This window comes from Sus scrofa, chromosome 9 (assembly GCF_000003025.6).
Source record: "Sus scrofa isolate TJ Tabasco breed Duroc chromosome 9, Sscrofa11.1, whole genome shotgun sequence".
Taxonomy (NCBI): domain Eukaryota; kingdom Metazoa; phylum Chordata; class Mammalia; order Artiodactyla; family Suidae; genus Sus; species Sus scrofa.
Genome location: NC_010451.4, coordinates 16,998,064 through 17,286,421, shown reverse-complemented (window position 1 = coordinate 17,286,421; position 288,358 = coordinate 16,998,064). Strand labels below are relative to the sequence as shown.

The window sequence follows — 288,358 nt, the reverse complement described above, 5'->3', positions numbered from 1 at the left end:
TCTCCTTTCTCCATTCCCTCATGAATGATGCTGAGGTCACAAATAAACTGCTTACACACAAATCCTTGTCTCAAGGACTGTTTCAGGAAAAACTCAACTTAAAATATTATATTTGCTTACTTAGATTCATTTGATAATGGCTAAAGTAGAGTTCCTGGCACAAAGGTTAAACATTTCAAATTTTTATTAATACTCCCCAAAAAAGTTAGTACAAGGAATGCCTATTTAACAATGACCATCTAAATATTTTAACTTTTAAATGACCATATCTTATTTTATTTCACTTTGGACTTAAGACACATTTCTAGCAGTGAGCTACTGTTAGCCAGTACATTAACTGTGACGTTTTGGTAGCTTGTTAAGATAACAGGGCCTTTGGAATCAGGTAAACCCGGGTTAGAATCCCATATCTTACTTAGTAATTTACTTGTTAATCTTACCTATCAGCTATGTGACCTTGACAAATTATTAACTTCTCTAAGCATCATTTTATTTCTAAAACAAGCAAATAATAAAAATAATACCAATTTCACAGTTATTTGAGGATTAAATGAGATGAGACATTCCAAGAAATAATTTAGTATAGTGCCTGGCAAGTAGTAGGAGCTCAATAAAAGGCAATTATTATTATTACTGAGGAAAAACACCAATGACTTATCCGTATTTATGTCTCATGGTACTAGGCACAGTACCTGGGACCTAGAAAATGCTCAAATGTTTATTATGTTACCTAATTTACACAGTTGCAGAGATCAAATGATAAAACATATATAAAAGTGTTTTGAAAACTAGAAAATACTATAGAAACCTATCTGTCCCCTTGACTGGTCAAAACTTTACTTTTTTTCAGAAAATTGTTGACTATGTGGTGTCACACTTTCTGTTCTTCTCAAAATCAGTATTTTGAGGCATCTTTAGACTTCATTCTGTGAGAAACTGCCCTTTACGTGCCTATTCTGCTTGCAACTGGAAAACTGTTCAGGAACAAGGGCTTCAGTGTGGAATCCTGCTGCCAGTCGTCCTGACTCAAATTCCATTAGACCTGTGGGTTTGTGCCACAGGCAGTCAGACTGGGATCAGAGGTATAGAGATTTGATCTGGATTTTCTGAGACAGTCAAAATTTCAAATATCCCAGATAGTCTAAGCTGATTTTTGTGAATTGGTATATTTCTTTTTATGTCAATTTATTATTATCAGTTTATCCCTTCCTTCTTTCTTTCTTTTCTTTTTTTTTTTTTGGTTGCACTTGAAGCATGCGGAAGTTCCCAGGGCAAGGATCAAATTTGAGCTGCAGCTGCAACCTATGCCACATCTGTGGCAATGCTGGATCCTTAACCCAGTGGGTCAGTCTGGGGATCAAACTCAAGCCTCAGCAGCAGCCTGAGCCACTGCAGGGACAAGGCTGGATCCTTAACCCATTGGGCCACAGCAGGAACTCCCCTTTCCTTCCGTTTATATTGAAAACCTAGTATAAGTCACAATATTGAGTAAGACAGACATAATCCCTGCCCTTGTGATGCTTACAATCTTGTAATTATATTACTCACTAGATATGGTTTAACTTTTATGTTTTTGCAAGACTTCACGTGAATAAATTCACAAGTTGGAAATAAAGTTTTTAAAGCATGTGTTCATATTTTTAAAAAATTAAAAATATGGTCGTGTTAACTGTGAAGAGGTGTCAAGTATCTTACCTTTCCTAGCAGCCCTCCAGAAAGAATTTTACTTTAATACCAAACACTTCACTTATCTAATTAAATCATAACAACTTGAGGGGAAGAAAGATGCTTTCATCTCCATTTTAAGAAGAGCTGAGACTCAGAGAGGCTAAATGTCTTGCCAAAGTCTACCACTAACAAATGCCACTGCTAAAATTAGAATCCAGTGCTGCCTGATTCCCCCAATCCAAGCTTTCTCCAACCCCATTCCACCCCAAGTCAAGCAACCAATCATTAAGCTAAATCAGTATTATTGAATATTATGTGCCATAGGTGGGATGCAAAAGAAAAAAAAAAATATATATATATATATATGGTTCTTAAACTCAAGGGGCTTAAATCTGTTTGTGACACCAAAATAACATGAACTAAACTGACTCTGAGTAGAATGAATTCCCAGTAAATATACATAAATATGAGTTTGAGTGGTTCAAAATCATTTCATACAAGATATATGTGTTGCCCTAAACACTTCTAGGCTTGTTTATTTCCACACGGCTAAGTGATCTCTCTGATCACATTGTATTGGATGTGTTTTCCAGCTTTTCTTCCCTCCAAGAATGTGAGCCTCATGAGGTCAGGAACCACATTCTCGTTTCCTTAACCTTTGTGTCTTTGCGTCCCCACAATCTAACACAAAGCTTATTACATAATAGACAGTAGGAGTTGAAGTAAGTTTGGCTTAAACTGAGATGAGTTTTGAGAACTGCGTATGGAAGGATGATTTAACATTAACAAGGGAAGAGCATTCTTTTTTTTTTTTTTTTTTTTTGCTATTTCTTGGGCCGCTCCCGTGGCATATGGAGGTTCCCAGGCTAGGGGTTGAATCGGAGCTGTAGCCACCGGCCTACACCAGAGCCACAGCAACGCAGGATCCGAGCCGCGTCTGCAACCTACACCACAGCTCACGGCAACGCCGGATCGTTAACCCACTGAGCAAGGGCAGGGACCGAACCCGCAACCTCATGGTTCCTAGTTGGATTCGTTAACCACTGCGCCACGACGGGAACTCCAGGAAGAGCATTCTAGATGGGAGCCATAGTGGTAGCAAAGGTGAGGAAGTATAAGGTAGGATGTGGCAAGGATGGTGGAAATCATCCAAATGGGGCAGGTCTGAAAAACCGAATCTCATAACTATTGGCATATTCGTGAGACACTTACGGCCTGCGAAGGAAATCTTTAAAGTCCAAAAAACGAATGTGAGATTATAGGCACCATAAAGGAAAAATGGAAATAGAAGCAATAGAGCAATGGAGAAACTTGCAAAATGCTCACATCCCCTAATAACTTGGGCCCTCTGTGAGCAGCCAGCCCAAAGGAGTCAGACAGTAGCAATCATCTCATCAGTGCTGCTAGACTGCATTCCAGGGCTGAGTTAATGATCCCGTCTTTCTGTTTGATCCTAAGTGTAGCCCTAGGTGAGGCCCATGAAAACCTCCCAAAGGGTAACTAACCAGTTAGAAGGCACTTCTTTCATTCCTCATCTTCCCTGGGCCCCCCTTTTTACCTTTCCCCAAAGTCTTTAAATCATAATGACTCCCTCTCGGTGACTAAGTTGCTAAGTTCTTTAGCCTGTTAGCGCAAATCAAGGTGAGACTCAAAGGACAGAAAAAAGGAAAAGCGTTAAATTGTTCCTCACGGTACTAAGACAATTTGCAGAGGCTGAGGAGAGGGGTCTTCCATATGCTGTAGCCATTTGGCCCAGGTTTCAAGCACAAGGAGTCATCAGATGCTGGCTGCTCTTTAGAGTTGAATCTGTAAGGAGCAACAAAGGGCCTTCTCATAAATGCCAGTCCTAAAGGAAACTTAGGTATTTCTAGGGCTAGTTACATCAGAGGGAGAAGACTGATTCAAGATGAGAGGTCTCAAAATTTGAAAGCTGCCTCAGCTCCTGGAAGCTTTTTCAAGGTCTAAGAATAAGGAGGCGAGACCTAAACTACAGCTTAGTTATCTTTGTGCCCAGAGGACTGGGAGGAGAATTTAATGGGGATTACTATTGCCTTAAAAAGGACAAACACAGAGTTCTCTTGTGGCTCATCGGGTTAAGGATCCAGCCTTATCACTGCAGTGGCTTGGGTCACTGCTGTGGGCCAAAAAGAAAAAGAAAAGCTGGGGATAGTAGAGGGGTGCGGACATGATCTCTGGCCTGGGAACTTCCAAATGCTGCCAGTGAAGCTGTTTAAAAAAAAAAAAAAAAAAAAAAAAAAAAAAAAAAAAAAAGCTAAAACTTTTGGAGTTCCCACTGTGGTTCAACAGGTTAAGAACCTGACTGGTATCCATGAGGATGTGGGTTTGATTCCTGGTCCCCCTCAGTGGGTTAAGGATCTGGTATTGCCATCTCTATGGCATAGTCCCACAGCTGCAGCTCCTATTTGACCCCTAGCCTGGAATTCCCAATGCTGCAGGTGTGGCTGTAAAAAGGAAAAAATGGGGGGTGGGACAAACTCTGGGAGTTCCCTGGTGGCTCAGTGGGTTAAGGACCCCATGTTGTCACTGCAGTGGCTCAGGTTGCTGCTGTGGCGTAGGTTGAATCCCTGGCCCAGGAACTTCTGCATGCCACAGGCACAGCCAAAAAAAGAAAAAAACCAAAAAACAAAAAAGGACAAACTCTATAATTGAGCAGTTTTAAATTTGTTCTTGCCTGAAGCTTACTAATTCATTTACCCAAAGCTTTCACCCACAATTGCTCACTTGATTCTCATTACAGCCCTGTGAGGTCATCATATTCCAGTTTATGGATGAGGGTGTAGATGTTCAAAGAAGCTAAAAGCATTCAGTGAGCTCACTGCGTTGGAAGTTCCAGGATTGGGACTAGAATCCAGGTTGTCCTTCGCCTGGTCCAATACAGTATTTTTTTCCCCACAAAACAAGTAATCCAAAAGTATCTCTGTTTTTTACTCCCACTGGTGTTTTTTACTCACATCACAGCCTCAGATCTGTCATCTTGCTAATGACTCAGCAAACATATACTGACCCTGATCATGAACCAGGAATTAGGCTAGGTGCTGGGAACACAAAGACAAGTTGCAGACTTTACCCTCAAGTTCCCAGAGTCTAGTCAAGAAGGCAAACGTAAAAAATTAATTGCAGTGCAGTGTGGTAAGTGCTATAATTCAACTGAGAATTAGAAATAGAGTTAAATAAAGAGGAAAGATCAATGCTACTCGTGGTGACAAGAGGATAGTGTCCCAGAGGAGACGGTGATTAAGTTAAAACTTGAGATATAAGTAGGACTGTGACTGGTGGACAAGGGAAAAGCGTTCTTGGCAGAATGAGCAGCTCAGACAAAGGCATGGAGGTGTGAAACAGTATGACTAAATTGTTATAAGCTAATGAATATAAGAGTAACATTTCCTGGTGTCACTCAGCAGTGCCCACCTCTGCACTTTGCACCAGAGACCATTCAACAAATATTTATTGAGCCTCTACTAGATGGTGAACTCTAGTTCTAGGAGCTGGTATACAACAGAATAAGCCAAGTCCTTGCTCTGAAGGAACCTACATTCTAGAGAAAGGAAGTAGACAATTAAAAAAAAAAAAAATCACATTAGGGGGTGATAAGGGTTATGTAAACTGGTAGCTATCATAGTACAAAGTTTCAGTTCATTTAGGATTTGTTTGGCTGTACGTAACAGAAAAACCTAATATAACAGGAACACGCAACATAGGGTTTATTTCTCATGTAAAAGAGGTAACAGTTCACAACTGTTAGGGCCAGTCATCAAGTTGTCACACACCCAGGCTTCTCACATTCTGCTCCACAATATCTAGGGTGTGGCTCTAATCTTCCTATTTCAGCATATTTGCTAGAGCTCCAAGAATCACATCATCATCTAGACGCAGGATGGAGGAATAGGGAAGGGTGGGCCTTTTAACAGATATAAGAAGAACCATATAGCATTTTTACTTACTGTGATCCTACCTAGCTACAAGGGAAACTTGACAAATAGTTTTTCAGCTATGTAACAACGAACTGAAGTAAAAATGAGCATTTTGCTTCCAAAGAAGGGGAAAACTAATATTAAGAATTATAACAGTCAAGATCCCAAAGGCCCAAAGGGGCAAGGGGAGTGAGGAGTCAGAACCACAGGAGAGAGGATGTGTAGATTTGGTGACCTCGAGAGGAGCTGTGACTTTGGTTGAGGGACTTAGCCAGCCAGAAGTGATGCTGCAGGGAGGAAGCCAAGGAAATAAACACCCTGCTCTCCCCTCCTGCCTCTCCCTACCCTCCCACTTCTGCTCTCAGGCCAGGAGTTTCTTTTAACTTAACTGAAAACCTGAGGGCATTAGGAGTTCCTCTTGTGGCTCAGTGGGTTAAGAACCTGACTAGCATCCATGAGGATGTGGGTTCAATCCCTGGCCCTACTAAGTGGGTTAAGGATCTGGTGTTGTCATGAAGTGAGCTGTGGTATAGGTTACAGTTGCGGCTCAGAGCCTGTGTTGCTGTGGCTGTGGCGTGGGCCAGCAGCTGCAGCTCCGTTTTGACTGCTAGCCTGGGAACTTGCATATGCTGCAGGTGCAGCCATAAAAAGGGAAACAAAACAAAACAAAAAACTTGAGGGCACTGAAGCCCTAGGCATGGGTTGGGGAAGGAAAGCAAAGTGTGGATCTAGGGGCCAGACAGGAAACATTAACCACAAGGAGTAGTGGCATTCTCGGCCACAGGAATAGGTCTGGGAACACCACACCCCCTTTCCAAATGCATTCAGTCCTAATTCTCTCTCACAGGTTTTCCCCTCTTTTCTCTCATGAGCCTTAGACCTTCTCCCTGCCTGCTCCTAATCACACTGACTTGACTCTTCCTGACCATGGTTCTACCTTTCCAACAGACAACACTTCATTCAATCACTTGCAACCTTGTAATCTAGCACTAAGCACTCTTTTCAGAAATTATCCTCAGTCTATTTCTTTTTTTTTTTTTTTTTGTCTTTTTGCTATTTCTTGGGCCGCTCCCGTGGCATATGGAGGTTCCCAGGCTAGGGGTCAAATTGGAGCTGTAGCTGCTGGCCTACGCCAGAGCCACAGCAACACAGGATCCGAGCCGCGTCTGCAACCTACACCACAGCTCACGGCAACGCGGGATCGTTAACCCACTGAGCAAGGGCAGGGGCCGAACCCGCAACCTCATGGTTCCTAGTCGGATTCGTTAACCACTGAGCCACGATGGGAACTCCCCTCAGTCTATTTCTGTCCCCACAGTAGGTATAGTTCAAGCTTCACAGAAAATCGCAAAATCTGAAATACAGAGAATTTCATGAATAATGATGCAAATTCACTTTTTGGCTGCAATGCTCAACATGCATAATTTCAGAATTTTAGTCACCCAATTCTGTACCTAGCATTTTATTCCTAATCTGCTATTAAGTGGAGTGTTCTGCTGGTCTCCTCCTTTGGTCTAATTTAATTCCAGGGTCCTGCTAATAGAAAATGTAAATACTCCCTTAAGCTTAACAATCTCTGTCTCGATGGTTCCTGCTGAAGCTACTGATGATTGAAATTCTCTTGCGGCACAGTGGGTTAAGGATCTGGCTTTGTCACTGGAGCAGCTGGGGTCACTTCTGTGGCACAGTTTTGATCCCTACCCAAGAACTTTCATATGCTGCAGGTGCAGCCAAAAAAAAAAAAAATTCTTATGATGAATTCAATAAATAAACCCTGGAACAGGGCAGTCAACCCAGACACCGTATCTGATTATCAGGGGAGCATCAAGGCATATAGGGTAACCCCAAAGCCTAAGATAAAAAGCTTGGATTTTAATCAAGAGTCAAGCATTTCTGAGAGTTTCCTTTTTTATTTTTATTTTTTATTTTGTCTTTTCTAGGGCCACACCCAAGGCATATAGAGGTTCCCAGGCTAGGGGTCTAATTGGAGCTATTGCTGCCAGCCTACGCCAGAGCCACAGCAACAAAAGATCTGAGCCACATCTGCGACCTACACCACAGCTCATGGCAACACCAGATCCTTAACCCACTGAGCCAGGCCAGGGATGGAACCCGCAACCTCATGGTTCATAGTCAGATTTGTTAACCACTGAGCCACGATGGGAACTCTGAGTTTCCTTTTTTATAGTTGGCTTTTGTGGGCTCTGTATGCACTAGTAACTACAGCTTCCACCACCAAAGCTTGGGGATTTTTTCCTGCTAAAAAAAAAAATAAAGTCATTTAAAAAAAATGTTTAGCCAATCCTGAGATCATAACTATTGTTTCTATAGAGAAACCACCACTAAAACTTCAGTATTAATGAACTTAGAACAGAATTAGTAGAATTAGTTTTTATGTGACTTCAAGAAAATTACTTCAACTCCAGCCTCAGTTTCCTCATCTATAAATTAGAGATAAAAACATCTACTTCCTGCAGTCCCTACTGTGGTGTAGCAGGTTAAGGATCCTGTGTTGCCATAGCTGTGACGCAGGTCACAGCTGAGCATCGGATTGGATCCCTGGCCTGGGAACTTCCATATGCCTTGCACATGAGAAGAATATATATCAAAAAAAAAAAAAAACACCAAAAAACTCAGCCCACCCCCACTCCCTGCACTGGCCCCAGGAAAACCAAAACTTACTTCCTCAGAGGTTGTCAGGATTAAGTGAGGTAGTTTGTAAGACTGGTATAATAATGCTTAGCATTTAGTAGGCACTCAAGAAATGTCTATTTTTTCCTCCATCCTTCATGAAATTTTTATTATGTGATGTAAAATTCTGTAACTACAACACATCCATTTCCTATCAGATCTGGACAGACAGATTTTGAAGTCCTGGAAGAAATTATTGTCAAACAATATTTCCACTATTATATGTCACTATTATACCTCAATAAAAAATTTCTCCAGAGTTCTCCTTGAGGCTTAGCAGGTTAAAAACCTGATGTTGTCTCTGTGAGGATGCAGGTTTGATTCCTGGCCTCCCTCAGTGGGTTAAGGATCCAGCATTGCCAGAAGCTTTGGGGAAGGTCACAGATGCACCTCAGATCTGGCGGTGCCATGGCTGTGGTGTAGGCCCTAGCTGCACTCCGATTTGATCCCTAGCCTGGGAACTTCCATACACCACAGATGTGGTCATAAAAAGAAAAAAATTCGCCCAGACATTACTTCTCTTTATTAGCACAGTATCTTATTAGATAATTATGTGCACAATAAATGTCAAATGAATGCATGCATACTTAATCAACAGAGTTCCATTTTTTTTGAAGCCCTAAATCATGTTTTTGGGTTTCTCTCTCATTTTTGAAAAATAGACTTTATTTTTCAGAGTAGTTTTAGGTTCACAGCAAAATTGAGAGGAAGACAGAAATTTCAGAGTTTCTATCATGGCTCAGCGGAAACAAATCTGACTAGCATCGATGAGGACATGGGTTCAATCCCTGGCCTTGCTCAGTGGGTTTAGGATCCAGCATAGCTGTGAGCTGTGTAGGTCACAGACGCAGCTTGTTTTCGGATCCCAAGTTGCTGTAGCTGTGGTGTAGGAAGGCAGCTGTAGCTCCAATTCATTCCCTAGCCTGGGAATCTCCATATGCCTCTGGTGCGGCCCTAAAAAGACAAAAAAGACCCAAAAAAAAAATAAATAAATAAAAATTTCCCCTTCACTCACACATGCATTACTTCCGCCATAATCGATATTCCCCCACCATAGTGGTACATTTTTTCTTTCTTCCTTCCTTCCCTTCTTTCTTTTTGACTACAATTACAGCATGTGGCATTTCCTGGGTCAGGGATGGAATGCATGCTGAAGTTGCAGCCTGTGCCACAGTTATGGCAATGCAAGATGCTTAACCCACTGCACCATAAGGGAACTTTCAATTAGTATATTTCTTTTTTTGCTTTTTTGTTTTTGTTTTTTTTAAGGGCCTCACATGCAACATACGGAGGTTCTCAAGCGAGGGGTCGAATCGGAGCTACAGCTACTGGCCTACACCACAGCCACAGTCACGCTGGATCCGAGCCACATCTTCGACCTATACCACAGCTCACAGCAATGCCAGATCCTTAACCCACTGGGCAAGGCCAGGGATCAAACCCGCAACCTCATGGTTCCTAGTCGGATTCGTTTCCACTGCGCCATGACGGGAATTCCTGGTATATTCCTTATAATTGATGAAAATACATTTTTATCACCCAGAATCCATAGTTTACATTAGGTTTCACTCTTGATGTTGTATCTACTATGCATGTGTTTGGATAAAAGTATAATGACATTATCCACCATTATAGTACCATACAGAGTAGTTTCACTGCCCTAAAAATCCTCTGTGCTCAGCCTACTCATCCCTCCCTTCCCCATAACCCTTGGCAACAATTGATCTTTTCACTGTCTGTATAGTTTTTTCTTTTCCGAAATCATATAGTTGGAATCATACATATAGTATTAGCCTTTTCTGACTGGCTTATTTCACTTACTTATATGCATTTAAGATTCCTCCATGTCTTTTCATGACTTGTTAAGTCATTTCTTTTAGGGATGAATAACATCCCATTGTCTGGCTGTACCACAGTGTATTTATCCATTCATCTACTGAAGAACATTTTGGTTGTTTCCAAGTTTTGGCAATAATGAATACAGCTGTTATAAAAACTGTGTGCAGGTTTGTGTGAGGATATCGTTTTTCAATTCCTTTGAATAACTATCAAGGAACATGGTTGCTAGAGGTTTGGTAAGAGTATGTGTAGTTTTTAAGAAACTGCCAAACTGTCTTCCAAAGCAGATGTACCATTTTGCATTTGTACCAGCAAGGGAGTTGCTGACAACCATCAACCTGTTCTCTGAATATATGAGCTTGTTTTGTTGTTGTTGTTGGTTTGGGTTTTGGGGGATTTTTTTGTTATTTTCGTTGTTGTTGTTGTTGTTCTGCAGCCTGTGGAGGTTCCCAGGCCAGGGATCGAACCTGCACCACAGAAACAACCTAAGCCACACAATGGCAATGCTGGATCCTAACCCACTGACCTGCCAGGGAACTCCCCCCTTTTTTTTCTTAACTATCCCAGGAGTTCCCATTGTGGCTCAGTGGTTAACGAATCCGACTAGGAACCATGAGGTTGTGAGTTCGATCCCTGGCCTTGCTCAGTGGGTTAAGGATCCGGTGTTGCCGTGAGCTGTGGTGTAGGTTGCAGGTGTGGCTCAGATCCCGTGTTGCTGTGGCTCTGGTGTAGGCCAGTGGCTACAGCTCTGATTCAACCCCTAGCCTGGGAACCTCCATATGTCATGGGAGCAGCCCTAGAAAAGGCAAAAAGACAAAAAAAAAAAAAAAAAAGAAAAAAAGAAAAGAAAAAGAAGAAAAACTACTCTGAGGTGATTCTTAAAAAATTATTTTGTTTTATTATAACTTAGAATTATTTTAAAATTTTTCTACACTGACCACATATTCCTTTTTTTTTTAAACGGAAAAGAAAAAAATAAATACGTTTATTAAAAACAAGTCTTCCAGGCTATGTCCTGGAATAGTAGATTTTAGCTTTGTCCATGAAGTCCAGAGCTTTGACTCATTCTCTTGGATACTGAGACAACCTTAAGAGTTTCCTTTTTTGGGAGGGAGGGCACACCTGTGGCCTGAGGATATGATTGAACCCAGGCCACAGCAGTGACAACACTGGATCCTTAACCTGATGAGCCATAAGGAAAGTCCAAGAATTACTTCTTAAAAAGAATCTGTAGCCCTGTCTTGGGGTAAATTTTCACTTACCCCCTTTTAGATTATTCCCAATAAATTGACAGATTTGATATGATTTTCTGAATGTTGCAAGCCAATATCAACATTCAGACTCCAACAGGTCATTCATCATTAACCTAAAGGCATTGAATGAGGAAGATAGGTCCGAGCTAGGTAAAATAGGGGAAACGTCAGTGGGGTCAAGAACCTGCTTAAACAAAACTGATGAGAATAATACATAAGTGTGTCTAGATTAGTATTTTCTACTTGCTTAGAAATCACGATCTAATTTTTTAATTACAAATCTTATATATAGTTATACTTATAAATTAATGCACACTCATTAAATACAATCTGAAAAATACAGAAAAGAATAAAATGATAAATTACTTGTAGAGTCTAAACTAAAAACAACCACTGTTACATTTTAGTTATTCCCATTCAATATTACATACGTAAAACTATACTTTACACATCCTTCCGTGATCTTGCCGATTTCATTAATTTACGTTCTAGGACAGTAATTTCCAAACTTTTCACCATCAAGGACTTTTTTTTTGGTACACATAGACCTTACCCCCTAACATCATGGATCCCAAATTTTGAAAAATGTTGTTAATCAAACTATAATAATTCATTATAATTGTTTCACTATATTATTATTATTATTATTATTATTATTTGTCTTTTTAGGGCCGCACCCGTAGCATATGGAGGTTCCCAGACTAGGGGTTGAATCAGAGCTGTAGCCGCCAGCCTATGCCACAGCCACAGCAATGCCAGATCTGAGCCGTGTCTGTGACCTACACCACAGCTCTCGGCAATGCCAGATCCTTGACCCACTGAGCAAGGCCAGGGATTGAACCCGCAACCTCATGGTTGCTAGTCAGATACGTTAACCACCGAGCCATGATGGGAACTCCTCACTATATATATATGTGTGTGTGTGTGTATATATATATATATATACGTGTGTGTGTGTATATATATATATACGTGTGTGTGTGTGTATATATATATATATATATATTTTTTTTTTTTTTTTTTGTCTTTTTGCTATTTCTTGGGCCGCTCCCGCGGCATATGGAGGTTCCCAGGCTAGGGGTCTAATCAGAGCCGTAGCCACCGGCCTACGCCAGAGCCACAGCAACACCGGATCTGAGCTGTGTCTGCAACCTACACCACAGCTCACAGAAACGCCGGATCCTTAACCCACTGAGCAAGGCCAGGGATTGAACCTGCAACCTCATGGTTCCTAGTCGGATTCGTTAACCACTGAGCCACGACGGGCACTCCCCTCACTGTATTTTTAATAGTTAAGATTATCTGTGGCTGCCCATTAGAGCTGATTTGTCACAGTACATCATTACAACCCCAAAGTCAACATGTAAGCTAGCTTGATGGGCGCCCCTTGAAGCTGGAAACTGTTCTGAGACCTCTGTTACCACTGTCACAGATCTGTTAAGTATCCAGGATCCCCATACTGTGAGACTGTTTTAAGAAGAAAGGGTTTGCTAGGTAAATTTACCCTAAACCCAGTCAAAATTACCACCAAGTGAAAATAGCTGATATATAGGTTAATGAGAATTCAAAATCTATTTGTTCTTATGTTTAGCTTGATCTTCACCTTGGAACTAGATTATTTTCTCATTAAAAATACACCTTGAGATGGAATCATTTTGGAATTTCTTTGTGAAGTGTTGAGGTTCTGCTTAAAAATACAAACTTGGGGAGTTCCCATTGTGGCTCAGTGGTAACGAACCCACCTTGTATCCATGAGGACAGGGATTTGATCCCTGGCCCCATTCAGTGGGTTAAGGATCCAGTGTGGCCGTGAGATGTGGTGTAGGTTGCAGACACAGCTCAGATCTGGCGTTACTGTTGCTATGGTGGAGGCCGGCAGCTGCAGCTCCAGTTTGACCCCTAGCCCAGGAACTTCCCTGAATAAAAAAGAAAAAAGAAAAAAAAAAAAGAAAAAAAAAACCCACAAATTTGTTGAACTTCTAGAGTTTACGTTGTTTACCTCAGTAAAAGTGTCAGCAGATGAATGGATAAAGAAGATGTGGTAGATATATTTTATGCCCACTCAGGCATAAAAAAGAATAAAATTTTGCCATTAGCAACAATATGGATGGAACTGCAGGGTATTACACCAAGTGAAATAAGTCAGAGAAAGAGAAATACAGTAAGATGTCACTTATATGCAGAATCTAAAAAAGAAAAAAAAAACTACTGAATATAATAAAGGAAGACTCACAGATGCAGTAGGGAGAGGGAAGGGGGAAGGGGCAAGATAGAGGTAGGAGTTTAGGAAATACGAACTACTATGTATAAAATAAAAAGGCTAGGAGTTCCTATTGTGGCTCAGTGGAAACGAATCCAACTAGTATCCACGAGGATGCGGGTTTGATCCCTGGTCTCACTCAATGGGTTAAGGATCTGGTGTTGCTGTGGCTGTGGTGTAGGCCAGCAGCTGTACCTCCGACTTGACCCCTAGCCTGGGAACCTATATATGCCTTTGGTGCAGCCCTAAAAAACAAAAAGTAAAAAATAAAATAAAATAAACTACAAGGATATATTGTACAATGCGGGAAATATAGCCAAGATTTTATAATAACTATAAATGGAGTATAACTTAAAAATTGTGAATCACTATGTTGTATACCTGAAATATATAATATTGAACATCAATATTTACCTCAATAAAAAAATTTTTAAGTCAGTGTCCATAATGATTTCAATAAGAAATATCAACAATGGAGATTCAACCATATGCCTAGCCACATCCTCAAATATCTTTTTTTTTTTTTTATTTGGTCTTTGACCATGGCATGCAGAAGTTCCTAGGCCAAGGAAGGATTGAAACTGCACCATAGCAATGACCAGAGCCATAGCAGTGACAACACCAGATCCTTAACCTGCTGAGCCACCAGGAAACTCCCCTCCAAGGCACTGACAACAAAACATAATCAGCAAGATGAATCATGGTTAAATACAATCAAAGTCCAGGACTTTTAACAATTTGTCTTTCTGTAGCAGTCTGAATCTTCAAAGTATTTTGGTATCATTAATTTGATGGATAGAGTCTACAAAATGGCTAGAACAAAATGTTCTTACCCCTTATCGTGGCTTTAAATCAGAGCTAATACCTTGGTGTCCTGAACACGTACTTTAAATGTTTTGTTTCAGGAGATGTTATTCCCAGAGTTACTCCTTCATTGTTGATTGAGAACAAAGAGTTCTTTCAAATGAGCACACCTGGGTTCACACAAGTAGTCAGAACTCTGAGTCCACAGGTAAGGTGTTTGGGCTCAGTGATGAGAAGGGGAAGACCCCCAGCCCAGCCTTATGGATACTGCCATCACTAAGAGTAGGATAACGGAAACATCAGTGGCTTTGGACATCCAAAGTTCAAATCCTAAAAGCGTCTTGGCAAGGGTGACCTTGGGGAACTGAACATTTATGAGCCCCAGTTTCTCATAAATTAGGTCTATAAACTATACTTTATAAAGTATTTGTGAGAATTTAATGAGAAAAATATAAAAGCTTACCAAATGATGTCTCTGAAAGAAACTGTGGAGTCCAAAGGGATCTTTGAAAAACGTCATCCTCTTCACACCCTACGGTATTTATAATTTAAATTCTATGCAAAGCAGCCAATTGTTTGGATCAAAGAATAGGTAAAGGGTACTTTTCTGGGAATGTGTGGGCATTGCTCTTTGCTTTGGTCAAAAAGCTTAGGAGATACTTGAAGACACTTCTTCAGTTTCTACTATGTGCCAGGCACGAGTGAGAAGAATAATATTCAGTGATTATGAGCATGGAACTGGTACCAAATTGTCTGGGCTCCAACTCTTACTAACTGTAAGGCCTGTAGGGATGTCAGTTTCCTCAACTTAAAACAGTTGTGAAGATTAAATGAGGAGTTCCCGCTGTGGCACACTGGGTTAATGATCTGGCTTGTCTCTGTGGAAGTGCAATTAGATCCCCAGCCTGGAGTTCCCGTCATGGTACAATGGAAATGAATCTGACTAGGAACCATGAGGTTGCGGGTTTGATCACTGGCCTCGCTCAGTGAGTTAAGGATCTGGCGTTTCTGTGGCTGTGGCGTAGGCCAGCAGCTGTAGCTCTGATTTGACCCCTAGCCTGGGAACCTCCATATGCCATGGGTGGGACCCTCAAAGCAAAAAATAAAACAAACCAACAAAACAAACAAACAAAAAACACCTGGATCCCCAGCCTGGTGCAGTGGTTAAAGATCCAGCTTTGCTGCGGCTGTGGCATAGGTCACAGCTCCAGCTCAGATTTGATCCCTGGCTCAAGAACTTCCATATGCCGTGAGGGCAATCTAAAAAGGAAAAAAAAAGAGAGAGAGATTAAGAATTTGCGAAGAGAAAGGGGAAATGACATTTCCCTTTGTGTTAGAGAGTGTCCCTATTCCTATTATATTAGATTGTCTCTTTATACTTTATATACATTTAATTCCCACCTTTTGAGATAAATGTTATCATTTTTTTTTAATAGACAAAGCTCAAAGAGGATGGGTGAATTGCCTACGGTGGTACAGTACTGGAGAGAGAATTCATATATGGTCTAATGACACACCCCATAATCATACACAAAAAGTTATGACATTATAGGGGGACAATCCAGGGTTTGCTGCAGGAACACATTCTTATCAGTTGCCCTAAAGTGTTTAGAGTATGTTTCTGAAACAATACAAGGACATATAGTCAATATTGTACCTATGGGTCATAGGTACAGTCCTGTTTTCCCAATCCCTACTTTCCCAAATTATACAAATTTATGCCAGAGAAAAAGAAATCAAAATTAATAATTATATTTTCAGGTGTGGAGGGTGAAGAATGGAAGGCATGAAAGGGAGGAAGATAAGAAAGAAAAGGAGGATATTTTGCTGACTAGTAAATGCTGTAAACAATTTGCAAGACTGATGAACACAGATATGCAGGAAGTAGCATAAGAAACATAGAATTAGCTTCTACCTGGAGGAAAGAATGGCCAGCAGACAAACATGTCACAGGCCATCAGGAAGCACTCATGTGAATCAGGTGCAGTCAAGTGTAGGAGGCATACCGAGGACAGGTGAGTTTCAAGCCAGGTATTAGTAAAATAAGGAGCAAGAGTGAAGAAAAGACTGCAACCCATTTCATTGCTGCTAACCTTAGGGTAAGGCTGACAAGTTAGTGGATTTTGGAGAAAGATTTTGAAAAATGCTGTTCAGAGTACGTGGGGAAGATTATTCCACAAGACATGGAGTGTGATGAGGAGGAAGGGGATGGATGGACAGGTGTGGAAGAAGCAGGTAGAAAGGAAAAGGGGAAAGAGAGTCCAGGGTTGGTAGGAAGAATACTAGAGGTCCAAATGAAAGCACATCATCAGGTAGATATTTTAATTTAGTGCCTACCACATCCCAAACACTAAAACTCTATGCTGAGGATACAAAAGAAAAATTATAGACACCACCATTTGTTGAATGTTTACAAAATGCCACATACTGTGGCAACAGGTTACACATATTTTGGGGGGTTTGTTTTCATCTTAACAACAGCTCTCTGAAGTGAGGATTAATCACAGGTAGTTAGTGGCCATCAGGTGCTCCCAAACCAGGTTTATCAGAGTTAAGAAAATGTATTTTCCTTCTTTCTCCTCATCTTCCCTTTAATTTATATAGGTTTTTTTAAAAATGCATTTGAATATAGTGTTAACTGTAAAAAGGGTAGATATTTATTGTAGAAAAATTGGGAAACAGTTAATAAGGTAACTAAGTAAGACTTTTTTCAAATCTATGCAATTTTAAAGAAGAACAAGAAATTAGAACATCCTGAAAATGATTGCTAAAGCAAGTGTGAAAGATCCTGTTCTTGAACATTAACATTGAGTATCATTCTTTTAAAAAATGCCATCTGATAAAGGGAAAGGGAAAATCATTGCTATTTTAATTTGCACTTCTCTATTCCTACTGATGTTTTATGGTTTCTCAAGTTTTTGGCCTTGGCCTCTTCTACTTTATGTGTGTGTCAGACACTAGTATCTTTACTTCATTTTCTTTTGGAATGTTTCTAACTGATTTTTAAAATTATAGCAAGAATATTAACTTTGTTGTATATGGCAAATATTTTCCCTAGTTCCTCTTGTTTGATTATAGGAGATTTTGACATAAAGAAAATTTTCATTTTTGTGTTACCAAATTTATTGCACAATTCTTTTATGTTTTCTTCTTTTGCTTTCTTTCATACGGAAAGACCTCTTCACCCCAAATTGACTTTGTTATCTTCTAATGGACTGGGTTCTGAAGGAGGCAAGGAATGTGGACTGACCCAGAGGAGGAGAAGGAAAAGATGAGGGACTCAAAGTAAATACAGTTATGGGGCTGGTGCTGCCAGATGCATGGATGGGGCCAGGGATTGGCAAACAGAAGTTGCTTTGTACCAGTCTATGGAAGACAGACATGGTAAAGAAACTATATAGATTTAGGGCCTTGAATGCTGGGCTGTTAAGCCTGGTATTGATTTATTAAAAAGGAAATAGAGACTCATGCCAGCTTCTCCCAAAAGGGAGCCCCAAGGGGGAAAGGGAAACTACATAATGATAAATTTACTAGAAGTTGCATAGATGCAGGGATCCAGAAGAGCTAGGATACTGTTGCTGCAATCCAGGCCCCAGGTGATGACATACTAAATTGTCAGGGCTGGTTAGAGAAGTGGAATGGAATAGGCAGGTCCAAGAAATGTTTCTGCAGGGAAAGCAACAAAAAGTAAAAAATAAATAAATAATAAATAAAAAAATAAATCAGTAACAAAAACAAACCCAAGATTTTGTGACTTAACATACCAGGAGACATAGAAAAAGTAGAGGTTGAAATGTCTCCTGTGTTTAGCGAAGGAGGTGAGATTTCTGTTTCAATGACAGCAGCAGGGATATTTGGAAGGATAAACTGGTTCTGAGAGTGTCACAAAAGGGGAAACCTAAGCTTGTATTTGCATACTCTAATTTCTGGCTGCTGAGAGGATAGCTGCAAGCACCTATCCCACAGATGAGAGAGAAAGCAGCTCACAGGTGGAAGGAAGGAAGCTTGAGATCAGCAAGGAAGGAAACTGAGGGACTTGATTCTCTCTTCCCCAACATATGACCCTAAGCAAGGCCTGAATTTGAAGGAAAATAAAGCAGCTTGCTATTTCCTTAGGCATCTTTGGGGGCTGACTAATTATTGAGCACAGCGCTCTAAGAGGTATAATTTTGAGAAATGACAGCTTCCATGTTGGTGTCAGTGCTTGGGGTGAGACCCTCTAAGTAGGGCTGACAGATAAAATATAGATCTCTTAAATTTGAATTAAGATGAACAGTGAAAAATATTAGTATAACTATGACCCAAGTGTTGTATGGGACACATTTATACTAAAAAAAGTATTCACTGTTTATCTGAAATTACATGTAACTTGGTGTCATGTATTTTTATTTGCTAAACCTGGAAACCCTACCTATAAGGGGAGAATTTCCAACAATCTCCCCTTGTACTCGCAGTTTGTACTAGATGTTGGTGGCTATTAGGAAATAGAAAACACAGCTGGAAATTTCAACTTCCCAAATATGAGAAGATACAAATGAAGCAGGAGGAAGAGATGGTACATGCAGAACAGATGAATTAATCAGTTCGTGTTTCTTGAGCGCCTGCTTTGTGCTGTGCTGGGTACTTTGGGGCTTCGCTCAAGGAGATTAAAATGAGTTTTAAGTTGATTCCTATAGTCAGTCATTTAGCAAGCATGTACTAAGAACCTACTGTGTGCTGGGTTCCGGCCTTGGTACTGAGCTCTCAGATGAAGAAGACCATGTTGGAGTTCACAACAGTTGAGGACACTAGAATAACTCAGGAAAAAACATTTGGAGACCAATTCAAGAGGCAATCTAATTGGGAACTAAAAGTGTGGCTTCTGAGAGCAAAAGAGTGAGCTAAGAGGTGATATTCCCTTTATCTTCAAGGCTTTGCTTAGTTAGCTTTGAGAAGCAGCCATAGTTCAAGGGAAGTAGTGATCAGCTGAAGGTTACACATTAATGAAATGATTGGGCCTTGGAGCCAAGCCTGGAGTCACTCTAAAGCTCTGTGTATGACACCAAACTGCTGCTGTAAGAAAGCTCATGAAACATGCCAACAGTTTGCATTGACATGAAGATGAAAAGTCACTGCCGGAATATTCTGAAAACAAGGTGCTGAGCATAATGTTCTTCCTCCAGCAAGTTCCTGGATTCTTTGTAAGAGGCATTTCTTCTGTGAGAAAGTTGAGACTGCAGATGAGTTTTCCTGATAAGGGTGAGTGATGGTGAAGGGCTCCTTGCTAGACAGACCTGGGAAAGCTATCTTGGAACTTCCCGTGTCTGAGCTCCCCTCCATGTCCCCTTCTATCCTAAAATGTCAGTAGCTCAGCATCCAATAAAACAGTGCCTGTGAGGTGGTGATGGGAATCCTGGCACCTTACTCATAGCACCATATTTCTTTTCTTAGGACATGGCTTGCACATGGCTAGAGACAAAAAGAACTTGCTAGTGTTTTTTAGGGTACTTCACAGTTTATAAAGGCCAATAGTCCACATATTTCTCTTGTTTCTCAGAAAAATCTTGAGAATTACTTTCAGACAGGGAACCCACATCTCAGAGATTACAGGTGATTAGTCCAAGTTCACACTGCCTAAAAATGTTAGGGTTATGATTTAGGGCCAAAATTCTTCTCTCCTAAAACTCACAATTACTCACATCAGAGATGCTTGTGTTTACAATTCCTTGTAAACATACCAATAAAATCCTGTTTCTGAAGACCATCTTCTGAGGACTTGAGCCTTTGGATATGAGAACTTATTACTAAGGGATTTGGCCTCAACCCTTCTTTCCCTTACAATAAAAACTACCATTCTGTGTACTATGCATCATTAAGCAAGATCCCCAAAGTGTAACTAACTATGTAACTATTCAGGCTTTAAACCTGTCCCTTTGCAAAACAACAGGAGTGCTGCTTGTCCTCAACAATGTTACAATCTTTCCAGTGCCTGCTTTTAATAAAGACTTTACCACAGTTTCTCAACTAGATGTGGTTGGCCCAGCTTTTGGACTTTGGGTGAAATTTGCAGAGTTGACATCTCCAGGAGTACTCAAGTGTTTTGTTGAAGGCATACCACCTCTCCCTTTTCAGTGAGGAGGGCTCTGTGTCCATGTTCCTAAAGCTTTAAGATGAGGAAGCAGGTCACAACGAAGAGAGGGGATATGGCTGGCACAACAGCTCCAGATGGGAAAGACCCAGAAACGGGCCCCTCTCTCTGTGTGCTCACTGCTTCACTTAATAGATTAGCAAATATTTACTGCGCAGGTGCAACACCCACATGCTAACCATATGGGAACCCTGACCATATCTTCCCAGCACTTGGGAGTAGACAGACAAGTTAATAGTCATTTTAGTTTCTTTCTACACAGTGTCTGCAGAGTTCATAAAGGATCAGTGCTCAACTTTAAGTTCTAATCATAGATCCTGATGTGTGGGTTGGGGACCACTGATTTTTTTTTCCTTTTTTCTTTTTTTCTTTTGGCCACTCCTATGGCATGTGCAATTACCCAGGCCACAGGGGTTGAACCCACACTGCAGTAGTAACCTGGGTTGCTTCAGTGACAATAATAGATCCTTAACCCACTGTTCCACAAGAGAATGCCTCATTTTTTTTTAAGCTCACATACTTTAAGCTTTTAATATTTTCCAGGTGATAAGCTAAACATTTAGCTTAAATATCATCTAAGATTCTGTTTCCTTGTCTGTAAGATAGAGGCGGTAGTGGTACCTGCCTTGTGAGGTTATATTAAGTGAGATGATGATGATAGTAGCTACAATTTGTTGAAAGTGAGCCCTAGACCAGGCACCATTGTAAGCAGAGTGATTATTTAATTCAATCCTTACAAAAATCATGAGGTGTATACTCTTATTAGCCATATCTCACAGATAAGCATATTGAGGATCAGACTGGTTAATTGCCCAAGCTGACAAGGAAAATAAGTGACTAATTCATTTTGCAACTATGAACAGTGTTTAAAACTAAAATTAACAATTCTCAGAGTTCTCTTGTTGCCCAGCAGGCTAAGGATCTGGCATTGTCACTGCAGTGGCTTGGGTTGCTACTGTGGCTCAGGTTTGATCCCTCGCCCAGGAACTTCCGCATGCCACAGATGTAGCCAAAAATCTTTTTTTTTTTTTTTCTCTGATCAACAGCATTAGCCAGATTTATTCTTGGAAGTTAAAGTGAATACATTTCCACTGCATGCTCCTTTTTTTCCTTAATTACTTTTCTCTAGTTAAAAATAGTCTTTGGTGGGAGTTCCCAGGTGGCTCAGCAGAAACAAATCTGACTAGCATCCATGAGGACGCAGGTTTGATCCCTGACTTTGCTCAATGGGCTAAGGATCCAGTATTGCTGTGAGCTATGGTGTAGTTTGCAGATGCTGCTCAGATCCCATGTTGCTATGGATGTGGTGCAAGCCAGCAGCTACAGCTCAGATTTGACCCCTAGCCTGGGAACCTCCATAAGCCGCTGGTACAGTCCTAAAAAGACAAAAAAAAAAAAAAAAAAAAGTCTTTGGTGACCCTTGGGAGTAAACTTGAAGGGGAAAAATAAGGGCGACATATAGCCTGAAATGAAAGTGAGAAGGGCAGAGAGTAGGGAGGAAATTAATATTTATCAAACTCCTCTATATGCCTGTCATCTTAAGTATGTTATTCAATTTATTTTACTCAACAAGACTTACGGAGCACCTACTGCATGCCTGGAAGTGTGTTGATGATGATCTATCAAATTGTTACCACAACATTGCAAAATGAGGACAAAGAACCTCAAAGAAGTTAGGTAATTTACCCAACCTCACATGACCAGTTGTTGACAGAACCTAGTTTCAAACTCTGGTCAGCCTGCTTTCAGACTGCTATTTTCATTACTTATCTGCTTTGCCCAGGTGATGCCAAGAAAAGAATTCTCTGAGATTCCAAGTTAACAAGCCTAAGTTTCAGTTGATAGGCCCAAACCACATCCTGTCCCCTCAACCCTTGTTTGAAACTGGTTGACTCATACCACCAGAGAAGCTGGGAAATTGAGACCAATAAAAGATTTCTCTAAGAAACCTTTTTTATAGATTCAGTAAACAAAGCATTGCTTGAAGCACTATTTTGGAAAATTTCTAGTAACTTTTAGTTTGGCTTTGAACAAATGCCTTTTAGGAGTTGCTGAATACTCTGGAAAGTCTAAATACCACAATTTTCCAAAGGCTGGAAGCATTGCAGTGAGCATAGTGTTTGCACATCTCAGAGGCAGGTAATAGGGCCAGAAATCCTCTGACATGGGGCAGATATCCTCCAGGCACAAATAGGCTTGAAGCCAGCAACTCATGCTCAGAGCAGTCCAAATGGAGCTTGAAACAAGAGGCATCCAGTGAAATGTTTCACACGATAATCCACAGGGTCACTCTCAAGCTTTATCTTCTCAGCTCTGTGGAGAGGCACATGTTTTTAGAACTTTTTATTTAAACTATTCTCTTATGCACTGGAAAACCAAACATCAAAGAAAACAGCTTGCAATGAATTCTGCGGCTACAGTGTTACCATTACAATCCTATTTCCCCCCTTTTTAAATTGCTTGGTATAATGAAGACAGAATTCAAAATAGTTGGGACTTCCCATCGTGGCGCAGTAGTTAACGAATCCGATTAGGAACCATGAGGTTGCGGGTTCGGTCCCTGGCCTTGCTCAGTGGGTTAACGATCCGGCGTTGCCGTCAGCTCTGGTGTAGGTTGCAGACGTGGCTCGGATCCTGCGTTGCTGTGACCCTGGCATAGACTGGTGGTTACAGCTCCAATTAGACCCCTAGCCTGGGAACCTCCCATGTGCCGCCGGAGCAGCCCCAAAAATGGCAAAAAGACAAAAAGAAAAAAAAAATAGTCTACCTTTTGGAAAAGATGGCAGGTTCTAGCATTTACATATCATAAATATCCAATTGCTAAAAAAAAAAAAATCATCTACCTGTTGATGTCAACACACTTTTACTGAGTAGTTACCACATACCAGCCATTGTGATAGGAGGTGATGATAAAGTGATAAATGGCTCTTGCTTTCAAGAAGCTTCCAGTCTAGAGGGAAAAGAGCACAAACATGCAGAGTCATACTCAGAATAAAATGGGGTATTTTTCTCAATTAAGGTATTTCCAAGGCAGGCTGCAGGGAGCTGGCACTAGGTAGGACCAGGCTCATATTCCTTCTGCTTCTTAATTACACAGGGACCATGGCCAGATAGTCTATCTCATCCATCATAAGTTTAGCCCTCTGTTAGAGATGAGCAATGCCATCTCATAGGACTGTTTTGAGATGCAGCACAACGTCAGGCTCGTTTAACATCAAGGTGATCTGCCATAATTCACTCAGCCATTGCTCTGTTATTTCTGAAAAATAATACACGTGCCTGGTGAAAAAAGTTCAAATAGTATTGAAGAGTATAAAGTGTAAATCTCCTTACTATTTCTTGTTCTTACTTCAGTTCCTTGGAGGCTTCCACTATTTTCAGTTCTTTGTCTGTTACTCTAGAGATGTTTTAGTACTTAATACACATGTTATAATAATAACATTTTATACAGCTGTTAGCATCCTATATATACTGCTCTGCATTTTGTTTTATTTATTTATTTATTTATTTTTTGTCTCTTCGCCATTTCTTGGGCCGCTCTCCCGGCATATGGGAGGTTCCCAGGCTAGGGGTCTAATCCGAGCTGTAGCTGTCGGCCTACTCCAGAGCCACAGCAACACGGGATCCGAGCCGTGTCTTCGACCTACACCACAGCTCACGGCAACGCGGGACTGTTAACCCACTGAGCAAGGGCAGGGATCGAACCCTCAACCTCATGGTTCCTAGTCAGATTCTTTAACCACTGCGCCATGACGGGAACTCCCTGCATTTTGGTTTTTAATTTATTTTGGAGATTTCTTAATATCACTGGACAGAAACTGCATCTTTTTTTTTTTTTTTTGGCCCTGCCCACAGCATGTGGACGTTCCCAGGCTGGGGATCAAACTTATGCCACAGCAGTGACCCATGCCACAACACTGACTACACCAGATCCTTTAACCACTAGGCTACCAGGGAACTCCTGCATCATTCTTTTTAATGGCTCTTTAGAATTACATTTTGTATATATATTGCAATTTATATAACCATTACCGTGTTTATAGACATTTTGGTTATTCTCTATCTTTTGCTGTTCCAATACTGCAACAAGTATTCTTCATAAATATCTTTGTATGTACAGTTCTGTAGGATAAATGGGATTCTGGAGTAAAGTTATAGTCACTTTTGATAAATACTGTCAAATTAATTGCCAAAAAGATGGTACCAATTTATGATCCCATCAACAATGTATGAGAATGGCCCCCCTACCCTACCCAAAAAGATCCTTTTGATCTTTGCCAAACATGAAAAATAATATTTCACTTAGTTTTAATTTTCAGATTTTTTATTTAAATGAAACTGAACAACTTTATCACATGTTCAAAAGCCACTTTTTGTTCAGAAAGTTTTCCATAATGATGCAATAACAGAAAATTAAAAACAGTAATAGAAGAAGGAAATGAAAGATGAAGAAGATAAGATCTGTGCAATAAAATTTGGTCATTAAAAATACTTAGGCAAGAGAAGTTGACTCATAGTCAAAATTGTGTTTTGAGAATCTCTGAGCAGTGTGGATGATGGCTTGGAAGTACCAGGGAACTGGAGGGAGGGAAATAAATTAGTTAAAAAGTTGTTGCAGTAACCTAGGCAAGAAACAATAGTACCCTGAACTAAGGCAATGCCAAAAAGAATGGAGATGGTGAAACCAATTTGAAAAGCATTTCAGAAGCAGAATCAAAAAAACATGGACAACAACAACAACAACAGACAAAAGACAAAAGACAAAAAAACAAAAAACAAAAAACATGGAGTTGCCTGGTAGGTTAAGGATCCAGCATTGTCACTGGCTCAACGGGTTCAGTCCCTAGCCAGAGAATTTCCACATGCCACGGGCGCAGGCAAAAACAAAACGAAACGAAATAAAACTTGATGTCCCAATAAATGTCAGATATGAAAGAAAGAGAGAAGTAATTTAGGGAAATGAGTGGATTATAAAGAAAGGGAACACATGGCAGGGAATTTGGCCTCTAACATTACTCAACACCGACTAAGTAAGGGTTTTTGTTAGTTGGTTATATATATGTGTGTATAAATCAAACAATGACAATAATACACACACAGTGCATTGATTCAATTTCACAATAACCTTATTAGGGAAATACTATAATTTATTTAAATATTTTAAAGCCAAATTAGAAAAGTAAAGTAATTGCAAAATAAAAAAAAAAAAAGCTATTGAATTGTCCTGATTATATCAGAATTCAAAGTCAGACATATTTGACTGCAACACTAATGCTCTTAGAGTTCCCTAGTGGCTCAGCAGGTTAAGGACCTTGTGTTGTCAACGCTGTGGCTCTGGTTATTGCTGTAGTGCAGGTTCAGTCCCTGACCAGGGAATTTATACATGTCATAAGAGCAGCCAAAAAAAAAAGAAGAACTGGCTTCAGCAAACAAACAAAAACAACCAATGCTCTTTACACTATTCCAAGTTACCCAGGCTTAAAGAAAAGATTTAGGGAGAAAAATTATCTTACATCATGCAGGGATGCAAACTGCCCACAACACTTGCAAAGCACCAGGCATTATTCCCTGAGCTACCACATCATCAGTTTAGTTTAAATATGACAATTCTCAGAGGAATCCATTATGATTCACAGCTGTCTCCAAGCTGAACTGAACAAGGTCACCCTCTTTAAAGAAAGAAAACCTCTTCCCTTCCTTCTTGTCACCTTTCTTCATCTCATTCGGGAAAACATGTCAAATTTTATTAAGATTTTGATACTGTAAATATAGTCATATTCAAATGTTACACAAAAATGCCTTGCCAGGAAGATAACATAGTCATTAAATATACTGACTGTTAAATTGGATAGGGATTGTGAACAGATAATTAACATAACTATCTTGGAAGAATAATGGGCTATCAGAAAAAAAATCCTTATTATTTGGGCTGGATGTTATGCAGTACCTGTAAAAGCAGACTCCATATCATTTCTTATCTTGGATAAATCATATATTTATATTTTATTTAACCCTAATCACCTTGTTAGCTTCCTTCCTTATGCATTATTATTTTAATCTGTCTCTTCACTGGATATATGCTTTCATCAGTGTAACCAGCTAGTGTTCACTGAGCCTGGCAAGGTAATTGATTACATGGCTCCTTAGTCTATTACTTCCTAAACTAATTATACACTTCATATACTAGGTCCTTAATGAAGACAGTAACAACAACAACAACAACAAAAACCCCACTAAGTCAAAACAAACAAACAAAATATGAACGAGAACGTCTAACTGTAAGTAATGAACACTAACTCCCCAGGTATTGAATTATGGAATAAAGGTAAAGATACGACATAGTAACTCTTCAGAAAAATTACACAAAAGTACAAGTTTTAAGTTTCTCAGATTTGGATCAAAAGAAAAGAGGAACTTGGAGTCAGATCAGGTGAAAAAAGGAAAAAAGAGGAGTTCCCATTGTGGCACAGCAGAAACAAATCCGACTAGTATGAGCATTCGGTTTGATCCCTGGCCTTGCTTAGTGGCTTGGGGATCTGGCATTGCTGTGAGCTAAGGTATAGGTCACAGACGCAGCTGGGATCCTGTGTTACTGTGGCTGTGGTGTAGGCCAAGAAACGCTGCTTTGACCACTGCCCTGGGAACTTTCATATGCCGCCAGTGCAGCCCTAGAAAACAAAAACAAACAAACAAACAAACAAACAAACAAAAAAAAAAGAAAGAAAGAAAAAAGAAAAAGAAAAAAGAAAGAGGGGATAAGAAACCAAAAAAGCTAGGTAGATTCGTTTTACAAACATCTGAGGAGTGAGATCAGCCTTGCTCTATAAGAGAATTTAGACAGGAAACTGTAAGGCAGAGTCTGCCAGGAAAAATACTTTCTAAGAAGGCTGTCCCTTTCTTTGAGCTTCCCCAGAGAGGGGAGTGAATCCTGATTATCCATGTTTTTTAGGGCCCCATTCAACACCTGACACAGAGGAGGGTTGTGGAACAAATTGAGTAAATGGAATGGGATGCATGGGAAGTAGTGAGTTCTCTATCACTGGAGATAGCTAGGAAGTTGGAGTGAATCCAAGAAAATACAGGATTAGAATAAACACTTTGTTTGTTTGTTTGTTTGTTTTTGCTTCACTTGCAGCACATGAAAGTAAGTTCCTGAGTCAGGGATCAAAACTGTGCCACAGCAGTGGCCTGAGACACAGCAGTGACAATGTCAGATCCTTAACTCACTGAGCCACCAGGGAACTCCTAGTGTACACACTTGATTAAATTATGGTTCCTTCTAACTATGATTCTTATATTCTAAGATTTCCAATATGTCTGCAAAGCTTTCGCATAATAGAATCAGCCTGCTCTCTGCCACATATTTTACCTTCAAAAAACGTATTTCTAGTTTATTGACTTCTGTCCATCTCTGATGACACTCTCTTAGCCTTTTCAAATCTGAACTACTGTATTGGACCCCTAAAATGTTTCCTTGGTTCTACTTTTGCAGACAATGTAAACTTTAGTACTGCAATCAGATTAGATAGCTTTCCTGCTTATAGCCCCTTACTGGAAGAAAGGAAGAAATAAACTGTAGAAAGAAGGAAATCTACTGTATGTCATTTAGAGTTGCTTACCTAGGGTAAAATAAGAGAATCAACTGAATAACTATTACAGACAAGAAAAGAATTTAGTTAACTCATATTAATTTCTTTGAATTAATTTTGTAACCCAAGCCAATATCAACCAAAAAGACAAATGTCTAGGAATAAATTATAAGGTCTATGTTAGACTATTAAGGAACACAAAAGATTTGAACAACTAGAAAGGCAGCCCCTGTTCATGGGTAGGAAGACTCAACATCAGAAACAGAATCTATAAATCTTTCCTAATAAAAATCCTAACAGAATTTTCTTTTGGAAATAGACAAGCTGATTCTCAAATTCATATAAATAAAACTAGAAAGAATAGCAATAAATACTTTAAAAATAAAAGTCTCACTAGATAGTAAAACATTTTAAAGTTATAATAACTAAGACAAAAAAGAGATCAATTAATAGAGAAAAACTATTAAAAATGCAATCAAATACACATACGAATTTAGTTTATTATAGAGGTCTTATTTCAAATTACTGGGGAAAGATGGTTTATTCAATAACTGTTAAATAAAATCAGAATATCCATCTGGGAAAAAAATTAGCTAGGAGCCATATCTCATACCATATACCAAAATAAGTTGCAGATAAATCAAAGATTTAATTATTATTTTCAAATTGCTAACAGAAACAAGGACTATTTTATAATTTCAGAGTGAAGAAGAGGGATAAATAAGCTGTTATTATTCACACATGATATGGTTATATATACAGAAAATCCAAGATAATCTACAGATAAATTTAAGGAGTCTCCATTGTGGCTCAGGGGGTTATGGACCTAACTAGTATCCATGAGAATGTGGGTTCAATCCCTGACCTCACTCAGTGGCTTAAGGGATCTGGCATTACTTTGACCTGTGGTGGAGGTTGCAGATGTGGTTCAGATCCTGTGTTGCTGTGGCTGTGGCTGTGGCCAGCAGCTGCAGCTCTGATTTGACCTCTAGCCTTCGAACTTCCGTATGCCATGGGTGCAGCCCTAAAAAAAAAAAAAAGAAGGTTGCTGGATAAAGGGCCAAATATTACAAATCAACCGCATTTTTATGTACCAACAACTGTTAGGAATTAAAATTTTTAAAGTTTCAAATATGTAGAAATAAACTCATACCCCTCAAAATGTGCAAATCTTTACACAGAAAACTATGAACTTTACTGAGAAAAATTAAAGAACTTGAAAAAAAAAGGAATGCTCAGTAATTTTGTAGATGTCAATTCTTCTATTAGCTGTAGATTTCAATGCAATTCCTATCCAAATCTGCAAAAAACTTTTATTTTATTTTGGTTATGATAATTCCAAGCTGATTCTAAAGTTTATAGGGACATAGAAAGGTCCAATAGCAGCCAAGACACTTTTGAAAAAAAAAGTAGGAATAATTGCTCCATCAGATATCAAGACATTATAAAGCTACAGTAATTAAGTCAGTATGGTGATGGTACAAGCAAAGAAAATAGACCAATGGAATAGATCACGAAGTTCAGGAATGAAATGCCATAGGAACACCTGATTTATTATAGAGGTGGCTCTTCAAAACAGTGAAGAAAGGATGGTCTTTCAATAAACCGTGCTGGGTCATTTGATATCCATATACTAAAAAAAGTAAAGATGATATACAAAACTCAAAACCAGGTAGAGTATGGCCCTAAACATGGTAAGCAGAACAATACAACTTCTAGGACACTACACTGGGGAGTATCTATCTTGACATAGATGAAAATTTCTTAAACAGAACCCAAAAAAAGCATAATACAATACAGGAAAGATTGATCAGTTCACTACATTAAAAAGAAGAACTTCTATTCATCCAGAGACAACATTACGAAAATGAAAAGGGAGTTCTCGTCATGGCTCAATGGAAACGAATCTGACTAGCATCCATGAGGATGCAGGTTTGATCCCTGGCCTTGCTTAGTGGGTTAAGGATCCAGTGTTGCATTGAGCTGTGGTGTAGGTCTCAGACATGGCTCAGATCTGGCGTGGCTGTGGCTGTGGCATAGGCCAGCAGCTACAGCTCCAATTCAACCCCTAGGCTGGGAACTGCCATATGCTGCAGGTGTGGTCCTAAAAAGACAAAAAAAAAAAAAAAAAAAAAGAAAAGAAAATGAAAAGGCAAAGCACAGACAGAGAGAAGAAAGGCAACACACATAATCCACAAGAACCTGTATCTACTATATAGGAAAAAGACCTACATACAAGTCAAACAATTGAATTTTATAGATGGGCTCAAATCTTCAAAGTCATGACATAAAAGAAGACATCCAAATGGCCAAAGAACATCAGTACTCAGGGGAATGTTAAAATTCAACAATGATTTACCACAGCATACCCACTAAGATGGCGAGAATTAAAAAAGAAAAAAAGGAAAAGGACGTGGAGCAACATCTTCTCATATGTTGCTGATTGGCATGTGAATTGGTACAACCAATGGAGAAAGTTTGGTGTTAGCTATATACATACCTATGACCCAGCAATTCTACTCCTAGGAATCTACCCAATAGAAATACATTTACATGTGCACCAAGAGACATACGCAAGCACATTCATGGCAGCATTCAGCATTATTCATAAAAGCAAAAAATTGGAACTAGTCAATACGATGATAAGCAGTGCAATGAATAATAAATGGTGTTTCTTTGTGTTTTGTTTTGTTTTGTTTTTTTTGTCTTTTTGCCATTTCTTCGGCCACTCCCGCGGCATATGGAGGTTCCTAGGCTAGGGGTCGAATCGGAGCTGTAGCCGCTGGCCTACACCACAGCCACAGCAACGTGGGATCTGAGCCGTGTCTGCGACCTACACCACAGCTCACAGAAACGCTGGATCTTAACCCACTGAGCAAGGGAAGGGATCGAACCCGCAACCTCATGGTTCCTAGTCGGATTCATTAACCACTGAGCCATGAAGGCAACTCCATGGTGGCGTATTTTTATGACAGAATACTATACAATGAAGAAATAAACCCACAACATATGAGCTAAAGAAGTTAGATATAAAAGAATATCACTACTTATGTTATTCCATTCTTAAAGCTCTAAAACAAGCAAAACCACAATTCTGTAGTGTTTAGGAATTCACTGGTATGCAGTAGAACTATAAAGAAAAGCCAGAAGTTATTGCTATGAAAATTCAGGGAGGAGTTCCCATTGCGGCTCAGCAGGTTAAAGACTCGATGTTGTCTCTATGAGGGTATGGGTTCCATCTCTGGCCTGGTTCAGAGTGTTAAGGATCCAGCATTGCCTAAAGCGGTGTTGCAGTTATGGATTGGATCCAGTGTTGCTGTGGCTGTGGAGTAAGCTGTAGCTGCAGCTCCACTTCTATCCCTGGCCCTTGAACTTCCATATGCCACAGTGCAGCTGTAAAAAGAAAAAAAAATTCAGGTAGTTCTCTTGTGGTGCAGCAGGTTAAGCATCCAGTGTTGTCACTCTGTTGGCTTGGGTCTCTGCTGTGGTGCAAGTTCAGGTTTGATTCCTAGCCCGGGAACTTCCACATGCCATGGGCTTGCCAAAAAAAAAAGGAGGAGGAAGAGGAAAAGGAGAAGGGGAAGGAGAAGAGGAAAGGGAAGGAGACGAAGAATAAAGAGAAGAAGGAGAAGGCGAAGAAAAAGGGGAGGGGAGGGAAAGGGGAGGAGGAGGAAGGGAGGTGAAGGAAGAAGAAAGAAAGACAGAAAAACAGAAAGACAGAAAGAAAGAAGGAAAGAAAAGAAAAAGGAAGGAAGAAAGGAAATTCACGATGGTGGTTACCTTTTGATGGGAGGGAGGGGGCACAAGGGGGCTGTGAGGATGAGAGCAGTGTACTAGTTCTTGGTATTGGTGGTGGTTCATGAGTGTTTGCTTTGTGATCCTTCACAGTTATATATTTTGTTTTGTGGACTTTTCTGTATGTGCATTGTATTTCAGTTTGAAAAAAGGTTTAAAGAAACTCCCCTCTTTAGAGAGAAAGCAAATATGGCAAAATGTCAACAACTGCTGCAACTAGATGAAGAATATATAGGTATTGTGCTATTCTTTCAACTTTTCTGTAAATGAACATTTTTTTAAAGTTGATGGAAAAGCAATCTTTTGATCTAACTTATTTTGTGGCTACTACCTCATTTCCTCTGTGTCCCCCACCCCTTCCTTATGGCAAAATTCCTTGAAAGTGTTTATATTCAGTGTCTACAGTTCCCTTCCTCCAGAGCTCTCTGAACATATTCCTATCAGGATTTTGTTTCCACTACAGCAGGGACATTGTTTTTCTCAGGGTCACCAATGACCTCCATGCTCCTAAATCCAATGATTGTGTCTCAGTCCTTATTTATTTATCTATTTATTTTTTGTCCATGCTCATGGCATGCGCAAGTTCCTGGGCCAGGGATTGAACCCGTGCCACAGCAGCAACAACCCAAGCCGCTGAAGTGACGACACTGGATTGTTAATCCACAGCAAGGCCAGAGATGGAACTCAAATCCTCATGGATACAAGTCGGGTTCTTAAACACTGAGCCACGATGGTAACTCCTCAAATCTTTTCTTACACGTAAATTTTTCAGTGCAGCCTTACCTGGCCACTCCTATCTAAAATTTCAGCCCTACACTTAACTCCTTAGTTTGTTAAAATATCCTCCTTAACACTATCTAAAAATGCTATCTATTTTACTTATTTGTTTACTCCTTGTCTCCCCCATGAGAATGTAAATCTCAAGAATTACTTTCATTGTTAATGCTGCATATCCAGACTAGAACAGTGCCTGGTACACACTAGGACCCAATCAGTATCTGTTGAATAGTTAATGAATTACACTTAAAGTAAAATCCACAGTTGAAGCTTTAAAATGCTGCTTAATTTTTCATTTCATATCCCTTTAATTTCTCTAAACATACCAAGCCCTCCCCACCCCCTACGCCCCCAGGCTTTGGCATTTACTATTCCCTCTGCTGAGAAAGCTTTTTCCTGGCTCTTCTCATATTGGTACCTCAGGGCTCAATTTAAATATTCCCTCCTCAGAAAGGCCCACTCTGACTACCCTGTTTGCCCATTCTACTTGCTTTTTTTTTTTGTCATTTTAGGGCTGCACCCTCAGCATATGGAAGTTCCCAGGCTAGGGGTCCAATCGGAGCTACAGCTGATGGCCTAGGCCACAGCCACAGCAACTCTTAATCAGAGCCACATCTGCGAACTATGCCGTAGCTTGAGGCAACGCTGGAACTTTAACCCACTGAGCAAGGCCAGGGAGCAAACCATCATCCGTGTCCTCATGGATACTAGTTGGGTCTCTTACCACTGAGCCAAAACAGGAACTCCTACTTGATTACTCTTTTATACATTTGCTGTTTAGTTCTTTCACAGTACTCATCTATCACAATTTTCTTGTTAATTTATTTGATAACATGATTTTTTTTTTGATCTACCTGGGTACAATATAAGCTTTATGAGGTTGGGATCAAGTCTATCTTTCTTCGTTGCTATATACGCAAGGTCTAGCATAGGCCTGACACACAGTTTATGGTCAATAAAAGTCTAGTAAGTGAATGAAAGAATAAACGATGAGGTAAATAAGTGAAAAGCCCAAATCCCCCAGTGTTTAGAGCAGCGTTCAAGTAGACACAAAGAAGCTATGCCATCACTGTCCAGGAGAAGACAAAGGATCTTTGTCCTGATGCATCAAGAGCCCAAGACAACATACTCAGCATTCTTGCAGAGAGTCAACAACCTTTCAAGATCCTTTTCGCCTCTGAAGAGTCTCACTAGTACTTAAGGATAAAGAACATATGTGGAAAGAATCCACTGCACTAAATGGGTTCTTTTTGATGTACTAATCAGAGATGGCCTCAAATGCTTGGTTATGGACAATTAGGGATGATTGGCTTTTGAGACCCAGTAGTTTATGCTTGAAAGCACGATGGTTGTGTGGGAGGAGAAGTGGGAGATTGGCTTCCTGGTTGGGGGCAAAGTACACTGCATGTCCCACCCACTTCTCCATTTATCTTATTATTATTATAGATTATTATAGGTTTGAGAGCAGTTTTACAGCAAATTAAAGTCAGGTTTAAAGAGTAAAGGAAACCACAAAAGGGAAAAATGCAAGTTGGAATGGGGCAGAGGGCCAATCAATTTCATGAGAAGGCGCTACTAAAGGCCAGGCATGTTATTTAAATGACATCACTGAATCTTTATAAATAACCCTCATGGTAAGTATATAGTTCCCAATTCACAGATGGAGAAATGGGGGGTTAGATATATGAAGAAATTTGTTCAAGTTCACAGGGAGAGTAAGCAGCACCTTGACTGAAACCTTAATCCCTTTGATACCAAACCCACCATAACTGGTCGTCTGCCCACTCTTCCTTCAAATGAACAGTCCTGGACCCTCAAAACTTTGACTCCTGAGATGATTGCCCCAGAGTTCCCTCTACAATGCTATTTTATATTGTGTTTCTCTTCACTCTCAGTGACTAGGATAATGCTTGGTACAATAAAGGTCCATTGAGTAAAAAATAAAAGAATAAACAAATGAACAAAGGAGACATCTTAAACAATCTAGCTTCCCTGGGAATCACATGTTGAGAACCAAAAACACGTAGTAGTTTCTGGGGGGAGTCTCCCTCCCCTTTGCAGCTCTCAAGGAAAAGATGTCTCTTTAAAAAGAGCAAAAGGAGTTCCCGTTGTGGCACAGTGAGGTTGCAGGTTCAATTCCTGGCCTTGCTCAGCGGGTGGAAGATCTGGCATTGTGGTGGGCTATGGTGTAGGTCACAGGCGCGGCTCGGATCTGACATTGTTATGACTGTGGTGTAGGCCTATGGCTACAGCTCTGATTCGACCCCTAGCCTGGGAACCTCCATATGCCGTGGGGGCAGCCCTAAAAAGACAAAAAGACCAAAAAAAAAAAAAAAAAAAGGAAGAGCACAAAAGACCTGGCAAAGAGGCTGCAGTTAGTCTGGTGTTGTGTTTCTTTTGCCTGGATTTGAGCAATATTCTGTCATAGAGCCTGTAGGATTATCTTCTGGTGGTATAGTTGCTGCCAAAAAGCTATTGAGAGCATACTATGTATCAGAAACTATTAAGCCCTTTTCATGTTTTACTTTATTTAACCGCAAAAAGCCTACGAAATAGACGTAAAGCGGTTATCTCACACCATAGGTAAGGTCAAGAAAGTTTTTGGCTCATTAAAAACATCACCTGCCAACCAAAATACACAGCCTTGCAGCTCAATAAAAAAAAATAAATAAATAAACAACCTAATAAAAAAAATGGGCAGAAAATCTAAAAAGACATTTCTTCAAAGAAGACAGACAGATGGTCAAAAAACAATGAAAAGATGCTCAACATGGCTAATTATTACAGAAATTCAAATCAAAAGTACAATGAGTTATCACCTCATACCAGTCAGAATGACCATCATCAAAATGTCTACAAACAATAAATGCTGGAGAGGGTGTGGAGAAAAGGGAACTCTCCTACACTGTTGGTGGGAATGTAAAGTGGTACAACCACTATGGAGAACAACATGAAGGCTCCTTAAAAACCTATAAATAGAACTATCAAATGACCCAGCAATCCCACTACTGAGCATCTATCTGGAGAAAACCATAATTTGAAAAGACACATGTACCCCAGTGTTCATTGCAGCACTATTTATAATAGCCAAGACATGGAAGCAAACTAAATGTTCATTGACAGAGGAATAAAGAAGATATGGTACATATATGCAGTGAAATATTACTCATCCATAAAAAAGAAATAATACCTTTTGCAGCAACAAATAGATGGACCTAGAGATTATCATATTAAGTGAAGTCAAACAGAGAAACAAGTATCATATAATATCGCTTATATGTAGAATATAAAAAAAGATACAAATGAACTTTTTGGCAGTATAGAAATAGAGACTTTGAAAACAAATTTGCAGTTACCACAGGGGAAAGGTAGCGGGGAGAGATTGGAGTTTGGGATTAACGTATATACACTTCTATACATAAAATAGATAATCAACAAGGACCTGGTGTATCACACAGGACATTCTACTCAATATTCTGTAGTAATCTATATGGGAAGAGAAAATGAAAAAGAATATATGTATGTATATGTATAACCGAATCACTTTGCCGTACACCCAAAACTAACACAGCATTGTAAAACAACTATATTCCAATATAAAATTAAAAAATTTTGGGAGTTCCCATCATGGCGCAGCAGAAACGAATCTGACTAGGAACCATGAGGTTGTGGGTTTGATCCCTGGCCTCGTTCAGTGGGTTAAGGATCCAGCGTTGCTGTGAGCTGTGGTATAGTTCGCAGAAGCAGCTCAGATCTGGTGTTGCTGTGCTGTGCCACAGGCTGGCAGCTGTAACTCCAATTATAGATCCTTAGCCTGGGAACCTCCATATGCTGCAGGTGCGGCCACCAAAAGCAAAAAAATAAAATAAAATAAAAAATAAAAAAACCATCAACTGACAATTTGTGAGGCAAATACTATAAAGTCCCTACTTTTCTCTCTCCTTTCTCTCTTTTCTTTTCCTTCTAAGAAGTTAAAATATAATGCTTTCAGAAACTCAATTGTTTGTAGAGTTTCTCTGGTGCCCTAGTCGTTTAAGGATCTGCCATTGTCACTGCTGTGGAACTGGTTTGATCCCTGGCCCAGGTACTTTAATCCCTGGCATGCGGGATCTTCTGCATGCTGTGAGCAAGGCAAAAAAAAACCCAAAACCAAAAAACCAAAAAAAAAAAGAGAGAGACTGAGAGAGAAACAATTGTTTGAGACTAGAGGCATCAGGGAAAGATTTCCTTAGTCAAAAGACTCAAGAATTGGAGTTCCCGTGGTGGCGCAGTGGTTAACGAATCTGACTAGGAACCATGAGGTTGCGGGTTCGATCCCTTCCCTTGCTCAGTGGGTTAAGGATCCAGCGTTGCCGTGAGCTGTGGTGTAGGTTGCAGACATGGCTCAGATCCTGTGCTGTTGTGGCTGTGGCTGTGGTGTAGACTGGTGGCTGCAGCCCCAATTCAACCCCTAGCCTGGGAACCTCCACATGCCACGGGAGCGGCCCTAAAAAAGGCAAAAAGACAAAAAAAAAAAAAAAACAAAAAAAAAAACCCCTCAAGAATCCACAAGACCTTGCCTTTGCCCTGAAGAATGTGATAGGCCAAGACTGCTTTAAGAAAATATACTGTTTTTATACAAGAGAATGCATCAAATTTGATGTCAAAAGCCCTGGATTTGAATCTCAGCTTTATGACCGACACGGGGTCTTTGATTGTCATTAACCTTGAGGAGCTTCTGCTTTCTCACATATGAAATAGGGATAACACAAAACCTTTCCCCACGGGCCTGTACTAGGGATCAAAAGAAAGTATGTGAATTGGATTGAGTGAACTCCGTCTATAAATGCTGACTATTCCTCTTCTCTTTGGAGGTGAGCTGGGCTTCTCCAGAACTCTCAAAGGTCATTGACATTACAGCCCCATTACAGTGTTCCTGGTCCTCAGAGCTGGTGACAGAAGTTTGTGTCCAGGATTGGACACAACAGTGCTGAGAATGTTAAGAGCTATTTATGTGTAGAGTTTTAGTTGTTCCTTGTTATGCAGACATTTGTTTACGGCAACAGAGAACTAGAGGCAGGAAGGTTTCTTGAAGCACCGGGACTTAGGTTCCAGAAAGAGTACTATATTCAGAGCAGTAAGAGGTATGGTGAGGAATTCCCTTGTCATACAGTGGGTTAAGAACCTGGCATTGTTACTGTAGCAGCTCATTGCTGCTGTGCCGTGGGTCCATCCCTGCCCAACCCTGGGAACCTCCACATGCCTTGGTCGAGGACAAAAAATAAATAAATAAATAAAAAATAAGTGGGGTGAAAGACTGTTTGAACCAGGTCTATCTCTCCATTTATGTCACTTTAATGTTTCTGAATAAAGTTTTAGTCTTCTCGCTAGAGATAGACACATCTTTTGTTAGGTTATTCCTAGGTACTTAATATCTTTAATGGCATTATAAGTTGTTTATTTCAGATACTTTTTTTTTTGGCCACGCCTGTAGCATGTGGAATTCCAGGCCAGGGATTGAACCTGCACCACAGCAGTGATCCAAAGCCACTGCAGAGACATCACCAAATTCTTAACCAACTGTGCAACAAGGGAACTCCTCATATACTTTTAAAAACTATTTGCCGCTGGTATATATAAATACAATTGATTTTTTAAAATTAGTCATTTAAAATGAACTTTTTTTTTTTTTTTGGCTTTTTGCTATTTCTTGGGCCGCTCCTGTGGCATATGGAGGTTCCCAGGCTAGGGGTTGAATCGGAGCTGTAGCCTCCGGCCTATGCCAGAGCCACAGCAATGCGGGATCCGAGCCTCGTCTGCAACCTACACCACAGCTCATGGCAACACCGGATCGTTAACCCACTAAGCAAGGGCAGGGACCGAACCCTCAACCTCATGGTTCCTAGTTGGATTCGTTAACCACTGCGCCACGACGGAAACTCCTAAAATAAACTTTTTAAGCTCTTATTAAGTCTAATATTTTATGTGTAGTTGTCTTTGGATTTTCTTTCTTCCCAATCCTTAATACCTTTATTTATATATTTTCTTGCTTTACTGATCTGGCTAGGATCTATGGAACAATGATGAATAAAATAAGTCTTTTATTCTTAATCTTAAAGGGAAATCTTTCATCTTTTAAGTACTATATACCTTTAAAAGTTATCCTTTATCAACTTAAGACAGCTTTTGCTTCCTTAAGCATTAAGTTTAAAAAAAAATAGATATCCTTTATCAGTTTGAGGCTCTTTTCTATTTCCAATTTTGCAAGAATTTTGTCTTTATGAGGGGATGTTATTAAAATTTTTTCTGCATCTACTGAAATAACCAAATGCATTTTTTCTATCAATCAGATAAGTTATAAACTACATTTTGATTTTTTAAAATATTAAACAAAACTTAAAATCCTGATGTAAATACATGGTTACAATGTATATTCTGGGCTATGGTTTGCTAGTATTTTATTTACGATTTTTGTATCCATATTCAAAAAAGAAATCAGCCTATACATCCCATTTACCTTTACAGAATGAGTTTTCTCATCAATCTTACAAAGTAGGTTTTATCATCTGAATTTTAGTTGTGACTCCTAAGAAGTGAATAACTGGAGTTCCCTGATGGCCCAGCAGGTTAAGGATCTGATGTTGTCACTGCTGTGATGCAATTCAATCCCAGGTCAAGGAACTTCACATGCTGCTGGTGTGGCCAAAAAAACTTTTTTTAATTAAAATTAAAAAAAGTTAATAACTAACCAATGTTATTTGTAGCTAGTTGGTGGTTGTGCCAGGACTGGAAATCAGGTCTATCCGACTATTACCAAAGCCTATCTCTCTAAGCCACATAGCTTCCATAAACATTTATAGGCTTCAAAACCAATTGCCCAGCTCCTGAATGTTTTGAAAACATAAGACTGAGGAGAGGAGCATGATAAGGGTAATAGCAGCAAAGATTCTTGGGAGGCTGTGCTAATATTCTGATTTACCAAAGCCAAGAAGAAGTAATTTATCTGCATTTAAGGAGAAAATGCAAAGCCAAGAACCATGTAGCTATTCATGTAATTCCATAGTAATCAACTTTGTAAATAAGCATAAAAAAGAAAGAGAGAAAACATAGCAAGTTTCCAGATCAAAAATACGACGTGAGATCATTCAGAGGCCAAGGGTAAACCAAATCACTGAAATTCAATTTCTCAAGATAAAAATGACTCCAGCTAAATAATGTCCAGAAAATGTGTTAGAGTAAAGGAAACTACTGATTATATACAGGCTAACTTAAGGGAGATAAAAAACCCTCCATTTCAGGGGTTCCCATCATGGCTCAGGGGAAACAAATCTAACATCCATGAGGACGTAGGTTTGATCCCTGGCCTCACTCAATGGGTTAAGGATCTGGCATTGTTGTGAGCTGTGAACCCCTAGCCTGGGAACCTCCATATGCCACGGGTGTGGCCCTAAAAAGACAAAAAACAAAAACAAACAAAACCCCCTACATTTCAGCTCTTGAATTTGAATAAACAAGAGAAAAACTTCAAGATGGAGGAAGGATTCTCAGAGCAGCATAAAAAAAGCATTCAGGAGTTCCCATCATGGCACAGCAGGAACGAATCCGACTAGGAACCATGAGGTTTCAAGTTCGATCCCTGGCCTTGGTCAGTGGGCTGGGGATAGGGCATTGCTGTGAGCTGTGGTGTAGGTTGCAGACATGGCTCGGATCCCACGCTGCTGTGGCTCTGGCATAGGCTGGCAGCTACAGCTCCGATTCAACCCTTAGCCTGGGAACCTCCATACGCCATGGGTGCAGCCCTAAAAAGACAAAAGACAAAAAAAAAAAAAAAAGTATTCATACTTGTTATATATCTTTATAAGACTTAGAATAAAGTGTTCGAATAACTTGGTACCCTACAAAACACAAGGTACTGCAGGAGTGTTATCTTCATTTCTTGAGGTGTTCTCAGGGAATCTATGAAAAACTTTGGGAGTTCCTGTCGTGGCGCAGTGGTTAACGAATCCAACTAGGAACCATGAGGTTGCAGGTTCAATCCCTGGCCTTGCTCAGTGGGTTAAGAATTCGGCGTTGCCGTGAGCTGTGGTGTAGGTTGCAGACACGGCTCGGATCCCGCGTTGCTGTGGCTCTGGTGTAGGCCAGGAGCTACAGCTCTGATTAGACCCCTAGCCTGGGAAACTCCATATGCTGCGGCAGCAGCCCTAGAAATGGCAAAAAAACAAAAAAACAAAAAAAAAAAAGAAAGAAAAACGAAAAACTTTGGAAGCCAGAATGTAAATCTTGACATTTTTTCACACTTCACCCAAAAGACTTTAACAGCTATTTGCTCATAAGCTCTCTCATAAAAGTAATCTTCATCTCTCTTAATATGATTAATCATCCTTTTTATTGAACAAAATGTGCCAGACACTGTGAACAATTTCTCTTCCTTCTCTGGGTTCTTGTCAAACCTTGTTGTTTTATTTACACTAACTGATGTAACAGCCCCACTTCTCAATGACTTCACACAGTAAATTTCTGACTCAATCCGTGCCCGGGTTGGAGGTGGGTGGAGGAAGAGAGAGAGCTTGTAGGTGACAGTTCTGCTTGATCCTCTGATATATGAGGGAAGAGAGCATAAAGAATTGCATGGGAAAGTATCATGGCTTGGTTCTGGGGGTTGTGTTGATCACTTCTTCTGCCCATATTTCATTGGCCAAAACAATAGTTACAGAGAAGGCCAGGAAATGTAGAAGTCCTTTCACTTGCCCATTTTTGATGAACTAGTTAGTCTCTACCCCACTAGTATACTAGGAAGGCTAAATGAATTCTTTTTTTTTTTTTTTTTTTTTTTTTTGTCTTTTTGCTATTTCTTTGGCTGCTCCCGCGGCATATGGAGGTTCCCAGGCTAGGGGTCGAATCGGAGCTGTAGGCACCGGCCTACGCCAGAGCCACAGCAATGCAGGATCCGAGCCGCGTCTGCGACCTACACCACAGCTCATGGCAACGCCGGATCGTTAACCCACTGAGCAAGGGCAGGGACCGAACCCGCAACCTCATGGTTCCTAGTCGGATTCGTTAACCACTGCGCCACGACGGGAACTCCCTAAATGAATTCTTATAGTTTAGCTCAGTATCTCTGAGCACACAGTGACAGTTCAGCAGTACCATGTTAAATTCTTCTCAGTGAGGTATGTTATCCTCATTTGAGGCTGTGAAACAGATTCTTAAGTTGTTACTGCGCCCAAACTGCATAAGTAGTTAAGTAGCAGAGTTGAGATTTAAACTAAATAGCTGACAAGGTCCATTTTCTTAAAAATGTATTTCTTTGAGCCACATAATGAATGTAGGTTCTACCTTTATACAGAGAGGGCACACTTTCAAAGGTTCAGCTATGCTCAGCATATCTGTCCTACCCTTCCCATTTGTCATTCATAAATGATCTGGCCAATCATTGCTAAAAATGAGGTTGGGAGTTCCCACTTCATGGCTGCCAATCCTGTTGCTTTGACCTTGGATCTCCAAAGTGGAGTGTGCTCACTTGAGAGGTATGCTTGTCAACACACTGAGGTGTGGCAACAATTTTTGTAACTTCTACACATTTGCTATTCATAAAAAAAAAAATCAACCCCTATTAATATGGATTGTGCCTGGCATCTCCACATTGTCTCTACATTTGATGTTCAATGTCACATGAGGTATGAATTGGTATTCTTTAACTTTCAGCATTTAGTGACATACTGTGATCCAAAAAAAGGATTTATGGATTTTTTAAAAAATATAATTTTTACTAAACTAAATTTCACAAAATGAACAATTGGTTTAAAAAGATTGCTTTTTAAAAAACTTGTGGAGTTCCTGTCATGGCTCAGTGGTTAGCGAATCTGACTAGGAACCATGAGGTTGCAGGTTTGATCCCTGGCCTTGCTCAGTGGGTTAAGGATCTGGCATTGCTGTGAGCTGTGATGTAGGTCGCAGACGCAGCTTGGATCCCGAGTTGCTGTGGCTGTGGCGAAGGCCAGCAGCTACAGCTCCGATTAGACCCTTAGCCTGGGAACCTCCATATGCTTCGGGTGCAGCCCTAAAAAAAAAAGACAAAAAAACAAACAAACAAAAAAAACCAAAACCCAACAAAAAAACTCCTTGTGTTTTTTTTTTTTTTTTTTTTTTTTTTTTTTGTCTTTTTGCCTTTTTCTAGGGCCGCTCCCGAGGCATATGGAGGTTCCCAGGCTAGGGGTCCAATTGGAGCTGTAGCTGCTGGCCTTCGCCACAGCCACAGCAATGCGGGATCCGAGCCGAGTCTGCGACCTACACCATAGCTCACGGCAATGCCGGATCCTTAACCCACTGAGCCAGGCCAGGGACTGAACCTCATGGTTCCTAGCTGGATTCATTAACCACTGCACCACGACGGGAACTTCTCGTCTCTTTTTGATTCAGTCTGTGCCACAGCTGTAACCAGATCCACAGCAGTAATAACACTAGATCCTGAACCCACTGAGCCAGGAGAGAACTTTAAAGATGATACGTAAAAGGACAAAAAAGAATAGTGGAACTGATACTTCTTTTTAGTGTCAGTCACATTATGAGGGTAAGTGCAATGGTGAAATCAATCTGACAATTTGACAAAAAAAAAAAAAAATTAAAACTAGTAAGCAGTGTATTTGAAATATTACTTTACATTCACTATTAATAACAAGGTACAGAATCCTAAGTATGTATTTTGCCCCGAGATAAAATAATTTAATTCAATTTTATCCCTTATAATTTTTTATTGTATCAACAGTTCATTATGGACATCTTATACTAGTGAAGTTATATACAGTATGCCCAATCTCCTGCAGACACCAAAGGACAACTATACTTGTGCTTGGAAGCCCAGAGCAAGAAAGGTTACTATTTTCTCTATCCCTCCCACCCAACACAAAAATAAATGCCTCTTGGATGTATGTTAAGTGAAAGAAAGTCAAATTAATTAATTTTGTTTAAGCCCTGTGATTCTAACACTTTTCTCTAAATAATAATGACTAATATTTCAGGGTATTTGCTACATCTTAGGTACTATGGTATATGCTTTATACTCATTTAATCTTCACAAGCAATTATATAAAGCAGGTACTACCTTAATCCCACATGAGAATACTCAGGCCTTATCTACAGTTGAGTGGTGGAACCAAGATTGGAATCCAGGTCCATCTACTATAGGGCCCATGTTTTTAACTGCTTATTGTCTTTTTTTGGGGTGGGGGCACACCTGTGGTACATGGAGGTTCTCAGGCTAAGGGTCAAATTGGTGCTGTAGCCACCGGCCCACGCCACAGCCACAGCCACATGGGATCCGAGCTGAGTCTGCAACATACACCACAGACCACCACAACACCAGATCCTCAACCCACTTAGAGAGGCTATGGATTGAACCCGAGTCCTTATGGATGCTAGTTAAGATTCGTTTCCACTGAGCCACGATGGGAATTCCTTAATTGCTTATTTACTGCAGAATACTTAAGATTTAATACCAATTTTCAGCCATGCTCAGGCCTGGCCCTGTGGTTTTTACTGCCAAACCCAGAACAAGCTATAATATATCTGGATTTAGAGAAATCACTGTCTAGGCCTTCTGCAAACACTTCTTGGAGATTATCCTGTTCCTTCTCCCACAAGGCTGTGCCTTCTGAAAAACAATGTCCACAGCAGTGCCAGGAATCAGATCCTTTGAAGTACACCGCCCATGAAATCAACCTGCCTGGGCTTTGGCCAATCCCCCAGCTCTGAGTCAGCTGACGGGCAAAAGGGCCTGTGGCTCAGATGTAATCACTTCCTGGACAGAGTCAACCGCGCCACCTCCTTCAATCTTTTTATCCTTCCAACCTGATATCACAAGAAACTTGTGGGGAAAGGCACCACTTCTTTCAGAAATTGCATAGCAACACCCCCTAGTATCCCTCCTTACTGACTCCCCACCATTCCCGCCATGGACGGCTACACTTACTTCATAAGTGACAATAGTATTAGTGGCAATTAATGCTGGAAGCTTTGGTAGTGGATTAGAATGAAATACTGATTTTGGGGTCAAATCGGCCAAGGTTCAAAGTCTCAGCTTTGCAATGTTGCTGGGCAAATTGCCTAACCTCTTTAAATTTCAGTTTTCTCATTGATAAATAAGTGAGACAATATTAGCAACAGTTTATGGAGTTGTTATAAAGATTGAGAAACACACAGATGGGATGAATGTAATGCTCTTGGAACAGTGCCTTTGCTTAAGGCAAGCACTCAAATATTACCTCTAACTGTAGCCTAGGGTGAGTGAACAGTGGAAACTCAATTACTCTTCATCTAGAAAGTTCCTGGGTTAGTTAAAAAGTCCTTGGCAGATAGTAAGTGCTCAAAACATTGATCCATTTGATCAAGAAACTCCCTCTCTGTTTTAGTTTAATAGTACTAGCAAACAACTTGAGTTTCTTCCATCACAGGCCTGGGTTAGTTGCAGTCTTGCTATCATGAAAAAGGGAACAATACTATTGGGAGATTAGGTAAGCATCCAAATATTTTCTCTGGTTACAGTTTACTGGGCCCTGAAGAATTTTATATAAAGGTAATGGCTAGATGTGTTTAGAAACTTTATTGTTTACAAGGCATTTAACCAATTTGACCCTTAGAACTTTATGGGGTAGTTACAATTCCATTTTGGATTTAGAATGTTTGTTTTACAAGTCATTCTCCTCAACTGTGAGACAAGGATAATTTTTTCATCACTTTTCTCTACCCAGATAGAACTTCAGATGAGCATACCAACCTAATTGTTTTAAGTGGGTTTCTGAATAGAGATGTTTAAAAAAAAAAATCATTCCATCCAGAAAGCAGAGATATGTTACTAACATAAAATAACCTTTGGGACAAACTTCAATTTCTTCATCTGTAAAATTATATAACCTCTAATTCAAACACCTTAAAAAGATGAAAAATATAATGCTGATCTTTTGGTTATAGCACAGCCTAAAAGCAAGCTGGATACAATTTCTGCTCATAGAAAGAAAACCGAACATGACTGCGATGAATAATCAAGAGGCATGGAGTAATTTTCTCAAATCTATAAAGGACTAATAAAGGATGGTAGCACTATACAGTACTATAAGCACAAGTTAATGGATTATGTGCCTAAGCTGCTTAGATATCCAGAGATGTTTCCAGGGCTGAGTTCTTACTCAAGCACATGAACAGACTGCAAAGGGGCTGAATATATTCCAAAAGTATGGGTTTTGCACAAATGCACTGTGGAGGTGATTAGCACAGGGAGAGGGACTTAGCTATTTCTTTCTGTGTGTAATGGGAGAGGTGACATCCTAGATGGGTCCATAGATTTTCTAAAATTCTTAAAGGGCCATGGGCCCAGAAAACCCCTTTCTAGGGCATGAATTAAATCCCTATTCATTCAGCAAACATCTGCCACTTACTGTGTACAGGAACTATGCTGTCTGTTCTCTCATACTGAAGAACATGTAAAACAAATATTCTGAATAATTGCAATGAGTTATGGCATGGGTTTTTCTCCTTTTTTTGTTATCAAGACAAATGGGCTTCCTTTGTGATGTCTACCTATCTACTTATCTCAGTGACCTATAGAAGATAGGCATGTATAAACTGCCTAACACGTAGTAGGGCCTCAACTGTTAGTTCCTTTCCCCTCACTTATCAATTTAAAGCCATATACATCTTCCCCTCTCTAGCACTTTTTTTCTTTTGAGGGCAGTATGTGGAAGTTTCCAGGATAGGGGTTGGAGTTGCAGCTGCCAGTCTATGCCACAGCCACTCCTGATCTGAGCCACATCTGCAACCTATGCCGTAGCTTGAGGCAACGCCCGATCCTTAACCCACTGAGCAAGGCCAGGGATCAAACCTGCATCCTCATGGATACTAGCCAGATTCTTAACCTGCTGAGCCACAAAGGGAACTCCCAGCTCATTGAGTGAAATGAGACCTTTAATATCCAGGAATATGTTATCCAGGATGAGTGAAAGAGGCATGGTGTGATTTTCCCAAATCTGTATATATAAAAAGGACAGTAACATTATAAAAATTTTTAAATAGGAGCTCCTATTGTGGCTCAGTGGGTTATGGACCCAACATTGTCTCTGTGAGGATGCAGGTTTGACACCTGGCCTTGCTCAGTGGGTTACAGATCTGGCTTCGGCTGGCTGCAGCTGCAGCTCCAATTGGACTCCTGGCCCAGGAACTTCCACAGGGGCGACCTTAAAAAAATTAAAAATTTAAAATAATGTAGGTAAAATGCCCTGTATTAAAAGTTCTGGGAGTTCCTGTCGTGGCGCAGTGGTTAACGAATCCGACTAGGAACCATGAGGTTGCAGGTTCGGTCCCTGCCCTTGCTCAGTGGGTTAACGATCCGGCATTGCTGTGAGCTGTGGTTAGGTCCCAGATGTGGCTCGGATCCCTCGTTGCTGTGGCCCTGGTGTAGGCTGGCAGCTACAGCTCCGATTCAACCCCTAGCCTGGGAACCTCCATACGCCATGGGAGCGGCCCAAGAAATGGCAAAATGACAAAACAAAACAAAAGTTCTGGGAATTCCCTCATGGTTCATGGGTTAAGGATCTGATGTTGTCACTGCTGCGGCTCTGGTTACAGCTGTTGCTTGGGTTCGATCCCTGTCCCAGGAACTTCTGCATGTCATAAAAAAAGTTCTGGCACGTAGAAGATACTGAATGAATAGTGGCTCATTAAAATTAAAACAACAAAACAATGAAGTTCCCTTGTGCATCCAGTTAAGGATCTGGCGTTGCTGCAGCTATGGTGCAGGTTGCAGCTATGACATGGGTTTGATCCCTGCTCTGGGAACTTCCACATGCTGAGGTGTGCCCAAAACTAACAAATAAACAAACAAAAATCAAAGTCAGAACAGGTGCAGACCCAGAGGAAGTAACGGAAATGACACTGGTAAGTTTTGAGAGGTTTCAAAGAATCATAAAATGTGAGAACTACAGTCATTCCATAAATGAGAAGACTGAAGGTCAGAGAACTCTATCACTGAAGCACAATCAGATTAGCCTTAACTTTGCAGCTTCTGACATCAAACTACATGAAATTTTAGGGGATCATGTGTTCATCAATGAGACTGGCCTGTAATTTTCTTTTTTTGTGGTAACTTTGTTCGGTGTCAGGGTGATGGTGGCCTCATAGAATGAGTTCAGAAGTGTTCCTTCCTCTGCAGTTTTTTGGAAGTTTCAGGATAGGTGTTAACTCTTCTCTAAATGTTTGGTAGAGTTTGCCTGTAAAGCTCTCTGGTCCTGGACTTTTGATTGTTGGGAGTTTAAAAATTACTGATGCAGATATCCTGTCATGGCTCAGTGGAAACGAATACGACCAGTAACCGTAAGTACACAAGTTCCATCCCTGGCTCAGTGGGTTAAGGATCCTGAGTTGCCATGAGCTGTGGTGTAGGTCACAAATGCAGCTTGGATCTGTGTGGCTGTGGCACAGGCCAGCGGCTACAGCTCCAATTCAACCTCTAGCCTGGGAACCTCCATATGCCACTGGTGCGGCCCTAAAAAAAAAAAAAAAATTGCTGATTCAATTTCAGTACTGGTAATTGATCTGCTTATATCTTCTATTTCTTCCTGGGTAAGTCTTAGGAGCTTGTACCTTTTTAAGAACCTTATTTTTTATAGATGGTGAAATTGAGGCCCAGAAAGGGGATGTGACGGAGAACAAGTTACTGGCAGAATCAGTACTAGCATCCCAGTTCTGCAGCTCCAGATTCCATGAAGGGCATTCCTAATCAGGGCTCATCTCTTTACTAGGTGTGCACTATCTTTGGGAACCCATGGCCCTTATACTCCTCAAAACACATGACGCATGTATATCCTTCCATGCACTGTTCCACTGTCAGGCCCCAATCTCCAATTCCACCCACTGACCCCTATCCTCTTTCTAACCTAAGACACACACTACATAAGACACACACCCTTTACCTTTTTGGAGTCCTAACTCCTTTCAACAGCTTGATCTACAAACTAAGGTGTGGATGACTAACAATGGTGTCGTGATTCAGCCTCTCCTTGGCTAATTGTGTTTCTAAAGAGGCTTAATAGAAAAGGTACTGTCCTCAAATACATACCTTAAAAAAAATAAATAAATAAATAAAACGGCCACACTGCAGCATATGGAAGTTCCCAGGCCAGAAATCGAACCCTAGCCACAGTTGCTGCATACACATCTTTGGCAATGCCAGATACTTAACCCACTGTGCTGGACCAGGGATTGAACCTGCACCTCTGCTGCCAACAGAGATGCTGCAGTTGATTTTTTTTTTTTTTTTTTTAGAGCCACACCTGCAGTATATGTAAGTTCCCAGGCCAGGGGGCAAATCCACCTACACCACAGCCACAGCAATGTGGGATTCGAGCCGAATTTGTGACCTACACCACAGTTCACGGCAATGCTAGAGTGAGGCCAGGGATCAAATCAGCATTCTTACGCATACTAGTAGGATTTGTTTCTGCTGTGCCACGAGAACTCCCTGCTGTTGAATTCTGAATGCACTGTGCCACAGCGGGAACGCCACATATTTTTTTTTGAATACATGGAACATTCAAACAATAATTTTTGAAGAATAAAATTATTTTTTGTCACAACAAATTATAAAAAGGGGCAGCACAAGAGAATTTTGGGAGGTGGTAGAACTGTTCCATATCTCAATTATGGTTATTACATGATTTGGCATTTGTGAAAACTCAGAATTATACATCAAAAAGAGTGAATCTTACTATGTAAATTTAAAAATTAAAATGTTTTAAGAGGGGGAAAAATATCATTTTATAGCCCATTAATAACCTTTAGGGGCAACCAAAATGCAACGCTGGTCTTATAAAGAATAATATTCTAGTGGTAGAAATTTAGTTGCTCAATCAAATTTCGTGGAGAGATATTTTCAGAGATTTTAGAATTTTTAAACCGGGAAATCATCTATCCACTGTAGTATTATACTGTAGCTTTTTTTGGCTTACAGATCCATTTTTCCCCTCTCCCACATAAGACTGTTAGATTCCAAAGGGCATCTCCCTGTGTCCCTGTTTAGTTATCTTGGTATCCCCAGACTCTACCTAGTATATCTGACACCTAGTGGATACTCAACGAATATTTGCTGAAGAAGTAGAAGTCCTGTTTTAAGCACAGAAGGAAAAGTGAAAGTAAATATGATACAGCCCCTGCTCTCAAAAAACCTTAAACCTTAGTGGCCATGTACCCTCAATATAGTTAGTAGTACACAAGCACAAGTGGGAAATGAAAGAGGAAGGAGGTAGGGGAAGATTTGGTGTAGGCTGACTACTTTTTCTATCTAAAGATGTTTTACCTATTGCAGGGTACTTTTTTTTAAAGAAACAGGATGAAAGAGCCTTTGACAAAACTGCGTCTTCTTGGAATCGAGGTCCCAAAGGAAAACCATAGTCACTAAAAACTAAGCCATTCTGAGGGCGGTTCAGCGGCTTCCTTAAGAAAATAAACGTAGGCGTTACAGTAATGGCTTTATGGTCATGGCATTAAACACATGACATAAAGCTCAGCTGTTATTTTTATTCTTAAATATCAAGGGCCTTCTCTGTACTGGGAATCAAGGATTCCAATTCAGTCTCCCATCCAGGCCATCTATGGTTTCATAAACAATACTCTACTTCTTTCCAATGTCTGAAACCACTTCACTAGCTAAAAACAATCATGAGAAAACAATCAGGTGATAAGAGGTAATATAAGTCAATTATTACTTACAGGATTAAGCCAGCCATGAAAGTGTTATAATTTAACTTATTTATCCATTAAATAATTGGTACATGCCTACTGTGTATGTGCCAGGCAGAAGAGACCATTACCTACAGGTAACAGTGACATTCAGCTGTCAAATGCAATTTACTGGTTTGTGACCTAGTCATGTTGTGATTTTGTTAATAAAAGGGAAGGAAAATTAGAAGGTAGAATCAAGTTGTTTCCCAGACATTGTCATCGGCTTTTGGGGAACAGCGTAAATTTTAAAAAATGTTTTCTAATTTTCTCTAATGGTGTACAATTACACACTGGTTTGAATTGTAGGTCTAATAATAAGTATATTCATAACTTTCAAAATATAAAATCGTGTCCTGTGGCTTGCACAGAAACTACAAGTTAAAAAGGAATTCTGGAAATCAGAATTGTTCTGTAATATTTAGAATATATCATCACTATATTTATGCTTCTAAGTACCAAATTGCCTGAATGACTATTCTGGAAAGAAAATAACTATAGGTCAACAATCCCTTACTGAAAATCCTTGGGACCAGGTGTGACTGAGAATTCAGAGTTTATGGCAGTAAGGTCCATATGGATACTGTGTATCATAGAATGTTTCCAGCAGGCTCTGGGGCAGCATGCTGTGATCTAAACCTATTTCTGTAGTGAAGTGAATGAATGCTCACACTATGTAGCACAGGTAAAGCCTATAAATGGTTTCATCTCAGTACAGGCAAAGCCAGGTTTTACTTCTCTGATACCCAATTTCTTTACATGTAAAAGAAGTTCTATTTACCTTCTCCAAGTTATGGATTGACCAACTTGAGTGCTTGAATCAGAATTGAAATATGCATCTGTATCATGAATTGAGATATTGTTCTAGTGCTCCTCACATGAATCAAAAGCACCTGAAAATCATTTCACTTTCATGAACATCTTCTTAGTCTAAACAAGCTATATGAAAACATACCCACTGATACTGATGGGTGTAGCTAAGAGAATGGGCATCAGAAAATCCTTTAAGCTGTAAACTACCAACACAAACCCCAGAAACCTTGAAATGTTTTTCTTAAAGGGTAGAATAGAAAAGATACCAAGAACAGTGACCAAAGCAGAGAATACTGCAGCATAAATTGTAGCTTATATATATTTAAAGTTTTAAAAATAATTATTTTCAAGAGACTTTTAAAAACGTGATTTAGGTAGTTACCATTGTGGTGCAGAGGAAACAAATCCCACTAATATCCATGAGGATGAGGGTTCAATCCCTGGCCTCACTCGGTGAGTTGGGGATCCAGTGTTGCCATGAGCTGTAGTGTAGGCCAATGGCTGTAGCTCCTATTCGACCCCTAGCATGGGTATTTCCATATGCCACAGGTACGTCCCTAAAAAGCAAAAAGCAAAAAAAAAAAAAAAAAAAAAAAGAAAAAGAAAAAAGATTTAGGAATTCCCTGGTGGCCTAGGAGTTAAGGTTTGGCATTGTCACTGCTGTGGCTCAGGTTGTACCCCTGGTCCAGGAACTTTTGCATGGCAGGGGTGCAGCAAAAAAAAAAAAACTTTTTTTTTTTTGCTTCTTAGGGCTGCACCCTCGGTATATGGAGGTTCCGAGGCTAGGGGTCCAATCGGAGCTACAGCTGTTGGCCTATACCACAGCCATAGCAACACCAAATCCAAGCTGCATCTGCGACCGACACCACAGCTCATGGCAACACTGGATCCTTAACCCACTGAGCAAGGCCAAAGATGGAACCTGCAACCTCATGGTTCCTAGTTGGATTTGTTTCTGCTCCACCAAGACAGGAACTCCAAAAAAAACAAAACACTTTATCAGGCATTGCATACAACCGTGGAAAAGAAAGTTTCTATCATTAAACGGTTAGCCAGGGTTCTTAATCAGGGGTTTATAAACAGAAATCTGGGGTCCATGAACTTCGATAGGGGAAGAATTACCTCTCTATTTTCAATAATTTCTAAAAAAACTTGAATGCAGGCAACAGATCACAGAACTACCCACAGTAAATGTGACTATCATAGCCGAATTCTGCTCTTTCCCTATTACGACTGTTGCAGATAACCTGAAATGACTTATGTTCACTATGCTGAAATTACAGTAGTAATCACAGCCACTCTTAGATCTTGTTAATGAGTCAATAAAACATATTAAGTTTAAAAACTCTGATAATTATTTCAAAATTAGTCTCTCTTTGTAATTCAATGTACTGTACTTTAAGCTTTCCAAAAACATCTTTTTCTGAAAAGTGATCCAGTGACCTCACCAGATTGACGCCACTACACTAAAAAGGTTGAGTTTAATGGTCTAGAGGGTCAAAGTCATCTTTTGCTTTTTTTTTTTTTTTTTCCTTTTCTTTTTAGGGCTGCACTTGCAGCCTATGGAGATTTCCAGACTAAGGGTCAAATCGGAGCTACAGCTGTGAGCCTATGCCACAGCCACAGCAATGTAGGATCTGAGCCATGTTGGCAAGCTACGCCACAGCTCATGGCAACACTAGACCCTTAACCCCCTGAGCAAGGTCAGGGATCGAACTCACAACCTCATGGTTCCTAGTAGGATTCATTTCTGCTGCACCACAATGGGAACGGCAGAATCATCTTTTTTTTTTTTTTTTGCTTTTTAGGGCTGCACCCGTGGCACATGGAAGTTCCCAGGCTAGGGGTCTAATTGAGGCTACAGTTGCTAGCCTATGCCACAGTCATGCCAGATCCAAACTGTGTCTGCGACCCACACCAGAGCTCAAGGTAACACAGGATCCCCAACCCACTGAGCAAGAGCAGAGACTGAATCCACATCCTCATGGTTACTAGTCAGACTCGCTTCTGCTGAGCTACAACGAGAACTTCTCAAAGTCGTCTTTACACCTCAACAGACCTTTACTGAGTAACTACTCAATCGTATGCACAGAATCAAAGAAATGGATTTAGACCTGGTTGAAACTTTCCCCCATCCCCAAACAGTGATACTTTGGATGTCTGTAATAGAGCACTGTAGGGCTTCTTTTCATTAAAAAAATTTTAATCTAACAATTTATTTATTTATTTTTGGTCTTTTCTAGGGCTGCACCTGAGGCATATGGAGGCTCCCAGGCTAGGAGTCTAATCGGAGCTGTAGCCACCGGTCTATGCCAGAGCTACAGCAACTCGGGATCTGAGCCACGTCCGTGACCTATGCCACAGCTCATGGCAATGCTGGATCTGTAACCCACTGAGCAAGGCCAGGGATCGAATCCGCAACCTCATGGTTCCTAGTCGGGTTCGTTAACCACCGCGCCACAACTGGAACTCCTTAATTTAACAATTTAGATGAAGAGATGGGTCATATAGTTTGTTCACTTTCCTAAAATAAACTTTCTTATACACCTGAATTAAGCAATACTTGTTGATGTGGTTGGATTATATTTTTCATTGAATATATGTACAAAGAAACATCTACAAAGTTTGGTCATCGGTGTCTTAGAACTGCAGCAAGTACTGAGTACAGTGTAAAGAGTGAATTAGGAACACTAAAACGCGAGGGAGTCTATTTATAGAGGCCTGACTTTGGTAAAAGTTATTTTACCTTGATGTTTCAAGTAAAACTAAGTGAAGAGGAATCATCTAGCTTATTTTTTTTTTAATTTTTATTATTTTTTTTTTGTCTTTTTGCTATTTCTTTGGGCCGCTCCCGTGGCATATGGAGGTTCCCAGGCTAGGGGTCCAATAGGAGATATAGCCACTGGCCTACGCCAGAGCCACAGCAACGTGGGATCCAAGCCGCGTCTGCAACCTACACCACAGCTCACGGCAACGCCGGATCCTTAACCCACTGAGCAAGGGTAGGGACCGAACCCGCAACCTCACGGTTCCTAGTTGGATTCGTTAACCACTGCGCCACGACGGGAACTCCGGAATCATCTGGTTTATTAAGCCTACAGATCCCCAGATCTCACCCACAGATTTTTTAAGCAGCATATCTAGGTTGGGACACTAGAATTTGCATTTTTTGCATGTGTCCCAGGAGATTCTGATGCTGGAAGCCTGTAGACTACACTATACAACTAACATTACAGAAAGCTATGTATTTGGCGTTCTGTGTTACCGAATTTTTAAAGGAACAGATTCAAAAAGTTAAACTGCCTAAGCTGACACCTTACCAATATATTTGACCAGGAATCTAGAACCCAGGCCTGACTACAAGGTTAATTCAAGCTATGCCTCTGGAATTTTTTAGAGACCTAATATTCTTAAAGTGGGCCATAAAGCCTGAACTAACATTAGGTATTTACAAACTCTGAAAATGGTTTTATTTTAGACAAATTTTCTTTACCTTCTTCCATGGGGTCCCACAATTAATTGTAAATCATGGTACATATATCACATATAGGAGTTTCTGTTGTGGTTCAGTGGGTTAGGAACCCTACATAGTACCTATGAAGATACAGGTTCAATCCCTGGTCTTGCTCAATGGCTTAAGAATCCAGTGCTACTGTGGCTGTGGTATAGGCCAGCAGCTGCAGCTCTGATTCAACCCCTAGCCTGTGAACTTCCATAGGCTGTGGATACAGCTGCAAAGAAAAAATCACATATAGGTTACACACAAAATATTTATACAGTATATAAAGTACCATTTACTAAACTAGGTATGTAGCAAACAGTTAAAAACTGATGGGTCATTAACTTAGAACATCAAAGCACAGTCATACTTTGCATAATTTAAGTGTGATTTCAACCCAGGCTGACTGGCTTGGAGACCATCCTCTAAACTCTACACTATACCACCTTTTGAGTGTTTTATTAAGTTTCAAATTACTTCCTTAATTCTCAGGAAAACTGAATAAAGCTGTCAAATATTATTTTCTATAGAATTCAAAATCTCAAACTGATGGTTATGCCAAAGGTCACATTAAGTGTTGCGATTCAGACCCAGGTCTGTTGCTAAAGCCCATGCTCTCAACAACTAAACAAATGCTCAGTGTCCTACAGAGATGATCCTATGTGGATTTAACTATCATAATGCACAATATAAACAAATACAATATGACAGATAGGCTGTAGGTCTACTCTGACCTCAACTAGCACAAAAATATTTTAACAGCATGTTCCTGCTAGCGCTCTTGGGAGAATTACCTTTCTGTTATCTGAATTGCTAAATGTATTTTAAGTGAACTCTACACAGTATCAAGATATATTCTAGAAATCTAGGGTTGTTTCAAGCTACAATGGGTCACACACAACTTCTGAGTTTCTACTTAGATTACTGAAAAGCAGAATGGTCTCAGGTACACAAATGACCAGACTATATGAAGTTTGTATCTTTACCAGATCATTCAGCAGGTATTAATAATTAACAATTAAATGAGTAACTACCTTAAATAATTAACTCAGCAGTAAACAAGGGTGTCAAATAACTTTCTGAATTGGGTATAACTTTGGTCCATGACAATAAACAATTACTTCTGTTAACACTGTTCTTTCTTTCCTTCTAAGTGGTCAAAGTGGGAGATTGTGGGATAGTCTTTTATTTGCTAGAAATAGGTTGTCAGCCTAGACAAGTGTCGGCCTAAATTGGGGCATCAGGCTGAATGTACACAGCCTTGCACTATATACTGCAATCCAAGATGTAACTTAGAGCAGAGGACAATTCACTGGTAGCCACAAGTGTGTCTTTTCTTGAAAATTACTCAGGTTATTCCTTCTGGTGCATGACTCATGAAAAGCAACGAAATCACATTTGGACATACTAAATTACTGTGCCAAGATTCAACTTCCTTTGATATATTTTTTGATTATACCAAATCTCATCTGCCTTAGATTCTTTCTTTTGCTGACATCTTTCCATTTATCCTGCCAATTAAACTCCCAAAGGGAAAGAGCAGATCATTTACATTACTGGAATGCAAATTCAGGTAGTGGAAAATTTAGTTCATACTGTCAAAATTGGATTTTCTATTTTTTTGTGGAGGGCTTGGTTGCCCTAAGGTGTTATGTGCTTTTCTCTGCATTTCCACAATCAAACCCTCCTCACTTAAGTAATCTAAAGAATTGGCCCATCTCAGATTTCTCCTCCTCTAGGTAAAGAATACTGATAAAATCATAGCTGGATAAGAAACAGACAAGTCCTGTTCAAGCCCAAACTCCTGGTTCAAATGAGCATCAACTATTTTCTCTGAAAGTGCCTGTAAGGATCCCAGTCAATCTGGCTAGAAAGTATTAATGATACAGGTACCAAGGGCAGACATTATCTTTTAGAACAAGTCATTTTTCAAGAAAGGGGTCATTGCTGTGTTTTTGGGAATCGTCATAAAAACCACTATTCTTTAAACTTTTTTTTTTTTTTTTTTTTTTTGTCTTTTGTCTTTGTTGTTGTTGTTGTTGTTGCTATTTCTTGGGCCGCTCCCTCGGCATATGGAGGTTCCAAGGCTAGGGGTTGAATCGGAGCTGTAGCTCCTGGCCTACACCAGAGCCACAGCAACGCGGGATCCGAGCCGCGTCTGCAACCTACACCACAGCTCACGGCAACGCCGGATCGTTAACCCACTGAGCAAGGGCAGGGACCGAACCCGCAACCTCATGGTTCCTAGTCGGATTCGTTAACCACTGCGCCACGACAGGAACTCCAAAAACCACTATTCTTAAGAGTACAAATTTGGTTAAATGAAAGATTTACAAAGAATTGAAAACTGGGAAGGAAAAAATAAATCAAATGAAAAGCACTGAGTGTCATGGAGAAAAAAACCACAAAAGTACTTCAGAAATCTTCCATATCTTCCCCTGACTTGACTTCAAGCCAAAGTAAAATTTTAAGTCCTAATTCCTCTGGGAAATGATAAGAATGTCCTGAAGTAGAACCTGACTTTGATCTGGAAGGAGAAGATTTAAATATAAAATTTTTTCGATGCCACATGCCCTCTGTAAACTATTATTTCTCACCTCTTTCAGAGCCAAACCTTTTTTTTGGGGCCATGCCCATAGCTAAGATATACTTTTGTATGTTACCCTTTAAGCAACTGCTTTATTTTAGCATGTTTAAAACTTAAAATAAGTTTTTATTGCAGTTCCCTGGTGGCCTAGCTGGGAAAAGATCCTGTGTTGTCACTGATGTGGCACTGGCTGCAGCTGTGGCGTGGGTTCAGTCCCTGGCCCATGAACTTCTGTATGCTGTGGGCAAAGCCAAAAAAATAAACTTTGGGGACAATTGCTAAGAAACTATGAAAGATCCAATGTAATACAACATTAATGGTTAAGTCTGGTAATGCAGGGTAAAGAAGGAGTAAAGCTGAGTTTTTCTTTGGCTCAAAGTGAAGAAAAAAATAGGTTAGGTTATGTCAAGGATTATGGTTCCTGAGTTTTACCTTCTGGTGGTGGAGTTGCTCAAAACAAGTCCCTAGGCTATTCCATTTGTAACCACTTATGTGCCAAATTCATCAAATCGTGAGTTAAGGGTGAGGAGGGTGACTGATGAGCATTTCCTAAAGTGTTTAAGACAGAACTGAGGATTCACCTTTACAGCAAGTTCAAAAACATAGGGCATCATCAGAGTCCATATCATATTAATTACGAATAGTACCTACTTACATAACTGCTTACAATTGTGTATCTCTGTAGTTTCCATGAGTGGCTATATTCACGAACATATTTATATTGGACTAAATTTATATACTTGTTCTTGAAATGATTTCCAGTGCCGCTTTATCCAAACCCATTAAAAACTGAGAAAAACTGTAGGAGGGCTCACTTTTCTGATTAATCATTAGCTACTGACATTTCGATTTTACATCTTGACCTTGGGATATTTACTGCATTTACCTTTTGCAGCAACTAAATCCAGGAGCTAAAATTATGTCAACTTCTTACAAACACAACAGTGGGTCAACTAAAACAAGATTAGAAAACAAGTATTAGTTTTCTGAATATCGTTAACACAAAGTAAACTGTTCAAAATATGAAATATTATAGTTTTCAGAATGAGTTAAAGGTATTCTCTGGAGAAACTCCAACTGCTGATTGTTTGGCATGCTCATCTGTGTCCACTTTAGAAATACATACTATAGGAGTTTCCCTGTGGCACAGCAGGGTAAGGACTCCAGGATGTCACTGCTGAGATCCCTAGCCCAGGAACTTCCACATGTCCCAGGCAAGGGCCAAAACAAAACAAAAAACCCTCCAGAAATATACACCATAGCAGAACTTAACTCAATATAAGGTTATAATACATATACATGTTGGTTTTTTTGTCTTTTTAGGGCCACAACCAAGGCATATGGAGGTTCCCAGCTCAGGGGTTTAATTGGAGCTGTAGCTGCTGGCCTACGCCACAGCCACAGCCACGCCAGATCTAAGCCATGTTTGCAACCTACACCACAGCTCACTGCAACTCACCGCAACACTGGATCCTTAACCCACTAAGTGAGGCCAGGGATCAAACCTGCGTCCTCATGGATGCTAGTCAGATTTGTTTCCGCTGAGCCACAACAGGAACTCCCATAAGGTTACGATATAATGAGAACTTTTGTTAAAATGTTCTTCATTTTCTCCCTTAAGTTTGGTTATCTTAACTCAATTCTGTGATCAGGTTAAAATAATTTTTACTTTAACTGCTGGGTTTACATCACCTTTCATTTCTGAGAATGTTAAGAAAATTGATTTGATCTGGGAAGAGATACAGAAAGGCAGATAACTAATAGTTCTCTTGCATTGAATAGCCTGAAATATAAAAGCATTATTTTAGAACTTTTTGAGGCATGAAACAATTCTAACATTTTTTTTATGATTTAGAATATCATCTTATTTATTTATTCTTTTTACCGCCACACCTGTGGCATATGGAAGTTCCTAGGCTAGGGGTCAAATCAGAGCTGCAGCTGGGGCTTGTGACATAGCTGAATCTGTGATCTAAGTTGTAGCTTGTGGCAATGCTAGATCCTTACCCAAGTGAATGAGGTTATGAAGCAACCGACAACCTCACAGAGACAACGGGTCCTTAACTTGCTAAGCCATAACGGGAACTCTAAATATCATCTTTTGGAGAATTTATAGTGATTCTTAATGAAGGGAGACAGGGTCTAATTTTCATAATCAATTGTGGGCCTTTTTTGAACTACACAGGTACACAAGCAAAATTTTATTGTTATGTAATTTTTTCCACTTCAGCCACCCCAGGCCCTAAGATGATCTCAGTAACAGGAATTTTACATTCCTTATGTGGTATGGGTTAAAAAAAACCCCTGCTGCCCTGTATCACTTTATCAGAGGAAAAAACTGGAAATGTATTCTACTAAGAATTCGGTCATTGAAGTATGACTTACCAATAACTCACTAAGAGTTCATCTGAGGTAATCCCTGTCTTTATGTCCTAAGTACTCGAGACAACTTTTTAAAAACTTAAAAAAATCCACAACAAACTTACAAGTTCCAAGGTCCAAGGTCCTCTACTAGATGCTTCGCATAACTCTGTTTAATCCTCACCAAGAGGCTGCTACTACCACTGAAGCTTAAAATGTTACTAATTTCTGTAAAAAACTAGCAAGCCATTTAATATAGATTTGAAACTGAAACAGCAGGAATCCAGAGGCCACTAATATGGTTTAAGACACTAAAGTCAGCTTTACATAACCATTTCCAAGAGGACCTTCCTCCTCTAAAGGAGGAGGATTCATTAAGGGTTGGATTCTTGGGGCTGCTTTAAAATTTTTATATAGTTGCTCTCTTTCTCATGTTTTTATTCTTCAGCAGTTATGGATGAAAGACTGCTAAGAATTTTGAATATAAAGATCACAAATTTAGTAACTGAGTCAAAATATCTGGAGCTAAAAAAAGGACACTCATATTATTATATATCATGCACCCAAACACCACAAATACTACAATAACATCAATAAGTTTTTAAAAATCAGGGTTTAGGGCAAGGAGTTACTAAAGCAAAATTATTTTCAGAAAATTCTCATGTCCAGATACTTGTTTCTTTTAAATATCTGTTACTTTACCATAACTGTCACAGCTTTGCACTCTTACTGACCAAGTGTCTCTTATGATCAGACTTTCTTAGTATTAGACTAAACCTTCACTCTAAGAAATCTCCAGGAAGCTACCATCTTCTCCAGGAACTACCATGTATAAATTGATCCTTAGGTCATCTATACATCTTCAAAGTACATTTATGAGTACAATTAGTAATAAAATATTTGCTAAAACTTTTGTTATTGTGTGACACACCACAAAAAATACGGGATGTGGAGGGCTGCTCTACTCTACCTCTGTACACTCACCTACAGTATTTTAAAAATACACAACAGCTGGTTACAACCCTGGAGAATAATTCAGCTAGGATGCGTGGGCAATAAGCTAAACACTTCTAGAGTTCTATAGGCAATCCAGACACTTAGCCCCGTTGCAAAAACCCTTGCTGTAACAGAAGTAACTCAATACTCTTTTAACAAGCTATTTATAATACAAATCAAATTTTGAGAGGTAGAAAGAAGGTAGGTTTCTTTATCTACTGAAGGCATTTCTAATTTCACTTTTCCTAATCCAAGTTTTCTCCAGGACACTGAGGTTATTCTTTCAGAAGCTGGCATCACCAACTTCTCGAATACTAGTGTTGTAAATAAAATTGCTATGGAGTGCCAGGATTCTTTTTTCCTAAGAGTCATGGGGTTGTTTTTAGGGCTATTAACTAGATTTGTCTCATTTCTTTATGGTTAGATGTTCAATGACTATAAGGCTGGAAAAATTTCTAATTACCCAAACATATGACGAATTAAAGAAATCACTGCATTATACAAGTCGCGTTTCTCACATATACTATTTCTGAGAAATCTGCTGGGTTCCATTTCCTTCACAAATTTGTCTTCCACAGTAACTCAAATTGAGGTTATTGCTTATATAAAGAAGTATCTTACAAAATAAAGTTTGTCTAAGACATAAAAACACTCCTGATTCACCAAGCCCTAAAAATAATCTGTAAGAATGTGAAACTAAGTCTAAATGTAAATCTGTTCAGTTTATCTCTATTAAGCTTAAAATACCACAGTTATACTGAAGATGAGAAAGAAAATGGTAAAGATTTTTTCCTTTTCCTATACTTACCAACATTACTTGCAAAGGTTATTTCTGGATAACAAATAATTTCATGAGCCTTTCTCATTATTGTATTCATGGACAAGTGAGACTAATACATATTACCTTTGTTTAAAAATGAAACAGGAGTTCCCATCGTGGCACACTGGAAACAAATCCGACTAGGAACCATGAGGTTGCGGGTTTGATCCCTGGACTTCTCGCTAAGTGGGTTAAGGATCCAGCGTTGCCTTGAGCTATGGTGTATGTTGCAGACTTGGCTGGGATCTGGAATGGCTGTGGTGTAGGCTGGCAGGTGTAGCTCTGATTCGACCCCTAGCCTGGGAACCTCCATATGCCACGGGTATGGCCCTAAAAAGCAAAAAACAAACAAAAAACAGACCTGGAGTTCCTGTCGTGGCACAGCAGAAACAAATCCGACTAGTAACCATGAGGATGCGGGTTCAATCCCTGGCCTTGCTCAGTAAGTCAGTTATCGGGTGTTGCCGTGAACTGCAGTTTATGTCCCAGAGGTGATGTAGGCCAGCAGCTACAGCTCTAAACCCCTAGCCTGAGAACTGACATGTGCTGTGGGTGTGGCCCTAAAAAGCAAAAAAAAAAAAAAAAAAAAAAGAAAAGAAAAGAAACAAACCTACTCATCTGATTTATCTGCAGCATGACATATATAAGATCATTCTTCATAAAACTCTTTTTGTAATTGTCATCTGCATACATCTGGGTGATGTTTCTACCATGTTTTTGTCTTTTGTAATCACTCTGCCTAGCCTTTCTTTGATATAATCCATTTATCAGCAATAATTTTAACTCCTAACAGGTGAAGTGCATAGCTCTACCGACCCAGTAATTCGTTACTTTTGTTTTCACAATAACATGCAAAATGAAACGTTTAACAGCACAAATATATCAGCATTTTTAGCCCTTCAGACACTTTCAGGAAGAAATTTCCCATCTTTTCATAGTGTAGATAGACTCTGAAAAAAAAACACACAGCATTGTTTTAGTAACTGGAAAAAAAATCACAGTTCATTTGAGACACTGGGCAAAATTACTTGATCTCAGTTACTTAGTTTAAAAGAAAATCAGTTCCTAAAGTAGTCGTATATATGGAGTTCTACAAATTAAACACTAAATGTATTTTTAAAATAGCGATCCATGCTACCGAAGATCCAGTCTTCGCAGTATTTTTAAGCATACACCCTAAGTTTCTTCAAATGCCGCTACACTCCGGAACCAAACGCCAGCCTTAAACAGGTATTCCCTTACAACATCTCCCTGCCTTCGCGGGCACGTATGAAGATGTTTTAAACCAAGTTTATTTACTTCCGTAGGATTCAGTCCCTGTCACTTCTTTACTGCAGGCCCAAAGCATCGTCCTTTTTCCAGCTCAGCTATCTTCCAACATCGATTTCTTTGGAACCTTTTCCAAATCATCTCTGTATGAAAAACCAGTGAAGGTGCAACACCTTGGGAAGGATTAAGGCTGGCTGGAGAATGAATGACAAGATAAAAAATAAATTTGGGAAGGGCAGCCCAATTCTGTAGGTGGAATCTTCTCCGACCAAAGGTGAGAGTGGCCACGCCGGGTCCCCGCATCTACCAAAAAACACAACCGCCCCGACTATCCTGTTTACGGTGCTCTGAGACCAGGAGACAAACTCCCTCAATCCCTTAATTATAAACGGTGCAAGTGACAGGGACCAATACCTGCAGGACCCTGAGGCCGAGGCCCACTCGGCCTCTGATGCCGCCACTAGCCGGGCTCGTCCGACTCAGTCCCCAGGTACCGCTTCCAGCCCCTCCCACCCCGGTACCCAGGTTCGGAACCCCAGGCTCTTCGGCCCGCTTGTCCTCCTCCTCACCGTCCCCTCTGCACCACCTCTCGGCTCCCGCGTTCCCTAAAACCTCAGCCGGCGCGGCGGAACCTTCCCCGCGCTCCTAACATGGCGGCCGAGTCCCCTTTACTCCCTTGGCCCGCTCTGGGCGCGTCTGACCTTGGCGCATTTTGGGCTTTGTAGTTCCGGCGATAGCCTCTGTGTCCCGCCAGTCCGTGAGGAGACTACAATTCCCAGAACCCTCCGCTTCTGAGCATGGCTATTGGGGCCTTTTGGACAGAGGGATGATGTCATTGCAAAAACCCCACTGCATTCATTGTGCTACGGTCTATCCTCCCCCCTGCTGCTGCTAGGCTTGCTATTGCCGCTCGCTCCAGCTGAGCTAAGAGTAGCAGCAAGCACCAGGGCAGGGGCTGACTCCAGCCCTTGGACTTAGGACTCCGCAACACCTTCCCTTGCGTGCGTGACTCATTCGCACATCCTTTCTGTTTATGCCTGGGGTGGGGAGAAAAATCCCAAACCAGGTGAGTTGAAGTGATTTATTCAATAGGTTCTACCAAGTTATTCCTCCCGCTTAGTTCTCAAGGCTTTCTTTTGGGAAGATGGGGGCGGGAGGATTGGGGAGGTGCTCGCAAAGCGCTGCTAAGCGAAAAGCTCTGTACAATTTGGGTCACTGCAAAGAACAACTCCAGCAACCTTCCCCCACCAGAGGACCGATGCCTGCCAGTTCCCTAGTCGCAACTCCCCTCAACCTTTTCGGAGGCTGGGAGAGGGGGCTGGGCTGGGGTGGATGTTGGGAAGTGCTCTTGGAAAATCAGGGGAAGGCAGAGGTGGGAGACTGCAGTCCTGTCACATACGGCCCGAGTGCTGAGATTTGAGTGGGAAGGGGTGATGCGTGGGGAGAAATGGAGACAGTGATTTAATGTGGTCGCACTACTTTGGAACATTTCTGTGCCACTTGGGCGAGCACACACTATTCATTTTTAAGACGAGCGGGCTTCTGAGTAGGTTAAGTTTTGTGGGGCGTTATTTTGTGCGTGTGTCCATGTCGTTTGTCTCGCCTTTTCTGCTGATTTGAGGTGACAGTGTCCTTTAATGGTGCACTATGCCAGTCACAAACGTTTCACGTGTCTGGGGAAGGTTCTCTTAGGCTGCTAGAAGCAACATTTTTTTTTTTAAGTGTTTTTCTTCTCCCGACTGCAGGATTTCAGGATTGTTTGGAAGTGGAGCCGACAGATTTGTGCTTGTGTGAGTGTTTTAAATTACATTGCAATAGGCTCCTTGCCACTGACAGTGGTACCATAATGAGCTGCTGTTTCCTGAGGCACAATCACCAGTCACAAATAACGGTTCGGAGAAGGGATCATTAGGGACACTCGGGTTCATTTTAACGCATCAGGGAAAGGAAAAGTTAGAAGCGCTGTTAACCTTCATTTGCCATTGCTGAAAGGTACACAGGAGGAGTGAGTGATCCTGCTGAGGGAAACTGAGGAGCATAGTAGAGTTTTTTGGTTTTTTTTTTTTTTTTTTGGCGTGTGGGTTTTGGTTTTTAAACAAACTGACACGTTTAACAGAACAGAGAGCATCCTGATTTGTATGATATTGGCTCTCTTCTTGTAAGAGTTATTAGGATGATTAGTGCAATAAATACGTTATTTTGAAGTACACAGCTGGTTGACTCCAGAACAGATGGGGCTAGTCTTAGCTGAGAGATCTACAACCTTGGAAATGAATGGACCTGGGGTCAACCACACCCCCTCTTGGAATGTCAAAAGGAGAAATGCCAGACTGTTTTATGCTTAACTCCAAAATGCCAAACCTTTTCATAACCAAGTCAGGCATTGGGGGGAAGTCATCACTAGTTGTCTTCTGCTGCTGAACCAATTTGTTCATTTTTAATTCAGACCTTTAAGTCTCTAAAGTTGCAGCTGGGCGATGCTTCGTTAAATGCTGCTTGTTACTGAATGCAAAGGACAGTCCATTGTATGGGCTTTGTGGTAGAGTGATTTATTGGGAGGCAATGAGCAGCTTTGGGATTTGGGAAAAGATGGACTGTCTGGCTTTTCCTCTCTGCATCTCTCTGTTGCTTACTCTGTGCTTTTCTGAGCACCCTTCTCCACCCCCCAAACCCTGCCCCTCCCACCTTCCTTTCCCCACCCTTCTAGGTCTCTTAAAGTTCTTCTAGTTTCTTTCCCTGTCTTTCCATTTGTAATTCTCATTTTTCCTCTGTGTTTTGAAATCTCCGTCTTTTATCAGCAGTATATTGCATCTCTTTCTCTAAGTCTCTTTCCAGTCTCTGAATACCCTCCCATCCCTTCTCTACCTCACGCAGAAACTCCAGGGTGAATGAAACTGCGAATATTTATTCTACGGAATCATCATTGAAGAGGCTCTTTGCCTTTTCTTTTTCTTGCAGTTGGTGCTTGGCAGGATGAACGGCAATGTACCTCACCCCTTGGCCTGGTTTGTGGCTACTGTGACAGACATGATTTGGATAGTGAACTGTTGGAGTTGAGCTCATGCCACTTTTCCTTTCATTGGTACCTGTATTGAGAGCTGCCAGTGGGTTAGCAAGGTTTTAAAATAAACGAAATGCTCTCATAATTCCCAAAGAAGAAGCAGACTTTGAATGGCTTCTGCCTCACTTAGTATTTTTTTTTTTTTTTTTTTTTTCTTTTCTTGCTTCAGTAAGTGTCTTTTCCCCTCCCTTCCCTGTTGATTGCTGAGGAGCAGGTCCAGGTGGCCAAACTACCCATTTGTGTGTGTTTTTTTAAAGATGCTTGAAACAGCAACAGCTTTCACTCCTGTCCTTTCTATTTCTTTGTGGATGAAAGAAGTTTGTTATTTTATACCCCTTCTATTAAGAAGGAGGGTGTGGTGGTGGTTATGTTTGTTTGTGTAAGACTGCTTCTCTGGGCATGAAAAGTCTAACTGCCGCCCATCTGGAGGCAACGAGTGTGACAGGCAGATTCAGAAGCTGTCATTTTAGATCTCTCACTCACCACCTTTTCATTCCTAATTTTCTCCTTCTAAGTTTCTCCCTTTCCTACTCAGGCTCTTTAGTGTTTTAAGGAGGAGAAATGAGCTGAATGAAAGGTTAGTTTTGGTCCCTTCACTGCTATCTCTGTGACCTTGAATAACTATGCATTTGTTTCTCCCTTCGTTTAACTCCTTTGCAAAGGGATAAGGATCCTTGCCCATTGGGTTTACTTGGCCTAATGTTGTGGTCCCCCCGCCTGTTCTTCTGACAGCAGATATTGTGAGCAACTACTGTGCTCCAAGGACTGGATTCCTCAGTGAAAAGAGAAGCTTCCCCTGCCCTCATGGAGTTTATGTTCTAACAGGGAAGATAATTATTGGATAAGTAATTGCAAGTGTGATGAATGCTACTACCAAAGGAGGATGTCCTACAAGATGGGATAGGAGTGCCTAATGTGGTGTGCTGCCCTTGTCTGGAGCAATCCGGGAAACCTTCCTGTAGGAAGGGACATCTCAAGAAACTTGGAAAGTGAGTGGAAATAATTTAGGACGGCAATGGGAGATGGGGACAAAGAATTCTGACTGGGTGAACTTGCACGTTCAAAGTACAATGTAAAGAGTGATGCATATGAGGATTTGAAAGGTTAGTCAGTATATGGGGGCAGAGCATGGGGAGAGAGATCAGAATGAAGCAGGCTGCAGAGGGGAGCAGAGTCTTAGTGGGCAGTTTGCTGAGCCACAGGTGAATTTGGTCTTTAGCCTAAGTGAGAGCTTTAATTTGCAAGGTGAATTACATGTGCAAGTAGAATGATATTAACGCCATCACTGTGGCTGTTAAGTGAACAAAGTATTGGAGGGAATTGGTGGAAGTGAAAGTGAGATGAAGTACCAAGTCATTTCTGTAGTCTACGTGTGGAATGGTGGCGTGACTGAATGCAAGTTCGCGTGCTTGACACACAGTGAGGCCAAACTGAAACGTCACAATTTGGAGCATCGAAAGGTTTATTGCAGGACCAAGCAAGGAGAACGCATGGCTCGCGCTCAAAAAACCCCCAAGTTCCCTGATGGTTTTCAGGGAGAAGTTTTTCTAGGGTGAGGGCTGTGAGGTATGTGGCTTTCTTCTGACTGGTTGATGGTGAAGTAACAGGGCACTGTTCCAACTGTCTTGTGATAAGCCTGAAGTTGCCTTCCTTCACTTGGTGGGGATTCCTGCGGCAGAACTCAAAGATACTGTTATGTATATTCCTTGAGGGGGACCTGGGATCCTGCTTGGATGACTACACTATCGTTTTTTTTTGTTGATCGCTCCTCCTGGGTTTCTGCATTCCCTCTCTTCCCTGATTGTTTGAATCTGCTCTTTGAAAGGTGGGGAGGTCTAGGAGACCTTTATCCTGCAAATAAGAACCGGAGGACTAGAAAGGCTTTTGTACCCAGGAGGGCCCCCCAGGGTCCTGCTAAGTTTCAGGGGTGGCTTGGGTCTAGGCTGGTGGAGGGAGGCTTGAGAGAAGGGAAGAGATTGGAGAGAAACGAAGTTTGAAGATTATAATTGATAAGACTGCTGATTGATTAGATGTGGGGATAAGGAGAAGGGGAAGTGAAGATGAACCACTAAGGATGCTACTTACAGAGAAAGAGTCCCCTGAATGGGGACCAGATTTTTTGTTTGTTTGAGGAGAGACTTTTGGACACAGTGAGGTTGAGGTTCCAGGAAGCCATCTAAGATCTTTCTTTCACTGGGTCCATGTGTAGGATGCAGCATGGGAGAAAAGTGGAGAGCTCTGATGAGGCTTTCTAAGACTGAGTACTATTTATTTATTAGCTGTGTGTTGGGCACGTCATATTCTTCTTCTGAGCTTTAGTTTCCTCATCTGTAAATTCTGTTTATTTTATTTATTTATTTATCTATGGTCATCAGCTATATGTACACTGTGCTAGGAATATAGCATTTAAGAGTGTTTGCTGGGTGAGGGAGATAAAAAATAATCACATTGAGAAGTCCATAGGTGGTGCTAGGAGAGCACAGCCTCCCTGGAGGCTTTCTTGCTTTCTTGTGGGGTCCGGGTGTTGCCGAATAGAAACATGGAGACAGAGTTTTGGGTGAAGGAGAAAAAGAAAGCTTTGTTGCTTTGCTAGGTAGATGGGGCCACAGCAAGCTAATGCCCTAAAGACTGTGCCCCCCTTGGGAGAGATTAGGAGGTGGTTTTATGGTTTGGGGAGTGGACGATAGGGCGGTAGACAGGATCAGGATAGAGGCAAGGTAGCTTTGTTTCTCAAAGCTGGTGTTTAGTGGCCCCAGGACTGGTTCTAAGGGGTCCTCCTTCTTGGAATGAAGAATGCTTCATCAAGTAGTTCCATTCCTTGGGGTTTTAGTTCTGCAGAAAGGTTCAAGGACACTGTTATGTATCTTCCTCGAGGATGAACCAGGACCCTGCCCCAAGGCTGCACTATAGCTTCCTGATTCCTTCTCCCTGGTCTCTGCATCCTTTCTCTTCCCCGATTAGCAGCTGCCCTTTGGAACTTGGGGAAGGTCATGGAAGCTGAGGCTTACTCCCTAAAAATAAGAAATAGAGGACACAGAACGCCTTGAGTGCCCAAGAGCTTCACAGGGCACACTACTCCATTACAAGGGTGTCACAAAGTGGTTGGTGACTCTTGGCCTGAGACAGGGAGGCAAGGAGAAACTCCATACTGGGGTTCTCAGGCACAAAAGAGAGTGCTTAGCAGAAATTGGAGATGCTGAATATTTGTCGATTAAGTAAACTAACCTAAATCCTAAGGGTCCATTCAAAAGCAGGAAATGTCAACATACTGGAAGAGGGAAATTAGTAAGGCAAATATAACATGTAAAATGCTTTTAACGAATGGATCAAAATGAGACCTGAAGCTAAGGAGACCAGCAGCCTTTGAGATGTTTTGTGAATGACTTTCAGGGAAAATTTAAAAGTATTTCAGATCTAGTTTCTTTTGGGGCTGAACTTCCTTTATTCCAATTAGTTTCTCAAAAATAATTTTGATTGTATGGAGTTCCCTAAATCATTGGGTTTCTGACTTTTGAATTTTATAAATAAGTAAAAATACAAAAAATAAGATACAATTGGGTAGGCTCTTGTCAATGGTTATTTTTCTATAGTAAAGTTATTTTTAAAAATGTCCTTCTAGAGTTTACGTTGTGGCTCAGTGGGTTAAGAACCTGACTTGTATCCATGAGGATGCAGGATCAATCACTGGCCTTGCTCAGTGGGTTAAGGATCTGGTGTTGCCACGAGCTGCGGCGTAGATCACAGATGTGGCTCAGATCTAGTGCTGCTGTGTCTGCGGGGTAGGCCAGCAGCTGCAGCTCTGATTTGACCCCTAGCCTGGGAACTTCCATACGCCACAGGTGTGGCCCTAAAAATAAAATAAAATAAATAAATAAGAAAGTCTTTGTTCACTTTAATAAAGGACATTTGATATCAAAAGTAGAAAGTGCACTATTTTAACTCAAAAATTTTTTTATTATTATTTTGGCCAAATCCCTGGACTGTTGTGTTTGGATTGCTCTTTCTTTCTCCCTTTCTTTCTTTCTTTCTGTCTGTCTGTCTGTCTTTTTAGAGCTGCACCTGAGGCATATGGAGGTTCCTAGGCTAGGGGTCAAATTGGAGCTGTTGCTGCCAGCTTATGTCAGAGCCACAGCAGTGCCAGAACTGAGCTGATCTTCGACCTACACCACAGCTCACGGCAACGCCAGATCCTTAACCCACTGAGCAAGGCCAGGGATCAAACCTGCAACCTCATGGATCCTAGTGGGATTTGTTTCTGCTGCACCATGATGGGAACGCCCTGCTTTTTCTTTTTATTTTCTTTCTTTCTTTTTTTTTTTTTTTTTCGGCTTTTTAAGGCTGCACCCACGGCTTATGGAAGTTCCCAGGCTAGGGGTCGAATCAGAGCTTCAGCCACGGGCCTACACCACAGCCACAGCAATGCAGTATCCTTAACCCACTGAGGGAGGTCAGGAATTTAACGTGTGTCCTCATGGACACTAGTCAGATATGTTACCCCTGAGCCATGATGAGAACTCCTGGATTGCTTTTCTTATTTGTGTGTGTATCTATTGTAGATTTTTGGTTTGCAGTTACCATGAAGTTTTGATACTGGAGTCTATATATACAAGATTGTTTTAAGTTGTTGTTCTATTAATTGCAAGTGCATCTCCAGTATCCTGCATTTGTACTCTCCTCACAATTTCTGGTTTTGGTAGTATATTTGTGTGTGGATTATTTCCTGCCTTAACTATATGTATGCCTTTACTGGTGAGCCTTGTCATTTGTAATATTTTTGTTTCTAGCTGTGGCCTTTTTCTTTCCAGCTAGAGAAGTTCCTTTAGCATTTGTTGTAAAGCTGGATTTTACTGGTGCTGAATTCTCTTAGCTTTTGCTTGTCTATAAAGCTTTTGATTTCCTCTTCAAATCTGAATGAGAGCCTTTCTGGATAGAGTCATCATGGTTGGAGGTTTTTTCCCTTTCATTCCTTTAAGTATATCGTGCCACTCCCTTCTGGCTTGCAGAGTTTCTGCTGAAAAACCAGCCAGTAACCTTATTGGGGTTCCCTTGTATGTTATTTGTTTCTTTTCCCTAGCTGCTTTCAATACTTTGTCTTGGAGTTCCTTTCGTGGCGCAGTGGTTGACGAATCCGACTAGGAACCATGAGGTTGCGGGTTTGATCCCTGGCATTGCTCAGTGGGTTAAGGATCAGGCATTGCTGTGAGCTGTGGTGTAGGTTGCAGACATGGCTCGGATCCCGCGTTGCTGTGGCTGTGGCTATGGCTGTGGTGTAGGCCGGCGGCTACAGCTCTGATTGGACCTCTAGCCTGGGAACCTCCACATGCCGCAGGTACGGCCCTAGAAAAAGCAAAAAGGCAAAGAAAACAAAACAAACAAACAAACAAAAAAAACTTTGTCTTTAACTTTGGTCAGTTTGATTAATATGTGTCTCGGGGTTCCTCCTTGGGTTTATTTTATATGGTACTCGCTGTGCTTCCCGGTTTGAGTGAGTGATTGCTTTCCCATATTTGGGAAGTTTTCGACTATTATCTCTTTGAATATTTTTTTCTGTCCCCTCTCTCTCTCTTCTCCTTCTGGCAACCTTATCATACAGATGTTGGTGCATTTAATGTTGTCCCAAAGTTCTCTTAGACTGTCTTCATTTCTTTTCAATCTTTTTTCTCTTTTCTGTTCTCATCAGTGATTTCTACCAGTCTGTGTTCTACCTCACTTATTCATTCTTCTGCCTCCTGTATTCTGCTGTTGGTTCCTTCTAGTAAATTTTTTATTTCAGTTATTGTATGTCACATCTGTATCTGCTTAATCTTTAAATATTCTATTTCTTTGTTCAGTGTTTCTTGTAATTTATCAACCTTAGCCTCTAATTTATTTCCAAGATGTTGAATCATCTTTACTATCATAAGTCTGAAATTTTTTTTGTGGAGCTTGATAAGCTCCAGATTACTTAGCTATTTTTCTGGGGTTTTTTCTTGTTCCCTTATCTGAGTCATAATTCTCTGCCTTTTCATTTTGTATAGATTTTTGGTGTGGTCTTCTTTTTACAGGCAGTAGGGTTGTAGCCTCTCTTGCTTCTGATGTCTGCCCCCCTTATGGCTGAAGTCAGTATGGGGACTTGCTTCCGTCTTCCTAATGGGAGGAACTGGTGCCTGCCCACTGGTAGGTGGAGCTGATTCTTATCCCTCTGGTGGGTGGGGCTTTGTCTCTGGGTGAGATTAGAAGCAGCTCTATGCCTGGGGGGTCTTTAGGCATCCTGTTTGCTGATGGGTGGAGCCAGATTTTTCCAGAATGACCCCCACTAGAGGAGTTCACGCTGATGATTACTCCTGAGAAGTTTGTTTCCAATGTTCTTCCCTCACACTATGAGCCACAGTCACCCCCTGTTTTCCCAGGTGATCCTCCAAGAACTGCAGGCAGGTCTGACCCAGATTCCTATGGAGTTTCTGCTTTGTCCTGGCACCCAGTGCACATGAAACACTGTGTGTGCCTTTCAAGAGTGGAGTCTTCATTTCCCCCAGGCTAGTAGAGCTCCTGCACACAAGCCCTCTGGCCTTCAGTGCCAAATGCTCAGGGGGCTCCTCCTCCCAATGCCAGATCTCCAGACATGAAACCTAACATGGGGCCCAGAAATCTCACTCCCATGGTTGAGCCTCTGCAATATGGTTACTTTCCAGTGTGTGGGTTGTGGACCTGGTGGGTATGGAGTTGCTTCTGCGGTATAATTGCCTCTCTTACTGTCTCCTGTAGTCTATTTGAAGGATGTTCAGCAGTTGGTTGTAACTTTGTTGCTTTTATGAGAGAAGATGAGCTCTAGTCCTTCTACTCCACCTTCTTAATCTCTTCTCCAGAATACTTTATTTATTTTTGGTCTTTTTTAGGGCTGCAACAGCAGCATATGAAGGCTCCCAGGTTAGGGGTTGAATTGGAGCTGTAGCTTCTTGTATACACCACAGCCACAGCAACATAGGGATCTGAGCCGCATCTGTAACCTACACCACAGCTCATGGCAATGCTGGATCCTTAACCCACTGAGTGAGGCCGGGGATTGAAGCCGCATTCTCATGCATACTAGGCACTAGTCAGGTTCGTTAATTGCTAAGCCATGACAGGAACTCAAGAAGTACTTTCATTTTAAATGTCTGGCACTATGCCTGGGATAGCTGGTGCTCATGAAAGTTGTTTTTGACATTATTTATTGTTTTAAATATTTTATTTATTGGCTGATGCTTTCTTACTACCCACAGAGACACAATGAAGAAAAAGATAACTCTTTTTCCTTAGTTCTTAGTGTAACTAGAGAACTTGATACAATGGGAAGTACACAACATTGCCAAGGTAGAATTCTTGCCAGATGTGTTTAACCTAAATCTAATCATGAAGAAATACTCAGGTAGATCCAGATTGTGGGACACTCTGCAAAACAGCTGGTCTGAGATCTTCAAAAAGGTCAATGTCATGAATGAGAAACAGAACGAACTAAAACACAGGGTATGGGGTACTGATCTGGACTAAAACGAGACTGAAGTTTAGGACAACCAAATGCAAACATGCAACCCTTGATTGGATCTTGGATTTAAAATCTGTAGAAAACAAGTGGGGGGAGAGTTGGGGAAATTTGAATGGGAACTGCATAGGAGATAATCAGTAACAATGTTAGTTTTTTTTGTTTTTTTCTTCCGGAGTTCCCGTCGTGGCACAGTGGTTAACGAATCAGACTAGGAACCATGAGGTTGCGGGTTCGGTCCCTGCCCTTGCTCAGTGGGTTAACGATCCGGCATTGCTGTGGCCCTGGTATAGGCTGGCAGCTACAGCTCCGATTCGACCCCTAGCCCGGGAACCTCCATATGCCGCGGGAGCGGCCCAAAGAAATAGCAAAAGGACAAATAAATAAATAAATAAATAAAAATAAAAACAATGTTAGTTTTCTCGAATGTGACAGTGATTCCATCTGCTTAGCCTGACATATTGTGGATATTGGTGTCCAGGTCAGTTGCTGTGTCTGAAAATTGTCTTTAGGAATATCACAGCAAAGCTAGAGAACATCAAGGCTTGCTTCAGAAAGTAGGGATTTTCGGAGTTCCCATCGTGGCGCAGTGGTTAATGAATCCGATGAGGAACCATGAGGTTGAGGGTTCGGTCCCTGCCCTTGCTCAGTGGGTTAATGATCCGGTGTTGCCGTGAGCTGTGGTGTAGGTCGCAGACGCGGCTCGGATCCCGCGTTGCTGTGGCTCTGGCGTAGGCCGGCGGCTACAGCTCCGATTCGACCCCTAGCCTGGGAACCTCCATATATGCCGCAGGAGCGGCAAAAAAAAAAAAAAAGAAAGTAGTGATTTTCTTGGTCACTGCAAGTATTTAATGAGCTTATGGGGTGGAATATTGTTTGTTGGGGGCTGTTGTAAGTGATGTCTGCCCTTTCTAATCACGATCCTGTCATTCCCTCAGCTCAAACATCTACAGCTGGCACTCTTTATTTCTAGAGGTAGTGATGCAGGTGGGACACTAGCTATTTCCAAAGTGAAGGGGAAAAAATCCAAAGAGCACATAAATATATATCTTAAATTAGCATTTTGAGGAGTTCCCATTATGGCTTAGTGGTTAATGAACCTGACCACGAGGACTGCGGTTCGATCTCTGGCCTCGCTCAGTGGGTTAAGGATCTGGCGTCGCTATGAGTTGCGGTATAGGTTGCAGATGAGGCTTGGATCCTGCATTGCTGTAGCTGTGGTGTAGGCTGGCAACCACAGCTCCTGTTTGATCCCTATCCTGGGAACCTCCATATGCCAAAGGTACGGCCCTAAAAAGACAAACAAACAAACAAATTAGTGTTTTGAGCTAGATGTAAGATCAGTTAAAATTCACTATAGAAATATACAGTGGGAGTTCCCGTTGTGGCGCAGTGGTTAACGAATCCGACTAGGAACCATGAGGTCGCGGGTTCGGTCCCTGCCCTTGCTCAGTGGGTTAACGATCCGGTGTTGCCGTGAGCTGTGGTGTAGGTTGCAGATGCGGCTCGGATCCCGCGTTGCTGTGGCTCTGGCGTAGGCCGGTGGCTACAGCTCCGATTAGACCCCTAGCCTGGGAACCTCCATATGCCGCGGAAGCGGCCCAAGAGATAGCAACAACAACAACAACAACAAAAGACAAAAAGACAAAAAAAAAAAATATATATATATATATATATACAGTGAACTCAAAAGGGAAAGAACCCTTACTTCCACTCCACATAATCAGCTGTTGCAATTTTGATGACTTTGATGTGTACTGTCACCCCCCCCAACATATGCTAATGATAGTATTGTAATGCATATTCTGCTTGTTCTTTTTTACTTAATATATTTTGGGCATTTGCTTCACGTATTTGCATATTCCTCTAACCCTTTTTAGTGTCTGTTGGACACTGCTGCAGTGAAAATTTGAATGTGCATCCTTTTGTAATGAACTTGTGGGAATATTTCTTTAGGATTCATTTCTAGGGGCAGAAATGCTGGGTCAAAGGGCATGAACAGTTTCCCTTTAATTGCCCTGTGACTTAAATTCTTATCACAGTCTTTGACAATGCCATTTCTACGTATCTTTGCCAAGTTCACAGGCCACTAGGCCTATTCTCTTTTACTAAGGGAAGGAAGTTGCGATGGGCAGACAGAAAGTGGGCAAAAAAGGAATTAAAGCTCCTGCTGGGTTTTGTGCTGGCTGTAGAAAAGGTTGCTCTGTAAATAACATGGAAACCTCTGCAAGAGAGAAATAAAATACATTATCCCAGTCTGCAGTGCAGCATAATGTTTAAAAAGTGAACTGAAACAGTAAAGCAACCAAGAGTTTTCCCCAGAAAATTCTGTAGAAAAATTTTATTTTTGAGTTATGATTAACTTCACTAAAATGTGGACACCATCAACCCTGAGATGAAAATAACCTCTCCTGCTCACTTCCTCTCCACCTCAGTCACACAACCACATAAGAAAGGGGAATTTAAGCTCCACTTTTAAAATACCTGAAGCAGGTGGTTAAAAGACCTGATTCTTCATCTTTCTGAATATCCACAGAAGCAATCCTGAGGCAGATTTTTGGCATTGTTTTTGTAGAAAATGTCTGAGTTTAGGAGGAGCCCTTAGTGACTCATTGTCCCAACAGAGACCTGGGATCACTGAGCTGTCAGTTTCCATCCTTCTCGTCAGTTATTCTCATTCCTCTGTAGCTGGGTTGAGCAAACACAAATTTGATCTTTTTGCCAGGTGGGTAAATTGTCTTTTCAGGCTTCAGTTTATTCATCTCTAATATGGGGAATGTTGTAAGGCACAAATGAATAGTGTATATAATGGGACTTTGCCAAATTTACGTGCACCTAAGTATGTGCATTGTTAAGATGCTGCCACCTCTGGCTGGGCCAGCTCATATTGATTTTTCCTTTAATTCAAGTGGCATTTGTAACGCAAAAGACTGTTTAGGCATTCTGTCTCATAATGTCTTATTGTTATTTCTTCTTCCAATATTTGTGAGCATAAGCTAAATTCCTGTTGCTGAGTGTTCTGATAGGGAAACAAAGGTGGGACCATCTGGGAGAGTTCCTTCTTTTTCCTCTTTTATTCTAGGAGACTAAAATCTTTAATGAGAGTCTTCAATAAAATATGCTTTATAAAGATGTATAATGTGTGCTGTTTTATTCTTTCAACCTAGGTGGTAGATTTTAGCTCTGTTTTTCCCTGTAAATGAGGATGCAGTTCTTAGGAGCTAAAATCTAACTTGTTCTGTTTTCTTTTTTAAAGTTACTTAACTTATGAAAATTTGCAGATGTGGGTCCTAGGTAGATTTTTATACATAGCACATCTCCAGCTGCTTCCTAGTTTTGCCTTGCCTTCTTTTTTTTTTCAGCTTTTGTCTTTTTCGGGCCACACCCACGGTATATGGAGGTTCCCAGGCCAGGGGTCAAATCGGAGCTGTTGCTGCCAGCCTATGCCACAGGCACAGCAACGCGTGATCCGAGCCACGTCTGCAACCTATACCACAGCTCACGGCAATGCCAGCCTCCTTAACCCACTGAGCAAGGTCAGGGATCGAACTTGCAACCTCATGGTTCCTAGTCGGATTCATTTCCACTGCGCCCAGATGGGAACTCCTGCCTTGCCTTCTGATCAAAAGTGTAAGCTTTATGAAGGCAGGACTAGCTGGCAGGTGGCATTTACTTTGAATTGGTTTATTTCACCTGTGAGCTATGGAAAGGAGACTTCTGTAGATCTATTGAATTAGCTGAAGCCAGGGTGGGAACTGTCATAGCACCTACTGCGTGCCAGATGGTTTACATGATTTCTTTGATTTTTTTTCCCCAGTTTATTTTGAAAGGTTTCAGACATCTAGAAAAATTGCAAAAAATATTACAGTGAACACTCCTACACTCTCCTTCTTGATTTATTTGCTTGCTTTTTTCTGCATCCACACACATACACACTTTTTTTTCCCCTTCTAAACCAGTCAAAAGTGAGTTGCAGACACCACAACACTATCTCTGAAGACTGGATCATGTATCTCTAAAGAACAAGGACATTCTCTCCTGTAACCACAGTTTGATTACATTGAAACAATAGTGTTTTTCAGATTTCCCCAGTGATTCCAAATGGTTTATAATCTTTTTGGGGGAGGAGGGGGACCTAGGGTCTAATCAAGGATTGCTTATACCATATAGTTGTGATGCTTTAGTTTCCTTTTATGTAGCAAAGTTCCCCTGCCTGTTTTTTGTCTTTCATAACGTTGAAACTGTGACAGTTTCAAGATGCTTTGTCGACTGTAAATTGGATTTTTCTGAGTGTTTTCTCATTCTTAGACTCAGGCTGAACATTTGCTGTATGACTTCCCCTTAGGTGACGCATAGTATCAGTTTGTCACATCACTGATGACATGAGGTTTGTATTTTGGGTAAGGTGGTACTGCCTGATCTCTGGATTGTCAAGGTAGCTTTTTCTCTTTGTAATTGATAAAATTATCTATAGAGTGATACTTTGAGATTGTTTGGTTATCCTTTTCCTCAAAATCTTTTATCCAATGGTTTAAACATCTGATTGATAATCTTGGCCTAGATCAATTAATATCTGTAAAAGCATGGTTTTTTTGAACTCTCTTCCTTCTTTATTTGTTTCCTGGCATTTTTCTGATTAATTTTCAGCTCCCCTCCTATTTTTTTTTTTTTTTAATTATCACTTGGACTCCTGTATTCTTGCCCCTCCCCTCAATGTGTTATAATAATCCATTACCAACGTTCTACTTTCCCTCCCAACATATTAATGCTTTTTGATACACATATTGCCCCAAATTTGGCTGCCTTATTTAGCCCTAAAAACAACCTGATAAAATAGGTGGGATTTTGCCCACTTTGCGAAGTGAGGAAATACAAGGCTCAGACACACAGGTAACTTTCCAAATCATGTGGCTAGTCACTAATTAGCAGAGAAGTCCAGATGCAGAACCACTTCAACTAACTCTAAAGTGGTCCCTGCTATTGGTGCTGTCTCCTGGCAGTCCAAGAGTGGATGATGATGAAAATAAGTTAGAAAGCACAAGCATTGCATCACTGTTGCCAATAGCAAATGTTTGGAAACCATCTTAAGTGTGCAAGGGTGGGAAACTGGTAAATAAAGAGGTACCTTCACGAAAAGGAAAACTGTTACATCACAGACAAGAATTAGGGTTTCTCTAAGTTCTGTTGGGCAAAGATCTCCAAGGATATATTAAGTGAAAGAAGGATGGTACAAAAGAGAAAATGAAAAAGAAAAAAAAAAAGAAAAAAGAAGGATGCTGCAGTAGAGTGCGTATTTTGTGAAAGAAGTGGGGATAAAAAAATACTTTTGAATTCGCACAAAGGAATCCTGGAAGGATATAAAATAACGAAATGGTTACTGGCACAGGGTAGTAGGACTGAGTGTGTGTGTGTGGTGAGATTTCTTCAGATTTCCTATTTAATATAATGCTGACTTTTTAAATAGCTTTGTTAAGATATAATGCGCACCACACAATTCACCCATTTAAACTGTACCTACAAGTCAGTGGTTCTTCTTATGTTCACAGTTTGCAATCATCACCTCAATCAATTTAAAACATTTTCATCATCCCTGAAAGAAACACTGTACTCATTAGCAGTCATTTGCTGTCTTCTTCACCCTGGCCTTCCAGCCCCGGGGCAACCAGTAATCTACTTTCTGTCTCTATAGATTTGTTTCTTCTGGACATTTCATATAGATAGCATCGGGCAGTGCATAGTCTTTTGTGACTGTTTTTTTTTCATTAACATAATCTTTTCAAGATTCATTCCTGTTCTCACTTGGAGCACTACTCATTCATGTTTTATTATCAAATAATATTCCATTGTATGGACATACATATCCTATTTATCTCTTTGTCAGTTGATGGACATTTGGGTTGTTTCTACTTTTTGACTGTTATGAATAATGTGGCTATAAACACTCGCATAGAAGTTTTTAAGTAGACATTTGCTTTTCTTTCCTTTCTTTTTTATTCTTTTTTGGCTGCTCTGCTACCTGTGGAGTTCCCAGGCCAGAGATCCTTAACCCACTGTCCTGGACTGGGAATCAAATCTGCATCCTGGCCCAGCAGAGACACCGCCATCCCATTGTACCACCACGGGAACTCCAAGAATTGTAGGGTTTTTTGGGGTTTTTTTTGTTTTTGGTCTTTTTAGGGCCACACAAGCAGCACATGGAGGTTCCCAGGTTAGGGGTCCAGTCGGAGCTGTAGCCGCCAGCCTACGCCATAGCCACAGCAGTGACAGATACAAGCCGTGTCTGTGACCTACATCACAGCTCATGGCAATGCCAGATCCTTAACCCACTGAGCAAGGCCAGGGATCGAACCCACGTCCTCATGGATACTCGTTGGGTTTGCTGATCCATGACGGGAACTCCTGTTTTTGTTTTTTTGTGGCATATGGAAGTTTCAGAGATTGAACTTGAGCTATAGCTGTGGCAATGCCAGATCCTTTAAGCCAATGTGCAGGACCAGGGATCGAACCCTCGCCTCTGCAGCTACCAGAGCCACTATTGTTCGATGCTTAACCCACTGTGCCATGATTGTAACTCCATGTTTTTGGTGCCTAGGATTGTAATTGCTGGGTCAACTGGAAACTTTATTTGAACTTTTGAGGAGCTGCCACATTGTTTTCCAAAGAAGCCACACCATTTTGTGTTCCCTTCAACAATGTAGGAGGGTTCTAATTTCTCCACATCCTGGCCAACACTTGCTATTATCTATCTTTTTATTATACCCATTCTAGTGGGTATATCACATTGAGTTTTGACCCACATAAATGTCTTACAATTGTAATACCTTCCAAAATAAAATAAAATAAAATAATTTAGAAGTAATAGCCCAAAAAGAAAGTTTTAGATGAGCAGCAGAGGGTCAGGATGCGGCAAGGTGGCCTTAGTGTGGGAATGGCTTTAGGTTTTCCTTGGTCAGCCTCAGTCCTGATGTGTATAGATTTACAACTTCTGCTTTTGGGTTCTAGGTGACTTTTCTTCTTTTAGTGCTCTCCCATGTTCATTGCCCAGAGAGTAGGGTTCTTGGGTATAGTGTGCTGGCCTCAAGATTTCTTGCACTTTAGAACTAGCCCTACAGACAGAGTGGTTAGGACCATGTTAGTTCTTTTTTTTTTTTTTTTTTTTTTTTTTGTCTTTTGCCATTTCTTTGGCCGTTCCCATGGCATATGGAGGTTCCCAGGCTAGGGGTCAAATCAGAGCTGTCGCTGCAGGCCTATGCCAGAGCCACAGCAACGCGGGATCCAAGCCGCATCTGCAACCTACACCACAGCTCACGGCAATGCCGGATCCTTAACCCACTGAGCAGGGCTCAGGGATCGAACCCTCAACCCCATGGTTCCTAGTCGGATTCGTTAACCACTGAGCCACATCGGGAACTCCCCCCATGTTAGTTCTTAAGACCAGAGGAAGTACCAGGATTCTGTGGGCCATGTCATGCTCACTTTGGTTTCCCCAGGGCATATGATGAGGGCATTAGACAAAGATACTTTAGCCCCTGGTGACTGGTCTAGGAGGCAGTAGGTTGCTTTAGAAGACCCTGAGTGTGGGAGCCTGCGCTCTGGAGTTTGAATGTATGTTCTGGCATTTTCTCTGAGCCTCAGAATCCTCTTCCATAGTAGAGAAGCCTAGATGAAAGTTTCTCCTCACAAGGAGTTCCCGTTGTGGCTCAGTGGATAATGAACCCGACTAGGATGCATAAGGATGCGGGTTCGATCCCAGGCCTCACTCAGTGAGTGACCCATCACTTGTGTGGTATTCCTGTCAGAAAATGCATAACCTGAATCTAATCACGAGGAGATTGCAGATAAACCCAAATTGAGAAACATTCTACAAATCAAATGGACTGTACTTTTTAAAAAAAAATGCCAAGGTCATGCTGGACAAAGACTAAGGAATCGTTCTAGCTTCAAGGAGACAAAGGCAAATAGAAGTTAAATACAACACATAATCCTAGATTGGATCTTGGACCAGAGAAGATTTTTTTTCTTTTGACATGAAGAACATTATTTATCACTTATATGTTGACTCTAAGGACTAAAATGAATGAATGTAACAGAACAAGCAGACTCGTGGATATAGAGGAGAAACTAGTGGTAACCAGTGGGGAGAGGGGAGGGACGAGATTGGGGTGGGGGATTAAGAGATACAAATTACTGTGTATAAAATAAATAACTACAAGGATATATTGTATAACACAGGGAATGTAGCCAATATTTTATAATAACTATAAGTGGAGTGTAATCTATAAGAATTTTGAATCACTGTATTATACATCTGAAATTAATATTATAAATCAACCATAGCTCAATTTAAAAAATTTTTTTCTGGAAAGGGGAAAAAGGGCATTATTTGGGCAATTGGTGAAATTTGAATAAGGGTTGAGATTCGATTATAATACAATGTCAATATTAATTTTCTGATTTTGAAAATCATACTGTGAAAATGTGAGAGACTTTTATTTTTAAGTATTTAGCAGTAAAGCAATATCTATGTACAGAGATAGACTAATAAAGCAAATGTAAAATATTAATATTTGGGTAATCTGGGTGAAGAGTGTGTATATATAAACTCAGTAATTTTCTTGAAGGTTTTAAATTGTTTGATTTAATTTTTCCTTTATGTATAAATTTTATTGCAATGTCTTATCAACAAATATATATCACATTACATTTAGGGGAGTTCCCTGGTGCTCTAGTGGTGAGGATTCAGTGCTTGCACCACTACAGCCCAGTTTCCATCCCTGGTCTGGGAACCGAGATCCAGTATCAAGCTGCTGCACTCGGCAGCCAAAAAAAAAAAAAAATGGAAAATCGCATTTAGTCATCCATTTAACAAATCATCTTACTAGAGAGTTAAATTCACATGAGGTCATGATTGTCCTAGGAAAGTTGAGTTATGATCCCTTGGGGCCGCATTTGGGGCCAGTATTAACATTGGAGCAACTTTCTCTTATCTTTCCTTTTTCTCCTTCCATCTCCTCCATCCCACAACCACGTTTCTAGTTTTGTCTCAGAGCCATTTTAATTAGCCATAGCAAATGTTAATTGTTTCGGGAAAGAAGAAACTTGAATAAGCTTTTCCTTCTAAGACTTAAGAATCTACTTTCTAAGAGCGAACTTTGGAAGGAATGTTTCTGGTCTGGAAAATTTGGAGAGCAGCCTCAATAGGAATTCATGTCCTAGAGGAACTGGGAGTGGGGTGGGGAGCTTACTTTTCTTTGAGACAGATCGAAAGAAATACTTCTGTCTGAAATAGTAGTGAAGATCTATTTATTTCTGTCATCACTTCACTAAAGCGTTCTCCATATGAGTAATCAAATTCAGAAGAGATTTAGCCCTGGCACCAAAAAAAATCCCTCAAGTTATCCTGATTAAAAAATGTTTGTAGATCTTAGGCTGCTTTGCCGAGTGAGACTGATCTTTCGGACAACATTTAAGTGTGTCCCTTTGAAGTGACAAAACTTCTACATTTGGTGATACCAATCTGGATTTCTTGTTACTCTTGTGTAGTGTCTTTCTGTCTTGGCTGTTACCTGTCATAAATTCTTTAGTCTCAGAATTCTGATCGCTCTTTGTTTTTAAAATTATCGTAGCCAAGACACTAAATGGCGCATTTGGGAGTTCCCGTGGTAGCGCAGTGGTTAACGAATCCGACTAGGAACCATGAGGTTGCGGGTTCGATCCCTGCCCTTGCTCAGTGGGTTAAGGATCCAGAGTTGCCATGAGCTGTGGTGTAGGTTGCAGACGCGGCTTGGATCCCGTGTTGCTGTGGCTCTGGTGTAGACTGGCGGCTACAGCTCCCATTCGACCCCTAGCCTGGGAACCTCCATATGCCGTGAGAGCGGCCCAAGAAATAGCAAAAAAGACCAAAAAAAAAATAAATAAATAAATGGCGCATTTGTATGGGCAATCAGTTTATAATCCTGATATTGGCAAACATCTTTTGAGTTTATGGTGTGCCAAGTGCTGTGCTAACTGCTTTACATAAGTTACAGGATTTAACTGTTGTAAAAACCACATGAAGAAATTGGAGCTCTGAGAGCTTAATAAGTAATATGTATTAAGATCTTGCATGACTAGTAAGAGGCAGGTCCAAGACCAGAAATCAAGACTGTCTAACTGCAAAGCCTGTGCTTTTCTACTGTATGATACTGCCATTTTGTAAATTTGTGTGGGAAGAGCGTTACTTTTTTACTTCATCTTTGGAGCAGAGTACTGTCTTATTTACTTGGTAGGTGTTTAATGAGTGCCCATCATGTGTCAGGCACCTTTAGAACTGCAGAGGTGATGAGACATTGTTTGTCACTGAGGAGTTCCTGCTTAAGTAGAGGAGATAAAACAGGTATACCCCCATACACCCACATTCATAGCAACATTATTCACAAGAGCCAAAAGGTAGAAGCAACCCAGATGTCCATCAACAGACAAATGAATAAGCAAAATGTAGTATGTACATGCAATGGAATATTGAGTAATTATATTGAAAAGGAAGGGCATTCTGACACATGCTGCAATATGGATAAACCTTGAGGACATTATGCTCTGTGATGTACACCAGACACAAATGGACAAATATTGTGTGATTCCGCCTATATGAGGTGTACCTAGAGTAATCAAAGTCAGAGAGACAGAAAATAAAATGGTGGTTGCTTGGGGGTGGCAGGAGAAGCAGTTGGGAAGTTGTTTAATGGGTTTAGAGTTTTGGTTTCACAAAATGAAGAAGTTCTGGAGATTGGCTGCGTAGCATTGTGAATATACTTAACACTCCAGGACTGTACACTGAAAAATGATTAAGATGGGAAGTTTTACATTAAGTGTGTTTCGTCACAATTAAAAAAAAACAAGCAGATAACCCCTCTACTATGTGGTGGAAGGTAATTAGTGAGACAGGGAGGACTGATGATGTCGTAGGAATCAGAGCTGGCTTTAGACAGGGTGTATCTGGCCGGGCAATGGAAGATGGGTAAGATTAGCGTGGCAGTGAGGAAGGTGGGAGGGCAACCCCTGGTGAAGGGAACAGTGAACAGCATTATTATAGAGGCTACTTGGTGCTGCCATAGGATCTAATACTGGCAAGAAACAAACCCCAGGTACATAGCTCTATAATTATAGGTGTCTTAGCCACCTTCCCTGTGGGCAGAGATTTAAATGCAAAGTCTAATCCAGGTTCATGAGGTCGCAGTACGCTGGACAGGGACTCATTCATGATTCATTCAGCAAACACTTGTTTAGCACATAGTGCTGGTGCTGTGTGGGGCGCTTTATGTATGTTGGCAGATTTAATACTCCCAACACCTCTGAAGTTATTAATAGCCCCAATAGCAGATGCAGCACTTGTGACTCAGAGAGATGAGGCAATTTGCTCAGAGTCACATGACTAATAGGTAGCAGGAGCAAGACCTTACCTGGGGAGCCCATGCTGTGTCCACCAAGCCACACTGCCTCTCTTTGGGACTGAGTGTAACGTGATGTCTGCCTTTGAACTCATGGTCAGAATGGCATGTGACTGCCACCACTTGTCATCTTGCCTTTGAGGCTACTTGGCTGAGTCATCATACAGCTGTGAGCCTCAGCTTCCTTACCTGTGAAATGAAGACCTTGTATTAGATCGGATTATTTCAAAGGTTTCTCCCAGATCTAAAAACCTATTTATGTATTCATCCATCAATCCATCTATCCACAGGTCCATCCATTGTTAATTCAGTATCTGTTACATACCAGAGACTGTGTTGGTGGATACCGGTGATAGAGATTTTGCAGAACACTGTTCTCGCCTGAAAGGAAGTTGTAGGAGACATAAAATAGATGATTATTGTGTAGTGCAGTCAAAACACTGATGGTGATGTCTACAGAAGGCTGGAGTGAAGAGGGTGGGTGTGACCCTGTCTTGGATAAGAGGATGTCAAAAGTAAATGGTCCTTCTAAAGACCAAGAAGATAATGACGAAGACCGCAGAACCTCATCCTTCCTCTTGTCCCTGTGGTCATAGGCACAATACCTATTGATTAAATTCACTAAAGCTTTGGTGAACCCAAAACTCCTTTTTATGTTAAGCTCTGTGGAAAGTATAGTTGAACTTGACAGTTGTTATGTGCAGCTATGTGCCAGATATCCATAAGGTTTGGATTCTCTTTCAGAGTGAAGAAAGGTAATATGGTTGCCAGTTTGGTGTTTTGGGTTTATTTCTGTTTTTGTTTTTTGTCTTTTTAGGGCCGCACCCGGGGCATATGGAGGTTTCCAGGCTAGGGGTCGAGTCAGAGCTGTAGCTGCTGTCCTATACCACAGCCACAGCAACGCAGGATCTGAGCCATGTCTGTGACCTACACCACAGCTCACGGCAACGCCGGATCCTTAACCCACTGAGCAAGGCCAAGGATCGAACCTGCATCCTTATGGATGCTAGTCATATTTGTTTCCACTGAACCATGAGGGGAACTCCCTCCCTGTTTTTGTTTTTTAAAGGGAATTTAGGAAGCATGAAATAGATTAGTAAGAGGACCAAGGGCCCTGAGATACTCACAACTAAAGTCACAGGTGGTTATATTTCAAAGAGGCAAGTGAAATGGCCGAGATATTGGGTAATAGATAAGATTATCTCAAGACAGTATAAGGACTGGTGAATTACTAAGTATTAGAATCCCAATATGAAGGAACTGAAGTGTGGATTGAGGGGGGAAAGTTAACGTTTATTGAGCACCTATGTATCAGGTGCTGTGCAAAAGCCTTTTACATTTCTAATTTTATCTTCCCCTATAAGGTGTGGATTGTATGCTTTACAGATACTGAAACTGATGCACAAAGAGGTTGTGACTTGCTAACAAGAGACTGAGCAGGGCTCAAGCCCAAATTTGTTAACCTTTGCTCTTTCCACTATCCCAAGTCTCTTCAGGATCCTGGATTTTCCTTTTCAGGGGGTACTGTCCTAGGGTAAGGACCTCCTTTTCATACTTGCAGTCTGGGAAGTAGTGATACTCAGGAGAGGCTTGCTCTTCAAGTTTTCCAACACCCCAAAGGGCAGCTCCCTCAATTTCCTGTGTCTTCCTTCCATGGTGGTAGATCACCAGCTGCCAAAAATAAGTGGCTTTTACTAAACCATTATTTTTTCCTCTCCTTTTTCACCTTTCCCAGGTAACATGTGAGTGTTTGATCTTGGCAATTTGTCTCTCAGAAGCGGCTTATAACAGTCATCTGAGTGAGGCGTTCCCTGGTGGCTCAGTGGGTTAAGGACCTGGTGTTGTCCCTGTTCTGGCTCTGGTTACTGATATTATGTGGGTTCGGTCCCTGCCTGGGAACTTCTGCATGCCAAGGGAGTGAACCAAAAAAAAAAAAAAAAAAAAAAAATCATCTGAGCAAATGCTATTTGAGCCCAGCTAAGTTTACGTGCTTGATCCCTCTTCCTTCCCAGCAAAGGATGATTCAGTTCATTTGCCCCAGGTTCTATCTTTGGGGTCCTGAGAGAGCTTGTTGCCTGGTTCTCAGAGGCTTCTGACCCTGAGATTCTGCCAGGATCACATGAGTCCTCAGCACTCTTGACCCCCTGCTTCAGCCTCCTTCCTCCTCTCTCAAGGCCTCCCTCTGGGCACAAGCTCTGGTGTCTTGTCAGGGAGTATTTTCCCAGCTGGGTTTGGAGATAGACCAGGCATTTATCCCAGGCCCTTTACCTCCCCCCACTACCCAGAAAGTTCCCGCATGTGGCTGCATGAAACATAGAAAAATGCCTCCAAATGGGTTGATGATTTATGACAGTGGGGACAGGTGTCCTTCAACCGGCCAGTTTCTCTGCCCTGATATTCCATAGTTTGGGTGACTGAAATGGGCAGAGGATGTAGGGTCAGGAAATTGGAGCTCAAGTCTTTCCTCAAATGACAAATCCTGGGGCTGTGAGCACTTGACCTGTCTGAGCCTGTGTTCTTAGCTGTAAATGAAGGAGGGATGACACTCCCAGCTTCCTGCTGTCGTTGTGAGAGTCAGATAACTCGATGTATACTGTAAAATGCTCTGTAACTAGCCCGCAGAATGCACTATAGATGTTAGGGCTTGTCGTTATAAAACACACTTGGCTCATTGAGAGACATTTTTGGAAACTGAGCAGGATGCATGCTCTGTCATCACTGGCTCCTGGTTGGAGCAAAGCTTTATTGCTCATGTAAGCATTCATGGTGTCACTTCTCTGTTTATTTTTGTACTCTTTTCATTTGTAGTCTTATCAATGCTCCCTTAAGCTTTGGTGATTCTTGAACATTTATTTTCGAAACTGGTCAGATATGTATACTCAAACCCAGAGCTCTGCTCCCCAGAGTAATTATCTGACTTCTTTGAGTTGCATGTCAATCCATTTCCCAATAAGTCCTGGGACAGCAAGGCTGGCTATGTATGATAAGTGATGTTTATCTTGTGTCCTAGGATTCTAGATGGGAGAGAACTCAGGAGGGTATACCCTAAGGCAGGGCTATTACACTTCATGCGTGCTCTGCTGATAAAATGAGAATGAAGAGAGTATCTTACTGTAAGTGCTTTATGAGTTTAGAGCTAGAAGCCCTTAGACACTGCAAAGAGTCTTTTGTGGCTTGTCATCAGTTTGTTGGAATTAGTACTCTGTTCTGAGAAAATTTCTAGGTGTTCCTGGACACTTAGGGATTGTTGCTTACTTCTATCTTCTTGCCACTTCAAATGATTGCAATTCATTCTTCTTGGCTGTGTTTCTCAGAACTCTTCATGTTGTAAATGAAAGACACTCAACTCAAACTAGCTGGGGCAAAGAGGGAATTTATGGGATGAATACTGGAGTGTTTCATATAACCATAAGAGAGATGGGTGTACCTAGAACTAGGAAATTTTAGAGCAGGTGATTGCCTTAACAATCTCCCCGAATTTCAGTGCTTAACACAAGTAAAGTTTATTTCTTGTTCATACAGCAGTTCAACATGGTTGTTTTTGGGTTTTTTTGGCTATGCCTGCAGCATGCACAAGTTTCTGGGCCAAGGGATGGAACCTGAGCCCCAGTAGTGACAACACTGGATCCCTAACCACTAGGCCACCAGGGAATTCCTAACATGGTTTTTCCTGGTTAGGCCACCTTCTATGTTTCAGGAACCCAGGCTCCTGCCATCTTGCGGCTCCCTTCTCTAGGTGTCTCAGAGTTCTCTCCTTTGAACCTGCAGATGCAGAAGAAGATTGAAGGATCTCATGTGGGAAGTTTCCATGGGCCAGGTCTGGAAGTGGCTTATATGACTTCTGTCCTCATTCCTTCAGTTATTGCTCCTATATGACTCCACCTAATGGTAAAGGAGGCTGAGAAATATGGCCTAAGAAGAAAAGCAGTGGGTTTTGGTGAGCAGGTAGCTAGTTTGAGCCACGTAGGACACTCGGATGATGTCAAGATTCTGTCTCTTGCTTTTGCTTCTCTTTTGCAGGGAAGGGAGCATGAACTGAACTCTAAATCTCACTGTTGCTAACACGGGAGAAAAACTGACCTAGGCTCTCCTTGGCTCCAAGTCAAAAATCTCAGAGTAATGTTTGGCTCATTTGGATCATCTGACTGCCTCTGCATCAATCAGTGCTGGACAGAAGGACAGGGTCATTCAGCATAGTCTCATCATTGGGTTTCTCTTAGAGAAGGCTAACCATTGTGAGAGAAAGAGCCACTCCACTTGCCCGCCATGAAAATGGCCCAACCGCTCTTTTTGTTTTTACTCTTGTGGAAAATTCAGTGCAGTTTTAGTCATCTTTCCAACCCTTCTTACCACAGATACATCAAATGATTGTATTTCACTGAATCTATGACAGTAATTTTTTTTTTATCATGTATGACTGTTCTATGTACCTCTGAGAAAGAAGGAGAAGATAAGGTTCCAAATAAACTAATGACACAATGCCAGGATGCCTTCCATTATAAAATGCATCCTAATTTACAAGCTGTCAAAGCATCTTTTTAGAGTTGATGGAAGATGTTATTTGTTGCTCCACAACCAAGCGCCAGCTATACTTTCATGCCCTGGTACCACTGTTCTTTTATTTCTTCAGTACATCCATTAATTCAGAAAATATAGGCCAAATAATAATAAATGAGACAGATGCTGTTTCTGCTTCCTTAATGTCTACTGCCTCTCCTGCTTTTCTGTTCTGGTCTTAGGAAGTTGCTGCTGGGTATGAGGCAGTCTGTGGGGGCACTGAGAACTCAAGAAGGAATATGATGGGGTCCTTGTCCTCCAGGGACTTACAACCTGGGTAGTAGAAGCTGTGGGGCATGGGGAGATGATCATATAAACAAATGCATAAATAGAGGGTCTCAGGTCCAGTTATTAACATCTTTACAGGGTCCACTGGGCCCACAAAGTAGAGGGAATGGTGAATTCTGCTTTGAAGAGTGAGAATGGTTGTACCATATTTACTAAGATAATTGTGCACAGTTAAAAGAATAAGCAGGAGTGTGTTTTGAGTATTAATATGCAATTTTTCCATATAGACCTGATAATACTGAGTAGTCCAGTGTGTTTTCCAATACCTATTTGAATCATCTCAAACTTGCTATTAAACTTCACATTCAAAAGGCACATGTGCAAATATTAATGGATAGTCTGCAAAACCTTTTATAGAGACAAAGTGAGTAGATATCAGATTTATTTTACGGTAAAGGCAGTCAGTCTGCATTTCTGTTTATTAGTTACTTAGCCTCATTCCAGGGATTTTTTTTTTTTTTTAAATCATGTGATGAATTTTTTCGTTCTGGTGGATGAATGCTCTGGATCACATGCTCCAGCAGGGAGCAGAGCTAAGAACAGGTGCTTAGGGCTGTGCTGGGTCCCACAGCAGGGGTTACAGTGGTGGGATTTGGAAGAAATGTGGATAAGACTGTTTGGTCCTGGGATCAGAGAACAGTCACTGAAGGATTTTTCCTTGTTTATTTTTTGGGGGGGAAGGAGGAGTCTCGAGCTCTGGTAATATAATCCTAATGTTGGATTTTTATTTTTCAAGCATATATGCCAGCTGAGATTGAACTCATTTTTATTGGTTGAAAATTTCATGAAAACCACAAGGCTGCAAGAAGGAATGGAACAGTTTTTTTTTTTTTTTTTTTTTTTTTAAGTTCATGCAGAGCTCAGCAGAGGGTTAGTATCTGTCTGTTCCGGCTATTGGAAAAAGCTGACCGAATGAGTCAGGAAAATAATCCAAATTTAAACAATTCTTTCCTCTGGTTTCTGTAGGATCTGGAAATCAGCATTGAGATGTACAGGTTGTTGTTGTCATTTTAGCCTTTTAGGCCGGTGTATTTGGAACATGGTGCCTGGGGCTGGGTGAGTGAATCCACCCCATCTTTGGCTTTGGGGGGCATTGGATTTTTCTGGTCAGCTGGAAGAAAAGAGAGCTCCAAGTAGCTTGCCTGCTTTCTTTTTTCTTTGTTTCTTTGTTTTTCTTTCTTTGTTTTTTATTGAAGTATAGCTGATTTACAGTGTTGTGTTAGTTTCAGGTATACAGCAAAGTGATTCAGTCATATATATATATATATATATTTATACACAAATATACGTACATATATATATCTATTTATAGATATATATTCTTTTTCAGATTCTTTCCCATTTAGGTTATTACAAATACTGAGTATCGGGATTCCTGTCGTGGCGCAGTGGTTAACGAACCCAACTAGGAACCATGAGGTTGCGGGTTCGGTCTCTGCCCTTGCTCAGTGGGTTAACGATCCCGCGTTGCCGTGCTGTGGTGTAGGTTGCAGGCGCGGCTCGGATCCCGCGTTGCTGTGGCTCTGGCGTAGGCTGGAGGCTACAGCTCCGATTGGACCCCTAGCCTGGGAACCTCCATATGCCGCGGGAGCGGCCCAAGAAATAGCAAAAAAGACAAACAAACACACAAAAACAACAACAAAAAACCAAATACCGAATATATCCAAGTAGGTTCTTTAGAAGAGACTAGAAAGACCAGAGTCTCCAGATACCAACTTGGTGATTTCTTTTTTTTTTCTTTTTTGTCTTTTTATCATTTCTTGGGCCGCTCCCACGGCATATGGCGGTTCCCAGGCTAGGGGTCTAATCAGAGCTGTAGCCACCGGCCTACAGCACAGCCATAGCAACGCAGGATCCGAGCTGCGTCTGCAACCTACACCACAGCTCCCGGCAACGCCGGATCCTGAACCCACTGAGCAAGGCCAGGGATTGAACCTGCAACCTCATGGTTCCTAGTCAGATTCGTTAACCACTGCGCCACAATGGGAACTCCTCAACTTGGTGATTTCTGAGGAGCAGTCTGACCAGGGAGCACAGGGTTGGGGTCTGCTGCCTGTGTACGGAAGGTGCTCAACTGAGGGATCACAGAAAAGCATCCTCTCGGGCCTGTTCAGGAGGACTCCTTGTAAGCAGACAGAAAGAAGAAGAGTGAAGGCAAGGAAGGAAAGAAAAGAGAAGAGAAGAAAAACCAGAAGCTCGTTCTTTGAAATCAGAAAAGGTATATACGCCCAGGAGTGATTTATGTGTGTACAGAAAAGGAACATTAAAAGAATAATTGTTGGCTGTTTATTTTGGAAAAGTCTGTGTAGTGAGAGTGGAGGCCTGCTTTATTGTCTCAGTTACCTTGTTCCAACTTCCATTAGTGTTAATAGGATCATATATTCTAGACTTTCCTTGGCTTATTGCCCTGACATAAATGTTTGAATTCCTTGTTGTGTGTATTATGTATTCCTAAGGACACACAGAGAGAGAAACAGAATGTTGTGAGCTAAATTAGTCTTTATGCCTTATTTTGGATGGGATTTATTCTCTTGGGTCCATGGCTATTAAGATTATCTGTTTAGATGATCTGTGTTTCTGATAGTGAGTTCTAGATAGCTTTATAATTTGCCCAAGGGGTTTGTTCAGGGGATGGCTTTTTTTTATTTGGTGGAACAAGGTAAGTCTTAATCCTGGTTACCTGAGCTCTGGGCTGTTTTTCGTGCCACTCTCATGCAAAAGGCCAGTTGAGCCTCTGCACGGTCTTCTTGTTGTGGCAAGCCGATGCTGGGGTCATCTATCAGGCAGTCATTTGATACACATTGACCCAATTTACCCTCTTAGTGGGGGCCTGAGTTCTTAGGGTTACTGCTCCAGAATCCATTTATTCAATTAGACAGATAACAGTAGCGCTCCTGCTGTGCTTTCCGTACTGATTCATACTTGGGAATACTCTGTGCACAGAGCCAGAATGGGACTGTTCAAGCAGAATTAGAATGTTAACATTTCTGGGTTCAAAGGGACCTTAGAGCTCGTCCAATCCAAGGTCAGCAAGCTTTTTCTTTAAAGGGCCAGAAAGTAAATATACAAGGTTTAGAGAACCACAGTGGCTAAGGGGGGGTCTCTACTGCCCATTATTCTTTGTTTGCTTTTATAACCCTGTAAAGTGCTGTGGCTGTGGAGTAGGCCAGCAGCTGCAGCTCTGTTTGAACGCTTAGCCTGGGAACTTCCATATGCCATGATTGTGGCCCTAAAAACAAATAAGTAAATAGATAAATATAACCCTTGAAAGATGTAGAAATCATTCTAAACTAGGCAAGCCGTAGACTGGATTTGGCCCAGGAGCCATAGTTTGCCAACTTCTGATCTAATCCATTCCCTTCATTTTATCCAAGAGGAAACTGAGAGCCAAAAAGTTTGAAATGATCCCCACCCAGGGTCACATAGCTATTTCTTTTCTTTCTCTCTCTCTCTCTCTCTTTTTTTTTCTTTTTGTCTTTTTAGGGCCGCACGCAAGGCATATGAGGTTCCCAGGCTAGGGGTTGAATCAGAGCTGTAGCTGCCAGACTACACCACAGCCACAGCAATGCCAGATCTGAGTGGCATCTGTGGCCTACAGCACAGCTCACGGCAATGCCTGATCCTTAGCCCACCGAGTGAGGCCAGGGATCAAACCTGCGTTCTCATGGATACTGGTCAGATTCTTTTCCACTGAGCCACGACAGGAACTCCTATTTCTTGACATTATTGGAATGGTGACCCTCTATAAAGGATCCCCAGAGGTTCAGGCACACCTCAGAATGCCTAGTCACTTTGCAAATGTATACCTTTGGGCCAGAGGCAGGTATGAATTTCAGTTAATTATTAAGTCATTAGGCATCTATCACCTTCCAGGGCACTGTGTTTGAGACTGAGGATGTGAAGTTAGCATGACAGAGGCCCAGCCCTCAATCAGCTTGGTTAAGACGACGGTGTGGAGAGTGGCATATGGGACAAGTGTGGGTGCCATGGGCACACAGGAGGGGTCTTCTTCCTTCAGGATGTGGGATGCTTGTGTGGGTGAATGAAGGAATCTATTCATTCACTGCACCTCCCCTCTTGTATTTTGGAAGCCACAACCCAGCCTCAAGGAAGGGGACAGGGACCTGTCTTCCCCTATACTTGCTTATTTTTCTCTCTTGTGCACGTCCTATTTATGCATAGGTAGTTTATGAGGTTAAAGTAACAAAAGTGAACAGAGATTCAAACAGCTACCTCAGAAAGATGGTTTATTTGACAGTTGCTTTGTTGAACCAATTTATATAAGCTGTGCTATTGAGACACATATGAAATCGTGTAAATGAGTCATAGAGCTTTTTAATATTCTAGAGCTGGAAGGGAGTTTAGAGATCCCTTAGCTGTATACCCTTACATTTAACATATAAGGAGTGTGAGGCCCAGGGTTTGTTAAATTTCTTTTCTTTTTGTCTTTTTGCCTTTTCTAGGGCTGCTCCCGTGGCATATGGAGATTCCCAGGCCAGGGGTCTAATTGGAGCTGCAGCCACCGGCCTAAGCCAGAGCCACAGCAACGCAGGATCCGAGCCGTGTCTGCTGCCTACACCACATCTCACAGCAACGCCGGATCCTTAACCCACTGAGCAAGGCCAGGGATTGAACCTCCAACCTCATGGTTCCTAGTTGGATTCATTAACCATTGCACCACAACGGGAACTCCTTAAATTTCTTACTCTGGGTCACAGCTAATTAATAGAATCTCAGGGTTATAAAAGACCTAATAAGATGATAATAATAATCACAACCAACATGTATAAAGTTTGTTGACATGTCCAATAATATATATTATCTCATTTAATTCTGACAATAACTCATTGTAAGAGGTATGATCTCTGTCTCCAGTTTATAGTTCAGGAAGCTAAGCTTGAAGGAATTAAGTAAACTTTGCCCAAAGTCACCCAGCCAAGTGGCAGGGCCAGGATTCAAGTCCAGGCTCAAGTGCTGAACCTGTTCAGAGCCCTCCTCCAACTTGTTTAAATGTTTAGACTGTATTTCTCTATTAGGTTATGAGCTCCTTGTGGGCAGGAGCCATGCCTCTTCTGCTGTGTTTCCCTGTGCTGGGTTTGGCTTGTCAAACTTTGCTCAACAGATGTTTTCTCGATGAATGAATGAACCAATCAAACCATGCTTTAAGAAGTTAACGCTTCTAGTAACAAGTGAACAGGAGGAACTCAGTGGCTGAGCTAGACCCATGGCCAGGTCTGCTGATGTCCAGTCCTTCCACCAGACAGATATGCTAATATGCAGATATGAGCCTGGAAAGGCTATAGTTCTGCAGCTGTCTTTACAGGGTCAATGAATGGTTTGGAGGATTAATGTGCACAGTAGGATTCTCTTTGAACATCAAAGATCCTTCAAAGACGTGACAGCCTGGTTGTTTTCTCTGAATTAGATGAAGTTTGTGAAGCCAATTGGAAGATTTTCTTTCTGTGTGGTATCTTCTTCCTTTTGCACAACCATTTTAATTTCAAGTTCTAGTGTCACATTTATAGTCTGAGGCATCCTAGGTTTTGTAGGCTAGAGAACTGAGGGATTCTGTAAGAAAAAGTGCACATGGAGATTTGGCTTTCTGCCAAATAATGCCTAAAGCAAATGTTTTTGCTGCTTTAAACTTTCAGTTTTGACAGATGAGAATAGCCAATTCATTAAAGGTACAGTACCTTGGAGTTCCTCTGTGGCTCATTAGGTTAAGGATCTGGTGGTGTCCCTGCAGTGGCTTCAAGTCGCTGCTGTGGCAAGAGTTTGATCCCTGGGCTGGGAACTTCCACATGTTGCAGGTGCTGCCCAAAATAAAAAGGTCCAGTACTTGCGACATTTTCTTTCTTTTCTTATGTAAAAGAAAATCGAATATTTTTCTCACCTGACATGGGAACACATGGGAGGGCTTGAGTTTTTTTTTTTTTTTTTTTTTTTTAAGTCAAAGACATTTTAATAGATTTTGAGAGATTGTTCTAAAAAAATAATAATTGCTCTGTCTAGATTACTGGGTTTTGTGTTTGTTTGTTTGTTTTAATGTAAAGAACAGTGTGGTCTTTGTTTGCTGTTCATTGTAAAGCAGCCCTATTCTGTATGGCATAGGAAAGCTGAGGGTCCTTGGAGTCCAGCTTGGAAAGCCATATCCTTTGAACCTAGGCCCCTGGCATGGTTCATAGAAGTCAGTACACAGCATTAATAATTGCTGCATATCACTTGGGGGAAAATTCAAATTAAATAAAGGAGTCTTTCATATAGTTGTGAAAAACAGATTTTGGCTCTATTGGTAAGAATCTTGAGGGATTTTCAGGGGGAAGAGATGTAATACAAGATACTCTTCTCGTTTGTAGGCGTAGAAATCCCTTAAAATAGAGAAACACAGGAATATTTGTTTTCTAACACAAAATAATTCAAAGACCTGCCTATGTTTCTTGCCAAAGCTTTTTTTTTTTTTTTTTTTTTTTTTTTTATGCTCTAGCCAGCTTACCACCTTTTTTTTTTTTTTCCCCCCTGATTATATATCAGGGAGAAAACCTCATAGTGACTGCTTGCTACTTCAAAACATTTATCTGTGAATGAGTTTTTCTTATAACTATACCAGGGCATACCTCGGGTTTACTGCAGTTTCTGTCTGTTCTACTTCCCTGTTTAGCAACAGTAATCACTATCAGCACAAAGGGGTGAGGAGGGAGAATGGAAAAAAAGGATGAAAAGGATCTGTTCGCTGCGTGGTGGTGTGCTGGGCTGCCAGATAAATATTCAGTGTCACTGTGTTCTGGAGGTGGGTGTGTAGTTTTTCTTTCTTTTATTTTGAAAACTTTCTAATGAACAAATTCCTGCAAAGAACATTCAAAAACTCTTAGATTTGGAGTTCCCGTTGCGGTGCAGTGGTTAACAAATCTGACTAGGAACCACGAGGTTACAGGTTCTATCTCTGGCCTTGCTCAGTGGGTTAAGGATCTGGCGTTGCCATGACCTGTGGTGTTGGTTGAAGATGCGGCTTGGATCCTGCATTGCTGTGGCTCTGGCGTAGGCCAGCGGCTACAGCTCTGATTAGACCCCTAGCCTGCAAACCTCCATATGCCGTGGGAGCGGCCCTAGAAAAGGCAAAAAAAAAACAACAACGACAAAAAACCTCTTAGATTTATTCATTATTAGCATTTTGTTACATTTACTTTCTGGTCAGCCCCCCCATATATATATATATATATATATATATATACACACACATTTTTGTTTTAGGGGGCCAGACATTGTAATACTTTGTCTCTAAATATGTCAATATTTTTCTTCTAAGTATAAGGACATTCTTCTAGGTAACCACAAGACCATTGTCATGCCCTAGAAACTTACATTGATTCCATAACATTGTCTAGTAAACAGTCTGTATTTATTTATTTATTTATTTATTTACTTTTTATCCCCCCCTTCTGGTCTTTTGTCATTTTAGGGCCACCCCTGGAGTTCCTGTTGTGGCTCAGTGGTTCACGAATCTGACTAGGATCCATGAGGTTGCGGATTCGATCCTTGGCCTTGCTCAGTGGGTTAAGGATCCGGCATTGCCATGAACTGTGGTTGTAGGTTGCAGATGTGGCTCGGATCCCTCATTGCTGTGGCTCTGGCGTAGGCCCGTGGCTACAGCTCCGACTGGACCCCTAGCCTGGGAACTTCCATATGCCGAGGGTGCAGCCCTAGGAAAAGACCAAAAAAAAAAAAAAAACAATTAGGGCCACACCTGTGGCATATGGAGGTTCCCAGGCTAGGGGTCGAATCAGAGCTACAGCTGCTAGCCTACACAACAGCCACAGCAACGCAGGATCCGGGCCGCATCTGTGACCTACACCACAGTTTATGGCAATGCCGGATTCTTAACCCACTGAGTAAGGCCAGGGATCGAACCTGGATCCTAGTCAGGTTCATTAAGCACTGTGCCATGTCGGGAACTCCCAAACAGTCTATATTTAAATCTCACTTTTGATCAGTTACCTTTCGCTGCATAATAAATCTTGCCAAAACTTTGTGGCTTAAAACAACCACTATTTATTAATGCTCATAATTCTGTGGGTCAGCTGGGTGGTTCTTCTAATGTGGATCAGGCTCAGCTGATCTTGGCTGGGGCCCCTTAAAGTCTGAAATCAGTGCTGGATCCAGTAGGGGCTGGGCTGGTCTATATTGCCTCAGTTTGTATGGCTTGTCTCTGTTCCAGAGGATCTCTCAACCTGCAGCAGTATAGCCCAGACTTATTTCTGTGGCACACAGCAGATTCTGAGAGTGGAATTGTGCCAAGACTTTTGAGGCTTAGGCTTGGAGCTGGCACAGCATAACTTCTGTTGCAGTCTTTTTGCCAAAGCAAGACACAAGCTCTTTTGAAGGGAGGAGCTGCAAAGTCATGTTGCTCAAGGGAACAAACCATTGCAGGCATTTTTGCAAACATCTTTCATAGCCCTATTATCCAAATAATATTAATAATAATGTTAATATTATAATGTCAGTAATTGTTACTGTTTTTAATCCAAGAGCTAATCAAGGACTATACATTAAGTTTAGGTATGTATCTTTAGTCTCTGTGTCTCTTTGTGTGTGTGTCTCTCTCTCTGTGTCTCTGAGTTTCTTTTAATTATCTCTCTTTCTCTTTTATGACATTGATAATTTTTAAGACTCCAGGACTGTTTTCTTAAGAATATCTCACCATCTGAATTTGTCTCATTATTTCTTTATGATTATATTCATAGCCATTTTTTTTTTTTTTGGCAAGAATTCTAAATAGCTAATGTTGTATACCTCCCACTGCTTCACAAAGGGAGGCACGTCGTGTCAGTTTACCCCATTATTGGTGATGCTCAAGTGTAATCACTTGGCTAAGGTGGGGTCTGCTGTTTCCTGTGGATGGATTTATATTAAGTCTGAACATCTGGTGCTAAAGTTTCTCCAATCACATCAGTGTGTATTCATTAGATCCCTACTGTGTATCTTGTCTTGAATTGAGTACTCTTGAGTACTATCTAAGAGAATGGTAAGGAATGTTGCCCATTGGAGGGAATGTGTAGTTGGAGGTTGAGTTACTCTTTTCCAAACTGCACAGAGTACAGGAGTAGTGATTCTTAGTTAATGATTGGTTTATAAAAACTTTTTTTTTTTTTTTTTTTAATTTACGGCCGATGATGAGGCATATGGATGTTTCCAGGCTAGGGGTTGAATAGGAGCTGCAGCTGCCAGCCTACACCGCAGCCACAGCAATGCCATATGCGAGCCCCATCTGTGACCTACACGTGTGACCTGCACCATAGCTCAGGGATCCAACGCCAGATCCTTAAGCCACTGAGTGAGGCCAGGGATGGAACTTGCATCCTTGTGGATATGGGTTCATTTTGCCCTGCTCCACAATAGGAATTCCTGTCTTTTGTCTCTAGCTTCTCATTTTGTTTTGACTCCTGCCCCTAACCTGTACTTATCAGCGGTCCAGCTTCTTCTCATCAGGCTACTGTTCTCTCCCTCTCTCTTTTTTATCTTCACATTCCTTCTTTTTAAATTTGTTTTAATTAATTTATTTTTTTTCAGGTACAGTTGGTTTACAATGTTGTGTTTGTTTCAGGTATACAGCAAAGTGATTCAGTTATACATATATTCCTTTTCAGATTCTTTTTCCTTATAGATTATTACAAGATAGTATAATTTCAATGCTATACAATAGGTCCTTGCTGGTTATCTATTTTACATATAGTAGTGTGTATATGTTAATCCCCAAATCTAAATCTATCCCTCTCCCTTCCCCTGCTTCCCCTTTGGTGACCATAAGTTTGTTTTCTATGTCTGAGCCTATTTCTGTTTTGTAAATAATATCCCCTAACTTCTTAAAAGATTGCCTCCTCTTCTTCTTTAACCCATTCATCCAAATGCCGTATCTGACTTGGTTTCTTTCTCACAATTCTGGGGACGCTCATCAGCACACTCCGAGTTACTAAATCAGCCTTCGTTCTCTTAGATTTCTGCTCCCTTTGGAAGGCTTACTCATCTTTTCTTTGAGATGATCTCTTCCCTCGGTGTCCATTTATTGTGTGCTCTTGGTCTTCTGCTTACTGTGCTGAGTGTCCCTCTAATTGGACTTCCCAGAGAAAACAACAGAGGGGACTATATCCAATAGCCCATAAACCATAACGGAAAGGAGTATTAAAAAAATGCATATATGTGTATAAGTGACTTTGCTGTACGCAGAACTTAGCACAACATTGTAAATCAACTATACTTTAATTAATTAACTAATTAAAAGAAAGAAGAACAGTTTCTTTTGGTCTGTGTAAGAATGACAGTTCTGGAGTTTCTGTCATGGCTCAGCGGTAACGAACCTGACTAGTATCCATGAGGAGGTAGGTTCAATCCCTGGCCTTGCTCAGTGGGTTAAGGATCAGTGTTACCATGGGCTGTGGTATATGTTGCAGGTGCAGCTTGGATCTGGCGTTGCCGTGACTGTGGTGTAGGCTGGCAGCTGTAGCTCTGATTCAATCCCTAGTCTGATGATTTCCATATGCCACGGGTGCAGCTCTAAAAAGACCATAAAAAAAGAATGACGTTTCTTAGGACTATAGGTCATTATGTTGGCAGTTTATCTGCAGTTTTAAATTTGTATTTTTAATGGAAAACTCAATTAAATTGATGTAAATGCTCTGTGACCTTAGTTTCTTGATGTTTTGCCTGATAGGAACTCCTTAAAAGTTTGTTGGAATAATTTATTCATTTATTCATTTATATGTTCAAAAATATTTACTAAATGAATTATTTGCAAAATTTAACAGTAAGTTACTTTTTCCCCCAATTATTGAGATATGGCTTTGTCTTTTTCTTTCAGCCTTTGTTTTTGTTTTTGGCTGCACCTGGGCATATGGAAGTCCCTGGGCCAAGACTGAACCTGTGCCACAGCAGTGACCCAAGCTGATGCAGTGACAATGCTGGATCCTTAACCTGCTGTACCAGAGAACTCCTCAACCTTTGTTGAACTTTATTTGCTTGTTTTTTCCTGACTTAAGCAATTACTAGCTATGATTCTTGGATAAGTTACTTAACCTCTGGTGTCTGTTTTCTAATTTTTAATACAGGGATAATAAGTGCCTACCTTCTGGGTTGTAAGGATTAGATGGAAAAAAAAAAAAACGCACTTAGAACACATAGCGCATGCCTATCATAGAGTAATGGCTCAATAACTGTTAGTTATCATTATTCTCACTGGATGCTGGACTGGGGTCACACAACAAGCATCCTAAATTAAGCATTGTTTTTCCCATTTTTCAAAGAGAGAAGCTGAGACTTAGAGGATTTAAATATGTTGCCAGATGTCACAGAGCTAATAAATTACAGATCTAGGATATCTTGATTCTGTAGCTTGTGTCTTTTGCCTATTATAAAGTTTTCCATCGTCTCATATGACACTTAAAAGTAAATGAGGAGTCACTTTATAGTGAATGAAATCAGCTAATATTGTTCTCATTTACCTTCTAAAAGATAAGACGTCCGAGGGAAGCTCTGCCCAGCTGGGCAAACTCTGGTCCTGTAGGTCAGATTAATAAAGGTTTGGAATTCTTAAAATCATAGAATTCTAGGGTTTGGAAGGATTTTAGGTTTAGGAGGATTTGCCCACCCAATTATTGAATTCTCTAGCCATTGAGCCAGGGGGTCATCTAATTTATTCTTTAACCTTTCCAGTGACCCTTCATCACCCTGGGAAACCTCATTCCGTTTTTCCCAGCTCTGACCCCGAGACAGTCCTTTCTTTCATCTAACTGAATTCTGTTCCTACGTCTCCTTTCCTTCCGTTGCTCCCAATGCGTCAGTGGTGGAGGGCCTGTGAAGTAAGTGGAACGAACCCCTGTTTCCTAAAGCAACCTTTCAGAATTTTGCTGTTTACTTTCCATTTTCACCCCCAGCACCTTCTCTTCACCAAGTTAAGTAGCTTCAAGCCTTTGATTCCCAGTTCTCCTAGAACAAACACAACTGAGTCTACTTTTTTTTTTCTTCTTCTTGACTTGAAAAGAAGAAAAAGCGTGGCCATCTCATGAGCATTTTGCTTTTCCATTATCCACGGTACTGTCATCTACCCAGTTCTTCAACTGGAAACCCAGGACTTGTCCCCTCCCCCATTCACATACTGTCCATCAGCAAGTCTGTTCAGTCCCATCTCCAAATATAAAATCCACCTTTACTACTCTCATCCTGGTCCAGCCACCATCTTCCGTTTCCTGGTTTTCACTCTTGTCCCCTCCCTGCGCGCCCTCCTCCACACAGCAGCCAGAATTATTTCTTTAAAGCACAGATCAGATCATGTCACTCCTTTCATTAAAACTCTTCTTTTGGGAAAAAAAAATTATGTATACAGGTATGTGTAACTGGGTCCCCATGCTGTACAGTGGGAAAAAAAATTGTGTTGGGGGAAATAACAATATAAATAAATAAATAAATTTAAAAAGGCAAAAAAAAAAACCCTACAAAACCCTTTTCTTTCATTTCCCATTAACCTCCCATCAAAATCCAAATTCTGTGGTCAGAGCAAGGCCCTGCCTCATCTCAAACGTTCTTCCCTGTTGCTCACGCATCCTTGGGCCTGATATCCTTTATATTCTTCAAGCATGCCAAGCCTTTTCCTGCAGGCAGTCCTTGACGTTCTTGTTCCTCTGCCTGTGCTCTCCTTATCCTCCTTTTGCAAATGCCCAGCTCACTCTCATCTTTTAGGACTCAGCTAAAATGCCACCTCTTTAGAGCGGCCTGACCTGATCACTCACCTGTGGTTCTCATCTCATCATGTGCACCTGCCATTCAGATCCTTTTGTCTTCTCTCATGGAAATGTAAGTTCTTTGGGGGCTGGACCTGCAGTACACGTTAACAGTTGATCTTCTACAAGTGACACAGTAGCTGCCCATAAAAGGCACTCAATAGATATCTGAGAAATCAGTGCTTGGCTTCATGATTGAATGTTGGAGTCCTATTAAAATGCATTTGAATCTGAGCTTTGCCACTGTCTGTGTGACTTGGGGCAAGTTATGTTACCTCTCTGGGCTTCAGGTGCCTCATCTGTATAACAGCCATCTTATCTACCTCATACCATGGTGTGAAGATTGATTAAAATAGCTGCTATGGGAGTTCCTGTCGTGGAGCAGTGGAAACAAATCCAGCTAGGAACCATGAGGTTGTGGGTTTGATCTCTGGCCTTGCTCAGTGGGTTAGGGATCTGGTGTTTCTGTGAGCTATGGTGCAGGTCACAGATGTGGCTAGGATCTGGCATTGCTGTGGCTGTGGCATAGGCTGGCAGCTGTAGCTCCAGTTGGACCCCTGGCCTGGGAACCTCCGTGTGCCACATGTGCGGCCCTAAAAAAAGGAAAAAAAAAAAGTAGCTGCTATGAAGGTACCTGCCATGGTACCTGGCACATGTTAGGTGTTCAGTCCTCCCTCAAGCCTGATGCTTAATTCTGAACATGTGGAGCTGAGCTCTGTCCAGTTTCAGCCTGACTAATGAAATGTTTGTGTGGTGTGCCTGTGTGTGTGTGACCTGTAGCCTGGGTGTAAGTTGCCTGTGACTCCACCCCCCCTCGGGTGACACTTGCCTGGCTGGAATAACAGTTCTAACCCTTTATATCAGTTGTACTGAGTAATGTTCACTTTTACAACACAGAGGTGTCGAGCCCAGCACCTTCTCTGGGCTGATAAGCGCAGACTCAGCCCTTCCAGCCCCCCAGCAAAATTAAATGAGCAAACCTGACATTCTGTGGCCCTTTTCTCGTCAAGATGGATTGGGATGCTCTGTCTAGACAGTAGAGTCCCTTGGGAAATCACAGTTGCTCTAAGAGAAGGCACAGTTGTTCTGCTAAGAATACAAAATAGGCCTGTGATGGGGGCAGGAGGGGGGTTGCTGTGAGGTGTGTGGGCCTATGAAACAGAGCTGCAGCAAGGAGCACAGGTGTGTATGCACAGGTATCATAGGCCACACCATCTTGCTGGTGGCCTTCTCCTTCGCACATGCACAGCAGGGTCCATGGTCTATGGGAAATGGAAATAACACTGACATCCTACCCAGAGCATGATTCTGAGCAGTGCTAGGAGGAATGGAAAGGTAACCCCAGAACGAGAATTACCTGCTGCTGAGAATCAGGCAGAAGACTCTGTGCAGCTTGCTTGCCTGGCGTGAGAGCATAAGCTGTTAAGGTGAGGGTTTTCACACGAAGGACGTGGGTGCTGTAGAATTAGATAGATCTGGATTCAAAACCTGGTGATGTCAGGACCTTTCCAGTTACTTGACATCTTGACTGAGTTTCCTCATCAAAAATGCAGCTAATGACTCTTATCTTGTCTGGGTGCTGTGAGGATTAGATAATGCCCTCTGTATAGAAATCTTAGCCTACTTCCGGCACATAGCTTGATGTTCAGTAAATGGTCATTCCTTTTATTAAACAGAACAAGTCAGGATTTGAGTTAATTTTTTGAGTTTATTATTTAAGCCTCACCCATATTGAACTCTGAGCTGTGGTTCCCCACTTGCCAGCTCTATGCCTTGGACAAGCTATCTGACTTCTCTGAGTCAGTGTTTTTATCATTAGATGCAGTTTATAATTCCTATCTTATAGTCAAAGTGGAATGAGAGCAGAGTGCCTGACACGTACTTAATGATCAGAAGATTCATTTCCTTCCCCTTGGTTCCCTGGTATCTGAAATACGGTCCCTTTAAGCTTGTTAAGATTCCACACTAGCCTTGTATGCAGCTGTGTTCAGATTGCTCTGGCGAAGGAAAGAGGCTCTTTTTTTTTTTTTTTTTTTTTTTTTTTTTTTAAATGACTGTTTCATAATCTCTTGGCTCAGATCTGCTGCTGCCACACCCTGTTTTTCTCAGGGTCCCTGGGTCCTGCAGCAATTAGCATGTGCTTTGCCTCTCACCTTAACGACCCTGGAAAGTGGCTGCATGGAAGGCGTTGCTGAATACAAAATGGATCTTCCTCCCTGCTCTTTGGGGCCACGCTGGTTCAGGGATTCTTAGCTGCAGGGGGAGGGGCTGGGCTGCAGTTGGACTTAGCGGCCTAGAGTTTTCTGGTTTTCATTAAAATTCTCTGGCTGTCTTGGCTATGACTCTGCACTGGAGCCAGTTGTGCTGTTCTCCAAGCTATACACCCATCAAATCACAGTGGTCCTGAGGATAAAAAAAATTGAAGGGGGTGGGATAGGCTGGCTAAGGGGTCTTACTCAGCAGTCTTTGTGGCACGGGAACCCCTTTTACAGATCTTGAGTTTTGCTAAGTCTTAAGTACAGATAGGGAGGCAGACATAGCTGAGCTGGAAATGGGTAGCAGAGACAATCCTGGTGTGGCTTACCCCTGATGACAGACTTGCTTGTGAGGTTTTCTGGCAGCTGTCAGAGGGTCCCCAAATGTATAGTGAATGCAGTGAGTCTGGGCGAATCATTTTTCTGAGGTGCTGATACCCTCATATGCCCAAGGAGTTGGAGTTGGGTGGCAGTTCTCTTGAGGGTGACAGACTGCAGTGAGTAAAGAAGATTCAGTTTTTAAATGTTAATTTCTTTTTAAATTTTTTAAAAAACTTTTTGTCTTTGTCTTTGTAGGGCTGTACCTGCAGCATATGGGGGTTCCCAGGCTACAGGTCAAATCAGAGCTATAGCTGCCAGCCTAGGCCACAGCCATAGCAATGCCAGATCTGAACCGTGTCTGCGACCTACACTGCAGCCCACAGCAACACCGGATCCCTAACCCACTGAGCAAGGCCAGGGATCAAATACACGTCCTCATGGATCCTAGTTGGGTTCATTAACCACTGAGCCATGATGGGAACTCCTAAATGTTAATTTCCAGTAGCTGAAGAAATCTCAAGACTGAAACTTAAATTTGAAGTCATGACTTTGCTGTTGACTTGCTTCGTGACCTTGGGTATATTACTTCCCTGGGTCTCAGCTTCCCAGTGGGGTTGTGAGGATTAAATGGATAAACTCTCTTAAGCTCCTGGCACATCATATGTTCTGAGTAGATGGTAGATGTTGATATAAATTGGGCTAGAGTTGACCTGTCACTCCAGCTCACCAAGATCTATCCCAGTTCTATCATCTAAACATTTGTTCTGCATCCTTCTCAGCTTTTTGTCTTTTAAGAATCTGAGGCACGTATGTTCCCTGGGGCAAACTGAATCTCTTTTCACTGGAAAAATGCATCAAAACTGCATTATTATGTTTCCCAGTGAGAGGCTTACAACATTGGATATTTTATCTTCAGGTAACGTAGTAGAAAAAAAAGGGAGTTTTCGTTCTCGATGGATAGGTTGTGAGAAAGCCATTCTACTTGATCATGGGTATAAACGTCCTTAAAGGTCCTCCCAAGAGAGCATCAGCGAGGCTCCCATTTGCCTTCAGAGTTAACTCTATTTCCAGTCTTTTCTTCTTTCACTGTACTCGTCAAGCCCTATGTTCTAGCCACAGTAGACTGCTCACAAAAAAATGATTCATTTGGAATCTGTCATACATACCAAGGATGCTTTAAATATATATTTACAGTTAAAGAACCATAAAGTAAAAATTGTATATCCACCATCCAATTTATCAAATTGAACATTACTGGTACCTTAGAGGCTGGGGTGTACCCTCTACCCAAATCATGTCCCCTTTTCTTCTTACCAAAGACAGTGGTTATCCTGACTCTTTGTGCTGATTATTCCCTTGCATTTTTTGGTCTTTTTAGGGCCACACCCATAGCATATGGAAGTTCTCAGGCTAGGTGTTGAATTGGAGCTGTAGCCACTGGCCTACGCCACAGCCGCAACAATGCCACATCCGAGGCGTGTCTGCGACCTACACCACAGTTCATGACAATGCAGGGCCTTCATTCTGAGTGAGGCCAGGATCAGACCTGCTTCCTCATGGATTCTAGTCAGATTCATTTCCACTGAGCCAGGATGGGAACTCCTCCCATGGTTTAACCACCCTGTTTGTATTTCTAAACTATACGTTATTTAGTTCTTTAAAACAAAGGAGCAAGCACAAATCTAGCAGACTTTTTTTTAAAAAGGGCAACATTGCCACTTTTAAATCTAAAAATAAGCAGAATGGGTTCAGGTTCATAGTCTGGCCTTAGCTTCCCTGGAGATTACAAAAGGTCCTGAGGGGAAAGTCAGTGGACAAGGTTGTGAGTGAATCCTAGGAAATATAAGACACAACACCATGGGGGCATCTGATGGGGTTTAGTGTGGGCCAGACACTGGACATCCGGTAGGATATGGTCACAGAGAATGGACTGCTACGTCTTTTCTACTTCTAGTTTCTCTGAGGCCTACCTCCAGCTCTCAGAGTAGGTGAAAGCAAAACTCTTCTGTGAGATGAAGTGAATGCCCTCAGCTAACCTAGATGGACAGCATGGAGGGGGTGAGCTGATACTTCATTAGCACATGGTCAAGCCAGTAGGGCCAGAAAGGAGCCTGGACCAAGTTTACCTGTCATTCTTTGTCAGGTTAAAAAGAGAGTGTGCGGGAGTTCCCGTCGTGGTGCAGCGGTTAACGAATCCGACTAGGAACCATGAGGTTGCGGGTTCAGTCCCTGGCCTTGCTCAGTATGTTAAAGATCCGGCGTTGCCGTGAGCTGTGGTGTAGGTTGCAGACGCTGCTGGGATCCCGTGTTGCTGTGGCTCTGGTGTAGGCCGGCGTCTACAGCTCCGATTGGACCCCTAGCCTGGGAACCTCCATATGTCACAGATGTGGCCCTAGAAAAGGCAAAAAAGACCAAAAAAAAAAAAAAAAAAGAGTGTGCAGTACCACCTGTGGAATATTCTTGCCTAAAAGTTCACCCGTAAATCATTCAGCCTCTAGAGCTTTTTTTTCCTCCAAATCACTAATTTTAAAATAACAATAAAATGAATCATATGTTAACATAAATAAAAACTGTATTTTCCCAAGCAAAAAGAAGTTAGCAAGAATAACTCTGTTATAGTGCTGACTTTGGTTTATTAGAAAGACAAGGGAAAGGATGACAAATTAAAGTACATTCTAAGGGAGTAAACATGAATTCAGTGTGTTGGACAACTGACTTGGCTTTTGCAGCAGTCAATAGCATGAAAAAAATAATAACGTGGACTTCCCTGGTGGCTTAGTGGCTAAGGATTTGGTGTTGTCACTGCAGTAGCTCAGGTCACTGATGTGCTGCAGGTTCATTCGCTGGCCTGGGAACCTCCACATGCCATGGGCGTGGCCAAAAATAATGTGACTTAAGAATCATAACCAGGAGTTCCTATTGTGGCTCAGCAGTAATGAACCTGACTAATATTCATGTGGAGTTGGGTTCAATCCCTGGCCTTGCTCAGGAGATCAAGGATCCGGCATTGTTATAGCTGTGGTGTAGGTCACAGACTTGGCTCGTAACTGGTGTTACTGTGGGAATCTGGCATTGCTGTGGCTGTGGCCTGGTTGGGCAGCTACAGCTCCAATTCGGCCCCTAGCCTGGGAACTTACATATGCCAAGGGTGTGGCCCTTAAAAAAAAAAAAAGAACAAAGAAAAAAGAAAAAAAGGATCAAACCAAATATAATGTTGGAAACTTGTTTTGATTTGGATAGTATATGAATCACTTTGCTACAACTGCCGTAACAAAATATCAGTCTGGGTAGCTTAAACAACAGAGATTAATTTTCTGACATTTTAGTGCTGGAGGCCCAAGGTCAAGGTGCTAGCAGGGTTGGTTTCCTATGAGGCCTTTCTTCTTAACGGGTCTGGCAGATGTCTGCCCTCTTCCTATCTCTTCACGTGGTTGTTCCTCTGCACAAAGGCATCCGTAGTGTCTCTCTGTATTTCTAATCTACTTCATAACAGTCTAATTATAAAAGGGCATTTTGGGGGGGATTGGCATATGCACACTATGGTATATGGAATGGATGGTCAATGGGGACTTGCTGTTTAGCACAGGGAACTCAGTATTCTGTGATTACCTATATGGAAAAAGAATCTGAAAAAGTATGGATATGTATGTATGTCTATCTGAATTACTTTGCTGTTCCGAAATTATCACAGCACTGTAACTCAACTATACTTCAATAAAAGTTAGAAAAAAGTCATGTTTGAGATATTGGGTAAATTCTGTTATGAACAGATATCAAAGAATTATTAATTTTTCTAGGTATAATAGCAATATTGTGATATTATACATGGGTAAGATAGGAGTTCCCATTGTGGTGCAGCGGAAACAAATTGGACTGGTATCCATGAAGATGTGGGTTTGATCCCTGGCCTCGTGGGCCAGGGACTGGTGTGTGGCCATGAGCTGTGTGTAGGTCGCAGATGTGGCTCGGATCCCAGACTGCTGTGGCTGTGGCTGTGGTGTAGGCCAGCAGCTATAGCTCCAGCTCCAATTCAACCCCTAATGTAGAAACAAAAAAAAAAAAAAAAAAAAAAAAAAAAAAAAAAAAAAAAAAAAAAGAATATGGGTAAGGTAGAGATGGCTTCTGAAGTATACAGAGGTGAAATGATATGGGGAATTTGTTTTAAAATATTTAAAGAAAAATAGGAAAACGAGAATAGATTAATCCATAGGCCACAATGTTCAGAATGTTTGAATCTGGGAGATGGGTATCAGGGGCTTACTTTAGAGTATGTTTGAAGATTTTTTAATCATATATTTAAAATATTTAGGTCAGAGTTCCCTGGTGGCCTGGCAGTTAAAGGATCAGGCATTGTCACTGCTGTGACTCGGGTTTGATCCCTAGCCCATGAATTTCCGTAAGCTATAAGCATGGTCAAAAAAAAAAAAATTGGGGGTCAGCAATACTGAAGAAGGTTTAATAGCAGTGGGGTCATTGGTGATAACTGTCTTCAACATGTCTGCCCCTTAAGTTTTATTTCTTCAGTCTGCTTGGCTTTTTTATGTGCTCATCTTGGCATCCTCTGTTGCCTGTCTCTACTAGATCCTCTTTTTCTTGTGTGAAACTTGTTGAAGGACATCATACAGGAGCTTCTTAAGAAAACATTCAGGGGAGTTACCATTGTGGCTCAGCAGTAACAAACCTGACTAGTATCCATGAGGACGAGGGTTCAATCCCTGGTCTTGCTCAGCGGGTAAGAATCCTGCATTGCCGTGAGCTGCAATTCGGCTCGGATCTGGCTTTGCATAGGCTGGCTGCCAGCTACAGCTCCAATTCAACTCTTAGGGAACTTCCATATGTCCTGGGTGTGGCCCTAAAAAGACAAAAAAGAAAAGTTCATGGTATGTGAATTTCTGAGTTCTTATATATCTGAAAATGTCTTTGTTCTAGTCTCATACTATAGTTTGGCTGGGATCTTAGATTTCATTCGAATTTGAAAATCATTGTTCTTCATAATTTTAAAAGCATTGCTCCATTGTCTTCTTGTTTTTATTGATGCTGTTGAGAGGTTGGAAGCATTTGGATTTCCGATCCTTTGTATATAGTCTGTTTGTTTAATTTCCCCTTTCTGGCAGGTTATAGAATTTCTGTCTGCATTTTTCTGAAATTTCCCAGAAATGTCACGCTATGCTTGGTGTGCTGGACCCTTTCAACCTGGCGACGTGCGTGCCTCAGTTCTTCCAAGTTTTACTTAATTACTATATTGTTGTAATTTTTCTTTCTTTTTTTCCCTTTCTTTTCTTGGAAATTTCTCTTACTCAGATATTAGATCTCCTGTACTGGTTCTCTAGAGTATTCCTAACTTCTCTCTCACCTGTTTTCCATATCTTTGTCATTTTATTTTACTCTTGAGGAGGTTTCCCTAACTTGATCTTTCAATCCCTTTGTTGAATTTTTTTCTTTGTTTATTTTCAACAGTATCATGGATTTCATTTTGTTTTATTGGCTACCCAGTGGGTAATGGGTACAGGGTATAGGCATATGGAGTTCCCCGGGCCAGGGATGCGATCCAAGACGCAGTTTCAAAACTGGATCCTCAAGCCACAGTGCCAAGCTGGGGACTGAACCTGCATTCTAGCTCTCCAGAGATGCTGCCGATCCCGTTATGTCACAACGGGACCTCCCCTTTACAGAATTTTTAAACTTTCTGCTATCAAGTCGTCAATTTCTAAGAGCTCCTTTTTTTGCTGTTGTTCTCTTAGTGTTTCTTTTTATATAGTATCCTATTTTTGTTTCATGTGTAGCGTTTTATGTCATTTTTGTGAGAATGTTAATGGTATGCCCACCCCCATCCCCCACTCCCCTCCACATAGTAGCTGTTTCCTTCAAGTTGCTTTTATGTGTGCACTGTGGTTTGTATCTTCATTATCAGCCTTCCCAATGTGTCCCTCTGAATGTGATCCTTGGCTGCATTGCTTCTGATTAAAAGCAGCATAGGAGTGGGGGTGGAGGGTGTAGATAAAAAAAAAAAATCTGTCAAGACCTTGACATTATGGTAAAGCGAAAGAACCCACAACTGGAGATCCCATCGTGGTTCAGTGGTTAATGAATCAACTAGGAACCATGAGGTTCGATCCCTGGCCTTGCTCAGTGGGTTCAGGATCCGGCGTTGCTGTGAGCTGTGGTGTAGGTTGCAGATGCCGCTCGGATCCCGCGTTGCTGTGGCTCTGGCTTAGGCTGGTGGCTACAGCTCCGATTCGACCCCTAGCCTGGGAACCTCCATATGCTGCAGGAGCAGCTCTAGAAAAGGCAAAAAGACTAAAAAACCCCGCCACTGTCAAAATACCATGTAGTGTTTGATTTCGTTTAAATGAACTGTCCAGGATAGGCAAATCCATAGAGACAGAAAATGAATTTCTTGTTGCCTGGGGCTGGAGAGTGGGGTGACTACTAATGGGTATAGGGTTTTCTTTGGGAGGTAATGAAAATATTCTAAAATTGATTGTGGCGATGGTTGTACAACTCTGTGAATATACTAAATACCTCTGAATTGTACACTTTAAAAGAACGAATTGAGGAGTTCCCGTTGTGGCGCAGCGGAAATGGATCCAAGTAGGAACCATGAGGTGGTAGGTTCGATCCCTGGCCTTGCTCAGTGGGTTAAGGATCCAGCATTGCTGTGAGCTGTGGTATAGGTTGCAGACATGGCTTGGATCCCGAGTTGCTGTGGCTGTGGCTGTGGCTACAGCTCTGATTCGCCCCTCAGCCTGGGAACCTCCACATGCTGCTAGTGCGGCCCTAAAAAACAAAAATAAATAAATAAATAAATAAATAAATAAATAAATAAATAAACGAATGAATTAAGTGTGAGTTATATCTTAAAAGCTATCAAAAAAAACAAAAAACAAAAAAAAAAAACAGGCTTTCAAGAAACTCCATATGGGATGGAGATTATTAACTATGAGCTTCCCTTTAGCATGATCTGGGTGGGCTGCCTGCTAGGAGCCTCCTGGGCAGCATCTTTAGGTTTTTCCCTTGGTTCTGTTCCCTCCATACTCTTTGCAGAGTGTGGTTCCACCTGACATCATTCTGGCAGTCAAGAGGAGAGGCACATAAAAATGTTTCACTTCACCTCCAGTAGACACAGTGTTCTCTTTTTCTGTTCCTCTTCAGCTGTGCTGGGTACTCCTGGCCAGAGACAGTCTTACTTTTGTTTGTTTGTTTACAACAGATATAATTTATTTATTTTTAAATTTCTTTTGTTGATTCAAATGATTTTTTTTTTTTTTGTCATTTTGCCTTTTCTGGGGTCGCTTCTATGGCATATGGAGGTTCCCAGGCTAGAGGTCGAATCGGAGCTGTAGCCGCCAGCCTATGCCAGAGCCACAGCAACACGGGGTCTGAGTGGCATCTGCAACCTACACCACAGCTCACAGCAATGCCGGATCCTGAACCCACTGAGCAAGGCCAGGGATCGAACCTGCAAGCTCATGGTTCCTAGTCGGATTCGTTAACCACTGAGCCATGATGAGAATCCGATTCAAATGACTTTTTTTTTTAGCTACACCTATGGCACACAGAAGTTCCTGGGCCAGGGATTAAACCTGAGCCATAGCAGCTGCTAAATCCTTAACCGCTAGGCCACCAGGGAACTCCAATAAAATGATTTTATTAACCATTTTTTAAATTGAAAAATATAGTTGATTTTCAATGTTGTATTAGTTTCAGGTGTATAGCAAAGTGGTTCAGTAATATAAATATGTATGTATATATGTGTGTGTATATATATATTCTTTTTCAGATTCTTTTCCAGTATAAGTTATTACAAGACTTTTTTTTTTTGGTCTTTTTAGGGCCACACTGGTACCATAGGGAGGCTCCCAGGCTAGGGGTTAAATTGGAGCTGTAGCTGCTGGCCTACACCACAGCCACAGCAACGTGAGATCTGAGCTGCATCTGTGACCTACACCACAGCTCATAGCAATGCCAGATCCTTAACCCACTGAGCAAGGCCAGCGTCAAGCCTGCATCCTCATGGATGCTAGTCAGGTTTGTTTCTGCTGAGCCATGATGGGAATTCCATAAGATGTTAAATATAGTTCCCTGTGCTGTACGGAGGTTCTTGTTATTTTTCAGTTATATATATAGTAATGTGTATATGTTAACGCTAAACTAGTTTATCTCTACCCCCCGACTTTTTATTATGGAAAATTTCAAAGATTTACACAAGTCAAGAGGGTAGTGCAATCAGCTCCCATGTTCTATCACCCAGGTTCACCATGATTGCTTCATGGACACTTTCCTTTCATCTGTATCCCCTCCCCGTCCCCCAGATTATGTTAAAGCAAATATTAGACATTCCTCTATTATGCTTTCCAGAGACTAAGCCCCCAGAGTTCTGTCAGTGAGGAGGGGGAACCTTGAACTCTCACTTCTTTTCGAGCAGCTTTCACTGTTGTCCTTATTTTAGCATCTTATACCCTTTACTCTTTGAATACCTGGCGCCGCCAGTCCTGGGCTTGGTAAGGATTCTGTGGTTTAAATCAGTCGAATTCTCAGCTTTCCCTGCATCTGGTTTAGGATTCAGATTTCTAGAGTCTGCTGAGTCTGTTACTACTTAGTCATCTCCTTCTCAAATTTGACACCATCACCTTCTCCCCTCTTTCTCTGTCCGGAACGGTTTTGTTATTAAGAGAAAAGCAGGGGATGTGGGGTTCTCTTGTGGCACAGCAGGTTAAGGATCTGGCGTTGTCACTGCAATAGCCTGGGTTTGATCCCTGGCCTGGGTACTTCCACATGCCACAAGTGCATCAAAAAAAAAAAAAAAAAAAAAAAAAAAAAGAAGAAGAGAAAGAAAGAAAAAGAAAAAAAGCAGGGGAGTTCCCACTGTGGCTTAATGGGGTGGGCGGCGTCTCCACAGCACTAGAACGAAGGCTGGATCCACACAGTAGGTTAAAAGGATCTGGCCTGGTAACTCCATTTGCTGTGGGGTGGCCAAAAAAGAAAAAAAGATAGAAAAAGCAGTAGTCGGTGAAATTAGATGCAGCTGTGCAGTATACCACCTTCTTGCGAAGATCAGCTGCTCTTTCTCTTTCTTTCAGTTTTGGTCTGCCCAACCCTATTCTTCTCAAACCCAGAACCCACTTATTTATGTACAGATGATTGACTTATTTGCCTGGAAAACTCCTCTCCAATCTTGTGAGAATTAAGAGGAATCAACATGTTTTAACATGTCTCTCTTCTGACCTTAATCCCAGGCAAAATTAAGGAGTCCCCGTGTTTGTGCCTTGCTAACATTTTGCATGCACCTCTCCTTCTAGCATTGTTTGCCTGCACTCTGTGCTGCATTGCAGTTTGTTTACCTGTCTCTCTTCTGTATTGCCCTGGGAAGGACTTGTGAGTAGGACTATGGTTTGTTTTCCTCTGTACCATGAGCACAGTGCCTTGCTCCTGGCAAACACTTGTGAACCCCCACATTGGGTAATTGAACGCTATGCTTCCAGGGTGGGGACAAGCCAACAATGTCCCTTTCCTTCTTGCGGGCATGACTGTTTGGTAGATAATTAGGAGCAAAACATGCCTTGTCCGCTTGTTATGCAACGTTGTTCCCTTTGCTTTCAAGTCTGGTTTTTTTTTTTTTTTTCTTTTTCCCCAGTCAGCTGGTTGGAGAGGGCGGGAGGACGCCTCTTAGGGGTGTAAACATCCTACCAAAGAAGGAATAGCCTCACTCAGAGATCCGTTGTTTCCCTCCCTTGATGGAGAGGCTTGTCATCTGTGTCGTGCCTCTCTCTAGAGAAGGAGGGAATTTGTTCTTCTCTTGACAGCTACTTAGTTCTGCAGGGTCTTCCATGGCCTTTTTCTTTTGGACATGATGCCAGGAGAATTTACTAAATTGCCGACTATATAGTTTTTTAAAAATCTACTTTAAGATACTGTATTTAAGAAGTTCTGTTAAAAATGCAAATATATAACTTTGAAAGGGTAACACGACTCGTTCATTTCCTTTTCTTTTGGGCTGCACCTGTAGCATGCCGAAGTTCCCAGGCCAGGGATCGGACCTGAATCACAGCAGTGATCAGGTTGGATCCTTAACCGCTAGGCCACCAGGGAACTTCAACTGGTTGTTTCTTAAAGTATGATCCTCAAGATGCTATAAATATCCTCTGCAGGGTGGGGTGGGTAGGGGGGAGGTAGAGAAATAGAGAACTTGTAGCCAAAGAAATTTGGGATGCTGAATTAAACAAGCTTCAATAGGGTTCCTTCAAGTCCTCTCACAGCCTTGTTACTGTGGGTTGTGAGTCTTCTAGAGGGGTGTGCATAGGCTCAATTTCCTAAATTTATTTTACGTTTCATCTGCGGAGCAGGAGCATTTCAGTCTTGTGTTTTGTCGACCACGTACAACCCTGGAAACAACGCCTCAGCCAGCTTAAGTCCATCCATTTGGAAGGCCACTTCCTCGAAAGCCTTCCCATCTTCCTCCAGAGATATGTGGCCTTTTTCGTCTTTGAATTGTACTGCCTTTATTTGTTTAATTGTCTCCCTACCTCTTTCTTACCACTAGCAGATCATAAATTCCTTGTACATGTTGTGTCACTTCCACTGCATCTGGGATGTTGCCTTGCGCAGAGATGCTCAAGAAATGCTTGCAGTACTGCATTGGTGCCTTCACTGAGTCATCCTCAGAGTTCAAAGAGCCCTGGCAGGAGTGGGAACCCAACACAGGTCTGGAGCTTGGGACCCTCACCACTCAGGGGTCTGGATCAGGGAGAGGGCTCATAGCAAAGACACAGGGCCAGTGTAAGAGCCTGGACTGGAGGACAGAAAAGAAAAGCCAAATTTGGACATGTTGGAATACAGATCAACTGTATGAAAGGCCTGTTGTGTGCCAGACACCCTGGTAAACTTTGAATATTTAAACTTAATCATGACCTTTTGAGGAGGTGTTATTCTTCCCATTTCATAGATGGAGAAATGGAAGTCAGTACCTTTGCCAGGGATACAGAGATGAGTAAAGCCCAGTTTTTTCCCCCAAGAAACCTTTGCTTTATGGAGTAGGTGGTCCTATAAATAAATAATTTCCATCAGTGTATGTGGAGAAGGGGTGGAAGCTGACAAATCCAGGATAGCTTCCAGGAGGAGAGCGATACCTCAGCAGGGTGGGCTAAGAATGCGGCGATGGCAGGGACGGAAAAATTAAAACATGGGGGTGAGAAATTTCATGAGGAATTAATTGTTATTGGAGTAGAAAGTATGAAGTAGGTGAGCAGTGAGGATGGAGAAGTCACCAGGAGGTAAACTGATTGAAGAGCTTTGAACTTGACTTTGAAAACCATGGAAGCCATTGTAGGGTTCCTACAGTAGAAGCTTCTTCTCTTCAGTAGAAGAGCCAGCTTTCCATACCCAGGTGGTGTGTTAGGTAGTATTATTTCCATTTTCTAGACTGGGGACCTGAGGCTCAGAAAGTGACTTGCCCAAAATCACTTAGCTTATCAGAGGTGGAGCAAGGCCACAATTTCAACTCAAATCCATATTGGTCTTTCCACTACTGAGCTGCCTCTCAAAGTAACAATGGCCAACAATTTCATTGAGTTTCGTACAAAAAAAATAATAATACACACACACACACACACACACACACACACACATGTTTTGCTTTTTAGAGCCATACTCTTGGCATATGGAAGTTCCCACGCTAGGGGTTGAATCAGAGCTACAGTTGCCTGCCACAGCCACAGCCACAGCCACGGCAAAACAGAATCCTAGCTGCATCTGCAACCTACACCGCAGCTCACAGCAGCACTGGATCTTTAACCCACTGAGCAGGGCCAGGGACGGAACCCGAATCCTCATGGATACTAGTCAGGTTCGTTACCACTGAGCCATGATGAGAACTCCAAAGGTACTCTTATGCTCACTCTGATTTTTGAATCAGAGAATAGTTTTAAAACTTAATGTGGTCAGAGACTTCAGGTCTTTGGAGCAGGAGCCACCTGTTCTTGCTTGGCCTTGCAGTAAACCTTTCTTTGTCATCCCCTCCATCCCCTTCCCACCCCCAAAAGAGAATAGCTTAATGTGATCAAGAGCTAAATTTACACGGGAGTAGTACTTAGTGCCGTAACGATTCAGGAAGGAGAAATCAGGGAGGACATCATGGGGGAGATGGCATCTGTGTTGCTCTGAAGGAAGATGTAAACTAGAACAGAGAATGAGAAGCCAGGGGAGAGAAGGATGAGGCCGAAAGGGGTGGGGTTGTGCCACCATGTGGTAGAGCAGGAGTAGGTATGGGAAACAGAAGACAAGAGGCCACTTCCTAGCCCAGCCATAGTCGTTTGCTTCCTGAGATAGCTATTTAAAGAGGAAAGAAATAAAATGAGTTCCTGCTGTGGCATGCATCTCTGAAACACTGGGATGCAGATTCGATCACCTGGCCCTGCAGAGTGGGTTAAGGATCTGGCATTGCTGCAGCTGCAGCATAGGTTGTGACTGCAGCTCAGATCTGATCCCTGGCCTGAGAACTCCATATGCCATGGGGTGGCCAAAAAAGAAAAAAGAAAGAAAGAAAGAAAGAAAGAAAAAAAATGATCATGTACCTTCATTTCCATCTTTGCTTTTGCTGAGTATAAACAAAGGACTAAATTTTTTTTTTACTTTTTTTTTTTTTTTTTTTTTTTGTCTTTTTGCCATTTCTTGGGCTGCTCCTGCGGCATATGGAGTTTCCCAGGCTAGGGGTCTAATTGGAGCTGTAGCTGCCAGCCTACACCAGAGCCACAGCAACGCGGGATCCGAGCCGCGTCTGCAACCTACACCACAACGCCGGATCGTTAACCCACTGAGCAAGGGCAGGGATCGAACCCGCAACTTCATGGTTCCTAGTCAGATTCGTTAACCACTGCGCCACGACGGGAACTCCAGGACTAAATTTTTAAAGTATTTTTACTACCTTGTTATAGTCACTAGATAGGTTATTCCCTGCAGTGTTCTCCCTTACTCTGCACTGTGAGTGGTCTCAGTGTCCTAATCCTCTCCTCAAGCCCACTTTGTACATGACTGGGCAACAGTGGAGGCCTCTGCTGCTAGTAGGACCTCAGCCAGATGTTCACACATAAAAGACATTTGAGAGAAAATGCAATAGGAGAATTCTTATGGTGAACAGACCTTGCTCATGAAGAAGGAGCTGTGCATCTGTGTTAACTCTCCCAAGTTGTCCTAAGATTTCTTCTAACTCTATTTGATTATCTTCAGAGCCTGGAGTCGGGATCTATTGCAAATGCTACCCTGTTATATTACAGTCAATGGTGTAGTGGAATGAAGATGCACGTATGGGTCAAAACAGACCTGGGTTGGTGTCCCAGCTCCCTGCCTACCAGTTCCTTTACCTTTTGGCACATTAATAACTGTGTTAAGACCAAGTTTTATAGATCTTTGATCTTAGAATTTACTATCATCTCTGATAATCCTTAGTAGCAAATAAACATCTCTAAGATCTCTTACCTGAAAACACCATCCTGCCCTCCCCCAAATTCCAGCATGTTTTCTCATTTTGTCTCTCAAATGTTACAAAATAAGCGCATTACTTACTTTAAAACTGTCACATTATTTCCCCCTCAAGCCATCTTCTAATTTCCCTGTTCCCTTTTTCAGTGGAACTTTGTCCATAGTTTTGACATTGACTGCTCCCCTCACTCTAATCTCTTCTGTCCTTCCACAGGGACTGTTCTTGTCTGTGTCAGCCAGTGACCTCCATGTGGCCAAGTCAAAGGCCTCTGCTTTGTTTTCATCTTACTCTCTCAGCAGCGTTTCACAAGGCAATCTCTGTTTTCTTTGACACTCAACTTTCCAGGGTCTCTTCCTGCCTCTCTGGTCTCCTTTTCTCCTCAACCTCTAAATGGCGAGGTGCCTCATAATCTGAAAGGCCCCCTTCTCTCCTCTGCTTATTCACCCTCCATAGATGTCCTCTTCTAACCCAGCTTTCTGTAACATCCATTTGCTAATGGCCCTCAAGCCTACAGCTCATCTCAGACTTTCTCTGGAACTCCAGACTCCTAGCCAGATAGATGTCTAAGAGACATTGCAAATTTAACGTGGTTGAAAGAGAACTCTTTAGTCTCTACCGCAAACTTCTCCTTTCAGTTTTCCTCACCTCGGTAGGCGGTGTAGTACTCCCCACAAGTGCTCAAGCCAAAATCTCTACACATAACTTTTTTTTAGGTTTTTATTTTTCCTATTATACATTGTTTTGTCAATTTCTGCTGTACAGCAAAGTGACCCAGTCATACATACATATAAATATATATATATATTCTTTTTCTCACATTATCCTCCATCATGTTCCATCACAAGTGATTAGATATAGCTCCCTGTGCTGTGCAGCAGAATCTCATTGCATATCTATTCCAAATACAATAATTTGCATCTACTAACACAAAACTCCGAGTCCATCCTCCTCCCCCCTCCGCCAGCAACCACAAGTTTGTTCTTCATGTCCATGAGTTTGTTTCTTTTCTGTAGAAAGGTTCATTTGTGCTGTATATTAGATTCCAGATATAAGTGATATTATGTGGCATTTGTCTTTTTTTTTCTGGTTTACTTTATTTGGTGTGAGGGTCTCTGGTTCTATCCATGTTGCTGCAAATGGCATTATTTTGTTCTTTTTTATGGTTGAGTGGTATTCCACTGTGTATATATAGCACATCTTCTTAATCCATTCATCTGTTGATGGACATTGAGGTTGTTTCCGTAGGCATGATTTTTGATTGCTTTCTTCACCATCATCATCCAGTTCTTCAGTGAGCTCCATCCTCTCTATCTGCAAAGATATTCCCCAGTGTATCTCCTTCCCTCCATCTCCACTACCAGCACCCTCGTCTGAGCCACATCATCTCTCACCTGGAGTATCTGCAATAACCTCTGAACTAGTCTCCTTGCTTCAATTGTATCTATATCATAGACCCTTCATTATAGGGAATAGAGAAATCTTTGAAAAATGTTAGTTGTTTTATGTCACATTCCTAATCACTCCCTGAGGTGGCCTCCTTTTGCACTAAATGAAATCCAAACTCCTTACCTGCTGGCCCAGCTCTTTGTGACCTGCCCCATGCCTGCCTCTTAGCCCTCTTCTCCTTGACCTTGCACCCAGCCTTATTGTTCTCTTTTTGGTTCCTTAACATGCCAAGTCCATTCTGGCTTTAGGGCCGTTTTCACTAGCTATTCCTTCATCTCCATGTGCTCTTCTTCCAATCTTCATGGTGCTTGGTTCTTTCTTATTCAAATTTCGTCTTAGGTAGAACCACCTCAGTGAGACCCTCTGGGACAGCCCACCCTAAAATGGATGCCTAGCCACTCTCTGTCCCTTCCTTTTATTTTTATTTCTTCAAGCACTTGTCACTATCTGATATTTTTCTTATTTTTTTATGTATATGCTCATTTTCCCATTCATTCATTGCTTTCTTTTCCACCCAGCTGGAATGTATGCTTTATGAACATTGGGTTGTCTGCCTGTTCATCACTTTATAAGTATATGGCTTATCATAAACATTCAGCAAAGATTAATTCTCTCTTTTTCTTGCAGTCTGGGTCCCCTGGGCATTAATTAATTAATCAATTAATTCATTTCATTTATTTGGTTTTTTGGCTGCACCCGTGGCATATGGAAGTTCCTGAGGCAGGGGTCGAATTCAAGCTACAGCTGTAACCTGTGCCACAGCTGAGGCAATACTAGATCTTTAACCCACTGTGCCAGGCCATGGATTGAATCCATGCCTCTGCAGTGACCCAAGCTGCTGCTACAGAGACAATGCCCCTAACCTACTGTGCCACAATGAGAAGCACCCCCCCCACAGTATTTTATATTGAAGTAAACTGTACTATGAACAAAGTGAAAAAATACTTCCCAATTAGCTATATATTTTTTTTCCTTAAGAAAAGGTTTAAAAACTGCTATTCAATGAATAGTCAATATCAGCTAGGTCGAACCATTATTATTGTCACTCCCTGCCCCTGTCAGTGCACACAAAGACACTGCATTATAACAAGGTTTGGCTTTCCCCTGGGAAATTAAAATTTTCTTCTCTTTGGTTATATGATCTTTGCCAATTACTCTTCTTAAGAACACTATGTTTTGGGATTTGATTTCCTCATCCTGGTGTTTAGGTTCTCTGAAAAGTATTCCTAGCTTTTGACATGTTCTGATCAACATTTCTTTGGCATTTATTAATAAATACTTATTTAGAATCTACTGAATGCCAAGCATTGGGGATACAGATAGGATTCATAGGAGCCTTTGTCCTTAGGGTCTAGTGGGGAAAGCAGGCTAACTAAGCCAGTGAGAATAATAAGGTATCTATCCAGAGGAGAATCTCCATAGAACATAGTGGAAGCCCAAAGTAGGGAGTGGCTAATTCACATGGGGGTGGGGGGGGGGAGGGAGGTTCCAGAGCTATCAGCAACCAGGAGGGATGGCCCCCTGTGAGTAAAGGTGTAGAGAGCTGAACCTGCCTTGGGGCCATGCTCTGGGACCGTGGCCTGGCTGTGTGTGTAATCATCATAGTGTAACTCAGAGGTCACCAGAAACGAAGCCAGAGGGATGAGCAGGGGGCTGGGTCACGGGTGGCTCTTTATGCCCTGCCAGGGAATTTGAACTTTCTCCAACAATGACAGTCATAAGAACAACTCGTAAGATTTATTTTAGGGCTTCCTACGTGCCAGGCTCTCTTTATCGTGCTTTATTACATTCATTCTTTTAATCCACACCATAACCCGATGCAGCAGGTACTGTTATTATCCCTACTTACAGAGAAACATAGGCACCAAGAGGATAGGCACATTGCCTAAGGTCACCCAGCTCATGAAGGGGAGAAGCAGGCCTTGGGTTCAGGCAGTCTGACTCCTAAGTTGGCCCCCTTCACCAGGGCCCTGTCCTTCCTCTTGCAGAGGGCTTGTGCAGGCAGCCGGGAGCCCTGCGATTTTGGTGTGGGAATGACATGGTCAGATTAGCTCTTTGAAAATGTTGCAGTGGAGTCGCATTGCATCTTGTACAGGGGTTAGTTTCTAAAAGTCCTAAGGCAAAGAATACAGCGTGACATTTTTCCTTGAAGTGGGGAGTATCTGAGTGAGGTTTGCTCTTTGAGCAGTGGCATCTCATGTCTCAATCAGCACAGCCCAGCACTTTTCCCCAGCCTTGTGCATGTAAGAGATGAATAGTCAGTTTGTATTGAGCAGCCCTGTTGTGTGAAAAGCCCCAAGGAGTTCCTGTCGTGGTTCAGTGGTTAACGAGCCCAACTAGGATCCATGAGGATGCGGGATCTATCCCTGGCCTCCCTCAGTGGGTTAAGAATCCGCATTGCCATAGCTGTGGTATAGGTCACAGACACAGCTCAGATCCTGTGTGGCTGTGGCTTGAAGCTGTAGCTCTGATTGGACCCCTAACCTGGGAACTTCCATATGCTGTGGGTGTGGCCCTAAAAAGCAAAAAAAAAAAAAAAAAAAAAAAAAAGAAGAAAAGCCCCAAAGCATCACACCCCATCAGAAACTGAGCCCCTCGAAACAGTGACAGCAGACTCAGCCTCCCTCTCACTCTCTCCAGGGCCCCCACTCACTCAGTGGGCATCAGAGCCCAGGCTTAGATAGTGATTTTCCCTGTCCCTGTTTCTCTCCCAGGGCAGGTCTATGCGGATCGGGCCACTCATCCAATGATGGTAGCAGAGTGGGGATGCACATAGGGAAGCAGGAGGGAGAGGGAAGAGAGGGCAGGCAGGAGAGGGTAGCTGCAGCCTAGGTACAAAAGAGGAGCCTCAGAGAATGCCAGGGCAGGTGGACCAGAGAATAATGACATGAGCGGTATCAAGGAGGCTAATATTTTGGATCAAATAACTCGTTGCATTTGTCTCTTTCAAGCTTTTTCTCATCTGAAAACTTAGTACATTGCTGTATCTATATACAAGTCTGTTAACAGTCCTTCTGGGGAGTTCCCTGGTGGCTTAGTGGGTTAAGGACCCAACATTACTTCCATGGCTCTGGACACTGCTGTGGCATGAGTTTGATTCCTGGCCTGGGATCTTCCACATGCCAAAAAAAGGAATTCCTTCCAATTTCCAATGATGTCAGCTTTAGTAACACAGCATTCTCCATGCTCCCAGTTTATGGCTATTTATAGAGGCCTAAGACTTTTCTGCAGGTTTTAGCAACTTTGATCATTCCATTTAGTCTGTCACAGTGGTGCAATGTTGCTGTTTTTCACTTACAGACAGTCATTGTATGAGGTCAGGTCTCTTGACAGCACTTGAAAAAATCTGTCAGTATATGTACTTAAAGGTCTTATGTTATGTTCTTTGGTTTTTAAAAATGGAAATGATTTTGTAACTACTTTAAAGAAAATGTTGATCTGATTACAGTGATCAAAACCAAACCAAACCACCTAGAGCCTAGGAAAAAGACGGGGGAGGAACACATCGAAATGCTGACAGGGATTTCTTCCTTTTGTAATTTCTTTCCCGTTTTCTGTGTTTCCTAAGCTTTAAAAAATGTGTCTATGGTACATACGAAATGTTAAAAACTTGTTTAAAAAGGGGAGGATGATACTTGAAAAAAACAAAAGCTCCTTGTGATCTCATAATCTAAACACAGTATGTGTTCTTGCTTTTCAAATACCCTTGTTCACTACATGCTTATTTTTTATTATCTACAGTCCTGACAAATGCAGCTTTGTGTGTTCTTAGTTTTACAGCCTATTTTCAACATTATTTCATATTTCTACATAGTTTTCATAGTTGGCATTTTTAATGGCTGCCCTGCATTCCATTGTGTTGATATTTCATGTTTTGGACATTTGGATTGTTTCCAGTTCTTTTAGATACGATGTCGTGAGCATTTTTGTTCATTTCATGTTTTGAGTTTGTTCGGTTCTTTCCTTAAAGTGTATTCCCAGTAGTGAGCTCCCAGCATGAAATGTTTGAACTCTGCTGTGGCTTTTGACTTGTATCAAGGCAGATCCTGCTTTCTAGAAGAGCCAATTGAATGTGGATGGCACTAGCTGGGTACGTGTGTACCTGTCTCATATTTCCCTCACCAGTATTAAGATCCTGTATTTAATAAAGTGTATTGTTTCTAAGTAAGTCATGTTCATTGAAGAAAATTTAGAAGATGTATATAAAGAAAATACATTATAATCCTACCACCCAGAGGTAAGCATTTAAAACATTTTTATTAGAGTTGATTTACAGCGTTCTGTCAGTTTTGCTGCACAGCAAATGACCCAGTTATACATATATATACATTCTTTTTCTCACATTATCTTCCATCATGTTCCATTACAAGTGATCGGATATAGTTCCCTGTGCTATACAGCAGGATCTCATTGCTTATCCACTCCAAATGCTATAGTTTGTATCTACTGACCCCAAACTCCCAGTCCATCCCACTCTCTCCCCCTCCCCCTTGGCAACTATAAGTCTGTTCTCCATGTCCATGAGTTTGTTTCTTTTCTGTAGCTAGGTTCATTTGTGCCCTATATTAGATTCCAGAATAAGTGATATCACTGTGTTTCTCTTTCTGACTTACTTTACTTAGTGTGAGAGTCTCTAGTTCCATCCATGTTGCTGCAAACGGCATTATTTCGTGGTTTTTTTTTTTTTTTTTTTTTTAATGGCTGGGTAGTAGTCTATTGTGTATATGTACTACATCTTCTTAATCCATTCATCTGTGGTTGGACATTTAAGTTGTTTCCATGTCTTGGCTATTGTGAATAGTGCTGCAATGAACATGGGGTGCATGTATCTTTTTGAATTATAGTTCTGTTTTATGTGGTTTTATTCTTTTTTTTTTTTTTTTTTTTTTTTTTTTTTTTTTTTTGGATATAGTTCCCTGGATGATGTGCCACCACCCCCCCCCCCCCCCCCCCCCCCTCCCCCCATGCCCCAGGCAGTGGATTGCTGGATCATCTGGCAGTTCTATATTTAGTTTTCTGAGGAACCTCCATACTGTTTTCCATAGTAGTTGTACCAATTCCCACCAGCAGTGTAGGAGGGCTCCCTTTTCTCCACACCCTCTCCAGCATTTGCTGTTTGTAGACTTACTAATGACGGCCATTCTGACTGGTGTGTGGTGGTACTGCAATGTAGTTTTGATTTGCATTTCTCTAATAATTAGTGAGATGGAGCATTTTTTCACAAGGCTGTTGGCCATCTGTATGTCTTCTTTGGAGAAATGTCTGTTTATGTCTTTTTTGATTGGGTTGTTTGTTTTTTTGTTTTCACACTGTATGAGTTGTTTGTATATTTTGGAGATAAAGCCCTTGTCCCTTGTATCGTTTGCAACTATTTTCTCCCATTGTGTAGGGTGTCTTGTTGTTGTTGTTTTTTAATGGTTTTGCTGTGCAAAAGCTTGTCAATTTGATTAGGTTCCATTTTTTTGCATTTGTTTTTATTTCTTTTGCCTTGGGAGTCTGACTTGGAAAACATTTGTATGATTGATGTTGTAGAATGATTTGCCTATGTTCTCTTCTAGGAGATTTATGGTGTCTTATGTTTAAGTCTTCAAGATATTTTGAGTTTATTTTTGTGCATGGTGTGAGGGTGTGTTTTAGTTTCATTGATTTACATACAGTTGACCAGTTTGCCCAGCACCACTTGCTGAAGAGACTGCCTTTTCCCCATTTTATATTCTTGCCTACTTTGTTGAAGATTAACTGACCGTATGTGTCTGGGTTTATTTCTGGGTTCTATATTCTGTTCCATTAGTCTGTATGTCTGTTTTGGTACCAATACCACACTGTTTTAATTACTGTGGCTTTGTAATATTGCCTGCAGTATGGGAGAGTTATACCTCCTGTTTTTTTTTTTTTTTTTCCTCAGGATTGCTTTGGCAATTCTGGGTCTTTTATGGTTCCATATAAATTTTTGGATTGTTTGTTGTAGTTCTGTGCAAAATGTCATGGGTAATTTGATAGCAGTCACATTAAATCTGTAGATTGCTTTGGGTAGTATGGCCATTTTAACCATATTAATTCTTCCAGTCCAAGTGCATAGAATATCTTTCCATTTCTTTGAATCTTCTTTAATACATCATAGTTCTCAGCATATGCGTCTTTCACCTCCTTGGTGAAGTAAGCATTTTTAAAATGTATTTTCTTCCAAGTGTATATTTCATAATGTTACATCATGTGGCTCAGTAAAAGTGTAACCACATCTCCATTATTGGATGGAAGACTTTCTCCCTCCTTTTTAGGGGTCTCTTCTAAGTAATACTGGGATGAACTTTCTTGATCCACTATGTGAATACATCTTTATGCTCATCTTGGAATCATTCCTTAGGAAAATTCCCAGAAGCAGAATTGCTAGATCAGAGTATGGATGTTGTTAAGGCTTTTGATAAACACTGGAAACTTGCTGGTGAGGAACGTTGTGCCACTTTACACTTCACCTCGTTAGCAGCCCGTGGTAGACTGGCTGGGGAAGAGGTCATCAGGGCCTGAGCCAGGTTGGAGTGTAGAGATAAAGGCATAGCAGAGGGGGATTTCAGCTACAGTTCTGACAGCACATCTGCAGACCTTGGACATGGCTCATGGCATGCAGTGTGCGTGTTGGGGGACCAGGCTGGGGAAAATTTCTACCCCGTCTTCCACATAGGGATTTGCCAGGATGCAGATAAGATAATTGACAGAAAAACACTTGGCAAACTTGAGGTGCTCTCTGGATGTAAAAGCTTACTGATAGTAATGATAACTGAGAAATTCCACCTAGCAGGGCTGTTTCAAGGATGAAATGGGCTTGTGTGTGTAAAGCCCCCAGGCTCTAGAAAGATAGTCACTTCCACAGTGACACAGGACTTTACCCAATTTGGGAGAATTGCTAGATTTTATCTTTATCCACTTGGATCGTAAAGCATGAAGACCCTTGTTTCTCTTTTCCTTTTCTTCCTGCTTCCAGCAAGGAGCAGCTCTGTTTAAACAGCTGGAAGTAGGGTCCAGCCTGGAGTGACAGAGAAGACTTCTCTGTCCTTGGTTTGCCATGGGTCCCTAAAGCAGAGGGAAGTGCTGGGGCTGCAGCCCTGACCTCTGGCCAGTGTTGGCTGCATTGTGTGCTTAGCCTGGGGGAGGAGCCTAAAGATGCTGATAATGAGGCCCTTCCTGTCCAGCCAAACAGGCGCAGGAAAGCTTCTGCAGAGGAAAGATTAGACGCAGCTCCCGATTTAGAGAACACAAGGGGAGGACAAACCTTCCCCGCCTCTCCCCACCCCCAAGCTCTTTGAGGTGCTATTGTTTGTTGTTAGAGGAGGACAACAGAGGGAGCCTGGCCAGCTTGAGCAGAAGACGGAAACAGCAAGTTAGGTCTGGGAGGGCCTTTTTTAGATCATTCGAACAAACATGTTTTGCAGATAGAAGCTACCTATCTTGGAAAGGGATTAATGAGTGGGAAGGGTATCTTTTCCCCTAGGAAACAAGGTGCCAATGCTTCTGAGCGCATCCAAGACTCTTTGTCAAGCACCTGTGCCCATGTGCTGTGTGGTACAAAACAAATTAGCTCTGCCTGGGGAGTCAACGGAATCGGGGCCCAAGTGGGTCCCACACAGTGGCCTTTTCCCCCTCCTCTCACTTCTCTGTGGGAAAACACATCTGGGCTCAGCGCAGGAGCCCAGATGTGCTCTCACTGAGGAAGGTGAAAGAGCATTGTTTACTTACAGGATAATTCAGAGGGACGTTGGCTTTGGTTAATGTCAATCATTTTCCCTGTCTGATATCCCAAATCCATTTTGTATTTTGAGGAAATAGGAAAATATAAAAAGGATGTACAAAGAATATGATAACAAAATCTTATATTGTCTTACTTTTCGAAAGTAATATTCTGGAGCTCTTAGGCCTACTTTATTTTTATCTTTTATTTTTATTTATTTATTTTTTTTTGTCTTTTTTTTTTTTTTGCTATTTCTTGGGCCACTCCTGCGGCATATGGAGGTTCCCAGGCTAGGGGTCCAATCGGAGCCATAGCCACCAGCCTACGCCAGAGCCACAGCAACGCGGGATCCGAGCCGCGTCTGCAACCTACACCACAGCTCACGGCAATGCCCACTCGTTAACCCACTGAGCAAGGGCAGGGACCAAACCCGCAACCTCATGGTTCCTAGTCGGATTCGTTAACCACTGCGCCACGACGGGAACTCCTATCTTTTATTTTTAAATTAAAAAAAATTTTTTGCCCGCACCTGTGGGATGTGGAAATTCCCAGGCCTGGGATCGAATCCGAGCTGCAGCTGTGACTACGCCACAGCTCCGGCAGTGCAGATCCTTATCCCACTGAACTGGGCCCAGGATCGAACCTGTGCCTCCACAGACACAAGCTAGATCATTAACCCACTGTGCTGCAGTGGGAACTCCACTTTATTTTCTATTTTCATTTTTTCCATGTCTTTAAAAAATAGTCCCCTCCCAAAAATATTTCCAAGGGCTGCTTTTGACCTCCCTCCCAGCCATGGGTCCATGCCAGGCTCCTCTGGTGCTTAACCTGTGACCTTGCCCAGCAGGAATTTGTATTTGTAGATATTATTTGTCCTGGCGGCAGCTCTGATTTAGAGTCAGAAGACCCTCGTGTGCTCTTCTGACTCTGTTGCTTGCTTGCTGCATGGCCTGAGGCACGTCACTCTCTTACTTTCTGTAAAATGGGGAGAAAAAGACAGGCTCCTCCTCCTTCCTCAGGAATATTCTATGTCAGAGGGCAGTGAGAATAATTTCTGAGTAGTAATGATACACATGGATGAAAGTTTATTTTTGTTAGTGACACAAACTGTTGTTCTGTCCTTTGGATTTGGCTGTCACACGATGGATACTTGCCTTTGAGGGAAGTTGGTGTGGAAGAATGAGTCCACCATGTAGGGACTCCCTGTGCTAAGACACGGCTTAATACACACCAGGAACTGGAAAAAGCAACTCCAGCGCCTGGGTGGGACACTCCTTCCTGGGGCTCTGTCACAAGAAGGGGTGCAGCAAGGCAGACGAAGATAACAAACAGAGCACCCCAAATAGATTTTTTTTTGCCTTTTCTGGGCCACTCCTGCGGCATATGGAGGTTCCCAGGCTAGGGGTCTAATTGGAGCTGTAGCTGCCGGCCTACGCCAGAGCCACAGCAACACAGGATCCGAGCCGCGTTGTGACCGTTTGTGACCTACACCATAGCTCATGGCAATGCCGGATCCTTAACCCACTGAGCAAGGCAGGGATCGAACCCGCAACCTCATGGTTCCTAGTTGGATTCGTTAACCACTGAGGCACGATGGGAACTCCCCAAATAGATTTCTTAAAAGGGCCCTTCTCTGTATGTTAGGATAATCACCTTGCCTTCCAAGCACTGTAATAGACTGAATGGAAGGGCAGAGTATAATTTATTAAGAGTTGGAGCTTGTCTCCTTTCCCAGAAAGAGCTAAATACTGCAGCCTTTCCAGATGCAAACACTGTTACTAGTTTTCTTTTGTATCTTTCTGGAGATATTTTATTCATATACAGATAAATAATTATATGCCTCCCTTTTCCTACTATACACGCCATTCTCCATCTTGCTGCTTTTACTTAATGCATCTTGTAGATGTTCATAGCAGGCTGTGTGGTACATTAATATATAGTTTTCATAATCTGTGCATCCATTTCCCCGCTGATGGACTTTAGGCTCTTTTCATATTTGCTGTTACAAGCATTGTTGTAATGACTATCCTACTCCATGTGTCTTCACACGTGTAGCAGTATAAATTTAGGATGATTCCTAGAAGTGGAAAGGCTGGGTCAGAGGGCTTATAATAGCCTTTTTTAGTTTTAAATCAATATTGCCTTCCATAGAAGTCGCATTGATTTGCCTCCCACCAGCAGTATTTCTCCACACGAGGTCCAATAGAGTGAATGTTGCCAATCTGATATGAAAAACTGCCTCTGGTTACAAATTCATCATAGTTTTCATTATTAATTATCGTTTATAATTCTAAATTCATTATAGTTTGAATTTACTCATGACTGAGGGTGATTATTTCTTTAAAAAAATAGAAGTACGATTTTAATTTCATTTCTTGTAAACTATCTGTTCATGTCCTTTGCCCATTTTTTCTCTTGGGTTATTCAGTTTTTCTGATTGATTTGTGGGGAATCTGTATGCATTAGTTATATGCATTTCAGGCATTTTAGTTCCTAAATCTTTTATTATTTTGCCATGCAGAGTTTTTAAAAATTAATTAGTCAGGAGTTCCTGACGTGGCTCAGTGGTTAACGAATCTGACTAGGAACCATGAGGTTGCAGGTTTGATCCCTGGCCTTGCTCAATGGGTTGAGGATCTGGCGTTGCCATGAGCTGTGATGTAGGTCACATACTCGGCTCGGATCCCGTGTTGCTGTGGCTCTGGCGTAGGCCGGTGGCTGCAGCTCCAATTAGATCCCTAGCCTGGCAACCTCCATGTGCCATGGGTGCGGCCCTAGAAAAGGCAAAAAATAAAAATAAAATAATTAGTCAAATTGGTCATTATCTTTATTTTATGGTTTCAATTTTGAGCAATTCTTAGAAAGCCTTTCTCATTTTAAGATGTTAGGTATATCATGCTTTCTTTGCTTTTTTTTCCTTTTTGGGCATGCCTGCAGCGTATGCAAGTTCCTGTGCCAGGAATTGAACCCATGCCACAGCAGCAACCCAGGGTACTGCAGTGATAATGCCAGGTTCTTAACCCACTGTGCCACAAGAGAACTCTACATCGTGCTTTCTTCTAGCACTTTCATATTTTCATTTTTAAAAATCCAAATCTTTTAATTCATCTAGTTTTTTTTTTCAGTATAAGGAATGAGATAGAGTTCCAACTTAATTTTTTCAAAGAAAGACATTGGTTCTGTATCCTTGCGCTTTTACTCATTAGCCAGCTATGTAATTTTGAACAAGTAAGTTAACTTGTCTGAACCTTCCTTTCCTTAGCTATATAATAGGAATAATAACAATGCCTACTTAAAGAGGCTTTGAAAAGGTAAAATAGATTACATAAGGAAACGGCGCAGGTCCTAGCACATAGTAAGTGTTCAAATAATGGTCCAAATACCCGGAACCTGGGAAAATATAGTGTGTTCCAGCAAGGTGGAGAAGTTCTAGGTGGCTAGGTTACAGAGGTCACCTTGCAACTCACCAGCGTGTGACTGAGGGTGAATCACTTCATTGCTCAAACTCTGGGTTTCCTCACCTGCATAATGAGTGATAAGAACCAATTCTTGTTGACAGGTCCAGATTAGATCACATCTGTGAAAGATTTTTTTTTTTTTTTTCTTTTTAGGGCCGCATAGGCGGCATGTGGAAGTTCCCAGGCTAGGGGTCGAATCATCTGGAGCTGCTGGCCTACACCACAGCCACAGCAACTTGAGATCCGAGCCGCATCTACGACCTACACCACAGCACATGGCAACGCCGGATCCTTAACCCACTGAGCGAGGCCAGGGGTCGAACCGCACATCATCATGGATACTAGTCGGATTTTTTTCCACTTTCCACATCTGTGAAAGCTTTGAACGGCCATATCAAAACGCTGGGGATTATGGTGTGATGAATGAGAAGCAACCATGGCACAGGTGGGTGTTTGCCATCCCTGGCCAAGGAGAATAATTAACTTGCAATAACCTGAAATTAGCAGCTGATGTAAAAGCAAGTGAGCTTGAAGCAGTTGATTATAGTAATGTTTAGTAATTGCCTTCTAGTAATTAAGCAATAATGAGCTTCCTGAGACGGAACCTTGTTAGAGCAAAAGACGGATCAAACGCTTCCAAGTCAATGTACCTTTTTTTTTTTTTTTTTGCGGCTGCACTTGTGGCATATGAAGTTCTCAGGCTAGGGGTCCAATCTGAGTTGTAACTGCCAGCGTATGCCACAGCCACAGCCACGCAGGATCCAAGCCGTGTCTACAACCTATACCACAGCTCACGGCAACACCAGATCTTTAACCCACTAAGTAAGGCTAGGGATCAAACCTACATCCTCATGGATGCTAGTCAGATTCATTAACCCCTGAGTCAGGACAATCAGATTCATTAACTCCTGAGTCACGACGGGAACTCCCAGTGGATACGTTTTGAACATAGCAGTGGAGGATGCAGACACGAATATCTTGTTGAAGTGTGGTCCTTGTCTTTGAGGACAGACATCAGGAGCAGACATATAGAGCACGGCTCCTCCACCAGACCGTGCGCGGATGGAGATGTACTTGGAGGAAGGTCCATGGTGCCCTGGGATTGTCCAGGAGGGAGAGACTCACCTGCTGAACACTGTGTGCCAGTCTGAACCTGGTCCCTGAGTCTGGCCAGATTCTAAAGAACCTCACTCAGCTCAGTAATGCCTTCTTCAAATGTTACTTATTGCCCTTTTTCTTTTTTTCTCCCTCTATAAACAAAGATTTTATTTGAAGTTTCTATCAATACCTCTCTAAGAGAAGTCTTTAAAGTTTCCCCCACCATGGTTATTATTTTATTTTTTCAATGATTTTTATTATATTTATAGTTGTACAACCATCACCACAACCTAATTTTAGAACATTTCCATCCCAAACCCCCAGTCCACCCCCTCCTTGACGGCACCTGTCCCCTGTGGTAACCATAAGTTTTTCAAAGTCTGTAAATCTATTTCTGTACTGCAAATAAGTTCATTTGTATCCTTTCTTTTTTTAGATTCCACATATAAGTGCTATCAATGATGTTTGTCTCTCACTGTCTGACTGACTTCACTTATATGATAATTTCTAGGTCCACTCATGTTGCTGCAAATGGCATTATTTCATTCTTTTTCATGGCTGAGTAATATTCCATGAATATCTATTGATCAATAGATAGATATAGATATATACAGACATCACATCTTTTTTCCCTTTTTCATTCCTCGTTTGGTTGTTTTGGATTTCAGACGACAAATTTGTCATAATTTTTTTCTCATGCCCTGCCCATCTCCCTCCATTTGGGCGGAGGGACCAGGCTTGTGCTTAGAGCCTCTATTTCTACCAGACCTGATGAATCAAATTTTCCCTGAGGAAGGATTGCCAGATAAAATATAGAATTCCCAGTTAAATTTGAATTTCATATAAATGATAATTTTTTAGTAAGTTATGTCCCATGCAATGTTTGGGTCATACTTATATGCTAAAAAATTGGAATAAACATATTAAAATGTATTTGCTGCTATCCAAAATTGAAATTTAACTGGATGTCCTTCCCTGCCTCCCTTTTTTCCTTTCTTCTTCCAGCAAACACACCTGGGTAAAGTCCTGACTTCAAGTGCTATAAAATAGCGTTTCCTACTCTAATGTTTCATGGAGCCCTAGTATCAAAGGATGTTACAAGGTGTTAATATAAAAAAAGAATTCTCAGCTAAAATCATGTTTGGTAAATCCTGGATTAAACAGTTAGCCAGTTGTCTTTATTATGGGAATTTTCAGAACTTTTAAAATCGCCAACATTGGGTTGTAGTATTTAGTATTTCTCAAAATTATGTCACTGTCCTCTCCCTCCCCCTTTTTGAGTATTTAGGGTCATGGGAGCAAATGTTGAATGAATACTGACACCTCTGTAGTTGTTGGTCCTGTTTGTAGACCATGAGTTCTGAATCTGGGTTTTGGGAAAATACCATTCTATAGAAAACAACAAAAAAAATTGTATAATATTATGATTCTGTTTTTGTTTTAAAATCCATAAATTAAAAAAATAAACCCATAGAGTGAGCAAATATATATATAACTATAAGGCTATATATATACCAGAATATTAACTGTAATTATCCCCAGGAGGGAGTATGGGTAGGGAAGAGATTTTTCCCAACATAATTGTTTTTCCTTTTTGCTTGGCTGTAGGTTCTGCAATCAGAATATATGATTCTTGTCAGAGGGTTAGGAGAAAAAGAACATTAGATTATTATGTTTGTAAAGGATCATGGAGTTCCTGTTGTGGCTCAGTGGTTAACGAATACGACTGGGAACCATGAGGTCGCGGGTTCAATCTCTGGCCTTACTCAGTGGGTTGAGGATCCGACATTGCTGTGAGCTGTGGTGTAGATAGATCAAAGACTCAGCTCGGATCCCGCATTGCTGTGGCTCTGGCGTAGGCCGGTGGCTACAGCTCTGATTAGACCCCTAGCTTGGGAACCTCCATGTGCCAAGGGAGCAGCCCAAGAAATGGTAAAAAGACAAAATAAATAAATAAATAAAAGGGTCACTTTTCTGTGTATTACCTGATTGCTTCTCAAGCAACTCAGTGATATAGGTTCTAATATTATCCCCATTTTATGGATGAGGAAACTTTCCATAGCCCTTTGGCTGACCCAGGTCTCTTGGATTCCTGAGAGCACTCATGCTGCCTCTTTGGGTTAAAGAAGGGCAGCAACACAGGCAGTTCCGGGGAGGGGCCGTGCATCTGTCCACCCAGCCCCCTTACAGTTTCCTCCTTGTAAGGGAAAAGGAGCTGCATGAGACACACGGCTTCTGAATCAGAACAAGTCCTCCAGATACCATGTTCTTGGGCAGGGCCTGGGGATCAGAAGGCAGGACAGGGATCTGGAGCTGTGTTCTCCAGAAGCCTTGACTCTATCTGTTACACTGAGCCCAAAAGGGCAAGGGGAAAGATGTTCTGAGGTACAGCAGTGAATATAGTGTTTTTTTTTTTTTTTTTAAAGGTCACGTTGATAAATGGTTTATATTGTCAAAATCACATTGCTTAGAATTTTTTTTTCTTTTTGAGATTTCCTTAGTACATCTTGTTTCCAAATTTTTTTAAGCTCGTTTTTTTCTTTTCCTCATTTTTTTTTTTTAAATCTTTTGTACATATCCATTTATTTAGAGCCATGGTAGTGATGACGACATTTGAGGTTTGGCTTGTTTATCTTAGTAGTGTTCCTGTTTATATCCCCTGTGCTACTTGGTTATAGGGACAAATGGTTACTTATTTGTGGGTGTGGTTGGCAGGGAAAAGATTGGGTTTAGCTCCTAAAAAGGAACCTGGGCTTGGAGGGCAGAGTGAGGAGCTGTGCTTGTGTGACCTGGAATCGGTGTGTGCCCCTTTTGCTCCCAGAGCAGAGAGATTCCAGAGCACTGTAGTTCCAACGGAGTCCATTCAACTCAGCCTCCAGGAGTTCCGTCATGGCTCAGTGGTTAACGAATCTGACTAGGAACCATGAGATTGCGGGTTCGATCCCTGGCCTTGCTCAGTGGGTTAAGGATCTGGCGTTGCCATGAGCTGTGGTGTAGGTTGCAGATGCGACTCAGATCCCAAGTTGCTATGTCTGTGGTGTAGGCGGGTGGCTACAGCTCCAGTTCGACCCCTAGCCTGGGAACCTCCATATGCCGAGGAAGCAGCCCTAGAAATGGCAAAAAGACAAAAAAACCAAAAAAACAGAAAAACAACCAATCAACTGAGCCTCCAGCCCTCATGGCAGTTATAGCATGTCAACCAGGAGGCGGGGCAGCAGCATCTTATTTCTGAAGGAGCTGGGCTTTGGAGTCAGCTGGATCTGGGTTTGAATCCTGGTCCTGAGACTATTTTGTGCCTTGAGGATAACCTCTCTGTACCTCAGTTTCCGCTGCTGTAGGTTAGGGATGATCATTGTAGTGCATGTCTCATAGGGTTGTTGTGAGGGATTAAGTGAGTGAATACATGTAGAAGAATACCTGGCACATAATAAACATTGAATTAAGTGTCAGCTTTTTTTTTTTTTTTTTGCTCTCTTTTTGCTTTTTAGGGCCACACCTGTGGCATATGAAAGTTCCAAGGCTAGGGGTCAAATCAGAGCTACAGCTGCAGGCCTGCACCATAACCACAGCAACACCAGATACAGATCTGAGTCACTGTCCTCAACCTATGCCACAGCTCATGGCAACGCTGGATCCTTAACCCACTGAGCAAGGCCAGGGATTGAACCCACATCCTCATAGAGACTAGTCAGGTTTGTTTCCACTGAGCTACATTGGGAACTTCTAGTGTCAACTGATATTATTATTAACAGGAATAGAATATAAAATTCCTAGAACTGTGTTTGGCTACTAGTATGTCTTTTGCAATGTGTTTGCACCCCAGGCAGGCTGCAGCTTTTGTTGTCAGTCTCGCGGCTGTGTTGAACTAATGGCTTCTGAGTAGGTTCCGCCTCCTGGGATGCTGGCTCTTCACATGGTGACCGGTGATGCCTGACCTGTTTGTTCCATTACTTCCCAAACAGAAAGGCTTTCTCAGAGCATAGTTGCTGGAGAGTCTTGTGCACTTTTCATCCAGCAATGTGTTTTCTATTAGAAACAGAGCAGTAACCACAGCCAGTCACCCAGAGTTTACAGTTCAGCCTTAGCCACAGGCAGCCTGTATTTTTAAAGAGACCAAACACTTCCCCCCCACCAGGGAGTATCTAAAAAAACATTCATCAGAGCATTAAAATCATTTCTTATAGAAAGGAGAAGGGCCTTCACTTTTAGTTTGTGGCTCCCTGCATGTGGTCACCCCATAAGACTTGTTTATGAACTTGACTCTGACCAAGTAACTCTTCGCCTTCTTTCCCTGAAGGTGTATAAATTGGGCCCTGCTGACCTTCTTTTAGGAGCCATTTCTCAGGTCTCTTGATTCTCTGCTTCATTTCTTTAATGTCTATCTCTTTAACGTCTGCCAAAGATGGAGAAATAAATGTGTTACAAATGACCTAAGTACAGAAAAAGAATGTAGCCCAGTGCTGTCTTCTCTTTTCGTTGGCTTGGGAAACAGTGAGCTGTGGTCCCCGTGTGAGCCACACAGTCTTGTGTCTTCCTGCTCTCCTTGAGTCTGGCCCTGAGATTTATTTTCTTTTCACTTTTAATAGCTTTATTGAGTTTTCATCCCTGAGTTTTTAGCTGGAGTCTAAGTTTGATCCTAAACTACTGCAGTATGGTAAAAAGTTTTGGTTTTGAAGCCAGAGGGGAAGAGAAAAAGGAAATCACATTGAGTCTTGCTGTTCACCATTCAATTCATCAGATCTTTCTGAAGCACCTACTGTGAGCCAGGCATTGTGAAAGGCGCTGTAGGGCAGTGCTTCAGCAACCGGGAGCTGGATCCAGGCTATCAGGGTTTGAATTTTCGCTCCACCGGTGAAGTAAGACCCACCTGTAAGTAGGACCTCATTAACAGCTTCTTATTTAATTTCTCCTCTGCCTCCGTATTCCCATCTGTCAAGTTAGGATGCCAGTAGTGTCCACCTCATAGGAATGTCATAAGGATTAAATGAGTTAATGATACAGAATGAGATGATGATGGTGTGGTGGTGGTGGTGATGATGATGACAGTGAGGATGGGGCTGGGATCAGGACTTAATCAGACACTCATTGCTCTTACGCTGCTCACAGTCATGTGCCTGGGTGCTGAGGGATGGACTTGGAAAGTGAGACAGATATAAATAATTAAGCGCAGCAAAACTTGGTGAGTATTGCTGTAAGGCAGGGAAGAGGACTCTGGGGGCATGTAGCTGGGAGGCTTCTTTTGATGGCATGTATACCTTCTGAACTTGAAGTCTGGCTGTTAGCTTTATGCCTTTGAGTGACTCTCAATTTACTCACCTGTAAGATAGGTAATGTAAAAAATACGAGGCTCCTAGACTTTTAAAGACAAATGGAACTTGGAATTCTTGCTATGGTGCAACAGGATCAGTGGCATCTTGGGAACTCTGGGATGCAAATTCAATCCCCAGCCTGGCACAGTGGTTTAAAGATTCAGCATTGCTGCTGCTGCTGTGGTTTAGGTCTAGACTGTGGCTTGGATCAGATCCCTGGCCTGGGAACTCCATATGCCTCTGGTTGGCCAAAAAAGAAAAAAAGAAACAAAAAAAACCAAATGGAAATAGACATCAATTGCCAAGTATAGTGCCTGGTATATTGTGAGTTCAATGACTGCTTAGGGACCCAGATTCTGGACAGAGAAGTATATATATATATATATATGGTCCCAGTGAACAGAGATGGAACCCCCTGAGCTGCCACCTGCACCTTGACTTGACTGTCAGTCATCTCTCCAAGAATCGTAGGAATCTGCATAGAAATCACCTTTAGGAAGTTCCCTGGTAACTCAGTGGATTAAGGATCTGGCAGTTGTCACTGCTGTGGTATGGGTTTAATCCCTGGTCCAGGAGCCTTCACATGCCATGGGCATGGGCCAAAAACAAAAGAAAACAAACAAACAAAAATGACCTTTAAATGCAAGGAATCCTTAACAGGTCTCAGTGCCTTGGGCTCTCTTGTCTTTCCACCCTGCAGCCCTCAGCCCTATGAACCCAAGATGGTAGGAGTGACACTAAGGCTGCTCTTGCCTCCAAAGCGCCCTTCCCCAGCTGGGCTCACTGATCATCCTTTTCCTCTAACTCCAAAGCCCATTGGGCTTGTTCTGCTTCCATCGTATGAAATGAGCTCTGCCGCTGGTTTGAATTGTATTCAACATAGTTTTTTTTTTTTTTTTTTTTTTTTTTGTCTTTTTGCTTTTCTAGGGCCGCTCCCACGGCATATAGAGATTCCCAGGCTAGGGGTCTAATCAGAGCCATAGCCACCGGCTTACGCCAGAGCCATAGCAATGTGGGATCCAAGCCGCATCTGCAACCTACACCACAGCTCTCGGCAACACTTAACCCACTGAGCAAGGCCAGGGATTGAACCCGCAACCTCATGGTTCCTAGTCGGATTTGTTAACCACTGTGCCACGACGGGAACCCCTCAACGTAGTTGTTGTTTAATTTTTCTCATGTTGATCTCAATAACAGAGACTGTCTCATCTCTGTTTCCTACAGTGATTAGCACAGAGCCACAGTAGGTACTCAGTGGATGATTGTTCTTACCAGAATAGGGCTTTATGGGTACTGAGACTCTTCTGTGTAATGGGTTTTTTTTTTTTTTTTTTTTTTTTGCTTTGTAGGTCTGTACCTGTGGCATATGGAAGTTGCCAGGCTAGGGGTTGAATCAGAGTTATAGCTGCTGGCCTACACCATAGCCGCAGCAACACGGATCTGAGCTGCATCTGAGACCTACACTGTAGCTCACAGCAACGCCTGAGCCTTGAGCCACTGAGCGAGGCCAGGGATCAAACCGGCATCTTCATGGATCCTAGTCGGGTTCATTAGTCGCTGAGCCACGAGGGAACTCCTAGCTGTTTTTTTTAATCTTCACAACAGTCCTCTGGAGTAGACAGAGCAGGTAGTATTCCTTTTAGCACAGTTGAGAAACTAAGGCCTACACTTACTTAGTTAATCGGCCCGTTAATTGATTATTTAATTCTGTAGAGTAGATACTAAGTGTAACTCTGTCCCACAGGCTAGGAAAATAGAGCTGGAAGACATTATCCCTTCCTTCAAGGAGGGGGCAGACATTTGAACAAATAATTGCATGAAGTTTTAGGACAGAGGAATGGGGTTTGTTTGGAGAAGATCAGCAAAAAGTTCAGAAAGATGATGCGATGCTTTCATTGGTCCTTAAAGGCTTAGCTCCACGATGCAGAAAAGGGGGGACAGGGGGCATCCCATACCAAGGAAATGCCCTGTATACAGCCCATGGGAATGAAAAGACTGGCGCTTTGGGAGCCACTGCAGCATCAGCAGGAGGTGTATAGCAATGGGGTGGGAGTAGGAGGGAAGGGGGCAGTAACTCCCACGGCTCAGACCCCCAGACCCCCAGGACTTGCCGGAGACCGAAGACTTCTTCCCCAGCTCCTTGCCTTCGTTTAGTCTCCCGGTCTCTAGCCCTTCTTCGCAGAGGCGCACCCAGGCGTTGGATGCGCTGCCCTTCGCTCTGCTTTCTTGCACTTCCAGCTTCTCTGCACGTCAATTTATAACGAAAACATCTTATGATGCTAAAACATCTTACCACGTGAGCGACGTGTGACCTGACTGCTTGGAAGAATAAAGGTTACTGGGGGAAAGGACATCTGTGTCATTTGCGCTCTGTGGCATGAGGCGACAAGAAGGAGTAAAGTCCGTCTGTGACCAAACACCTGTGTTCCTCTCTGGCTGGCAGGGTCACTGGAGGGACGCGTTAAATTGCTCCTCAAATGAGTCAGACTCCCTGTTCCCGAGGAGACGGGCTTGAGCTCCGTGGGCAGGTCTGACTGGGCCCATCTCACTGGTGCCTGTGTTTGCCTTGCAGCTGTGTAAATGAGTATGGAAGATTATGATTTCCTATTTAAAATTGTTTTAATCGGCAATGCTGGTGTGGGGAAGACGTGCCTAGTCCGACGATTTACTCAGGTAAGAGCTCCGAGGTCTGGGGTCGGGTTTCTCCCTCTGGCCTGCAGGGTTGGGGGATCCTAATAGGATGGGTGAGTGGTACCCATGCCAGCCCCTTGGCTGCCAGTCCTTCATGTGCCCTTTGCAAGTGCTCCAGCTCTACAGCTTAGACTAGAGGGTTGGGTTTTTTTGGACATTCAAAGTTTTTCATTTTATTTGGAATCTCAGCAACGATGAACATGATCCTTCCTTTCTCTGTGGAATACCCTCTGCTCTTTTCTTTCCTTCTCTTTCTTTATTGAAGCACATGGTTCCAGGCGTTCAACAATTTTTAAAGGTTATACTCCATTTAGAGTTATCATAAAGTATTGGCTGTATTCCCTAAGTTGTATAATATATCTGCGCAGCTTATTGATTTTATACGTAATAGTTTGTGTAGACTAGAATTCTTAAACCATCCCCAGGGAGCAAGGCTCAGTGGGTGACCACCAGCCCTCCATGCCTCTCGTGGCTTCCTTTAGTGAAAGGGGTGAGAGGTTTTACTTTCAGTCTGAAGTGTCAAAAATGGCTTATTAGATTAAAAAAGATAGATTACTCATTAATAATCATCCAAAGGTAGAAACAAATGAATCTGGACTTTAAACCTAAATGTTCACTTTTAAAAAAACTCACTTTGTTGTTGAATGCCTAAGGTTTCTTAAAAAGAAGTTGTAAAGGCACTGTCACATAATTTGGAGATGAATAATTTCTCCAGTTACTGTATAACCTGCCTAACCTTTTTCTTATCTTGAAGTCAAGTTGTGTTTGTATAAGAAATAATCATTGGAAGTTCCTGTCGTGGCTGAGTGGTACCGAACCTGACTAGTATCCATGAGGGTGCTGGTTTGATATCTGGCCTCACTAGGTTAAGGATCCGGTGTTGCCATGAGCTGTGGTATAGGTCGCAGATGTGGCTTGGATCCACTAGGTACCATGAAGTTGTGGGTTCGATCCCTGGCCTTGCTCAGTGGGTTGAGGATCTGGCGTTGCTGTGAGCTGTGAGGTGGCTCGGATCCCGAGTTGCTGTGGCTGTGGCGTAAGCTGGTGGCTACAGCTCTGATTGGACCCCTAGCCTGGGAACCTCCATATGCCGCAGGAGCGACCCAAGAAATGGCAAAAAGACAAAATAAAATAAAATAAAATAAAAATAAATAAAAATAAATTTAAAAATCAAGTACAAATTGAACCACTCAAGCACCCTGCTGATGCCCTCTCAATTCCTCCCAGAAAACTGACTAAATCACTTTGATTTAGAACCAAATATGCTGATTTTTCTAATCTATTAAATGGCAAGGACTATTTGAACTAAATTAAGTGTTCCTTCTGGGTTGAGTCCTTATTGTATGTTCTAAGTACAAGTTCCCTTTGGGCTGCTCTTTTGAGAATTACTGCCAGAGATTATATACCTGATTTTTATACAGAAATGGGTGGGAAATCATTCTGAGTTGACCTTCTTTTGTGTTTTCCCAGAAAATTATGAATGGCCTTTTCAGGATTACCATGCATGCATCTTGCATGGCAAGTGCTGGTTGGAAAAGTTGAGAACAACTTTTCTGTCTAAGCCAAAGTGTAGCCTGGTGCCAGGGAAAGAACACTGGCTAGTGAGTGGAGAAAGGGCGTTCGTCCGAGCTCTGCCCTGACTCACCCCGTGAGCCTGGGGAGGTTCGCCCCTGTGCCGAGCCTCCCTGCCACCTGCCAGGGGCCTGTGATCTCCAAGACCCCCTCCCGCTCTGATAGTCTGGCTCTGTGGAAAACTGGAGAGGCATGTTGGGTAACACAAACAGCTTGAGGGCCGAGTCACCTTTGGAAATGTCAAGGTTTTTCCCTTGACAATGAGAGCAGAATAGAAGTCATGTTTTGTCGAAGCCATGGCCTGGTGAAATAAAAAGTAACAAGCTAACAGGCTTCTGAGCTCAGTCAACCGCCATGGTGTAATACTGGAAACCCCAGCTGGTTTTACTTCCACCTAACGTTAGTAATCTTTTCTGCTTTGAGCAGGAGGACAAGACTACAGAGGTGGAAAGAAGTTTTGAGTCCCTTTATCAAAAGTTCTCTTGACTTTGTCTTATTACTGAAATTCCCTTACAGATTTTTCAGCCTACTCCTCTCATTTTACAGGTGAAAACCTCAGGTCCGGAAAAATGAGATGACCTATTAGCATCTCATATCATGTTAGTGGCAAGGCTAGGATTAGAACTCAGGTTTTCTGGTTTACAGCCCATCATTTTTATCTAACCTCTGAGACCATAGAAATCTGGCTTTTCTTTTTCTTTTTCTTTTTTTTTTTGCTTTTTTAGGGCTGCACCCAAAGCATATGGAGGTTCCCAGGCTAGGGGTTGAATCCAAGCTACTGCTTTTGGTGCACGCAATAGCCATAGCATTGTAGGATCCAAGCCTCGACTGCAACTTACACCACAGCTCATGGCAATGCCAAATCCTTAAACCACTGAGCGAGGCCAGGGATCAAACCTGAATCCTCACAGAGACAACATTGGGTTCTTAACCCTCTAGGTCACAACAGGAACTTTGGGGTTTTCTTTTTAAAAGCATAATTGTTGTCATTAGGGGTAAAAATTCTTCTATTTTTATTTTTTGCTTTTTTAGGGCTGCACCTTCGGCTTATGGAAGTTCTCAGGCTAAGGGTCCCATCATAGCTGTAGCCGCCGGCCTCCTATACCACAGCCACAGCAATGCGGGATCCGAGCTGTGTCTGTGACCTACACCACAGCTCGTGGCAATGCCCGATCCTTAACCCACTGAATGAGGCCAGGAATCATACCTGCATCCCCATGGATCCTAGTCAGGTTCGTTAACCCCTGAGCCATGACGGGAACTCCCAAATTCCTCAGTTTCTAAACACTGATTTTTTTTTAACCAATGAACATACCACCCATTATTTTTCTTTTCTGTCTGCTTTTTACCTCTCCCAGTCTCTCATCTTCCCCCAAAGTTCATATTTCATACACAAGATTATGTTTTGTGTTGTTATTTAGTGGATAGTTAAAATGAATTGGATTCAGCTGTTTAATGAGGCATGGGGAATTGGGGAACAAAATGATGGTGAAGGCATTGGGACGAATTTGTTTTATTTTTTGGCATTTGTTACACTGCTAAACAGCTGGAGCTGTAAACTTGAAACTTGGCAGCCTTATGTTTGAGCCAAATCAAAATAGAAGAAAATTGATTCAATATTTGTAAGTAAAGTTATGAATGTTTATATTTACATCTTTTGCTGACATGCAATGGAACATTTTCTTTTGATGTTCAGGCTTTTAAGTTCATACTTTAAAGAACTCTCTTGTTAGGGAATGAGCTTAATTAGAGATGCCCCAGTCTTAGCTCCCAGAGCTAATAAAGTCTATTTTACTTTAATTTCTAGAGGTTCTGGAATATGAATGTGAAAAGGAAAGAGAAACTAGGTGAAGGGTTCTTCTTTTTTTTTTTTTTTCTTTTTAAGGCCACTCCCATGGCACTTGGAAGTTTTCAGGCTAGGGGTTGAATCGGAGCTGCAGCTGCTGCCCTACCGCATGGCCACAGCAATGATCCAAGCCACATCTTCCACCTACACCACAGCTTACAGCAACGCTGGATCCTTAACCCACTGAGCGAGGCCAGGGATCGAACCCTAGTCCTCATGGATGCTAGTCAGATTCGTCACCACTGAGTGGTAACAATGGGTACTCCCCGAAGGGTTCTTTCTTTCTTTCTTTTCTTTTTTTTTTTTTTTTTGTCTTTTTGCCTTTTCTAGGGCCACTTCCCATGGCATATGGAGGTTCCCAGGCCAGGCATCTAATTGGAGCTATAGCCACTGGCCTGCAACCTACACCACAGCTCACGGCAACGCCAGGTCTCCAACCCACTGAGCAAGGTCTGGGATTGAACCTGCAACCTCATGGTCCCTAGTTGGATTTGTTAACCACTGCGCCACAATGGGAACTCCCTAAAGGGTTCTTTCTTGATAGAATTCCTTCCCACCTCCAACTCCCTCTCTAAGCTTATAGGAAATACTATGTAACAGTAAATTACATTGTACATGTAGTTCTACTAAGATCATACCTTTCTAGTTCAGCTTCCAGTTTGATGTAAAGTTTTGCTTTGAAATACTTAAGTCAGACTGGAGAGAGAGAGTCGAGTTTGCCTGAGGTCTCCCAGAGATCCTAAGGCTGCTGCCTCCTTGTTTGGTGCTATTTCTATTACACTGTCTCCCTGGATGACTTTATTTTCTTTAGTTATCTTCCCAGGGTCATTGGCCTTGATTTCATGTGGTTATATCTGTATGGTACATTGCAGTGGGGGAAATGATTATCACTGTCAGGGCAGAGGAAAATTCAGAATTTCACTGTCTCCTTCCTATTTCTTATGTTGAATTCTTGCTTGTTTTTGCTTTTTTTTTTTTTGTCTTTTTTGCCATTTCTTGGGCCGCTCCCAGGGCATATGGAGGTTCCCAGGCTAGGGGTTGAATCGGAGCTGTAGCCACTGGCCTACGCCAGAGCCACAGCAACGCGGGATCCGAGCCACATCTGCAACCTACACCACAGCTCACAGCAACGCCGGATCCTTACTTAACCCACTGAGCAAGGCCAGGGATCAAACCCACAACCTCATGGTTCCCAGTCGGATTCGTTAACCACTGCGCCATGACGGGAACTCCTTTTTTTTTTTTTTTTTTTTTTGCTTGTTTTTTCTTATTGGTTGTTTACCCTTGGCTATCCATGTCCTAGACTAATCAGCCAGTCCTCACCCTCCTTGATCTTACCTTTCAGAGCACCTGTTCCTTTTGTGTCCACCCTAACCATCCAACCTCATCTCTGTGGCTCCATGTTTCTCAGTCTCATCCTTGTTATCTGATTTTTCTGTTTCATTCTTTGAAATCAGGGCCCCAACCCTGTCCCAGTTCTCTCCTGTTATCCTCTCTGTCTGCCTTTTCCTCTTCCTTCTTTTAGCATTTCTCTCTCCTCTATTCACCCTCCTCCCCCCTCCCCTCAAAACATACACACAAAGTTAAATTCAATAGCACTTCTCTGACACTAACCAGAGATCTCTCTTCTACCAGTTAACTCAGCCAAAGGAAGGGATTGGTGATGATAGTGATAGAAGGTGGAGGTGGAGGGGTGGAGAATTTCATTTAATTGAAAGCTTTGCTTATTGTTATTTTCCATTATTTCTGCTTTAGGGTCTTTTCCCCCCAGGACAAGGCGCCACGATTGGAGTTGATTTTATGATTAAGACAGTGGAAATTAATGGTGAAAAAGTAAAGGTAAGATGCTAAGTGTTCAATAAGACTTTCATTGTACTTGAGTTCCTGCTGTGGTGCAACAGGATTGGCGGTATCTTGGGAGCACTGGGACACAAGTTCTATACCTAGCCTGGCACAGTGGGTTAAAAGATCCAGCATTGCCACAGCTGTGGCTTAGGTCATGACTGTGGCTCAGATCTGATCCCTAGTCTGGGAATTCCATATGCCTCAGGGCAGCCAAAAAAAAAAAAAAAAACCAACCCCAAAAAACGTCCATTGTACTATGTTAGAGGCAGCCGTGTTTTCATAACATTATTAAATCACCTAATGGAAACCCACATTGAAAATAACATACTTAGCCATGGCAGCTTGTTTCCAGAGTCCCTCTCTTCCTTTTATGGGGGCAGAAAGGTGTTGTGGGTGATGTATTTACAGATTGGAAGACAGAGGGAGAAGAGCTAAGGTAAGCTTGTCCTGTCCCCTATCATGTCAGACGTGATATAAGACAAAGATGAAATGTTTTTTGGGGATCTCCTGAGTTGGGCCAGTAAGCAGAGGTACTTCTTAATAGCCGCATCATGAAAGAGCTTACTGATTCCCATATTCATTATGGGTCATTCTGTCACATGAATCATTTATTTGAATTACTCTGTCTCCCACCTTTCCCCTACCCCAGTAAGGGAGAAATACTAAGTGAGGGGTCCAGGAGGGATCCATGATGTCCTTCCTCCCCTTTGTGGCCTTTTGGATGGTTTGGAGCTATGGTGTGTTCAGTAACAGAAGGGAGGCAATGTTTTCAAGTGCCTAATATGTGTCCGTCCCCCTGCTATTGGCTTTACATTTAGCTGAATCTTTATTGTAAACCCTGTGAGGTCAGTGGTAACTTATCTTCATTTTATAGTTTTCAGAGAGATGCAGTAACTTATTTATCCATGGCTACACAGTTAACAAGGGAGGTAGGCAGGATCTGAACCAGTTTCATGTGGACCAGTGCACTCCACTGCCCCCCGCCCCCAGGGTCTGCCCTGCTGTGAGAGCAAGAAGGGCATAAGGCATAATAAGCCCATCACCTTGGAGCAAGGAAAGAGGAAGGTGATGGACAGAAATGTGCAGTACAATTAAATTACTTGGAAGAAGGGTAGAGATACTGATCTTTGGTGCTGTGCTCTGCCTGCCCCTCAGTTAGTGAAATTCCACTGTCAGTTCTTTCAGAGCTGGGTCCCATGGAAAGAAGGGATGACCCTGTCATCAGGGGTGCAATGAGAACAGAGTTCCAGCCAGATCCCCAAATCAGCATCCCGAGGTTGAGTCCATGTCACTTGCATCCTTCTCCCATGGGTACCTGCACTCCTGCCTTTGGATGCTTCAGAAATGGCAGAGAAGCTCCAGGATGCTCTTACAGCATTTCACAGATGCACACAGATGTGTTTAAGATGAGTGTCTCAAAGGAATTCCTTACTGCAGACACATCTACACCAAATACAGTAGTGATGGAAGACTGGGGGCTCTGGAAGACAAAAGCAGGGTGTGAAATCCACACACATGCCAGCTGAAAAGCTCAGAAAAATAGTGCATTGGGATGGAGAGAAGGAGCTGCGGTGTGGGGAAAGGAGGGAGCCAAGAGTGGCACTCAAGGGACGGTGGCAGGAAGAGCCTCCTGTAATTCTCTCTTGTTCCAGCCGAGAGAGGGGGTTGCCATCCCAAGGAGCTGAGTTAAGATAACTTCTGTTTCAGGCATTTTATCTCCACATGCTGGTGCTTCTCATTTATATGCACATATACATATGAGTTCATTCCTTTGATTAGAAACTTTTGTACCTACTATGTACCCTATGCCCTGGGATTAAATAGCAGTGAATAAGATTAGCCCCATTGTTAAAGAACAAGCTTATTTTTCTTTCCTGAATCCCCAGGTCTAGGTATTACATTTATTCCACTGTCTGTGAACCACAGTCTCATTTTGAAGTACTTACTACATTCAGCTAAAATCCATCTTTTTTTCCTCCTTCTTCGTTTGTGGCCACCCCACAGCATGTTGAGTTCCCAGGCCAGGGATCAGATCCGAGCTGCAGTTGTGGCAATGCTGGATCCTTAACCCACTGTGCTGGGCCAGGGATAAACCTGTGAACCAGCGCTCTAGAGATGCCGCTCATCCCATTGCGCCACAGTGGGAACTCCTAAAACCCACCTTTACCATCTGACTCCACCACAAGACCACTGGCTCCCCAAGATCAAGGTTTATGTCTCACTCATCTTTGTATCACAGCACAGTTCCCGTTCCTATCATCACGTTAGGCCTCTGGACCTTCATCTGTAAGAAGTGAGAGTTTACTGATCTCCCAAATCCAGTCCTAATGAATTTACCTGTGATCCTTTCTCGCCATATATGTAGAATCAAGATCCCAAATGACCGTCTTCAACCACATTAATCCAAGGGTCTTGTTAACACTTGGACATGTGAGGAAGGCAGTCCACGCTTCACTTAAGGAAATGGTTGTTTTCTTATTGTTGGTGTTCTTTAATATTTAGCTCTTCTTGTGAGAGTTAAGTATCTTCTTGCTGAGTTTTCAGGCTTTCTCAGGGCCTCATAGAGTCAATGGGAAGAGAATCCAAGAGTGGTTTGTGCAGGATCAGCCACCTAGTGAGGACCAGAACCCCAGTTTCTCTCCTGACTTCTCATCATCCTCCCTTAGTCTCCCCTACAAATCCCGTTCTTTCTAAGGTGGCTCCCAGGATCAAAGGCAGCTCATCAGAGGTATTAGAAAGATTCTCGTAGCTGGAGTTCCTGTTGTGGCTCAGTGGTAACGAACCCGGCTGGTATCCATAAGGATGCAGGTTTGATCCCTGGCCCTGCTCAGTGGGTTAAGGATCTGGCTTGGCCATGAGCTGTGGTCTAGGTTGCAGACCTGGCTCAAATCTGACATTGCTGTGGCTGTGGCTGTGGCATAGGCTGGCAGCTGTAACTCTGATTTGACCCCTAGCCTGGGAACTTCCATGTGCCGCAGGTGTGGCCCAAAAAAACCCCGAAAGATTCTCGTAGTTATTAAGGCTTAGTGCCAGGTCAGTAGAGGCAAAGCTGAGGAAGAGGCTCTTCTCTTAAAGTAGTCTGCATTATGACGGTGACCTTGGGTAGAAAATATACTTGAAACGTATATAGAATTTTCTCCTGTCTGTTGATTTTTTTTAAGCCTATCATAAATTGAGTAATAAGCAAATCTTTAAGCTCAGTCTACAACATTTTAACTTTAGGAGATTAATTATAATAGAAATAGATTTCCTGGATTTTCCTCTCATCAGGTATATATTGCATAGCTAGGAAAGCCTTGAAAATATGCACATATATTTGCTCTTTCAACCATTTGTTTCATCCAACCATCTTATGGTAGAGTAGATGCTTTGTGCCAGGCACTGTGTGAGGTAAAGCATCTTTGCTCCTGAGTTAATTACTGTCATCTTGCTCCAACATTTTATCTGGGAGGCCTTTTTTAATAGTCTACTATCATTTAAGCAAAATGAATCAATCCTTCCTTTGTGATTCCACCAGCCTTTGTTGAGTCAGTTAGCCATCATTCAGATGTGTCCACCACGAACCATGGGCTGTTTTAGGAAGGCACTGAGGGTATGAGGTTAAATAAGAGGCAGCCCTTCCCCTCAAAGAACTCAGTCTAACAAGGGGCACCCTAGTAAGCCAGTGATTGTTGTATGTTATTGTAGCAGTGGGGCAATGGAGGTATAAGTGTTGGTGCAGAGAAGAGTGGACAATGGCACAGCCCCGTGCTGGCGGTGACAGTGATTAGAAAGCCCAGGGTTGTGGTATTGAGAACATAAATTGATGGACATAAGACCGACACCAGGAGACACTTTTCCTGCTGGCCCCATAGAGGACCTCATGTTTTACTATGGTTAGTCCTCTCTGTACTATGAGCTCTTTGAGATCAGGGATCATGCTTTATTTATCTTTGTGTCCTCCCTATGCTTAGCGCAGTGTTCTGCATCCATTACTGATCTATCTATGCTGAAAAAGAGCAAATGAAGTGCAGAGAGAATAGTGAGACCAAGTTGAATAGGAAAGGCAAAGGAATATGGATCTCCTCAAGAATGAACTATGAGGCTAACAAGAGGTGGCCCCCACCCCTTGAGAAAGCAGCCTACATCTTGGCCAAGACATATAATTGCAATTCTAGAAGATATTTCAGTGGTTTTACTTCTCAAAGCTGTTCTCAAGATGGGCCAGTCATGAGAACATACCGATTTCTAATGATTGGCCGTATTAAATTCAATCACAAGTGTTTTTTGCATCTCAGTGTGGCATTAAAATAACAGTCTTTTGTCCTAAGGCACATGCGGGCATAGAGGAACCATATCTCTAGGTTTGAGGCTGAGAAGAGAAATAGCTTTTGTCCTGGAAAAAAGCTGTAACATCTGTATGGTCGCCTTCAGCCTCCACAGGCTTTTCATGTACATCATCAAAGGGCAGCTGCACCCTCAAATCAAAGGAGAGCCTGTGTGCCTCTGATTGGTGGCAGGGACCACCGGTCACTCATCGGTCTCCTCAGCTAAGCTGGTATGGACAGAGGGTGACACTGACTGCCTCATCCTCCTCGGATGCAGATGGACATTAAATCAGTCTCCGGCAGCAGAGCAGCATGGCATATGGACCGAGTCCTCTGCTGGGAGTCGGGGAGGCCCGGCATCTGAGTCCCAGCCTTGCGACTAACCTGTTAATGAAAGGGAGGCATACACTTGCCTTACGGTTGTTGTAAGGATCAGAGAGACCATGAATAAATATTTGAACATTGACTATTTGACAGATGCTGCATCTGGTGGAGGGAATAACTGCCAGTAAAATGGACCCCACCTTCCCCCCTCATGAAGCTTTCAGTCTAGTGAGGAAGGTGGTTATTGAACAAGTTATTACAAATAAGCGATTCAAGTGCGTGTCAGGTGCTGTGAGGGAGAGATGATAGGGGAGCTGCGGGGGATGGGGAACCTGGCCTAATCGGAAGGTTCTAGAAGGTTTTCCCTGAGGAAATGATGTTCTGTTAATGGGGGTGAAGGCATCCTGTGCCATGTGCAGTTGATGCAGTTACAATGGAAGATCACCGTGGATGTTACTTCTCAAGGCCTCGGGTTTGTTCTGCACTCAGAAGGTCTCTCTGGGGAGCAGTTCTCCTTCAGAAGTCTGCTCTGCCCAGGGAAATTCAGGTTGAAGCGAGAAGTGTTTTGCCTTCTTTGTTATTAGAACCATCAGTTTTAGGTCTGGTAAATGACTTTGGCAGGTTTGCATATTATTAGTCTCTTTATAAAGAAGCCACTGAAGCCCAAAGAGATTAAGTGACTTGGCCAAGGTCACAGAGCTTACAAGTGGTGGAGGAAATTATTTTCTTTGTCTGCCATGGTGTTGTTCCTGTTTTCATTAACAAAAGTGATACTTTAATATATTCATTTGAATTTTGATTTTTTTTAATTTTAATTTTTTGGCTGCACTTGTGCCATGTGGGATTTTCTGGGCCAGAGATTGAATCTGTACTACAGCAGCCACCTGCATCACAGCTTAGGCAACACTGGATCCTTAACCTACTATGCTGGGCCAGAGGTCTAACCTGTGCTGCTGCAGAGACAACACCAGATACTTAACCTACTGTGCCACATCAGTGGCTCGTAATTTCACCTGTTAAATAAAGTTATTAAATGAACTAAATGCCTTTTTTTTTTTTTTTTTTTTTGCTTTTTTAGGGCTGCACCTGAGGCATATGGAGGTTCCCAGGCTAGGGGTTGAATTGGAGCTACATCTGCCGGCCTACGCCACAGGCACAGCAAGGCAGGATCAAAGCCACATCTACGACCTACACCACAGCTCACAACAATGCCAGATCCTTAACCCACTTATCGAGGCCAGGGATTGAACCTGAAACTTCATGGTTCCTAGTCAGATTCGGTTCCACTGTGCCACACCAGGAACTCCCTAAATGCCTTTTTAAAAAAGGAATAAAGGGGAAACTCTGAATGATTTATCAGAGTGAGAAAACAAAAAAAATAAAGCAAGTCCCTCTAATCAGAAACATCTAACAAATTTGTTTTCTTTTAATTATAGGTGCCTTTTTCTTTCTTTCTTTTTTTTTTTTTTTTTTTTGCCACAGCCCTGGCATGTGGAAATTCCCAAGCCAGGGAATGAATCTAAGTTGCAACCGTGACCTGTGCCATAGCTGCAGCAACCCCAGACCCTTAACTCACTGAGCTAGGCCAGTGATTGAGCCTCTGCTGCTGCAGAGACAATGCTGGATCCTTAACCCACTGCACCACAGCAGGAGCTCCGGGTGCCTTTTTCTTAGGGCAGAAAATAAAATTATTTTATTTTACGAAATTAATTGCATGAAGGTGTTTCTGTGTCTCAACAAAAGCAAGACCATTGCTTGCTTTCTTTTCTGCCTCTACAACCTGATGCTTCTCTTAATGCCTTTTCAGCTTCAGATCTGGGACACAGCAGGTCAAGAGAGATTTCGGTCTATCACCCAGAGCTATTACCGAAGCGCCAATGCCTTGATCCTCACCTATGACATAACCTGTGAGGAATCCTTCCGTTGCCTTCCTGAGTGGCTGCGGGAGATAGAACAATATGCTAGCAACAAGGTCATCACTGTGCTAGTTGGTAAGTAAAGACAAACCCGGAGGGAAATCGATTTATGAGCATCAGAGAATTTATAATCACAAGGCTTGTGCCTCGGTACCTTCCAAGAGTATAGTCAACAGCTCTATAATCCATGCAGTCATGAATTCATTCAGTTCTTCTGAATGCAATTGAAGAGAAAATGAAATAGATTCTATTCCATGGTGATGGTTTAGAAAAGTAAAATAGAAAATATTGCTGATTGATTTTCCTATTAGTACAGACTCTAGGAAAGAAGGTGGACTGCAAGACATTTAAAAAAATATGACTACAAGATCATGGAAATTGGTCTAGAATTAAAATATATCTAAGTTAATACAGAATTCATTAGTGAAGCAATTATTTTTTTGCCTAGAAAATGGACTTTGGTTAGTTTTTCCCTTCTTACATTTATACTAATTCAAAAAATTCTAATTTTCAGAAAGAATCCACTAAGGGAAATTCTGCAGTTTCATCTTGTAAGAGAGTAGAACCTCTATTTAGTATGGGGAAAAAGCAGAAAATGACCCACAGTTTTCTGCTTTTTCTGTGGTAACAAATAAACCCATTAAAAATGGAATTGCAGTGAAATGGACCAGATTATTAAAAATCTTCTAGTGGTGATGGAAAAAAATGTTAATAAGATATGGTTGTTAAATTTTTTCTCCTAAGAAGGAACATTACTGTGTATTCTAGAAGGACCTGAATTTTGGAAATCCGCTTAAAGAACCTCAGAAACATTAAATTACAAATCATAGTTAATGGTAAACTAAACAAACAGCACTTTAGAAAAAGCATTATCGCTAGCATATATGTACCAGGAATCATATTAGGAACATTAGGTGTTGTGAGCTCATATTTATTGTTGAGGAAAGCAAGGCTCCCCAGACAGGTGAGGTTCTTTGCTCAGGGTCACACAGCATGTACGATTGACTCCAAACCCTGTGTTTGTCCAACTGTGATGTGCTGGCTTGTAACAAATTGCTGGATTCTTCCTTCAGGCAGCTGGCTTAAGTATCTGACTCTCTCTGTGAGAGAGAGTGCTCCAGGCTCTGTCCTAAAACCCCTCCTGCACACAGGAGAACCTTTACGGTGAAGAGCTTGAAAGTCCTCCACTCTGGACTTGGGCTTTGCTCTCTGTTCCACGGAAAGCCCTCGAAAACTTGAGTCAGAGCACTGCTACTTGGGATTCTGTCTAGGGAAGTGAAATGAGGATATGAGGGGATGTAATTGGCTCAGTATGAAAGTGGCCCTGACTTTCTTTTTTAGCTTTTTGTTACGGAAAATTTTAAACGTAAGCAAAATAGAGAAAACAGTCTAATGAATCCCCACATACACATCTCTCAGCTTTGAAAATTATCAACTCATAGCAAGTCTTATTTTACTTGTTCCCTATCAGTTGTCTGCCCTCCCGTTCACATTACTGTGAAGCAAATTTCAGATGGCATATTGACTCAATTTACATTATTTCATTGTGTATCTTTCTTTTTTTTTGGCTGTGTCCATGGCATGTGGAAGTTCCCAGGCCAGGGATCAAACTCATGCCACAGCAGTGACCTGAGCCACTGCAGTGACAAGGCCATATCCTTAACCCACTGTGCACCAAGGCAACTCCCAGTGTGTGTCTCTAAAAGATAATTTTTTTAAAAAAAGAGAACCTAACCACAATGTCATTTTCACACCTAAAAAAATATTAATTTCTTAATAGCATCAAAAATTTAGGCAATGTTCAAATTTCCTTGATCAACTTTTATGTGAAAAAAATATATTTGAAGATCCAAAGAGGATCCACGTGTTATAATTAATTTTATACCTTTTAATTCTCCTTTTAGCTATTAAGTTTCCCCTCCATTTTTGCTCCCTGGGAATTTGTTAAACCATTTGTTTATCCTATGGAGTTTTCAAGTTTGAATTTTGTTATTTCACCCCTGTGGTATCATTTGATATGTTGCTCTATCACCTGTATTTCTCACAGGTTTGTGGGTAAATTTAGAGCCTGGTCAGATTCAGGGTTTTGTTTGTTTGTTTGTTTGTTTTTCATTTTAGCAAGTACACTTCATAGTTGGTATTCAGAGATAAAGTTCTCATAGGATATTCAAGAAAAATGCTTGATTCTTTCGTTTATCGCTTTTCAAAGTATTGTGTTGGTTCCTTAGTCTTCCAAAAGTAACTCTTGACGTTTTATTTACATTTCAAATATTGTTACAGATTTTGACATATTTGATATATTTTAGTCCCTTGCAATTTTTTTTTTTTTTTTTTTTTTTTTTTTTGTCTTTTGTCTTTTTTTTGTTGTTGTTGTTATTGTTGCTATTTCTTGGGCCGCTTCCCCGGCATATGGAGGTTCCCAGGCTAGGGGTTGAATCGGAGCTGTAGCCACCGGCCTACGCCACAGCCACAGCAACGCGGGATCCGAGCCGCGTCTGCAACCTACACCACAGCTCACGGCAACGCCGGATCGTTAACCCACTGAGCAAGGGCAGGGATCGAACCCGCAACCTCATGGTTCCTAGTCGGATTCGTTAACCACTGCGCCACGACGGGAACTCCACCTTGCAATTATTATTATTGATGCCCCAGGCGTTCGAACTTTGACACTGGCAGCTTCCTCATATGGGCTCCTGGGTCCTTTTGACATAACCCAGGAATCTTCGATCCTTTTCTTGCTTTCTGGTATGAGTGTTCCAGGCACACCTGATGCATTTCCTGCCCCAGACCTGGAAAAGACACTCTTTCTTTTCAATGAGAAGTTGTATTTAGAGGCTACAAGGTGATAGGAATCATCTTTACTGGGTGATCGGTAATGGCATTTAGGCTCTTCAGTGGACAGAGCTAGTGTGTGTGTGTGTGTGTGTGTGTGTGTGTGTGTGTGTGTGGAGTCCTGTAGCACCCACAGGGGGTTACCTTATTAGGCTCTGTTAAACATTTTGACTCACAAGGCTACCATTGGCCACAGGGCATCACAGTCACTTAGAAGGATACAGGACAGGAAACACACCAGGTCAGCATCATGCTTCCTCTTCAGTGGAAGCAGCCCTCATAGTGGTCCTCAGACCTGTCCAGGACCTCCCGGGACAGTTCCGGTCTGAGGAAAAAAGGCTCACTTCAGGCAGGTGCAGAATCTGTCTTGGCTGGAAGCCTCAATGCCCCCATAGAAGCCAGTCTTTCTTGTAACAACCCAGTAGGCCTAACTTTCAGGGTCTCCTCAAATGAAGAATCACCAACCTCAGGGAAGCCCAAAGTTAAGGCTCTCTTGTTAGATATTTATAATTCTACCTGGGATTCCCAGGCCAGTTGGAAGTGATCAATCAAGGGTCACTTTTACCGTGAACAACATTGCTGTGTGACACAGTTGACATATCACCTTTGTCAGATTTCCAGACTAGAAGGAGACAGTTTTTTTTAAAGATAAAATAACACCATGAATGATTCTCACTGATACTTCCGTTTGTAATTCATGACTACAGAAATTTCACTCAACCTCATTAATCTTATAACTGGATTTCCTTTCTCCTGTGCCAGAATTCCCTACCCCAGTGCCATGGCATAATTACTGATTTGCCTTCTCCCCTGTAATATGTGTAGCAGCCCCAGAATAATAATGTCAGCACCGCCACCCGCAAGATGATTACGGCAACAGTTCAGGACTTTTTCCTTCAATTCTCTTTGTCCTTGGGATATATGCCACTGGGGATGCCAGGCTAAATTACTGGTGAAGTTATCTTAAACTCACCTGAAGTGGTTCCTCTCTGTGTGATGACATCACTTTGTGATAAACAGGCTCATTTGTTTAATTTTGCTTTCAGTTTTAGGAAGTGCTTTTTATATTTAATTTCATATGAACTGTATAATCTCATAAGACATTGATAATGTTCTGAAGTCAGATCTATAAAACAAAGTATATTTAGAGAGGTCTGGTTTTCATCCCTCAACCTTGCCCCTTTTCATGGGTAACCATTATGTTTAAAATTAAAATTTTGTTTTATTCTCTCCTTAAAAAAAATAAGCGGATAAACTGAATGTATTTTTTTATCCTTTTTTTCTTAGACAGTTGTATATTATATACACTTTTTTCTACTTTGCTTTATTTGCTTAATATATCCTAATGTCTCATTCTGTGGGAGGCTATAAAGATATTCCTTGCTGCTTTACACACCTACGGATGTAACGTAGTTTGTTCAGCCAGTGCCCAACTGATGGACATTCAGGTTGTTTCCAGTCCTTTGTTATTACAAATGGCCCTGGTATTTTAAAACAAACAGTCCAGGAATCACAGTCACACTTGTTCTGCTTTACTTGCCCATCTGTCTGATTTGACTTCGAATGCGGAGCTGAATCTTGATGTTTCCGAACTTGCAAAAGAGTCAAATGACGATGCCTTCTTTGACTTTACCGCTGTTTTAGGCAACAAGATCGATCTGGCTGAAAGGAGAGAGGTCTCCCAGCAGAGAGCTGAAGAATTCTCAGAAGCTCAGGACATGTATTACCTGGAGACCTCAGCCAAGGAATCCGATAACGTGGAGAAACTCTTCCTTGACTTAGCATGCCGCCTCATCAGTGAAGCCAGGCAGAACACGCTTGTGAACAATGTATCCTCACCCTTACCTGGAGAAGGAAAAAGCATCAGCTATTTGACTTGTTGTAATTTCAACTGAAGGCTGAGGCAAGGAGAAGCAAGAGGAAACAGCAGCTGCCCTGATGGGCCCGGAATTGCTGGAGAGATCTGGCGCTGACTCTGGCTCCCGCTCTGGGACCTTCTGACTCCTGTGGGCTCCTGAGCTTACAAAGCATGGCAGGCCGAGGGCCTCATCCACAGGCCAGCATTAGCAGAACACATAATGGTTTCACCCTTTTGCAGTCTGGAGTTGGATCAAGGAGAAAATTGCACTAGGCACTCCGTGATCTGCAGAGCATGTTGCTTTTTTTTTTCTTTTTTTCTTTTTTTTTTTTTTTTTAATAAAAAAGCAAGTAAAACGCATTCCTGAACACAGTCCATGGGGCAGTGCACTGTAGAGATCCCTCCTGCACGTCAGTGGGTGCATGTGGGGACTGCTCTTTAGGGCTTCTGGGGGCCCTGGGGTTTTTTTATCTACCAGATAAACCAAAACTGGGAAGGCCAAGTCCTGTCTCTGTGGTGCATATTGATGACTCCATGGAGATTTTGAAAAGTGTTATTTCTCTTTTCCACGGGCACTTTCAAGAACTTTGGGATGTGAAAATGAAACGAAACCTTTACCCATGGCAACAGTTAACAATCATCGTTTTAATAATAGATACAAGCTCCATGACTCCTTTTGGTGCTAATGAATCCACTCTTTCAGACCAAACGTTTTAATACGTTGATGTCCTTAAATACATTACCTAGAAATAAAAAAAAAAAAAAGAGAAGTCCATGAATCAGCACTCTTTCTCAAAATTTCAGTATGACCTTTTCGAGGCTGGATTTGTTGGAAAAGAGAATAATTTCCTTTCATGTTCCCTTCTAAACCTCTACCATTTTATTCTTCCATTCTCCCATCTTTCCTGCCCTTTAAGTAAATGAAAAAGTTTGAAAAATGAAAAAAAAAAAAAAAGAGAGAATGGTTGGTACTCTACTATAAAAGACTTCATGAAAAGTATGAGAAAATAGACCCAATCTGACCAAAATACTGTGGAATAATGGACTGCAGTGCAGAGTTCCAAGCAGAGCACAGTCCTTGATAGCAGGTCACATCTTTTACGACCTGGTACTATCCAACTTGGACAGACCAAGGCTTAGGATTTTGTAGATGTTTTTAGCATGGTAAGTGAGAATAGCAACAGATGAAAAGTCTCACGAACCATTTTTGTATCTGCAGTGATAACCTTAGAAAACTTCTGCTTGTGGAAGCAGATTGTAGTCATTGGTCATCTTCTATAATAATGTTACTCTCAGACTCATGACCATACATTGTTTCCCATTTCTTTATCTTTTCCTCTTTTTTCCCCGTCTCCCCCCACCCCCTTTTTTTGTTTTTGTTTTTTTAATCTCCTTTCCTCCTAACTCCCTTCCTCCCCTTCCTATGCATGTGTTACTGCAAATCTCCAATTCAAATGGAGGTGTATGATATGCCTTTACTTAGCCAATTTAAAAGCAGAACTCAAGACGGAAGCCGTGCTACTGAATATGTTACTGTTTCTTCAGTGCCATACGTTGATACCTTCTAGTTTGTTCACTGATATTCATGCACATTGGGAAGATAATTAAACCTGTTTGCTGTTGATGCTGTCAGATGTTTCTGTAGCTAGTTGCTTAGCATAACCAAGGGATGAGTAACGGGATGAGGCTATGATGATGTGTAATTCCTGTTGCTGTAGACAGTGGCAATCTCAGCCCTGATACATTGATGTGTAAAAGCTGTTGAGTTTTAAAGCAATGAGTCATGTGGAGACACGGTATTGGTGAAGCATTTCTAGTGTTCCTGGAGCAGGTTTCAGAGTCACCCATCATTTGCACATGGAGACCATACATATTGTTTAAGGGACTGCTACTTATGGCTGGCCTCAGCACGGTTGTCCTGATCCTGTGGGTAAGAGAGAGATCCCAGAGGTCAAATGGTTTTTTTTTTTTTTTTTTTTTTTTTTTTTAATTTTAGAATCTATCTCTATAGGAAAGAAATGTCATTTTAAGAAACACCAACCCAAATAATTTATCATGTCACCTCTCCCTCCCCATTTTCCCCACCAAGTGAGCGAGTGAAAGGTATTCAGAAAACACGTTAATCAAAGTGGGCAGAAGAACCCTTTTTAAATGGCGAGGAAATGTCCCTAAGTTGAGGTTTATCATCTTTCCTTTGGGGCAAAAATCCAGTGTCCCCAGCATGTCATGATTGAACTTTGTCTCACAGCAGCCAAGTGTACTGAAAATAAAGTTGTTTTATGTGCTTAGGGAATAGAACATTGTTAGTTGGGGCAGATTTAGTGATATAAGAACAGGTCTTAGGGCCATGCCTGTGTTCTGAAATTCTTATGTCCTAGGCCTCAGCCTTCTTTATCCACCCTTGGCCAGACTCAGAAGGGGATTAGAGAGCTCTGCCCTTGACCCCTTTCTTCCCTGTCATTCTTCCTAGTCTTTCTGTGACCTATCCATGGTGTGTAGACAAGGACACAGGAGAATGTAGGGCTTTGTTTCTTTTTTTCTCTTGGCTGTTCTCTTAGTTGTATGAGTTTTAGATTAGGCCTTCTGGACACTTGTTCACTGATGAAGCTCAAGTCTGAGAACAAGCCCTGACAATATCGTAGGTGCTTAATAAATATTAGTGGAATAAATGACTTAAGTGCCAAGAGGAGCTCTTCTGGTTAAACAAATTTCTCAAATAGAACTTGAGAAAGGACACTAATTAAATGGGGTGATCTTAACCCAGGCCAGGATCTAACCTTAATGGTTTGCCTACTCACCTTTGTCATGGTAATATTTGCTAAGACAAGCCTTCTTAAATAAAAATGAATTCTCTTTTATTGGTTGATGAAAAAGAGGGTTGCTTTTCATAACTCACTTTGGCTTAATCTGACTCATAAGACTACCAGAGACCATGCCTGCTTCCATTTTGATGAGATCTTTTCCTTTTTTAAAATAAAGTTACTTAATATATGGCAAAACTTTTCAGTTCCCAATGCATCATATTCATGTCATAGAGTCAGGTTTGGAGAATCTGCAAAATCACATAGCTCGCTCATATGAATGATATGGCTCCATATAGACTGCATCCTCGAAGGATTTTAGGCTTTCTCCCTTACCTGTGCAAGGCTTTTTATTCCCTTATATGCTTTTGTTACATGTACTGAATTATGTTAACATTTAAATTTGATTATATGGGGCCATATAATCCTTTCTGTGGATTACTTGGAGTAGGCCATTAGCTCTTCCTGACTTTTTTTTCCCCTCTTTTTTAAAGTCATTTCATATTAGCACCTCTTCCTGAGTAAAGAATCAATAACCAAAAATGAAAGTGAAATGGATTGATTTGACCTTGTGTCAATTTCTGAGTGAGAGTTTGCTAAGAAAGGTAAAAACCACTGACCACAATAAAATATTTGGATTGGGGTTACTTATTTTAAGCAGTTTAGACTTGTTGGAGAGAGGAGGCAGAGTTTAACAAGGACTGGACTCTTCTTTTTTCTTCTGTTCGTGAGCGTATGCCTTTGGAGGACACTGGTGACTTCCAGTATTAGATAATGATTTGCCTCATTTACCCTTTGAGCTCACCCATAATTTTTCCCAGGCCCAGCATCCACTTTCAGTTAATGAGTCTTTCTGGATAAATATCAGTTGCAAGTGATTTTGAATTGGTCCTCTGACTAAAATGAAAACATTGTTTTTAAAAAAATAAACCACGCTACGTAAATGAGATCATATTATAATCAGACAGGACTATTTTTTTCCCCCAAGTATCAAACCAATGGTGTTAAAGATTTTGTTAAAGATGTTTCTTTATCCTGCAGAACTCTCTGTATTTCATGATCACAAGTATTTTAGTGACCTCTGCTTAGCCTCTGGAAGAGGTCTTCTACGGTTTATACATTCTTTTTTGTAGATTTTTTTTTTTTTTTTGGCTACGCCCATGGCATGTAAAAGGTCCTGGGCCTGGGATGGAATCCACACCACAGCAGCGACCCCCGTTGCTGCGGTGACAATACCAAATCCTTAACCTGCTGCACCACAAGGGAACGCCTCTAGAATTTCTGTTCACCTGCAACTGATTACTTTTTCTCCTCAACCATGGCCCTGACAGGTGTGTTTTAATGCAACTATAATACTCTTGAGACTTAACCAGAAAATCAAAAGCAGTGAAAAAAAACGTGTATCACATCCTTCTGACAGAATGTGCTCCACATATGAGTATGGTTGAACACCAATTTTGGGATAAGAGAAGGATGTGTTTTCTTTGTCTTTTTTTTTTGGATTTTGTATCTGTGACATGAGCCTATTTGTGTTTGGAGGGAAAACTGCCTTCCCCTACATTCTTCACACTGGGGAGACAGCATACTGAATTAAGAAATTATCTTCTCTTCTAATAGCTCATGAGTATAATAATGTTAGAGCAAGGGAGATGACATTAGAACATTGCAGTCATTTTGGGGAGCCATAGTTTCAAAATAAATTGAGGCATAATGAAGATAGTGAAGGAGTTTAAAATTGAAGACAGTTGAAGAATATTTGAAGGATTTGGGGAAATGTGGTTTGGGAAAGAGAGAGGCATATCATTAGTACAAGAGAGCAAGACTCTGATTCAAAGGGGTAGAATGAGGCCCAGAGAATAGAGGTCATCGGGCCTCTATTTGAACTTCATGCTAGGAAGAACGTCTCAAAAAGTTGTTTCACCACGGAAGGGGCTGCTCTAGGTGATAGTCTCTGTCAAGCAAAGGCTAGATAAGAACTTAGCAAAGATGATGTGGAGACGATCCCAGCATTTGTTGGGGTAGACCAGATGACCTATTAAAATTCTATGTTGCAGTAATATGCTCCTCAAAACATGTTGAATTAAATATCTGTGACCCAGAGCTAATGATTTTTTTTTCAAGCTTCGCCCTTCTGCCCAAAGTGCATCCCATCCTATAGGAAGGAAGTTGATTACATGTCATTAGTTGAAGAGCCTGGCTTGCCGTTATGCCCTAGGCTGGGATTGCTTTGCCAGTCCATTCGTTGACGTCCTGTTGAAATCACAAACTAATTCTTGAGTTAAAGATTAAACAGGTATTATTTTTAATAGAAGTTACATGAAATCATGGAAATTATGTATTTGTTATTTGCCAAACATAGGCCAGGCTCAGTTTCAGTAACTAATTGGTGTCTTCAGAGTTTCAGGATAGGTCTTTTTAGCAGAGTAAAATCTTCAGCTAAAGATTCCATAAATATACCGACATGAAGTTTTGCAGCTCCTATCATAGATGAGCTGGTGGTCACTGGCAGAAAGCGATCCCCAAGATCTATTATGGAAAAATCTCACATGACATTTGGTTAGTTGGTTTGATTCTCTTGGAAAAAACGTGATCTGGAAATGATTTTAAAAGAACAGAGGTCAGCTCTTTCAATCCCTGGCTCCACGCAGTGGGTTAAGGATCCTGTGTTGCTTCCCCTGTGGCGTAGGTTGCAGATGCAGCCTGGATTTGATCCCGTCTGGGAACTTCCATATGCCATGTGTGCAGCTGAAAAAAGCAAAAAAAAAAAAAAAATAGTTTCCTCATCCACAAGATAAACTAATAATACCTGTCCGGATTACTGTGAAAATTAGATAAATTGAAAGTACAAGGCTTGGTAAACAGCACTCAAATATTAGTTCTTTTCTCCCTCAGGAGTAGATTTCGATGGTCTAATACAAAAATACATCCTTAGAACAAAACAAAGAATCCCCCTACTTCAAAAAGAGCTCCATTTCTGAAAGGGCCTTAATACAAAGTCATCTATTCTTCTGTCTTAGGGCATAATTGTTACCCAAGAGACTCCACTTCTTTACTTCAAGAAAGCTATTTTCAGAGTTCCCTGGTGGCTCAGTGGGTTAAGGATCTGGCATTGTACTGCTGTGGTGAGAGTTGATCACTGGCTTGGGAATTTTTGCATGCTGTGGGTTCAACCGGCGGGGGCAAAAAAAGGGGGGGGGTATTCTCTCCCGTCTCTCCCAATGTGTAATTCCAGGATTATAAACTCATTATCAGGAAACTTAACCTTATTACTGAAATACCTCAGAGTGCAGTTTAAACCTCTTTCTTCTTGACCCCATTTTCCATAAGAAAAATGGGTTGATCTTGTCTTTTTAAGGGGCCATGTTTGCTGTTTATTATTGCCCTTTTGCCTCATTTTTTTTAATTGACAGTCAGAAAAAGCGCATTAAGGTGATAATTATTGTTCCCTTGGGGAATATCAAGCTAGGTGTTTATAAATGCTTAGCTTCTTATTGATATCAGATGTGGATCACAAGCTTAATCTAATTAACTCTTCAATTATCTATGTATTTCCTCTTTAGTTAACATATAATTGGTAACCAAGTGTGCTTTTGAAGAATTATTCTGGTTGTATGGCTCTTGTTTTCTCCTCTTGGTAAAAATGGAGTCATTCATCCCAGTTTTGTCATCTGCTTTTAGAATTTAATTTCATATATGACATTATTTGTTAGACATTAATTCTCAACACCTAAATTTAGCAAGGTTTCCCTTTCTGCATGTGCATTAAGTTCTGAAATAAAAATTGAAATACCAAATGCCTAATAATGCAAAAAATCATGCACAGAATAACAAAAGGTAAGAATCTGCTAGGATAATTTGTTACTAGTCGGTTGAATGGTGCACAGCTTTTAAGTTTACATAGTTATGCCTGGATTAAATAACAATAGCAAAACTTGATAAGCCTTCTGAAAAACAGCTGCTAAACATACTGCTTTCTGGAAAGTAATCATTAAGAACAAATATCCTCTTGTCCTATACAATTGAAGAAGGTTAGTGGAACTTTCTTATAGGCTACTTGACAATGAATGTCAGTAGATTTATCAAAAAAAAATTTTGGGGTGAATCCTTTTATCCCTTTAAGGCGAGTTGGGGCTTTCATATTCCTGTTGTAGAAAATTTCAAATGACTGGAATGTTGGCTTCTAATTTCTGCTCACTGAAGTGTCCTCTAGACATACCAGATGGTTGGGGCTTCTTTGATGATATGTAAGGGAGCTACATAAATATATTTATGTAAATACACTTACAAAAATGTAAGTGAGTAAAATTGCTGTTTTCAGCAAAAAAGCCTTTGCTCAAAATTTTAGATAATAAAGATTTTTGATAATCTAAAGGGAAAAAGTGTGCCCCTTATATATTGTTGCTTGCATTTTAATGCATGACTTTTAGTATAGGGATAAAATAAAATACAAAATATATACTTCTGGAGGTCTTCTCAGCAGCTCATTAAAATATTTAGAGAAGTTGTTTTATGAAGACTTAGAGAATCCCTGACTTCCCTTTTTCTGTCTCTTTCTATTGAAACATGGATCTTTAACATACACATAGTTTTAACAAACAAGTTCATCATCAGATCTTATGAACTCAACTCTTAATTGGTTATCGGTTTCAAGCATAGATTCTCAGTAATATCTGAAAACACAGGTGTATAAAATCTAACTGTTAGCTTCAACACAAGCAAAATACTTGATTTTAAATGTTAATATGCAGATATTAACAGTATGCTGTATTATGTCTTATGTGTTTTTTAAAAAATAAAATGCCCGTTAGAAAAATACAAGCCAATGGTGACCTGAGTGCAGTTAACTGAGAACATTCTGTAGAAAGGTGATTGTTTGAAAACTTCAATCAACATTAAAAAGAGGGAGAGGGAACAGGAATCTGAGCAAAGTATTTTAAAATAGAGTTGCAGTTTCTCTTTTCAAAATTAAGATGTAATTCATACACTATACAATTCATCCCTTTAAAGTATACAATTCAGTGTTTTTTTTAGTATTTTCACAAAGTTGTGCAACCATCACCATTATCTAACTTTCATCGTCTCCCAGAGAAATTCTGTACCCATTGGCAGTCTCTCTCCCTGCTTCCCCATCAGTAACTAGCAACACTACTCTATTTTCTCTCTACCGATTTACCTATCCTGGACATTTCATATAAGTAGAATTATATGGTACATCCTCTTTTGTGTCCAGCTTCTAGCATAATATTTTCAATTTTTGTGTTATAGCATGTTTCATGTTGTAGCATGAATCAGTACATTCTTTTTATGGCTCAAGCATATTCCATTGTATGTATATATGTACCACATTTTACTTGTCCATTCATCATTTGATGGACACTTGGGTTATTTTCCACTTTCTGGCTATTATAAATAATGCTATTATAAGTATTTGTGTATAAGCTTTCCATGTGGGCATATGTTTTAACATCTCCTTTTGAAGCAGTTAGTCCAGCACATCAAGTCACTTGTGTTCATTTAAGCAGAACCTCTTCAAATCTACTTAGAGAATGCAACTTATCATCTTAGATCATTGGGTCAATTAGGAGACTCCTGAATAATGGCTAACTCCCTAATATGTCTGTAAGAATCTTTCTATGAGCCTATCATTCATGAAGACTGCTTCAGTCTTGTAGAAATTGAGTTGTCATCACATAGAGAATTTCTAATTCCTCTGTGTTGTTTGAAAGGACGGCTACAAATCGCGCTAGAGAGCAGCACTCATTTAATCTTCTAGGATTCACTGGAGGAGCACTTTTAATATATAATTTCCTTTGTGTATATTGACTGTCTTTTAAAGTTCGGATTTTCCTTCTTGAAAAAAGATTGTCAAATTGCCAAAACACTTGACTGTCCATTGTAGCTTTGGTTTTTATTATTAAGAAATAATTCATACTGAGAGTACAAGTAAAAAGAATGTATTTTGTGTGCAAAGGATGAATGTATTAATAACTTTTTATTTGTAACAGATTTTTTAAAAAGATGAATGGAAATTGCTTTCCCATGTACTTGTATATAAATAAACATTTCCTGTTGCCCACATTTGGACAAACATGTGCCATCAAAGTATGTAAGAAGCAGATAAGCTTTGAATACACTCTGTCTTCAGCCTGATGTAGAATGTGCTCTGGATTTGGGCATCTGGAGATTTGAGTTTCAATGGCGATTCTCTAACTGGCTAACTTTAGTCAAAGCATTTAACATTTTGCACCATGAATCTCTTCCCTGTAAAATAGAGCCTAGACTGAGTAATCTTTAAGGCCTCCTCCAATTGTAACACTAAATAAGACTCTTCTGCTGTATTCAGGATGTGAAAATTATATGCTGATTTTTCTAATGGTAAGAAAGATGCTTTATCCTATCATATTAGAAGGCGTATTGCACTGAGAAACAGGAGTCAAATTCTAATTCCAGTTCTGACACTGAGAAGCTGTGCGACTTTGGGTTAATCATTTAATTTCAAGCCTTAATTTTCCCAACTACAAAATCTGGACACTAGATATCTTTAAGACCCAGCTGGGAGTTCCCTTGTGGCACACTAGGTTAAGGATCTGGCATTGTCACTTTGTCACTGCAGTGCGTTGGGTTGCTGCTGTGAAGTGGGTTCAGTCCCTGGCCCAGGAACTTAGACATGCTGTGGGTGCAACCAAAAAAAAAAAAAAAAAAGACCTGGCTAAAACATTTTTTTTTAATGGCCACACCCTCAGCATATAGAAGTTCCTGGGCCAGGGATTGAATCTGAGTCACAACGTCCACCTATGTCACAGCTGCAGCAAGCCACTGCACTGGGCTGGGGATTGAATCTGCACCTTCACCACAACCCATGCCACTTGCAGTTGGATTCTTAGCCTACTGCACCACAGTGCGAAGTCCTAAAACACATTTTATATGGTTCTACTTTTTTAAAGATATCATTTAAAATATCTTTAAATATTTTAATCATTAAAATATTATTTCATAATTAGGAATGGGACCTCTTATCATTACTAATAAGGCCCTCATTCTTTCACCTATTAATTTATTCACCATTTATTGAGCATATACTATAGGGCAGAAATCTGCTTTTAGATGTCTCCTACCTCCACTGCCAGAGTCACAGATTTGCACCTTTTCCTGAAACTCATCCCCAACCTAATCCTTGTTTCTCACCCTCTGCCTTGGGATATGCATTTGAGGGATTAAGAGTCTGTACAGTAGGTCATGGAACGAAGTAGAGTTAACAGGATAACAAAGGAAGCACACTACGACCTTGGGCTCCCTGGCATGGTATTCTTAGTTAACTGACCGTAGGCAGTATGTATTTGACATTATTTGACATTATCATTTAGCATTCATAAAGTATTGAACTTGACAAAATCACTATAATTTTGTTCTTGTCCAGTGATAGTTTCTCTACAGTTGGTATGAGACTCTAATTAATAATCAGAAATAATGTAAGTAATAATTTTGCTCTTTTAGCAGCTTCATTTAAAGATGTTTTCTGGGAGTTCCCATATGGCTCAGTGGGTTAAAGATCCAGCATTGTCACTTCAGTGGCCTGGGTTGATGTGGTGGCATGTGTTTGATCCCTGGACCGGGAGCTTCTGCATGCTGCAGGTGTGGCCAAGAAAAGATATTTTCTGCAAAAATTTTTTGCAGAAATTTCTCTTCTGAATTTACATATGCTGTGGTTTTAAGTGTTCTATTAATAATATTAATTTGAACAACACGAAATTTTGTTTTGTAAGTCAAAATCAGATATTGGCACTTTCATATGATTCTAATATGACTTAGTAAGTCATAAGCAGCAAAGACCAGGAGGCAAATACCACTAGTCGGAGGGGAAACTTTGATAAAGTGTTTTCGTTCTGCTTTTTTTTTTTTCCCACTAAGAGAATTTTGACAAGTTATTTCAACTTGCACTTTGTTTTTTTTTCCATTAGTTAAATGGAACAAACTGTAAACTGGAATAGAATTTTTAAATGCTTATTCATGTACAAACTAGTACCAATCACTGGAAGAAAAACTTAAATGTGGTTTATTCTCCAAATATCTAAATATTTAGATCATTGTGCTTCCCATTTGGGCAATGTATCACTTCAGATACACAATTCTTTTTTTTTTTTGTCTTTTGTCTTTTTTGTTGTTGTTGCTATTTCTTGGGCCGCTCCCGCGGCACATGGAGGTTCCCAGGCTAGGGGTTGAATCGGAGCTGTAGCCACCGGCCTACACCAGAGCCATAGCAACGCGGGATCCGAACCGTGTCTGCAACCTACACCACAGCTCACGGCAACGCCGGATCGTTAACCCACTGAGCAAGGGCAGGGACTGAACCCGCAACTTCATGGTTCCTAGTCGGATTCGTTAACCACTGCGCCACGACGGGAACTCCCAGATACACAATTCTTTGGCAAATTGGAAATCAGAGTTTTGAAAAAACTTGAGGATCACTCATTAATTTACTCAATTATTTCATATCTGTTAATGGAAGGCTATACCTCCTACATGCTTATCTATATTCTCTGCAACACATCTGCAGCTGAGAGATGAAACCTGGAGCTATTTTAAAACCACAATCATGTGTCTATGCTTTTGGCCAGGTGCTCACCTCTGAATATTTCAAGAACCAAAATATCTTATTTCCATTACTTGCAGGAAACCACATGTTAGTAACATAAGATGGCCTATCGAAATTTTAATACCTGGCTTCCCAGAGAATAGTTGTATTTTCACATCTAAATAAAAATGAGCTTGAAGAAACAAACTAGTCTTTCTGACTTTGAACTTAGAGATGAAACCACAAGAACTAACAACTTGTATGGGGCCTAAAATTCTATGAAGTTTATTGATGTTCATATTCATGTTTAATCCTGGTTATAACCTTGTGAAGTACTTTCAGCACTTGTGGAGTAGAACGTGCGCAAGTTTTGATGGAAGACAAGGATTGAGACCCTGCCTTGAACCTGGAAAGCATTCTAGGCAAAAGCAGTGAAAGTACAAAGGCTTTAGGACATAGTATTTAAATCACTTGGGGCAAGTTACTTCTTTTTACCTCAGTTTCCTCATTATAAAATGAGGATCTCAATACTGTATTCATTTATTTATTGTCAAGCACCTCTATGTCACAGTAGTGTTCTGGTCACTGCAACTATGGCAGTGAACACTGTTAAAATTTTTTTCGTGGAATTGAGTTTGCATGGAGGGGTAGAAAATAAAGACACACATAATAATGTCAGATGGTGATCATTAGCGTGGGGGAAAAAAATCAGGGCAAGGGAGAGAAGCAGTGATGGTGGCGTGTTGCTACGTTATATAACATAGTTAAGGGAAGGCCTCATTGATAATGTCATTTAATAGTAGACCCAAAAGAAATGATAGAGTGAATAGTGTACATAGCTTGGTAAAAAGTGTTCTAGGCAGGGGAATAGAAGGCCCAAAGACCTTAAGGCACATGCATGCCCACATGGCTAAAACAAAATGGAAAAGTGAGGGGGCCAAGGTTTGAGGGGAGTGGTGGCAAAGAACCTCGCACTTTGGAGTCCAACACAATGACTTTGGTTTTTACTTTCGAGTGAGCTGACACCCCCTGGAGGGTTTTGAGTAGAGGAATGATTTGACCTGTATTTTAATGGGATCACTCTGCTGCTCTCTTGAAGGTAGATTATAAAGGGGCAAAGATAGAATCAGGAAGACCATTTGTAGAGATCACTGCTGTAATCCAGGTGAAGGAAGGTGACTTAGGACATGGGAGGAGGTGTGAGGACTCTGGGAAGGGCTCATAGTCTGGCTGTGTTTTACTTAACTTTTTTTTTAATTGAGATATAACTGACACATTAGTTTCAGGTGTACAAAATAATAATTTGATATATGTGTATATTGCAAAATGATCACCACAATAACACTAGTTCACATTCATCACCACACATAGAAGCAATTTTTTGTTTGTGTGATGAGAACTATTTAACTTTTTATTATAGAAAATGTCATATATAGATAAAAGTAGACTAGTCTAATGAACCTTAAAGTAGACATCACTCACCATCTATAATTATCAACTCATGGCCAATCTTATTTCTTTTATATTCCCATTTTCTCCATTCTGTATTATTTTACAGCAAGGCCTATACATCGTATAATTTCACCTAAAATATTTCATTAAAATATAAGAGTTTTAAGGAGTTCCCTGGTGGCCTAGCGGTTAAAGATTCAGTGTTGTCACTGCTGGGGAGTGGCTTCAGTTCCTGGCCTGGGAACTTCTGCATGCCATGAGCAAGGCCAAACAAGCAAAACCCCCCATAGTATTATAAGCATATCTAAAAAGTTTTAAATAATTTTTATATCCTTCAATATGAATTCTGTGTATATTTTAAAGATAAAGCCTATAGGTTTTGCTCATGGTTTAGATGTAGAGAAAGAGGAGTCAAGGATGACATTGAAGTTTTTGGCCTAAGCAATTGGCAGTGTTGTATTGATATTTATAAGGAAAACACTGCTGGAAGAGTAGTGGGTAGGGTGGGTAGAGTGAACCAGGGGTTTGGTTTAGGACCTGTCCAGTTTGAAATGTCTATTCAATATCCAAATAGAGATATTGAGTTGGCAGTTATATATATGTTTCCGAAATTTGGGAAGAGATCAGGCTGGAGGTAGAGATTGGGGGGTTGACAGCACAGTGGTAGTACTGAAAGTCATAAAACTGTCAGCACCAAAAAGTGAGTATCAGTGGAAGAGGGACTGAACCCTGGGACACTCCAATATTTATTCAGGGATAAGAAAGAACCAGCAAGGGACAGAACACATAACCAGTGAAACAGGAAGAAAGCAAAGAGTGGTATTCTGAAAGCTAGTGAAGAAAGTATTTCAAGGCGGATGCAATCGACTGTGTCAAATGCCACTAACATATTAAGAAAGACGAGGACTAAGAGATGACCATCGAATTAGCAACATGAAGGTCATGGGTGACGCTGATAGGGTTATTTTATCAGAGTCATGCAGATGAGAGAATGCCTGGGGTGAGTTCAGGAGAATCTGAAGAGAGGAGATGAACAGGACTATAATATAAACTCTTTTTGGGAATTTTTATTGATAAGGTGTGTTGAAAGGGATGTGAAGCCAAAAAAGAGTTTTGTTTTGTGTTTTGGCTGCACCTACAGCATGTGGAAGTTGCCAGGCTAGGGATGGAACACATGACCACAGGAGGGACAATAAGCCACAGCACTGACATCCCAGAACCTCAATCCACTGAGTCACGAGGAAACTCCAAGAACTTTTTTTTTTTTTTTTTAAACGGCATTCATGGCACATGAAAGTTTCCCAGCCAGAAATTGAATCCAAGCTATAGCTGCGACCTACACCATAGCTGCAGCAATGCCAGATCCTTTAACCCACTGTGCTGGGCTAGGGATTGCACCTGCCGCTCTGCAGCAACCTGAGCTGCTGCAGTCAAACAGATTCTTAACCCAATGTGCCACAACAGGAACTCCTGGGTTTTTTTTTGAAACGCCTGTTTTTAAAGTAGGCTATATTAGTGCTGAAGGGCATGAACATGGAATGAAATAGTGAGATAATTTATGTGAGTACTTAACACGTAGAGTAGAAAGTATACAGATGCTCTCTTCTCTTTGGGCCTTTTAAATAAAGAGTTAAAGAACCTGGAGCAGCAGACAGCTGTTTTACTAAATCGTGGGTCATTGAAAGCAGAATTAGGTAGCTTTGTTTCCTTATTTGTCTTTTTAGGGCTGCACCCACAGCAGAAGGGGAGGTTCCCAGGCTAGGTGTAGAACTGGAGCTGCAGCCGCTGGCCTACGCCACAGCCACAGCCACGCCAGATCTGAGCTGCGTTTGGGACCTATATACCACAGCTCACAGCAACGCTGGATCCTTACCCCACTGAGCGAGGCCCTGGATTGAATCTTCGTCCTCATGGATAGTAGTCAGATTCGTTTCCTCTGAGCCATGACAGGAACTCCTAGGTGGCAGGAGGCTTTAGATAATTGTGCAAGGCAAAATGTGTGTAGAATACTGATACCTGTGGCATATTGGTAAGGATTATCTGGTTACATATAATAAACCCAAGAAAACAAGAGGGAGTTTCTTTTTTTCCTGTTAAAGTAGTCTAGAAGTTGGCAGTCTAGGACTCATGGTTTCATGGTGTCATCTGTGACCTGGGCTCTCGCTCTGGCCTCTATTTCCGAGGTTGCTTTACTGTCCGAGGTGGCTGGTAGCAGCCTAGACATCATGGCCAGTCTCCGCAGCAGGAAGGGAGAAAGAGAAAGGAAGGAGGAAGAAGGCCCTTGTGCCTTCATTCTAAGGAGACTTCTTCGAAGCTCAGGCAACATATCCATTTATATCTCTCGGCCAGAACTTGACCTGCAAGGGAAGCTGGGAAATACAAATAGAGCATGTTTCTCCCTTGAATAAAATAAGGGTTTTATTACAAAGGAGGAAGCAGAGAATGGATATTAGGGTAGGCTGTTAGCAATCTTTGCCTTTGCATTTGTGGGAAGAGCATGGATTTATAGACAAAAGGTCTGTGTTTGAATCCTAGCTCTACCATATACTGGTTGTGACCTTGAACGAGTTATTTTATCTCAATTTTCTCTTCCTGAAAGTTAACCTAATGCTGGTGCTTAGAATACCACTGCTACTCTGAGGCTTAAATGAAATAATACAAGTGCCATAGTTTCTGACATATGAGCGGCACGTAATAAATTAGTACTATGTATGTGAAATAAAAATTAGTCATCTAGCTGGCTATTAAGAGATGGCGTCAGGAATTCCTTGTCGTGGCTCAGCAGTTAACCAACCTGACTAGTACCCATGAGGACTTGGATTCAATCCCTGGCCTCACTCAGTGTGTTAAGGATCCGGCGTTTCCGTGAGCTGTGATGTAGGTCACAGACGCGGCTCGGATCCTGTGTTGCTGTGGCTCTGGTGTAGGCCAGAGGCTACAGCTTCAACTTGACCCCTAGGCTGGGAACCTCCACATGCTGCCTGTGCAGCCCCCCCACCACAAAAAAAAATTCCATAGACTCTTTGCTTTATAACCACCAGAAGTTTATTTCTCACAGTTCTGGAAGCTGGGAAGTTCAATATTAAGGTACCCGCAGGTTTGATATCTGGTCAGGGCATGTTTCCTGGTTGATAGACAGCCATCTTTTCACTGTTCTCACACAGCAGAAGGGATGAGGGCGCTCTCTGTGACCTCTGTAACAAGGGCACTGATCCCATTCATGACAGCAGCCCTTATGACCTAATCACCTCCCAAAGGCCCTACCTCCAAATAGCATCACTGTGGGGATTAGGTTTCAACAGGTGAATTGGGGGTGGGGGGGAGACGCAAACATTTGGTCCATAGCACATGGGGTTAGTTAACTGGCTGGCTGGCTGCTTAGTTGTAGGTTTAACATGAGAGTTACCATGTCCACTTCCCCTTTGTTATGTAAGAAATATCCCAAGATCTAGGAAGGTTGTAACATGTTGTCAATGGGATTTATGGATTTCAGTTAACTTAATCATGTCCATTAAGCTTGCTCAAATTATTATTTGTTCAAATGCTTTCAATAAATCTCTTTATCTGACACCAGTCAAACTGAGCCCTGAGAGAAGTAATCTGATTAAGGCCTGGTGAAAAATGCCTATTTTAGCAAACACATGTATCTTAAATTTAGATCTTCAAAGACTGGGAAAATGCTGCGCCAGCCCCTGCTAATTTTTAGGTCTCTTTTTTAGCCATCTTGGATAACATCTATTTTCAAGATGCTTTTTGATTAGTTGACTTTGTAATTATTGAAGTCACAGTCAATAGCCGGTGTACATAGCACTGAAATCTAATTATAGGTGCTAATTATAGGTGTTGTGTCTCTGGACCCAGGTTCTGAGCCCTGTAGTTGCTGTATACAAAATGAAAAAGCTACTGGTCAGCCCTGGGCTTTGCAATGTCCCAAGTTATCATTTCCCACTCAAGGCAGGCAAGGGATGGACAAACACTTGGCTCTTGGAAAAGCTGGTGCCTCTAGTTAGTCAGCAGAAAATGCTTTGGCCAATGAAGGAGCTGTGAGGAAGGGCAATAGGCCAAGTGGTCATATACTTCAGTTTGGCACCTAAAGGGAACTGCAAGAAACAGATTGAATTCTATCAGGGAAAAGGCAAGCCTTTTTTAAAAATGTTTTAAAAATAATTGGAAAATGGAGTTCCCTTGTGGCATATGGGTAAGGACCTGGCATTGTTACCACAGAGCCTTGAGCCGCACTCTGGGCATATGGAGGTTCCCAGGCTAGGGTTCAAATCAGAGGTACACCTGCCAGCCTACGCCACAACCACAGCCATGTCAGATCTGAGCCGTGTCTGCAACCTATACCACAGCTCACGGCACACCAGATCCTTAATCCTTAATCCACTAAGCGAGGCCATAACCTCATGGTTCCTAGTCAGATTTGTTTCTGCTGTGCCACGATGAGAACTCCCAGAAAAAGCAAGATTTTTGTAGGTGAGTTCATTTATCTCCCACAAAGACAATGTTCTTTTTAATCACATCACAGATTCGTTTAGGCTGCAAGTTCAAGTGGTAGATCAGATAAAAACACTGCAGAATGCTTCATCTACCTTTGACCTTAAATTATTTAAGTAGCCATAGCCATTGATGGTCAACAAGAAGGCAGAAGGTATTTCACAGAGAAATGCCTAGCCTGAGAGATGGGGGCTCATGCAGCATTCCCCCTAAGCCCTGAGAGGCAGTGCAGTGCACTAGAAAAATCGGGGCTTTGGCTCTGCCACTTAGTGGTGTGGCCTTAGCCTTGAGTAAGTTACTTGACTTCTGTAAATGACAAAGAGGACTGGCCCAGAGAGAGATGCTCTGCATGTCATTGTTTCATGCATTACAATGCACCTCCTCACATTCTTTTCTTCTCTTTTTTTGGGCCATGTTAAAAGTTCCCAGGCCAGGGATCAAACCCACACCACAGCAGCAACCCAAGCCTGTGTGGTAACAATGCCAGGTCCTTACCCATATGCCGCAAGGGAACTCCATTTTCCAATTATTTTTAAAACACTTAAAAAATATAAACTAAAATATGAATGCAGGAAAACAAATATATCATTTAGTAAACTATTATAAGTTGTATTTGAGTCAAGAAATAGTACTCTGCCAGCCATTCCTGAATCTCCTCTCGTCCTCAAAGGAACTGCTATCTTGACTTTCATGGTAATCAAGGAAGTGACACACATGTGTACATCTCAAGGCACCGGATTTTAGTTTTGCCTGTTAAAAAAAATTTCATGTGCCTTTTAAATGATTGATAGTCTCTTTCTCTTTCTTTTCCTTAAAATCATCTGTTGAAGAACATGCATTGTTTGATAAGCAGTTTCCTCATCTGGATTTTGCTGATTTAATTTGTATTGGTATAGATCTGCATGCTCTTTGGTCAGTTGTGTATTTTGCAATTAACAGCTAGATACAGAGGCAAGATCAGATTCTGGTTCAATCCCTCTGGCAAGATTAAAGGAAGTGATATATTCTTTTATCGGGAAGTATATAGTATCTTGCCTCTATGGGGTTTTTTTGGAAGATCTAATTGGCTTTTTTGAATGATTCATGAATCAAGTAGCAGCTCATCTACTAAATAGTGCTTTTTGTCTTTTTTGGGGAATGTTAGCAGCCATTGATGCTCAGTGACGTCCATAATTCAGTGAAGGTTGCAAAATGGTGATATTCTATTTTTTCATTTATGAAACGTATTAGTCAGAATATTTTTGTAAGAACTTCCCCACATCTATTTGTTTATCCAGCGATACGGTTCATATAAGAAAAGAAAGATAAGTGCTTATTTTTTCCATTTGTTTTTTATCAGTTTTCAAGGTAATGAATTGGTTCTTTGTCATCATTTGAAGCTGACTAGTGTTTATAAAGTTTCATTACATTCATGAAATATATATATCCATATATATGTGTGTGTATAATATAATATACTCTGATCTTTACTTTTTTCACTGGTTTTTGTGTATATTTCCAGTAATATTCTACACATATGAAATTATTTATAAATGTTGATGGCTTTTTTTTCACTATTTTGCTATTAAAAACAATGCTATATGGAATACTTTCTTTAATACTGCCTTATATGTGAATATATTTGTGGGATAACTTCCTAGAAGTGGAAATTCTGCTTTAAAATTTTTCATAGAGGAGTTCCTGTGGTGGCGCAGTGGTTAATGAATCCAACTAGGAACCATGAGGTTGTGGGTTCGCTCCCTGCCCTTGCTCGGTGGGTTAACGATCCGGTGTTGCCGTGAGCTGTAGTGTAGGTTGCAGATGCGGCTTGGATCCTGTGTTGCTGTGGCTCTGGCGTAGGCCAGCAGCTACAGCTCCAATTCAACCCCTAGCCTGGGAACCTCCATATGCCATGGGAGCGGCCCAAGAAATAGCAAAAAGACAAAAAAAAAAACAAACAAACAAACAAAAAATTAAAAAAAAAATTTTCATAGATAATGCCAAATTATCTTCCACAGATTGCATACCAATTATATTGCCATCAACAGCGTATCATTGATAAGGCATTTTTAAAAAAAAATGGGTTGCAAGGGGGAACCCAAAAGGATTGGATTTTTTTTTAAATTACTCAATGAATTTATTACATTTATAGTTGTACAATGATCATCACAATCCAATTTTATAGGATTTCCATCCCACAACCCCAGTGCATCCCCCCACCCCCCAAACTGTCTCCTCCAGAGACCATAAGTTTTTCAAAGTCTGCAAGTCAATATCTGTTCCACAAAGAAGTTAAGTCTGTCCTTTTTTCAGATTCCACGTCAGTGAAAGCATTTGATGTTGGTGTCTCATTGTATGGCCGACTTCACTTAGCATGATAATTTCTAGGTCCATCCATGTTGTTCCTTTTAATGGCTGAGTAATATTTCATTGTGTATATGTACCACAACTTCTTGATCTGCTCCTCTGTCGATGGACATTTTGGTTGTTTCCGTGCCTTGGCTGTTGAAAATAGTGCTGCAGTGAACATCGGAGTACGTATGTCTTTGCGAGTCATGGTTTTCTCTGGATAGATGCCCAGGAGTGGGATTGCTGGATCAAACGGTAGTTCTGTTTTTAGTTTTCTGAGGAATCTCCATACTGTTTTCCACAGTGGTGGAACCAATTTACAATCCCACCAACAGTGTACTAGGGTTCCTTTTTCTCCATACCCTCTCCAGCACTTATTGTTGTTTTTTTATTACTCAAATGAATTTATCACATCTGTAGTTGTATAATGATCATCACAATCCAATTTCACAGGCTTTCCATCCCACAACCCAAGCATATCCCCCCACCCTCCAAACTGTCTCCTCTGGAGACTATAAGTTTTTCAATGTCTGTGAGTCAGCATCTGTTCTGCAAAGAAGTTCAGTCTGTCCTTTTTTCAGATTCCACATGTCAGTGAAAGCATTTGATGTTGGTGTGTCATTGTATGGCTGACCTCACTTAGCATGATAATCCAGCACTCATTGTTTGTAAACTTTTTTTTTTTTTTTTTTTTGTCTTTTTGCTATTTCTTGGGCCGCTCCTGCGGCATATGGAGGTTCCCAGGCTAGGGGTCGAATTGGAGCTGTAGCTGCTGGCCTACGCCAGAGCCACAGCAACACAGGATCCGAGCTGCGTCTGCAACCTACACCACAGCTCAGGGCAACGCCAGATCATTAACCCACTGAGCAAGGGCAGGGACCGAACCCGCAACCTCATGGTTCCTAGTCGGATTCGTTAACCACTGCGCCACGACGGGAACTTCTGTTTGTAAACTTTTTGATGATGGCCATTCTGGCTGGTGTAAGGTGATACCTCATAGTAGTTTTGATTTGCATTTCTCTAATCATGAGTGATGCTGAACATCTTTTCATGTGTTTTTTGGCCATCTGTATGTCTTCTTTGAAGAAGTGTCTGTTTAGATCTTTGTGCCCATTTTTTTTTTTTTTTTTTTTTTGTCTTTTGTCTTTTTGTCTGTTGTTGTTGTTGTTGCTGTTGTTGCTATTTCTTGGGCCGCTCCCGCAGCATATGGAGGTTCCCAGGCTAGGGGTTGAATCGGAGCTGTAGCCACCGGCCTATGCCAGAGCCACAGCAACGCGGGATCCGAGCCGCGTCTGCAACCTACACCACAGCTCACGGCAACGCCAGATCGTTAACCCACTGAGCAAGGGCAGGGACCGAACCCGCAACCTCATGGTTCCTAGTCGGATTCGTTAACCACTGCGCCACGACGGGAACTCCCCTTGTGCCCATTTTTTGATGGGGTTGTTTGTTTTTTTGGTATTGAGCTGCAGGTGTTTATAAATTTTGGAGATTAACCTCTTGTCAGTAGATTCACTTGCAAAGATTTTCTCCCATTCTATGGGTTGTCTTTTTGTATTGTTTAGGGTTTCCTTTGCTGTGCAGAAACTTTGAAGTTTAATTAGATCTCATTTGTTTATTTTTGTTTTTACCGTCATTACTATAAGAGGTGGATCTGAGAAGATGTTGCTGTCGTTTATGCCAGAGAGTCTTTGGCCTGTTTTCCTCTAAGAGTTTTATGGTGTCTGGTCTTATACCTAGGTCTTTAATCCACTAGGAGTTTATTTTTGTGTATGGTGTTAGGAAGTGTTCTAATTTCATTCTTTTTCATGTGACTGTCCAGTTTGCCCAGCACCACTTATTGAACAAGCTGTCTTTTCTCCATTGTATATTCTTGCCTCCTTTATCATAGATTAGTTGGCTATAGGTGCGTGGGTTTAATTCTGGGCTTTCTCTCCTGTTCCACTGATCTATATTTCTGTCTTTGTGCCAGTACCATGTGGTTTTGATGACTGTTGTTTTGTAGTATAGTCTGAAGTCTGGGAGCCTGATTCCTCCAGCTCCACTTTTCTTTTTCAGGATGTCTTTGGCTGTTCTGGGTCTTTTGTGCTTCCAAACAAACTTTAAAATATTTTGTTCAAGTTCTGTGAAAAATATCCTTGGTAATTAGATAGGGATTGCATTGAATCTGTAGATTGCCTTGGGCAGTATAGTCATTTTGATAATATTAACTCTTTGAATCCAAGAGCATGGGATATCTTTCCATCTATTTGTGTCATCTTTGATTTCTTTCATCAGTGTCTTATAGTTTTCAGAGTAGGTCTTTTGTCTCTTTAGGTAGGTTTACTCCTAGGTATTTTATTCTTTTGGATGTGATGGTAAACAGGATTGCTTCCCTAATTTCTCTTTCTAATCTTTCATTGTTAGTATATAGAAATGCTGTCAATTTCTGTGTATTAAATTTGTATCCAACTTTGCCAAGATCATTGATGAGCTCTAACAATTTTCTGTTAGAGTCTTTAGTATTCTCTAGGTATAGTATCATGTCATCTGCAAATAGTGATAGTTTTACTTCTTCCTTTCCAATTTGGATTCCTTTTACCTCTTCTCTGATTGCTGTGGGTAGGACTTCCAAAACTATGTTGAAGAGTAGTGGTGAGAGCAGACATCCTTGTCTTGTTCCTCATCTCAGCGGGAATTCTTTCAGCTTTTCACCATTGAGAATGATGTTAGCTGTGGGTTTGTCATATATGGTCTTTATTATGTTGAGGCAGGGTCCCCCTATCCGCACTATCTGAAGGGTTTTTGTCAGAAATGTGTGTTGGATTTTGTCAAAGGCTTTTTCTCTGTCTATTGAGAGGATAATATGGTTTTTATTCTTCAGTTTGTTAATGTGGTGTATCATACTGATGAATTTGCAGATATTGAAGAACCCTTGCATCCCTGGGATAAATCCCACTTGATCATGATGTACAATCCTTTTAATGTGTTGTTGGATGTGGTTTGCTAGTATTTTGTTGAGGATTTTTGCATCGATGTTCATCCGTGAAATTGGCCTGTAGTTTTCTTTTTTTTGTGGTATCTTTGTCTGCTTTTGGTATCAGGGTGATGGTGGCCTCATAAAATGAGTTTGGGAGTATCCCTTCCTCTGTGATTTTTTGAAATAGTTTGAGAAGGAGAGGTGTTAGCTCTTCTCTAAATGTTTGATAGAATTTGCCTGTGAAGCCATCTGGTCCTGGGCTTTTGTTTGTTGGAAGTTTTTTAATCACAGTTTCAACTTCAGTTCTTGTGACTGGTGCATTCATCTTTTGTATTTCATCTTGGTTTAGTCTTGGAAGATTGTACCTTTCTAAGAATTTGTCCATTTCTTCTAGGTTTGCCATTTTATTGGCATATAGTTGCATATAGTAGTCTCTTATGATCCTTTGTATTTCTGTGATGTCTGTTTTTACTTCTCTTTTTTCATTTCTAATTTTATTGATTTGAGTCCTCTCTCTTTTTTTTTTTTTGATAAGTCTGGCTAAGGGTTTATCAATTTTGTTGATCTTTTCAAAGAACCAGCTTTTCGTTTCATTTATATTTTCTGTGGTTTTCTTTGTTTCTGTTTCATTGATTTCTGCTCTGATCTTTATGATTTATTTCCTTCTACTAACTTTAGGTCTTGTCTGTTTTTCTCTCTTGAGCTGCTTTAGATATAAAGTTAGCTTGTTTATTTGAGCATTTTCTTGTTTCCTGAGGTGGGTTTGTATTGCTATAAACTTTCCTCTTAGAACGGCTTTTGCTGCATCCCATAGGTTTTGGAGTGTTGTGTTTTGTTGTCATTTGCTTCTAGGTATTTTTTAATTTCCTCTTTGATTTCTTCAGTTATCCATTGGTTGTTTAGTAGCATGTTGTTTAGTCTCCACGTGTTTGTGTTTTTTTGCAGTTTTTTTCTTGTTGATTTCCAGTTGAATAGCCTTGTGGTCAGAAAAGATGCTTGATATGATTTCAGTTTTCTTAAAGTTACTGAGGTTGGATTTGTAGCCCAGGATGTGATCAATCTTAGAGAATGTTCCATGTGCACTTGAGAAGAATGTGTATTCTGTTGCTTTTGGATGGAATGCCCTATAAATATCTATTAAGTCCATCTGGTTTAATGCTTCATTCAGGGCCTGTGTTTCCTCATTGATTTTTTGTCTGGATGATCTGTCCATTGCTGTAAGTGGGGTGTTAAAGTCCCCCACTATGATTGTGTTATTGTTGATTTGTCCTTTTAAGGTTGTTAGCAGTTGCCTTATTTTTTAAAATTTTTGTCTTTTTGCCTTTCTAGGGCCACTCCCACGGCACATGGAAATTCCCAGGCTAGGGGTCTAATCAGAGCCATAGCCACTGGCCTACACCAGAGGCACAGCAACGTGGGATCCAAGCCACGTCTGCAACCTACACCACAGCTCATGGCAACGTCAGGTCCTTAACCCACTGAGCAAGGCCAGGGATTGAACCCACAACCTCATGGTTCCTAGTCGGATTCATTAACCACTGCTTCACGATGGAAACTCCTAGAAGTTGCCGTATATATTGTGGTGAACCTATGTTGGGTGTGTAGATATTTAAAGTTGTTATATCTTCTTCTTGGATTGATCCTTTGATCACTAGGTAGTGACCTTCCTTGTCCCTTAAAATATTCTTCATTTTAAAATCTATTTTTGGGAGTTCCCATTGTGGCACAGTGGTTAACGAATCTGACTAGGAACCATGAGGTTGTGGGTTCGATCCCTGGCCTTGCTCAGTGGGTTAAGGATCTAGAGTTGCCGTGAGCTATGGTGTAGGTTGCAGACGTGGCTTGCATCCTGCATTGCTGTGGCTCTGGTGTAGGCTTGGCAGCTACAGCTCTGATTAGACCCCTAGCCTGGGAACCTCCATATGCCGTGGGTGCGGCTCTAGAAAAAAAGGCAAAAAGACAAAAAAAAAAAAAAAGTTTTATATCTTGTATCTCTTTGGTCAGTGTTTCCTGTCAGTTATCCATCTTTGCCTCCAGTTTATTTCCAATGTCTTGCATCATCTTCAGCATCAACAGTCTAAAGTCTTTTTCCTGGAGGCTGAGAATCTCCTCATCACTTAGCTGATTTTCTGGGGTTTTTTCTTTCTCCCTCATCTGAGTTATAGTTCTCTGTCTTTTCATTTTTATAGGATTTTGGTGTGGTGACCTTTTATAGATAATAGAGTTGTAGCCTCTTTTACTTCTGGTGTCTGCCCCCCTTTGGCTGAAGTTGGTACAGGGGCTTGCTGTAGGCTTCCTGATGGGAGGGACTGGTGCCTGCCCACTGGTGGATGGAACTGATTCCTATCCCTCTGGTGGGTGGGGCTTAGTCTCTGGATGGGATTAGAGGCAGCTGTGTGCCTGGGGGGTCTTTAGGTAGCCTGTTTACTGATGGGCAGGACTGTGATCCCACCTGGATTGTTGTTTGCCCTGAAGCTTCTCAGCACTGACTGATGGGTAGGGCAAGATTTTCCCAAAATGGTCACCTCCAGAGAAAGGCATGCTGCTGAATATTTGAATATTCCTGAGAGTTTAGCTTCCAATGTCCTTCCCTCACAACAAGCCACATTCACCCCTGTTTTCCCAAGGGGTCCTCCAGGAACTGCAGTCGGGTTTGACCCAGATTCCTATGAAGACTTTGCTTTGCCCTTTGGCCCAGTGCACATGAAAGTCTGTGTGCACCTTTTAAGAATGGGGTCTCCATTTCCTCCAGTCCTGTGGAGCTCCTGTGCACAAGCCCCACTGGCCTTCAATGCCAGATACTTTGGGGGCTCTTTCTCCCAGTGCCAGATCCCCACATGTGGGAATTTGATGTGGGGCTCAGAACTCTCACTCCTGCAGGTGAGTCTCTGTGAACCAGTTACTTTCCAGTCTGTGGAGCTTCCCACCCAGGAGGTATGGGGTGCTTATATCACATAATTGCCCCTCCTACCTTTTGATGTCTTTGTCTTCTGGAGTAGGCTATCTTTTTTAAAGTTTCTGGTCCATTTGGTTGAAGATTGCTCAGGCTTTAGTTGTGAATTTTGTTGTTTTTAGGAGAGAAGTTGAGCTCCAGTCCTTCTATTCTGCCATCTTAATCCCATTCTGAGTTCATTTATTTTTTAAGACGAGACATCATAGAATATTTTTAGGTCTATGGGGATGGTTTTTTATAGCGTGTTCTTTATTGTGTTGATGGGGCTTCTCCCTTGCTCCCTTTCTCCTGGTGGGAAGTAACTCTGCATGAGGTCAGGTGAGACAGGGCACAGCAGACCAGGACACCTCTGAGCTAAGTGTTTTTAAAGCACGTATGTATCTTTCCGTCTCCTAACCTCTTTTGGGTTTTTTCAGCAGTCAAAAAACTTCAGTCAACCAGGAGCGCTGAGCCTAGGATTGGATTTTAATAGAGGGAGAAAGATGGGAAAAAGCCATAGTGGAGGTGAGGAACTGGAACTGGGTAACGAATTACAACTACAGAGCAGATACTTATTTGAAATGTATCTGAAGAATAAAGGGGTAGGTGGAAGCAAACAGAAAATTCTGGTACTGCCAAGTGTGGTAGTGTGGAAAGAACTTGATGGCAGGAAACATGCTCCACAGTTATTATCTTGTTTAATTCCCACAGTAAGAAGTATTACTTCTGTTTTATAGATAAGAAAGTAGAGGCTAAAGGGACAACACTCTCTATTTCATAGAATTAAATGAAGGTTAAATGATATAATGTGTGTGATACCATCTATTTGTGCACTTCTTGAGGGTAGTTATCTTAAACCTAGCTCAGTGCCTAGCAATTTGCTGAATACTTTTAATGAATGATAGAACTTAACACTGGGTCTGTCACATAAGTTAACGGTTATCAAGAAATAGTTATTGACTCTTTAAAGACAGAAACTAAAAGAAAAGTTTGGTTGGCCACAATACCACATTAGATTCTGGTCCCTGGGCATAATCAGTCATCCAAAAGGTAAAGCTATGGCTTTCATAATTGACAGTTATCAAATAAATTGATAAAATGAAAATGCTGATTGAAAAAACTATGTAGCTAAAATTTCTCCTTTAGATAAATTTGGATGAAGTGAATTTTTGTATGTAAATTAAAAAACCTATTCCAACCTCTGTCCATTAAGAGATTGTTACAGTTTAATGAGTAAAGTATATGTAAACTGTTGTTTTTAATTTACCTACAGTATTTACCAAGGAGAACATTTTGAGCTGAATGATAAAAACATTGACATACAAGTTTGGTCTATATAAAGGATAGATTTTGAATTAAATAGCTTATGAAAGGTAACTGTAGATAAGTGGATAAATTACAGAGTAACTGTAGTTAAGTGGATAAATTACAGAGTAACTGTAGATAAGTGGATAAATTAAAGAGTATATGCAGAAAGGCCAATGATAGAAGACTAAGAGACACCCCTTTTAAAAAGGCAGGCAAATAAGGAGGCAGTCAAGGACAGTAAGAGGGATGATCAGACATACACCTAAGACCTGAGTAAGAAGGAACCCTATCCCAGCACCATGTTTCAGGGAGATTAATGCTTTGGAGTTATCTTCCTCAAGATTTTCTAAACACTCCTCCAGTTCCTGGGACTAAGGAAGGTATCCTGAGCCTAGATCTGGTCCCACATGAACCCTGGTCACCAGAATGACTCTTAAAAAATTTTAAGTCTCACTTTGGTGCTGGGACAGGTACCATTTCTCTCCTTTGAGGTATCTCTGACCCTCTAACCACTCTTGGTGTGGAACAGATGCTCTGAGGAGCTCTGGGTCTTGTGTCTATGGAATTTCCCTGGTTCCAAAGAGGGGACCATGTCCACTGGCTGAAGTAATATTTTTTTTTTCACATAATAGTATGAGACTAGCTGCCAGAATGGCACTGACATGGTTTTAGGTGATTCTCTTTTTTTTTTTTGTCTTTTGACCTTTTAGGGCCACACCTGTGGCATATGGAGGTTCCCAGGCCATGGGTCTAATGGGAGCTATTGCTGCTGGCCTACGCCACAGCCACAGCAATGCTAGATCCGAGCCTCATCTGCGACCTACACCATAGCTCACGGCAATGCTGGATCCTTAACCCACTGAGCAAGGCCAGGGATTGAACCCACAACTTCATGTTTCCTAGTCGGATTTGTTTCCACTCTGCCATGACAGGATCTCTGGTTTTAGGTGATTCTCATATTGGACACAGCATGTATTCAGGATTTTAGGCTACTAAACGATTTACTGTTGGGATTGAGTTGTGTGTGTAGGTCTGTGCATTGGCTCCCACTGATCTGTGTTCCAACTATGGTACTGTCTCTGATCTGAAGACCCCGAGGCTTGTGAGGATGGTGGCACTGTTCTTAATCCTGTCCACCTCCCACCACTGGCACCAGGGAGGTCACTCTACCCCTCTCTGCAGGTTCTGCACTGTATCAGGACAGGCCCATCTCATCTGAGGCCTTTAAAGACTGTTGCTCCACTATGCCAACTGGATCTTCCAGTCACTGTCCTCTCATTTCCAATTGACAGTGACATTGTGCTCCCCAGATCTGGGCTTAAGCCATGCTGATGGAGGAATGGACATTCCTTGCATAAATGAAACCACTCTTCTTGCTCCACCCATGGGCTTCTTGCCTATTCTTCCAGGGTGTGGCTAAGAGATCACAGTTTAGGAATGCAATAATTGCAGCCTAAAAAATTCAGGAGAAGATATGGTTAGAATATGCATTCTACATTTATGCTAGAAAAGCCCAAATGCTAAATCTAATATAACCAGAAAATGAAATATTATTCACATTTTCCTGCATACTGTGGATAAGACTTGCATTTCTGGCAATCATCAATGAAGCAGAGTAACATCTGAGAGTTACTGGAAGCCAGTATTCATGGTGGCACAATGAATGCAGCATCATGAGTAAAGATGTAACAAGCATTAAATAAACAATATTAGGGAACTGTAGAGGCAATACCTATATAGTTCAATACAATAGTAACTGCATTGCTACTCTTTAATCATCATGGGACATATGAAATTAGCCAGGAGTGGCACATTTGACAATAAAGAATGTGAAGAGGAGTTCCTGTTGTGGCTCAGTGGTTAACAAACCTGACTAGGATCCATGAGGAGGCAGGTTCCATCTCTGGCCTCGCTCAGTGGGTTAAGGATCTGGCGTTGCTGTGAGCTGTGGTATAGGTTGCAAACTTGGCTCAGATCCTGTGTCTCTGTGGCTGTGCTATAGGCCAGCAACTACAGCTCTGATTTGACCCCTAGCCTGGGAACCTCCATATGCCATGGGTGTGGCCCTAAAAAGACAAAAGACAACCAAACAAAATAAAAACAAACAAACATAAAGAGACTATTTCCTTGGCCTGAGAAAGAGATGCTGCCTATAAAGAATTTTCACATGCACTGACTGGGCAATAAATACACACATTTCCTTATCCATTACTCTAAATCTTCACTGACAGACTACCTAACGTGGGACCATTTAGAATCAAGTTGTTGGAGTTCTCTTGTGACGCAGTGGGTTAAGTATCTGGCATTGTTACTGCAGTGGCTTGGGTTGCTGCTCTGGTGCAGCTTGCAGCCCTGGCCTGAGAACTTCCACATGCAGTGGGTGCGGCCAAATAAATAAGTAAATGATTGTTTATATAGGGCTCTGCAAAAACCAAACCAAACAAACAAACAAACAAAAAAAAACAAAAAACAACCCAAAAACCAAAAGCACAAAAAACCCCCCCTGCCCTACAAGCATGCTTTGCTTGATCAGACTAGGAGAAACCAGAAAACACGACTCTTAAGTACACAGTGATAGAGAGCAGGAAAAGGAAACTCATTCAACACTGCTGGTAGGCAACTATATACTGACTCTTTACTCTTAAAAAGTAAGGAAAGTACCTGTACAATAGAGATCTAGGGAGTTCCCTTTGCGGCTCAGCAGTTAACGAATCCGACTAGGACCTGTGAGGATGTGGGTTTGATCCCTGGCCTCGCTCGGTGGGTTAAGGATCTGGCGTTGCCGTGAGCTGTGGTGTGGGTCAAAGATGTGGCTTGGCTCCAACATTGCTGTGGCTGTGGTGTAGGCTGGCTACAGCTCCGATTTTATCCTTAGCTTGGGAACTTACATATGCTGCGGGTGTGTCCCTAAATAGCAACAAACCCCACAAACAAACAAAAAAACAAACCAAACCAAACAAACAAAAAAAACCCAACCAATAGAGATCTTGTGGGCAACATCTTAAAGAATCTCATTTAGCATCAATAGTAAGAAAACTTGACATTGTGTCTCCCAATGTGATACAACATGAAGCACATGACATAAACCCATGAAATCTCTGCCCAAACCCTGAATCTGACTGAGTCTTTAGAGCTTATTTATGGGAAATCCTGGGGGATAGAGAGACAAGATAATGAACTATAAACAAGCAAATACAAAATCTAGAATGTGAGACATTCTACAAAACAATGGTCTGAGTTTTTCATTAAGACAATGTGGTGGAAAATAAGAGGTGAAGTTTTAGAAAAAGAGACAAGAGACCCACCGAACACCACAGAGTCACCTTAATGAAATCCTGGTTAAACATCAACACCAATTACAAGGCAATTTAGGGACAAGTAGAAAAGCTTAGGAGCTCCCATCATGGCTCAGTGGTTAATGAATCTGACTAGGAACCATGACGTTGCGGGTTTGATCCCTGACCTTGCTCAGTGGGTTAAGGATCCGGCGTTCCCGTGAGCTGTGGTGTAGGTTGCAAACATGGCTCGGATCCCACGTTGCTGTGGCTCTGGTGTAAGCCAGCAGCTATAGCTCCGATTCGACCCCTAGCCTGGGAACCTCCATATGCTGTGGGAGCGGCCCAAGAAATGGCAAAAAGACAAAAAAAAAAAAAAGAGCTTAAATATGGCCTAAACATTAGATGATATTATAGAATTACTATTTTTTTTTTTTTTTTTTTTGTCTTTTTGCCTTTTCTAGGGCCGCTCCCGTGGCATATGGAGGTTCTCAGACTAGAGGTCTAATCAGAGCTGTAGCCGCCGGCCTGTGCCAGAGCCACAGCAACTGAGGATCTGAGCTGCGTCTGCAAACTTCACCGCAGCTCACGGCAATGCCGGGTCCTTAACCCACTGAGCAAGGCCAGGGATTGAACCTGCAACCCCGTGGTTCCCAGTCGGATTCGTTAACCACTGGGCCACAGCGGGAACTCCTAGAATTACTATTTCTTTAATGTGATAATGATATTGTAGTTTTGTACCCAAAAAAGTCCTTATTTTATGAAAACTCATGAAGTATTTAGCGGTAAAATGTCATTTCTGCAGCTTATCTTCAAAAGGTCCAACAAAAACAACTATATTTATCTACAAGCCCACATTAGAAACAAATACATCCATACATAAAAGATAAAACATTGAAAGTGGGAATTCCTGCTGTAGTGCAGTGGGTTAAGAATCTGACTGCAGCTGCTTGGGTTGCTGTGGAGACGCAGGATCCCCTGCCTGGCGCAGTGGATTAAAGGATCCTGATTCAATCCCTGCCCCAGGAACATCCGAGTCCTTCAGGTGTGGGCCATAAAACAACAAAAAAATAAAAATACATATGATTGAATCGAGGTAGTATGTACAGATGCTATCTCATGAGTATCATTCCTTCAAATTTTTTGTTTGTAAATTTTCAAAATAAAAAGCAGGGGAAGGAGAAAAAGTCAGGAGAGAAGGTAAAGAAGGTAGGTATAATGCATCAACAGCCCAAACAGAAAGACTAGCACTAAATAGGAGGTGTCATCATTTGCTGAGATTAGAGAAGTTGTGGGGGAGTAGATACAGACAAGTGGGGAGGTAGGGAATGCCAGGTGAGTTCCATGAAGGACCAGGCAAGGGAGTAGGGAGCTCAGTGGCATGAAGAGAGTGAAGATTTGGAATAGCTGTTGTAGGGAATGGCAAAGGAGCTGACCAGGTACATAGGAGATTTTACGGGGTACAGCTGAGGCACTGCTAAGGACTTGAATGCTTTGTCTAGAACTACTTTTCATCTTTGTTCTTTATTAGCCCTTCAAGCTTATCTTTCTATCGCAGAACTTCCCGGTTACTAAGTGTTTACTCTTCTTGACCATGAGTTTCTTGAGGTAAGGGGCTTGACTTTCGTTTTTGAGTTCCTGGCATCTGGCACAATGCATTTAGTAAGCATTCAATGAGTACTTATTAAATAAAATAGTGATAATTTCACATTGGACTCTAAATAGTAAGTTTTTATTGACCCTTTCTTATCCCAACCCATAGATGCTGTTAAGTTAACTGATTCTCTGCCATTCTCCCAGAGCAACATAAATGTAGTATCCATTAAAAACTTTCATCATTTCATTTACTGCACTGTACTGAAACAGTCTTCTATTTCTATCTTACTCAGTGGACTAAAATCTTTTGAGATCAGTGATCCTGTAGCTTTGTATCACAAACTCATCACAATAGTTGGCTTAATACATGGCAGACATTTTTTGATTTACGCTGAACAATTAAGACTAAGTTTTGGTTTGCAAAGGCTTTATTTCTGAATGTATGTGCAATTTTAACAAATACTTTTTACAAGCAAAATCAACAGTATTACTTAAGTACAATCAACAATATAAGATAAAGTGCCAAATTACGTGAAATCAGAGTGATCTGGGTAAAACACTGGGAAAAACAATGGCTTTCCCACATTTAAAAAGACACACCATCACCTCTTTTCTATTTGCTTCTCTTCAAGTATTCAAAGTGGTAAGAAAGTTTTCCATGCCATTGGAGGTAAGAGTTTCTAAACAGACTTACATTTAAAAGTTCAATAATTGGGTTCAGGGGACATTCTGTGAAAACAACTCAGGAGACCAAGCACTTGTAGTTTCAGGCACTGAAGGTGGCCAGTTTTCTGAAAATGGAAGGCAACATTTGACTTCTGAACAAGAACCAAGTCCCAAAACCGACTCTTTGAAAATCCAGCCTGACCTCGTAGTGTTACAGTTAGTTTTCTGTTTTGTAACTGTTGCTGTAAATGTATTCTTTAAATTAAACTCCTTCTTAGCTAAATATTTATCAGTTCTTTGTTTGATGTATTTCAGTTTTTTTCTTGGTAACTCTTTTTGATTAGGAGAATTATAAGCAGCAGGGCATTTCCTTAGACCCATGGCCCGGAATCCAAGTTTTTCTGAGGGAAAGACTTTCTGTGTGGTTGGAGGGACCCATTCGTCAACATCAGTGCCAAGGCCCTTGGCAATAGGACAGTCGTTGAAAACCTCTGGCTGTGTTCCACCAGATATAGCAGGGCTTCTGGATTTCTGGCTGGGGGTCGTTATATTTTTTGGACAGCTAGGGATGGCCTGCTTTGCTTCATTTTCAGAGGAAATCCTTGTTTTTTTATAGTTAGTGTCAAGGTCTGAATAAAAGGCAGGTAGTTTTTCGAACATTCCTTTCATCCCATGAATTCTAGTTTGGTGGAATCCTGTAACGGGAGTTGACTGTGAACAAGGAACAAAGTCTTGGCTATCTTCAAAATCACATTCTGAATCTGATGGAAAATGAGGTGGAGAGGAACATGTTCTTGGATACAGAGAGGCAGGTGTGATTTGCGAGGATAACTTTTGTGAAAGCTGGCTGTAGTTTTCAGAAGGTGATCTCAAAGGAAAGTCAGATTCTGTATGATGACTTTCTGCCCATTCTAACAAAATATCCTGTGACTTTTTGGTCATTTCTGTTGCAATGTCCATTTCTTTGGCACTATCATCAAAGAGATCAGCCGAAGCATCATAGCCACCTTCGTGACCAGTAGAACAGTTCTCTGTTAGGTTATTACTGGTGTGTTCATAAGTCATTTCTTTTAATGTATTTGTACTTCTGTTGGGACTACTGCAAGGAGCTTCTAAAGGATATGTAAGTTTCCTGCAAATTGTAGAACTGTCACCCTGGTTCTTTGGCCACTTACAGTAATGTTTATTATCTAAGTTATAAAGTTTGGAAACATTATACTTCCTATAATGCAAAGCCATCAACTTTTCACTCATTTCAGAAAATGATTTTTCTGCACATCCATTCAAATATTTGCTATTGAGACAAGAATGGTCACGCTCTGAGGTGCTGCGCTTAAGTGAAAATTCAGCATTATGTGGTGGAATTCTGGTAGACTTAAGAGTAACTGTTGTGCCAGAGCCTTTTGAAGATGGAAAAAGAGCTGACAGATAAACATTTGGTAGAAAATTTTCAGAAGTATCTTTTTTACTACCACTTACATAGCCATTCTCTGCCATGTTCTCTGGTTGTGACGCCTTAGGAATACCAGGACCTGGATTTGCTTCACAGTTGGAAGGGAAGTTATCTTTGCTGGAGTTCGCTTTGACTCTTGCTTGTGGTGATCTTAAGGCTGGAGATGGTGTATGCAAGGCTCTAGTAGCTTTCTGGGGTGTGACTGATAACCTGCTGTGGTCTGCATTGAATTTACTGATGTCATTATCTAGATGCCATTTCCTGCTATTGGCATCTGTCTGGGTTAGAGCAATCTCACTTTCGACAGCTGCCAGAAATTTGTTTAGGCTTTCAGAGAATGGCAGATCATCCCAGATCTCGGGGTCACAGTTCTGGGAACCACCATCTATCTCTTCAAGTCTGAGTGATGAAGGTGGACAACATAAAGATCTCTCCTGAAGGCTAGTGGGGGTATCTACATCATCATGCTGGTGACAGGTTGGCTCCCACTGGGAATATGTATTTTTAATTTCTACTGCACTGTGGAAGGATTTTGTATTACTTGACTCAGGTGTCTCTTGCACTTTCAAAGGGAAGAAATGAGAGCCAGGAACTCCAAGTTCATGAGGATTACTATGAATTGTACTTGGCTGATTAGCTTGTAACTTTTGTGTTGCATTCTTTTTATCCATATATGAAACAAGGCTCCATGAGCCCTGAATTGTGTCATGGCAGCTGTCGGAACCAGGGGCCTCTGCAGAGGAGATGCACTTTCTGTTCTCCTCGAGAGTCCCAGTGGCCTTGCTGTGTTCTAAAGTTGAAAAATCATTATCATCCGTTAGTTGTGAAACAATGGAGGTGAGTTCAAGTGATAGCTGCCAGAATCCTGAAAAATTATCTCTGCCATGGGACTCAAAACAGCAAGAACTGCTGTCAGGGCCATATATGCTGCTGAGATCACTATCTGAATGCTCTAAAGCAAGGAAGTGGCTGTTAGGTGCTTGGGAGCCACAGCCAAGTTTCCTGGTATCAGAAAGCTGCAAAAGCTGATGGAAGTAGTCAAGGACAGTGAAGCCTACAACACTGGGGTCTGGTAGAACAATCTGGCAAGCTACTAGTGCTTTAACTTCTCTTCTGTAGTTGGAGAACTGCTGTAAGAAGTTGCTGGAATCTGAACCTTGTCTGTGTTGGTTTTCAAAGTTCTGTGAAAGAAGTAAAGGAATTTAAATGAGAATAAAATTTTCTTACTTTGACTCAAATGTGAAACAGGGATTTAAAAGGTTAAAACAGATGCAGCTATAACCCTCACCACCGTAATTTCAATTCCTCTAGTGTTACAGACCTAAAATGCTAGAGGACTTGAAATTATGGGGAAGTAAACCTTGGAGTAAAGAGACTTGTCCTTAGATCTTGGGTTCTAACATTTCCCAGTGTTGGGACTTTGGACAAGTTATTATTAGGTTTCTCATTCATAAATTAAGGATAAAAATGCAGGATTACTGGAGTTCCTGTTGTGGCGCAGTGGTTACTGAATCTGACTAGGAACCATGAGGTTGCAGGTTCGATCCCTGGACTTGCTCAGTGGGTTAAGGATCCGGCATTGCCATGAGCTGTGGTGTAGATCGCAGACATGGCTTGGATCCTGCATTGCTTTGGCTGTGGTGTAGGCTGGTGGCTACAGCTCCGATTAGACCCCTAGCCTGGGAACCTCCATATGCCACAGGAGTGGCCCTAGAAAAGGCAAAAAGACAAAAACAAAAACAAAAACAAAAAACCACGCAGGATTACTGTACTAGCAATTAACACAAAAAACCGCAGTGCTTAGCAATAAATGGTAGCTACTATTACATTTCTCATTAGCTTGCATAAACTTTGAGTGTTTAAAGGAATGTTGTCACTTGTTAAAAAAAGAAGAAAAACAGCCATCTAAGATTTTAACAGAGCAAACCTCTGTGGCTCCTGGTTTCACCTTCCCTTTGGGTTTTTCTCACTTTTCAGTTGCAGAATGCTCTATTCCTTTTTCTTTTTTTTTGCTTTTTTCCTTTTCTAGGGCCGCTTCCCCCAGCATATGGAGGTTCCCAGGCTAGGGGTCTAATCAGAGCTGTAGACTCTGGCCTACGCCAGAGCCACAGCAACACGGGATCCAAGCCACATCTGCAACCTACACCACAGCTCACAGCAAAGCCAGATCCTTAACCCACTAGGGACCTTGCTCAGTGGGTTGAGGATCCGGTGTTGCTGTGAGCTATGGTGTAGGCTGCAGACGTGGCTCGGATCCCGAGTTGCTGTGGCTCTGGCATAGGCTGGCAGCTACAGCTCTGATTCGACCCCTAGCCTGGGAACCTCCATATGCCATGGGTGCAGCCTTAAAAAGACAAAAGACAAAAGACAAAAGACAAAAGACAAAAGACAAAAGACAAAAAAAAAAAAAATTAGAGGGTATAATAAATTCCAAATATATATTAAAAAAACCCCAAACACTTATGAATTTATAATAAATTCAGACTTTTTTAAAGCACTGAAAGTATCTCAGCTGGGCTCTTCTGACTTTTGAAAGAAGTTGTCATACATGGTGTTTCTTGTTTTAATTTTTTAAAAATTATAGTTGATTTTCAGTGTTGTAATAGGAAGTTGTCATACATGGTGTTTTAACAGATCACCTATAGCCTACTTTTACACAGCTTATAGTGCTTCTACAGGTCCTTGTGTTGATGATTCCTGATAACTTTACAAAATTCACATCATTTCATTACAATGGAAATACTAGCATAATACTAAAAAGAAAGCTAGTATCAATTACCGTTACTCCGAAAATAAAGCTTTGTCCAACAAAGCAAGTTTCAACTGCTTTAGTTAATAGCTTCTGAGTTGTATCACTGTCCAGTGTTTCTGGAATTTCATTAGGATCCTGAATGTACCTTGATTAGAAAGAAAATAAAAAATGTGAAAAAGATAAGCTTTGAAATTTTAACTTGCCATAAAGTCAGAAGATACAATTAGTTTGAAAATGCAGCATGAACTTTTTGGGTTACATATAGAAAACTGACTTTAAGAGCTAGGTATTTTGTTCCCTCTATGTTCTCATAGTCTAAAAAGACAAAAACAATTGATCAAGTGTGAATAAAGTAGATGCCTGCCTAGTAATCAAGCCCAGCAATTATTCTGAAAGTGACAGTGGGAGTAGTGGTGGGATCTCTAATCCCTCTCCTCAAAGCAAAGGGATGTCTTTCCTCATTGCTGGCAATCCTGGCTGTGGCCCCTAGGCTCTCCCCTTCTTCAAATTAGTGTGTTCTCAACTATAAGGAGACAAGAGATTTCCGTTGTTAAGTGATTAGGGGAAGAGGGTAGGTGATTGAAGGGGAGAAAAAGCTTCAATCATTTATATATTTTTTTACATTCTCAGGACAATATTTTAACAGGTCAAGCCATGCAGATGAAGTTACAATGCAAAGGAAATAAATGACAAAATTTCAACTTCTGATTTGCGAATATTCCTTTAAATAGCTTCTTCTATCTCAAGGGACCACAGCCCCTTGATATGAATGATCCTTCAGTTTGAAACGATTTTACTTTCTTATTCTGTATTTCTTTAACTTGGATTAGAGTTTTGTAATTTAAAACTCCAGGAGTTCCCGTTGTGGTTCAGTGGGTTACAAGCCTGATTAGTATCCGTGAGGGTGCAGGTTTGATCCCTGATTTTGCTCAGTACGTTACGGATCTGGTGTTGCTGTGAGCCATGGTGTAGGTCGGAGATGGGGCTCGGATCTTGTGTTGCTGTGGCACCAGCTGCAGCTCTGATTTGACCCCTAGCCTGGGGAACTTCCACATGCAGGTGTGGCCCTAAAAAGCAACAAAACAAAACAAAACAAAACAAAAACCCAACTCAATTACAGCTTAGTTGGCCTGAATAAAAGGAACATGATTTGACAACATCACAATATATATTCAGGAAATAAACATCTTTCTATTCCTCATTTGATTAACTTTTAAAGGAAGTGATGACCTGAGGTGGAGTGATCATCTTGCGTCTTCAAATTCTACTGATGTACTAAAGGAGCAGCTAGGAAAAATAATGCTTTAAACATTCTTACCTGTGCAAACCAGTGGCTGTAAGACCAAAAAATGCATCCAAGCAGCTTCCAAATACAGTAATGCCAAATAATCTGTTTGATTCTGCAACTTTTAAGGTAAGTTTATATCTGTAATTGGCATTTTCAGCTTTACCAGTAAAGCCACATTTTGGACAATTAGACCTGGAAAAGTGGAAGAAAAAAGCATAGAGATATTCACTAATTTTTTTTTTTTTTTTGGTTACACTCGTGGCATGTGGAACTTCCCAGACCAGGGATCAAACCTATGCCACAGGTGCGAGCTGTGCCACAGCTGTGGCAATGCCAGATCCTTAACCCACTGTGCCACACAAATCTGGAAAAATAAAAATGAATTTGGAAAAGTAACAATTACAAATGATATTGTGTGTATAAATATACCTATATAACTTATATTCTTCTTAATTTCACATCAACCTCTCTTGAACTTGTCTATTCATAACAGTTACTTTCGCTGATTTAAATTAAACAGCACCAAACTGATGGAAACTGGAAGAAAATTGTGTGTGTATGTGAGACAGAGAGAGAGAAGGAGGGAGGAAGGGAGAGAAAGAGAGAGAGGTTGGTTGGTTGTTGTTGGGTAGCTGAATCATCATTAACAAATTGTGGCATATTATATAGTCTGAGGCTGGAGTGGGGACAAACTAAATATAACGAAGTGAGCATCACACCAACAGAAGTCCTGAAATTTAATGTCTATAATCTGTTAAGAGAACAAGGAATAATCTCAGAACATTTAATAAATACTTTTAAAAATAAATATTTATACACAAAGTACCTAGTTATATTTCTCTATTATAAGAATAGGTTTACTTTCTTTAATTCATTGGAATATGTGAGGAGTTCCCTGGCTCAGCAGCTTAAGGATCTCATGTTGGCTTGGGTGCTGATATGGCTTGGTTCACATCCCATGCCCTTTTCCATGAGGCAGGTGCAGCCAAAAAAAAGATATGTTGAGAATTTATTAATTATAAAAGTTAAATACAAAACATCTTGTTTAACTTATTTGTAAGGCAATTATGGCCAATGGCTTTCTCATCAAACACTACTGTGTGTCAAGTGTAACACCACTGCTATGTACTAGACGTCTGCTCTTGATATAGATACTAAATCCCTTAAACCTAGATTTTCTCATCTGTAAATCCAGGATTGAAGACAGATAAAATGAGGCAAAGTATAAAAGAAAGAAAGAAAAAAAAAAAGATCTAGTACAGATCTCATCAAATTGATGCTTTAGCCTGCTTTTCTCTTATAATTATATTAAATACTGTGATGGTTAGCATCACTTCTAACTAGTGTTTCCCTCTTTTCTAGTTTGCAATATCTTAGAACTATATCCATCTTTCACATTCTTAATTTACCATGTTTTTTGACCCCTTAAAACATCTTATGGTAATGGTTAATCCTAGAACTTTGTTTTTTGTTAACGTCGCTAACAATCTGGCTTAAAAATGAACTGAAACATGCAAACGGAAAATAAGTTAAAGATAGTTGTATAAATTTAATTGATGCCAGATAGGCACTAGGGGGAGCCTAAATTCCATAGCTCGAAAGGTAATTTTGAACCAAGGTTAATTCTTCACACACTGAGGATGGATGTGTATCAGTCCATTCATATAATCTTAAGCAAATCTTCTAGAGTTTGTGCTGCAGTTTGACCATAGCATAAAGTGAAGGTAATCGAGTTACTAGGGCATAAAACCTCATTAGTATTAAGCTCTAGTGAAATGAATTAAGCGTTTTAAATGTATCTTAGAACTTCTTTAAAGATTATGTATTAATAATGCATTCAGGTCTAATGTAAAATTCTTAGCAAATTTTAAAGTAATCAATATGCATACAAATGTTTTCAACATACATTATTTCATTCTGATAGGTAAACAAGGCATTTACTCCCATTTACAAACTGGGAAACTGGGGTAAATTTTTGCCCAAGGTGACAAAGTTAGTGAATTTTATAACCAAATCCAAGGCTTTGGATTCCTGTTTTAGAGTTCTTTTCTGTATGATAACTATACAAACAGTATGATTAATAATGAACTATGTTGCAAATAGAGAATATCAATAATAGCCTAATAAAGACCAAGTCTATTAGTATTAATGCATATACACACTTAAATTATACTTTGATCTTCTATGTAAAATGGAAATATTTATTTTTTGTTTCTTTGTTTGTTTATGACCACATCTGTGGCATGTGGAAGTTCCCAGGCTAAGAATCTTACTTATGCTGCAGTTGCAACCTGTGGCACAGCTGCAGCAATGCTGGAGCCTCAACCCACTGAGCCGCAAGGGAATGTCTGAAGATATTTATTTATTTATGTACCTTCCTTTAATCCTTTTAGGAGTAAGTCTGGATTAAAATAAATAAATGCCAGTATGGAGTATTATAGATCAAAGCTTTTCAAACTAACACTGCTCCAGTATTGGAGGTTAAAAAGACAAGTGATCACATAAAACACAAAACCTAAGGACTGGGGTTCAGGGAAATTTTAGAGACAACGAAGAGCAGTCTTTTTCTCTTCATTGCCTCTAAAGTCTACAAAGGCTGGAGTGTGGAATTCCTCTGTCATAAACTTGCTGAGCAAGGAATTTGCTTGCAGCAAGGAATTTCTGTTTCTTATGCTGGCTTACAACTGACTCCAGGTAAGAAAAAAGGAAAGCAGAAATAACAGGAAAGACAAGCACTGGAAATTATGGGAATAGACTTTTTGTAGTATTGTCAATGTAATATCTACAGAGGACAGGCTATATGTCTGTGGACATTTCCATGGGCAAGGACAAAGTGCTGTGGATTTTATAAGCCTAAATGGTCCAGTTAGAGCTCACTTTTCTGGAAGAATCCTAAATCCTGGGAAAGTGAGGGGGAGGTGTTATTCTGGATACAAATTCCAATGCTAATTTAGAGGTAACATAATGATTATATATGTAGACAGCAGTCATATTGTTTAGGCTTGAATATGTTTCTGCCACTAACGAGCTGGCTGTGTGATTTGAGGCAACTTATTTAACTTTTCTAAGCTTTAATTTTCTCCTTTGAAAGTTGGCATTTACAATAGCATCACCTCACAGGACTGTTGCATTAAAAGATACAATGCTGGAGTTCCCGTCGTGGCGCAGTGGTTAACGAATCCGACTAGGAACCATGAGGTTGCGGGTTCGATCCCTGCCCTTGCTCAGTGGGTTAACGATCCAGCGTTGCCGTGAGCTGTGGTGTAGGTTGCAGACTCGGCTCGGATCCCGCGTTGCTGTGGCTCTGGTGTAGGCCGGTGGCTACAGCTCCGATTGGACCCCTAGCCTGGGAATCTCCATATGCCGCGGGAGCGGCCCAAGACCAAGAAATAGCAAAAAGAGCAAAAAAAAAAAAAAAAAAAAAAAAAAAGATACAATGCTTACAAAGTTTCTAGGACCATGCTTAGCATACAGTAAATATTCATTAATGTCATCTATTGTTAGTACCACTCTAAAGAGGTAAAAATGGCTGTACTGGTCAACCTAATTGTTTGTCATAGATTATCTTTAAAAGAAATGACTTGCAGGGAGGAGTTCCCGCTGTGGCAAAATGGGATTTGCAGCATATCTGGAGTCTGGGGACACAGGTTCCATCCCCAGCCTGACACAGTGGGTTAAGGATCTCAGGTTGCAAATGAGGCTCAGATCTGATCTCTGGCCCAGGAATTTCATGTGCTGTGGGGCAGTCAAAAAAGAAAAAAAAAAAAATGACCTGGGGATGGAATTCCCTTCTACAATAGCAGGTTAAGGACCCAGCATTGTCAGTGAAGAAGCTCAGGTTACTGCTGTGGCGTGGGTTCAATCCTTGGTCTGGGAAGTTCCATGGGTGCCCTCCCCACATCCCACCGAAAAAAAAAGGAGAAATGACTTGGGGGAAAACTCAGTGTTAAAAATATTTCACATCCTATGGAGTTCCTGTCATGGTACAGTGAAAACAAATCTGACTATGAACCATGAGGTTGCGGGTTTGATCCCTGGCCTCGCTCAGTGAGTTAAGGATCTGGCATTGCTGTGAGCTGCGGTGTATGGTGCAGACACAGCTTGGATCCAGTGTTGCTGGGGCTGTGGCATAGGCCAGCAGCTATAGTTCTGATTCAACCCCTAGCCCAGGAACCTCCATATGCCATGAGTGCGGCACTAAAAAGCAAAAAAAAAAAAAAAAAAAAAAAATTAAAATATTTCACATCCTATTTATCTCTATATTACTGATTATGTATCACATAAGGTCTAAAGCATTTATCAATTCATTTGATCCTTACAACAACCCTATGAAGCAGATATTATTACTTTCCCCATTTTGAAATCCAGATAATTTTTTTAAAGCTTTTTAGGGCCGCACCCGTGGCATATGGAAGTTCCCAGGCTAGGGGTCAAACTGGATCTGTAGCTGCCCGCCTACACTATAGCTCACAGCAATGCCAGATCCTTAACCCACTGAGCGAGGCCAGGGATTGAACACCGTCCTCATGGATACTAGTTGGATTTATTACCACTGTGCCACAACAGGAACTCCAGAGAGCCAGATAATTTTATTGACTGGCCCATAACCACAAAGCTTTAAGTGGCAGGGTTCAGATTTGAACACAGGCAGTCTGGTTGCAGAGAACTGTACTTTCTAATCACCAGGACATAATGAATAGGTAAAATATACTTGCCCAAGATCACACAATTATCAAGTGTCAGAGACTCTCTGCAACCCTGTTGTGTTCCCCAAAGTTTGAAATCATTCCATGATACCACACTGCTTCCAAGAATAGGTCCAAATCAAAAGCAAACAGTCCCTGGGTTTTAGTTCTTTCAGAAAATAGGTAGGAACCTAAAAATGAGTGAACCTAAGTCCAGATATAAGACAACCTAGACTATCATATTGTCATTTATTCATTCATTTAACAAATATTTATTGCATATTTTCTATGAACTACCCACAGGCTGAATGCTGAGAATTTTAATGATGAGTAACACAGAGAGGTTCTTTCTCTCAGAGTTTACAAATGAGTACTTGAAAGAATGGCTTAATAAAGGAACAGTGACAACTATGGGAAGGATGACTTAAGAGGCCAGGTGGGGGCTGGAACTGTCAATTCCTCCCCATCCAATGCTAACTAAACAAAAAGACTAGTTGAGAATATTGCTGACCAACTACTCTACTTATATACTACTAGGTTCTTATTACCTCTTCTCCAGGTAGAGAGAATGTTTTCTGAAGAAACTCCGACCCTAACCTCTCACTTGTACCCGATAAAGATCAGAGAAGAATCTTAGGCCCTCAGGTATACTTGGCCTGAATCTGAGCACCGTAATAGTGTTATGTGCCGAGCACTATTCCAGCTACTGAAGTTTACAGAGATTACAATATAGTCTCTTTCTCAAAGAGTTTATTTATTTACTAAAAAATAATATGGAGATTATGTAAAAATAAACAAAAAACAAATACCCCCTATACTATTTCTAGGGATATCCCAGAAGTGGGCTGAGTTTTGCATCAGGATTGTGACTTATTCTCTGGGAAATTATTTTTTTCACGGAATCTGGTACTTAGCAAAGACTCTGAGATAATCTGAAATGTCCCTCTAGCAGTAGAGGACTGCCAGCCAACTCTATTCTAGGATTTAACAGAAGAACCAACCTAAGAGAATCCTAGGTCCTGGAGTGAATAGGAAATCTACAGAGTACACTTCAGTTTCCGTTCTCACACTTATAGGCTTTATTTTTACCTCTTGGAGACCAGGATTATCCGAGAGAAGCACTTTTGACATGAAGGATATATAAAACTGGTGTTCTGGAGAGCAAGAACTGAGGCAAGAAGAAATTTTCTTCTTCTATTCATGTGTTCTCACTGTGGCCTGCAAAACAAACAACCATGGGATGAATGGCAAATCTTCAACTGTATGTGCATAATTCATTTCTTAGGAAAATCACTTAACCTCCACTGCAAAGCCAATGGATGTTTTTCATAGTTCATGTCAATATACTGGAGGACTAATTTTCTTTTTCTGCTTAATTAAGATTTAAAACAGCAAATACTCTATTTTTGAATAAATGCTCCATCTCAATAATTCAGGATAGGTATCATTTATCGTCTTTCAACATCTGTATTAGGAGTTATATAGAATTTGTTTCTACTATTAATAGGAAGGAACTTTAAATGAACTTACATGAATGTTTTAAAGAACCTATGTCTGTGGGAAATAGTTCTTTTTAGCTGAAAAAAATTAACTTTATTAGATTTCAGTGTATACAGTTTTTTTTTTTTTTTTTTTGGCTGCACTGGAGCATATAGAAGTTCCCAAGCCAGAGACTGAGCCATAGCTGTGGCAACAGTGGATCCTTTAACCCACTGCTCTAGGCTGAGGATCAGAATCTGCCTATGCAGCAACCTGAGTCACTGCAGTCAGGTTCTTTTTTTCTTTTCTTTTTTTTTTTTTTTTTTTTTTTTTTTTGTCTTTTTGGTCTGTTGTTGTTGTTGCTGTTGTTGCTATTTCTTGGGCCGCTCCCGCGGCATATGGAGGTTCCCAAGCTAGGGGTTGAATCAGAGCTGTAGCCACCGGCCTACACCAGAGCCACAGCAATGCGGGATCCGAGCCGCGTCTGCGACCTACACCACAGCTCACGGCAACGCCGGATCGTTAACCCACTGAGCAAGGGCAGGGACCGAACCCGCAACCTCATGGTTCCTAGTCGGATTCGTTAACCACTGCGCCACGACGGGAACTCCCTGCAGTCAGGTTCTTAACCCACTGTGCCACAGTGGGAACTCTACATTTTTATACAGCTTGAAGAGGAAAAAAAACAACAGTTTAGTGTGTGTAAAAAATAAAAATTTGCAAGCTCAAAGGAGAGTTCTAAGTGCTTTATGAGCCTCGTATAAAACATACCAGAGGGGGAGTTTCTGCTGTGGTGCAGTGGGTTAAGGATCCGGTGTTGTCTCTGTAGTGGCATGGTGTTTGATCTCTGGCTTGGGAACTTCTACAAGCCAAGAGTGTGGCCAAAAAAAAAAAAAAAAAAAATAGCAATGTCCACCTTTTTTTTTTTTGGCTTTTTAGGGCCACACTTGTGGCATATGGAAGTTCCCAGCCTAGGGGTCAAATTAGAGCTACAGCCGCTGGCCTACAGCAGTGTGGAATTTGAGCCACATCTGTGACCTATACCACAGCTCAGGGCAACGCCAGATCCCCAACAGACTGAGTGAGGCCAGGATCAAACCCGCATCCTCATGGATCCTAGTCAGTTTGCTAACTATTGAGCCCTAAAGGGAACTCCCAGCAGTGTTCACCTTTTTATACTTTCTTTTTAAAAATCCAAATGTTAGTTTATCAAAATTTATGTTATTAAAGGGGGATATAGAAAAAGCAAAAAAAAAAAAAAATCTAATCCTGCTTTAATTCTTGTTATTCTTGTTTTTAGACTCTTAGGCATACGTGACTAGTAAGGTTTTATGAAGAAGAGCAGCTATGTATCCCTAGATTTGGCTGTCACCTTAGGCCATGTGGCAATCTAAGGACAAGGCAGAGGAGGAGACATAGGGTACAAGGGGAGGCAGAAAGAAAGGTTAGAGAACACTGCTATTCATTGTACTACTAACTTCAAGTTCCTCCTTGCCAATACAATAAATGATGGAACGTATGTCAGCAAAGGCATCTTCCCTCTACATGTCTAAAACTCAGTTTGGGGTAGGGCATAACATGGTGCTATACCTGCCTATGAGCTAGGGGAGATAAAATGGGGCAAAACTCCCTCCTAAAAATGTGGTTTCTTACTTGCTTAAAAATCCTGCTTTTTAGAATGAAGCCTCAATAGTTTATACTGCCTGTGAGGCCCCAGTTCATCTAGCCCCACCTCCTTGACCTCACCTTGTATCACTTACCCCCCAGTCACTGCACTTCAAGCCATGCTAGCCTTCTTTCTGCTCCTCAAACACACCAAAGAGTTTCTCTTCTTGGGTTTCTGTGCTTGTCTAGAATGCTCTTCCCTTAGTTCTTCAAGGAGCTGGCTCATTCTCATCCTTCAATCTTTAATGTTATCCCTCAGAAAGCCACATTTTATCTCAAGTAGACACCTGCTTCCTCTTAGTTTCTATATCACCCATTTTATTCCTTCATGGTACTCATCATGCTCATGATATATGCAATCATGAAAATGTATATATTAGATGATACATGCTTACTTTTTTTTTTTTTTCCGTTTTATGGCCACACCCATGGCACATGGAAGTTCCAGGCCAGGAGTTGAATTGGAGCTGCAGCTGCTGCCCTATGCCACAGCCATGGCAACATCGGATCCTTAACCCACTGAGCCAGGCCAGGGATTGAACCTGCATCCTCAGGTGTCACAGGGTCTTTAACTTGCTGAGCCCCAACAATTCCTATACTTACTTATTTTTAACTTATTTTTATTGGTTCTTCCCCATTAGTCTGAAAGTTTCATGAAGATGGGGATCTGGTCTATAAGTCATTGATAAATGAAAAGCATACAAGAGCAGAAATACTTGGGAATTAATTTCTGAATTAATGTGCGAGCACTAATTGCTTTACTTTTAGAGGAAGGGTGGTTAAATTGTCATTATTTAAGCATTTATTGCCCTCTAGTGGAGAAATAAGTATATCTGGAAAACTATAACAATGGTAAGTTTGAGAACTGAAAAGAAAAAGCTCACTGAAGTATTTTTACTATGGTGTTTCACTTGGTAAACTCCAGCAAATGGCAAAAAGATATTCATTGGCTGGTGGGAAAAAATGCAGTAAGATCCTTTTAGGCATTAGCTACTGTCTCTGCTGTTTGCACAGTATTTCATTATACTTGTCTTCTGGTTTGTTTTGTCTCTCTCTCTACTGCCTGACAAGAAGTATGTTGAATTCATGTTTGATAGATAACGGCATGAAGCATCGGAGGGAGCAAATGCTTAAATTAGGAAAATATGGTCACAGACATGGGAACAATTTCACATGTGGTATCTATTGCAATTTATCTTTCCCCTTGATTTTATTGGGAAGGATGGTGCTATAGTATTACATTTCTTTCAGTTCCTTCACAGTCAGAAAACCATATTCCAACTTAATAAGTTCAAAATGTTTACTTATTTATCAATTTATTTATTGTGCAGCTGAGACATACCAGGTCACGGGAATAATATATTTGACAGATGAAATAGACAAGGGCCCTACTTAGTCACTAGTCTAGTGCAGGAGACCAGACTAGGTTTTTAAACCGATTATCACACCAAAAAACTGAAATTGTGGAAAATTCTATAAAGGAAATGTACATAATGCTATGAGAAAATCTAACAAGGGGACTGATCTAGTCTTGGCTTGAGGAGATGGGGAGAGGGAGGAGAATAGTTAGGCACATAGATAATCTTTTGAAGTATTTTTTTTCAGAGTTGTCAGATTAAAGGTGACTTTTATTTCCTTTATATATTTAAAATATTTTCTAAATGCATTACTTCTATAATTAGAACAATAAATATCATAAAAGTACTAGGCAGGGAACTTAGCAATAACATAAAAGAAAACCTTGGGTCCTCTCGATTTCTCACATAGAGAAGTAGAAACAAGGAGGAGATGGAGAGAGAGAGGAAAGTATAAATATTAGGGAATTAATTAGGGCCTCAGTTGGCTTTTGCTTTGAAAGACTGGAGATTGCTCAAGTCAATGAAGAGCGAAGAGTCTATTTCACTTGACACTTCATGAAAATACGTGGAGTCCAGGTGGACATATTATAGTACATTTTAAATTTAATATGAAATACTCTGGAGTACTTGCTTTATCTCTTTTTAGTCAGCCACGTGAGAGATCAACCATTACTACAAGATGCTTTACTAAGTAACCATGAAAAATTGCTATCACAGGGAAGGGACTCATTTTAAGCCCAAATTTTCTTTTGGATATGACTACATGTTAAGCCAAATTATAAACAAAGTTACTTGAAGAAGGGGCACTACATAAAGCAAATGTTCAATGGAATCAGGCTAATAGAGTTGATGTATCCTTATCACGCTAGAGATGTTTTTGGCCACCAGCCCAGATATAAGCTCATTGATTACCCCCCCACCCCCGCATCCCATTTTCATTCGAGCCAAGGTGTTCTCAAACTTTAGCATGCATCACAATCACTGGGGAGTTGATAATCCACAGATTTTGGGGCCCCCACCCACTTCACAGTTTGATTCATTAAGTCTGGAATGAGGGCTTGAAAATTTGCATGTCTCTCAAGTTCCAGATAAGGCTTGTGTTTTCTACACAAGAAAACCGCTGGCCCAGCCATTTCGGCTGTCTGATGGTAAACAATACTTGTGATTAATGTGATTATAGTTAAATTGTAAAGTCTCAGAGCATTTCAATATCTTTCAAATTACTTTGTAATTCTTTGCTCTTGTCTATTATCTGGTGACTTTTCAGTTTAACTTCCTCATTACGAAGGTGTAGAAGATATCTTAATAACCTATTAAAAAAAAATGCCCATATATGCCTGCATATTGATACACTGTTTTCTCCTTTGGGCTAGATTAGAAAATCCAAAAAATTAGACTAGAGAATCTAGAATAATTCTTATTAAATGTTAGACCACTGGAAAGAAAATTAAGTATTTAATGTGAATTGGCATCTGGAGAGGATAGTGAAGAGAAGTATAAGATGGAGATTCTATTTTAATAAAGTTTATAATCAGGTTGGGCTCTAATTTCTTTTGAACGCTTTACAGTTTTCAATGTGCTCTTACAACATTATGTGATCTATTTGGAGAAATTAAGTAACTAATTAAGGGTCAAGAAGCAGCCAGAATCAGGCCTGGAATTCATGGCTTCTGATGAATAGCTCACCAGTCTTTCTAGTCAAGTATATTGTTTGCTCAAGCTTCACATGTAAACTATTTTTATCTGTTTAAAGACTGTGGCCAAAGGATGAAATCACTCCTTAAAAACCTAGCCCTAGGAGTTCCCGTTGTGGCAGCAGTGGTTAACGAATCCATCCGACTAGAAACCATGAGGTTGTGGGTTCAGTCCCTGGCTGGACTCAGTGGGTTAAGGATCCGGCGTTACCGTGAGCTGTGGTGTAGGTTGCAGACCCACGTTGCTGTGGCTCTGGCGTAGGCCGGGGCTGCAGCTCCGATTGGACCCCTAGCCTGGGAACCTCTATATGCCGTGGGAGTGGCCCTAGAAAAGGCAACAACAACAACAACAAACCTAGCCCTACTTCTAAGGGTATATAGCAAAGGAGCTAGGACTAACTTTTCTCCCTTTTCTTCATTATTCTCTAAACTCCTCTTGCTTAGCAAGAAAATAGTCACTTTGTTGCTTTCAGATTTCCCATTTCATATATATATAGGACAAGTGGCCTCCACTATGGAAAGGGTGGCTTATTTTGAGTTACTTTGTTAAAACTACCTAACTAAAGGTCCTCTCCAAAGGTGCATGCTTTGTCTAAGTTTTCTAAAGACAATCATAACAGTTCCCTGAAAAATGATTTACTGATAGTAACATGAAAATTCTAGAAAGGGAAGAGAGAGGCAGTTAGGAGACAGAAATTTAAATAAACAAAAAAACAGAAAAAAACTCTTTTGTTTGGGGAAGTACTTGAGAAAAATATTTTAAGAACATTACCCAGGAAATTCTTAGAATAATGCAGTTTGTTCATTGTATTTATGATAGGTTCTATAATATCATTATGATACTGTTCTAGGGATGGGGAAGGGGACAGGGTAACAGAAAAAAACAGGCTCTTAAATTCAAGGGATAAGGCTAAGATAGACAATGTGTAACTACCAATGAAGCAACACAAAGGTACACAGTACGTCCAAGTTCTATACCTACATATCTCAACTGCCAATTCAAGAACCAACTGTATTTGGGTGTTTCACAGACATTTCAAGGCTTACAAGGCAAAAAATCTGAATTCTTAGTTTCCTCTCAAATCTCTTTACTTGCAGTCTTCTCCATCTCAGTAAATGGCTGTACTCTCCAACCAGTAATGAAAGCCAGATACCTAGAAGCAATGTCATCCTTCATTCCTCTCTTTTTGTCAAGTCCCATATCATGTTTATCCATGTTTTTTAGATACCCTTGAGTCTACTTCCATATCTAAAAACCACCACTCACATTCCACCCCACCCCCCATATTCTGCCACCACTTTAATCCAAACCACCACCATCTCCTGCTTATGCTGCTGTATTAACATCGTACTGTGTGATCTGGTCCCTGACCATTTCTTTTTTTTTTTTTTTTTCTTTTTTTTTGGCTATTTCTCGGGCCGCTCCCGCGGCATATGGAGGTTCCCAGGCTACGGGTCAAATCGGAGATGCAGCCGCCAGCCTAAGCCAGAGCCACAGCAACGCAGGATCCGAGCCGCGTCTGCAACCTACACCACAGCTCATGGCAACGCCGGGTCGTTAATCCACTGAGCAAGGGCAGGGACCGAACCTGCAACCTTATGGTTCCTGGTCGGATTCGTTAACCACTGCGCCACGACGGGAACTCCTGGTCCCTGACCATTTCTCCAGGCTCATCTCATACAACTGTCCTTTCTGAATATGTTCCAGCAACAGTGGTCTTTTCTTAGATTCTTGAACACTAAGATGCCAAGCTCTTTCCTGCCCTAAGGCCTTTGTACAACCTATTCACTCTGGAAGATTCTTCCTTTCCTCTGTGGCATGGCTGGATCATTCTCAACTTTTTGGCCTCAATTTAAGTGCCAACTCCTCAGAAAGGCCTTCCCAGACCAACCTAACTCAAATAGATTCCACTTTATTCTTAAGTCCACCCATAAAAGGTTTAAGTTCCATTAGAATAGGAATCTCATATCTTGCTCACCAGTGTAATCCTAGTACCTAGCAGTTCTGGGCACAGAGGAGGGAGGCACTTAAAAACGACCTGTAGCACGAGTAACTAAGTACTTGGTGCATTGTGACCCAATCTTTCAGGCTCAGGGAAGACTTCCTGACTTAGAAGGCTTTATAAAATGCGACCTAAGGAATGAGTAGAATTAGCTGGGTTGGGGATGGGATTTAGAAGAGGTCTGGAGGTAAGGGAGGATGACGCATTTGAGGAACTCAAAAAGACAAAAAGGGCCCTATTGACCACGGTAAGGAATTTAGACTTAAACCTGAGGGCAAATAAAAGAAATCAAAGGAAAGGTTAATGGGGAGACCCTGATTAGATTTGCATTTATCAGCCTGGAAATGGGCAGACTGGTTTGGAAGGAGAACCAGCTACGAGGCTACTGTCACAGTTACGCGGCAGTTGTGCTGAACCAAGGTAAGTACAGTAAAAGTGGCGAAAAGCGTATGGATTTGAGATATTCAAGAGGTTGGTATGACTGGCTGGTTGTGAGAGAGAAGAAGGGCATCTAGATAGCTTTCGAGTTTCTGGTCTAAACACACTACTCAGTTAAGCACTTTCCCCTCTGGGTCACCAAAGCACTTCTGGAAAGGACCCCTTTTCAACAGGTATTACTCGGCATAGCAGCCGGTTGCATATGTATCTCTGAGCATCTCAAAAGCTAGAGTGATGCCTTTTCCTCTCCGTATTTCCGGTTCCAGACGCTCACAGGCGTCCAGCTCGATGGCATACTAAATGTTCGATTAACGCTCACTGAGCGACTGCAACAGCATTGTCTAAAATTAAAAATGACCTTCTTACTCTTCTACCCTCATTGCCGCCCTTTTAAAGAAGGCTCCTGAAAAAAAACAACATAGAATGCCCTGAGTCTCACTTATAACGACGTTAAGGGTTTCGTTAAGGAGTCTCCGGCGCTTGCCCCCACCAGGACCTCCTCCCGCAGCAACTCACCTGGGCAGAGCGCCGGGAACCTGCCCCGGCGAAGCTCAGTTAGTGACAAGGCCCTCAGGACTCAGCAGCAAACCAAGCGCCCTCCAATCGAATCTCCCGCGCCCCCTTCCGCCGGAAGTGACGCTCTGGCCGTCCTTTCTCAGAGCCAATCAGAAGAAGGTGCCGCCGAGGGTGGTGACTTAGCACAGCAACCAGTGAGCATTTGGGAACAGCCATTTTCGTCAAACCGGGGGTTGAGACGGTGTTGGCAAGTGTTTTTTCTCGACTAGTGGAGAAAAAACTAGTAGTGCAGTCTGTAAAGTTGGTTTCGGGGCGGTGTTGAGCCAGTTGGGCGTAAGGACCCCGGAAAGGAGTGGGAGGGGGCGGGAGCGCCCCTCGGACCGGGGTTCTGCGGACTGACTGGAAGGAGGAGCGAAGCTGGATGGTGGGGGAGCCGCTGGATGGTGCGGGAGCCGCGAGCACGGAAGGGGCTCTGCCTGCTGTGGATGGGGTGGCGTGGGCGAAGGCGGGGCCTGAAGCGGGCTGCGGGCTGCTGGGAGAAGAAAGGGGGCGTAACCTGGACCCGAACCTAGTGGAATTACAGGGCAGCCTCGGTTGAAGGACCGACGGTGTGGGCTACACCGAGGTCTGAGGTGCCCCAGCGACAGTGCAATAGGAGGTGGTTAGGGTGGCTTCATCGAGAGAGCGTGCAAAGGAACCAGACTTAGCAGTCTTTGAAGCCCTGCTCCACACTTCCCTCTGAGTGACCCAATGCAACCCCCAGCACCTTTCTGAGCCTGTTTCCTCGGCTATAGATGGGAGTAACCATCATACACCACGCACGAGATGGTGGGATGGTTGAGAGATGATGTGTGTGCCACTAAGCCTAGTGCTATAGTGATTCTGTAGTGAATCAATAAATTACCACGGTACTGTTGACTGGGGAAAAAAACCCCACAACGTGAAAATTGTGACTTAACTGTTAACTTTTATTTGGGGTAAAACGAGGATTCTAGTGCCGGTAACAGCTTCTCAGCTCTGAGGAACTGCTTCAAAGACGTGGGGGAAAGGTCAGTATTATACATAGGTTTAACGAAGAGGGTATGTGCAATCAAACACACATTTCATCAGAGGCTTGCTGCTAGTCAGGAGGAGCAGATGTCTCCGTTAATGATTTTAGCGCTAGATATGAGAAGATGCAAAAATTGGGGCGCATAAAACCTCCTGAAAATAGCTCACTATCAATGCCTGTTCCTCCCGTTTTTCCCAGAGCACAGAGTGCCCCATTCCTGATCTTCACCCTCAACTCCTCTCAGGGTGTGTTGAAGGCCAGTAGTTGAAGTGACTAGTGTCTTAAACCTTGTAGAGGCAGATGGCGATTTGTGGAGGACAGGGGTGTGACAGTGGAAGTGAGGCGGACAGGGCAGGGTTTAGCAGTGATGATAAAGGCCAGAGTGTAGGGTGACTGGGCTAGAAGGTGGACTTGGGGGAGTGGAGTGGGTGCGATACAGTTAGGAAAGGGATTCACCGGTCTGCTAGGAGGAGCCTTGGGATGATAAAGGCAGGCTAGCATGTGACCGCAATAAATGTGGGTTCTAAAGAGGGGGTGGTACCAGAGGGAAATGAATGTGGCGGTGCCCTCTGAGACAGGACAGGGGCGGTGTGGCTGAGGGGCCAAGTGTCTTTGGATTTCCCCGGGGAGGAGGAGCCTGTCTGAGGTGGGCGGAGCTGGGGCTGGGCCAGGCTCTGGCTGCGCTCGTCGCTTATACCCTTTCTACCCGCTCCGCAGCCACCAGCCTGAGCCATGGGACGCCTCCTGCTCCTGGCTTTCCTGATGTTTGGGGCCGCCACCCCAGTACCGCCGGCCCTGAGGGCCTTCAGCAGCCTGCACTTGTCAAACAGCTTCAGTTCCCGTCCTGCTGTGGCCATGAAGTACTCGATTCACTACATCCAACAGAAGGTAAGGCGGAAGGGGTTTGGGATGTCGGGGGTTTGGGGGGGGGTGCAGAGGCGGGAATGGGGCCTCGTAGTCCGCAGGTGCCGGAGCTCACCCAGAATTTCAGACTCCTAAAGCCTAGGATTTATCCAATCTTTGGCTTAGACTTTACAGATGGTTGCACCAAGTCCCCATCTCTTTCAGGTCTCTCCTCCTATTACCAATAATTTAACATCAGTTCTGGCTCTACATTCTCTTCTGTGATTGGTCACAGCAGTCACTTCAACTCCTTTCTGCTCCCAGAGGATTCCCTAATTAAAATTCTCTTGACCTCCCGCCAAATTCAAGTTATTTATTGCCAGCTTTGGCCCCTACTCTGCGGTGATAGTCATTCTTTGTCCCAAAGCAGCCCCTAAATTCAAATTTCCAGTTATCTTATTAGATAATATCTAATATTTATTCAATCTAAAATACCAGTCTGTCATCTCATGCTCAGCTCAGAGTTGATTTTGTAGCCCTTTTATTAAGTTTTAAACCGTCCCTATTCTCCATAAAACTGAACAGTATGTGTAAGTCATGCTTGTAAAGGAAGTTGCAGGTATCTGTCAAGATTTGGAGGTGGGAGTGGGTGTGAGCATCTCTATAGTTCTGAACCCTGAATGTAGAGATTTAAAGTAGGCAGGATCCCTTTGTGCTTGGCTGAAGCTTGAGATAGGTATTCCCTGAGAAGCCTGGATGAAGTACATCCTGTGTGAAAAGACAGAATCCTTTAGAGTTCTGTATTTCTGGGAACCTCTGAAAAGATAGGCAAAGATTTGGGGAAAGTTGGGATTAGAGATGCAAGAGTCTGAGGTATGGCTTTAGGAGTCAAATAGACCAATTTGCTTGCAATTCCAATCTGCTAGCTCAGTGACTTCCAGAAGGTTACAGTATCTCTTTGAGCCAGATTCTTGATCTCCTGGTGATTTGATGATGGTATCATGAGAGCAGATGACAATGTCCCTTGAAGACTAGTAGTAGGCACTTACTAAATTCATGGTTACGGACCTATGTGGATTTTGAATAGGAATTTGACATAGAGAGATGGCGTGAACTTGGAGAATAATTTATAAGAAATGGCTTTTAATCCAGAAATTTAAATTAGAAACAATGAGGGAGAGAAAGCTTTCTAATTTTAGCAGGGATACCAGGAAACTGGTATTTTCTCAGACAATTCTTGAGGCTACAGCTTCCTCATTTGTAAATTGAGAAGTTTGAACGAGGACCAGTGTGTCTCACACTTTACTGAGGAAAATGCAGGGTTCTTCGGGAGCTGTCTCAGAGGGATGGTCAAGGCCCAAGTGGAAGCCAAGTTAGGGTGTCCCAGAACCCCCTCTTTCCCTTTCATCCTGAGCTTTATGTTTGTTATCTGTTTTATATTCTGGAATTTTGCAGAGTTTAATAACTAAAGTTAAGTGGAAGGAGTACTGTTGGAACTAGGATCTCTACAATCCTTTAGGAATGATAAGAGGAATTGTCAGCGGAAAAGGGGGAGAATGAAAGGGTAGAAGAGACCAAATGATTTCTTTGGTCCTAATTTATATTCATTCATTGCAGATTCCTTTCTTGACCACTTACTCTTTAGAAATATAAGTTAAGGCCTTTTTTTAAAATGTTTTTGCTGATTTGCATGATCTGCTTTTTGCCCTTGGGCTTAAATTTAATTCATATTCACATTAACTCTTTTGTGTGTGTCTCCTCAGCTAGACTGCACTCTCCAGTACCCAGAAGAGCCCATAACAATGAGTATTTGTTGAGGGAATGCATGGATGGCTATCCAAAGAAAGTCCAAACAAAGCAGACTACCATCATTTAATTGACACAAATCTTTTTTTTTTTTTTTTGCTTTTTTAGGGCTTCACCCGCCACATATGGAAGTTTCCAGGCTAGGAGTCAAATCGGAGCTGTAGCTCCTGGCCATACCCACAGCAACACTAGATCCTAGCCATGTCTGCAGCCTACACCACAGCTCATGGCAATACCAGACCCTTAAACCACTGAGCTGGTGCAGGGATCGAACCTGCATCCTCATGGATATTAGTTGGGTTCATTACCACTGAGCAACAATTGAAACTCCCTTTTACTTCTATTTTTTAGCAATTATATTCTTCTTCTTCATTCAAAGTCTTCACATGTTGTTGATTTAGTAGGAATACTTGATTTCTTTATCCAAAATAACTGAATCAGAAGACCAAAAGATAGAATGTTACTTGGGCACATCAAGGCTCTGGGTACATGTGTGATACCAGTGTTGTAAAGGGCTCCTTCGGATGCATAGCTTATAGTTATGAGGGTTCCCTGCTCCTCTAACCTCCTGTGGCAATTCTAGCCCCTCAAACTAGAATGGGAATCTGGAGGGTATTTTATCATGTGATGTTGTAGGGAAAGAGAATGGGTCCTTTCAGGCTGTTATTTTCCTCAGTGGTGAACATAGAAAGCAGTTATCTATAGTATCAGTCAAGGTTCTCTAGAGAAATAGGGCCAATAGGATGTGTCTGTGTCCATGTCTTTGTGTGTGTGTGTGTGTGTGTCTTTCTCCACAGAGAGAGACTGATGTAATAATTTGGCTCAGGGAGCTACCTGGTGGCTTTGAGATTAAGGATCTGGCATTGTCATTGCTGCGGCTAGGAGGTTCAGTCATTGGCCTGAGAGCTTCAGCATGCCATGGGTGTGGCAAAAAAAAAGAATTTGGCTCATATGATTGGGCAGCCTTGATAAACCTAAAATCTGCAGGATTGGCTGGTGGACTGGAGACCCAGGGAAGAGCTACAGTTTGAGTCCAAAGGCCTTTGACTTGCATAATTCCTTGCTCAGAAGAGGTCAGTCTTTTGTGCTATTTAGGCCTTCCCTTGAATAGAAAGGCCCATGTTATGGAGGGTAAAGCTGCTACTCAGTGTCCACTGACTTAAATGTTAATCCCATCCCCAAACACCTTCACAGAAACATCTAGAATACTTTTGACCAAATATCTTGGCACCATGGCTCTGCTGAGTTGACATGTAAAATTAATCATTCACTTACCAAGGTTGTTGTGAAGGTTAAATAGGGTAATATGGGAAAGCACATGCACAGTGCCTGGACATAAGGGAATTAAGGAACTTAATAGAGTAAATGCTGGTTCCTCCCCTGCTCTGTCTTAAAACCGCAGTCTCCATAATGCTATACATTTTGGATTGATCCAAATGCATGACAGTTGTGGTAATGCCTCTTCTAGAAACCTAGTGGTCAGTCATCTATACTCAACTATTCTTATTTAACTTCTTACCAGTGTTTACGTGAGAACTCTGCGTCTTGGCCCAGCATTGAGCTCATAGCTGCTGACTCCCGCAAGGCTTTCCCACACCTCTTTTCTTATCTGCTGTGAGACCATCACAGCCATTTTGATTTATGTATATCCCTTACATTTGTACTTTCAATTCCTGTTCTGGGTTTCCCTTTCCTGTCACAGTAGCCCTGATGTTCAGTAAAATGGAGCTGTGTCAGGCTCCTTGGAAGGGCCTATTGCTTTTTTTCCTCTTTTTATTTTTTCTTTCTTCTCCTCTTTTTCTTATTTGTTCATCTATTGTTGGCCTTCCCCTTAGGCTTGGAGTATATACCATCACAAATATTATGTGAATTCTGAACTGATTTCAGTTTTTGCTCAAAGAATCATTGTCAGATGGGGTGATTCCCAAACCAGTATGGTATTCAAGCTCTACCAAGTTCCTAACCCTTCAAATTTTGGTCACGGTCAATTCATGGTATCTAAGGTGACCTTGATTGAAATTTGAAGGGTTAGGAACTTGATAGAGCTTGATTACCATACAGGTTTGGGAATGAATTCTGTTTCTAACACTAACCAGGTAACTTCAGACAAGTTACACTGAACTCCCAGGTTTTTTTTTGGGGGGGGCGGGCACACTCAGAGCATGTGAAATTTCCTAGGGCCAGGGATCAAACCCAAGCCACAGCAGGTATCTGAGCCACAGCAGTGACAATGCCAGATCCTTAACCCGCTGCCCCACCAGAGGAAATCCTCTCTCAGCTCTCCTTTTTATAATAAGCAAGATAGGGATAATTATGCAACTCATCTCACAGATTTGATGTGAAATGAGCTGGTATGTGTAAAGTGTATATTTAGCAGTTTAGATCACTTGGTAAATATTCAGTAAATGGTAAATATTATTTTTATTTTATCTTACAATTTCCTAATGTATCTGGCTTTAACTTACGTCCTCTCCACTCAGATTAAAATATTTAAATCATTCCTTATCGTACCTAAAATAGTTATTCTGAAAAATATGAAAATCTTTGTGAATTCTTTTCTGTTATATAAGTAGTACATATGTGTCTTTTTATCATATGGAATATGATATAATACATCTATAAATAAGACATATAAATTGAATTTTTTCCTCACTTGAAATCATCTTCTTTTACATAATACTGATACATTAAGAAAGGCATATTGGGGAGTTCCTGTCATGGTGCAGCGGAAACGAATCTGACTAAGAACCGTGAGGTTGTGGGTTTGATCCCTGGCCTCGCTCAGTGGGGTAAGGATCTGGCATTGCCGTGAGCTGTGGTGTACGTCGTACACGCGGCTCAGATCTGGTGTTGCTGTGGCTCTGGCATAGGCCAGAGGCTACAGCTCCGATTAGACCCCTAGCCTGGGAACCTCCATATGCCATGGGTGTGGCCCTAAAAAAAAGAAGCCAAAAAAAAAAAAAAAAGGAAGAAAGGCATATTGGGTTCCCATTGTGGTGCAACAGAAATGAATCTGACTAGCATCCATGACTGTGTGGGTTCCATCCCTGGCCTCGCACAGTGGTCGGGGATCCTACATTGCTGTGGCTGTGGCAAGTCCACTTTGACCCCTAGCCTAGGAGCTTTCATATGCTGCAAGTGTGGTCCTAAAAACCAAAAAAAAGAAAGGCTGTGATTGGAGTTCCTTTTGTGGCTCACTGATAACAAACATGAACAGTATCCATGAGGATGTGGTTTCCATCCTTGGCCTCACTCAGTGGGTAAAGGATCAGGCGCTGTTGCCAACTGTGGCTTGGGTTTCAGATGTAGATAGGATTCTGCCTTACTGTGGCTGTGGCTGGCAGCTGCAGCTTGGATTCAGCCCCTGGCCTGGGAACTTCCATATGCCATGTGTGTGGCCCTAAAAAGCAAAAAAAAAAAAAAAAAAAAAAAGGAAGCTATTTCTATTTTTCTCTATGCTATTTTGAGTTTTAATAAATTGTGAAGGGGAAAATATATGGTAATAAATGTATCCTTTTAGGTTTTTGCAAATTCCTTCTCCATAATTATACGAAATCTAACATTCTTTCTGATTGCCAAGTTTTGAATATTTTTTCAGTTAATGCTAAAATATGATTTCAGCAAAAATTAATTGTAGGTTTTATACTGTCATGTTTATATCCATGAGCATATTGCAGGGACTTTGTGTTTCAGGCACTTAAAACACAACATTTTCAAAATTTGGGTGCTAGTATCAGCCCTGCCACTAATTTGTGTTACTACCTTGGACAAGTTGCTTCACTCTACATCTCAGTGTACAAACATGTAAGATAGGAAGATTAGATCTGCTGATCTCTGATGCATCTGTAATTCTGTTTACAAGTGCCACCTGTCCATAAGGCACTATATTATGAGCAGTGGGGATGTGAGCCCAAGTTCTATTTTTGCCCTACCATTAATTGTCTTTAGTAAATCAGACCTAAACAATTTTTCCATCTCAACTTTGAATAAGATGCAGCCTCAAATCATGTAAAATATTTTTAAATTAAAAATTAGCTCTCAAAAAAAGTAAATGAAAAAAATTAGCTCTCTAATTAGCTCTACAATATTTATAATATAGATCATTATATTTATGTTTATGATTTTAAAGTTTGCTCAGTTGTGGGTGGATTAGAGAAGAAAGAAGAATCATAGGCAAGAAGAATCACTGATGGTATGTCTTATTTGTTTTCATTCCTAATGTCTTGCATAGTACTCTCTACATAGTATTTCTTAAAGATTTTTTGAATGGAAAAAATTAGCTATAAGTGTCTAATGAATTAGTAATAGTAATAATAATAATCTGTTACCATTTGTTGAAAGCTTTATGCCTTAGGTACTCTGCTAAATTCTTTTTTTTTTTTTGGTCTTCTTTTTTTTAGGGCCGCACCCGCGGCATATGGAGGTTCCCAAGCTATGGGTCTAATTGGAGCTGTAGCTGCTGGCCTGTGCCAGAGCCACAGCAACTCTAAATCCAAGCCATGTCTGCAACCTACACCACAGCTCAGTGCAACACCGGATCCTTAACCTGCTGAGCAAGGCCAGGGATTGAACCCACATCCTCATGGTTCCTAGTCAGATTCGTTAACCACTGTGCCACAACGGGAACTCCTCTGCTAAATTCTTAATAGATGTTCTCTGATTTAATCCCTGTAGCCATCCTATGAAGTAGATGCTATTATTGTCCAGCTTTATAGGTGAGAGAACTATCATGCAGAGAGGTTAAGTTACATGTTCAAGATAAACCACTTATCTGTACCCTTTTGTTTTTCTAAAAATAAACTCATGAGGCGTTCCCTGGTGGCCTAGAGGGTTAGGGATCTGGCATTGTCACTGCTGTGGCTTGGGTCACTGCTGTGATGTGGGTTCAGTCCTTGGCCTGGGAACTTCCACATGCTGCAAGTGCAGCCAAACAAACAAAAAACACAACTAAACTCATGAGTTTCTAGTTCTAAAATGAATGTCATTACCTTGCTTGTTGTAGTAAGCAGGATAGGCTAGGTTGCACTGTGGTAACAAAACTCCCAAATTTCGGTGACTTAACATAACAAAAATTTATGACTCGTAGTGTATTTCCATTGAGCTGAGCAGAGGGGTCTGTGCATTGCATTCACTTAGAGGCTGAAGGCTTCTTCTTAGCCTGTGCTTTCATGATCACTGAAGCAGTGGAGAAAGAACATAGGACTTGTGTCTTTATAAAGGCTCCATCCTGGAAATGACATGTTGCTTCCTTTTGCAGCTCATTGGCCAGAACAGGCTGTATTGTTTCATCTAACTACAGGGTGGGGAGACAAAAAGTGTTGACTTTGAGTGCCTAGAAGGAGAGACAACACTAATGACTACCATATTCAACCAGTCACTTAACCACCCACCCATCCACCTACTCAGTGTTTATCCAGTTTCTTTTCTATGTCAGGTACCAGGCTAGTTCCTTGGGGAAGCAGAGATGATTGCATCCTGAAGGACTTCATATTACATTTGTTGACCATTCCAGTAGCACACCCTTAAACTTGTATCTGAAAATTATGGGGAGTTCCCAGTGTGGCTCGGTAGGTTACAAACCTGACTGTGTCCATGAGGATTCAGGTTTGATCCCTGGCCTCACTTACTGGGTTAAGAATCTGGTGTTGCCATGAGCTGTGGTGTAGTTCACAGATGTGGCTTGGAGCTCATCTTGCTGTGACTGTGGCATAAGCTGGCAGCTGCAGCTCTGATTCTACCCCTAGCCTGGGAACTTGCATGTTCTGCAGTGTGGTCCTAAAAAGCAGAAAAAAGAAAAAAGAAAGAAAGAAAAAGAAGAAAAAACATATGGAAAAGCATTGATAAATTTGTGATATCATGGCATTTATATGGCTGCAACTCACAGATTGCTTCAAAAAATATCCCCAAAGTGAGACTGTTTTACTTAATATTTTCTTGCTCAGCCTATCATAATCATGTGTATATGTGCATATGCATATATATATATACACATTGGAGCACATAATAAAAGTGGGAATTTATTCTTATTATCATTCAGTAATTAAATTTTTTTCCTATCTTTTAGATTTCCTCATTGACCCACTGGTTTTTTTAGTAGCATGTTGTTGAGTCTCCATGTAGTAGGTTTTTTCTCTTTCCTTTTCCCATGGTTGATTTCTAATTTCATGGCGTTGTGGTCAGAGAAGATAACTTGAGATAATTTCTATGCTCCTAAATTTATTGAGGTTAGCTTTGTGTCCCAATATGTGGTCGATTCTTGAGACTGTTCCATGTGCACTTGAGAAGAATGTGTATTCTGATTTTTTTGGATGTAGTGTCCTGAAGATATCAATTAAGTCTAACTTTTCTATTGTTTCCTTTAGGATCTCTGTTGCTTTATTGGTTTTCTGTCTAGAGGATCTGTCCATTGATGTGAGGGGGGTATTAAGGTCTCCTACTATGATTGTATTCTCATCAATATCTCCCTTTATGTCTGTTAGTATTTGTTGTATGTATCTGGGTGCTCCTGTATTTGGGGCATATATGTTGACGATAGTAACATCCTCTCCTTGGATGGATCCTTTAATCATTAAGTGGTGTCCTTCTTTGTCTTTCTTTATGTCTTTTGTTTTAAAGTCTATTTTGTCTGATATGAGTGTTGCAACTTCTGCTTTTCTGTCATGTCTATTGGCGTGAAATATTTTTCCCCACCCTTTCACTTTCAATCTATATGTATCCTTTGTCCTAAGGTGAGTTTCTTGTAGGCAGCATATTGAAGGTTTTTGCCTTTTTATCCACTCAGCCACTCTGTGTCTTTTGATTGGGGCATTCAGTCCATTGATATTTAAGGTGATAATTGATAGATGATTATTTATTGCCATTTTGAACCTTGTGTTCCAATTGATTCAATGGTTCTCCATCCATTCTTCCTTCCTTTCTTTTTTTTTTTTTTTTTTTTTTTTTTTTGGTTGGATGGTTTCTGGTTATTATCTGCTTGAGTGTTTTGTTTTGTTTTTTTCATTTTTTGCAAATGCAATATTTGGTTTTGGCTTGTGGTTGCCCTGTTTTTTAAGTATGCTAACCCCTTCCTATAATTGTGTGTTTTAGCCTGATGGTCCTGTAGGTTCAAACACTTCATTACTATATTAAAATTAAGAAGAGAAACATACAAACAAACAAAAAGGGTTTATTTATTTCCTAACATCCCTTGCCCACATTTTATGATTTTGATGACTCTTTTTTTTCTTTTTAATTTTATTTTGACCTATCTTTTAAAAAATAAAACTGATATAGAGATTTATATAAAAATCTTACTTGTGCTTTATAAGTATTGGGTAATTGTTCATCAAAAAAGGAAAAATTCTGCTTTGATAGTATATATTTGTTTGGGAACATGTAAAAATCCTTTTTTTTTTTGGCTGCACCCGATGCATGTGGAAGTTCCCTGGCCAGGGATTGAATCCACACCACAGCATGACAATGTCAGATCCTTAACCCACTGAACCACCAGGGAACTCCAAGAACATACAAAAATCTTTTTTACTTCTGGTTCACAATTTAAGAAAAGTCCCAGTTACTATTTATGAGCAGTGAACGTTGAAATATACTGATTATCTAATCTGGGCCAGATATTATGCTGAACTCTTTTATATATCTATTTTTAATTATTATAGTCGCTTTTAAAAATAGATGGTTTAATGGCGGTTCATATAGGCTAAGTATGTTAATCAAACTATTGAGGGACAATATTCTGAGTTATATTTTAATCTCTTCTTCCAAGATTTATGATCTTTCATTTAGTTGACACCAGGATGCTGTGTTGCAAGCAGTAGTAACAAAACTGACATCTCTGTATCTATTTATATTCCATGTTCAGTCTTTATGACAGTCCTGAGGTAGATGTTATCCTCTTTTTTTTTTTTTTTTTTGTCTTTTTGCCATTTCTTGGGCCACTCCCACGGCATATGGAGGTTCCCAGGATAGGGGTCGAATCGGAGCTGTAGCCACCAGCCTACACCAGAGCCACAGCAACGCGGGATCCGAGCCGCGTCTGCAACCTACACCACAGCTCACGGCAACGCCGGATCGTTAACCCACTGAGCAAGGGCAGGGACCGAACCCGCAACCTCATGGTTCCTAGTCGGATTCATTAACAACTGCGCCACGACGGGAACTCCCTACTATCCTCATTTTTAGATGTAAAACTACCAAGATTCAAAAAGATTAAAGGAGGAAACATCCAAAATATTCCACTTGTCAATTTCCTGGTTTTTCATTGTAAATACATAATTGTACATCATTATAAATGATTGTGGCATAACCATTAAATGGAATATTATTAAGTGTTAAAAATGAGTCCAGGCTGCACCACCCAGCCCCACATATCTGGGTAAACACTTAAAGTACTCTTATTCCTCATTTCCCTACCTTGCTATGGCTGCTTTGCCATCTCTTTCTTGAATATTTTACACCCTATCTTCCATACACAGTTGAGACAAGGATGAAGAACTCATTTGAGTGGAGATGGAGGGAAAAAAGAACAATATCCCCTTTAAAAAAAAGTTATTGAAGTATAGTTGATTTACAACGTCGTGTTACTACCTTCTGCTGTACAGCAAAGTGATGCAGTTATTTGTGTGTGTGTGTGTGTATGTTTAGAAGAACGAATATATATACCTATCCTTTTTCATATTCTTTTCCATTGTGATTTGTCACAGGTTACTGAATATAGTTCCCTGTACTATACAGTAGGTCCTTGTTGTTTATCCATCCTGTGTATAATAGATTGCACCTGCTAATCCCGAACTTCCCAGCCTCTCCCCATCCCCTTTGGCCTCCACAAGCCTCTGTATCTGTGAGTCTGTTTCGCTTTTATAGTATGTTCATTGTGTCATATGTTAGAGTCCACATATAAGTGATATCATATGATATTTGTTTTTCTCTTTCTGACCTACTTTACTTCGTATGATACCCTCTAGGTCCATCCATGTTGTCGCAAATGGTATTACTTCTTTCTTTTTAATGGCTAAGTACTGTTCCATTGTTTATAGGTACTACATCGTCTTTATCCATTCATCTGTTGATGGATATTTAGGTTGTTTTCATGTCTTGGCTACTGCGAATAGTGCTGCTCTGAACATAGGGGTGTATGCATCTTTTTGAATTACAGTTTTGTCTGGGTATATGCCCAGGAGTGGGATTGCTGGATCATATGACAAATCTATTTTTAGAGGAACCTATATACTGTTTTCCATAATGGCTGCACCAATTTACATTCCCACCAACACTGTAGGAGGGTTCCCTTTCCAGGATTTTTTATTTGTAGGCTTTTTCATGGTGGCCATTCTGACCATTGTGAGGTGGCACATTGTTTTGATTTGCATAACTCTAGTAATTAGTGGTGATTGGCATCTGTTTACATGTGCCTATTGGCCATCTGTATTTTTTTTTTTTTTTGGAGAAATGTCTACTTGGATCTTCTGCTCATTTTTTGATTGGGTTGTTTTTTGTTATTGAGTTGTATGAGCTGTTTGTATGTTTTGAAAATTAAGCCTTTGTCGTTTGCTTCATTTTAAAATGTTTTCTTCCATTCTGTAGGTTGTCTTTTCATTTTGTTTATGGTTTCCTTTGCTCCTCAAAAGCTTATATGTTTGATTATGTCCCATTTGTTTATATTTGCTCTTATTTCTATTGCTTTGAGAGACTGGAACAATGTTCCTTTTTAGCCCCTTTTCAACCTAAGGTTTTATTGAATGGAAGGGAAAAGAGGGTGGGAGGAAAGGAAAAAGGTTTCCGGAAGAATTTGTACTTGTGTTAGAGAGGCCACCTAAATAGGACCAGGGCATGTATTTTCCCCAACTCTCCAACCCCTCCTATCTGTACTTTTTCTTCCGGAAAAAGGTTTCCGGAAGAATATGTACCTGTGTTAGAGAGGCCACCTAAATAGGACCAGGGCATGTATTTTCCCCAACTCTCCAACCCCTCCTATCTGTACTTTTTCCCTGATAGGAGCCCATGGTTCCTCTCAGGGCTGCTTTTCAAATCATTCCCAAACCCATAACTGCAGATTGATCTTTTTCTTTCTCTCTCACTTTTTACATAGTACTAGGCAGTATTTTTTGAGCTCTTGCTATGTGCTAATATCTAGTAACACATAAGTAACATAACATAAGTAATACTTTCCACATATTGGCTATTGGTTTTCACAGTGACCTCTTGAGGTCTTGGTACTGCTATCGCCAGTTTATAGACAGAGAAACTGAGGCACTGAGTATGTTTTACTCACTATCTCACTCTGCCTCCTGATGTTTCTACTTGGATCTGTAGTTCTGTCTCAGAATCAGAGTAATCTGGTTAGATGATTACTTTTTCCTGATGACACTATTATCATTAAAAAAATTATTGAAGGTCTGCATATATGCCAGGCATGGTCCTTGAGACAGCTGTTGGACTGCTTATGTGGAGCTTATTTTCTGGTTAGGAAGAAGATAATAAGCAAATATACATTAAATAAATAAGAATTATAGATTATAATGATTACCTTGGAGAAATAAGCCAGGTGATATGTATGTGTAAATATAGGGTACGGCAGATGGGAAATGTGTATCTCAGGAAGGTTTTTCAGAGTAAGAGACATTGCATCAGAGAGGGCGCAGAAAGTATAAAATCCCTAAAGCTTGAAGTGTTAGTTATTTTGGGGTCTTCTTTTTCCCTTTCTTTCTCTCATACTCTTTGTAACAACAATTTGGATGGATTCCATTCTCAGAGTATATCTGTTGTTTTCACTCTAGTCATCCTGCTTTGTTGTGGCTCCTATTACTGCCTTCCTGGACTGGAAGAGTCTTTTAAAAGGTCCCCCGTGTAACCTGCAGTACCCCATCCATGGCAGTCCCCATGTGCTACATTAATCACCTCTTCTCCAGTCAAACCACTCTTCTGCTCAGGACCTGCAATGATTCCTTATTGTTTGCTTTATTAAGAACAAAATCTTGTAGTGTTTGAGGCATTCTACCCTTTGGCTCCAACCCATCTTCTCAGTTTGCTAATCTATTCTCCACACATGCTCATTCCTTTCCTGTTTCTATATTTTAGCCCACATTGTTCCCTTTGCCTGGAATGCCTCTCCCCTGGCCCTTCCCTCCTTTATGAACCCTTTCTATTTTTTAAGCCCTATCTCAGACACTGTCTCCTCCAGGAGCCATTTCTTAATCTCCTAGGAAAGTATATGATTGGTCAGATCTTTCTACCTCTATAACAGTCTTGTGTTAAAATCTTTTCTTCCCTCTATAAAGCAGGAAGTCTGTCTTGTAAGTTTCCATACCCCTTTACATCATACTGCACATTGTTTTACTTAGAATATCATCTGCACAAATGTTCTTTGAATCTATATCTCCCCCCTTCCCTTTTCTTGCTTTCCTACACGTTGAGGTAAAGAAGGGATATGCATGAATTAGGAAAGGGGAGAGCGGGAGAGTATGGAAACTTGATTTGCAACTATCTAAAATGCTTGGGGGGAATAAAGTAGGAAGTCAGGCAAATAAAAACAAGTCTGCTTGTTCTCATCTTATTTTGATGATCTGAAAGCTGGTTGTCTGTACCGACCCTTCTCCTGACGTATCTGCAGAGAATGGGTTGTGGGAGGGAGTGCAGCAGTCCCTGTTTTTTCTGTCTTGTGTATGAATGAGGGCTAGGGGAAGGGTGAAGAATGAACATAATAGGAACGATATCTTAAAAGCTACGTCTGTGGTGACTGTGTACTGCCTGTGTTTATTAGAGAGCTAAAGTAAAGGTGGTCTTTTTTATGGTTTTGATTTTTCATTTGCAAACAGAGGCTAATTAACTCTGTGTATTTGTGGATCCTTGCTATCTGTTTTGTGTGAGTCAATTAGTTCCAAGTTGCCCTGAGGTGCTGTGACTGGAGGGAAGCCGCCGCCAAGTGTCTGTCAGGCTCATGATGTTCTCTTTCTTGCTGCTTATATTGTGAGGATGGCCCACATGGAATTAGGAAAAGCAGATTTATTAAAGTCAGATTTTTTTTTAGGAACTTTCCCAGAGCAGCCCTGCAATTTGGTTATGGGATACAATTTATATGTATGAAGTATCATGATATCTAACATTTATGTAGTAAAGCAGCAAAGTTGTATTATTCATTTAGCAAATATTTATCTTACTTTTCCTATGTGCCGAATACTGTGTCAGTAGCTGTCATAAGAAGTGGGGCAGGGGGCACAGATGATGAGGCAGGAGGTGGGCCATTAACACTGTGAAGTCAGTGTTACTATTTCTGCTTATACACTCCTGGTCTGGATGTTCCTTCTTTGAAACTTTCATTGACTTAGGAACATGACTTGGTGTTGAACTGGTGTGGGGCAGAGCACTGCTCTGTTCACCAGAGTATGACATTCACCTTGTGATAGGTTCTGCGTAAGTGCTCTTCATATACTTGTCTTTAACCCTGAACAGAGGTACTACCTGTATTTTATAGAGGAATAAAGGGCTGAGAGATGAAGTAACATATCTATGATCGCATAGCTGATAAATGATTGCACCAGAATTTAAACTAAGTTCTGTTGTCATCAGACCCCTTACTCCATTTTTCCTCTGAACTAGCTGTATTTCTGGAATAGATAGAAGGTTTTGTAATTTATGCCCTGATTTAAAGATACTTGTGGAATTCACATTTGTTAAGTAAATCCAGGTTAGACAGTAATAAAGTTGAGGAATAAGAGAAGTTTTAGTTCTAACATCAAGTTGTGTGATTTTGGAGAGTGATAAAAAATCATAATGGAGATTTTTAGCAACATAGAACTTTCATCTAATTTTAGCTTTGTGTTATGGAAAGAGAATTTAAGTAAATGGGGACTGTGTTAGCAGCAGAAGGGGACTATGAGACCGAAGACAAGACATACTAGGAGATATTTTTGTGTGGCTCTATACATTCTAGAGTAAAAGACATTAAGAGACCACCATTGATGATCACCAAAAATGCAGTCTCCAAAGGAACAGATGAATGAGGTCACTACTTTAGAATGTTGTTCCCTTAAGCTTGGTGTTTAATACAGTTTACTGTGGTTCCATTAGTGAATCCTCCATTTTAGGCTTTCCCAACAGTCCGTGTACAAAATTTGGGTTGGAATACGTTAATAGGAGTTAATGTAAAGGTCCCTAGTCTGTGCTGCTTGGACTAGTCCCTGCCATATCTTTAGTTTCCACTCCACTTGCAGAGGTCCTTGTATGCCCCCCTCCTACCCAATAACTCCAGAGAACAGAGGTTGGTCACCATTTGGCACTCTGCTTTTGAAAGTCTGCCAGTACCTGGTAGAGAGAAATAAAGAAAAAATAAAATAGAATAGTCTGTGATATCCCCTTCATCATTTCATAAGCTGAAGATTATAAATCTTTCAAAAGCTAACCACCATCATGAATTTCCTTTCTTTTTTTTCTTTCTCTTTCTTTCTCTCTCTCTCTTTCTTTTCTTCCTTCCTTCCTTCCTTTCCTTTCTTTCTTTCACCTCTGGCATGTGGAGGTTCCCAGGCCAGAAACTGAATATACACCATGGCTGTGACCCGAGCCATAGCAGTGACAGTGCCAGATCCTTACCTACTGAGCCACATGGGAACTCCGATTTAAAATTTCTTTGTAAATGAGATTTCCAAATGTGTACCTTTCCTGCAGAGCTACTTAATTTATGTAGCAATGAATATGTACTATAAATACATTGCCCTGTCATAGTACTAGTAACTGGTAACTGAAAAGAAAGTCGAAAGCAAAGGCATATTACATACTAGGCTGCAATGTATTTGGTGTCTAAGAGGCAATTACTGTCACCAAGTCACTACCCTCTTGGCTGTTCTCAGTCCCAAGGGAGCCGAAAAGAATTAAAAAAACTTTTTTTACTTTGTAAGGTCATGGTTTTTTAAGTAAACACTCAGAACAAATTGCTGAGGTTTCATATACTAATTTCTTTCTCCTAAGTGGCAATAATAAAGAATATAAATCCTTATATATGTTTGTAACAAAGAATATAAATCCTTATGTATGTTTGTGTGTGTTTGTAAGTTTCAGACTTGGGAGGCGCATGCTAATAATATACTACAAAATGTGTTAATAACCAAGCTCTCACTTTCTGCAGGCCATTGCTGGTTACTTGCATGAATGCATTATCCAAGTTAATCATCACAAGACACAGCTGGAATAGGGTTTTGTTTTTTGTTTTCATTTTACATGTAAGAAAACAAGCCCCAAAACATGAAGTAACTTGTTCAAATTCAGAGAGCTGTAATAGATGGCAGAAGTGACACTCAACCTCAACTCTATCTTCTAATTCCCTTCTCTTTCTGCTAGATCACAGGAGAAAAAAAAAAAAAAAAAAAAAACACAAAGTTTTTGAAAGATGCCTTTGGTACTGGTTAGGTTTTATTAGTTCAAAAGTGTGTGTGTGTGTGTGTTTAAACCTTGAAACACATTGGCATTTTTGATAAGTTTTCCTGATAGCATATGACTAGCATGTTTGGTCACCATCATTGTGATTTAATAACCTAATTTAAACAAGGAACCATAACCCAAACAATGGCTCTGATTCATCAGATAGGAAAGTGCGGAAGTACTTGTTATCATTTGTCAGTTAATTTTTGTTTTTATGCAGTTTGAACCATGGGTCACACTGCAGACACTGTGCTTTAAAACTGTCGGAAACTTCTGTTGCTTCCTGAGCACTGATGGCTTCTTCCTTTGAGGGAGCCGTTCATACAACGGTTTTGGAAAGCTGTAGTGATGACTCCCTTCTTGGCGTCGGATGCTTCCTTTCTCTTGAACAATTGGCTTTAAATGACAATGACTGGTGCAGTCAGTGCAGACCAAAATAGGCTTTTTGTTTGCCTTTTTATATAGTCTAGACGATATAAATATCTAGAAAAAGGTTACACTTTAAAAGAGAAGAGAATTCGTATTTACTGAACAACTCTCTGTGATCTCTTCATTGGTAGTAACCTTGGGTTTTACTCATCTGTACCAAGCTCTGTACGTGTGGGACTGAGCTGATGGAGTGACAATGCATGTTATATTCTATTTTATTGTAAACACTAAATGCTAATATCTGACCTTAGGCAAGGATAGAAGAGCCTATTGCTATTACTTATATACCCCCAGTGCTTTGGACCATCAGTGAAGAATGTCTGTTACCACAGTGAATGGATGGATGTTGACCAAGATGCCAGGGGAATTATTTTACAAAAAATATGAATCATGTTTTCTAAAGATTTCTAGAAAGGCTTTTTGCAGTCAAATTCTGTAACGTTGCCAAACCTTTTTATTAATTTGAATTTATAGTCACTTGTCTGCAGTCTCTGTTCTTCATGTGACCTTTTTGCATTACACACTCCAGGCAAATATGTATGTACACTTTCTTCTTGGTCTTCCTGCAAGCTTTATTCTTTTTATTCTTTAAGTACTTATTCAGTTTTCAAGGTGTCTGGCCTGTTTGATACTCACTTGTCCTCTAGTGTTAAAAAAAAATGTCCCCTCCAGGGAGCCCTCTTTTGTTAATTGGGAAAATAATGAGGTCTTCTGTTCTTTTGCTCATTTATTTTATATTCCAACTCATTTACTGTCCTTCCCTCATCTTTGATTAAACGTATTTAACAAGTGTAGGCAACTCTAGGTGATGTACAGATTCCATATGCTTCATTTAAAATTTCCAAGCTGACTGACCCCATGTGTCTCAGGATATCTTGACAGCTCCATCCCTTGCTTAGCTAGTGTTGGCCTAGACACTGGAAATGAATTTTAGGTTCAACATTTTTTTTTTTTTTTTGTCTGCACCCATGGCATATGGCGGTTCCCAGGCTAGGGGGAAAATCGGAGCCATAGCTACTGGCCTACGCCAGAGCCACAGCAACGCAGGATCCGAGCCGCGTCTGTAACCTACACCACAGCTCACGGCAATGCCAGATCCTTAACCCCCTGAGTGAGGCCAGGGATCGAACCTGCAACCTCATGGTTCCTAGTCGGATTCGTTAACTACTGAGCCACGACGGGAACTCCTAGGTTCAACATTTAAAAGCATAAATCTGCTAAGTAAAAACTCTAATATTTATTGTTATTTATTATTGACACTGTGTGCCAGGCTTTACACTTTGGTCATCTCATTGTTTTGTATGCTGGGATGTGGTTTATGTAGTGCTGGTATCTCTGCTTGGAAAATTCCTGTTCTCCTTTGCTGATTAAGTCTTGCATTACTTTCTCTGTGAAAATTTATGGGACTGCTTTTCTTTTTTCCCATGGGCTGGGTAATTGACTATCTTCTCTGTGTCTCCCATTGCACTCTAAAGATACTTCTGTGCTACTACTCTGAATTGCAGTGATTTGTTTATATGTTGGTGTTCCTGTTAGACTATGAGCAGCCGGAATGCTGGGACCACATCCATGAGTGTATCTTCAGTGTATGCCCTCACTAGCTGTTTGAATGCATAAATGGCCCAAGCTGAAGTGATTATACCCTCTTCTGAAAGCTGTTAGCACTTTTATTATGTTTTGCCTAGTGCTATCAATATGGCAATAGACACTGCCCAACCAAAGCAGAAGCTGGTCGTAGAGCTAATGGTGTAGGTTGGTTCTTTAGGTCTGTAGGTGTGAAGAGACTGAGGCAGCTGGGAAGGTAGGCATAGAGAGGGGGTGGGCATCCATCAGGATGCTAGGTAATTATTTGCCAACAGGTATGGAAGTGTTTCAGTATTTTAAGAACTGGCTGAGTGTTGGACTCAGTTCTTCCAGGTAATGAGTACCTTAAGAATAGAATGCTGCTTGTATTGCTTAGTGTCCCTCATAATGATACCTAGGTACAACTCAGAGGTTTAGAGCAAGATAAACTTTTATAACAAGTATTAATGTTTTATTACATATTACATAAGACTCCCTTCTACAACTCTTTTTTTTTTCTTTTTTCTTTCACATCGCTGTTAGTGGCACTACTCTCTTCCTAGTCACCAGGATAGAAAACTTTTGAATCGTTTGATTCCCTCACTTTCACCTTCAGGCCAAAATCCAATCAATCACCAGGACTTTCCATGATTTCTTCCTAGTCTTTGCCCCTTCCTTTACATTCTCAGGGTTAATACCTTTTATAGGCCCAGAGTAAACTATTACAGTAACCTCTTGTGTTCCTCTATTCTTTTGGCCTCAGTCCACGCCAGCTGGCATTTTTTTTTCTTCTTCTCTTTTCCAATCCAGGGGCCCTACTGGGCCCTGCTTAAGTCTCACTTCCTCAGAGAACCCTTCCCCATCTGATTTAGCGTGAGCTGTCCTTCCCCAGGCTACTCTAGCACCTTATGCCTGTGGCATTCGTTTTGCTGTTAGCTGTCCTCAACTTTGTGAAATGGCTCTTGTTGGCTGAACTGTAATTATATCTTGGAATGTGATTTAATAGGTAGTTATCTCTTGAGTAGAAAGCCCTAGAATTAATACACCCATAGGTGCGTAATGATTCAGGCTATTAGATTTTTAAAATTTTTTGATAGACATAAATTCTGTAGTTAGGTTGCTGAATAACATGCAATTTTTACAGCATTTTGAACATGTGTTTTTAATAGTTAATTTCTTTTTTTTATATAATTTTTTTAATTTTCCCACTGTACAGCAAGGGGGTCAGGTTATCCTTACATGTATACATTATAATTACATTTTTCCCCCACCCTTTGTTCTGTTGCAACATGAGTATCTAGACAAAGTTCTCAATGCTATTCAGCAGGATCTCCTTGTAAATCTATTCTAAGTTGTGTCTGATAAGCCCAAGCTCCCGATCCCTCCCACTCCCTCCCCCTCCCATCAGGCAGCCACAAGTCTTTTCTCCAAGTCCATGATTTTCTTTTCTAAGGAGATGTTCATTTGTGCTGGATATTAGATTCCAGTTATAAGTGATATCATATGGTGTTTGTCTTTGTCTTTCTGGCTCATTTCACTCAGTATGAGATTCTCTAGTTCCATCCATGTTGCTGCAAATGGCATTATGTCATTCTTTTTTTATGGCTGAGTAGTATTCCATTGTGTATATATACCACATCTTCCGAATCCAATCATCTGTCGATGGACATTTGGGTTGTTTCCATGTCCTGGCTATTGTGAATAGTGCTGCAATGAACATGCGGGTGCACGTGTCTCTTTTAAGTAGAGTTTTGTCCGGATAGATGCCCAAGGGTGGGATTGTGGGGTCATAGGGAAGTTCTATGTATAGATGTCTAAGGTATCTCCAAACTGTTCTCCATAGTGGCTGTACCAGTTTACATTCCCACCAACAGTGCAGGAGGGTTCCCTTTTCTCCACAACCCCTCTAGCACTTGTTATTTGTGGATTTATTAATGATGGCCATTCTGACTGGTGTGAGGTGATATCTCATGGTTGTTTTGATTTGCATTTCTCCTAATCAGCGATGTTGAGCATTTTTTCATGTGTTTGCTGGCCATCTGTATATCTTCTTTGGAGAAATGTCTATTCAGGTCTTTTGCCCATTTTTCCATTGATTGATTGGCTTTTTTGCTGTTGGGTTGTATAAGTTGTTTATATATTCTAGAGATTAAGCCCTTGTTGGTTGTATCATTTGAAACTATTTTCTCCCATTCTGTAAGTTGTCTTTTTGTTTTCTTTTGGGTTTCCTTTGCTGCGCAGAAGCTTTTCAGTTTGATGAGGTCCCATGGGTTTATTTTTGCTCTAATTTCTATTGCCTTGGGAGACTGACCTGAGAAAATATTCATGATGTTGATGTCAGAGAGTGTTTTGCCTATGTTCTCTTCTAGGAGTTTGATGGTGTCCTGTCGTATATTTAAGTCTTTCAGCCATTTGGAGTTTATTTTTGTGCATGGTGTGAGGGTGTGTTCTAGTTTCTTTGCTTTGCATGCAGCTGTCCAGGTTTCCCAGCAATGCTTGCTGAATAGACTTTCTTTTTCCCATTTTATGTTCTTGCCTCCCTTGTCAAAGATGAATTGAACCATAGGTGTCAGGGTTTATTTCTGGATTCTCTATTCTGTTCCATTGGTCTGTCTGTCTGTTTTGATACCAGTACCACACTGTTTTGATGACTGTGGCTTTGTAGTATTTCTTGAAGTCTGGGAGAGTTATGCCTCCTGCTTGGTTTTCGTTTCTCAGGATTGCTTTGGCGATTCTGGGTCTTTTGTGGTTCCATATAAATGTTTGGATTGTTTGTTCTAGTTCTGTGAAAAATGTCCTGGGTAATTTGATAGGGATTGCATTGAATCTGTAGATTGCTTTGGGTAGTATGGCCATTTTCACAATATTGATTTTCCCAATCCAGGAACATGGACTATCTTTCCATTTCTTTACATCTTCTTTGATTTCTTTGATTAAAGTTTTGTAGTTCTCGGCATATAGGTCCTTTACCTCCTTGGTCAGGTGTATTCCGTGGTATTTGATTTTGTGAGGTGCAAAAGGTATCGTATTTTTGTATTCCTTTTCTAATATTTCATTGCTGGTATACAGAAATGCAACTGACTTCTGAATGTTAATCTTATATCCTGCTATTTGCTGAATTTATTAATCAGTTCAAGTAGTTTTGGGATTGAGTCCTTAGGGTTTTCTATGTATAGTATCATGTCATCTGCATACAGTGACAGTTTTATCTCTTCTCTTCCTATATGGATGCCTTTTATTTCTTTTGTTTGTCTAATTGCTGTGGCTAGGACTTCCAAAACTATATTGAAGAGCAATGCTGAGGGTGGGCATCCCTGTCTTGTTCCAGATTTGAGTGAGAAGGCTTTCAGTTTTTCCCCATTGAGTATTATATTTGCTGTGGGTTTACCATAATGGCTTTGATTATATTCAGGAATGTTCCCTCTATACCCACTTTGGCGAGGGTCTTGATCATGAATGGATGTTGGACTTTGTCAAATGCTTTTTCTGCGTCTATTGAGATGATCATATGATTTTTGACTTTTTTTTTGTTAATGTGGTGTATGATGCTGATTGATTTGCGTATGTTGAACCATCCTTGTGAACCTGGGATGAACCCAACCTGGTCATGGTGTATAATTTTTTTGGTATGTTGTTGGATTCGGTTGGCTAAGATTTTGTTGAGAATTTTTGCATCTATATTCATCAATGATATTGGGCGATAGTTTTCTTTTTTGGTGGTATCTCTGTCTGGTTTTGGAATGAGGGTGATGGTGGCATCATAGAATGTCTTTGGGAGTATTCCTTCTTCTTCAACCTTTTGAAAGAGTTTAAGGAGGATGGGCACCAATTCCTCTTTATATGTTTGATAAAATTCACCTGTGAAGCCATCTGGTCCTGGACTTTTATTTGTAGGGAGGGATTTTATGACCTCTTCAATTTCATTTCTAGTGTTCGGTCTGTTCCATGCAATTTTTTTAAAAGAGAAATACTGACTGTGACCAACTAAACTGAGTTTGTAACCCACTAATGGACTGTATCCTTCGTTATATAAAACACTATATGGGCTTTACAAAGATAACTTTTTCTCCTGTAAGCCCTAGAAGCAAAAAATCTTCACTAGAGGGTGAGTGTGATGTATTATAGGGCGAGGTATATAGCATGAGCGTTCAGAGGAGAGAGAAACGCACAGTGAAAACTACTTGCTATTTTAGGAAGATGATTCTGTTTGGGGAAGAAGGGTCCTTAATAGTCTTATAGATTTTTCCTTTGGTAGTTAGAGCATTTCTTTCAGAGCGTTTTTCTTTTGTAAGAGCAGGTAGGAATAATACACACTCATTTCCTCTTATTCACCATCTTGTTTTCCTCCTCAGCCTTTATGTGCTTGCATATTAGCAGTGCTTGTAATTGAGGTTTCCTGACGAGATTGTATTTCTAAATACTAATGAGCAAAGAAGGATGGGGGAGAAGACTTATTTCTTGTTTAATAATCATTCATTTTGGGGATGAACAAAAAAACCTTTTAAAAAATTTATTTTTTGGCCACACCTGTGGCATATGGAAGTTCCCGGGCCAGGGATTGAATCTGAGCCATAGCTGTGACCTATGCTGCAGCTGTGGCAACGCTGGATCCTTTAACCCACTGTGCCATGTGGGGGATTGAACCTGCACTTCACCACTGACCTCAAGCCACTGTACTGTGCCACAGTGGGAACTCCCAAAAAAGACTATTTTTAAAAATGGGGGATTGGAGTTCCTATTATGGCTCAGCTGTAACGAACCTAACTAGTATCCATGAGGATGCAAGTTTGATCCCTGACCCTGTTCAGTGCGTTAAGGGTCTGCTGCTGCCCTGAGCTGCGGTGTGGGTCGCAGACACAGCTTGGCTCTGGCATGGCTATGGCGTAGGCTGGCAGCTGCAGTCCAATTCGACCCCTAGCCAGGAACTTCCATATGATGTGGTTGCCACCCTAAAAAAAGCAGAGGAAAGGGGCAGGAAGGGGAAGAGGTACTAGACTATGAAATGAAAATGCCATCACTTGCAAATAGTGGCAATTACCTTTTCACTGTAGGCTTCTTGAATTATAGTTTTAAAGGGAGAGCATGTTCTGTGGTAAGTAATGTTGGCAGACTATAAATCTTAGCCCTGAATAATTTACCTCAGAGTGCGCTGTTTGTTTTCCATTGATTTTTTTTCTTTTCTTTCTTTTTTAAAAATAAAATAAACCTTTGCAATGAAGCTTTTCTTGGTTATATTCTTTGTGGCAGCTCTTTTATAGGAGATGCTTTATGTAAAGGCTGTTATACATGATTTTTACTGCTGTCATGAAGACAGAATTGTACCTGTGGAAAATGCATTATTACATTGCTTTTTAGGTTCTCCAGGGTCACATTCCAAATGTTGTAAAAATAACCATATGGTTGGTTGTGATGTACTTTTAATGTCACAAGATAAAATTATTGGTGACTGTCAATCCTCAGAGGGTTTTTCTATATTCCAATAAATTTCGAGCCAAGAATTTGGACAAATACTTGAATCCTGGCAACCTTATCAGGAAGATATTAGGAAACCCTTTTAGAGATAAGGCAACTGAGGTTCATAGATATGAAAAACTTGCTGGACCTTACCTCATTGGAAAGTGGTACAATCAGCATTTCCAGTCAGGATTTCCAGGTTGCAAGGCAAGGCTCTTTCCATTAAAGGAGCACCTCTGATCTTAGGGTTGTCTTGGAAAGCTTTGCAGAAGGGGCAGTGCTTGGGTGAATACTTGGATGAATAGAGGGTGACATAGGGCTGTTCTGTAATGATATGAGGGAGGAGGACATTCTAGGCAGGGGGAAATCCATGTGCAGCAGCCTGGAACCTTGAGAAAGCATATTATATCCATATGATTTCTGAATTATGGACTAGGAGAGGAGGAAGTGGCAGAAGATGAAGGTGGGAAAGAGGTGGGCAGGGCCCAGCACAGGCAGTATCAGCTTCTCTGAGTTGCCTCCTCTGTAGCCTCCTTTACCAGCAGTTGGTTGGGTTGTATCTCCTCCTGGTTGCCATAACAAACATCCTGTGCATAATGTGCATCTTTTGTGTGACATTATTTCTTTGCTTGCTTGTTTCCACTAGACTGTGGCCTCTTTGAGAGCAAAGACTGTGCCTTTTATCCTTGTATTCAGTGTAGCCAGGCACATGAAATAGGCACTCAGGAAGTGGTAGAAGGAGGAAAGGGCCTTGCCCTTGCTAAGGAGAATCACTATTAACCATAGTCATCTCCGTGTTTGCTGCTCTCCTACTCTTTCAAAGTTGATAATTTTAGAATCTGTTCAGATTTTCTGAGGCTGACACACCTGATGGAAAGAGTCTCACAGGTGGCCCCAAGGGCCCAGAGTAGAGTTAACTGGTGTGGCCCAAGTCCAGCTGGATTACTTGGTGTTCTGGTGTCCTATCACACTTCTTACTTCTGCTCAGTTCAACTCAGCAGTTACTGATGGAGCAAGTCCTGTGCCCATTGTACCTTGTGCTGTGGAGGTTCAGACATGAGCAAGAAAGGAAAAGCAGAATGACATGGTGGGAAAAAATGCAGCCTCTCCTCTTCATAGGGTTCCTGTGATGAACAAATGAGAGAATGCACATTTTGACCCTTAGTGGAACCCTTATATTATTCACAGGGGTAGGGGTGGGGTGAGGTGGATAATATACATAATTTTGATCAATAGGTTCTAACATCTTATGTAGGGTTACTTTGGTGTAGGGTGTATAATAATATAGCAGGTGTACATTAAATGTATATAAGTAATTATAGTGCAAAGTCTACATTTGAAAATCACTATAAAAGGGCTAAAATACCATGGAAGCACAAAGAAGGCAGGAAGGCCAAGGAATGCTTCTTGTAGGAAGTGGCATTGAATAGAATCTCCTAGACCTTTTCACACAGTTGGCATACCTAACTAGAAGGCTGTGGTGATGAAAGGCTTAATTAGCTATGGCTACTCTGACACCCCTTCTCTGATCACCCTGTTAAAATTAGGTCTGTCTCTGTTACTCTCTGTCAGAGTAAAACCTGCACAGTTACAATTTCTCAGAGTTTACTTGTGTATTTGCTTATTTATTTATTTATTTTAAAATGCTTCTTTCACTAGACCAAGCACTGTGGGACCAGTGACCATATCTAGCTTGTTCACTGTTTTGTCTCTAGCACTAACCCTTGGTAGGCACTCAGAAATAATTGTTCAGTGAATGAACAACTGTTGTAACCACTGACTGCACTTTATCTGTATCCTATTAGCTCTTGACAGTTGCTATACAAGACGGTGGCACAGTGACAAAGCACCTGAAAGTAATCAAAGGAGCAACTCGGTAGTGTTTGAACTTGCTGTCATTGTTCTGAGCTTTTTGGTTTCAGCTGAGGATATCCTTTTCCCTTCCTTTATCTTTCTGACAGTGCCCTTATCATTCAGACTGGATGAATGCTGAAAACAATAAGTATTCTACGGAGTGTATTTTTACATTGATGATTAAGGGTCTCTCGAGGCCATTTTATAGTGAAACCAGAACCAAAAATTGGAGGTTGGAGTTCCCCAGGAGGAAAAAGCTCAGGCTGCTACTTTCTTAAGTTACTTCCTTTTGTGGATGATCTTCATGTGGGCATTTTGTAGTTTAATTTTTTGGAATGCTAAAAGCCTTTAAAACCATGTATTAGTCAATGTCATAAAAATAATTCCTTCAAAGCAGTCTCTAAAAGAGAGAATGCTGTGGTTTTCTGTTTCAGCAGTTTTCACAATGTGATTCACAGAAGATCCGTTGTGGGGAGGAGGAGGTGTATTAGCATGGTGTTGTATTATCTTGTTTGTATGTGCTACTTAAAAAAAAGTAGTTTATTGAGTTAATGGAGGTAACCAGGTAAAAATTGTTGTTCCCTGATGTCTGTTGTCTCACCAGAGAGGAGCAGAGACCATCAAGTTTGAGAACAGTTAGATTTTCACTTTGTATTATTTAATTAAAGAATATTTGGAAAGAAAGGATAGAAATAAAATGTACTTTGTTAGCTTCCATTGCAGGGAGTGTGATGGTCTTGGAACTCTGCTATTTAGAATACTGAGAGTCAGGGTCATTGCAGAATCAGTTATTAAATAAAGGACAATAGTGGTGGTTACAGCTGTTCAGAAGACTTCCTTTTATTGATTGATATTTATGCAAATACTGCTGATGTCATACGTTGGATCCTTTTTCATTGTGATCTTTCTTAGATATATTATGTTTTTGATTGGAGCATTCAGTCCATTGACATTTAAAGTAATTATTGATAAATATTTATTGCAATTTTCATTGTTTTCCGTTTTCCCCTTTCTTTATCATCTCCTTCTCTAGTCCAGTCTCCACAGAACAGCCAGGTGATCTCCTTCAAACATAGATCAGAATAAGACTTACAACTCTTTAAGGCTTTCCCACTGCTCTTGGTGTTAAATTTAAACTCCCTACAGTAGCCTCCTTGGCCCTGCGTCTTATCCCACACCACCCTTCCCCTTGTCTACCACGTTCCAGACACCGTGGTCGCCTTTCCGTTTCTACAACATGTCAAGGGTCTGGGCCTTTGTATTTTCTGCTCCTTCTTTCTAGAATTTGTCCCCTTGCTGGCTCCTTCAGGCTTTACCTCCAATACAGGCTCCACTGAGAGGCCTTCTATGTTAGTTTCTTAGGCTGTTGTAACAAAGTACCACAACTGGAAGGCTCAAAACAGCAGAAGTTTGTTCTCTAACAGTTTTGGAGGCTAGAGTTCAAAATCAAGTTGTCCATGTGATTGGTTCCTTCTAGGGAGAATCTGTTCTGCATCTTTCCTAGTTTCTGGCGGTTGCTGGCAATCCTTAGTGGCTTGTAACTGCCAAAATTCCAGTGTCTCCTGTCAGCACACGGTTGTCTTTCTTCTGTACACCTATGCCTTCAAGTGGCCTTCTCGCTGTCTGTCTCTATGTTTCTTCTCTTCTTAGAAGGACACTAGTTATATTGGGCTAAGGGCTAACCCTACTCCAGCATGACCTCATTCTAACTAATGTAATGACCCTATTTCCAGATAAAGTCACATTCTGACATTCTGGGAAGAACATGAGTTTTGGGTGAGGCATTCTTCAACCCAGTACACCTTCCCTAACTCTCAATTTAAAGTTGGCTGTGTTAGTAGAGCTGTGTCTATACACATACAAGTTATTTATTTCTCATCATTGGTGAGCAACGTACTTCATTAGACCACATTTCATGCATTGTACTCAATTCTGGGTGCACCATCCATGAGAGGGAAGATAACTAGAATGTGAACGGGGTTATGAAGATTTTAGAAATCATGTTTTATGGGTAAGAATTGAGGTTTTGCTTCGTTGGAGAAGAGAAGATGTAGGAAGTCATCACAGCCCTCTGCAGGAGAACCATTCCTTCAGAAGAGGGGGAGTACAGATGTGACTGTAAATTACGTACACCACAGGTCTGTGTCCTATACTTGAGAAGTACGGTTTTGCCTTTTTTGGGGGTGGGAATGGGGCCTTTATCCTTTCACATTTTACCAGATACCAGTCTCCATCTCCCGGAAGATCTGGTGTTGTATATGATTATAAAGTACTACCAGGAGAATATATTACATGCACAGAAACATTCGGAACAATAGAACATAAAGGATGATAAGTATTAGTAGTCCATCATATTGTATTTAACAAAGCAGGAGAATATAAACCTATAAAGTTTTGTTTGATAATGTTACATGATTTTTGTAAGATTATTATTAAAATCCCTATATATTGTGTACAGTAGTCCCCCTCATCTGTGGTTTTTCTTTCCAGTTTCAGTTACCTACAGTCAACCTTGGTCTAAAAATATTAAATGGAAAATTCCAGAAATAAACAATTTGTAAGTTTTAAATTGTGTGCTGTTTTGAGTAGTGTGATGAAATCTCACACTTCCTGCTGCTCTGTCCCGCTAGGACCTGAATCATCCCTATGTCCAGGGTATCCATGCTATATATGCTACCATCTGTTGGAATAGGGAAAAACAGAATATGTTCTGTTGTTACCCTTAGGGGATTGGTTCCAGGACCTCTCCATGGGTACCAAAATCCACAGAGACTTAAGGTGTGTGTATATATATATATATAATAAAATTATATATATATATGTATTATAATTATATATAAAATGGCCTAATACAGTTGACTTTCCATATCTATAGATTCCATATCCATGGATATGGAGGGTTGATATAGGGTTTGCTGATTATCTAGGATCCAGCACTATCTGCAGTTTCTGGCATCCACTGGGGGTCTTGGAATGTATTCCCCATGGATGAGTATATGAATGGATGAGTATATGTATATGAATTCTGGCAAGATATTTCACTTTTTCATATGAAATAAATGTAATGTAGTTTAGATTCCCTTGCAGTTCAGCAAACAGATTTTGGAATTATTTGCCTATGATGGAGAGGACATCTTGGCTTTGGGTATTCATGGTTGATTGGACATCAGGGATGACTCCAACTCTCTTTCCTCCTGTGCTGTCATAGGCTTTTTATGAAAATCCCATCCTAGTTTTATCCAGCCATTTAACTTCTCTACTCATACCCTGGGTGGGGGGCATATGCTGAAACAAACCCACAACTAGGCAGAATATTGTTCCTGCAAATTTAGCCTCTAAACTCAGGGACCCTATGGAGGCCTATAAGCATCCTTGTTCAGTGATTTTATTTATTTATTTATTTTTATTTTTAAGACTGTACCTGCAGTATATGGAAGTTCCCAGGCTAGGGATCAGATTGGAGCTGCAGCTGCCGTCCTACACCCCAGCCTCAGCAACACGGATCCAAGCCAGCCGCATCTGTGACCTACATCACAGCTCACTGCAGTGGTGGATCCTTAACCCACTGAGTGAGGCCAGGGGTCAAACCCATGTCCTCATGGATACTAGTTGGGTTTATTAGTGCTGAGCCATGACGGGGAATTCCCATACACATTTTTATGTATGTATGTATGTATGTATGTATGAATGTATGCATGTATGTATGTATGTATGTATGTCTTTCTGCTATTTCTTTGGGCCGCTCCCGCAGCATATGGAGGTTCCCAGGCTAGGGGTCTAATCGGAGCTGTAGCCGCCAGCCTACGCCAGAGCCACAGCAATGCAGGATCCGAGCCGCGTCTGCAACCTACACCACAGCTCATGGCAACGCCGGATCGTTAACCCACTGAGCAAGGGCAGGGACTGAACCCGCAACCTCATGGTTCCTAGTCGGATTCGTTAACCACTGCGCCACAACGGGAACTCCCCATACACATTTTTATTTTTTATTTTATTTTATTTTATTTTTTTGTCTTTTGTCTTTTTTTTTTTTGTTGTTGTTGTTGTTATTGTTGCTATTTCTTGGGCCGCTCCCGCGGCATATGGAGGTTCCCAGGCTAGGGGTTGAATCGGAGCTGTAGCCACCAGCCTACGCCAGAGCCACAGCAACGCGGGATCCGAGCCGCGTCTGCAACCTACACCACAGCTCACGGCAACGCCGGATCGTTACCCCACTGAGCAAGGGCAGGGATCGAACCCGCAACCTCATGGTTCCTAGTCGGATTCGTTAACCACTGCGCCACGACGGGAACTCCCCCATACACATTTTTAAATGAAAGAAACATTTAATATAGATGTGCTTTAGTACAATATAATTTACATATGACTAGAAGGAAATAAAAATGTAAATATCATATGTACATTATAAAATAACATATGTATCTTAAAGGAGATCTTAATTTTGCTAATTATTATTATAGGTCCAAAAAATTTGCATCATCCTAACTCCAGAATATCCTCATTATCTTTTAGAGTCACTTTCCCCCTGCAAGGGTAATCACTATTCTGACTTTCAGCAGCATGTATTTTGAACATTGACTTTAAACTCTGAATGTATCTTTATTTTAAAAAGAAAGATTTAAAATGATTGACAACTCTGTATCTCATTTTTTTTTTTCATTTAGGAGTTTGGATGTGAGATTTAAGTTCCCTTCCTGTCCTAAAATTTTACGAATCTAATATTTAAAACCTGATGGTTCTCCCACTTTTCTGCTTATACAACAGTGCCCTCTGGCGATGTAACACTTCTTAAGTTCGAGAGTTTAAATTGCGGTCAGGTAATTCTAATGCTACAGAGCTTCCTTAAGCCACAGGAAGTTATTGATCAAGCGGTGCTGTCACAGAGCTGTTTAGACAACAAATGATGCCAGAATTTTCCTCAGATGAAACACTTAACTATTGTTTGACCAAACATGTTATTCTTAATTTACTGGAATGTTTTAGGTGTTCTCAAGGGCAGGATATTTCCACCTCTGTTTTATCAGTAGAGCAGGTAGTATTTTGATGTTATACTATTCTGGTAATTTTGAATGGGATCCTCTCTTTGGGGCCCAAAATCCTTTGTCAGGAGAAAGGGGCTTCTTGAGCACTGCGGAACTGTGTTTAATCCATCTTCCTACCAAGTATGTACTATTTTAAAAAATGTAATTAGGTTATGTTGTGATACTTATTTATACCATTATTGAATTTATAATAGCTTCTCTTATATTTTCTATATCTTTTCAAGCATTGGCTTGATATAACATAAGATATATGGGAATTTCAACATTAACAAGAAAGACCTAAATATGGGGAGCCACTGTTTTGGAAGATTTGAACTACAGTCATTTTAATAACTATATTAAGTACTTTGTATATAAATATCCATCTTATACAGCAGCACTGTGGTAGATACTCTATTCTTGCCTTTCTCATGATCCATTTATAGGAGACTGGATAGCCAATTTCTTCCCATGGTGAATCCTCCCATAGTCTTTTCTTCCCTCCCCAGTCATTTTATAATTTATTTTATAATTTATTTCTATGAATTTCCTTTTTGAGATTAGGAACAGGTTACAAATAATATGCAGAAGGAAGGAATTCAGTTCTCTCTCTCTGTTAGTATGGACAGAAATGTGTGTGAAGATGAGCAGTGTCTTATTACGTAGTAGGATGATTTCATTTGAAGGGTATCTCTAATAAAACTTCGACCTTCCTTGCTAAAATGGGAACAAGTCCTGCTAAGATGGGCAGTGAAGAGAGCCTCCCTGTAGAAAGGGGAGGACAGTCTTCTTTCTTAGGCTCACTTTCCTCCTGGAGGACCTTGTGATCCTTTCCCTTGTCACCACCACCAGTCTGTCATCAAAGGGTACTGTTTCCCTTTTAATGCTTATTCTTTTTTTCTCCTTTTTTCAGCTGCACCTGAGGCATATGGATTGAATTTGAGCCAAAGCTGTGACATGCACCCCGATTGCAGCAACGCCGGATCCCTAACCCAAAGCACACAGCGAGAACTCCTCCCTTTTAATTCTTTAAGTTAAATTTACTCTCCAGTCCCTCTTGGTATCTTCATAGTAAAGATGAACAAAGTTAGAAAATTCTAAGGATTCTTGAAAGGTTCTGAAATAATAAAGTAGAAATAAACCAAGAGTCACCCATGATCTGACTCTTAAGACATGGCTGGATTTTTCATCTTGTCCCAGCTCTGGGGCTATACCTGGGCAAGGGACAACAACTTGATAGGGTCCCGCTGATAGGACCCTACCTTTCTCCAACTGTAGACCGAGGACCTGCCTAAATCCCGCCTTCCTTTCAGATTTTGGTTCCCTCATTAGAACTTACATCCTTCTAAGATGAAGCTGTCTATCACATCAGGCAAGATCAAGCTTTCAAAGAAACTATGTCAGTCTCCATTTAGGAACGCTAACAGAATGTAATGCCATAATTCCAAAATTAATATAGGACACACATATGACATGGAAGAAAGGAGGTCTTATTTCATTTTAGCCTGTCTGGATTAGAATTGGAGACCAGAGAGCCCTCTTTAAAGGTGCTTTAATTTATTGGAGATGTGAGTCCATTTTTTTGTCCTGCATTATCTCTCAATATACTCTTCATATGTCTAGTAAAATTTCAGCTAGCTATTCTCATATATCTGAGTATGTAAATAAGACCAACTATATACTGAGTTTCCTAAAACTAAAGGCTACTGCGTAGGATTTGATGTGATTAAAAAAAAAAAAATCAGTGGCCTAATTAAATGAGTTAAAAATAATATAGTAACAATTATTGGGTCAAGTCAGTAAAAAGACCAATGTTCCACATATTTTTCAGTATAGCTGTTAGTATATGGTTGGATATATGTACTTTATTTTGCAAATCTGAGAGAAAGAAACTCTAGTGTCCCCTGCTGAAGGTTAAATTTTGTAGCCAGCCCTATCTGCAATAGTGTGTTAAAGTGAAAAAAAGCAGACTGGATTTTGTCAGATGTAGGGTTGGGTAGCAAATAAAGCACATGAAAAAGAACTGTATTTGATTTTTATCTGTTAGGTTTATTACCTTGGACAAATGTGACCTCTCTGAGCTTCAGTGTTCTTATTATAAGACTGATGTAATGAACGTGCCCCAGAGTGATTGGAAGGAGGGTGAGGTGATCAGCGAAAAGAACCAACACAGTAGAAAACAGAGTAGGTTCTGTGTTGTCTCCTCACCCTCTCACTCCCCCCACACTGCCACCAAAACTGTTTCTAATAGACGTGATTTTCTTACAGGCTTTTATGGATATAAATTTTATTTCTGAGTGGTTTTAAAGTCCAAATAGTTATTTTTGCCACAATAAACTAAGGGATGTTTTTTCCTTTGTTCTTCTTGACCACCCACCTATTCTCAAGGATATTTTTCTCCTCTACAAGGTGAAGGGGGGATGCATCTCTTGAAATGTCTTGAACCACATTCTAGAAAGAATTTCTGTGGGTGACTAGAGGTGTATTTCCTTTCAGAGGTCATGCTTGTGTTGCTTTTACTGAGCTATTATTTTAGTTATCTCAGTATATCAAATTGCAAAAATAATTAAAAATTCCAACTTTGCCTCTGACTTGTGACCTTGGCCAAGTCACTTGACCTCTTTGAGCCTGGTTTCTTCAGTTGAACAATGCAGATCAAATGGTTTCTAAGGTCCTTGTCTCCTTTTATGTTGTGATTTATCAAATCTCTGTTCAGGAGCACAGAGCTGGAAGTGGCATGCAGGCCTCAGTTCTTAGCAGCAGAGGGCACACTGCATCTAGTATGCCTGACGGTTGGGTAATGGAAACTATGTTTATGTAGCCTGAAGTTGATATCCTTGCTGAATCAAGAATATTCTGTATATTAATGTCTTGCAAAGGATATTTCACTACCAATTTCTGTTTAATATTTAGATGAAGCACTCAAGAAATAGGAGATTTTGACATTCTAAGGGCATTTCCTATAATTCTGTGAAGTGCTTTATCACTCTACCTCATTTACTTCATCTAATGCTCCATGCTTAGGATTGGTGTGCGGATGGGATGGAGAGGAAAGCTAACCTACTCTGAGCATGTATTATATATCAGGGACACTGCCTGTACTTTAGGTACATTTTCTCTAATCTTCACAGCAATCTTTTCAGTTGTGCGTTATTATCTTTATATAGGACAACAACAAGGCACAGAGAGGTTAAGTGACTTGCCTGAGGCCCCACAGTAGTGATTCAAGTTCAGATCTATTAACTTCTGAACCTACTTACTTTCTGCCTTACCAGAGTTCCATCCTCTTTCCCCTAATCTAAACTCCTGCTGGGAGGAGGAGTGCCCTGAGAGTGGCTCTGCAAGGAAGTTTGGGTTTCTCTGTCTAAAGTTCTTGTGGCCCTTGAAATTCTAGATGGAAGCTTTTCCTCTGGCAATTTTTTGGACTCTTAACATGATGTATACAAACACATACCGATTTTCCAATTTGAAACCTTTAAACTGGATCATTGAAATATGTTTTTTGTGAGTTGGGGAACAACAATATCTCATTTACAGGAAGGCTAGGATCTAAAGTCAGTAGGTAAGTTGGAAATAACTATGGCAGAATTATCTTTGAGAATATCACAGGAAGACATATTGTGAGAGAGCCATGAACTTCCTTTCTTTAAGTCCAGTACAGCCAGTCTTTCTCCTTTGTTGAAACAGATCAGTTTTTCCTTTTGGCTTGTATTTAGAGGCCATATTAGGTGGTAATTCACATCTTTAAACACCAGCGTCTCATTCATTGTGGTGAGAGGCTTACAGTATTAGAAGTATTCTGAAAGCTAGATCAAAAGAAGGAATAGCAGATCCATGTCTTATTTGGGGGCTTATGCTAACTCACCAGTTCTCAGAACACTAGATACAAATCAGAAGTACCTTGAGGGTCTGTTAAAACACTGGGTTCTATTCCCCACAGTTTTTAATTCACTAGGCCTGGGACTTAGCCAGAGAATTTACATGTTTAACAAGTTCCCAGATGAAACTTACATTGATATCCAGGGACCTTACATGGAGAACCACTGTACTAACTTGAATAGAAGCAAGTGGAGTCACTTGTCTATCTTTCCTTCACTGTCTGACTGTTTCTCTTGCTCTTTTTTACTTTTACGCTTAGTGGGTGTAGCTGAATTTGTTTAAGTTAAATGAAGGAGCTGTGGTTCAGCCAACTCTTTATCCTGTTGCTTAGCTTACTGCTTGGCCTAGAACAAGTATTTTGACCCATTGAGTAGATTGAGTTAACATATGTCTTGGGAGCTTTTTTTTTTTAATTTTTAAAAATTTTTTGTTGTCATTATTATATACTTGCTCCATAAAATTGCCTATTTTACTGAAAGGCATATGTAGTCTAGAATAGCTTATATTTTAGGACTGTATATGCTGATGATTGTGGACATCAGGAAATATGAAATTAGGTGCAATTTTGAGAAACTTGCATTTTGGAACTTATGGTAAGGACGTGAAGTGTGTGTGTGTGTGTGTGTGTGTGTGTGTGTGTGTGTGTGTAGATGGAAGGGGTATGGGGAGTTCCAACTGCTTTAGAATAGCCTAGGGAAATCTTGTAGGGGTCCGGTTTAGTTCAGAACCAGGAGACTGGAGCAACCCTGGATCAGCCTATGTGTGCCCCAGCCTAGACCCTGCTTTCTTACCCCTGTCCTTCCAAAGCACTGAGGAATCAAGCCCTGCTATCCCAAAGGCTCATTAGGCTCTGTACTGCTGGGTAACTCTTTAAATTCAGGCAGTTGTGTATGAACCTCATCATATTACAGGATTTAATAATTCTATTATTTAAATGATGAATTTATTAAGTGAAGGGTAAAAAAAATCTCAAAAATATATTTAAAGTTCAATTTAAGCTTAAAATTGTATTATTTGTGTCATTTTTGACGTTTCATGTTATCTTGCAATGTCTCAGTATCCAGTGTATTTTGTCTCTTTCAATATAATTTTTTTCCCTTTAAATTAATTTTACTTTTTTTTTTTTTTTGACATTTTTGTCTTTTCGGGGCTGTACCTGTGGCATATGGAGGTTCCCAGGCTAGGGGTCGAATCAGAGCTGCCACCCTACGCCAGAGCCACAGCAACGCCAGATCCGAGCTGCGTCTGTGACCTACACCACAGCTTCAGGCAAGGCAATGCCAGATCCTTAACCCACTGAGTGAGGCCAGGGATGAAACCCACAACCTCATGGCTCCTAGTCAGATTTGTTTCTGCTGCGCCACGACGGGAACTCCTCATTTTACTTTTTTATGCGGAAGTATTTTCAAGTAATTTGCTGGCAGCATGACATTTTCTTTTTAAATCCTTCAATGTATTGCTATAATAAAAGAAAAACATTTTCTCATGTAGTCAAAACAGTATGATTACTTATAACAAAATTAAGCACTTAGAATCACCTAATACCTAGTCCATATTTAAATTAATCCAATTGTCCCTAAATTGTCATTTATTTCTGTTTACTCAAACCACGATACAATCTGGAATCATGCATTGCATCAGGTTGTTACGTTCCTTAAACTTTATTTAACCTAAAACAGTCCTTTTATCAGACATTGCCTTGCTGTTGTCTTATAAGTGTCTCACATTTGGATTTGTCTGATTTGCCTTTTCAAAGTATCTTCAGCTTGTTCTTCTGCCTTTTTTTTATTTTTATTTTTTTGCTTTGTAGGGCTGCACCCACGGCATATGGAGGTTCCCAGGCTTGGGGTCTAATTGGAGATACAGCTGCTGGCCTATGCCACAGCCACAGCAATGCAGGATCCGAGCTGCATCTGCAACCTACACCACAGCTCAAGGCAAGACAATGCCAGATCCTTAACCCACTGAGTGAGGCAGGGATTGAACCTGCAGCCTCATGGTTCCTCGTTAGATTTGTTTCTGCTGCACCATGACGGGAACTCCTTGTTCTTCTACCCTTTGTATTTAAAGATTTAAAGGCTGGACTAAGATACAAGTTTAACATTTTTGGCAAGAATTCATCATAGGTGATATGCTTTGGGTTGTACCATATGAGGAGATAACATACTTCCTGCCCACACCACCGTTAGTGATGCTAACTTTGGTCACTAGGTTAAGGTGATGATAGCCTGATCTTGTGACACTACACTTTATATTACTTTGGTAGTAATATGAATGTTCATTTACCTATCATCCATTCTACTAATACTTTTAACACCATTTGGTAATTCTTTCCTAAATTTGTAACTTCATTAGGGTTTGCCTGATTTTTCTAATTCTGTATTAGCTGACATTTGATAAGAAAGAGTTCTTTTTCATCAATTGAGACGATTTGGTACCCTGAAATACACTTAGAAAGGCAGGTTAAATGTTGAGGTCTTTACTTTTTTTTTTTCTTTAATGGCCAAGATGTATGGAAGTTCCCTGGCCAGGAATTGAACCTGTGCCTCCCCAGCGACCTGAGCCACTGCAGTTGGATTCTTAACTCACTGCAACACAGCAGGAACTCTGAGTTCTTTACTTGTTTATTCAGATTTCAAAATGAGGAGTTGATTTAATAGATACTTTAAGTGGTGACAAATGAATATTATTCTTGCTTTCCCTTTTTTGATATCCTTATGGAGTAATGGATTTTCATGAACTGAATGTTTTAATCAACTATAATCATTATTCTTTTTATGTTCAGGTTGTTCTATGTTCAGCTTATTAAAACTCTAGAACCAATGATTGCCCCTTGTAGTGGGTTTCTATGTTTGTTAGACATAATTCCATTAATTTTTGAGTGCTTCCTTGCATAGCAAAATGCATTGATTTAATCTTGCAGCTTCCTTGTCCCAAATGTTAGCCACTTCACTAACAATCCCTAGTTCCTTTTAGTGGGGAACAGTATTAGATTTCAAAATCCTGGCCCTTGGAATGTTAATTATTGTTGGGATGACAATGTTTATAGACCTTTTTAGTGGTCTCTTTAGTCTTTGAATTTTGATATTGAAAGTTTCAATAATGAAAATTCAGAGAGTAAGGAATGTCTGTATTTTTATTTTATTTTATTTTATTTTTGTCTTTTTGCCATTCCTTGGACTGCTTCTGCGGCATGTGGAGGTTCCCAGGCTAGGGGTCGAATCGGAGCTGTAGCCACCGGCCTACTCCAGGGCCATAGCCACGCGGGATCCGAGCGGCGTCTGCAACCTACACCATAGCTCACGGCAATGCGGGATCCTTAACCCACTGAGCAAGGCCAGGGATAGAACCTGCAACCTCATGGTTCGTAGTCGGATTCGTTAACCACTGAGCCACGACGGGAACTCCGGAATGTCTGTATTTTAAAAATTAGTAGGGTCATATTGCTGTTTTCAATTCAGTTTTAACATTATTATTATTATTATTTGTCTTTTTGCCTTTTCTCAAGCCGCTCCCGTGGCATATGGAGGTTCCCAGGCTAGGTATCTAATTGGAGCTGTAGCCACTGGCCTACACCAGAGCCACAGCAACGTGGGATACAAGCCACGTCTACGACCCACACCACAGCTCACGGCAACGCCACATCCCCAGCCCACTGAGCAAGTCCAGGGATCGAACCTGCAACCTCATGGATTCGTTAATCACTGTGCCATGATGGGAACTCCAACATTATTATGTTTTTAAGTAGCTACTTAATTTTATAATTGTATCTTTTCTCTTACACTGAAAATCTTGACCACCAGTAACGTAGCTTTATCTTACAATATATTATGAGCCACAAGGAAGTCCTATCTTACAATATAAAAAAAATTCAAAATAAACCAAATGAAGTTTAAATTTTTTTTTTGTGATTTTGTGGAAATAGGTTGGTTTTAATGAAAGAGTAAATATAATTACTTTTTAATCTTTACTTCTCTTTGAAATATGTCTTATCTATTTTGTTTTTGTCACAGGTTGATCATTTTGGATTTAATACTGATAAAACTTTTAAACAGCGGTATTTAATAGCTGATACACACTGGCGGAAAGATGGTGGATCAATACTTTTCTACACTGGTAATGAAGGGGACATTATCTGGTTTTGCAATAATACGGTATGTGCAGATTTGTGGAACTCTTGCGCTCAATTTCCTTTTTAGTATGATCAACTGAAAAAAGTATTTTGCAGTATATATGACCAACTCTTTCTGTATTGTGAATTTCTTTAAATAACAAAAAGATGAACTCATATATAATAGAAAAATAGCAAAAGTACATGAATAAGTCGTTCACAAAAGAATAAACACAGATATCTAATAAGCTTGTTTAGTCTTAAAGAATTACACATGAAAAGAATGAAATGCTATTTTTCGACAATTGAATTTTAAAAGATGAAAAAGATCTCTACTTATTTCACAATTGAACAAGAATATGAGGGAGATGTGAATAGGAATGTTATAAAATATTATAGTTTATTATTATGATTGTCTCTAGAACATAAACACAAGGGCAGGAATTATTTTGTACAGTGTCGTATTCTCAGAGCCAGGACTGTGCTAGGCGTATAGTAGTTGCTCAATAAATATGCTTTTTTTTTAAAATAAATATTTGTTAAATAAATGGATAAAATCTAAGTAAAAACAATTCAAATTTTAAAAAGTACAAATTTTGATTGTCAAATAGGATGGACAAAGGTGAAGTTGTAGCTATATGCTTAGCTTTCTTATTCTATCATTTTTCTTATATTTGTGAGGATAAAAAATAATATAATTTTAGCTTACTTCCCTGACTATATGTTCTATTATCTTTTATAATAATGCTTAAATCCACTACCAAAACTTAATTTAAAAGGACACATGAAAGGAAGAAATTTTCCTTTTTAATCTGCCAGAGCTAAGACTAGAAAATGTCAACTTTCTGAGTTCCCTGATGGCCTAACAGTTAAGGATCTGACATCCTCCCTGCTGTGGCTCAGGTCGATGTTGTGCAGGTTCGATCCCTGGCTTGGGAACTTTTGTATGCTGTGGGAGTGGCAAAAAATAAATAATAAAGAAAGTACCAACTTTCTGCCAAAAACTGGTTAGTCTGTAAATTACCTTAAAGTGGGGACTGATCATATTTTTTCTCCACTAATAATGTCCTGCATAAGTGCCTAGTATTCAGGAGGTCTCAATAAATGTTTGAACTGCATTGAAAACAAAGTTATGAACCCAATTATATGTGTTATTATATTCCATATTTATGATTATTTCCTTAGGAATGTTAGTAGTCTAAATATGTTAGTTAAAAATAAAATAATGCCCCAAGAACTGAGGTCCTAGATATCTGTTTCTCTTAGGTAAGTAATAGATAAAAATCAAGACTTATTTTCCATCAGATTCCTGTTCTTTTATTCTGTGAAACAACAGAGGCTGCCTTGTCTCCCTTTCTCTTTCTTATATGATTTCTTTTTTATGTCAAGGCCAGGGTGGCTTCTCCTATGTAGTTATTTTCCCAGCTCCGGTTCTTTAGCATAGATAGGCAGCTGTTCCTGCCTCCACAGACCACTGTTCTGACAGGCACTGCAGCATAACTTAAGTCTTGCTGGCAATCTCTGACCTCAGAAGTAGTAGAAAGGAAATGCTACTGAGGGTAGGAACAGTTCCAGGTAACTGAGGAGAACAAAAGCTGATCCTAGAAGGACAGTCTGCCCCTTCCCAGCTCTAGTCTCAGCTTCCTTACATACTAAAATGTTTGGGTTGCATATTCACATACTATGGACATTTATTTATTGAAAGAAGTATAGCAGAGCCTATGGAATGTGTTTTACTGCTGTTTCCTCCAGGATATTGCACAGGATGCCCTTCCTGTCTGGAAAGCTGTATCTACCTCCTGCCTCCATTACCTCGTCATTTCCTTCAACCCTGGTTCTGTGGTTCAGACTCTCTCCCTCCAGGAAGCCTTTTCTGACCCTCCCAAACTGGATCAGGTCCTTCCTACACAACCTTATGTGTATTCTTTATAATTGCCTTTACAGCCCTTACCAGAGCTGTATTACATATTAATTTATAAGACTATTTGACTAAAGCCTCTTTCCTCCACTGGATAAACGTTAAGAGGAAGAGGTTGTTTTGCTCTCATCGTGATCCTTGTACCTGGTGTAATGCTAAAAATAAATAAATAAATAAAAAACAAAAAGATTTATTAAGTGAATGAGAAAAAATTTGATGAAGGAATAAGGCTATAATGGACAATAAGATATGTGAGGAATGTGTTGCATACAGTTTGCAAAATCTATTCTCACTTTTTACTGCTGTCAGTTCCCATTTCTAGGTTAAGACTAGATTATAAGGTTCCCAGGGGAGTGACTTGTACGACAAATTTCCTCCAGTCTATCTCTTCTAGGGCTGTACTTTTTAGTCTTTCTGTAATTCTAATTTTTCAACCCAGATAGTATGTTAAGCAATGAAATGTCCTGGATTTTCTGACTTAGCCTTGATTTTAAAGATCCTGTTGCATTGGTCTCAAAAAGTTCTATTGTCAAAGAATAATGTCATAATTTTTGGTTCAGAAAATTTAGTCACTGTGATATATGTCTCTGATATAGGTGGTATGTGGGTCATTTTTAATAGATAAATGATAGATTAGATAGGATAGATGGATGGATGGATAGATAGAAAGAAAAAATAGATGAATGGATGGACAGATACCACACCCACAAAAGAATAAAAAAAAAGAAAAAAAAAAAAGAGAGAAACAGTGTAGCTTAGTGTTCAAGAGTGAAGATGTCAGCCAGACTGAAGAGATTTGAATTCTGATGTTGCCACTGTTCTTGGTACCTTGAAGCAAGTTTCTTATTCTGTGTCTTAGTTTTCACATGTTAAATGTATATAGTACTAATACCTAGTTCAAAGAGTTGTTATGAGGGAAAATAAGAATTAGGAACTTAGAGCATCTTGGCACATAATGTTATTTAATGTTAATATGTTACATGGAACTTTTTTTTTTTTGTGTCTTTTTGCCATTTCTGGGGCCACTCCCACGGCACATGGAAGTTCCCAGGCTAGGGGTCTAATCGGAGCTGTAGCCACCGGCCTACACCACAGCCACAGCAATGCGGGATCCGAGCTGCGTCTGCAACCTACACCACAGCTCATGGCAATGCCGGATCCTTAACCCACTGAGCAAGGCCAGTGATTGAACCTGCAACCTCATGGTTCCTGATTGGATTTGTTAACCACTGTGGCATGACGGGAACTCCTACATGCACCTCTTTTGAAAAATCAAATACCCTGAAATAGATGCAGGGCAAATAATCACTTTATACAATACAAATCAGTTGTTTTCTCTCAAAGCCTGAGATCAACTATACAGAGGTCTGTGGAATTCCCGTGGTGGCTCAGTGGTTAACGAGTCCAACTAGGAACCATGAGGTTGCCGGTTCGATTCCTGGCCTTGCTCAGTGGGTTAAGGATCTGGCATTGCCGTGAGCTGTGATGTAGGTTGCAGACACGGCTGGGATCCTGCGTGGCTGTGGCTCTGGTGTAGGCCGGTGGCTACAGCTCTGATTCAACCCCTAGCCTGGGAACTTCCATATGCCATGGGAGCGGCCCTAGAAAAGGCAAAAAAAAAGACAAACAAACAAACAAAAACTATACAGAGGTTTGGCTGTTTTGATGGATGATCCTTACCCTTAAGAAGCTCATAGTCTGGTAGGATCAGACATACACTTAAGCAAATATTGCAGCAAAGCAGTAGAGATTGGTACCTAGCTCAGTGGTGTTGAGAGGAGGCAGGGATCAGCAAGCCATAGTAGGGCAGGCAGAGGAGGGCATGGTGTGACAGGGTCTGGTGTGACAGGATCTGGAGATACATGGCAGGGAATGGGCAGGGTGTTAAGAGAGAAGATGGAGGTTACTGGAACCATGACGGATATCAGGTTAAATTCTCCATCCTCACATGCTTACAGCTCTTTTAACTGTCCATGATATTGGTCAAAATAAACAAAAACTTTTAGAGGTTCTTAGTCCTTGTTAGGGAGCAGTAGCTCATTAAAAAGCAATAATATACACTAGGAATGACAAGTAGTTTTAATTTGTGCTAAATCTAAATCTAGTTGATTGATGTTGCCCACCTAGAATGCTTTGTTGAGAGAGATTCTGAAGGCACAACATGAGGTAAGTGAAAAAAAAAAAATGCAGTAGTTGATTAATGACCAGCATTATGTGTGGAAATAGGAGTTCTAATGGCACTTGATGATTGTGTTTGGAGCCAGACAAGACAGCCTGTGCTTGGATCTTGGCTCTGCTACTTTCTAGGTGTGTGACTGTCACAGGTTATTTAAACTCTTGTGCCTCAGTGTTCTTGTCTGTAAAATGGGGATAAGAAAGGGCCTATCTCTTAGATTGTGATAATTAAGTGAATTAATATGTATAAAGTGTTTAGAACAGTGTCTGACAAGTTGTAAGCAATTAATATTAGTTATTGTTAGCTACTATTTATCTTCATGTAAATAAGAGTAATATAAAACCCCAAGGAGTCCAATATGTTTATTTCTACTCTTTTCTTTTATGTGTAATTAAAAGTTATCTGTGAGTAGACCGATAACTTAGTTATCCTCAGTTCTTTCCTAGGTTCGTTGGCATACAGTGCAATTTGAAGACTATTTTATTGTGTTGATTGGGAGGCTGGAGTGTTGGAATAAGGAGAGTTGGAATGACTGGTAGTTGAGCAACTTGGACTTATTTATTTTTTAAATTTTATTTTATTAAAAAAATTTTTTTTAATTGTTATTTCCCCAATACATTTTTTTTTCTACTGTACAGCATGGTGACCCAGTTACACATACATGTATACATCCTTTTTTCTCCCATTATCATGCTCCTTATTTTTTTGTTTCACTCTAATGTGTTGTGAGAGTGAGTGCAACAATGAGACAATTATATCACTTATCTGTAGAACAAGTATGAATTGTGGAGCTTCTCAGAGACCTCTTTTTGATCTTGTTTAATGTTCATTTCATATGAGTTGCAAAAAGATTCAGACTTTTTTCGCATCCTGATTTTATCCTGTGAATTTGCAAATTCCTCCTAGGGGTTCATGTGGGATGTAGCTGAGGAACTGAAAGCTATGTTGGTGTTTGCTGAACATCGATACTATGGCGAGTCCCTCCCCTTTGGTGCCCACTCATTCAAAGTAAGTATACTTTCTACATTTAAGTTTAGAACATTTTCTCTCAGAAAAAAATTAGGTTTAGAACATTTTCTAATTACATGTCCCCCTGTGAGAAAGAAATGATAGCTTTAACCTGAAATTACAGTAATTTGTATTTAATCCTTCCTCTTTTTAAAAATATTATTATAGTTGATTTACAATGTTCTGTCAATTTCTGCTGTACAGCAAAGTGACCCAGTTTTACATATATATTCTTTTTCTCATATTATTCTCCATCATGTTCCATCACAAGTGATTAGATATACAGCAGGGTCTCATTGCTTATCCACTCCAAATGCTATAGTTTGCATCTGCTAACCCCAAACTCCCAGTCCATCCCACTCCCTCCTCCTCCCCCGTGGCAACTGCAGTCTGTTCTCCATGTCCAAGAGTTTGTTTATTTTCTGTAGATAGGTTCATTTGTGCTATATATTGTATTCCAGTAAGTGATATCATATGGTATGTGTCTTTCTGTTTCTGACATACTTTACTTAGTATGAGAGTCTCTAGTTCCATCCATGTTGCTGCGGATGGTATTATTTTGTTCTTTTTTATGGCTGAGTGGTATTCCATTGTGTATATATACCACATCTTCTTAATCCATTCATCTGAGGATAGACATTTAGGCTGTTTCCATGTCTTGACTAGTGTGAAGAGTTGCAATGAACATAGGGTGCATGTATCTTTTTGAATTATAGTTCTGTCTGGATATATACCCAGGAGTGGGATTGCTGGATCATAAAGTAGTTCTTTATTTAGTTTTCTGAGATATTTCTATACCGTTTTCCATAGTGGTTGTACAGTTTACATTCCCACCAACAGTGTACAAATGCAGGAGAGGGTGTGGATAAAAGGGAATAATCCTTCCTCTTTATATATAATTTGAACAGATTTAGGCTTTTAAAAGTCATATTATTACTATTTATAACGTTGATCAGTCTTTAACTCAATGTGATGAGGCTAACCTTTTCCAAGTGAATATTAATCTATGCTGAAGAGACTGTGGAGGGAACTTTTTGTTGTTTAAACTGTCAGTAAATAATCTGCTTTATAAATTACACACTTAAATTATTGGGTCTACCCCTGGAAAAAATGAGAATACAAATATTTGTTTAATAAGGTGTTCTTCAATAAAATAAGGACAAATCTTCTCTATCATTCCGTGAGGCCAACTGTCCACTTGGATTCCCTTCTGCCCTTTCTGTTCTCACAAGGACCTTTGGCCTCGGCCATAGATCTACACTTAGTAAACCAGGATACCTTTTTCCTTAACTGAGTCTCTCATGTACTATCCTTATGATTCTGGCTGTATGAATTAGCCACCTGTATTATTATTTACTGATTAGTTTTCTTTAAACACCTTACTTTTCTTTTTTTTTTTTTTTTTTGTCTTTTTGTCTTTTGTTGTTGTTGTTGTTGTTGTTGCTATTTCTTGGGCCGCTCCCTCGGCATATGGAGGTTCCCCGGCTAGGGGTTGAATCAGAGCTGTAGCCACCGGCCTACACCAGAGCCACAGCAACGCGGGATCCGAGCCACGTCTGCAACCTACACCACAGCTCACGGCAACACCGGATCGTTAACCCACTGTGCAAGGGCAGGGATGGAACCCGCAACCTCATGGTTCCTAGTTGGATTCGTTAACCACTGCGCCACGACGGGAACTCCCTAAACACCTTGCTTTTCAAACAGTGTTATCTTAATAAGGGCTTTATGTACTATTTTTTTCTAAATTACATTAAAATAAAACAAGTATTAAATTAAAAATGCTTACCCACTGCCTAAGATCATCATGTATACCATCAGTATACACATACCATGCTTTTGGAGAACTCTGAGTCAGAAGAACTTGGTGCCAGTCATTTTCTAGGCTTGTTTTGAAAAAGGTTATTTTTGTTTTCAGAGAGTTTATTATCTCATATTATAAATAAGTAAAGTCCTTGTGTTATAAATGAAAAGCAGAGCGGCATGGAAAACTCTATTCTTTAGCTTATTATTTAGCATAATTATCTAATTAGGGGAGCTGACAGGTCCTGAAACCGTGAGGAAGTAGTTTGTTGCAGATAGAAACATAACCTCCTTTCCTAGGTCCCTGTGGTTCATACTTTCTTAGCAAATGGAGCTAAGGGCTCACTTTGGGTCTTTCTTCCCTTCATGTGCTCACAGAATTTGTCAGTAGCACGGGGGAATATTACAAATATATTGTGAGAATTGGGAAAAAACTGCACTCAGCTAAACATAGTGCTGTGAAAACTGGAAGTAAACAACAGTGACCGACAGTTAGAGTGAAGGTAGGAAGTCAGATAGTGTACATCTTGGATGAAGGGGAAGGTTAAAAATAGGTGACATACATAGGAAAGAGGAAAGATGGAAATCTCTGGTTCTGAAATGTACCAGGTGGTGGGAGCCGTCAGAGTGGTGAGACCAAAGCACGAAGGTCAAGTAGGGTAGCCTAATATGTGTATGTAGCTATATTAGTTATCTATTGCTACATGACAGTTTACCTCAAACCTTAGTAGCTTAAAACCATAATAAATACTTGTTATCTCACAGTTCGCATGAGTAAGAAATTAGGACTGGCTCAGTGAGGTGGTTCGGTTTCAGGGAATCTCATGACAGTAAGAAGTCAGCTGGTGCTTTAGTCATCTGAAGGCTTGACTTAGGCTGAAGGACCTTCTCTGCATAGGGAGGATCTACATGAGTGACAAACTACTAGTGCCGGGTATTAACAAGAGGCTTCAGTTTATCCCCTCCAGGGCTTTTCCAAAGGCCTGCTTGAGTGACCTCATGACATGGCAGCTAGCTTCCCTCAGAGTTCACAGTACCAGAGAGCAAGGTAGAAACTGCAGTGGTTTTTTTTTTTTTTTTTTTTTTTTTTTTTTAGTATAGTGATTCACAATTTTTAAATGTTATATTCCATTTATCGTTATTATAAAATATTGGCTATATCCCCTGTGTGGTACAATGTATCCTTGTAGCTTACTTTATACACAGTAGTGTGTATCTTTTAATCCCTTACTCCCATTTGAAACTGTAGTGCTTTTTATGACCTGACACTGGAAGTCACATATCACTTCTGCCATATTCTATTCATTAAAACCAAGTCACTAAGTCCAGCCCAAGTTCCAAGGGAGAGAATTAGGCTTCCCCTTTTAAAAGAGACACCTCATTAGCCTCCTCAGCTTAGCAGCACTCTGCTTTCCACCTCCCTACATTGCATTGACGAAATTCTCCCTCAGCAGAGAGCTACATGATCATGAAACTTTTTTGCTGAGTATCTTTCTCTCAGGATCAGTGTCTTGTGTTACCTATTTTTCCAGTGTCTGAAAATAGTTTTTCAATAGGTTTCTTTTTTTTTCTTTTTTGTCTTTTTGGGGTCACACCCGCAGCATCTGAAAGTTCCCAGGCTAGGGATCAAATAGGAACTATAGCTACCAGCCTACACCACAGCCACAGGAACACGGGATCCAAGCCATGTCTGTGACCTAGACCACAGCTCGTGGTAACGCTGGATCCTTTAACCCACTGAGTGAGGCCAGGGATTGAACCTGTGTCCTCATGGATCCTAGTTGGTTCGTTACCGCTGAGCCACGACAAGAACTCCAGTTGCTTTTTTTTTTGTTAACTCAATTTTGTACAACAGGCTGACTATTTTTTCCAGTTTTTGGTATATCAAACATAATCTTTCTGATGAGGAAGGATGATTTTACGGATGATTCTTACTGCAATTTCCCACAGGATTTAGTTTACCTTTGCTTATATGGTAGCCATTGTGTTATGTTTCCAGATTTGAAATAGAAGTTAAGAGTAGTTGTCTGTTAAGATTAGTATTGTATTCCATCATATTTGTTGTCAAATGTTACTCATAGTTTATCTCTGTTGTTTCTATTATCTCAATAAGATCTTTGATAAATAGCATTTAATAGAAATTACATTTGAATGCAAAATACCTGCTCTTCTTCCCGCAAACTTAAAATCATTTTTTCATGAGTTGTTTAAATCAGCATTGCTATTGCTTCGATTGGGTGTTTTAACTCAGTTGCCTAGAAATTCTATTTGGCGAAAAGCTTATCTGGCTTTTTTCTGGATCTAGGTTATGCCTAAGCTGCTATAATGTGCACATTTATACACATGTTCTTTGTTATTTTTCTTAGGATTCCAGACACTTGAATTTTCTGACATCAGAACAAGCTCTGGCTGATTTTGCAGAGTTAATCAGACACTTGAAAAGAAAAATCCCAGGAACTGAAAATCAACCTGTTATTGCTCTTGGGGGCTCTTACGGTGGCATGCTTGCAGCCTGGTTCAGGATGAAGTACCCTCATATGGTGGTTGGGTAAATGCATTTACACTGGACATGAGCACTTCTTAATAATTGTCAAGGCAAACACGTTCTATTCTATTGTACTGAGATTTGTAATTTCTGTTTCATTAACACCTGTCATTTTTCTCACCATTTTTGTTCAGTATCAGTTTAAATTTTAAAACTTGAATTTGATGAGTTATATTTTTTTCTTTTATCCTTCCTTGTTCTTACCATTTAGAGCTCTTGCATCTTCTGCCCCCATTTGGCACTTTGAGAATTTGGTACCTTGTGGTGTATTTATGAAGACTGTAACTAAAGATTTTAGGGAAAGTGGCCCAAATTGTTCAGAGACTATCCGCAGGTCCTGGGATGCCATTAATCGACTTGCAAGAAAGGGTAAGTTTTTTTTTTTTTTTTTCTTTTCAGGGCCACACGCGTGGCATATGGATGTTCCCAGGCTAGGGGTCTTATTGGAGCTGTAGCCTTCGGACTACTCCAGAGCCATGGCAACGCCCGATCCGGGCCGAGTCTACAACCTACACCACAGCTCGTGGCAGTGCTGGATTGTTTTCTTTAAATTAAATTAAAATTTTTAAGAAAGGGTAAGGTTTAATTAAGAGAATGGAATTGTGTGTGTGTATTTTTACCTTTTATGCATTAAATTTAATACTTGCCATTTTTGAAGTAAACTTTTTGTTTAAGTATAATATATATATTTAAGTATGACATATAGAAAAGTACATAAATCAAGACACACAGCTTGGTGAATTTTAGCAAAGCAAATATATAGCATAATCAGCATGCAGATCAATAAATCTCCTCAGAAATTCCCTCATGTTCTTTGCAGTTACTACCTCTGCATTTGTCAGGATAATCACTATCCTAAATTCTAGAACCATAGGTTAATTTTGTTTCCTCTTGAATTTTTCAGTAATTGGAATTGCATAGTATGTATTTTTTCCTCTGCTGTCTTTTGCGCAACCCTGCATTTGTCAAATCCATTTGTTTTTCTTTAGTTGTAATTTTTGCATTCTCATTGCTCTGTAGTTTTCCATTTGTTTTATTTACAAAAGGGAATGATTCAGAATACTAATTCTCGTAAGCTCCATGAAGATAGGCAACTTATCTACCATGGGATTATCTACTTGTTCTAAAAATATTTTGTTGAATGTTGAAAAAGCATTCTTGGAGAAATTGTATAGAAGACTGAGTTTTCTAAAACTCATTTTACCAAGTAAGAAATAAATGATCTGTAAAGCCCTTCTGTTGAGCAGTGCTTTTTATATTCCAACAATGTGATTCTATTCTCAGGCACTGGTTTGCATTGGCTTTCTGAAGCCCTTCACTTATGCACTCCGTTAACAAATTCTCAGGATGTTCAGCGTTTGAAAGACTGGATTTCTGAAACTTGGGTCAATCTGGCAATGGTGGACTACCCTTATGAGTCTGACTTTCTGCAGCCTTTGCCTGCTTGGCCTATCAAGGTAACAGCAAAGTGACCTTTCATCACTTTAAATAATATCCTCTCTCTCTCTGTCTTTTTGGTGCATTCTCTGACTTTTAGCATCAGAGGATGTCTCAGTGACAAAGGGGCTCCAGAGTTAGTCAAACTTCAAGCCTAGGCAGGAATCCTGGCTTCTGTCACTTACTGATGACTCAGACTTGGAAATGTTATCTAGCTCTTTTGAACCTCAATTTCCTCTTTTGAATAATGGAGATAAAATTCATAGATTACAGAGTGATATGAATTACAACTCTTAGAACTAAGAACTGACTCATTATTAAGAAATAAGACCAGTGGTTGCTGTTGATTGAATAACTGCTATATGCTGCTTCATCTTCTGTGCACTTCATACACACTGTTTATTTATGTGAGACCCATAGAACAGGTAATACATGGTCAGAGCTTATGGCAGCTGCTATCATAGTTCTGTGATTCATTCAACTGCTAAAGCATTCTAAAGCATGATTCCCCACATAGTAGAGTGGAAAGAGCACTTGACTCTGGACCCTTGTCCAGAACTACCACCTACCAGCTGTCTCTCCTTGGGTCTCCATGTCTTCCTCTGCAGAATGAGATCATGACACTTAGGCTCTCAATAGGATTGTGCTGAGGATCAAATAAAATAGTGGATGTGAAAACACTCTGGAAAGTATAAAGACACGTGACAATAAATTTTAAGGTTGTTTTCATGCTAAAATTCTTTATTGTATGTATTCTTTTTAAGTATTACTTTGTAAAGAGCACTTCTCTTAGTTTAAAAAAAAAAAGGCTGGCCAACTTGATGGTTATTAAACTTAGATAATATAATGGACTCTACATCTAGAATGAGCACTGTAAATGTAGATAGAATTAGTAATACAAGAACCAGATTTAAAAAGCATATTTATTTATTTATTCATTATTTTTTGCTGCACCTGCAGCATGTGCAGCTTCCCAGGCCAGGGAATGAACCTGTGCCACAGCTGTAACTAGAGCCACAGCAGTGACAACACTGTATCTTTAACCCACTGAGCCACAAGAGAGTTCATGTACTTTCATTTCATTTATTCATTTTTTTAAATTTTATTAGTGTATAGTTTACTTATGATGTGTTAGTTTTAGGTATACAGAAAAGTAAATCAGTTATGCATATACATATATCTATTCCTTTTCAGATTCTTTTCCCATATAGGTTATTATAGAGTATTGAATAGATTTCCCTGTGCTATACAGTAGATCCTTTTTATTTATCTATTTTATTTTATTTAAATTTAATTTTATTGGAGTATAGTTGATTTACAATGTAGTATTAGTTTCAGGTATACAGCAAAGTGACTCAGTCATACATATAAATATATCCATTCTTTTTTCCCATATGGGTTATTACAAACTATTGAGTAGATTTTTCCTGTGCTATACAGTAGGTTCTTGTTAGTGTGCACATGTTATTCCTACCCTCCCAGTTGTTTCTTTCTGCCCCCAGTGGTTTCACCTGTGGTAACCATAAGATTGTTTTTTGTTTTTTTGTTTTTTTCTTTGTCTTTTCTAGGGCCGCACCCGCAGCATATGGAGGTTCCCAGGCTAGGGGTCCAGCCGGAGCTGTAGCCACCGGCCTACGCTGGAGCCACAGCAACGCAGGATCCGAGCCGCGTCTGCGACCTACACTACAGCTCACGGCAACGCCGGATCGTTAACCCACTGAGCAAGGGCAGGGACTGAACCCGCAACCTCATGGTTCCTAATCGGATTCATAACCACTGTGCCAAGACGGGAACTCCCTGTTTTTGTCTTTTTAGGGCCACACCTGTAGCATATGGAGGTTCCCAGGCTAGGTGTCCAATCGGAGCTGCAGCCGGTGGCCTACACCACAGCCACAGCAATGCCAGATCTGAGCCGTGTCTGCGACCTACATCACAGCTCACAGCAGTGCTGGATTCTTAATCCACTGAGTGAGGCCAGGGATTGAATCCTCGGCCTATGGATACTAGTTAGATTTGTTTCTAGTGAGCCACAATGGGAACTCCAAGATTGGTTTTGAAATCTGTGAGTTTGTTTCTGTTTTTTAAATAAGTTCTTTTCTATCAATTTTTATTAGATTCCACATATAAGTGATATCATATGATATTTGTCTTTGCGTGACTTACTTCACTCAGTGTGATAATCTCTAGGTCCATCCATGTTGCTGCAAATGGCATTATTTCATTCTTTTTTTATGGCTGAATAATATTCTATTGTATATATATACTGCATCTTTTTTTCCCATTAAAAAAAATTTTTTTTTGAAGTACAGTTGATTTACAAGGTTGTGATAGTTTCTGCTGCACAACAGAGTGATTCAGTTATACATAAACAAACATCCATTCTTTCTGATTTTTTTCCCACATAGATTATTACAGAGTATCTCTGTGCTATACAACAGGTTCCCATCAGCCAACCATTCCATTTACCTCAGTGTGCACATGCCAGTCCCAAATCCCCAGTTCAACCTTCCCCATCCCACCTGTCCTCTTTGGTAACCAGAAGTTATTCAAAGTCTGTGGGTCTGTTTCTGTTCTGCAAATAAGTTTATTTCTATCCTTCTTTTTTTTTTTTTTTTTTTTTTAAAGATTCCACACATAAGTGATATCATATGATGTTTGTCTTTCACTGTCTAACTTCACTTAGTACAATAATCTCTAGGTTCATCCATGTTGCTTCAGAGGGCATTATTTCATGTTTTTGTTGCTGAGTAATGTCCTGTTGTATCTTCTTTATTCATTCCTATGTCAGTGGACATTTAGGTTGCTTTCATGTCTTGGCTATTGTAACTAGTACTGTAATGAACATCTTGTTGAATTACAGTTTTCTCTGGATAGATTCTCGGGGTGGGATTACTGAATCATATGGTAGTTCTATATTTAGGTTTTTTTTTTTTTTTTTTCTCTTTTTGCTATTTCTTTGGTCCGCTCCTGCGGCATATGGAGGTTCCCAGGCTAGGGGTCGAATCGGAGCTGTAGCCACTGGCCTACGCCAGAGCCACAGCAACGCTAGATCCGAGCCGCGTCTGCGACCTACACCACAGCTCACGGCAACGCCAGATCGTTAACCCACTGAGCAAGGGCAGGGACTGAACCCGCGACCTCATGGTTCCCAGTCGGATTCGTCAACCACTGCGCCACGACGGGAACTCCTATATTTAGGTTTTTTAAGGAACTTCCATTACTGTTTTCCCCAGTGGTTGTACCAATTTACATTCCCACCAACAGTGTAAGAGGTTTCCCTTTTCTCCACACCCTCTCCAGCATTTATTGTTTGTAGATTTTTTGATGCTGGCCACTCTGACTGGTGTGAGGGGGTATCTTACTGTAGTTTTGATTTGCATTTCTCTAATAATTAGTGATATTGAGCATCTTTTCATATGCTTTTTGGCTATCTATATGTCTTCTTTGGAGAAATGTCTACTTAGATTTTCTGACAATTTTTTGGTTGAATTGCTTGTTTTCTTTGATATAAAGCCTTATGAGATGTTTATGTATTTTGGAGATTAATCTCTTGTCAGTCACTTCATTTTAAAATATCTTCTCACATTCTATAGGGTGTCGTTTTGATGTTTTATTTGTTTGGTTATGGTTTCCTTTACCATGCAGAAACTTTTAAGTTTAATTAGACCCCACTTGTTTATTTTTATTTTCATTACTCTAGGAGGTAGATAATAAAAGATATTTCTGTGATTTCTGTCGAAGAGTGTTTTGGCTGTGTTTTCTTCTAGGAGTTTCATACTTTCTGGCCTTACATTTAGGCCTTTAGTCCATTTTGATTTTATTTCTGTGTATGACATAAGAGAATGTTCTAATTTCACTCTTTTTTTGGGGGGGCTGTACCATGGCAAATGGAAGTTCCCAGGCTAAGGGTCGAATCAGAGCCACAGCTGCCACCACAGCCACAGCCACAGCAATGTGGAATCTGTGCATTGTGACCTACACCACAGCTCCCTGCAACACTGGATCCTTAACCAAATGAGCAGAGCCAGGGATTGAACCCGCATCCTCATGGATGCTCATCAGGTTTGTTGCCGCTGAGCCACAGCAGGAATTCCTAATTTAACTCTTTTATGTGTAGCTGTCCAGTTTTCCCAGCACCACTTATTAAAGAGACTCTTTTTCCTCCATTGTATATTCTTGCCTCCTGTGTTATAGGTTAATTGACTATAGGTGCGTGGGTTTATTTCCAGGTTTTCTTTCCTGTTCCACCGATCTATATTTCTGTTTTTATGCCGGTACCATACTGTTTTGATGTCTGTAGCTTTGTAGTCTGAAGCCAAGGAACCTGTTTCCTCCAGCTCTGTTTTTCTTTCTTTCTTTCTTTCTTTCTTTCTTTCTTTCTTTCTTTCTTTCTTTCTTTCTTTCTTTTTCTTTCTTTCTTCCTTCCTTCCTTCCTTCCTTCCTTCCTTCCTTCCTTCCTTTCTTTCTTTCTTTTTTTTCTTTTTTAGGGCCATACCCATGGCATATGGAAGTTCCCAGGCTAGGAGTCAAATCAGAGCTGTAGATGCTGACCTGCACCATAGCCACAAGAACTCTAGATCTGAGCCATGTCTGTGACCTACACTGCAGTTCATGGCAACGCCAGATTCTTAACCCACTGAGGAGGGCCAGGGATTGAACCTGCATCCTCATAGATACCAGTTGGGTTCATTACTGCTGAGCCATGATGGGAACTCCTGTTTTTATTTCTTAAGATTGCCTTGGCTATTCGGACTCTTTTGTGTTTCTATACAAATTTTAATTTTTTTTCTAGTTCTGTGAAAAATACCATTGGTAATTTAATAGGAATTGCACTGAATCTCTAAATTGACTTAGATAACATAGTCATTTTGACAATATTGATTCTTCCAATCCAAGCACATGGTATTTCTTTGTGTCTATTTATGTTACCTTCGGTTTTTTTTATCAGTGTCTTATAATTTTCAGAGTACAGGTTTTTTGCCTCTTTAGGTAGGTTTATTCCTAGGTTTTTTATTCTTTTTGATGTGATTGTAAGTGATCTTTTGTTGTTCGTGTATAGATAGGAATGGAAGTTATTTCTGTGTATTAATTTTGTATCCTTCAACTTTACCAAATTCATGATGAGCTCTAGTAGTTTTCTTTAGGGTTTTCTTCAGTTTTACTTCTTTTCCAATTTGTATTCCATTTATTTCTTTTTCTTCTCTGATTGCTATAGCTAGGACCTATAAAACTATATTGAGTAAGAGTGGTGAGGATAGACATCTTTGTTTTGTTCTTTATCTTAGAGGAAATGCTTTCAACTTTTTACCATTGAGAATGATGTTAGCTATGGGTTCATCATATATAGCCTTTATCATGTTGGGGTAGGTTCCTCTATGCTCACTTTCCAGAGAATTTTTATGAGAAATGGATGTTGAATTTTGTTAAGAGCTTTTTCTGCATCTATTTTTCTGCATCATATTGAGATGACCATATGGTTTTTATTTTTCAGTTTGTTAATGTGGTATATCATGTTGATTGACTTGCAGATATTGAATAATCCTTGTATCTCTGGGACAAATTCTACTTGATCATGGTGTATGACCCTTTTAATGTCTTGTTGAATTTGGTTTGAAGATTTTTGCATGTATCTTCATCAATGATATTGGCCTGTAATTTTTTTGTGTATGTGGTGTCTTTGTCTAGTTTTGGTATCAGAGTGATGGTGGCCTCATAGAATGAGTTTGGGAGTGTTCTCTCCTCTGCAATTTTTTGGAAGAGCTTCAGAAAGATAAGGGTTAACTCTTCTCTAAATGTTTGATAGAATTTGCCTGTGAAGCCATCTGGTCCTGGACTTTTGTTTGTTATAAGTTTTTAAATCACAGTTTCAATTTCAATTCTTGCGATTGGTCTAGTCATCTTTTCTATTTCTTCTTGGTTTAGTCTTGGAAGGTTGTACCATTATAAGAATTTGTCCATTTCTTCTAGCTTGTTCGCCTTATTAGTGTATAGTTACATGTAGTAGTCTCTTATGATCCTTTGTATTTCCGTGGTGTCAGTTGTAATTTCTCCTTTTTCATTTCTAACTTAATTGATTTGAGCCTTCTCCCCCAAAGCACTTTTAACTGTTCCTTTTAATTATTAAATACAAACCTTGCTTGAAACTTTATAATGGAACAAGATTGTTTGCTATTAGAGATATATTTCTTCATCTAAAAAGTGGAATGGGGATTCCCATTGTGGCTCAGCAGGTAACAAAACTGACTAGCATCCATGAGGACGTGGGTTTGATCCCTGGCCTTGGTTAGTGGGTTAAGGATCCAGCATTGCTGTGAGCTGTGGTGTAGGTCGCAGATGCAGCTTAGATCCTGCGTTGCTGTGGCTGTGGTGTAGGCTGGCAGCAGCAGCTCTGATTTGACCCCTAGCCTGGGAACTTCCACATGCCACATGAGTGTCCCTAGAAAAAGCAAAACAAACAAACAAACAAACAAAAATGGAATGACCAGTATCTTATATAAAGCAGGCTAGAGGTAAATGTATACTGAATTAAGTTGAATTTTGACACTACACAGTTTTTTTGTTTTGTTTTTTGCTTTTTAGGGCTGCAGCATATAGAAGTTCCCAGGCTAGGGATCTAATCCAAGCTACAGCTGCTAGTCTACACTACAGCCATAGCAATTCAGGATCTGAGCCGCATCTGCAACTTACACCAAGCTCATGGTAACGCCAGATCCTTAACCCACTGAGTGAGTCTAGTGATCAAACCTGCATCCTCATGGATACTAGTCAGATTCATTTCCAATGAGCCACAACAGGAACTCCTATACAGTTATTTTAAAGAGCAAACCTTTCTCAGGGTAAGAAAACCTGGATCAAAATAATGAGAACAAACTAAACCTGAACCAATTAGTATCCATAAATGTGTATGTGCTAATAACATCTTATCTTTCTATATTATTTTACTTTTTATAAAACACTTTCTTTTTAAAAATTTTTTTTAATGATTTTTATTTTTTCCATTATAGTTGGTTTACAGCGGTCTGTCAATTTCTACCATACAGCAAAGTGACCCAGTCACACATACACATTCTTTTTATCACATTATCCTCCACCATGCTCCATTACAAGGGACTAGATATAGTTCCCAGTGCTATACAGCAGGATCTCATTGCTTATCCATCCCAAAAGCAATAGTTTGCATCTATTAACCCCAGACTTCCAGTCTATTCCACTCCCTCCCCCTCCCCCTTGGCAACCACAAGTCTATTCTCCAAGTCCATGAGTTTCTTTTCTGTGGGAAGGTTCATTTGGGCTGTATATTAGATTCCAGGTATAAGTGATACCATATGGTATCTGTCTTTCTCTTCCTGACATACTTCACTTAGTATGAGAGTCTCTAGTTCCATCCATGTTGCTGCAAATGGCATTATTTTGTTCTTTTATAAAACACTTTGATATACATGCTCTTATTTAATCCCCACAAAAATACTGTTGGGGAAAAAAGAGTTATAATCTGAGTTTTATGTTGATGAAATTTAAGCTCAACTCAGAGGAAGTGGAAGTGAGATTTGAATCTGAGTCTACCATTGTTGAGAGCCTGTGATCTCCCACATTACACTGAACTAGGAGAAGACTTGACTGAAGATTTGGGTGGATTGCTTGCCACAGTGTGACAACTATCGGATTTAACTCTGCACTCTGTGTATAAAGTGAGAATTACATTTGCATCTTTATGCCTGCTTGGAGAACAACTGAGTTGTCAAATGATAAAAACACTTGGGGAATTTCCTTGTTACTTAGACTGGGATTTGGCAAACTATTGCAAAGGACTAGATAGTAAATATTTTATGCTTCATAGGCCATACACTGTCACAGCTACTCAACTCTGTAGGTGTAGCAAGGAATAACCATAGACAGTATATAAATGAATGAGGAAGACTATATTTCAATAATACTGTTTATAAGACAGGCAGTGGGTTAGCCTTGGCCTGGAACCTGTAGTTTGCTGATGTGGCTTAGAAAAAAATGCCAGAGGAATACAGCTTTTAATATTCATTTGTTTATGATTTGGAACAATGAACAGTCTAACCATTTTTTTCTCTGTTTCTTTAATGTTCCTTTTGTGATGTTTTGCTTTTGAGTCTTAAATGTAAATGTATATCCTATCCTTTCTCCTAAATAATCATTCAGAACTAGTGGAGTGTATTTAAGATGTTTTGCCATCTGTCTTTAACACAATTGTACTTATATATTTAAATATATATTTTATTTATCGGGTAAAAGTTTATTTTTAAGGCAAGATAACTTTATGTTTTTGCCTCACATTTACCTTTTACTTTTTTTTATCCAGGACTTGTTCTTGTCATTTCCTTTAGGTAATATGTTTTTTTTACCAACTTTATCTTTTGACATATTAAAGAATTCTCGATTGCTGATGATATATTTGTAATTCTGTTTCCTGTCTGCACCCTACCAAAAGTAATTTTTCCTTGGCTTTTACTTGAGAAACTTCTATTGCTTACATCTATCTCTAATTTCATCCTATCCGATTTCAGAATTTTTCCACTGCTTATCTTCCTCTCAGACTTTTAGCGTAAGATCACTTTTTATCACTGTTCATTCTGTTTCTCCTTTCTTGACCCTCTCTCTGTTCTCCCAACCCCCTAATCCCTGGAACACTACCCAGTTGGGGAGCGCTCTTTCACTTGGATAGTTCCATTTAACCAGGACTCCTCCTCCCTCTGATACACTTCCTCCTTTTTAAAGGGCTGACAAACAGCCGTCCTTTTCTGAGTCTGTAACTCAGGCTTAGGATGGTGAGATAATATGTTATAGTTGGGTTATGGAAAAAAAGCAGACGATTTCCAATTCTGCCTGGATCTCATACGGTTCTGAAGTATCAATAGGCAGCAACTGAATGCCATTTTCCATGTCACCTCAAGTATCATTCTTTCTGATTTATCTGTGGACCATGCACACTCGGACTCCATTTGCTTTTGTTTACTGTTAACAGAAGCTGCAACATTCATGCAGAAATAATCATGGACTTGGCTGATAGAACACAAGGAAGAAGAGAAAAGGGAAATAGAAAACCCCTCTGTCATTTGACTGCTCTGTCAGCATAAAAACTACTAGCTTTCAGTTCTCAGCTTAAAGAGCCGTTTTAAAGGATACTGTAGAATTTGTTTATTTTGGAATCATTTTCAGCTGATAACTCATCAAGTCTTTTGACTTAGTCTCCTGAGCATGCAGATAGATATAGTGAAATAATAAGACATAAAATGGAAAATCTCTTCCGTTTGTCTTGGTGTCTGATAATGTATGCGACCTCTCTGGGTGGTTTAAGCGGTTTAGGTGCATTCTATGAAAAGGGAGCTTTTAATGACAAAACTAATGTGATTATCTGAGTGAGTGTGAGAGGGGTATTGAAGCCTTAGAGAAAGAAAATCTGTTAGAAAAGCTGAATGTATCTGCTTAATCCTTTCTCTAATGTGGATGGACCATACTCTCTGAGAAGAAATTGGTCTTTTTTTTTTTTTTTTTTTTTAACCTATCTTCTTTCCTTTTTCTTTAAAAAATATTTTCTTTACCTTCTTGTTCTTTCTCTTATTCAAATGCTTATCCTCATAGGTAGAGGGACACTAAACAATGCATTATCTTTATTTTTTCTAGTATACATGAGTCAAAGGGCAGAACCTAAATATTTGGGTACAGAGCTGATTAGATTAGTACTAAGGTTAGAATGTTCTACTATCTCCATAATTTCTACTCTTTAAAAAACAGAATTATTAGAATGGTCCTCTTATGGTCTTTTTATGGTTTTCTGAATGTTTCCTGAATTGTTCTAGGAAACATGAAGTGAATTAGAATAGGTCTGTACATTTCTTGAATCTCATTTTACTCTACTTTTACAGTTTGCTTTTTACTATTGCATGATAACAAGTTTCATAATTTTGTATTGCCACATAATTCCTTCTAAGTTTTTACCTAAAGCAAAAAAAACAAAAAATATAATCTAAAAATAAAAATTACTTGTTTACAAAATTAAGCATGATGCTTCAGGTATGTTCAGGTACTGTTTGTGTTGTTATTTGTCTCTTACACTATAACGTCAAAGTTAAGTGTGTGTATGTAGTGTCATGGTGTAGTGGTTACAAATGGAAGCTTCAGAGTGAGTCTGCATTTTTTTGGTTGTTGTTGTTGTTCTTTTTAGGGCTGCATCTGTGGTATATGGAGGTTCTCAGGCTAGGGGTCGATCTGAAATACCAGTTCAGCTACTTCCTAGCTATGTGCTTTGAAGAAGTTTCTTTCTTTCTTTCTTTCTTTTTTTTTTTTTTTTTTTTTGGTGTGTTTATTTAATCTTTTTGTCTTTTCAGGGCCACACCCGTGGCCCTATGGAGGTTCCCAATTAGGGGTCCAATCGGAGCTACAGCTGCCAGCCTACACCACAGCCACAGCACCACAGGATCTGAGCCACGTCTGTGATCTACACCACAGTTCACTGTAGCGCCAAATCCTTAACCCACTGAGCAAGACCGGGGATCGAACTCAGGTCCTCATGGATGCTAGTCGGGTTTCCTATCTGCTGAACCACAATGGGAACTCCTTGAAGAATTTTCTTAACCTCTCTCTGCTTTAGTTTCCTAAAGCACATCTGCAAAATGGGGATAATAATCAATGTAATGCTTATGGGAGTCATTATGGGGATTTAATAGGACTTGGTGTACAATAAACACTAAATGATACTAGTTATATAATAATAACAATAAATATTATTATTGTTATGTGTTATCAAGGAGGCATTGTTATATAGGACTTTGTAGCCAAAGTCTGGGTTCAGAACCTATATTCATGGTTTTTAATATATGTATCTGTAGCCAGACCTCTCTGAGCTTGTTTCCTTCCTTGTGAAATGAAGGTGGTTATTATATGTTTCTTCGTGGGTCATTGTAAGGAAAGCACCTGATCTCAAGGAACAGTTGGTAGTTTTACTGACCGGCTCAGCCCCAGCTGCCTACATATCAGTGGATTTATGGCCCAAGCAGGAATGTTGTACTTTATGGAGAAATTGTTTAGAAGATGCTGTTTGCTAGTGTCAACAAAATAATTAGGGCATATAATACAGGGGCTTACCTACCTCAGTACTGAGTATTTTGGATGGAACTTGATTGGTAGTTTCCTTTTCCTTATCTGATTAGATCATAGCCCCCACATAAATAATCAAGACCAAATGCTTGCTCCATCAGGTAGGTAATATCTGCAAATTAGCAGGCTTTAGCTGAAGTATTTTGAGATTGAACCAAATATGCCGATATCTGTGTTTGACTTATAAACATGGCAATTTCATATGGTTCAACTTAACATTTACATTGGTATTTTGTGCATCCTGTAGATCTTTAATAAAGGTATATGAATAGCTCCTTCTGAATTACTAGTCTTTGAATAAGCATGGAAATAGTACTTAGGTTTTGCCTGCATAAGTATTTTTTTGAAAACTTTATTCCCTCTTTGTTCCCAAAATTCTTAAAGGAATAGAGTCTTCCCTCAGTATCCATGGTATCCGTAGGGGACTGGTTCCAGGAGTCCCTTTGTATACCAAAATCCAGAGATGCTCACGTCTTTTATAGGTTACTACACTCAGTATAGTCAGTGGGCCTCTCTATCTGTGGGTCTCCCATCCATGGATTCAACTAACCTCAGATGGAAATTTCCATCCACAGATGCCAAGCACATAGATACAGAGGACTGATTGTATATTGAAAAAAAATTTGTGTGTAAATAGACCCACTCAGTTCAACCCTGTGTTTTTCAAGTGTCAACTTAAATGCAATAAAAACAATAGAGATATCCAGAGAGTGTGTCTTTTATGTCAGAGGATGATGCTTAGACTCTTAGAATTTTTGAGCTAGAAAAGAACTTTAGGAACACCTAAAGATAAAATTCTCTTAGTAAATCTGCAAATATTTTGCAAACAAATTTAAAGTGGTATCTTTCAGGCCTTCTATTTAGCATATTGGTAAATTATAAATTGGTACTTCCTTTCTATAAAGCAGTTTGACATGATAGAGCAAAAGACTTAAAAATGTTTATTTCCTTCAAACCAGTAATTCCTCTAAAAATTTATCTCAAGAAAACAATTAAGGGCATATATGTATGTGTATACACACATAGGATGTTTATTGTAACCTTACTTGTAATAATAAAAGTTTGGGAGTGACACAGATGGCCAGTTGTAGGGTTTCTTCAGCTATTTCTCAGCTCCCTTTCCTGATTGCTCCCTTCTGAATTTTCTCATGTTGGTCATTGTCCTTAGTAGAATGTAGTGCTCAGAACTGGACCCAGTACTCTAAGGGTGCTCTGACCTCACAGAGGACAGTGGGCCCAGGATTGGCATTTATCTGGCCCAGGAATTACTATCAGCAGAGGCTGAGTTTCTGAGCATGATGTTCTCTCTGTGTAAGTGGGGCTGCCAAAACCCATGTATTGTCAGCCAGTGCCTGTCCCCAGCCATGCTTGTGTCTTTCAAGGGAGTGACAGTAACTGCTGTTTGCAGAGATGGCTATTCATGGGGACTCCTTTTCTTTGCCTGACAGAGGCCCAGTGTTCTAGCTCTGAGAGGGGATCTGATGCCAGCATCTGAGTCACACTCACTTGGTACTGTTCTTTTCCAGAGTTTTAAGCTCCTTGTTGCTGTATATCAGCACCCCCTCTCCCCCTGCCCAGCTTGCATTTTCATCCTGTCTCATCTACCATGCTGCGCTTGAACATAATGCCTTTCTCTGAATTCAGTGGGTCTACTCCAGAGTTCTGTGCTGCATTTTGAAAGAGCTAAGTCCACTGAGAGTGTCCATATGCAGGGTGGAATGCTGATCAATTGTTGGCAGTGGATAGTTTGATAAATTCTATGTTTGTTTCTTTGGTATTTCACATTGACATATTTCTCATGAACATTTTCTGAGAAAATGGCTATGCAGACACTTCTCACACTCAGCATTTCCAAAAACTTATGGAGAAGAATGTACATTCTATCTCATTTTTGCAAAGTCATATCATAGTTCAGCATGTTAAAGGCTCTGAGAAATTCTGACGTTAAGAAAACTGTTCACATTTGCTGCTTTGTTTCCTAAAATTATTTGACTATGAAATCTTCATTCACAAAATAATATTTAACATTTCATAGAAATATTGTTGTGCCAAATATATTTGGAGAAAGGTATTAAAATTTCCTCATAATTCATTTCCTCTGTCTTTTCAAGTTTCCCTTTTTTTCAGGAAGGTGTTGCTGGAAGCTGGTCCTAGGCAGAACTGTGATGAGAAGTTGTCTTTGCTTGTGGCCATTCACCTCCCTTCTCAGTACTTGCCTTACCTGACTAGAAGCATGTCCCTAGGCCAGGCCTGGTTGCTCCTGCTGCTTAGAATCTCTCTCTGAAATGGGATAACTGGACTCTTTCTTTCCTAGCTCCTCCTCCTCTGAACTTGCCTCTTCTTTGTCAAAACTTGCCTTGTTGTATATATCTTTTTCATATGAAATAGAAGGGACAAGATCACTGAATTTATGTCACAGTATTAATAGAGTATGCAAGCTTAATGTATTTTCTTTTTCTTTTTTTCTTTCTTCTTCTTCTTTTTCTTAAATAGCTGCACCTGCAGCATATGGGATTCACAGGCAAGGGGTTGATTCGGAGCCTCAGCTATGACCTATGGCACAGCCACAGCAACACTGGATCCAAGCTGCATCTTGTGGCAATGCCAGATCCTTAACCCATGGAACGAGGCCAGGGATTGAACCTGTATCCTCACAGAGACTTTCTGAATCTGCTGAGCTACAATAGGAACTCCTTAATATATTTTCTTTGCCGTTGGAGGTATTTGCAGTTTTACAAGGGGATACTTCCTAAGCTCTGTAGCATAAAGGATAGAATGTATATTTCACAACCAGAAAGACCTGGGGTTGGAAAAAAAAATCTAGGTTCTACCATTTACTAAGTGGATGACTATGAATAAAATGATAGCCTAAGAATCAGTTTGTTTGTGGGAACTAGCAGACAAAAATATATCTGATGAGACTGTTTGAGGATTAAATATGTAATGGTTGTAAACCTAGTGATCAATAATCAGTTGCTACTCTTGCTATTGTTGCTGTTGTTGATATTCAGCTATGAATCTATTGCCTGTGATTTTTCAAATTTCAAAATTTAAGAGGATTGAAATCTTATGAAGCATCTTTTCCAACCACAGTAGTATGAAACTAGTAATAAATTACATGCGAAAACTGGAAAATTCACAAATATATGGAGATTAAACAACATGCTATTGATCAACCAGTCAGTCGAAGAAGAAATTGAGAGAAATAAAAAATACCTTGAGACAAATGAAAATAGAAATGTAATATTCCAAAATTTATGGGATGCAGTCAAAGAACTTCTGGGAGGGAAATTCATAGTGATAAATGCCTACCTCAAGAAACAAGAAAAGTCTCAAATAACCTAATTTTACACCCAAGGAACTAGAAAAAAAAGAACAAGTGAAGCTCAAAGTTAGTAAAGAAAGAAAATAAAGATTAGAGTAGAAACAAATGAAGTATAGACTGTATACTTAAGCTTTAACATCATTATCTAGAGTTCATTTTTTGTTTATAATTTTTTTAGGATTATGTATACATCCTAAGTGTGCTGTTTGTTGTATAAACAGACCCCTATGAAGAGAAGAAATATTTTCATGTCCTTGAAAGTTCGCTATGCCCCTGACTAGTCAGTCCGGCCTTCACTCTCAATTCCAGAGTGTTACCTGTCATTTTTAGCACTGATTATAGTTGAGCGTTAGGAGGATTACTTGGAAACTGGAGAGGTGCCTGACATGCTTCTTTTCATGCCTTATGCATAGGAGCTTGGTGTAGTTTTTCCAAGAGAAGTTTTGTAAATTTTGCATTTTTATAAAAATATAGCCATTTCTTTAGCAAATGTTTCATTGCCAGATGCCTTGTTAAGTGCTGAGGGAGACATTCTGGAATCAAATGATGGCAGTAGCATTATAGGGGCTCTGATAGAAATAAGCACTGCACACAGTGGAGGTGCAGTAAAGGGAGTGATTTAGTTCTCTCTGAGTTAAGGGCATAGGCAACCACGGCCTCATAGGGGAGGTGGTTCTTGAGCTGTGCTGAGGAAGACAAGTTGGTGTTGGCCAGGCACTAGTGGAGTGGGAGAGTGGGGAAAGGGCATTTTCGTGTGAGCGAAGGCAATGAAGGAAAGAAGTTGATGTGGTAGAAATGGTTTTGCTAGGCTAGAGTGAAGGTTACAAAAGATGAAGCTAGAATGGTAAGTAGGGAGGACTTTGCAAACCATGACTTCAGTTTATTTCTATAGCCTGGGGAGTAATTTTAAAGGTTTATTCATTTATGAAGGTGGCTGTACTCAATAGGTAGACATTGTCAAGCAGAGCAGTTAGATGCTTACAGTTGTTTTATGATCAAATGAAACTTATATTTCTTCTTTGTCTTATTAAACTGTAATTTTATATTTATATTTGACTCTTCTCCCTTTTATTTCTCTGAAATGACAGGTAGTATGCCAGTATTTGAAAAATCCCAATGTATCTGATTCACTGCTAGTGCAGAATATTTTCCAAGCTCTGAATGTATATTATAATTATTCAGGCCAAGCTAGATGCCTGAATATATCGGAGACAGCAACCAGCAGTCTGGGAGCCCTGGGTTGGAGCTATCAAGTAAGTGTGTATAATTTTTCCATGTGGAACTTACTTTTCACTGATATGGTTGTGCTATAGCAGAGAAGTCACAAGATTTTGTCACCTAACCTGGATTCAGATCTGGATCTGTTACCTTATCTTTGAGACCATAATAAGTTTCCTCATTCATTGATTCATTCATTAAATACCAACTTCAGTATTCTGAGTACCTACCACATGCCAGGCACTGTTCTAGGCCCCAAAGACAAAAGATAAATAAGATATGGTATAATCATCAAAATAGCTTGGTGTTAAAGATAGGTAACTAAAATAATATTACAATACAGATCTTTTTTTTTTTTTTTTTTTTTTTTTTTTTGTCTTTTTGCTATTTCTTGGGCCGCTCCCGCGGCATATGGAGGTTCCCAGGCTAGGGGTCTAATCGGAGCCGTAGCCACCGGCCTACGCCAGAGCCACAGCAACGCAGGATCCGAGCCGCGTCTGCAACCTACACCACAGCTCACGGCAACGCCGGACCGTTAACCCACTGAGCAAGGGTAGGGACCGAACGCGCAACCTCATGGTTCCTAGTCGGATTCGTTAACCACTGCGCCACAACGGGAACTCCGACAATACAGATCTTGGTGAATCCTATAAAGGAAGCATTTTATGGACACAGAAAAGAATCATCTAACTTGATTCTGAGTTTCCATTCCTTCATCTATACAATGAGACTAGTAATAATAATGGTAATATTTCCCTCCAGAGTTGTTTTGAGGATTAAGTATGATAATGGATATGAAATAAAGCAGTTTACAAAGAATGCATAGCCCCAACTTCTATGACTTCTAAGCTGAGCCTTTCCAGGAATAATGAGAGGTGATAGGGCATGGATGTAAAGAACAGGAGCCCTGAAGCCAGACTGCCTGAGTTCAAACCCCGGCTTTATTGCTTACAAGCTGTATGACTTTGGATAATTTAACTGTTTGTACCTCATTTTCTCATTGGAGTCTCTCCTGGTTTGCTTTTTCAGGCCTGCACAGAAATGGTTATGCCCTTCTGTTCTAATGGTATTGATGACATGTTTGAACCTAACTCATGGGACTTGAAGGAATTTTCTGATGACTGTTTTAGACAGTGGGGTGTGAGACCAAGGCCCTACTGGATCACTACTGTATATGGAGGCAAAAACATCAGTTCACACACGAACATCATTTTCAGGTGAATTTTTGCTGACACAAAGAAAACTTTGGTTAATGGAGACATTTGTAGCATAGCTGAGAAAAGAGAACCAGGAAAATGCCGCACGGTTAAAACAATGCAGAATACAGCAGTAGTATCTATCATGTTTTTCCACTCCTTGAAAGACAGAAGATGCTGAGAGAGGATGTGATTTTATGCTTTATTACCAGCAGGCTTAAAGCCTTAAAAACAACAGCAGCAAAATTAAAATATATTAAAAAATACTGTCCATGGGAGTTCCCGTTGTGGCTCAGTGGCTTACGAACCTGACCGGTATCCATGAGGTTGCAGGTTTGATTCCTGGTATTGTTGCAAGCTGTAATGGGTTAAGGATCTGGTATTGCTGCCAGCTGTGGTGTAGGTCACAGAGGCAGCTCAGATCCCGTGTTGCTGTGGCTGTGGCCAGCAGCTTCAGCTCCAATTCAACCGCTAGCCCTAGCCTGGAAACTTCCACATGCCACAGGTGCAGCCCTAAAAAAAAAAAAAAAAAAAAAAAAAATACTGTCCAACACAAAGTTAAGCATCATTCGTTGTTCTCAATTTGTCTTACTATTTTTGCTATTGTTATTAATGATAATAAAAAATATCAGTATATATTTAATACTTTGGAAGTGCCCTCTGTTCTGTTCCAGAACTGCCCCTGTATGAGGCACTTTAAATAAATTACTTCATTCATTTCTCACAACAACCCTGGGAAGCAATTGTTATCATCTCTTTTTTTTTTTTTTTTTTTACTGAGGAGGAAAGTGAAGGTCACTGTGTTTAGTCCTTGCCAAAACTCATCCAGCTTTGTTTTAGTTACTAAGTGATAAAGCCAATTTTCAACCTAGGCCTGTCTGACTATAAAACCCACATTTGTACTTCTCTTATATTGCTCCTTTAGATATTTGATATTTGTTCACATCAGAGTTCATCGAATAGACTCTATACTACTTACCCCATAGAGTTGTGATGCTTAAAAGTTACCCAAGTGAAGTACTTGGCTTGGACCTGGCAAATATATATGCTCAAAAAATGTTTATTTAATGAATTAATGGAAGTACACTCTCAGCCTTGCACTTTACCTTCTAGCCAACAGGGGACTTTCTATTTGTCTCTGAATGTCCCTTTCCCTTTGTCTTTTTTACCTTAAGACTCAGGCATCCTTCAAGAAACCTTCCATCATTCCGCCAGGGAGATTACCTTGCTGCTACACTCTCAGCTTCCCTAAGGCCTGTGGTCATCCCTTAGCACTCCGTATGGAAGTTAGCTGTTTGCATGTCTGTCTGCCCCATGAGATTGTAAACTTCTCAGTGACAGAGACTTTGTCTTAATCATCCCTGTGCCTTTAGCACCGACTACAATGACTGGCATGTGATGGATGCCTAGTAAATTTATGTGTTGATGAGGATGAGGAATGATAGAAAGTTCAGGAAGTCTTCAGAGACATGTGAAAATTTAAAGGCAGGACAATATGAAGATGCTGCTTTATCTTTCTGGCAAGTCTACTTTTAAAAAGAAATATTTTCCCATATGCTGCTAGTTGTGACAAATTCAATGTAAAATTTGTTATTTAAAAATTAAAAATTCTACTACTTTTCTGAGGAAAATACATTCCTAAAGTAAAGGAGCAGCCTTAGGTGGCTCTAATTCTGTCTTAGTAGCTACCAGCTAGAAAACATTTCTGGTTGGTGAATAAGAAACTCTCCCCAAAACCATGAGGAAATTGTTCTTTATGTTCATGCTTCTCTCCTTAAGTCACCTCACACAAATCCAACCGTGACTGCTTTTCTGGTTGGAAAATTCAGTTTGTTTTTAGTTCTTAGATTGGAGATTTGCCAGTTAAGAGCTTGGGCTTTGAAGCCAGGGAGATCTGGGTGCCATTCTGCTTCTTTACTGAATTAGCTCATGGCCTCAGGCAAATTGCCAATTAATATAAGTTAGAAATAATGAGTACCTGACAGGGTTACTTTGAGAAATAGATTATCACAGAAGTGAGCACGGTGGAGGCAGAGATTTTGTCTATTCACGGTTGAATTGCCTGTGTCCAGTCAGTCCCTGATGTCTAGTAGTCACTCAGCAAGCATGCTGAATGAATGAGGACTTAATGGTAGCTCTTAATAATTCCACTTCACAGATTTTCTTATTCCAAATGGTTTTGTGGGAAGGATTTATTTTCCCCCCAAACCTCAGTTGGTAAGAAATTATCTTACCAATGGTCATTTTCAGTTATTTAAATACATTTGAAAAAGGAGTTCCTGAGAACCTGGTTAGTTTAACATCATTTCTCAGGCAAATTAATTGTCCCCAGCAATTAAGTAAAGCTCACTGTTGGGAATTTTATCCAGGCATCTAGAGTCTCTCATGAGAGCCAGTGTTTTTTCTCCTGTAAATTTCCCAGTGACTAGTTTAGCTTTCACATATCTAGGACCAAGAAATTCAAGTCCATGTGCATCTTAGGTCTCTCAGCAACTCTAAACACTGTTGCTAAGCCACTAGGCTGATTCGGATGACCTTTTAAATCAAATGCAGTTTGCTTATTATGTAGCTGTTGGGATAGTTTTTTGTTTTGCAAATAATGGAGAGTTTCCTATCTGGGTTGGTTCTGCCAAATTGGAATAATGATAAAGGCCATTTGTTAACTTAAAAGAATCCAACCCCTTGTATAGTTTACTTTAAAAATTTATCTGATAGTTGAAAACTAAGGATCCTATTTTGCATATGAGTTTTCTCTTGTTTTTAACAAAATCAAAAAAAGTACATTTTTGGGGTGTTTTTTTCCCCCCAAAGAGTGATGTTGTTAAGTTGTAATTGAATTAATTTTTTTAAAGAAAAATCTAGTAAAAAGTAAGGTGAGGATAGAACAGGGATTTTGAACTTGTATTTTGAACAGATATATAGTTAATGTACCTACATGCTTATTTCTCTTTTAATTTGTACATTTATCTAGAAAATTGATTTCATTTTCTGACTGAAAATTTCTGATCAAATTTCTGTGAGAAGTGTTGTCACAATCCCTTTTCATGATTCATTTACTTTTCAAAAGTACTAACACTTCTCATGCTTATAGAATATGATAATAATTATAGGAATACTGTACATCATGTAGTATTTTATAGATTATACCTTACTTCCACATATGTTATTCAACTTGGGCCTCACAGTATCCTAAAAAAATTTTTTTTAGTAATACGTATGGGAATTGAGGTTCAGAGGGGTCACATGACTCAAAGTCATGTGGCTTACTAGGATATAAAACTTCTATCTGCCAATTTAGCTCATTGTTCTTGCCAATATTACACATAGCTGAAGGTCAGTCTCTATGTTTGTATGAATCACTTATGTGAACTTTGCTTTCCCATGTAAAATGTACTGAAGTGATTTACGTGTTCCTGAACTTGCATGCATATACTTACATATTTATTTATTTATTTATTTTTGCTTTTTAGGGCCGCACCTGCAGCACATGGAGGTTCCCAGGCTAGGGTCTAATCGGATCTACAACTGCTGGCCTGTATCACAGCCATGGCAACACTGGATGTGAGCTGTGTCTGTGACCTATACCACAGCTTACGGCAATGCTGAATCCTTAACCCACTGAGGGAGGCCAGGGATCGAACCTGTGTCCTCATGGATGCTAGTCAGAATCGTTTCTGCTGCACCATGATGAGAACTCTGACTTAGAGATTTTTTTTCATGTAGGGCATCTGATAAAAGTCTTCAGATAGATACTTTTACATTCTTTTTTCATTCATTCAATAACTTTATGTGGCTCCTATTTTGTCCAGGCACTATAATAAAATAGACAAAAATCCCTGCCCTTGGGGAGTTCTAGTTTGAGAGGTAGGTAATAAACAAGATAGCACCTATAAATAAGTTAGAAGGAGATAAGTGCTAAGGGGAAAAAGTAAACCAAGGAAGAAGGCTGTGAAATGTTGGTGGGAAGCAGAGATGAGTTTATAATGAATTTAAAGTTTTAGATGACGTGACTAAGAAAGACCTTACCAAAGGGTCTCTCTCTTTTTTTTTTTTTTTTTTTGTCTTTTTAGGGCCACACCCTTGGCATATGGAAGTTCCCAGGCTAGGGGTCCAATTGGAGCTCTAGCTGCAGCCTATGCCACAGCCACAGCATTGCCAGATCTGAGCTGTGTCTGTGACCTGCACAGCTCACGGTAACACCGGATCCTCAACCCACTGAGCAAGTCCAAGGATTGAACCTATGTCCTCCTGGATACTAGTTGGATTCGTTTCTGCTGTGCCACAATGGGACCTCCCACCAAAGGGTGACTTTTGAATAGTGATCTAGAGGAAGGAGCTAGCCAGCCATGAGTTTGGTGGGGTAAGAATGCACTGAACAAGAGAGGTAAACAAGGGCAAAGGCCTTGAGAGATAAATGTCCTGGCATGTTCTCTTCCAGGTACAGTGAAAAGTCAGTGTAGCTGGAGCAGAGTTAATGAGGTCTAGAGAGAGTAGCAGGAGGTGAAATCAGAGAGGCAGCAGAGGGCCAAGATCATGGAGAGACTTGTAGGTCCTACATGTTTGTCCTTTACTCTGAATGAAATGGGAAAACTTGACGTGTTTGAGCGAAGGAGTGACATAATCTGATTCAGGTTTCAAAGAGGATCAGACTGGCTGCTCTATTGATGTTAGATGGTAGGGAGACAAGAGTAGCTATTCAGGCTAGAGAAAATGGTGACTTAGACCAGAGCAGTGGCAGTGGAGGTGGTGAGAAGTGTTCAAATTCTGGATATATTCGGATGTATAGCTGACAGGATTTGTCAACAGATTAGATATGAAAGAGGGAGATTAAAGAGTAAGAGACTTGGGGCCTACCAGCTAGAAGGATAGAGTTGCCATTAACAGAGAATGGGAAGATAGTGGGCAGGGCTGTTTGGGAGTTGGGGAGTATCAAAAGCTCTGTTTTGGACCTGAAAGTTTGAGATGTCTAATTAGACCTCCATGAAAAATGTCAAGTATACGGTTGAGCTTTGGTTCTGAAGTTTAGGGGAGAGGTCCTGGCTGGAGATATTATTTGATAGTCATCTATCTATAGCTTGTACTTATCCATGAGAGAGTTAAAAAAAATGATTATGCTAATTATGGAAATAATTTCATATATCTGATAATGTGATCTTGAAGATTTGTAATTTCAGGCTTTGTGACCATATCAGCAAAATGGAATGTGTATTGTGCCAGAACATTAAAATATTCTGTAAATGATTTCCAGTGATACATAGATAAAGATATATATACCAAGAAGTGCTGTACAGGGCAAAGTCACCTAATACCTATCATGAGTCAGGTACTTAAATCCAAGTGTTTCAACCCCTTTTTATCCTGAGGAATCTAAACTTCCAAGAGATTAGGAAGATGAGAGGCAGAACTGGGACTGGAACCCAGGTATGTCTGATCCCAAAGTTTGTGCTCTTCTTACTCTGCACCAAACAAGCCAAGAAGAATATGTTCTGTTTATTTCCAACAGCAATCATGTGTCCATGAAATGCAATGTAGTATAAAGTGAACATTGGAATAGGGTTACAAGACCTGAGTTTGTATTTCAGAGGCTTGATTTGAGTAAGGCTTCTGACTTCTCTAGGCATTAGTTTTCTCATCTATAAAAGAGTTATAATTAAACTTAACCTCACACAATTGCTGTAATGGTCAAATGCAAAAGGCTTTGTGAACTCTAAATCAGTCTGTGCATGTGTGGAGTTGATAGTACTAGGCAAAAATTTGATTCACAACAGCATCAGTAAGTTAATGCTAAGACAGTTCATTGGGGAAAGAATAGGTTTTTTTTTTTTTTTTTTTTTTTTTTTCCAAGAAACAATGCTGGGAAAACTGGATATTCTCATACAAAAGACTGAAGCTGAATCTCTATTTCATACTATACAAAAACAATGAACTCAAATCAAATTATTTAATTGATAATCCAGTTTAAAAATGAGCAAGGATATGAATAGACATTTTCAAAAAAGATATGCAAGTGGCCAATCAGCACATGAAAAAAATGCTCAGTACTCTCAGTCATTTGGGAAATGCATATCAGAATCACAGTGAGGAGTTCCCTTTGTGGCTCAGCGGTTAATGAACCCTATTAGGATTCATGAAGATGCGGGTTTGATCCCTGGTCTCCCTCAGTGGGTTAAGGATCTGGCATTGCCTTGAGCTGTGGTGTAGGTTGCAGACTCAGCTCAAATCCCGCATTGCTGTGGCTGTGGCGTTTGGAAGTTCCTCAGATCAAATCCCTGGGTTATAAGCTTATAATTTTAGATGTTATGCATATAATAGTTTGCTCCTATCTTACCTGGGTGTAGATATGAGAAACTAACCGTCTTTCTTTTTTTTTTTTTTTTTTTCCTTTCCCTCACTTTAGCAATGGTGAACTAGACCCCTGGTCAGGAGGTGGTGTAACCAAGAATGTTACAGACACCTTAGTTGCGATTGTCATCCCAAAGGGAGCCCATCATCTAGATCTCCGAGCCAACACTGCCTTTGATCCCACCACTGTGCTCTTAGCCCGCTCCTTGGAAGTCAGATATATGAAGCAGTGGATCAAAGATTTCTATGCCAGTCTGAGAAGGAAGCATTGAGTAACTTTTGATCATTTTCAGTTTCTTCCTTTAAGTTCATTCTACCCCCCATGTCCACTCATTTTGGTTTTTTATGTCTAATTACTTTCCCTTGTTTATCATTAGATTTGGTGTGGCGAAGGTTGGGATAGAAGAGAACATCATGGTGGTGGTAGCAGCCATCCCCTAACCTGAGTCCTTGCCGTCTTTGTGCCACCCCCAGGAAGAATTTCTCCATGACAGCTTTCCCACACCATCAGTGGCCTTCATAACTGGAGCAGAGCATTGACTGCCTTTCACAAGAGGGAGAGTCACTTCCTTTGTTTCTCTGAAAGCAGGGATTTCTCTTGGTTTTGAAGTTGAAGTCTCTTTGGCTCATTTGTCCCTCCCCCTCCTGTATCCTCCAAAAGGAAAAGCAGAAGATGGATAAAAATGAAGTAATTGCAGCTGGTAGGAAGGATTTCGATGCCAAGCCAGGAAATGGGGGCCGTTTCTTTTGTGCTTCATTTAATGACTTTGAACTGTGCTGTAAATAAAGAATAAGGCTGGACCGTATACCTGTGTGTTGCTTCTGACGCTCACTCCAGCTGTTGGGAATGCTGTGTGTACTGGGCTTGGCTGTTTTTGGAAAGTCCTTTAATTTTCTCTCTTCTATTTGGCAGCTTTTCTTAGTTCTGGGATATTTGCCATTATGGTACTGCCAGTAAGAAATCTGGCCTTTTTTCTCCCCCATTCCTCTTTGTTTCTAAGGTCAGTCTTGTGGTAATTTGGTTATATTTTGCCAGTTCAGGAAAATGACTCTGTTTTCCTTTTCTTTTTGCATCTGAACAAGCTTTTATATTCTCTTGTCACTGATGATACTTTCATAAGAAGCCTTTAAAAGTTGATGATTCAGCTGTTCAGAAGGTAGAAGGTAATGTTCAGCATTTTGTTTTTTAAATTTTATTTTCTCGTGGTTGTTACTGCTGTCCTTAAAGCTACAAGTGTCAGGACACTAAGAGGCAGGTGCACAAGAACTTTTCTGTGTGGCTTCCAAAAGACAAGCTGACTAATTCATGCCGGCAGCATATTTGACATTAATAAATGGCTGAGCCGTTCCTATTTCCAAGGGGTTGGCTTCTTTCAAGCAGTTCTTACACTGAGACCTTTCTTCAGAAGAGCTTTTCTAGGATAACAAATAGGGTTGGATCAAAACCTTTCAGGGAGAGAGAGAGAGACTAACAGTTTCTACACTGTTGAAAGATTTCTTTCCCCGTGTTCCTTTTATTTTCTCTCAAATTTTTTTTCCCCTTTACTCTGCCTTGGGAACATTTTCTACTTTTTAAAAAAACTGTCTCTTGAGCTCAGTTATTTTTAAAGCACTTATTTTTTTAATAAAAAGTAGGTATAAAGTTCATTTTTGTGTGGGGGACTGAAATATTTCCCTTACTTTCCCTGGCATCTGGGAGATAACAGAAAAATCTTTGTCTAGTTTCAGAAGCCTTCAGTTCTCATTGTAATGAGTTGTCCATCAAAGCATTTGGTCACTATTTTCATTTCAGCATCAGAGAAAAGTCTGTTGGAATGGGAATTTAAGGGTCAAAACAATAGTTTTTATTCTTTGTCAACTAAGAAGTGATGCAATGAAGGGTTTATGGGCTTAATGGAGGATATTCTTACTATTGATTTTAGGATATTTTCCTTGAAACATTTTTTTTTTTAATTAAAACCTTTAAAATTCTTTGCCACTTCACTTAATGTTGATTGTTTGATGAATTGCATTTTTGTGAAGAGAAAACTTGCCAAAATGACCATCTTTCTGCAAGAATAATTTGGTTCTATGTACATTCATGACAGATGGCAACTGTAACTAAAGTTGGCCTAATTATAAATACGCTAAAATTAAATTTTAAATTGGATCAAATAAGCCTTATTATTTAAAGCAGATCTCTAATAGGTAATGCTTTTGCAAGACCTAGAAAGAGACACAGAGAGTTGAGGTGTCTTTTATTTTCTGTTTTTGTTACTCTAACTACCTATAGTCAATGGGTAGAACTAAAGAAACTTAGAGATCTTTCTTAAGGGATCTGTAGGGTCAAGAGATTATCCCAGGGACTAGTGTCTAGTCTAGTGTATTAGAGAGTTCTGAAGGCATCTCAGAGGTCATCCAGTCCAACCACATTATTTGTAGGTGTTGGCATTTTAGCCCAGAGAGAAGGGACTTATCTAAGACCTCAAGCTCATTTTGAGCAGAACCAAGCTTTGAATACAGGTTTGTTTGTTGTTGCTACTGTTTTGTTGTTTTCACTTTGTTTATGTAGCTTAAATCTTTGTTTGAATTCAAGCATCCAAACTTTACCAAGCCAGTTTAATCAAAGAGGGAATTTCTTTAAGCTATGCAGGAATAGCTTCCAACTTGGATAACTGGGAATTTGAAGGAATGGAATTGGGGTCTGGAAATTCATTAAAAGACAAGACTGCTACTCTCTGTTTTTCTCATAACAGAAGTCACCACTTGTCAGCCCGTGGGTAAGAGTTGTTCCTCAAATATTCATAGTTTGTCTAGCAGTCTAAAATGTGCATGTACATCAGAATTACCTGTAGGACTTATTAGAACATTGATTGTTGAGCCCCATTCCAGAGTTTGTAGTATGTCCTGAGGTGGATCCTGGGAATTTACGTTTCTAACACATTTCCAGGTGATGCCGTAGGATTCCACTTTGAGAACTACTAATTTGGAGAATTCTGAATCTGAATTTCTTCAGAGCACCTTTCTTCAGTTCTCCTCACTCCTCTTATCCTACCTGATCCCATTTGAGTATGAGAGCCCTGCCTAACGCTCCTTTTCCCATGGCTGCTTCATCTCTGCAGACAGCTTCCTGCTCTCTGCTTGTAAAAGGCCTACGATGACTTCCCCAAATGGTGTCCTCAGACCCCTGAGGCTGTACCGTCTCACAAGCATACAAGTCTCAGGTGGTTATAGAGGGACAAGGTCATAAAAACATGGCTTCAGAGATGCACTATTTAGGGTGAAAATGGAGAAAAAGCAGTTCAAGCAATGCAGTATATATCCATCAAACAGTGTTTTTGGGAACACAGGTGTCCAAAAAAAAAAAAAAAAAAGCCAGTGATTTATGTAGCAGAGAGATCCACAGTTAAGCCAATTTAGAAATTGATGGGTTAAACAAAATTAAATAGTATTTAAATCTGTAAACACACATGGTAACTTTCTAAAATGGTACTCAAGAATACGGCTTTTCCTACTCTTACAGGTAATTACTTAACAGGTAATTACAATGCAGAAGGTGTTGTTCTGGAACCTGGAAGATACAATGGTGAGAAAACAAATATAGTGTTTGTCCTATTAAGGTTTACATTCTAGCGGGAGGAAGATAGGAAGTGTCAAATTCTGCAAGCACTTGGTACAGTTGTAAGTTCTATGAAGAGCGGGGGTTATTAGGAAATTTAGCAGGGAGTGTCTGAGCTGGTCTGTGGGAGTAAGAGAACGATGTTTTGAGATGTGACATTCTGGCATTATCTAAATGATAAATGGAGGCTATCCTAGAAAAAGAGTGGAGAAAATGTCATCTGCTAAAGCCCTGAGTGTAGCATATTCAGGGAGCTGAAAGAAGGCCTCTGTATGGCAGCAGATGACCACAGAAAAAGTGACATAAGTTGAATGTGAGACGTGGGCAGGGAGGAAGCTCATTCAAGTAGACCAGGATAAGGAGTCATGATAAAGAATGGGAAACCGAGGACTATCCTCATTCAGGGGGAGTGACCAAAAAAAGATTTTCATTTAAAAAGATGACCCTCTGGGAGTTCCTGTTTGGCTCAGTGGTGGTGAGCCTGACTAGTCGCCGTGGGAGTGCGGGTTTGATCCCTGGCCTCACTCAGTGGGTTAGGAATCTCTCATTGCTGTGAGCTGTTGTAGGTTGCAGATGAGGCTCGGATCCTGCATTGCTGTGGCTGTGGCGTAGGTCGGCAGCTGCAGCTCCAATTTGACCCCTAGCTTGGCAACTTCCATGTGCCTCGGGTGCAGCCTTAGAAAGAAAAAAAAAAAAAAGAAAAGAAAAAAAAAGAAACAAAATAAATAAATGAATAAAAAGATGACTGGCAATGGATTGGAGTGTGTGTTGGAGGAGGCAAGCATGTGATTTAGGAGGCCACTACTGCAGTTGTCCAAGTAAGAGAAGGAGAGCTCTGACTAGGGTGGTAGAGGTGGATATGAAAAGTGTGTAATTCTGAGAGAGATTTGCTAAAGAATGTCCATGGGATTTGGTGATGGGTTCTATATGAGAAATGAGTTGGGCAGGTGTCAAGGGTGATTGGATAGATGGTGGTACCATACTCTGGAAAGAGAGCCCCACAGGGTGGCCAGGCTTGGCAGGAAGATTATGAGTTCAGTTTTGTCATGCTAAGTTTTATGCACTTTTGAAATAACCAAGTGGAGCTAGCTGTCAAGTAGGACTGTTGGATGTAAAGATCTAGAACCAGTCGAGGCTTGAGAGCCATGGTGAATAGATGGAAATCAAAGCATAAGATGTGAGCTCAAGGAGCTAGTGTTCAGGAAATATACTTCAGGAGCTGCTACAATACCCACCATGATACATTTTTAAGAAAACCCAAACATCCTAATTCTCCTACAGCTGTAGTACATTTGACGCCACTGAGCCAACTCACCGCTTATTCCCTGGTACAGACTTTCCTAAAACTGTTTTCCTGTCCTTAAACTGCTGCCTTTCACTTTTTCTAATACCCTGCACTTCAGCCACACCAAACTTTATATTATTCTAAAATACTGTTCCTTTGTCTAAGAAAACAACCCTCTAGTATGTTTTCACTGACAAACTTCTTTGCATCCACCAAAGCCCAGATAAACTTGAGTATCTCGCCTGTGAAGTTTCTCAGCTTTCCTAAAGGAGTAGTTCTTTTAAATCTGTGCTCTCACAGAACAAGGTTCACACCTGGTATGACAGTTAAAATGTAAACTAAATCAAGGTAAAAATTGTCTTATTCATTTCTGCATTTCTAGTATTTTTCAACAGTGCCTGACCATCTCTAATTTAGTACACATACCCCAAGTTGTAATAGATTGCTAAATGGTCTCACTCTCTTTTTAGAAAGACCAAGCACTCTGAGAGCAGGGGCTATACCTTAATTTTAGTAGTTATTCTATTAATCAGCATCTAGCAATGACACGGGGGCCTG

At 40.7% G+C, this 288,358-nt stretch overlaps 3 protein-coding genes and 1 long non-coding RNA gene across 10 annotated transcripts; 2 read left to right on the top strand and 2 right to left on the bottom strand.

Moving 5' to 3' along the window:
• Positions 49,005–63,508, bottom strand: LOC110255408. The gene is made up of 2 exons (XR_002335559.1): positions 63,237–63,508; positions 49,005–62,503 (listed from the first exon to the last, which is right to left on the bottom strand). It is a non-coding gene; the product is annotated as an uncharacterized LOC110255408 (long non-coding RNA).
• RAB30 (RAB30, member RAS oncogene family) lies at positions 63,681–162,241 on the top strand. Of its 2 annotated transcripts, none has more exons than XM_021062576.1 (5): positions 63,681–63,888; positions 140,076–140,176; positions 145,368–145,451; positions 151,896–152,079; positions 156,481–162,241. In XM_021062576.1, exons 2-5 carry the CDS (start codon positions 140,084–140,086, stop codon positions 156,729–156,731), a joined length of 612 nt encoding a protein of 203 aa, XP_020918235.1. In that variant the 5' UTR covers positions 63,681–63,888; positions 140,076–140,083; the 3' UTR covers positions 156,732–162,241. The 2 variants fall into 2 exon arrangements, with proteins under 2 accessions (XP_020918235.1, XP_020918234.1); XM_021062575.1 differs by lacking the exon at positions 63,681–63,888 and adding an exon at positions 135,894–137,063.
• On the top strand, positions 151,976–283,723 carry PRCP (prolylcarboxypeptidase). Of its 6 annotated transcripts, none has more exons than XM_021062571.1 (11): positions 151,976–152,079; positions 210,180–210,350; positions 248,728–248,868; positions 253,826–253,927; positions 258,097–258,278; positions 258,487–258,644; positions 259,560–259,732; positions 275,250–275,414; positions 276,409–276,596; positions 282,973–283,189; positions 283,295–283,720. In XM_021062571.1, the coding sequence occupies exons 2-10, from the start codon at positions 210,195–210,197 to the stop codon at positions 283,187–283,189; spliced, it is 1,482 nt and encodes a 493-aa protein (XP_020918230.1). In that variant the 5' UTR covers positions 151,976–152,079; positions 210,180–210,194; the 3' UTR covers positions 283,295–283,720. The 6 variants fall into 6 exon arrangements, with proteins under 6 accessions (XP_020918230.1, XP_013834643.1, XP_020918232.1 ...); XM_013979189.2 differs by lacking the exon at positions 151,976–152,079 and adding an exon at positions 208,617–209,460 and having other exon boundaries at positions 283,295–283,723; XM_013979190.2 differs by lacking the exon at positions 151,976–152,079 and adding an exon at positions 208,719–208,854.
• DDIAS (DNA damage induced apoptosis suppressor) lies at positions 188,825–208,538 on the bottom strand. The gene is made up of 5 exons (XM_003129716.6): positions 208,412–208,538; positions 200,348–200,476; positions 194,604–194,765; positions 193,313–193,430; positions 188,825–191,714 (listed from the first exon to the last, which is right to left on the bottom strand). Exons 2-5 carry the CDS (start codon positions 200,458–200,460, stop codon positions 189,132–189,134), a joined length of 2,976 nt encoding a protein of 991 aa, XP_003129764.4. The 5' UTR covers positions 200,461–200,476; positions 208,412–208,538; the 3' UTR covers positions 188,825–189,131.

Bases quoted from the DNA above. Each gene is read 5' to 3' on its own strand.
- DDIAS (XM_003129716.6), bottom strand. From the start codon at position 200,460: ATGAATAGAAGAAGAAAATTTCTTCTTGCCTCAGTTCTTGCTCTCCAG. The intron at 194,766-200,347 runs GTAAAAATAAAG...CCACTTTTCCAG, and splicing joins ATAATCCTGGTCTCCAAGAG to GTCTAATTGTCCAAAATGTG. The intron at 193,431-194,603 runs GTAAGAATGTTT...TTTCTAATCAAG, and splicing joins ACAGCCACTGGTTTGCACAG to GTACATTCAGGATCCTAATG.
- PRCP (XM_013979189.2), top strand. From the start codon at position 210,195: ATGGGACGCCTCCTGCTCCTGGCTTTCCTGATGTTTGGGGCCGCCACC. The intron at 253,928-258,096 runs GTAAGTATACTT...TATTTTTCTTAG, and splicing joins TTGGTGCCCACTCATTCAAA to GATTCCAGACACTTGAATTT. The intron at 258,279-258,486 runs GTAAATGCATTT...CTTACCATTTAG, and splicing joins TACCCTCATATGGTGGTTGG to AGCTCTTGCATCTTCTGCCC.
- RAB30 (XM_021062576.1), top strand. From the start codon at position 140,084: ATGAGTATGGAAGATTATGATTTCCTATTTAAAATTGTTTTAATCGGC. The intron at 140,177-145,367 runs GTAAGAGCTCCG...TTTCTGCTTTAG, and splicing joins TAGTCCGACGATTTACTCAG to GGTCTTTTCCCCCCAGGACA. The intron at 145,452-151,895 runs GTAAGATGCTAA...ATGCCTTTTCAG, and splicing joins TTAATGGTGAAAAAGTAAAG to CTTCAGATCTGGGACACAGC.